The 265,685-nt window shown below is 48.6% G+C and overlaps 5 protein-coding genes, 2 long non-coding RNA genes and 1 other non-coding gene across 14 annotated transcripts; 5 read left to right on the plus strand and 3 right to left on the minus strand.

Annotated features, from left to right (window-relative positions):
- Nucleotides 1-830: 830 nt before the first annotated feature.
- On the minus strand, nt 831-17,612 carry MCEE (methylmalonyl-CoA epimerase). The gene is made up of 3 exons (XM_033099946.1): nt 17,515-17,612; nt 12,149-12,486; nt 831-1,249 (listed from the first exon to the last, which is right to left on the minus strand). The coding sequence occupies exons 1-3, from the start codon at nt 17,573-17,575 to the stop codon at nt 1,097-1,099; spliced, it is 552 nt and encodes a 183-aa protein (XP_032955837.1). The 5' UTR covers nt 17,576-17,612; the 3' UTR covers nt 831-1,096.
- A 124-nt stretch (nt 17,613-17,736) lies between these two features.
- MPHOSPH10 (M-phase phosphoprotein 10) lies at nt 17,737-33,840 on the plus strand. 2 transcript variants are annotated; one of them, XM_033100374.1, is made up of 11 exons: nt 17,737-18,147; nt 19,769-20,447; nt 20,981-21,144; nt 21,670-21,841; nt 23,764-23,905; nt 24,746-24,813; nt 25,458-25,595; nt 27,912-28,022; nt 31,937-32,044; nt 32,985-33,215; nt 33,605-33,840. In XM_033100374.1, exons 1-11 carry the CDS (start codon nt 18,059-18,061, stop codon nt 33,752-33,754), a joined length of 2,052 nt encoding a protein of 683 aa, XP_032956265.1. In that variant the 5' UTR covers nt 17,737-18,058; the 3' UTR covers nt 33,755-33,840. The 2 variants fall into 2 exon arrangements, with proteins under 2 accessions (XP_032956265.1, XP_032956266.1); XM_033100375.1 differs by lacking the exon at nt 17,737-18,147 and adding an exon at nt 19,092-19,307.
- Nucleotides 33,841-35,434: 1,594 nt separating this feature from the next.
- Nucleotides 35,435-59,133, plus strand: FAN1 (FANCD2 and FANCI associated nuclease 1). 3 transcript variants are annotated; one of them, XM_033100094.1, is made up of 14 exons: nt 35,435-35,557; nt 36,053-37,432; nt 39,572-39,712; nt 41,674-41,875; nt 44,293-44,526; nt 46,436-46,567; nt 48,163-48,271; nt 49,189-49,308; nt 52,144-52,308; nt 52,768-52,915; nt 54,175-54,278; nt 54,779-54,973; nt 55,683-55,811; nt 58,280-58,560. In XM_033100094.1, exons 2-14 carry the CDS (start codon nt 36,196-36,198, stop codon nt 58,460-58,462), a joined length of 3,099 nt encoding a protein of 1,032 aa, XP_032955985.1. In that variant the 5' UTR covers nt 35,435-35,557; nt 36,053-36,195; the 3' UTR covers nt 58,463-58,560. The 3 variants fall into 3 exon arrangements, with proteins under 3 accessions (XP_032955985.1, XP_032955984.1, XP_032955986.1); XM_033100093.1 differs by lacking the exon at nt 35,435-35,557 and adding an exon at nt 58,996-59,133 and having other exon boundaries at nt 35,652-37,432; nt 58,280-58,465; XM_033100095.1 differs by lacking the exons at nt 35,435-35,557; nt 54,175-54,278 and having other exon boundaries at nt 35,652-37,432; nt 58,280-58,415.
- Nucleotides 58,819-103,967, minus strand: MTMR10 (myotubularin related protein 10). 4 transcript variants are annotated; one of them, XM_033100096.1, is made up of 16 exons: nt 103,314-103,690; nt 103,111-103,171; nt 92,014-92,150; nt 90,335-90,407; nt 89,734-89,876; nt 83,410-83,500; nt 77,214-77,385; nt 75,248-75,335; nt 75,076-75,164; nt 72,628-72,758; nt 71,353-71,422; nt 70,573-70,643; nt 67,925-68,094; nt 66,454-66,624; nt 63,065-63,247; nt 58,819-62,548 (listed from the first exon to the last, which is right to left on the minus strand). In XM_033100096.1, exons 1-16 carry the CDS (start codon nt 103,389-103,391, stop codon nt 61,952-61,954), a joined length of 2,325 nt encoding a protein of 774 aa, XP_032955987.1. In that variant the 5' UTR covers nt 103,392-103,690; the 3' UTR covers nt 58,819-61,951. The 4 variants fall into 4 exon arrangements, with proteins under 4 accessions (XP_032955987.1, XP_032955988.1, XP_032955989.1 ...); XM_033100097.1 differs by lacking the exon at nt 103,314-103,690 and adding an exon at nt 103,759-103,967 and having other exon boundaries at nt 61,952-62,548; XM_033100098.1 differs by lacking the exons at nt 103,111-103,171; nt 103,314-103,690 and adding an exon at nt 102,410-102,464 and having other exon boundaries at nt 61,952-62,548.
- Nucleotides 103,968-104,028: 61 nt separating this feature from the next.
- LOC117018848 (uncharacterized) lies at nt 104,029-110,357 on the plus strand. Its single transcript, XR_004422339.1, has 5 exons — nt 104,029-104,213; nt 104,707-104,872; nt 106,115-106,232; nt 107,930-108,040; nt 109,205-110,357. It is a non-coding gene; the product is annotated as an uncharacterized LOC117018848 (long non-coding RNA).
- Nucleotides 110,358-112,377: 2,020 nt separating this feature from the next.
- On the minus strand, nt 112,378-161,184 carry TRPM1 (transient receptor potential cation channel subfamily M member 1). Its single transcript, XM_033100092.1, has 26 exons — nt 159,821-161,184; nt 157,123-157,318; nt 155,716-155,929; nt 154,603-154,727; nt 153,039-153,210; nt 150,444-150,618; nt 149,863-149,986; nt 148,792-148,864; nt 147,777-147,877; nt 146,291-146,464; nt 145,039-145,173; nt 143,861-143,911; nt 141,441-141,581; nt 140,602-140,631; nt 136,977-137,269; nt 135,601-135,829; nt 134,422-134,544; nt 134,120-134,251; nt 131,750-131,878; nt 129,385-129,636; nt 128,139-128,313; nt 126,596-126,616; nt 125,735-125,879; nt 124,338-124,540; nt 123,576-123,708; nt 112,378-114,134 (listed from the first exon to the last, which is right to left on the minus strand). The coding sequence occupies exons 1-26, from the start codon at nt 159,958-159,960 to the stop codon at nt 112,877-112,879; spliced, it is 4,944 nt and encodes a 1,647-aa protein (XP_032955983.1). The 5' UTR covers nt 159,961-161,184; the 3' UTR covers nt 112,378-112,876.
- A 10,099-nt stretch (nt 161,185-171,283) lies between these two features.
- Nucleotides 171,284-171,357, plus strand: TRNAI-AAU (transfer RNA isoleucine (anticodon AAU)). Its single transcript has one exon. It is a non-coding gene; the product is annotated as a tRNA-Ile (tRNA).
- Nucleotides 171,358-203,584: 32,227 nt separating this feature from the next.
- LOC117018975 (uncharacterized) lies at nt 203,585-209,712 on the plus strand. Its single transcript, XR_004422381.1, has 2 exons — nt 203,585-203,705; nt 207,705-209,712. It is a non-coding gene; the product is annotated as an uncharacterized LOC117018975 (long non-coding RNA).
- The last annotated feature ends 55,973 nt before the right edge of the window (nt 209,713-265,685 follow it).

Raw genomic sequence — 265,685 nt, forward strand, 5'->3', positions numbered from 1 at the left:
CTTACCTTCAATATCACCTCTGCATACAGAGAACCACAGCAATGTTATAAATTTTGCTCTTAACTCTTAAATCATAAGCTCAATATGTACAAAACTGCTCATTTACTCAACATCCAATCACCCATGAGTAAATTAACTACTGTCTCATACACTATGAATTCTCCACACCCATCCTCCACAGTAATTCTTGGAATTCATTTGACACTTGTTTCTCTTATATTTGGGAGTCTCACCAGAGACCCAATATGCCTCTAAGCCCATCCTCTGAGATCTACATTCCATTCCCTTTCCTTTCCTTTTCAACTCACTCATGTTGTTTTATCAGTGTTTACACTGATTTCATGAAGTGGTTCCCCCAACAGGACCACAAGCTTCTTGGCAATGGGTTTCCATTCATTTTATACATTCCTCCAGGGCCTGTTGTGTTCTAGCACCTGAATGATAGATATAATAACTCTACAAATTCACTGCCCTCTTCTTGTCCACTGATTTTTTCATAATTCGGCTATCGATGCACCCAACAGACCATGCACCAAGGTTTCCACAACACTTCCTATGCACACATCTAGCACTAGCACCCAAAACACCTGCCCAATGAGGAACTTGTGAACGTGAGTTGTTACAGAAAAGCAAAAATGCTGAGGCCAAAACTCTTTCACCTTAAACAGTTTGCACCAAAAAACTCTCCACAACATCCTTAGAAACCACTTTGTCCCAAATGTGGAGCCATGCAACTGTCAGATGTCCTTTCATAACTCCTCTGTGTATCCACCCAACACACACACACACACACACCCTTTCACACAGCTAACATACTGTACTCAATTATCTCATTTTGGAACAGGAATCATTTATTTCTATGAATGTGATTTTAAAAATAGTAATCAAAATTTTCTCCAAATCAGGAAAAACCCCAAAGTAATTAATAAATATATATGTATGTATACATACACACACATATATATAATTTTGTGAATCTCTGTAACTTCGTTTTCATCTTTGAACTTTTAAATGGTAGCAGTGGAAGACTCAATGCCAAAGTTCATTTTGATACAGCTTTTTCAGGTCAATGAACATAGTTTCTTGCGAACATGAATCAAGCTTGCTCCAGCTCCACGAGGACTCCACCACAGTCTTTAGGATGGAGAAAAATCACCGGTTTTCCGTGTGCTCCTATTTTGGCCTCGTCACTTAGACTACGGATCTTCTTTTCTTTCAAATCCATCACAGCTGCATTTATATTATCCACCTTGAGAAAAGGAAATAAACGAGGACACATTTGAGACCGTGATAGCATCTGATGACTTAAAAGAAACTTTGCAAGCTCCTGTGGTCTCTCTATTGGGGGAGAACCATTCTTAAACCATCACGCACATCAACTCAATACTTCCAGAGAAGGAAAAGAAGTTGCTAAATATTCCTTCAGAATTTTCATCATTAGTAAACATTTCTCTTTCAAACCTAAATAATGTATGCTACACTTGATACTATTTCCTTCTGGCAGTACTACTGGTGACACTGCACAGTCGTTTTCTCCTGAGAGCCGTGGGTTCCTCATTTCTAACATGGAGATGAGGTCTGCCATATAAATGGGCAAGAGATTAAAATGATACCACAGAGAAGCAGCTCTTAGCACAGTGTATAGGCGGCACTCAACAAACACGACTGCCTCCCTGATCCCCGAACCTCCCACCTGCCAACTTCCTGGTTATTACTTTTGAAATCAAAAGTTCACACACACATGGGCATCATGACTCAACTGGCACCGAAATGTTTTCCTCCATTCTAAAAAGCCAAACATTTATAATTTTGCAACTCTCTTCTAAGTCCTTTCTAGTTTTTTCATATTTATTGGCAGTCAAGGAGTAAATGCGTCTCTATATACTTATGGAAAAATTATTCTCCTCTATCTTAGAAAATCATCCTCGTACACTGGGGACCCAGTAGATGGACAGAACGGTGTCACACGAATGCCCACACTCGTAGGCAGGCATAGATCACCCGGGAGTTTAATGTTTTCATAGCATTCCAAACAGTAAAAAAGAAAAACAAAACATAAAGAAACGCAAAGAATAATATAACACCCATGCACCCAACATATAGACTTGACAAACGTTCATATTTACACAATCTTATTTTCAAAGAGCCAAGCATTACATATACTGGATTCTAAAACTGGTTAAACAACCAATGAGGCCACTACATGTTACTGTAAATAACCCGTGATTTCTTCACACAACACACACTCTGCTTGTCCATTCCTGATACTGTTTCCTTTCAAATCTGATGCTCCATCAAAGTCGAGCCCCGGCTGGGACCACGGCCATCTCATGCGACCTTGAAAGAGTGTGTCTATTGTCATCCTTTTCAGCACAGCAGCAGTCCTCCTGATGCTTCCCTTGGTGTACCTGGATATAATGAATTTCTTTCTATTGAATTTGTCCTCTTCTTCCATTTTCTCAAAGTTAGCCTACATTCAGTCTTCCCGTTTGAAAGTCATTTTAAAATTGTACAGCATATGAACATTTAAACAGATACAGCTAAGAACCCCTTGACTACTAATATAATTTCCCTCTCCCGAGGGAACTACTGTACTCAGTTTGATATATGTTCTTCAAAATCTTAAAATATATTTATAATCCTTACACGTGGGGGTAATAGTAAAAAGTTCGACCTTGTCTAAAGAGAGGTCTGGCCTTGACTTCTGGGAGGTAATTTCTGCAACCGGATAGGAATGTCTTTGTTTAGAGAAGCAGCTGATCAAACTGGATCTGAAGGCAGAGCTGGCCTTGCCGGGAACCACGTGATTTAAGGAAGGAGCTTTGGGTCGCGTGGTCTCAGCAGTAGCTCTGTAGACTGACTTCAGCCCTGTGAGCCATCAGGCGACCAGTCAAGCTGGGGGTGGTGTGACCTCCCCTGGCTGGCACTACTCACGGACTGTCACACATCAGTGCCAATGGGGACGTGCCCGCAGGAAAACGGGAGCTTTGCGTTTACAACCCTCCCAGACTCTGTCCATGCATTCCTTCCTCTGGCTGACACCTTTGCAGGTCAAGTAAACTGTCACCAGAAGTATAACAGCTTGCAGTGAATTCTGTGAGCGTTCTAGTAAGTTCTGAGCCCAAGGGCGGTTTTGGAAACCCTCAATTTGCAAATGGTATCAGAAGGGTGGGTGGTTTTCTGGAGGAGTGCGTGTATTCTAAACTTGATAGTTGGCTCTAAACGTTGCAGTTTGACTAACTGATATGTATCTACATTAAAGTTATATATGAAGCATGTCTTCTGTATGCATTGTTTGTATTTTCCTTTTTATTTATCTCAGCAATTTTCCATGTCAGTACGTATAGGTTGACAATTTTTTTTAACTACTACACAGTGCTCTGAATAAACAACTACTTTATGGGAAATGCAGAAAGTGACCTAACCATCTCCTTACTAATCAACATTTAGGTTAGAAGAAGGGAAACCTGGACTCTTTCAATGGTCAGATGCTAAACTGAACAAGGAGAGCTTGGTGATTGAACTCGTGGACAAGAATCCACTGGCGTCTGAGGGAATATGCACAGGGCAGGGACCAGTGACGACAGATAAAAAACGTTAAAGCAAAATTTTTAAAATATGCAGGGCAGATTGTGATAGTCTAACAAAACTGAGCTAAACAAAAAGAGCCCAGCGGGAGTGACAGCAGCCATATTTGAAGGATAATTGATAATTTTCCATAATTGAAGACACGAGTCCTCAAGTAAAAGTAAATTTGCAAATGAAACAAGATAAAGACAAACCGATACCTATACACAAAACAGAGCAACCAAATATCAATGACACAGAGACTATCTGAAGAGTTCTCAGGGAAAAACATCAACAGTATACACACATACACAACTAAATATTGATGATAACTGCTGAGATTGATTCCTCAAGCAGACAAAAAATGATAGAGGACAAAGACAAGCCATGATAGCTTTCTGAATATTCTGGCTGTAAGTCCCTTACCAGGTATGTGATTTGCAAATATTCTCTCCCATTCCGTAGTTCCGAGGGTTGTCTTTACACAAAAGGTATTAATTTCGATGAAACCCAATTTACCAACATTCTCATTTATCACTTGTGCTTTTGATGTCATAGCTAAGAAACCATTGCCTGATTCTAGGTCACGAAAATGTACACCTATAAGAGTTTTGTATTTTAGCTCTTACATTTAGATCTTTGATGCATTTTTGAGTTAATTTTTACGTATGGTGACTACAGTTTTGGTTTTCGGAAATGCTGTCTTAAGCCAGATTTGAGGCCTTGGCTAGAGGCTGGGCTGGTCAGTTCTCCTTCTTGAGCAAATAATTAAGCCCACATCCCACTTCCCTTACCAGGCTCTCATACCCTGGGGCCAGTATGTGCCGACCCCAATGCCCCTACGACAGCTAGGTGCAGTCCCTACGCCCAAGGGCCCACAGAATTACTCCAATTAGCCAAGCTAGAGGGAGCCCAGAAACCTAGCTAACCCCCTCCACGTGCCCCACTAAGCTGCTCCCTATACCTCCAGCTTACTGTTACCTGTCCCCAGGTGCAACCCCAGTGGTCAACATGGCAGCCTTCCTTCATTTGGAGCCCTAAGACACAAACAGTTGTGCCTGTTATCTATCCAAGTGTCACTGTATTGTGTCCTGCCATCAAACGAATTTTTAAATCTTATAAAACACAGGGCATGAAGTACGAGTTCCAACACATTGTTCTGCATGTGGCTATTTCATTGTCCCAACCCATTTGGTGAAAAGACTATTCCCCATTGATGGTCTTGTTAAAAATCAACTTACTGTAACTATGAGCGTTTCTGTCTGACTCTTAATTCTACCCCATTGATCTCTGTCTGTCCTTACGCCTCTACCACACTATTTTGATTACTGTGGCTTTGCAGTAAGTTTGAAATCAGGAACTGTGACTCCCACAACTGTTCTCTGTCAAGACTGCTTTGGCTATTTGGGATTCCATGCATTTCCACACGAAGTCTAAGATAAGTTTGTCCATTTCTGCAAAGATGTCAGCTGAGAATCTGATAGGGATTGCATTGAATCCATAGATCAATTCAGGGAATATTGCCATCTTCTGTTAGAGAGTTGTTATAAAATTTATAATTCTTTAAGAGTGCTCCTGAAGCTTTGTTTGGCCAGAGTAAAAAGAATCAAAAGTAGATACATGATCTACTTTAAGGGAGCATAAGAAATGCAAAGCACTCTGATTTTGGAAATTAAGTCTGTCCCCCTAAATAATAAAAATAGCACAGTGAATAATAACCCACTGAAAGATGTGCTTTTATAGGCCTTTGTACAATTAGAGTTGTGCGTCATACAACTCTGTGACACCTGGAATGCCATTAGTGAAAATCTGGGCTATTCCTTCAACTTCTTATCAGCTATTTTTTTTGGTGGCGGGAGGTGAGTTATATCCGTGTCTGGGAATATATTTTCATTTTCTTCTGAGTGACAGTACTCTAAATAAAAAAAGTTTGCATTGTCACAATCAGAATTCAGAATCTTCAGGTAAATCTTATACTCTCTTTGGTCCTCAGCTCCCCCATCTGAAAATGGTAACACAACCACATGCGAAGGCAAGGAGTCAAACAAAATAAGATCTTTACAAAAACATTAAGGTATGGGCTCTTCAGTGATGTGATGAATAAGTAATAATGTGCTACTTTTAATGGTGCATATTTTGATTAATTTTTAAAATATGGCTTTTTATTTTAAATAAAATTATCATGGTACTAATTAATATCAATAATGAATGAATGTAATCCTCAAACTGATATAAATCCATGAAAGTGAAAATGAAAAGTCTGGATAGGGGAGGCCAGATGGCTCAGTTGGTTAGAGCGTGAGCTCTCAACAACAAGGTTGCCGGTTCAATTCCCACATGGGATGGTGGCTGCGCCCCCTGGAACTAAAGATTGAAAATGGCGACTGGACTTGGAGCTGAGCTGCACCCTCCACAACTAGACTGAAGGACAACGACTTGGAGCTGATGGGCCCTGGAAAGACACGCTGTTCCCCAACATTCCCCAATAAAATTTTAAAAAGTCTGGATAAAATACTTGTGCATCAGTCTCCCCCCACACTAAAAACTCAGAGAATTATGCAAACCTAACACTGTTCTCACTGTGTGTGGTTCAGAGGGCTCCCGTGTATTCTTCGGGGTTATTTTAGAAGAACATACATTTACCTAAGCTTCCGTATTTGCTACATACATAGAGTCTGGTGGTGGTTATGTAGAAAGGATCCCAAATGCTGCTCTCCGCTGAAATTCTCACCAGTTGAAAGTAAAACATTAAAAAAATAATAAATTTATTTAATTGCCAGGACTCTTATTCCAAGATCATTTCTCCTTTTTCCTCTTCTTTAGTTTTCCTTCGTAATAAAATGCCCTTTCTTTTACAAAATGCTGTTAGCAGTAGATGGAAGTTTAAAAGGGTTTTTTTTGCTAATAACAGAAAATTTAAAACCTCATCACGTTGCCCATTTTTTTTGCTTTGTTCTGTTCCCAGGAAATGTTATCATGGAATGAAACCCTCAGATCTGGGAATGGTGACACACAGATCCCCTACAGAGTGAAGTAATTCCCTAGGGTTTATCATAAAGCCAAACAGAGAAAGGAATTTTGTGAAAAGCAGAGTGTTTTCCCGCCTTGGTTGAAGAACAGACATTCCCCAGCATGTAGGAAAGAAGTTACTCACTAGCCTTTTAACTGTAAGTTATATAACTTTTCTTTCATAAGGACTACATGCTCAATGAAAAAAAGATCTATAAAACATACAAAAACATAAACAAGGAAGTCACCTCCTGCCTGACCACTCAGAACATAAAACTGTTACAACCGCTTGTTGCTTCCCACTTTATCACGTGCTTTTTCCCATCAGCCTAGGCCAGTAAGGGTGACCCCAGGAACCGGCTGCCAGGATCTCTGCAAGCCTTCCTCAGTGGATAAACTTCCCTCCACGTAACCAGCCCCATCAGAGCTGCTGGCCCTCCCTCAGCAATGCGTCTCCGCCCACAGGTCTCCCATCACGCCCACCTGGCTCCCGCCTCACTGTGCCAGGTCACCCAACCCCCCCGCCCCGGTCGAGGCCCTGAACCCCAGTTGGGTTGGGCCCTCCGTGCATGAAAGGAAGTCCTCCTGCACAGATATGTCCAGTGTGGACCCTGTATCAGGCAGGAGGCCTGCAGGCGGGGACACCCACAGGGGTCACCATCCCCCCAGCACCGATGCCCCACCCACAGTGAGGCCTGGCCCTGCCGTTCCACGCTGGGTGCCCCTTACACACACACACACACACACACACACACACACACACACACACACAGTGTCCATGCCTCCCTCACCCTGCACAGGCTCCTACGCTCCACCTGCCCCCCATATGGGTGCCCCCCTCAACATGCTTGGGCTCCCTCCCTGCAGTGGGCCGGCCCCCATGCTGGCACCGGGATCACTCTGACACCCTGCTCTGGACCAGCCGTGTGGGCTCCCTGCGTGGCCTCTGGCCTGCCCGTGGCAGGCAGCTCTGGCTCGTGGATACCTGCTTCACCCCATGGGCCCCAACTCCTGCTTCGGGCTCTCCCCACCAACGCGGACAACTATTTTGCTCAGCCCCACCTCAAGCCTTCAGGACTGAGTGGGGTGGGGAAAGGAAGTGGGAAGGGGCCACGATCACTTTTCCTGCTGTGCATTTCCCTTTTGTGTGGCTACCAGCAAGCAATGTTTGGCAGGAGGAGGTACACTCCTCGCCCGGCCCTTCGGTTTCTCTCTGCCTGACATTTCCTTTCTGCTCCAACTTGCACTGTGGCTTCTATTTATCCTCCTGTCAGTCTCCTCCAACCCTCCGTGCACAATGCAGGGCATGCAGGAGTCAAGGAAGCAAGCAGGCCTCTCCAGGAGGCAGGGACTGTATTTCCTGCAGCTACTCACCCCCAGCATCAACGCAGGGAAGGTCACAGCGATGCTGGAAATACTGACCCACCAGGAATATAACACAGACAAAGATCCCAGCCAAACAGAACATAAGGGCGCTTTGGGGAGCGGAGCAGAGTCCAGGACGACCCCTGCTGTGCAGTCTTAACCCCTTAGCCGCTGAACTCTGCGTGTGTGTGTGTGTGTGTGTGTGTGTGTGTGTACACACACATGGGCTGTATCTGAGAGGTCCTGGGAAGCCTCCTTCTGGAAGGAGAGTCTGCTCAGGAAGCTTAGAACAGCAGCTGTTTACCAACCAGCACGGAAGCATTTGAATATCCTTACAACATCAATACAAGTGTGTTGAATAAGTGAATATGTTCAGTGGCTCTTGAGGTTTGCACTGTCACATACCTTGGTGTCTAAGGGAGTCATGTAGGGACAGCATGGCTAGTTCTCGTTAATACCAGAAGTGTTTCCTCAGAGAGAGGCCTGTGGAAGGCAGGCACCATCAACACAACCGTGCCAGAAAGCAGCAGGCACTCCGGCCACATGTAAGCAAGAGGGCGCTGAACCAAACTTCCTCTGCAAAAGGCAAACACGCAAGTACAGAAATTCGGGCAAACCTCACTAGAGGAAAGGAAAGCCCAAACTCAACACTGAGAAAAAAATGGGGATAACTCATGTGACACTAACCCATGTAGGAGAAAAAGGACATTTTGCCTAAAATCTTGGTAGAGTCAACCAACAACTATAGTGCGTGCCCACAAGAGACACGCCGCCAAAGGGGGGGCTTTGTATGAGGCCCCGGGAAAAGGAACAGAAAGTGCCCTGGTGATAATTACAGAGGAAAATCCATTCTCTGATGGGTGGAATTAACATTTTTTTAAAAATGGCATTAAAAAAATAAATGGCTATGAAGCAGGAAGCAACAGCAGATTGCGACCATTTTCAGAAGACACACTTCTGAGTTGTTGCCTGCGCCCCCAACAGAAAAAGCTTAAGTACCAGTGTACGGGGCATCTCCTGCCTCCCACCTTACAAAGTGCCCATCTCTCGAGTCTCCTTCTATCTACAAAGGTGAGACAGGCCGCCCACCGGTGCATATGTGAATGCTGCCAGTTCCCAGGCCTGGCTATCGGGAAATAACACTGTTCTAGAGCTTTAGAGGTTTTCCACACTTTCCTTTAATGTACTGACGGCTACGGCACCTTTAAGACGTGGCCACAGATTCTTTGGAACTGCTCCATCAAGAGACCTACGTCGTCTCTCTCCCCTTGCATCCCATCTGCCTTGAGCCAGAGACAGCAGCGGGAGCTGTGGGGCTCCCGAGGCTTCAACAGAAATGCCACACAGCCCTGCCTGGCTCTTGGGACTCTCCTCTGGCCAGAAGAAGTCATAAGCCAACTGGCCCGTAAGAAGTCACTCTACCCTTAAAACTACTCTCAGCTTGGGAAGCACAAGAGGTCACACGTAGGTGGTCCTGCTCAGGGTCTGGCTGAGTGCCCGGCTGCCAGCACATGGGAAAGGCGTGGGGCACTGCCCGGCTGCCAGCACATGGGAGAGGCGTGGGGCACTGCCCAGCTGCCAGCACGTGGGAGAGGCGTGGGGCACTGCCCGGCTGCCAGCACGTGGGAGAGGCGTGGGGCAGGCCTGGCCCCGGCGAGCCTTCCCATGACGCAGCCCGTGAGAAATACCAAGCAACAACTGCCCAGCAGAGCCCTTCCCCAAACTCCCAACACACAAAATGCCCGGAAAACTAAACGCTGTCAACACCCCAACGTTTGGGGACAACCTATTAGACGGCAACAGTAACTGGAATGACCACAGATGTCTTTTCTGATGGATGCTGTCACTTTTTGTACTTCAAATGGAAGACAATTTCAGACCCAAGCTGTGTCAGCCAGAACAAACGGGGTCAGACTGCGGTAAAAGAATGAACCCTGAAATCTCCGTGGCTTCACTCAACAGGACCCTATTTCCTGTTCAAGGACAGGTGAGGAATCTTGCTCTACCTGGAAGTCGGGGAACCCAGCGCCAGCACCTGGGGACGACTTCATGTCACAGATGGCTGATGCAGGCGACGCTAATTCCCAGGTTTCCATCTTACAGTGTATCTTCCCTCAGAAAAAGTGTCGTGCTGTCCTGGCAACACCACTTTGAAAAATTACCAAGTATGGCATAGATTGGTGGCCCCCAGTACCCATAGCAACCCCGTCCGTCCGTCCATCCATCCATCCATCCATCCATCCATCCATCCATCCGTGTTTTAGCAGAGCACATCACTGCCTGGCTACAGACTACACTTGCGGTCATGTGACTGAGCTCAGGCCAACGGGCCACGACCAGACTGCCAGGTGTAATTTCTAGGTCATCTCCTTACAGCCCGATGCCCTGTATCCTCTCTCTGCTTCTCCCCCGTCTGCTGGCACCTGGTGATGGCTGGAGCCTCCCTGTAAGCGACGTTGAGAACGCAGGCCTTTCCCATCAGCCTGGGACGGGCCACTCTCAGTCTGAGAACAGAAAAATCAAATCTCTGTCTACCTGGTGAGGCCACTTGATTTTTTACGGAGAGTGGAGAATAACGATGGGGAGTGTCACACTAACGTAGCAAGTAACTAACCACTTTTCACACCTTCGGCTGTTGCCTCCCTTCATTTTATACTGATTTACATTTTCACGTCCCCTCTTCACCTCTACTTCTAAATTCGCTGTTAACATTACTGAACTTGCACTATTCGTCACTTAACTGAACTTGTAACTCACACCGTGGCTTCCTTTGAAGACATGGGCTCTCTGATGTAGGACACAGTGCAGTGTGGGAGAGGGAGTGACTTCAAAGGCTGGTTACCCTGCTTCTCATCCTGGGAGGTCCTCAGACAAACCCTCAAGTCCACTGAGACTTGCAGCCAAATTTAAGCTAAGAGAGGGATCAGGGCGAAATGTCAGCCCTTGTTTAGCTCCCTTGCCTAAAGTCTGACAGCTCCCCCACCCCAAATTTCCAACTCGGCTCATACAAGATAGCGATCTGACACCGTGGCTCTCAGTGCAGACCGGAGCCAGAACAGCTTGGGCTGGAACCCCAGCCTCGCACTTCCTGCTCACATGACTCCGGGCAGGCTAACTACACGTCTTGTTTGCTGAGCTGCCAAGTGGCACAGACAGCGCCCTCATCAGGCAGCTAGGAGGATGCACGGAAACAACGCACATGGAGTACTCCGCGTGCTGCCCGAGAGCCCTGCCTTTCCACACGCTATTCCCTCGGCCTGGAAGAGCTTCCTCGTCTTGTCCACCTTGGGAATTCCTTCAGATGCGTCGGCCTCACACAAGCCACCAGTCCTGCCCTCGCGGTGCTGCTGAGAAGACGCACATGTGACTGCTGCTCGTCCAGCACACTGGTGGCCTGGGTGACTGGCCGCTGCTGGGGACACAGTCGTGCCCTGTCCACCGCAGTGTCTGAGGCCTCAGTGGGACACACACCGCACATCCTCAGGTCTGTCCGCAACACGAACCACGTAAGTCCTGAACGCACTCTACAACCAGCGCCCCTCTCTTCTAGGTAAGGAATGAGGCCTAACTATTAATTAGGTCATTCCTCCTATCAAAAGATTTCAATGGACGCATAATGGTGTTGCTGATATTCCAAGGGGCGGTTATCTGAAGACGGACATCCACAGGTCAAAGCTCTCTAACGAGAACATTGTCGTCTAACACGTCGTGTTTTTTCAGGAGTTGTTAGCCCAGGCCAAGTGAGACGGTCTTAAAAATCAGTCAGTCGTTGAAAATGCATTGCTTTTGTGATGAGCAACTAGTTATTAGAATTTTAAGAATACAAAATAATTATTTAGCATGTATATGGAAATTCTTACTTTATAACGTCTTTTCCCTGCGCTAGTGAAGGTAGTTATATTCCTGTTACACGGGACGTCACATATGATCAAGAAATACTATAGTGAAAACTCAAATCTGCTTTGGCCACCTCTGACGGCCTTTACGATGGCTGTTGAATCGAGATTTCAATAAACTCTTTTATTATTTGCAGCTTTCTAGAGGGAAAGAGAGTACATCTATCAATCCGTCTTTGAGTAAGGGGCCGTAGTGCCATTAAAGAACTTAATACGTTTCTCCCAACAGTGACAATATGTGGTCCTGAAAAGTAAAAGATATTTTGTAAGAGAGCAATCAAAAGCACCAAGCATTAACATTACTAAAATACCTCAATGCAGACGTGATGCATTCCGCCAGCCTTGTTTTTCTGCAGAAAACCTGCGATCGGACTGTCACTTCCTAGTGGATGAAGCAGTTCTATCTTGGTATTTCCCAGGTTGACGAAGACGACAGACACTCCATGCTCAGGAAGGGGGACCGCCTCACTGACTTGGGCCCCCAGAACATTCTTATAAAATGCCTGAGCCTTCGCCAAGTCTGGCACTGCCACGGCCACGTGATTGAGTCGACCCAGGTTCCACACAGGCTCTGCCACTTGATGCGAGGGCTGGGATGTAGAAAAAGCTCTTACGGTTGGAACTGGACTTTGAAGTCTGGAAAAAAGCCCTGAAAAACGGAACAGCAGTTGACATCCTTCTTTTGAGAATGAGGGCACTTCTAAAACTAATTTTTAAAAACCTAAATAAACTAGACATGCAACAGTTACTTATATACCTATTATTTTTAATTATTGGAATTAAATCAGGGGAGATAAAGGGAGAAACTTAGGTCAAAATTACTCACTCTGCTCTGAAATAACTGTCTGGAATTAAAAAGCGAATTCTGAGCTTTCAGAAGAAAAAAAATGACATTTTCCATAATGGTTTATATTTACTGATCACACTTACAGGATAGCTGCATTTCATTAAGAATTACTTGCTATTCTCTGCATTTCACAAAGGTTAAGTTTGATGTGATAGTCAAATACATACATTTAATGATGAGAACAGGCCATTTTCTCCCCTATCTAACACCGCTTTTTTGTCTGATGTTCTATAATAAGTTCATTGAAGCCATGACCACACAGTAGTTTTCAATGTGTATTTTGTTTGAATAATTATCAACTAAGGAAAATGGCTCATTGTTGGGGAAAAACAAGCAAAGATCAAGAGGGTCCCCTAACTTCTGAGAATTTCCTCTGAGACCAGATCTTTTGAAATTGTTTTTTTATAATTTTGAAGGATTAGAAGCAGAACTGCTTCTGAGTGAGAACCTGAAAAGACCTGAAATGCGCTCTCCTTGGGTATCACTCTGCTTCCTCAGGCCCCAAACACTGGACTCTAAGAGCCAGTCTCCCCAGAAGGAAAGTTCTCTACATGTACGAGGTCTAGCTACAACTTGTAAAACTACATCACTTAATAAAAAAGTATGAAATAGCAAACTGAAGAACACATATTTTACACAATTCGTTTTTAGCTCTTAATGCAAAGCACTTGGAACAGTAGCTGGTATCATAGAGCTTTAGCTGACATAAAATTAATTCCCCTCTACTGAAAATTTTGATAACAAGGAAATGAAAGCGACAGTATTTGTTGGTAGTTAAGACCATAAACCTTGTTGGGAAAGGCAGTCTCAGGTGTGCAGTGTTTCAGCCCCCACGAAGCCACATGAGGGTCGGCCTCAGGCCTGCGACGCGTCCTGACCACGAGATAAAGGGCCCACACAGCCTGTGCCAGGCCTGTCACCTTGTGCTGGCAACGTCTTTCCCTCTGTCAGGCTCAGGGAATGCTCGTTTGTTTCTGCTTCAAGCGTGAACATCACACGGCCAACCCCACTGCTACCTCTGTCCTCAGAGGGAAAGGGTTCTCACACGACGGGTGTGCACAGGCAAGCTGTCCTGTGGTGGCCACTGGGAGAGACCCGTTGGCCAGGGGGACCGACATCCACTATTGAAGCTGATCTTGCTCTGACGCTTCCCTACGTAAGTCAAGCGTTGTTCCACCCAGTTGGAGACTCTGATACCAAGATGCAAGGGACAGAAGAGCAGAGAGCCCTCCCCTGGGCCTGGTAACCGGGGGTGCATCCCACGTCAGCCTACGATGGTCTGCCACACTCCGGCCTGCGTTATTGATTACTGAAATACCCAAAGGTTCTCATTTTCAATAGGGTGGCAGAGCCCTGGTCTCTGGGGTCACTGCATTATCATGACAGCCAAGGGACATTCCCAGTACACATGTACATAAATGTACAATGGAAAGTAAATTTCATAAAAGGAATACCCAATCCTCACCAGATGGGATGTGCTCTGGTATTTTCTATTCTACCGTATTGTGTTTCATTTAAAAAAAAAAAATACTTGTACTACCCACTAAATATCTACCTTGCTGGTTTGTTGTGAAGACTAGATATATAGCATAAAAATATAATACAGTGCCAGACATATATGATAGGTACAAGATGCATTCAGCCAGTCTTGTTAAGGACAGACAACGACGGCTTGCTGGTTGAGTGACATGAGGGTTATCTGTTGAGACCAAGAAACTCTCTCGAGGGCATGGTGGTAGGAAATTTTAAAAACACTAACAACCAAGAAAATCGTTCACCAAACTGACCATCCCTTCTTTCCTTGCATCTCTACCATGCGTGCAATTTGCAATGAAAGCTCAATACAGAATGTATTTGTATTTAAAAAAAAACAAAAAACTACAGGTAGGGTCAATGAGCTTTTGAGTAATATGCACATGAAGTTGTTTGCTTTGTAAAATTTTAAGGGTATTTTAAAATGTCAAAAATTTGAATATTCAAATTTTTCAAATTCAAAATGTTATATATTGACTAGGTATTTCGGAATTCTCCTTAACAGTGTTATCTTTACAAGAGATGGGGCAGCTGGACGTTCCCTGGCGTCCTACTACCAGCAATGGAACAGAGAGAAATGTCAAGGGAACAAATCAGAAGACAGCCCAGTGAAGGTGAAGTTTTATATACGATGCCAGTTTGTTTAGGGACATTTCAAAAACTCTGGCCCCGAAAAAGCAGCCTCACATTGGAAGCCTCACTATCGTTTATCTTTCTCCAAAATTTCCTCATCATTTGGGAGTGGGAGGAGAGAGAACAGTTTATTAGAATGCCTGGTTCTTTGTCTTCTACTAGAACACAAAATGTTCTTAATATGTTAGGAAAATAGATAACATCTTTACATAATGTAAAAATCAAGACTTTCTAGCCATTATACGCTTACCTTATCTTATGTCTAGAAATGTACACTCGTTTCAGAACGGAAATATCCCTTTACTGGTTTTATTTGACGCCTAAAGCATATGTTCTAGGAATAGAACAAAAACAGTGATACTGGTGAGAGTTCAATAATTCAGCTTCGTTAAAATGAAGGATTTTTAAATGGCCAAAAAGCACATGATGAGATACTCAACATCATTAGCCATCAGGGAAAGGCAAGTCAAAACCACAATGAGATACGACCTCACACCCAGTGCTGACGAAGATGGGAGAAACTGGAACCCTTGTACATTGCTGGTAAGAATGTAAAACGGTGCAGCTGCCATGGAACAGGTTAGCAGTTCCTCAAAACGTCAAATACAGAATTACCATACAACCCCCAAATTCCACTCCTAGGTACCCAAAATAAGTGGGAACAGGGACTCAAACAAAGAAGATATTAAACACATAGTATTCTTTTCATGTTTTGATACAAGCATACTGAATTATTATTTTTCCAAGTTAAATTAGCTGCTTATAGGAACTCTGTCACTCGCCCACACTACTCCTGGGTGCTGTTGCTTTAACGGGGGAACTCCTTTTAATGTCATATAGAAGTGGAAACTAGACTCATAACAATTCTGCCTCTCGAGAACCTGTAAGCTGGTTAGCCTGCCCAATGCAGACATGCCCCAAACAGTCTCGAGGCATTCGCCCCACTGCTGGGATTCAGAATCAGTGAGGTCAGAATATTCTGGTGGAATCTGTCACCGATCTGACCTCACCTTCCCAGTAGGCACCCATGGGTTTATTTCACTGTTACACAAAATCACAAATTCTGAAGTGGGACTGGATCACGCCATCACCCGGCTCTGCCTATTAGGCTTCAAGGACATAACACAGAGACAACAGTAATAATAGTCCAGTGAGCACTGTAAGCCTCACAATAATTCTATGCGTCAGATACTCTTTTTCCCACTGAGAGACAAGGAAAATAGGGCCTGATGAATTTTCTTCAAGGTCACACTAAGTGGCGTATCTGCGCCGCAAGCCCAGGTCTACCTGACACCAAAGTTAATGTTAAAATGTTATGTTTAATTTTCTCATTCCTCTGAAATTCTTTACCATTCTTTTGATTCTGTTTTGAATGGTTAGTGTATGTTCTACGAGCAATATCTACTTTGTAAGAGATGGCTTTCTAAGAGATGACTGTCTTATTTACTGATTCACTTATTTATTGCTTGCAAAGGGCTACTTGCAATGGTATGTGAGAGAAGATGCTGACTTGTTTTACCAAGGAGAGGCAGGAGGGCCTGGGAGGGCGTGTGATTAGCAAAACTTGAGTATCACCTGTTCATTAGAGATTCATTTTAACAAGCTGTGCTCAGCCTGTTCTATTTTTCTCACGTACACGTATCACTTCTTTAAACTGAAAATGTGCGGAGACTATTACGGTGCATGTTTTTGCATGTGGCCCATCCCTTAGCCAAGGTGACTTGCCATGACAGACGCGTGAGAAATGTTGTGATTGGTAAGAAAGGCCATCGTGATGGATCAAGAACAGATTCCGTTTGAGATGGGACTCCAAAGGATGCTTGCAACGGCAACTTTCAACAGGTGGAATAAAGAGCACTGTCTAGGAGAGAAATCTCACCTAATGAAAGGTCCACCCCCTTGGACACTTTGGAAGGTGCTAACCGGAAGGATTTATCACAAACGGAGAAACTCTGAGGCTTATCACTTGGCACTTCATTCAGATGAAGGGAAATAGTTGCCCTCTGATGCGGGAGTAAGAAAAAGAGAGAAAAGTGGAGAAAATGGGTGGACTGAGTCAGAAAACTTGGTTTTCTATCACCACCGATTCTATGAAGCCTTTTTTTTTTTAAATAGACGTGTGGAAAACGCAAGGTCCCTTCCAAGTGCATCTGCTTTGACAGGTGCCGTTTATATAGAAGATAAGAACCTCATGAGGGAATGCGGGTGGAGTCAACACTCCTTTGGTGTTATTTCCACACTGACCTCCAAGTGCTCCCGGCAGGATCCTGGACGTGCTCGGAGGTCAGCTCACGTGTTTTTACAGGACTCGCCCTTCTTTCTGGTGCCCCCCCCCCGTCTCTTCACGGTGCTCGGTAAACTGAAACTCGCTGTCCCTCTGCCATTTGCCTGTGTCCCGGCCTTTCTATCCCCTTGGACAGGGACCACACTTGAAAAGGGGCAACGTCAACCCCACCCGCCTGTGAGCCTCACACACAACCAGGAAACCCCGACTAGGAGCAAACCTAAGTCGCTCCTGGAGGATACCTCCTTCTGCACAAAGGTGCTGACAGCGGCTGCGGGACGCGCCGGAGCGCTGGGCGCCGCCGACCGAGGCGCGCGCGCCCCCCGCGGCTCCTCCCGCCCCGCGCCTCCCGCCCCGTGCGCCCCCCACGGGGTATTCACCTCCCCCGCTCCAAGCCGCCGCCGCCGCCGCCGCCGCCGCCGCCTTCAGCACGTGAGCCATGGTGGGAAGCGACCACCTCAATCCCGACGTGCGTCCGACGCGGTGCGGGGCGGGGCGAGGCCGAGGGGCGGGGCAACGTGGCCAGAAGTGGGCGAAGGGGCGGGGCAAAGCCCCGGGGCGGGGCGTACGAGAGCCGAGCGTGTCTGTGCGGGCTGGGGGCGCGCCCCTTCTCTACACTACGACGTGTGGAAACCACTTAAAGGGAGGACGCGTCACCCCTTGTGGGCCCGTCAGGAATACAAAACAGGCCCCCTGCGCCAGCGCAGTGAAGGTCTCGGGCTCCCATTGGCTCTAGCTGGGCGTGTGTCCCCGGAAAAGGTGCCGGACTCTCCGGCCTTGTTGCCTGAGCGCCCGGCAACCTCGCCGGAACGTGTTTGCGCGGCACCTTTGCCGCTGGGCTCTAGGTGGCGCGACGCGCCTCTTTGTGGTGCGGCTTCCGGGCCGTTTTCCTTCGCGTGCGGCGCTGCGTGCGGAGTTACAGCCATGGCCTCCGGGGTCTGGCGTCGACAGACCCTGGAGCGCTGTCTGGGAGAGGTTGGTAAAGCCACCGGCCGGCCGGAATGCTTCCTCACGTAAGTGCGCAGAGCCCGGGCTCGGGGTTCGGCCCAGGTCTCTAGTGGGCGCGGGCTGCGGGCCCCTGCCAAATGCCGGAGTCCGGGAAGGTAAAGGGAAGCCGAGGTCTCTTTTCCCCCAATTTCAGCTCCCCTGATTTATCCCAAAATTTTAAATTGTTAAAAGCTGTACTGTGCGGATGTCCCAGTCGTGTGCTGTTGAAATCAAGCTAAGCTCAGTTATTAACCTCCAGAGGTCTCCATTGAGTCTTAGGCATCCCCTAATCCCTCTATACACACACCCGCGCGCTAGATTCGTTCCTCTTTCCCCCCCACAAGCTCGCAAAGCACCCAGTGCGTATTTACCCATCATCATACTTCATTGAAAGTATTATAGTAACTTGTCGCTTGTCTTCCCACCCCCACGACTGAACTTCCTGAGAATTAAGGACTGTCTTTCACCTCTCTTCCCAGCATACACACTTTGTGTTTTGTGGAAGGACTTAAAATACGATCTGTGAAAACATGGCTCTCAGATGTCTATTTCACACTCTCCCTTGAGCTCCAGGCTCACAGCAACTGCAGCCGGTATAGTCTCAGCATCTTAAGTTGAACATGGTCCAAAGTGAATCCTGGGCCCCATTTGCTCCCCTGTTCTCTGCTTTGGGATCCTTTCCCCATGCTCCATCCACCACCTGCCTTCCGGTCTCAGTAATCACCTCTCGCTTTGCAGTTGTTCAGACCTAGAACTAAGCTACCTCTTTCAGGTGTTCCTTTGTCGCAGTTCTACATCTCATTCATTAGCAAAAACTGTCAGTTCTGTCTCCAAACTATATTGTAAATTTGACTACTTCCCACTGTATCCACTGCTGTAATCTGAACAGAGTTCTAAATCCGCCTTTGCCTCAAAGTCCACATTAACCTCCTAATCAGCCCTTTTTCATTCCTTTTCCTCCACAGGCCCTCTTTCCAAAACATAAATTACATCGTTTTGCTCCTCTGCCGAAAACCTTCTGATGGCTCCTCTTTACCCTTAAAACAGCGAGCTCTGACTTCTGAGCCCTGCGTGATTCCGCTCCCACCTACCTTTTTAATGTCATCTGCTGCCTCCTTCACCACAGTCCAGCCTTGCTGGCTTTTCTATTCTTCATTTGAACTCGCCGAGCTCATTTCCATCTCAGGTCTTGTTCTTGCTATTTCTTCTGCCTGGAGTACATGTGTCCAGATCTTTGTGAGACTGTCTCCTTATGAGCAGGTCTCATCTCAGATGTCACGGCTTCAGAGGTATTCTCTGACCACTCTTGCCAAAGCAAGTGTTGACCACTGGCTGACGGAATGAATAGAGTGGCATATAATGTAGCAGGGTTGAGAATTTAAGGCTAAGATTCACAATATAACTAGGCTAATAGATCTGTGACGGTTTCTTTGCCTAAAATCCATAGAACAGATTCACAGATACTGAGTTGACACTTTTATATATTAAGGGGGCTCATGAGCGTGACTGTCCACTGTTGGGGACCAGAAGCTACACTTAAAATTGACATTTCATTCCAATTTGATTTTGCACAAGAATTGGGCTTTTTTTTTTAATTCAAAGTTCTGTGAAATCTCATTTTACTTCCTCTCTCTGCCTCCTTATTAGGATTCAAAACGAATTGGCATCAAACTTCACTTCTTTAACGAAAGTACTTTATGACTTTAATAAACTACTAGAAAAGGACAGGCTCCACGGGAGTCCTTTACGAAAACTGATGATAGACAGTTTTGATGATGAGCAAATCTGGCAACAACTGGAACTGCAGAACGAGCCGGTCTTACAGTACTTCGAGAATGCAGTGAGTGAAACCATTAAAGATGGAGACCTCAGTCTTCTCCCAGAAACTGAAGAGCACGAGTGTGAGGAGGACGGCTCAGAGGTGGGGGCTGCTGGCCAGGAGGACCTAGAGCAAGACGTGGAGGAGGGGGAGGAAGCGTCAGACCTGAGTGGTGAGGATCCCAACCAGGATGAGACAGCTAGAAACGCGAGCAGGTCTGATTTGAGGAAAAGCCCAGTCTTCAGTGACGAGGATTCTGACCTTGACTTTGATATCAGCAAATTGGAACAGCAGAGCAAGCTACAAAACAAAGTGCCCAGGAAACCAAGAGAAAAGTCCCTAGTAGATGATAAATTCTTCAAACTAGCTGAGATGGAAACCTTTTTAGAAAACATGGAAAAAGAAGAGGAGCAAAAGGATGACTCTGAGGAAGACGACATTGATCTTTTTGAAGATGTCGATTCTGATGAAGATGAGGGCGGACTGTCCGGAAGGCAGACACTGAAGGTAAAGTCTGGGAGGGACGAAAAAGAGTTCTTTCTACCATCCTCAAATCAGTTTCAGTTCTGTGTCTCTAGGAGAGGTTTAAAAACACCTCGAAACTCACCAGGGCATAAGGGAAAAATTTAGATCAGCTGAAAAAAACTGACTGGGCAAATTAAACCAATGCCATTACTTCCTTATCATAAAACACTTGTAGCTTCAGAACCATAATCACACATTAGAGATATTCAGAAATTTCCCTCAAACATATATTTTCAACAAGCACTAGAAATAATAGTGAAAGGAAGGCATTTGTACACTGTATTTAGGCAGGGATATTTTGTAAATAATTGTAGTTAGAAGGTTTAGTGATAGGAACAGTGTGCTCTGTCTTAGCAGTTATGAATGAATCGGTGCTTCCATTCAGCTTGTTATGGTCTAGTAGTTTTTATGGTAGTGTTATTAGTTGGCCAATTATCCCTATGTAATGTGCATACAGGTGTGATTTAATGCAGTTTTCCATCCTTGATTAAAAATCCTAAAAGTCTTTGTTTTAGTCAGGTAAAAGTTCCAGAAACCTGAAATACAAAGATTTCTTTGATCCAGTTGAAAGTGATGAAGACATAGCAAGTGTTCCTGATGGCGAACTGGGTTCAGATGAAGAAGAGGAAGAAATTGCTGAAGAAGAAGAAGAAGAAGAAGAAGAAAGCATTTCTGAAACGTGAGTGTTTTGAATCATTCTCTCCATTGGAGGCAGGAGCTGCCCAGGCATACCTGGATATTCACAGTTGTTAGACACGTTTGTTCTCAGTTAGATTCTATGAGATGAGATCGTGGCTTCTCTGAGATCATAGAGCCTCAAGGTAGCCAGAAGAAAGGCTCAATTTAAAGAGGCATTAGAGGTCATCTACTGGCGACAGACGTCCCTGGCGTTGTCATCAGGTCGTTACTACACGGAGCTTTGATTTGTTTTTGTGTGCCAGTGAAATGACCCTGTTGGTGTGTTTGTGAGATATGTTTGTGCTATAGATTGATGACGAATTTACTTTATGTTGGACACTTTTTGTTCTATTTCACCTAAATAATTCCTGCTTTTGTTCTTTAATAACTGAATGACTTCAGCCATTCTGAATATTTAGTTGTTTTAGTATCCAGAAGAACACTTTAATTACTAGAAAACTTGTTTCTGCTTGATTTCCTGATGAAAAGTGGTGTTTGTCCTTTCACACATGTTTTGTTATTACAGGGATGAAGATAATGACCTTGAAACAAGTGAAGACATGAAACAACATAAAGAAACCTCGAAAAGAGTGACTTTTGCTTTGCCAGATGATGAAGAAACTGAAGCTACAGATACCTTGAATGTACAGAAAGATTCTGATGAAGTTAAATCCTCTTTTGAAAAAAGACAGGAAAAGGTAATAAATAGGAATATAAGGAATTTTTTTAAATGCTTAACGTGACTGGAACTCAAAGACTACTAACTAATCTCAAGTGTTTTTCTTGGTGGAACGCTTAATTGTCTTTTAAAAAAACAACACAAACGTTGCAGCTCTCTACAGCATACTATATGCAGATGCCCAAGTGGAAAGAAGCTAATTTGCAAAAATCAGTGATGGGTTTCCCAGCTGGGGCTTTTAATCTGGGGTTTCTTTTCTCTGACCCTGCTGCCTTCACACTGCAGCACGCTTTTCCTAATTCGCTGTCCTGTGAACCTCTCCTTGTAACTGTTGGTAGCTTCTCTTCAGGGTACTGCCTGTCTCTTTGGTTGGTTTTTGTGAGTGCCACAGTCTGAATTTTAATTAATACCACCTCAATGACATCTCCAAAGTTGACAAAAATCCTTTTCATGTGACATGATTTCAGACAAATGAAATGTCATTTGAAAATAATAGATAACAGCCTGGCTCCAATCATTTGGCTGTATCATTTAACCACCTTAAAATTGTATCAGATAATTAGAAATGAGTATAGGTAAATAACGAAAGGTACCAAGGATATCAAAGAATTATTTTTTAAAAAAATAGAGAATCTGAGTCAAATCTATGATTGTCACATCATCCCCGGAAGACAAAGCCTAAGAGAAAAAAAAAGCATCATAAAAGAAAATAAGAAATTTTCATTGAGTTAATGTCCTTCTCTCCTACACACCCCCTAAAAAAAAAGAAAGAAAAGCAAGTTTAGTTTTACCGGGAAATTATATCAAACTTTTAAAAAATACGTAATTAAATGCTGCTTAAATTAGTTCCCACATACAAAGAGTAGAGTTTCCAAACCTTTTTCTTGTGAAACTTTTGTAATATGAATACCGAAACCTGACAAAGGTAACATTAAAACACACACACACACATACACGCAGTCTCATTTTGTGAATAGGGATGCAAAAATCCAACATAGCACAGTGAAAGGATAATGTCACAGCAGCCAAGTGGCCCTCATCTTGATTTGGGATTAGGAAATCTATTAATTTAATTCTTAGTTGTAATAGGTTAAGGAGAAAAACCATATGGTCACCTCCATATATGTCAAAAAGACATTGATAAAATTCAATATCCATTCCTAATTTTTTTCACTCCTAGTGAAATATACATACATCTTGGCAAAAGGTGTCATCATGCTTAATGGTAAAATTCTAGAAACATCCGTTCAAAATCAAGAATAAGACAAAATGTCCACTATTACCATTACCACTGGTATTGAACATTCTTATAGAAGTGTTAACTAGTGCAGCTGCAAAATAAAAAGATCAGAGGTAAGAAAAATTGAAATGAAAGCATTAATGTTTGCAGAGGATACCAGAAAAACCAAGCACATGAACTGAAAAGCTATTAGGATCAATACGAGAATTCAGTAAGTTAGCTGAAAAAGCTGGCATTTTATTCACTACATTATAGATGTTGTCTTTTAGAAGTTAGAGAGTATTTGAATTGGGTGTGTGGCGTCAAAAGAGTGAGGCTCCATCAGATACTAATGTTCTTATCAAAAATATTACTTAATCTTGGAATGCTCTACTCATTGAAATTGGTGGTGGCTTGTGAATAGATAGGAGCCCAGAAATATACCTGAATGCTTCTGGGGGGATTTAGTTAGTGTATTATAAACATGGCATTTCAGATCAATGGGGAAAGAGATCACCTGCAGCTCCTCACCCCACCTCAAGTGACAGGAACAGAAAGTCACTGTTGGCAGAATAGAAGGTGGCAAGAACGAAACAGAACCGTATTGAGGAACAATACATGTCCTACCTTCCCACTTTCAAAAATATTAGTTGCTTTTACTCACCTGGACGTCTAATTTTGTTTCCTAAATGTGTAAATAACTCTTTTTGTCTCTTTTGCAGATGAATGAAAAAATCGCGTCTTTGGAAAAAGAGTTGTTGGAAAAGAAACCGTGGCAGCTTCAAGGGGAAGTGACAGCACAGAAGCGGCCAGAAAACAGCCTCCTAGAGGAGACCCTGTATTTCGACCACGCAGTCCGCCTGGGTGCGTCAGCCGGCTGGGCTCCTGCTGTTCCTGGGGTCTGTTTCACGGAGACTCCAATGAATAGTCTTTTCTCCCCAACTCTTTATTTTAAAAGCTTTCCGGTACAGAAGAGATGAAAAACTAGTACAGCAAAAATGTGTGCCATCCAAGTGGGTCCACAACTCTTAACATTTTGTTCTATTTGCTTTTTCTCCCCTACGTATGTGTGTGTGTACTTTTCCACTGAATCATTTGAAAGTTAAGTTGCCCGTATCATGACGCTTTACTCCTAAGTGCTTTTGCTTGTACCTTCTAAGAACTAGGACATTCTCCTGCATAGCCACCATAATGACGGTAATACATCCACCCAAGAATTACTAATACACTAATATGTAGTCCTAATATATAGTCCATAATCGATTTCTGCTCGTGATCTGTTTACAGTGCCTGTTGTCATTGTCCACTGATTAAATTGTGAGCCCAGCCAGAAACCCTGGTCATTCTCATCAAAATTCTTTCTTGTACCCATGAAGTCAAAGTGAATTTCCATTTTATTCAGTGCTAGAGGAAATGGAAAAGACAGAATCCCCAGATGCATAGAGTAAAATTGTCAGCACTTACTACCATGTATAATCTAGTTTTGTGTTTCTCAACTGGAGGGAACGTCAGGAGGGCTACTTACAGCACAGATAGGTGTCTCCTTTCCCCCACTCTGCAATTCAGGGGGTGTGGGGTGGGGCCCAAGAAGTCGCATTTCTAACAAGTTCCCAGGTGTTGGTGCTGCTGGTTTAAGGACCACCCTTTGAGAACCTCTGGTCCAGTTTCCATCTACCTAATGAGCACATGTTCTGTTTCCCTCAGCGCCTGTGATCACAGAGGAAACCACCCTTCAATTGGAAGATATCATTAAGCAGAGGATCAGAGATCAGGTCAGTAAGAATGAAAATGAACTTAATTTAAAATTCACAGAAAGTTTCAGAAATCTTATGAGAGTGTTTTGGGAATAGGAATAACACTATCAGAGAAATTTTGTTTGTATCAGTTCTTCATTTAAAACCTCTGGAGGTATCCTCAGCTTTTGTTCCCTGGTGACCTGAAAAGACAGGCGTTGTACCAGAGGAGAAGGAGGTCGCCGGTCTTTGCCAGCCTCCCACGCGCCTTGCTGGCCTGTTGGGTGGTGCTGGATGAAGCTGGTGGAGGCTGGCGGGTATGCTGACCTGACAGGGTCACACGCGGGACCCTTGGTCTACATACAGTATCTGGTGTGACAAATGAAGGGCCTGTTTTTTCTTCAAATGTTAGAAATGTAGCAAAGAGCTTTAGTTTAAGAATTGATCTTAATTTGTAAACTCAGAGTAAAACTCAGGTACATGACATGTGGGTTAAGAGATGACTTTATTACGTGTGTGATGCGACTTGAATAGTCATTTTGGAGGTTGAAAATTCCTTCCTTTGTGCTACAGTTTGCTTCCCCTGGAATGACGATAGATACTCCAGAGGAAGATTCTTAAGGGAGCCGAGAAAGAAATGACCGATTTTGTGAATTTATGTTCCACCTGCCCTTCTATTTCAGGCTTGGGATGATGTAGTACGTAAAGAGAAGCCTAAAGAAGACGCATATGAGTATAAAAAGCGTTTAACATTAGACCATGAGAAGAGCAAACTGAGCCTTGCTGAAATTTATGAACAGGAGTACCTGAAACTCAGCCAGGTAAGGAAGCCCCTGAGGCAAACCCGCCACGACCACAGGAAGAGAAGCAGAGACCCGGCTCTGCTGATTGCACTGCAAGGGCTGCAGTTCACGAAACAGAAGTCTTGAGTTCTTGGGCGACCTCAAGTGACCTGGACAAATGGGGTACAGGAGTCCCACTGAGGGGAGCGGTGGGGGGCGGGTTGTTTCACAATTAGTCATTGGTCCCCTGGCACAGTCACAGATAGTTATTAACTTTCCAGCTACCATTTTAAAATCATTTCTCATTCATACTTTTGAACTTACTGATGTATTTTATAACATCTGTGAATTTATTCAGATGTGTAGCCCTGCTGGTTTTTGCTTTTGATTGCTTTTTACTCAGATTCTTAAAAAAAAATCTCTGGTTAAATAGGACAAAGTCATATTTCCAAAAGTATTATAGTCCCACTATAATAATTGCACATTATTCCTTTACATTTGATGTATGAGGCTTGTGGTCAATATGTGTGTGGGGATGAGATGACATTTTTATTCTGCAAAAGCCACTTGAGATTCCTACCAGATTTTGTTAATTAGCAAGAGCCCTTGATGCCAGTGTGAAGAACCGGAAGGTCTGAGTTAAAATTCTTGCAGGTGTCTTTGCACCTGGGCAGTAGCTGGAGGAACGTGTGGCCGCCTCGGTAGCTGCCCATTGAACTTCGCCTGGCTGCTTTCCGGAGATTCAGTAGCTACAGGAAGTACTTGGGACCCATGAGACTTCAAATTAAGTGGGGGCCAGGACAACTGGCACATGTTTGAGCTGCATCTTGGAGGTCCAGCCGGGTCCCAGTTTCATGAGAATGGACTTCATTTAGGCTAATTCTGAACCGATTCCATTAAGAGTCAGCCTGGGGCTGATGGTCAGTATTTCCCGAGGTTTGGAAACCATACTAGAGGTCACGGCCAAGGTGATGGCAAACAGCTTTTATTGTCAGATAGTGTGTATTCAGGGAAGGGCTGTATATCGTGTATGGTTTCAACAGTGTTCTCTGGGAGGAGGCAAAGCGACATGTTTCGGAAAAAAAGTATGAGTTACGTTGGAATCGTAAGAGGTGGTAAGAGGTGCTGGCACAGGGCTGGAAGGTGGGCTCTGATGACTGGCAGTGGGCACAGACCTGGGTGCAAGTCTGGCATCGGGCTCCTGGAGGCAGCTGCTTCCCATTTCTGAGAGCAAAGAGCAAACGAAATTTTGGGCATTGGGAAAAGAAAAGTATGAAGTTTGCCTTTTCTCTTCAGTAAAATGAAAACTGCTATTGGTTTTTTTCAATTTGATTTAACCAGAATAAATCTTTAAGAAATTGCATAAAAGAAAAAAAGCCCCTATAATGCAAGTGGATATTTGGATAATGTTACGAAGCTTATACTAACACCTTGGTTCTTTTTATTATTATTATTTATTTAATTGAGATGAGATTCACATAACATAAAATTAACCATTTAAAAGTGAACAGTTCAGGGACATTTAATTTAGCACATGCAGTGTTGCGTACACACTATCTCTAGTTCCAACACATTTTCATCACCCCAAATAAAGACCCTACCCATTAAGTAGGTGTTCCCCTGTCGTCTGACAGCCCAGCCTCTGGCGAGCACCAGCCCGTGTTACCTATATATTTCACCTAAATGGAATACATGTGACAGTCTGTGTCTAACTTCTTTCACTTGTAATGTTTTCACGGATTGTGGCATGTGTCATACTCCATTTCCTTTTCATGGCTGAAGAACATTCCGTTGCATAGATATACCACCATTTCTTACCCACTCATCAGTAGATGAGCGTTTGGACTAGTTTGGCCTTTTGGCTCCTGCCAGTAGTGCTCTGAACATACGTGTACATGGACATGTGTTTAATTCTCTTATATTTCTAAGTGTGGGATTGCTGGCTCGGGTGCTAATTCTGTGTAACTTAAAGGAACTGCCAAACTCCTTTCCACAGCGGCTGTGCCATCTGACTTGCTCATCGACAGTGCACAAGGGCTCCAATTTCTCCACATCCTCGCCAACACTTGGTGTTTTCCTGTTGTAGTGGTAGCCATCCTAGTGGGAATAGCTTAATTCTTGACAGAAGTTCCAAATGCTGGCGGGAATGGCCACACGTCCCGACGTGCATCACACTTCCTCCTCGGGACGTGCTGGCACCTTTGTGGGATTGATCCCTGATTCTGCCTTGAGGGTCTCCTGGGAGCTGAAGCCTAGATGATGAGAAACGGGCAGTGCCCTCGTTGGTCTTGAGTGTTTTGTCCTGTGGTGTGTACTAAGTGGCTTAGTCTGACGTTGCTGCGCTTACTTCCTAAGCAAAAAACTGCAGAAGAAGAAAATCCAGAGCACGTGGAAATCCAGAAGATGATGGACTCCCTCTTCTTAAAACTGGACGCTCTCTCCAACTTCCACTTCATCCCTAAGCCGGTATGTTAGCGTTCCCGTGTGGGGGTACAGCCCATGTGATCCTAACTCCTCTCTGAGCTTTTGTGAGGCTAGCTCTCGGGGGGGTTTCAGGATACAAACCTGCAGGAAGGAACTCCCTGTAAATCCCAGGCAGGGCCTCCCACAAGGAATGCTCGCTTCCGGTCCCGTGACAGGTCAGGCTCCCCTGCTGATCCAGCCTGATCTCCGGTGGGACCGGGAGACCCTCAGCCTCAGCCACAGGGTCGCCTCACTTCTCACCCTTCATCCTCGTTCTGTCTTCGTTTGCGTTTTCCTTCTGAGGTTGGTTTGAAGACTGGCGTTTATAACTGGCATGTACTGAACACCTGCTATGTGAGCCTTTTTGTACATTAACTCCGTTTGCCCCCGTTTTATTGAAATATGATTGACACATAACATTTGTAAGCTTAAGATGTAGAGCATCATGATTTGATACAGGTATATATTGCAGAACGATTACCACAGTAAGTCTAGTTAACATCCATCGCCTCCCGGAGTTCTCGTGCTGAGAACTTCTCAGCTCCACTCCTAGCAGCTTGCAGATCTACACTACGGTATTGTTAACGTAGTCACCATGTTGTACAGGACAGCCCCAGAACTGATTTACCCTATAACTACAAGTTTATGTCTTTGACCACCTTCACTCATTGCCCCCGCCCCCGCCTCTGGCTGCTGCCAGTCTGGTCTGTTTCTGTCAGTTCGGGTTTTTTTAGTCTTCACATTGAAGTGACATCATACGGTATTTGTCTTTCTCTGTCTGACTTCTCTCACTTAGCATAACACCCTCAAGGTCCATTCATGCTGTCCCACGTGGCAGGATTTCCTTTTATGGCTGAGGAATATTTTATATATGTATGTGTATCACATCTTCTGTATCCATTCATCCATTGATGGACACTTAGGTTGTTTCCATGTCTTGGCCATTGTAAATAATGCCGCAGTGAACGTGGGGGTGCAGGTGTCTCTTTAAGCCAGACAGCTGGCTTGGCTCTGCAGATGGGCAGAGCCCCCGGCTGGGGTCTTTACTGGCCAGAGTGGATTGGGGAGGCGGGGTGTGGTTGCTGCTGCGAGGAAGAACACAGTGTGCCGAGGTCAGAGCGCGGGCTGCTGCAAGCCTACCCCCCCACCCGGGTCCGCTCCCCAGTGCTCAGGCCCCACACACTGCCTCAGTTGTCCCCGTGAGGCGGGCATGATTGGACCTACCCAGAGGCGTCCTGCAACTGGGCGTCGGAAGTCCCCTCTGGGCTCTGTTCTCGGGGGGCCCTCTCCGTGGGGCGCTGTGCTGGCCCGGGGGAGGGGTGACGTGGGCAGAGTGAAGCCTCTGCTTTTACCGTCTAACGTGGTCCTTTCTCGGCCTCTGCGGTCCAGGGGGTTGCTTCGGCCTCAGGCCCGGCTCCCGGGGTTTTCACACTGATGGCTTGTGAGGAGGGCTACAGTTGGGCCCCACTTGTCTCCATCTGGATGTCGTCAGTGCCCCTGTGCATTAACTCAGAACCCCCAAAACAGGCAGGTATTCCTCTTTCCATTTTGCAGATGAGGAACCAGGCTTGGGGTGGGAGGGGCAGACCTAACCCTGGCCTTGCCCTCTGCACCCACTGCAGGGTGCCCCCTGGCCAGGCTCCCTCTCCAGGGCTCTCCCTCTGCCCGTTTGGCTCCCACCCCAGTTTGTCTCAGTGCCAGCGCTTTGGAGCTTCCTCTCCTACTCACACCTCTGCGAAGCCCTTAAATGTGCCTGTAGCATCCTGTTGGTACCTGCTCACCTGTTGCCCCTTGGTGTGTCTAGTTGTCATCTGGAATATATGTCATGAATCCAGGACTAGCGTAGCGGTCAAGAACTCCAAATCCTGTTCTGCCCCTAACCAGCTGTGTGACTTAGGCTGAGGCTTCACGTTTGATCCGTACAGGAGTAATCTCCAAGATGCTGTCTGATCCTTTGACGGTTGTGTGATTTTTCCTGTGCGAATCTGTTTGTTCTCTCTGACAGACGGAAAGCTTTTGTCACCTGCTCTTCGGTTTTGTTTAACTGAGGTGCAAATTGCATGACAGGGGCCATCTTGAGATTTATAAAGTGCCTAGTACGGGCTGTAAAATAAATGAAGAGAAGAGAGGAATTCCTCGGCCCCTCGTGGCTAGCAGGTGTACTGTGAAAAAGCCTTCCTGATGGGAAGGACATGCTCCCTTACGAGGCCCCACGCGACCTGGCTCCTCCCCCACCCCTCCTGGCGCTTTCCTGCTGGGCTCTTCCCTGGGCCCACGGCTGCGCTTCCACTCCGAGGCCTCCGGCTAAACGCCCTCTCCTCCCTCCCTGCGTTTGTCACTAGGCCCTTCCTTTCCCTCGTAGCATCAGGGCACAATCGCAGTCGTTGGTTGGTTGTTAATTTTCTCCACTCGTTCTCACGCCAGCACAAATGTGGTGTGTCCATGGCTGTGGTTGTCACACTAGCCCGGGGCCTGACGAGGGGAAGCCCTTGGGTGTCCCTGGGGATCCTGGGAACTGAACAAGGGCTGGATGTGCCTACATCCCCCCATTTAAAAGCCTTTTTTCCTTCCTTCCTCTTCAGAACTGTGGTTTGTCATGTGGGTTCCCCTTTGATATTACTTTTTTCAAGTTCAGGTTGGTATTTCACGAGCTGTCTCTTAGAGTGTGTCAGCCAGCTGTCACTTTTTGTTGTCGTTCGGGCTCCCTCCATGTCCTCCGTGTTCCTCTTTAAATTGTAGAATGGAACACTTTCTGATAAATAATTGAATAGTGGTTGAGTGGAACAAAATGATTTCTTTCTCACACTGACATTTTTCTCTTATTTAGAATCTAGGATCCTGTCATGTTGATGGCTCGTTTTTGTTCTTTATGAAGTTTCCTGGGGCACATATCTGCCTGGTGAACTGGAACATGGGCGGGACTGTGATCAGGAACATGAGTGTGTGAAGGAATCAGTGGGGGGCTTTGCAGTGCAGCCCTTTTTCCTGAGTCCGTCCTGTGCTCCCTCAGGACCCCCCCTGTTCCCACACTTCACCCTTTACGCCCCCCCACCACCCCCAGCCGACAGCGTCCCTGTCCACTGGTGCCCCTCGCAGAGATGTGTGAGCAGTAGGTGGCAAAGAACATCAGTGCATTGGATGAATCATCACCAGTGTCCTTTTATTACCATAATCAGTACGAAACCTGGTATCATTTCCGGATTTCTTGGGCAAGTCTTTCACAAAAAGAAAAAAGGCTATACAAAGAACAAATGGCCTTTCAGTTAGCGTTGCATTCTTTTCTCCTTTTTATAATTTATAGGTTTCATTCATTGCAGTCCTGTTTCAGTTTTGCAAAGCAACTCATTTCAAAGCAATATCATTTCTTATTTCTGTCTATTAAAATCTGTTTTAGTAGCAGGAAAATGAGAAAATTTGTTTCTCAGTCTGTTTTGACTTTTCTTCCCCAAGTAAGCATTTTTCCTTACATCTTTTTCCATATATTTCTTACAGTCAGCTTTATTCCCCATAACCAAGGGCGAGATATATTTACATAAATCAATGGTTTCTATTGAACAGTAGATAAGATTGTTTGAGAACACACACTTGCATGGCAGATGGAAATAGTCCAGTAACAGATGGAAGAACTGAAAATGTCAGAAATGTCATCCAAAGGTGTAGGATGTAGTGCTCTTGGTGTAGTTAAGACAGAGAAGACCCTGAAATACTCAGGTATCTGAAAATTCTCAGGCAGCCAGTTCTGCTCACCAATTCTGCCATCATTCTGGTTAGCGTAAGGCTTTTGCCGTCAACATACCTCACGTTTTAAATAATCTCCATAAAATATTTTAGACATTATACCTTAGTAGATTTGTAGTTCACATGCTTTATATTAGGCTACTTCTGACTTCTTGTTGAATGGATTGTCTCTTTTCTAGCCTGTTCCAGAGATGAAAGTTGTGTCCAATCTGCCGGCCATAACCATGGAGGAAGTGGCCCCAGTGAGTGTCAGCGACGCAGCCCTCCTGGCCCCAGAGGAGGTCAAGGTAAGGAGCCGGAGCTGGAGCATTAAGTGTGTGTGTGACTTAGCAGCTTGTGGCTAGGCCTCCATGGAACGGTGTTCTCCTTCAGTGTGTAGTTCTTGTTCTGTCACATCTCAGCGGTTTCTAAGTGTAATCAAACTAACAATGTTATAAAACATTCAAGCAGCAGTCTTCTGTGACCAGGCAGTAGTATGCGAAGCAGCTCTAAGAACTGCTGCTAAATACCCACTGTGGTCCCATGTAAGGGTTAGACGTTCGGTTTAGAACAATTGCGTGTGTTGCTTCTGCACTAGCGATGCTTTAATGTCAGCACGCCCTTGTTTTGTCCATGTAATGCTCGCCAGTCATGGAAGCGCTCTGGAGCAGAGCATGAGGATGTTGGCAGACGCGGCAGCGCCTGTCTGTACAGGACAGTGACGAAGCTTCCTGCCGGTGCCTGTCCTCCCGGCGGCGGGGCAGCACAGCCCTGTCTCCCGCCTCGCTCGCCTGCTACACCCGCTGCCACCTCCGCAGGTGGTAGCCCTGGCGGCTAGGCTGGCAGCTGAGCAGAGGAGAGGAAGTGATCCACTGGCCGTCCTCCTCCCCGCTAGGGGAGCCTGCCGCCAGCCCCGTGGCTGTCAGCGCCGCTTAGTGTGCGGCTGCCTCGGGCGTGTCCTGCAGCCCGTGCTGGACTCTGAGTGCTCCGGGGGGCTGGCTCCTCTGGGGGTGTCAGCCTGACCGCCCAGCTCTCCAGACCGCCTTGGTAAGGGGGCTGGGACTGTAGTGCCAGTGGAGGGGGTCAGTGCATTCCCGGTCAAGGAGCTGAGTTACCGGGCGCAGTGGGGGGCTCTGCACTCACTTGACCACTGGTGTGCTGCTCATGGCCCAATTCCCTGTAGGTGCTTCTCTTCTCGTCTCCCGAGACATCAGATGAACTGGTATGTTGGTGGTTCTTTTTTAATAGGAAAAAAATAAGGCTGGAGATATGAAAACCACTGCTGAGAAAACAGCTACAGACAAGAAACGAGAAAGGAGGAAAAAGAAATACCAGAAGCGTCTGAAAATAAAGGAGAAGGAAAGGCGAAGAAAAGTCCTGGAAAAGAGCAACGCAGACCAAGCCGGGAAGTACAGCAAAGCAGCAGCGGCAGAGACGTTAAAGCAGCTGACCAAAGCAGGCAGAGCCTCGCTGCTCAAGGTAGGGCTCGGGCCAGAAACGGGCAGAGGGGGGCTGGGAGGGGCCGCGGGTGGCAAGCTATAGGTGACAAGCATTCGACCTGAGTGACAGCCGGGGATGCCACCCCCCTGCGGAGTGCCAAGGCCGCAGCCTTACACTGGGGTTTGTCAGGTGGGGTCCGCAGAGTCACCCGGGGCTCAGCAGTTTTCTCCTGCCCCTCCCGTAAATCACCAGAACATCGTGGCAGCATAGAATGTGTGGAATGAGGACCTTTATGCCGACTGGTTTGAGTTTTCACAATTTCCTCTAGTCCTTTCTTAGGTTTATACTTTTATAGACGGTTGTCATCATTTGGCTGTTTCACCTAGAAGCTCGTTTTGTACATGAGCCTGTATTATTTTTAATTGCAGGATGAAGGTAAAGACAAAGCCTTAAAGTCATCTCAAGCGTTCTTTTCTAAATTACAAGATCAAGTAAAAATGCAAATCAGTGACGCAAAGAAGACAGAAAAGAAAAAGAAGAAACGACAGGACATTTCCGTTCATAAATTAAAGCTGTAATATATTTTGAATATAACGTAACTCTTAATGCATAAGCTTGTAGTCTGTGATCATTCTGCTTTATAAATAAAATTTTTGAGAACTTTTCTTGGCATGGATGGCAGATATTTGGGAGTTGCACAGTGTGAAAAGACCAACTCCAAGCTGTCTTTGCGAAGCCCCGTCTTGCTTGCTTTGGGTAGGGAGCAGGACCGAGCTCCCGAGGCTGTTCCCACACTGGGCCCACGTGACAGCCAGCTTGGGCACGCCGGCGAGGGAGCTGGCCTGCAGGCTGAGAAGGGCACCGGAGCCAGCCACCCCCGTCACAACCAGCTGCCTACAGAGGTCCTCACTCTTTGGGGTCTTGATTTCCTTCTTTCACAAAACAGTGGGATTCTCGTGCATGTGCCTGAATCTCTCCTCTTGGGAAATGATCTCGTCACCTGAAAGGCGCATAGGCTATAGAGCGCCATGCGCAGTCAGACGTGTAGAGGACACGTGTGGCCCACACGTGATAGAAGGCGAGTACGGCTAGGAAGGTAGACAGGGCCCACAGATTCAGCGTCCCCATCCCATTCCTCCTCCTGTCTGTCCACTGCCATGTTGTCAGAGTCAAGGACAGACAGGACCTCGCACGAGAGGCACTCAATACGTATTAGTAGATGAATTCCGTTTATGTGCCTTTTCTTTGGTTTATTCACGTGCTCGTTCTACACGTTTATGGAGTAATTACCCAGGGCTGGCCACTGTTGCCACGGCAAAGGACCCCTGTGCTCAGAAAGCTTACATTCTGGGTCATTCTAGGGGATGCTGGAAGCAGCTGGCCTCAGTGCTTAAGAGCTGACTGATACACTTTCAGTCATTTTTCAGTTGTTAAACGTAGCCATTATGATAAATTATATAGCCTCACAAACTATATTTTGAAAAGTAATAAATACCCCCAATTCACCACTCCCTCATTACAGTAGTTCCCCCTTATCCACCGTTTTGCTTTCCACCATTTCATTTGCACGTGGTCAATAGCAGTCTGGAAATATTAAAAGGGAAAATTCCAGAAGTAGACAATTCATAAGTTCTAGATTGCGAGTCGTTCTGTGTAGTGTGATGAAATCTCGCAAGGACCTGCTCAATCCTGCCCGAGTGAATCATCCATTTGTCCAGTGTACCCACACCGTAGACGTTCTGCAAGTGAGTCACTTAGTAGGTCTCTCGCTTATCAGATCGGTTATCAGAGAGAGAGAGATAGACTACATTCACATAATTTTATTACATTATATTGTTACAATTGTTCTATTTTATTGTTAATCTCTTGCTGTGCCTAACTTATAAATTAAACTTCATCATAGGTATGGATAGGAAAAAAACAGTATATATAGTGTTCTGTGCTATCCGCGGTTTCAGGCATCCACTGGGGGATATCCTGGACTATATCCCTTGCGGGTAGGGGGGCTACTGTACTTGACTACATGTTGTTATTCCTTTGCTCTTGTCGTCATTTACATCCATTGTGTCAAGGCGGCAGCGAAGGGCGCATCGTTTGGAAAGCCCAGGAGGCCGCTTCACTTTGACACTGACTTCTCCCCCAACTAGCAAACGTCCCGCCGACTAGGAAAGGGGTTCCTTCCGTGTGCACGTGCAGGGGCGCACCTGCAGCGGGCCGCCTCCAGGTGTGAAGGGAAAAGGGCGCCTACTCAGCCGCCCTGGAGGGAAAGAAGCCTCCGAGTCCGTGGATTGAGGCGATCGATCACTCGGGCCTCCACTTGCCGAGCCTGTGCGAGCCGAGACGCGGGGATCGGCTGGGCATGCCTGGGCGCGCGGAGCCAGGTGGGAGGCGCGGGGCGGCCGGGCCGGGGTCGCGGGCGCCGGGGCGGGGGCCGGGCGGGCGCGGAGGGTGGGAGCGGGGGGGCGGGAGGCGGGCGGCCCGCGCTCGGAGCCCCAGATGCCCGCGACCTGGGAGGCAGAAGTGACCCTGGGGGTCGCGCGGCTGGGCATTCGCTGTCCTGGCCGACGTTGCCGGTGCAGTGGTCTTAAAATCAAAGGACCGGGATAATCACATGGTCCCTTTTTAAAGAACGGACAATTTTAGGTCTTAAAGCGCGGTCTTAGAAATTACCCCTTGCGAAGTCCAACGCCATCATTTTCTAAGTGGGGGGGGGGGGCGTGTCACACGGACGCTGCACGTAGAGCCTTGGTGTTCTGTCCCGGGCCCAGGTTTTTCCTTATCGCAAGAGATACTGCCATTGCCTGTTTTAGAGCTTACTTCCCCCCGCTGTTTTGAGTTTGTAAAAACGTTTTTAATCCACGTGTTTTATTTTGCAGAAAGAAGCAATTGATTAAACGAATAACATGACGTCAAATAGAAGCCCACTTTTTGTTATTGCAAGTCAGGGAGTTGAACGTAAACCGTTGCTATCTTCTCCCCTGTGTTTTATTACTTGAAACACCCATTTTTTCGAATATGCATGATGGCAGAAGGGAAAGCCCCTGCGAGAAAAAGACCCCGTAGAAGTTTATCAAGCAGCAAAACTAAAAAAAATGAAGCTAACTCTATTGTTTTGTTTTTCAACAACGCACCACCTGCTAAACTTGCCTGCCCCATTTGTAGTCAGATGGTGCCAAGGTACGACTTAAACCGGCACCTTGATGAAATGTGTGCCGACAGTGGTGACATCACTGCAGTTAAGCCTGTCGGCGTAAGGAATGCAAATGTGTCCACAGTAGACTTAACCAGTAGTGCCGTGGAGGATGTAACTCCCGAGAAGTCCTCACCAACAAAGACAAATTTAAGCCCTGGCCAAAGTGATTCAGCAAAAATAGGTGTAAAACAGCAGACCAGCCCCTACTTTAAAAGTAACGATGACGTGGTACGCAGAAATCAAGATGAGCTGAGACACCCTAATGTCAAAGTCATTCCTTTGGGAAGCCTGTCATCTAAATTGTCTAGAAGATACATAAAGGCAAAAATATCAATAGATAAGAATGAGCCATTTGCCAATCGTAGTCCTCAGAGGTCCTCAGGGCTTACGATGGTTGATAACTATTCAGGGACTGAGGATAAGGATCAAACTTTGGAGAACAGTTCTCAGAAGGAGAATGTATTTACCTGTGAGTCTCTTAAGGAACAGAGTACCCCTGATCATAATGTAGAAGGCACTAAAATAATGGAAGCTGAAAACCACAAGGTTACGCAGGAATGGGTGACACCAGCACTCACCCCTGCCTTCTCAGGCAATGCTCCCCTGCTACTTTCACCAAATGGAACTCTTGGGGCTAAATTACAGTCTACTTCAGAGGACACTGGTGCAGAGCAGGAGAGTATCAAAGGAGTGGATAGTACAGGTGTTGAAAAATGTGAGGCAGGTCGTGGTGAAGAAGTTAAAATGACTGCTGCTTCAGAAGTTACAACAAAGTTGTCAGATCGGGAGGCAAAATCTTACACCTGTACACGTGATGCTTCTAAATGGAGTAACATCCAAGAACTTCTAGAACGCGACAGCGGCTTAAAGACTGAAATCACTCACAGAGTTCCTTTGGAGCAGGGGTCCAGCAGTGATGTTCCTGGTAAAACAATTCCAGACACACCTTACTACCTTCGGAGTTTCCTTGTGGTGCTGGGAGCTGTATTTGAGAATGAAGATGATAGGACACTCTTTGATGAACAGGAGAAAGGAATCGTAACTAAATTTTATCAATTATCAGGTATCTTCCGCCTATTTGTTTGCAAGTTTTTGTTTCCCCATTTGCTGTCCTGATTTGGGCCCAGATAACTACGGGGAGTCAGTGTGGTGTTGAGAAGCCTTTGGGAGCGCTCATGGGACTCAGACTCTACGTGTTTCCCTCAGAGAAGGATATGAGGATAAAAGAGACAAGATTTTTGTGCCTGGTAATGTCTGCTCCCGCAGTATCCTGCCTTTAGATGTATATGGCAGGTCCTTGAGTAAGGTTTCGTTCAACATCTTTTCATTATAACATGGGTGGGATGCTGTAGGAACTTAACTTTTTTTTTTTTAAGGTTTTAAGACTTTTTTTTTTGTTGTTGTTGTTGTTTATTGGGGAGTATTGGAAAACAGTGTGTTTCTCCAGGGCCCATCAGCTCCAAGTCGTTGTACTTCAATCTAGTCGTGGAGGGCGCTGCTCAGCTCCAAGTCCAGTCGCCGTGTTCAATCTTTAGTTGCAGGGGGCGCAGCCCACCATCCCACGTGGGAATTGAACCGGCAACCTTGTTGTTGAGAGCTCGCGCTCTAACCACCTGAGCCATCCGTCCACTCTGGAACTTAACCCTTGTTTATATCAATTATCATGTGATGAAACTGGTTTGTTGTACTTTTTTTTGCTCAAAGTTGCAGAACCTGTGGACGACGTTAAGTGAGGTGTTTGATGGTTGTAAGACAACCTTTTCCAGATTGAGAAAATACATATAGTGTCCCTTAGAAAAAGTGTTCTTTGCATTTTGAACCTATCATCAAGCTGTGGTTAGATTGTTTTGTTGTTTTTGCACCCCATTTCCTCAAAAATGAAAGTAAAGGAAAATACAGGAAAAAATAAGCCAAGGTACATTGAGCATATTTTTTCCCCAGCCATATTTTAGGTGCCTGGACTCTGCCCTTTAAAGTCTGGGTGTGGAGGAAATGGAAACTTTCAAGCTAAATTGGTCCATTTAAAAATACTAGTCTATGCCTCCACTCCTTGGCAGCCAGCGGTGGCTCTAAGCCGGTGGTGCAGGTTGGGAACAACAGTCACCATTGTGACAGTTGCACTGTCAATCCAAAGGGTCACGGTGACACTATGGAACTGAGTCCCTGAGGTAGGAAAAGCTTGCTTGGGGACCACACTGATCTCTAGTAATATGTAGCCAGGTCTGACGCCTCGTAGTTAAAAAAAAAAAAATCCTGAGCATTACACTAATGTTTAAGAAAAAGCCTTTTTTTTAATTCATACAGTGGAATCACTCATCTTTGGCTGGGTGCTGGTTGCGTTCATGCGAGCATTTGAGTAGTCAGTGTGCCTCTGTGCTTCCATCTAATTGAGAAATAGGGCCGGGTCTCCCTAGTGCAGTTCTGCATATTCTTGCGTATTGCTCTCCATGGAGAGTCTGTCTGCTAGTAACTAACTGCTCCTAATCACTTTTGACTCTTTAAAGAAAAAAAGGAAAAGAAGTATTGAGAATTAAAAAATATATAATTATAGCATTTTAGAGTTGGCAGAAATTCAGTGATAATTTGGGTAATAGGGAAACTGAGACCAAACGGATTCATCAAATAGCGTGGCTGGGATGACCGAGAGAGAGAGATGGCTGCCCTACCAAAGCTAGAAAGTTTTGGAAAAATCTGTTGGTTGAAATTATTTTCAACCAAAAATAGAATGATGCATATTAAACTGAAAGCAGAGAACAAAATAATAACTGGAATTCTGGGTAGGGCTTCTCTAAGGGAGTGGAAATGGTGGCTAGAAAACAAGGAACCTGATTCACAGAAGTTTTAAAATGGTCAATAATCATTTCCAACATTAAATTTTTTTTTTTTAATAGAAGAGAAAATAGAGTCTCAATAAGGTTCGGTGACTTTCTCATCATTTAGAAGAGGCAGAACTGGCCCGGGGGTTCCATTCTGGACATTCTTCCTACCCTTCAATGAGAGGCACATGCAACCAAGTCCCCATGGAGACTTCCTCTATGAAATAAATTACATCTCCCAAAGGAACGAAAAGGTTTCCTGGGAGATGAGCTGAGGAAGCGTGTGTGTGTCTAATACCTCAGTTTTAAAAAGTAAGTGATATTTGTATGTTGTTTCTGAGAAGAAAGGTAATATTTCCCCTCTGTTTTTCTTCACTTTATTGCAGCTAGCGGTCAGAAGTTATATGTAAGACTCTTTCAACGTAAATTCAGCTGGATTAAGGTGAATAAACTGGACTATGAGGAGATTGCCGCTGACTTAGGACCTGTGATTGGAGAACTGACGCAAGCAGGCTTTCTGCAGACAGGTAGGCTCAACCGGAGGAAAGGTGAAATGAAAATCGGACACGAAGCAGTACATTTCTGCAGAACCATGGTGCCACTGGTATGGTGCCTGGGAAATAATAGTTATGTACATATTGTTCTTTTTAAACGGAGTTTTTAATCTTCGGGCACTCGGTATTCATGTGATGCTAAAGCCATTGGTAGCCTGGGTTCAGACGATGAGGGTAACGGAAGACAGTCTGCTATTTCTTGACTGTCACAGGTGTAGCACCATAATGTCACCTCGGGATAGGTATGTGGATGGGTGCCACAGAAGATGCCACTCAGCCTTCCTCAGCTGTCTCTTTCCAGCAAGAACTTCCTCATCGTATGCAGACTCCTCATCTTGACGACAGAATAAAGCTGGTTTGTGTGACGCTGATTGGGTCTGAAAACTTCATCGACCCCCCACATGCACACGCACAACAGGTCTTAGTTTCTAAGTTGATTGCCTCAAGAATTGTTTGACTAGAGATGGGGGTGGCCGATTGGTTCAGTTGGTTAGAGCATGGTGTTAACACCAAGGTTGCCGGTTCAGTCCCCACAGGGGCCACTGTGAGCTGTGCCCTCCTAAAATAAAAAAAAGAAAAAGAAGACTTGTTTGCCTTAATGCCTGTGTGAACACTAGGTAACCCTGGTTGTCTCAGCAGCAGCATTCAGGAAGCACCTACCTATACCAAGCACAATATTGCCCTGGAAACTTAGATAGAAGGACAATGACAGATGTGAGTCTTGAGTTCACGTTAGACTGAAATAAGCAAATCAAGCCGGAGCCAGAAGTTTTCTGTGCTGCAGAGTGCAGGGGAAGAACCGGGGTACAGGGTTAGAGGCGGGAGGCCTGAGTGTGGGTGCGTGGTTAGCCCCCGGGGCCCTCCGCGGACCGGTGCTTCCCGCACGTCAGTGCCGTCAGGTCTCCGGGGAGCTCGGGTCCCCGTCTGCCTGCAGATCTGGTGCAGAGTCCGTGAATCTACGCATCGCATGCCGGGTGACCCTTCACCTCCCTGCACATAACCTTTGAGCAGCAAATCACGGAGTCCCAGTGGCTCCCTTGCTGCAGGCAGTCAAGCCCACGATCCATTCAGCTTGTGGTTGTGGCCCTGGCTGTCACTCTGCTGCGGCACAGCTCTCCTGTGTGTCCTCAACATGCCGCGTGCACACCTGTGTCCCAGCCTCGTACTCACCGCCACCTAGATCACCCCCTCATTTCATCATCTCTGCTCCGTGTCACCTCATCAGATTTGCGTGGCCACCCCGCGGAAAGTCCAGCCTGCTGCCACGTTCACGTTGCCTTGCCCAGGTTTTCAGGTAGCAGTCGTCACCACTGGACATACCTGTGTATTCGCTTATTTATTGTGGGAGGAGGTGTGCGCCTGTGGAGAGGAGTTGGACGTTTGGTGCACTGTGCCCGGGCCAAGGGGATTCTTGGGCGTGTAGTACACCCAGCAAGCGTTCTCTGAACGGAGGAAGCAGCACTGCCCGAAGCTGGGTCATACTCAGCTGAACCCCATGGGCTGAGAGTGGTGTCTGCGTCCCACACTCTGTGACATGTACACGTATGGTGGATGAGTGAAGCCGTGGATGAGTGAACCTGTGCGGAGAGGGGAGAGCTGATGGTCAGCTGGCTCCCACCTGGTTTGGAGAGGTCCCTTTGGACGTTTATAATTCGGAATCGCGAATACACCAGCGAGCTTTTGAGGAGGCCTAGACCATCATGGCTGCCCTCTGTGTCTATTTTATTCACATTTTCCTTCCGTTTTTAGTGAGAAGTTGTAACTTCTCCAAGATGTCCTTTTTCCCTATCCTTTAGTGATTGGTTTGGCAAAAGAAGATCTCTAGGAGAACTTCCTTTCCTTTCCATCTAACCAAGCTTCCTTCTTCTTAAAGTAAATCAAGCTAGAAAACAGACTCTTGAGCACTGTTGGTAATTGGTTTTTGACCATTTCAGAATCTGAGTTGCAAGAGCTCCCTGAAGTGCTGGAATTACTTTCTGCTCCCGAACTGAAAACCCTGGCAAAGACCTTCCACTTGGCGAACCCCAATGGGCAGAAACAGCAGCTGGTGGAGACCTTTCTCAAACTGGCCAGACAGCCCTCAGTCTGCACATGGAGCAAGAAACAGCCTGGAGTCGGTGCAGTGATTTTAAAAAGGTCTTGTTGGCTGTTGTTACAGTAAAAACACTTAAAATGTGGATCATGCATATTAATTTATAATAGATGGTACACGTTTTTGAATTGTCATTGCTTATTTCATTTGCAATTAGATTGAGAAGTCAGGAGGGCCCTGATTACAATAGCCTGGGTTCCTTCTCGGTTTATTATTGATAATTCTTATAATGCCATACTAATTTCTAGGACCATGAAAAATCAGGGATCAAGAGAATAAAGGCAAAAGGCCTTTGGTAAATTCTAGTATCTTATTATTCAAGAAAAATGCACTTTTAATGACCCTTCTTGCAGGATTTAAGGGTAAAACTATTCAGTCAAATTTTTATTTTAGTAAACTTTGTTGAAGTGTAATCCGTCAATTTTCATATGCAACTTTTCTTGAGTTTAAACATAAAAATTTACCACAAACTGTGGGTAATTTCATTTGTCCTTGTGAAGCCCTTGAACAGTTTCAGTTTGAGAAAGATTGTAAAAATTTAGAATTTGTGTCTTCTGCCCAGGTTATTTATAAAACATAACTGTATCAACTTTAGCCTGGGATTTCAGCCTGGATTTCAGTCTGGGAACCCACTATTCTAGAGGTGTTGAGGATGAAATAAGATGATGCTCTTTAAAATGATTTTATTGTTATTTATGTTGTGTGTGTGTGTGTGTGTGTATTTATACACACACTTGCTCTCACACACAGGTAACTCTCAGCGCTTATGTGCCAAGAGTCCATCCCTGGCACATACAAATACTAATCTTTAATGAAACAGTTATAAATATGACACACTATTAAGAAAAATGTCACTACCAACCCTTCCAAAAAGTTTATACCATCGATTTCTTAAAAGTATTTTAATAAATTATGTGTTTATAGTTAATTGACTTTAGGAATGCAGAGTCCTCATCTCTGTGGTATGTTAAATGTCTTCCACGTCCTTTCCTTACCCAGTGGTATTTCTCAAGTATTTTATGTTCACCTTTTGTGTAACATTTTATAAGCAAGTGAACATCAAAATTGGCAGCCCTCTCAGTGATAGCATGCGAACAGAAATAAGATGAACATTTTTTATCACTGACTGGGCTCAAGGCTATTTTAGTTGTCACTGTCCTTTAAGATTGTCCTTTATTTCTTTATCTTGTTGAGGAACCCGGCAGTGCATCGCAGCATCTGTGACAGGACAGTGCCTGGTTATCTTACTCTGCTGTTACCACAGGAAACAGAAAAAGCTCATCGTTCACACCTCCTGAATCCCAGTAGAGAGGACTGTTCACTTGGCCGTGTGTGACAATTGCTTCCTTCTGCAGCTCAGAGCGTGGTCCACAGGGCAGCCCTGGGCTCTGCGTGCAGATGGAGGAAGTGGGCACTTTTTGCCAGTCTCTGTAGAGGAGTGGTGGTGTGATAGGAATCCCACCCCACCCCCTGGCGTCTCTGATGGCGGCACCAGAGCCCCCCCGGGATGCTTTGGTGCAGTAGCTGCTGGGATGGAGAGGAAGGTGTGAAGTCCTCCACTAGGCCAGTGGTTCTCCGCGGGGGTGAGCTCGCCCTCCAGGGGACAGCTGACGCATCTGGAGGCACTGATTGTCACGACCGGGGAGAGGGGTGCTACTGGCATGTAGGGAGTAGAGGCCAGGGTGCAGCTGGGCACCCTGTCATGCACAGGACCCCCCAAAAGAATTATCTGGCCCGGTATCAACAGTGCCAAGGGTGAGAACCCTGTTCTAGATGGTTCCCCAACTGTGACAGCCCTAGATTTATTCAGACTGCCAGGCCCACCTTGAAAGCATCCAGAATCAAACGGAGTTCACTCCGAGGTTACTCCGGGATGGAGGTGCTCCTGGGGACCTCCACATCAGAGGACAGCACCAGCCTTGGTGTAAATTCCTACCACTTCCTGGTCCACGAAACCATGCTGCCTTCAGAATGGCATTTTAGGTGAATAAACCAGGAACCTTCCAGAATGGTATTTTAGCTGAATAAACGGTCACTCCAGTCAAGAAGTGAGAATTGCTAATGTCAATTAGGTGAATCTTCTGTGAATTTTCCTGGTATTTTACATGTTCACGACCAGTGTCAGCCTCATCCTGCTCTTTGCATGAGCGAAACCGTGCATGAAACAAACCGTTTGGAGATAAAATTTCACTTAATCCTTTCCACATCCCCAGGTGGGGCTCTGAGTCTCAGATTGGTTAAGAAGTGGTCCAGCGTCCCTCAGCTCCAAGAGGTAGATTTGCTTCGGCCTCAGGATAATGAATGCCCCTTATCTTTGTTTTAATCTGAAAATAATTTGTAAAATCTGACATCCAAATGAGTAGAAACTGGACAGTTATTCGATGTCATGTATTTCTCAGAGTTAAGGAGAAATAGACGTCGTGTATTTGATGTCGCGTATTCGATGTCGTGTATCTCTCAGAGCTAAGGACTTGGCGGGCCCGTCCCTGCGAGTGTGCCCAGGCCCGCGGGCCGTGTTTTCCCGGATCTTGCTGCTGTTTTCCTTGTCTGACTCACTGGAGGAGGAGGAGGCCGCAGGCGGCGGGCAGGGCCAGCTTTCTTCTGTGCTGCTGGTCAGTCTGGGCCGAGTGGCGTTCCCGCGGTACACCATCCATCGGAAAACCCGAGTCTTCCAGGACAGAGAAGATCTCATCAGGTCAGACCACGTCAGCTCACTGTCAGAATAGCTGGGTTTTTTGCAACTTACGTAAAATGTTTTATTCTTATTTTTTTGTCAGCCTCTTATGAAACATAAGTTCATAGCCAAACAGTTTTTTGGTTTTTTGTTCTCTTTCTGCCTACTTGCATACATTTCTAAGACGATAAGGAGAACATAGAAATGTGCTTAGATTCCGGTTACCAAAAACAGTGAGTTTTGGGTTAGAGCTATAGACATTTTCCCTGGCTTATGTCCCCATGTAGCTTTGGTAGCGTTTTTAAAATGTAGACATTTGAACAAACCTGCCTTGTGAATAAATATGTTGTTGGCATAAACAAGCTGAAGGTGAACGTTTTCCTAGTAATACCGCCTCAGATAAAGCTAACACCAACTGTGTACTCATTCCACACTCAGGTACGTGACAGGTTAGTATTCACTGAGTGCGTGGACTTTGTGAACATTGGTTTGACTGGCAAAGTAGGTTTTAATAAAAAATGGCGTAGGTTTTACAGGAAAAAAAACATAAAAACTTGGATTTCCTAACAAATCCACCTTTCATAAGAAAAATCGATTTATATTTCCTAAAATGTCACTTCTGACTCAAATTTCACTGAAATTGGTTCTGATATTTGATTTTAGGAAGGTCGTTTAAGTGTTGTTTAGAATGTGCTTTAAAACATAAGTTATTGGGATTATTGACTGAAAACAAACTGATTTTAGCCCATTTCGCCTGAGCTATCAGGAAGCTCAATATCTTGTTTGTGTTCAATAGTAATAACATTTTTAGTCAAATCTTCTAATAAGAATATTTCCTTCTATCCTGTTTTTAGTTGTCTCACGTCTTTTTACCTTTTTGTTTTTAGTGACTTTATGCTGTTCTCTTTTGTGGGAATTTACTGTGAAGCCAAATTCCAGTCTTTGTCCTAGGGAACCATGAAACCACTCTGTGCCTCAGTTTCGTCATCTGTAAAATGGGGAGAATATTCCTACAGATATGTGTTGATACATATAAAGTGCTTAGAGCCTGACCTATCAGGATTGCTTAGTATATCTTAGTATTATTATATCTAAGGAATATTACCTTTTAGTTCTATGATTGACAAAACCATGGTTGACAAGTTCAAAAGTAGGGGGGCTAGGGAGAAAAAGTAAGCCGTGTTCTTTTTAGAAAGTAGATATGTTATAAATAAAAAAAATAATGAAAACTCATTTTGTAATGCAGAGGGCCTACCATGTAAATAAAATTGGACTTAAGTGACTTGAGGCAGAGTGATTATATGGTACCTGGTAATATAATACCAGGGGGTTTGCACTTGCTTTTTTAGGTGTGAGTCCAAGTGTCAGAGTCAGTGGGCAGATGTCTTTGTTTTGGTAACTAAAGAGGCAGTGAGAAGGTGTCTGTCTGCAGCTAAGTGGTTTCGTGACATTTCAGCATCGCTGTCTCCCAGAGTGTCCCTGAAGCTATTTTGAAAACCCCAAATCATTCTCTTAGCGTGGGCAGCGTCCCTCTAACTAAATGATCAAGTTACCAAGTCTGCGCCTTAATGGAATTCTGAAGTCAGTTTCGTGTTCACGTGGTGGCTGCCAGATGTTGAATGGGTGAATGACCAAGTGCCCAAACTCTGGGCTGACAAGGTGATCTGTGTCACGGTTACTTACGGGACCGTTTTACGTCATCACAGCCGTGGATGTTTTATCTTCCTAGTCGGTTCGCCTGTATTAGTTCTTCTAGGCCACTCCAGTGGAGCTATGTGTTAAAGTATTCTGCGCAGAAAATTTAAATAGTTTAATTTTTTTCAAAAACACACTTTTGCCCGTCAGAATGAAACCTAGTGGGATGTGGACATTTTCTATGTAAGTGCTCATTCACAAGTGAAACTTGGATGGCATGGGATTTTTCCCCCAGATATGCAGCCGCCACCCACATGCTGAGTGACATTTCTACCGCGATGGCCAATGGGAACTGGAAAGAAGCTAACGAGCTCTCTCAGTGTGCCAAAAGGGACTGGAACAAACTGAGAAACCACCCTTCCCTGAGGTGAGATGTTTTTTTAGGGTCCTTTTGAAATTTACTTACTAACCAAGTTGTTCCAACCACTTCAGGTAATTTTCTTCTTGAAGAACATCCTTCTTTTGTTCTGTGGTCAAACCAGCTGTGGAGCTGAATTTCTTACTTGCTTTGCATAGAGTCGAAGTGCTGTGCAAATTAGAGAAAATGTCAAAATGTTTGAAGGGACTTTTATGTAACTCAGACCGCTGTGCAGCAGACATTCAGACAAACACACACCGGGCTTTCGGCTGCCCTCTCTGGTGTCTGGCTCCCCGGGGTACTGGTCCGCTGAGCTCAGATGTCGGGGAGCCAGCAGGAGGACAGACACTGTGGGAGGCGTGCTCGGTGCGTTCTCTCAGTGGACGTTCAGGTGGACAATATTTTGCAAAAAAAAACTACATTCAACATTTACCTTAAAAGTTCAAGGACACAGCACATGATCCCTCATGGTTTTTTTTGGTTTTCTAGGTATTCAACGTATTCTGTATTTGTTAAGAAATTTTTCCTTTACTATTACCTAGTGATGAGAAAAATTAGTATTATTAAATATGTCTTCTGATAGAACATTTAGGAGATAAAGTTCATACAGAAATGGTACGGACTTAAAAACTATAGTAAGGAAATGGCCTTTAGCGTTAAGAAAAAAATAATTGAATGTTTTGCCCGTATTTTGTTGTCCTTACAGGCCTTTCTAGAAATGAGATAACCAATGTTAGCATATGATGTACATGTACATCAAGGATTTTCTTAAGATAATTGAGGTAAATGTGTTAACATTTCTCAGACCAACCGCAGAACAAATGGTTAACACAAGTTAGTACATGGCTTTCTTCATTAAAAAAGAAAAGAAATCCTACCGTGTTTCCCCAAAAATAAGACCTAGCCGGACCATCAGCACTAATGCGTCTTTTGGAGCAAAAATTAATACAAAACTTGGTCTTATTTTACTATAATGTAATACTGGGTCTTATAAAAGACCAGGTATGATATAATATAATACCAGGTCTTATATTAATTTTTGCTCCAAAAGACGCATTAGAGCTAATGGTCCGTCTGGGTGTTCTTTTCGGGGAAACACGGTAGCCAGGAAGTTGGATCGCTGTAGCTGAGAGGCTGGTAGACTTCTGTCAGAGGCCAGTGTTTCGGGCTTCGCAGGCCACATGGCCTTGTGCTGCAGCTACTTGACGTGCGTGCACACGGCGCTGTGTTCAGCTTATTGACACCGAAATACTGATTCCGTAGAATTTTCACATGCACAGACTGGTATTCTCCGTTTGATTTATTTTAACCATTGTGAAGACCATGGTGAGTTGGCAGGACATACAAAGTCAGGACCTAGATTCGGCCCACGGGCCGTGGTTTGCCGACTGACCTCCAGCTGTGAGTATGACCCGCTGTTGTCACCTCACTGCCCAGGTGACCCGGGAAAGGGTGGCTGCCTGTAAGCGCGTAGATCTGTGGTGTAAACTACACAGCTGACAGTGTTTACAGAATGCCCTCTTAAAGGATAGAAGTTCAGTGTGCTGTCCCTTCCCTGGTTGTCTTCCGGTAACTGACCCCATCCTCTGTACCTGTCCGTCTAGGTACCATGAGAACCTCCCTGTCTTCCTGCGCTGCTTTACCGCTGGGTGGGTTTACACACGCATTTTGTCCCGGGCTGTCGATATCTTCCAGCGACTCCACATGTATGAGGTGAGAGCACGGGCCTGGATGCACACGTCCTCGCTGAGCTGGGGCGGAGAGCCATTCCCACGTATGTGGTCAGCACACAGCGCAGCCTGCCGTGTCCTGCGTTGAGGACCTGGCGGGAGGTGCCCAGCTGCTTTGTGAGGTGACGCACGCACCAGCACGGCCTGGGGGGTCACCTGAGCCCGAGTCTTTGCCGGGAGGCCGTGTGGGACGGGCAAGGCCTCCAGAATGCTCTGCAGGGGAGCTCACATCTGCTTGTGGTCCCCTGACAGCTGTCATGGGCCATCTGGAAATAATTTAGGATCACAAATCCGGGATTTGTTCCTATCTTTCCTTATACTAAACACTGTGAGATTGCTAGAGTGAACTTTTGTTACGTTGAAGTTTCTGGGTATTTTACAGGGGATATGCTGACGCAGGTTCTTGACCTGGACCCACAAATCCCAAGACAGCCCATGGGATGGGCTTCGGGGACTCTGTGACCCTACCATTGTGTGTACGATTTTCCTCAGAAGAATCATTAGATGTTTCAAGGAGCTCCATGAACCACAAAAGACTGGACAGTTTATGCAAACCTAGACCAGAAAGTCCCCCTGTTGAGGTACCCTGTCTGCCCCAAACTACTCACGTGGGGGTCGTGACCTGCTGGGTTCCCAGAAGCCGGCGGGGTTCCAGCCCCTGGCCAGTGTTCGCCTGCCTCAGACTGCGTCCTGAGTGGCCCTGGGCTGGTTGGCTTGGTTTGCAGAAAATGTCATGCAGTGTTCACAGTTGGCAGGGGACCTGGGTGAAAAGGAGGGATGCCTCAGGGAGCTCAGGACCACTCCATTTTGGGATGGAAAGATATGCTTTCCAAATACACGTTGCCTATGTCATTTGTGTTTTTGGTGCACAGGTCAAATGAGTTTCTTTTATTGTGACAGGAAGCCGTCAAGGAACTTGAGAACCTTTTGTCCCAGAAAGTGTATTGTCCTGACAGCAGGGGCCGATGGTGGGACAGACTAGCTCTCAACCTCCACCAGCACTTGAAACGCCTCGGACCGGTCAGTATTCAGTAATTCCACAGCCTTTTAGTATACTTCTGTATCAATGTAAGAAGTAGAGCCAACTCCTGATACCTTAAAAATCTAAATGTCATTAGAACATTTATTTTTTTAACACTCTTCTCTTGCCTGTGACCCTGCAGCCCCAGAAGAAAGCAGGAGGGTGCTAACACAGGCAGTGCAGTGGGGGCGGGACCCATGTCCTCCCTGCACTGATTTGGGAGACGGGTGACAGCTGGACTGTGTTGGGATTCAGGAATTAATCTAAGAGTTACCTACCGTGTTTCCCCGAAAATAAGTCCGGGTCTTATATTAATTTTTGCTCCAAAAGATGTATTTTCAGGGGATGTCTTATTTTTTCATGTACAACAATCTACATTTATTCAAACACAGTCATGTCATCATCTTCTGGAACATTGCCATAACGTACTAAAGGTGTCTGTCTGGCTGACGATCTTCACTGGGGCTTATTTTTGGGGAAACACAGTAGGGATCAGGAGAGTTAGCCGTCTCCACCCTCAGCAGGTGTGTTCAAGAAAGGTGCTGCATGGGGCCTCCAGGCAGCAAGACGGATGAAGGATGTCCCTTTCCTTATCTCACTATAGGGACATTACTGTCCCCGTCCCTCTGGAAGTATTGTGCTTTGCTTTGCTGTTGGAAAATACTGTCTGACTAACCCTGAGCAGGCTGCCTTCTCTTCCGGGCACCAGTGTCCTCTGTGGCTGGGACCCTGTGACCCTCTGTGGCCCAGAAGGAGGCCCCTGAGGGCTACTGTGGCCACCCGCAACAGTGGCTGTTTGCGTGGCTGCCTGAGGTTTACCCATCTCCGTGCCAACCTTGCATTTGCCATGAGTGGAGGGGCTGTGCCTCTACGATGTTTTTCCTGGTGGCACATTAAGTGAATCAGGGTGATGCAAGGTGGAAAATTGACCGTGGGTGTGGAACTATGACAGATTGTTTTTCTTGCCTTAAGCTGAAAAAGTGCCTTGTTACCTAAAGGGCGTCTGGCCACCGAAGGCTGTTTTCTGTGCCGACGTGGGTGTGGCGCGTCCTTACCTCTCGGTGTTTGTTTAGCTGAAATAGCAAGAGAAACATCTGCGAGCCCAAAACCAACATGGAGAAAGGCTGTGTTTAGGTCGCTCCTTTCATTGAAATAAAGGTTCAATAAAGGCTGGCAGCTTTCCCCCTCGCCCACAGTTCTGCTAATCAGAGCGTCTTTCAGTCCCAGACGTAGACAGGCCACGGAGCTGATTTTCGAGACTGATGGAAAATCTTAGTTCCTTTTAGCCTTTTCCAAAGATCTTACTGGCCACACTCACAACCATCATTATTTTGTTCCCGGATATGTTCTTCCCATCATCTCCAGTGAAGACTCTTCGAGCGGGGTGCTTATCCCTGCACAGTGCTGGCAGCCGGCCGTCCCCTCCCCGCGGCCCCACCAGCCCTGCCCTTGCCAGGCTGACACGTGGCTTCAGTGTCTCTCTCTGTTCTTGATTCCTTGTCACCACTCCACTCCTGATGCCCTGATCCTTCGCTGATTTTCAGGGTGTATGTGTTTACTTTTCATCTTTTATTGTAGTAAAATACATAGAACATAAATAAAACTTGCCATTTTAACAATCTTTAAGCAGGCCAGTCAGTGCCATCAATTCTGCTCAGTGTTGTGCCGGCATCACCACTCCACTTGCACACGGTTTCCTCACTGCACACAGAAGCCCTGCGCCTGTCAGCAGATGGCCCACTCCTCCCCAGGCCCCCTCACCTCTGATCTCATTTCTGCTTCTGTCAGTTTGCCTGTTCTGGACATTTTACATCAACAGAATTACACGCACTCGTCCCTCTGTGACTGGCGTATTTCACTGAGGTTCGTCCCCATTATAGCAGATGTCAGAATTCCCTTCCCTTCAAGGCCGCCTGATACTCCATTGTGTGGACGGACCACGTCTATCGAGGGACACGGGCGTCGTTTCCACCTTTGACAATTGTGAAAATGCTGCCTTGAACATGGCTGGACAAGCGTCTGCTCCAAACTCTGCTTTCCGTTCCTTTGCACGCACGTCCAGAAGGGGGGCTGCTGGCTCATGGGGTGGTCCCGTGTTTAGCTTTGGGAGGAAGTGCCACACTGCTTTCCACGGTGTTCGGGTCATTTTTCGTGAGGGTTCCAAGGATGGGCTCCCCCGGCCCTGCTGACACTTAACTGTTTTCCGTTTTTCCGATTACAGTCACCCCAGCAGGTGTGATGTGGTGGTTAGTGTGGTTTCAGTATTTTTGTGTATTCGTCCCCCCCTGAATAACCTTAGGAATTTCACTTAACTCTTCCAAACCTGGGACTCTTCTCCTGTCGGAGAGGACTCTGGGCCAGCTCTGTGAGTCTCCTGTGTGTGACAATCACCTGGGAGCCCTGAGGTGGTCACGTGCCCAGGCGCTGGCCTGGAGATGTCACTCCGGCTCAGGGTGGGGACACAAGCCTTTTTGCACATGTCCCCAGGTGATGCCCCCATCTTTCTGTCCAGCTTCCTCCAGCCCATGATCCAGGGGTGTCTGTGACTTCTCGGTCCCTCTATGGCAGCTGAGATGTACCTCATCCTCACACAAAACCGGGAAGCATGTCAGGCGCAGACCACGGAGTCAGATGTTTGTAGCGGGGGCCATGACTCGTGTGTGCAGTGAAAGTGTCATAGTGAGATCTAAGCAAAACTCTGTCTCCGGAGCTGCTCTGTCCATTTGCTAATTGGACAGTTGGAATAATGAACTAACTGGGGTTTCCTGTCACGTGGCATTAGTGGATGGCCCCGCAGGGTCTTCCCGGGTCCTGATGTGCGTGTTCTTTGCCAGGCTATTCAGTGCATCGCAGAAGGGCTGGCGGACCCCGAAGTCAGGACAGGACACCGCCTTTCGCTTTATCAGAGAGCCGTGCGTCTGAGAGAGTCCCCAAGCTGCCAGAAGTACAGGCAGCTCTTCCATCAGCTGCCAGAAGTAACTGTGGACGATGTGAAACATGTAAGCCCGTGCCCTTTGGGCACTCCGGACTCAAATGCATTTGCTAGGTTTTTCCTGAGTGGAAGCAGCCTAAGAACGGTTTTTAGTGTGCATTTTCTCTTGCACTTGGGAAAGCCTGGTGCTCCCTGGGGACAGTGGCTGGGCCATACCTCCTGTTTTCTCACCAGTCCTACCAGGCTGGGCTGGCTGGTGGGTTTGCTCATGCCCTGGGTTGAGTGACTTGCTGTAAAACTCCCGAGTCAGAAGCCTTCGCCAGTTTCACCTGCTTGGTCAGGGTACCTGGAGGGCCGGGGCAGTGACCTGTCCACACCCTCACAGGTGCCAAAGCGCGGGTCACCCTGCTAAGAATGGGTGGCTTCTGGGGGCATGTGGGAAAGTGTGTCCTCAGACACCAGAGTCGGGCTTGCACGTGTGTGGCCGACGTGAGGCCAATGGGTCCTCCTGCTGCCGCCGTCTCAGGTGACGATCACGGGCCGGCTGTGCCCGCAGCGTGGGATGGGCAAGTCCGTGTTTGTGATGGAGGCCGGAGGGGCCGCGCCGGCCACAGTCCTGTGCTCCGTGGAGGAGCTGGCGCTGGCCTATTACAGACGCAGTGGCTTCGACCAAGGTAACACGCAGCATTTCTCCCGGCCACCCGGTCCCGTGATGCTTTGTCCCCTGTCACCCCTCCGTGCTGTCCCCAGTGGGAGATGCTGCTGACCTGGGAGGCTCTAGAAATGAATTTTGCTGTGGTGGTTCAGGGTCATCGCCTCCCATTCGGCCCGTGTCTGCCACTTAATGCCCGTGAGAGACAGCGAGCTCCGGAAGGACTTGGGCGCGTGGGGCTGGGGTCGCACGCAGAGCTGTTAGGCGGGGCGTACGGGAGGGCCTGGGACTCCCAGATGGATGCTGCCTGCCAGCAGACCTGTTAGGGGAGGCAGGACAGGGAGCTGAGGGCAGAGTCCTGTGGCCCCGCTGCTGTCCTTGGAAATCACGGAGACAGGGTGCAGGGACCAAGGCTGGAGCAGAGGGGACCCACCACGCCGCTCCTGATGTGGGCTCTGTCACATGGGACCCATGCGTGGCCGCCTGGCTCCTCACCCTGTGTGGCACTGTGCCCAGCCAACGAGGGGCCGTGGTGGTCAGCGCCTCCTTGGGCCAAGGCTGTAATGTGGGGAGAGCGGCGTCCCCGAGGCATGTGTGGTGAAGGGCAGAAGAAGACTGGGAGGCAAAGCCCAGCCCTTGGTCCCGCTCGGACTGACATGGCCCAGGGGTGTGACTGGCCCCTGAGGTCATCCGCCCAGCAGCACAGTTGGGGGCTGTGTGAGGGGTTAGTGTGTGGTCTCTGAAGGGGAAGCTTCCTGTGAAAGCCCTGAACAGTGGGAACTGTTCCTGCCACAGCAGTGGGACGCTGGCCCGGGGATGTGGGTGGAGACGCCACCTGCTGGGTCAGGGCACAGGCTCCCCCGTGCTCGGCCTCCTCCGTCACACCCCTTCCGGAGGCCGAGGAACGATCAGCAGAGCCCCCTGGGGATTCTGGGCCCACCCAGACCCACGAGTCCAGCTCCACAGCCTGGGAGGGAGTCTGCTTCTATTTACTCATTTTTTAAACACGCTCCTTAGATTTTTCACTAAACTGAGAACCACTGCTGTGAGGCTCTGAGACGTGCATTTGAATTTTCCCACGATTACTGCCCTTAAATGAGGCTTCTGTATATAAGCAATATAATGTCAAAAAATGAGCTAGGAATGGTGAAACTGGCACTTGCGTTTGAATCTAAAACATTTCTATTATTTCCCTCACACTGAGTAGGCAGTAGGTTCTGGGGGTGGTTTTTCAGAATGGAAAGAGCTGGTTTGTCATGTGTGTGTGTGACTTGGCCTTAGGCGTTCACGGGGAGGGCTCCACGTTCAGCACGCTGTACGGCCTGCTCCTGTGGGACGTAATCTTCATGGACGGGATACCAGACGTCTTCCGAAACGCCTATCAGGTACCGTCCGATCCCGTGGTCCCGGGCACGGGCTCCTTCGGCGCGCAGAGACTTCTGCACCCCCGTGGCGCGTCCGCTGCCGTCAGAAGCCTACCTGTGACCATGGTGCTAATTCCACTGTCAGAATAGCTTTTAATTTAAACATTCGTGGAATTTAAAATGTAAGAGTGTTAGGTTCGAAGCTTAAAGCCTGACTGACCTTCGACATTCCGTGTGACACTAGCGTGTGAGTGTCAGCCTGCTGGGCACGGTGCCAGGCGCTCTCACCTGCACTGCCACGTGTCCACTGAGTCACTGATTTCTCCCGGGGCCTCTTCCCGCAGGCCACTGAAAACCCGTGGTAATAAATTGCTTTCATATTAGATTCCTTAGATTTTTTTTACATCCATTGGGAAAGAGTGCCGATTTAATTGTCTCGGCCGGTTTCCCAGTTCCGGGGCACTGAGCAGTCTGGTGCAGGGGTCCCCGGGCACAGTCTCAACACTTTCCCTTCATCTCAGGCACTCCCACTGGACCTGTGTACAGACAGCTTCTTCGCGAGCAGGGCGCCGGCCATCGAGGCCAGGCTGCAGCTCATCCACCACGCGCCCGCCGAGAGCCTGCGAGCCTGGGTGGCGGCCACGTGGCGGGCCCAGGAAGGCCGAGCGGCTTCCATTGTCAGCTGGGAACGCTTCACTTCTCTTCAGCAAGCTCAGGTGGAAATCTGCACGCAAGATACACACTCTGCACACACTCCCAGATGTGTGTATGTGTGTGAATGCATTCATGCACGTGTACACGTGTGCATATGTATATGCATGAACACACAAGTGTGTGCATGTTTATATACACATGCACGTGTATGCATTCATGTGCTTCCATGTACATGTGTGTGCATATACATGTATGCATGTGCGTGCTTCCATGTACATGTGTGTATACACATCATGCATGTGTGTGCTTCCACGTACATGTGTGTGCATGTGTGTATATGATAATACCCCAGCCCAGATGCCAGTTACTGATGGGACATGTCAGGGCATAAAACAAGCCCCAGCTGTGCCTTCCCCCCCTTAGTTGACAGTGTCCCTTTGCCTGACCCATGACCCCTGGCAAGGAGGACGCCGTCCCTGTCCCTGGGGCACTAGCCTCCATATGTCATCGCTGCGTATTCCAGCATGCCAATTACTAATTCCCTCTTCCTCAGCTGCTTCCAGGATTTTCCCGCTGGGCAGGGGTGATACCTGGCCAAGGACAGCTGCTTTCGCAGAGCTGGCCAGTGGGGATGGTGGCCGGTGGCCTTGGGGCCCCAGCACAAGCATCAGAGCAGCACCTGGTGTCCTTGGCGTCCGCGTCTCGTGATCGCTGAAGCCCCAGAGCCTGTGTCACAAGGGCTGGCTAGTTACGCATGTGTTGTGTGTTCAGGATCTCGTTTCCTGCCTGGGAGGCCGTGTCCTCAGTGGTGTGTGCAGGCGCCTGGCCATGGACTTTCGACACTGCCGAGGCGGCCTCCCCGACCTGGTGGTGTGGAACTCCGTAAATCATCGCTTTAAGGTCAGTTGAGCCAAATGGAGAGTCACGCCTGTCATTTTATTAGCAACTTCATCAGGGGCCACAGTCTAGGCATTTCCTGCATGTTGCTGGCCATAGCGACCCCCTTGAGAGCTACCGGACTGGGGCCAGGCTTCCGGGTGGCCGCTGGCCGAGGCCCCTCCGTGCCTCAGTCCGCCGGGCAGCTCCACCTGGCAGCTGGTGAGAAGGGCAAATGTGAACAAGACGGAAGTCACGGTCTCTTCCCACCTGACCTCGGAAGTGCCATTCTGTCCCCGTTGCTGTAATGGGTTGCGAGGAGCAAGTCACCAGGGCAGCGCCACCTTCTCAGGCCGTGCGCCAGGGGCCAGGGGCGGGGCCTGCTGTCGGGGCTCCGGGAGCGAGCGCCTCACGGGAGCGAGCGCCTCACGTGACGTACGGCGCCTCCCTCCCTCGCCTCACTGCTGCCCTTCACAGCTCGGTGGTTTTCTTACTGGTGAGTTTTGAGATGGAGAAATGTATCAGATATATTGCATCCCTTCTGTGGCTTGCTTTTCATTCTCAATAGTGTCTTTGTAAGAGCAGTTGTAAACTCTCACAGCCCCACTTACCTGTTCTTCCATGGGTGGTGCTGTTGGTGGCACATGACGTCTCTGACTAACTGTGGATTTGTGCATTTCCCCTGCAGTTCTGTCAATATTCGCTTCCAATATTTTGACGCTCTGGTACTAGATGTATAAACTTCTAGGATTGTCAGACTCCCCTGATGGAGCGCCCTCTTCATCATTATGGAATTAGCCTCCGCCGCCTCTATTCCGGTGTTCTTTGCTCTGCAACCTGATGTTACTTAAGTTTAGCCACTCCGTTTCTTTCTGGTCAGTGTTCATCTTTTTCCATTCCTTTAACTTACTTTGTCTTCGGATTTGAGGTTCTTGTAGGGAGCATATAGTTGGGTCCTTTCAAACTGCTTTGACAACCTCTGCCTTTTAATGGGGTATTTGGAACATTTATATTTAATGTGATTATTGTTTGGCTTTAAATCTACCATCTTGATACTTGTTTTCGTCTCAATTCCTTGTTCCCTCTTTCTCTTTTTTTCTGCCTTTTAAGACTGCACTTACGCCTTTGTTGACTTGCTCATTGTAACGTCCTGTTTTAGTGGGTGCATTAGTGTTGGTCTCTCTCAACCTCATCATCTGCCTTCAGTTCTAGTCCACGTATAGTATAAAGAACCTTACAACAGTCTCTTTTTCTATTTCCTTTGCCAGCCTCTGTGCTCTGTTCATACGTGATGCTTCTGTGTTATAAATGCCAGTTTTTGTTTTCTGCAGTTGATTAATAATCCTTATACTCACTCACATAGGTGATTTCAGTGCTCGTTACACGTTTGTACAGACCCAGATTCCCATCTCTCGTTCTCCTCCTGCTAAAAGACCTCCAACATTTCTTGAAGTGGACGTGCTAATAATGAATTATTTTGGCGGTGCGTGTTTTTAAGCCGTAATTTCACCTTTATTTTTGAAAGATATTTTCTCCAGGCAAAGAATTCTATGTTGACAGTTTCTTTGTTTCCCTTATTTAAAAATATTGGTCACTGTTTTCTAGTTTGCATTTCTAATGAGGACTGTATGTAGTCTTTCTTCACTCTGGCTTTTCAAAATTCTGGCTGCTTTTAAGCTACTCCTTTTATCACTGATTATGCCTTTAATTATGTTTCTTTCTGTGCTTGGAGTTCATTGAGCTTCTTGGGTCTCTGGGTTTATTATGGTTTCCGTTAAATGGGAAATTTGGGGCCATTATTTCTTCAAATATTCTCTTCCCTCTAGGAACTTTAAGGGAATTATATTCTTATTATTTTTCCTATACTGCACCTTGGATAGTTTTTATTGCCGTCTTGAAGTTCAGTCATCTGCAGTGAACAAAACTGACACAGTTCCTGCCGTCATGGAGCTGACCCATAATGAGCAGTGTGTTATGCTCAACGCCAGGAACTTGTTGGACCTTTCTGCGGTGAATGTGAGCTGCGCGATGAAGGACGAGAAGTCGGCGTGTGAAGAGCAGGGGACGTGTCCTAGGCAGGGGACAGCAGGCTCAGGGGCCCTTGGGTCGGAAGGAGGTGGCCTGTCTCAGGCACTGAGAGGAGAAAGGCGGCCTCTGGGCTAATTACCTGGGGCCAGGTCTTAGTTTTATAGACGATGGCACAAAGTTTGGATTTAATTGCAAATATAACAAAAATTGCAGGGTTTTAAGCAGGGGAGCATATAGTTCACACTTTAAAACTATTTTTCAATTGCTATATTGTTTGTGACTTGTTTTGTTTCTACAAAGTAGAAAAACGTCTCAGTGAGTTTCCTATCTTGGTTTTATATATGTAAGTACAATGGTCTAGTAGCGTCAGCCACTGAAATCATCTCGTGAAAACTACTGTTGCTGATCTAATGGCTATTCCACTTCAGTGAGACACGAATAACTTTGGGAAACTTCTCTTCCAGCTGGTGGAAGTCAAAGGCCCCAACGACCGTCTTTCGCATAAACAGATGATCTGGCTGCACGAGCTGCAGAAGCTGGGGGCTGCAGTTGAGGTCTGCCACGTGGCTGCGGTTGGGGCCAAGAGCAAACCTAGCAGAGCTGTGGCATCGGGAAACCCGGACACGAGCGGAGTTTCAGAATCATGAAGTGTAATTCCGTTTTATTTAGCTTCGATTTTGCTGTTGTCAGTAATAAACCTGATAGTAAATTTGGTCTTGGCTTAAATACACTCAGTGATCCTACACAGCAGGTCGTGAGTTTTTGTTTTTGTTTTTACCAGATAACCAGTTTATTACAAAAGGATATAAATCAGGAATAGCTAGATGGGAGAGATACATAGGGCAAGGCATGGGGAAAGCATGAGGGGCTTCCATGCTGTCTCCAGGCTCGCTACTCTTTCCAAATCTCCATCTCGTGAACTTTTTTAAGGGGAAAACCTTGGTGGCCATTTCAGGACTGGAGACAGCTATGTTATTAGACTCACAGCAAAAACCCAAACAAGGTGATTCACAGCTTTTATAAAAGTCGTATGCACAGCGTTTCTTTTTCATAAGTATATTGGAAACAGGTTCTTGAATTGATCTAAGTTTTTCTATACTGTTTTGCACACTCAGCTGTTAAAATTCGCTTTATGATTATCCAAGAAGGGTGTACACAGTTGAAATTCTGATTTCTTTAGGAACTAAACGAATTCTCATGAAGTTCCTTTAACCTGGTACATCTGCCAGTGCTTGCTCTGTCACCGGCCAAATGACCACAGGAATGAGATCGTCATCAAAGGCAGCTGGCCGCCTCATCCCGCTGCTTGAGGGCATCCGCACTGACGGGTCGGGGGTCGACACTGGGCTGCGGGTCACCTCTGCAGGGAGACTTCACCGGGAAGGGGGGAGGGCACTTATCAGAGCGAGGGGCCCACGAGTCAGGGGCGGGGATCCCCGTCTCCCACAGACTGGTTCTGGGGCCTTCGGGAGATGTTACTCCGGCTTTATTTATTAAACGGACGGCAAGTCAGGGCATGGCCCCCATACCCACACGGCCTCACCCGCAGCCTAGAGGCGCGCCATCTCTGCTTCTGGGACAAGCAGATGCTGAGCGCACGGCACACACGTGTACGGTTAGAAGAAATGCCTCCCGTCCTCCGGTCGGGTTCTTGTGGATGACCCATGATGGAAACTACACCAAACCGTTCTGTGGGGCTTCTGCTGAGCATTCAGAACGTCCTTCACGTTCACTGCTGCTCAACAAGGCCCCTCGCCTCCCCACTCACCCTTCTGTAACCCAAGTCAATCTTAGGCACAGAGGCCTTGCTTTTCCCTCAAGGGCAGCTTTTAACGACTTGACGTCACTGCTTCAGCAGATTCTGTTGAAAGATGTACAGAATTGTTTTCACCTTCTGTGAGCACGAATGATATATTTAAATAAAGTTAGGACATTTTTGGTTTTAAATTGGTTCCTGTCACAAAACAGTAAGACATTGTACATCTTTAGGTTCAATACTGGGAAGTCCAAGCTGTGTGACATCCAGGTGGCACAGGGTCACAGTCTGGACTCCGTTACCGTGTCACCCTGTTGCTAGCAGAGGTTCAGAGCTTTGCCGTGGCCAGGACTTAAAACCGTTGGAATTATTTTTCATATTATGCATGATAAATTGTGGCACAATAATCATGATACAACTGTCCAGCAAAAATAACATGAAAAACCGTATTTTACTGCATTTGATTATCATATAAAAATATGCACATTTTCTATTTTAAAACAGTATTAATAGTACCTAATTGTTTTTAAACTTGTAAATTAAAATAATTACTAAAGAAGTTGAAATAAATGTGTGAGGGAAGAAAATTATAGAGAAATAAATGCTCATGTCTCCCTCACCCCCGAGGTAACAAATTTAGAACAATTTGTAGTAAAAAAGCAGCTTAATGAAAAAGGGAGAATTACTACACTTTCAATGGCAGGACATGCTGTGGTGTTTTAGGGGGATTGAGACTGGTTTCCAATCAAAGACTATAAAATGTTTAATGGCAACGGTGCTGTTTATATAAACTGAAAAAAGCCCTTATTTTCTAGGCAAGTTGGCAAAAACATTGGGTTGACCCACAAGAGGAATTTTCTAAGACACCGTATAGGAACTTCTGTCCCTTTAAATCGAGACATTATCAAACAATTTTAAAAAGACAAATAATTCAAATAGAAACAGCTATTCATTCCATATAAAGGTAAAACACACTTTTGAAAAAACTTGTTTCAGAAAAGGAGGTAAGCTAACTAGACATTTCACTATAAACATGTTGTAAAGCTTAAGATGGCAGTTTAAGAAACTAAATCGCCAAATTTGAAAACATCTTTTAAACAGGGAATGAGGGTGTGTGTGGGGGTGGGATTGTGCCAAACGTCCCTGCCACCATAAGCGCCACTCTGACCCCACACACAGCTTGGTGAGGCTCACGTCACACAATCTGAAAACAAGGGAGCCGCACACCAAGAATGTATCACCTGCCTGCTCGCAGCCTCCTGTTACCACGGCTGCGGGACGGGGAAGTCGGGGGTGGCTGTTGTCACCCTGTCCTCATAAGGCAGTATTTGGAGAGCAGCACGTTCTAATTCTCTGTGCTCTATTCCTAAGCATTACGACCTTTCAGGGAGGAGGGGCTTTGGTGCAGGCGACCTGACGACTCAGCTCAGCAGTCACTGTCCGGGAACGTGCCAACAGTAGTTCACACCCTGCAAATACTGAGGGGAAGCCCTCTGGTTTTGAGGGTGGGCGCAGCGCAGTCAGCAGTCGCCCCGCCACCCCCCAGCCTGCTGTGTTCTCGGAAACTCTCAGAGGGGTGGAAACGTGGCTTTGGGGACCCCTGGCTATCGGTATGAAGCTCAGTGTGAAAAGCCTGTTTGTAATATGCAGTGGGATTTGTACTCCCTAATTTTAAAAACAAATTACATTTTACTCTGTTCTTCATACCTTACTATTAACGTCAAAGGCACTTCTTAGTTCTATCACCTACAGCAAATGCTTGTCAGGTTAACAGTGCATATCGTTTTAAAGTTAGTCCTAAGAAGTAAAAAGCAAACTCATGGTTTTCAACACAGTGATCTACGGTCCCAAACAGAGTGACTTACAATAAATTAGGGCGTTGGAACACGGAACCCCAGGTGAGTTCAACTAGAAATCATACTAGACTGACCAGAAAAGCACACGAATACCTACCAACGCCTGTTGGGAGGGTTAGCGATGCTTCTTTAAAAAGACACAAAACACTAACTTCTCAACTTTCCTGACACCTGCTTCTCTGGGTTGCTAATCAGGTGCCAAGGCACATGGATGCAGACAAAATTAAGGTTGCAGACAAAACCTGACTAGTTTGATCACAGTAATAAAAGTGGGAGGATGTCTCCTTGCAAATGACCTAAAAATGAGCCAGACCTAAAATGACAGAAAGAGGACATAAAAAAGTTTATGCCTATCTGCTAAAACTGTTGTGAAGGGAGCATAATTCGGATGTTTTTAAACATTAGTGCAAATCTCAACGGTTCCTCTTACATATAAACTTATGAGGGCTTCCAACGCCTAGATGAGCACTTTCGCTCGGAGGAAAATGTTCGTAGCTCCGCCCCAGTTCAGAAAACGCTCCGTTTCAGTCTTCATTGGCCAGTGTCTCCGTCGATAACCATATTTTGGCCCCACTCAGGAATTTGCTTAACGGGGTTCCTAAAATGCTTCGCCGGCACAGGTTGCCGACCGGAGAGAAGGGGAAGGAGGAGGAGAGGAACTCGGGCGTGGCCGGCGTGTCGTGGGGGCCGCGCGCCCGGAAGTACAGCCTGCTGCGGTCCTGCTCCGCGGGGCCCGCCGGCCCGGGCCCGGCCCCCGGCTGCCGCAGCGTCCTGCTCAGCGCGTCCACCTCGTCGGCCAGCAGCGACAGCCTGTGGAAGGCGGTGATGGCGCCCCCACGCGCGATCTGCGCCTCGGGCACCCAGCGGAAGTAGCACAGCTTCCACAGCTTGATGTGCGCTCCCGACAGCTGCGGCAGCAGCACGCCGTGCGGGTCGGCCGGCCGCGCCCGCCACTCGCGGAAGTAGCGCTCCACACCCGCGTCCTGGCCGCCCGCGGGCTGCGGCGCGGCCGGCTTCCCCCTCAGGATTAAGGAGCTTCTCCGCGGCAGGAACTCTGGGTCACGGAGGAGCCCGTTCTCGGGGGAGGCTGGCAGCCCTCGCAGCGTGGAGCTGTAGGTTTTCTGCACGGGGACAGAGGAGCGTTAGTGGCCCGGGGCCTCCCTCGTTTTTAGAGGCAGCGAAGGTGCAAGGGCAAAAATAAACTCGGGGCTACGAAAAACGCGTGGAATGTCGGCCTGAAAGAACGTTTTGGTCTCTTCCCCGGTGAGACTTATTCCTCCACTGGGTGGAGCTGTTGAGGTCCTGACTGCCTGGAGATCCCAGGAGCCTGCGTGGGGTGGGGGGCGGATAAGGGCAAATTTCTAAGGTTTCTAGGTGAGGAACAAAACCTAGACCGGCTGATTCTAGAAAGAGCAGGCGGACTGAATGGGTTTCAGGAGCGGGGCCTTCCATGCTCAGAGCTGCCCAGGGCTTGGTGGGCCTCACACACCAAGAAGAAAAGTCCGGGTACAGCCACTTCAGTTAAAGAGGGGATGACCCCTGAAAAACCTGCCCTGGCCGAGGTGTCGTGTTCTGAAAAGATGTTTCTGGTTACGTGTGAGCAGCTGGTTCTTTGTCAGTGTATTTTGGTCATTTACCTTTGTCCGTTTGAAAGGTTTCACAGAACCGTTCTGTATACAAGGCGTGCTCTTGCCGACGTACGAGGGATTATGGAAGAGGGTACGGTCCTTGGCTGTAAACTGAAGAGACCAGTCCCAAACTGAGGGGAACCTTAAACCCTTTTCATCACCCAACTGGATATTTTTGCTGATAGCAAATTCCTGCAAAACAAAAGATTTGAACACTTGTGAAAAATGCCAAACTACAGATGCTCTCACATGACTTCCTGTTTGCCGAGCCGTTCAGCATGACCCAGCTTACACTGTCTGAAGTGGAGCCACTCCGGACCCACCGCAACTGCACGTGACTCCCAGACAAGAGACATTCGTGGCATCAGGCCAGAGGGCCACTTCACCCCTGCGTGAGCGATCACAGCGGTTCGCTTCCTAAGGACATCAAGGACGCTGGACGCTCTGGGCAACGAGTGTTATCACGAGAAGTCAAATCTCCCGCCTGGGAGACCACAAACAGGTCAAGGTTATTTTTCACTCATTAAGCTCACAATCACATATTTACACCACTGCCTGTTAGGGACAAAGCCTGGTCTGTGGACAGAATCACTGCCATGTATCTTATACTTTTTCCCTGAGTGGAGAGCCACACGTCCCCTGGGCAGTGACCTGAAATACCTGGACCGCAGCCCAGGAGCAGGACGAAGGAGACCACTCCCCGTGGTCGTGGGGTTTGGCTAAGACCACAACAGCCACACAGCACAGTGGGGCCCCATGCTCACAGGAGCCCACGTGTGGCCCCTCTCTGGGCTCATGCAGCCTGGGGACCTGGGGACCCGGTCTTCCCACCACAGCACCCCCAGGGAGCACAACACTACGGACCAACAGCAGGCCGCCTGCACGTGGAAAAGAAAAGGAGCAACCATCTCCCACTGCGCAGTCTCAGTGAGGACTGGAGAAAGGAAGGAGATTTGTCTTGGCGAGTGACAGAGGCAGCTATCCATTTGTCTCTGAAGGAAACGTCCCCAAACCCAACTCTCTGATTCTTATTTTCTGCTCTGTACCTTTCAGGAGTCTTCAAATGTTCTACAGAAAGCAATTCCTTGGAAATGAGAGAAAAGGCAAAGACTAAATGTTACTCGGAAAACAAGTGCTACCGCTAGGAGGCCATTGCTACGCCACAGCCAGGCGTGACCCGCCACAGTGCTGGCTGGGGACCAGCAGGAAATGGGTAAGCTACCGAACAGCACAGGGCACGTTACTATTTCAAATCAGGAAAACAACTCATGAAAGCACCAAATGTACCCAGAATTATTTTTCAGTTATTTGAAATTTCATCGTCTATATGCTTGGATAAAAACAATCCATTTGCTTTAGAACAGTATTGTTAAGAGCTGAAATCCACTAAAACATAAACCCTGACCCATTTCAATGGCCCCTAGGAAAGTACATAAAAAATGGCCATGCTTTTTTTTTTTTTTTTAAATGTGAAATTTGAAAATCTCTGAGGAAAAGGATCAGATTTTCCACAAACGGCACCTGACCACTCGCTTCTATGGCAGCCTGAGAACGGAAAGAAGGCAGCTGCTCTGGCCTACGGCTGTGGGGAAGCCCTGAGGACAGCAGTGCTGAGAACAGCACCTCAGTGGCAGCTCTCTCCGGAGGAGCTCCCTTAAGTCATGAATACAAGACGCCGAGGGAGGGACTGAGTCATGCGACAATGTGCCGGGAGAAGCTTTAGAAAAGAAGTACCAGGGCACAGCACAGAAAGCAGACATGCTTCCAAAGGCACTTGTAAGCCTTCACTCCGGCGTGATCTCTTTGGAACCGTATCTTGGCAGATCCAAACTCCCGCCAAGAAGCAGGAGTGAGGTTTCGGGATGGCCCCCTGGTCCTCCACTCGGTCCCCCGCGATGTGCTGGGATCCCCAGGAATGAGCTCTCGTCTTACACCTCAGTCTCACAGGCTACCTGACTTCCCGGCCTGTGGAAACTGCAAGGTTCACACTGTGTGTCCATGTGTGCACATGTGCCTGGTGTGCGTGGCAGTGAAGAGAGAGGGGAGGCGAAGGCGGCACACGCAGCCCCTGAAGGACCAGCTCACAGCAAAGGCAGGGGCACAGAAACGATACCCAGTGAATGGAGACGTCTGCTGAAGGAACAGTCGTCCCCCAGGAACCCTGAGTCTGTGGCTGCGGTCGGTGTGACACCGGGAGACGTGAGACTCTTAGGGGGGCCCAGAATATATTATAGTTCAGAGCAATTTCCTTCCCCAGTGCTCTGATCTAACATCCTGGGACGGTGCTCAGTGTCGCCGACGGGGCTCCCGCCACGGCTCACCTGTTTTGCGGGGGACCTGTTCCACCTCCCTCCAGCCTCTATAGTAAGCCCCCAGGCCCCTTCCTGCCCAGGACGTCCCCCATTAATGAAGTTCTCCCTGTGGCAATAGCCTGAATAAAACCACCTCCTTCCGTGCCGGGCATTTTATCCTTTCCATCCACAACCCTGAATAACTCATTTCTTTAGGGGAATCTCACAATGCTTCCGAGTTCACAAACTGTTCCCGCTGTTGGCTCTGTTTTACAGACCAGGAGCCTGGCTCAGCGTCGCCCCAGGCCACACTGCCTGGACCAGGCCTTCCGGATGGGGCTGAGGCGCCACCTTCTTAGAAGGGCTTTCCAGCCTTCTTAGAAAGGCTTCCCAGAGGCCCCAGGAGCTGCCTGTTTCTCTCAACCATCACTACAGCATTTACCAGCCATTCCTGCTGTTGGTTCAAATGTAGGAGAGACAACTTGTGGTTCTGGAAAGTTCCACCAGTGGCAACCAAAAGCTAGTTTCAAGTTTGGCTCGAGACCTACCTCTAGGTCAACGAGCTGTGAGTGGAAACTGATAATCTGACCCAAAGTGACTGCAGGCTGGCATGTGGGTCTCGGGTTGGTGGCAAGCCAGCGCCGCAGGGAACCACGGTCCAGAAGATGCCTGCATGTCCCCTGATACGCCTTCTCCACACAGCTCTTAAAGAAAAGTAATCTTGTTCCAGACAAGTCCTATCTTACTGACCTAGGAAGGAAATGTCCTCAAACGGGATGTCTCTGAGTGCCCACCGGACAGCCAAATATGAAAATATACATACAAGAGCACATGTAAGGTAGTTAAAATAATTTAAATCTTTAAACTGGCTTATTATAAACAACAGACATCAGAGGAAAATACATAAAATACTCATTAAAATGAAACAAGTTCCTGGATTTTTATATCTTTAAATAATTCATTCAGAAAATTCATTCATTAGTTTAAAATGGTAACTGAAAGTTTTAAATTAGGTATTTTAAATACGCAGCTAATTGTACTTCAAGTCAACTCCAATAAAGGTTAAAAAAAAAAAAAAAAAAAAGGCCCCAGCCACGTGCCACTCACTGTGCTCTGCTTCACGCGCTGGTGAGGGGAGTTGAACAGGAAGGTGCCAAAGACGGAGATGTGTGTGCTGTCGCACAGCACGGCCAGATAGGTCTCGGAGAACTCGAAGGCGGCTGGGTGCTGCTCCAGCAGCTGCCACGTGGCGTCCAGGAACAGCAAGAACAAGGGAGCCTGGCAAGGACAAAGCGGAACTGGGATTACCTGACGTCCGTCAGCTGTTCTCCTTTACTTCCCACTTTATCACTGATATTAAGGACGAGATCAATAACAAAACATGGAAGCCTAAAGCGCCTGGCTCCTAAGTGGAGCTACAGGACATGTGAGGAGATTGAACAGAGTTTATGTCAAAGTAGTTCCCCCGTGATAAATGTCACAATCCTGATTTGCCTACGAAGCATGCAAAGTTGCAGGAGAAGTAACCAGTACAAGCTGTCACTGTACAAATGGGGATCAGTAAAATATGTGTTTAAGCCCATCCTGGAAACAGTTCTTTAGAACAACAACAAAAAAAAAACAACCAAAAAACAACTTCTGTAATTAGCTTTTAGTTGACCTTGCAGTCTCAGCTTCCAGAAACTTCCCAGTTTCAGAAAAAAGCTGTCATCAGCCTCTGGCTGATTCACATGCTGTACCCCAAGCACAGCAGCCAATGACAGCTGCCGTGTCTTCCCCAGCACACCCCACAGAGTCTGAGCATTTTCAAAGCGAAGTAAGTACTTACTGCTGAGGTTTCTTTAGATCATATACTTCGTTATTAAACGTGACGTAGCACAGGCCACACTGTGCTCTGAAACAACCCGACTGTAAGACACCGCAGGGCCTTTCACAGCTTAACTGTGGACCTAAGGCAGCCACTGTGGGTTCACAGCTGTCACCAAGCTATCCCTCCCACACGTTCCATCCTCAACACATGCACCCCATTTGAAGAAAACATGGTATTCCAAAACGGATTTTTCAAAAACATCTAATGTGCTGGCTATGTGCTTCGCAGAAGCATTAATGCATTATTTCTTCAAGTAGTTTTCAACTTGAAGATTTCTTCAGAATTCTGCCTATATGGTTTCGATAACCTTCGTAAGTACATCAATTTGGACTCTAATCCATTAGACCAGGGGTGTCCAAACTGCGGCCCGCGGGCCAACTGCAGCCCGCGATCCATTGTTAATTGGCCCACAGCAAATTCCAAAAATATATTTAGTTTACTTAAATAAATAAACCAGGTGAGGCAATACATACTTCACCTCGAGTGAGTGGCCCGGCTGTTTGTGTATTTTACCGAATATGGCCCTTGGTGAAAACCACTGACAAAAGTTTGAACACCCCTGCATTAAACTAAGGAAGCCCCGATGTACTAAGTGCAGTTGTAAAAAGCCTCCTCGTCTCTTTCCAGATGGAACATCTCTTCACACGATGACATCAGGTTTATCTTGTCACATTCACAGACTGGAAATAAGCACAGAGATTCTGTTACCTCTTTCTCTGATCTCTTCAAGTGGTTGCATCTGTCTAGGAACTGATATCCGGCCATGACCCACTCCTTCTGGATCAGACTCTGAAATCCAGTAATTGTCCTAAAATAAGGATCCAGCATCACTTGAACGAGAGAAGCTATGATACAGCTCAGGTCTCTTCCCTCTTCCTCTATCAATGAAACAGAAAGAAAACGATTACCACATAGAAAAATTCTGAGAAAGAAAGGAAAAGAGAGGTAAAGTAGAAAATTCAGTCTTCTGTGCCTTCAAAATAACCCACGTGGGAAAATCTCATTAGATCAATAAAGTTAGTGTTCAATGGGAGATGGCCTTTTCTGTGTGTATTTTCCAAAAAGAAGTGCATCCCTCATGTTCTTACATTTCAATGGTTTGTGGGAGACACCTTTCAACAGTCCATTCTATCTCTGTTTTGTCAAGGACACTAACTATATTGTAATCTTTCTACTGGCCACTCCACACGTGACTCAGAGGTGAGTGACAGGAATGGGGCTGTCCCCCACCATCTGAAAAGGGGGCAAATGCTTCCCTCCCGTCTTTTAGAGCTGGTGTCCTTTTCTATGAGGCCAGTAATACCCTGCTCTCAAAGCCAGCCAAAGAAATCAGAAGAAAACTATTGACCAATATCCCTTATGAGTAGTTGTAAAAGTCATCAACAAAATACGAGCAAACCAAATTACCTCAGGAATGCACAAATTTATCCCAGGAATACAAGGCTGACTTAATATCTGACAATCAATTAAAGTAGCATACCGTATTAATAAAATAAAGCACAAAAACAACATGGTCATCTCCTTAGACGCACAGAAAGCATCTGTGTGATAAAAACCCAACATTCATTCTGGATAAAAACTCTCAGCACACTGGGACTAGAAAGGGTACTTCAACCTGATCGAGGAATCTACAAAAACCTACAACCAGCATCATTCTTATTAGCGAAAGGCTGGATGCTTCCCCCCGAGACCAGGAACAAGACAAGGAGGTTTGCTCTTGCCACTCATGTTCCACACTGTACTGGAAACCAGGCCAGAAAAAGAAATCAAAGGCATCCAGGTCAGAAAGGCAGTAGCTGTTTCTGCAGACATGGTCCTGTATGCAGGAAACCCTACAGAACCCACAAAATAACTACTTAAACTAACACAAATCAGTTCAGTCACAGAAATTCTACACAAAACAATCTGAGTACACAAGAAACCGGAAAATGAAATTAAGAAAATAGCTGTATTCACAATAGCCTCAAAAACAAAATACTTAAGAAGAGACCTAACAAAATAAGTGTAAGACTTGGACTCTAAGAACTATAAAACAAACGAAGGGAAATCCCAATAAATGGAGAGTCATTCATTTCATGGATTGGCAGATCCGTCATTAAGGTGGCATTCTCCCCAACTTTATGTCTGGGTTCAACATATTCCTATCAAAATCCCAGTAAACTGTGGTATTTACAAACAATGGAACGCTCTTCAGAAATAAAAAGGAATAAACTGCTGACGCATGCGACATGAATAAACCTCAAAAACATGAATATTAAACGAAAGAAGCTGCAGGCAACAGACCACATATTGTATAATTCCATTTTATGAAACATCCAGAAAATTCCTAAAACTGGACTCTGTATATTTACAAAAAATTACTGATTTGTACATTCAGAATGGGTGAATTTTATAATATGGAAGTTAAACCTCAATACACTGCTTAGAACAGTCTGTAACAGTCTGTCAGGCAGTGCTAGTAAAGTACCGCTCAGTCTCTCTTCTGAGACCTTTCCCGTCAGGACAAAAGCATGAAGAGATGTGCAGAGCAGAACCACGCAGGAGTGACAGCGCCCCTGGTCGGGAGAGGAGAGAACACCGCACTGCCAGCCCTGCCTGCACTTGTGAATTAAATACCCTGTGTGTCATTTCACGGTAACTTCACACAGTGCACTGCTATTCTTTTTCTACCCCATAAGGGTTTTCAACACCTTTACCTTATTCAAGTCAGTTGAACTTGAGACGGTAAAAATACTCCTGTAAGCCTCCGGAGGACTATATATTCGTATACTATACAACATGAATTTATTGTAAAATCAGGTAGTTCATGGTTTATTAAACCTGATGTGTAACCTTAGCCAATGTATTGGCCATAAAGTTATTTAACATACAATTATCCTTTGCTTACATGAAAGATTTTATATTGTAGTTTGTTCCTACCAGACAAAATTCACATTATTGGCTATTTAACTTAGTCAATTTCTCGATACCAAACTATTTCTTTAGAGTCTCAATCTAGCATGAGCCAGAGGCCTTTAAACTAAAATCTACATGAATTAGAAAGCTAGCAAGATCAGACAGAAAGGACACTCTGCCAAGATGAATACACCATAGGAATCCAGTAAGGGCTGTGGCCCACCCTCCCACAATACAGGAAGGAAGACTAAAACGCGGGCAGAACACTGGGCCCTTTCTGTTCTACTTGCAGTCTTTGCGCTTCCGCCACTGTTTTTCTTCAATGGTGTGCAAAACCTGGGGTGTACACGGCAGTAGCGCAGTAAATGAGAGCCGGCTGAGAGTAACGACCTTTACTCGAGTGTGGCCAGTCTGTGACCACGCTGGCCACACGCTGCCCAGTGTCTGCAATCATGAATTACCTTGGAGGACCACAGAGACACGCTTGCTTTCCAGCATATACACAAGTTCTGCTGAATGCTTCAGGAACGCCCTGAAAAGAGAAAGGGAAAAACAGTGTTAAAAATCAAATATCCACTACAAAGATTTAAAAAAAAAACAAAAAACCTGAAATCAAGCAAATCTAATTTTTCGCTATACACGTTTATATTTTCAATAACCTTTATGAATTTTTTCAGTATTTATGATTCTTCAACAGAGAACACTTTGATTTTTATATCAGGGCAATTCATTAACCTTTTATGAAAAGGAGTTGGTTTACATTACATTCTTGAAATGATGAAACTTTAGAGATGGAAAAGATATTAGTGGTTCCCAAGAGCCAGGGATGGGATGGGATGGGATGGGGTAGGGTAGGGTGAGGTGGGGTGGGGTGGGGTGGGGTGCGGTGGGGTGGGGTGCGGTGGGGTGGGGGGAGAGGTTGCGACTCTAAAAGGGCAGCACCAGGAGCCTTGCGGTGATGGGGCAGCCCTGCATCCTGCTGGTGGTGGCTATGGGAGTCTGTACACGTGCCAAAACCACACACAACTACACACACACTGGAGAATTCTGAATGAGGACGGCAGATTGCAGCACCGTCAGTGTCCTGGTCTGGACACCAGAACATTCTGGTTCTGTGAGGTGTTGCCATGGGGAAGCTGGATGAAGAGTCCTGGCTCTACACTATTTCTGTAACTCCTGTGAATCTATCACTATTTCCAAACATAAAGTTCAAGAAGAAAAAAGGAAGTGGTTGTACAAACCTTACATATTCTAACCACCGAGTACCTTCCAGTGAAGATAACCATTTCTCTTCAGTTTCTTCAAAAGGCTCTGTAATACATACGTAATTATACAGACATATAATTATATATAAACATACACATACATAAATACACACATTTTGAGGCTCTTTAAGCTTCATTTCACATGCTCGGTATCAGAGTTAAGTGACACATCAGTTTTTAATATTTGAAAGTTGGCTTTAAGGAAGTGTCATGCACTTTCATTTAAAATATAAACATTTAAGAAGACATGCTACAATTGTATAAAAAACAACAGAAAAGCACCCCCTTGGGCCTCCACCTTCTCTGTGGTTCTTCCAGGGACGGTGAGGGGAGCCCGCCCACCTCCACACGGGAGAGCTGGCAGTCCCAGCCTTCCTGCTCAGCCCGGGTCTTGATCCTGACGCTCACATCTGCGTGAACAGCTGCGCAGGTGCCTCACTCCCTGCATGCGTGCCCTCCTCACTGCAAACCTGCGCTCCCTCTCCTCCCCTCCTCCCCTCTTCCCCTCAGGGCCGCCTCCCTGCACACAATGTACATGGCAGGGATCAGGACGACCTTCCTGTCAAGGTTGGCACTGCCCTACCCACCCTGCCCCATCCTGGCTTGGCCTGTGGCCTCTCAGCTCACAAGCCTCATGATTCAGTCACGTCCGACTTACTGAATGGCTGACGCTTATCCATGTCACTGGGCTTTCTTAACATGCCCTCCCGTCCCCAGCTCTCCTTGCAGGTGAGCGCCCACTCTCACTCCGGACCCCAATGGCTGCCTCTCCTGACTGCCAGGTGACAGGGGTTCTCTCCGAGCTCCTTTTACCCTAGATGCTTTCCTGTCAGCTGTCCTTCCATGACACATTGAGAGTGTCTGGTACGTATTTGCAATTGTGAAGTCTGAGCCTGCACAATTACAACATGACTCTGGCAAGTTGTGTGTCTCAAAGTATAACTGTGCATTAAACTCTCAGTGAGTGTGTAAGGAAGCAAGTTGTTCTAGGAAAGTCTCCTACACCTTTCATGATTTGAAGGTGACTTATTTGGTTCATTCCCCCGCCTCCCAAAACAGAAAGCAGTTTACACTTCATTTTCTAAGGGCTCCTGACGTTCTCATACAGTAATAATTTGTACAAATATTTCATTGAGCCTCTACTTAAATACATGTATTAGATTCCTAAGGAATATCACTTCCTGACATGCCTCATACCATGCTGTACTCCCACTCACCTCACACACACACGTAAAGTAAGAATGAAATTACCGTTAACACATAGTTGCTTAAGTTTTACAAAAGCCGCCTGTATTTCTTGGATATTGGGCAGAGTCTTATCCAAATCTGACTTGTAAACATCACTCCTCTGTGGATGACTTTTAGTTACTGCATTACAAATCCTAAGAAAGACAAAATCCGTTAGTCACTTCATTCATTTATTCAACATGTATTTCTTGAACACCCCGTAGGAGCCAAGGCACTACTCTAAGAGCTGGGGACAGAGAGATGAACAGGACAGGCCAGGTCTCTGCCTTCAGGGGTTACCTCCTTGGTGGTGGTGGTGGTGCGGGCGGGCGGGGGGGTATAAATGAGAAGGAAACAGGCTGTGGGGAATGCCATGGGTGATGTCATCGAGTGAATACAGGCAACTTCACGTCATGTGGTCAGACATGGCTCCTCTGCATACATGATACTGCAGCCAAACCCCTAGTGACCAGAAGCCACATACAGATGTGGGAGCAAGTGTTCTAGGCAGAGGGACAGCTAGTGCAAAGGGCCTCTGCTAGAACCTAGAGAAGGCCAGTGGAGCTGAGATGACGCATCTGAGGGAAAAGGGGGTGGAGATGAGGTTGGACAACAAAGGTTGTCTGTCCTAATTATGAATAATAGGACAGCTGAAAAACACAAAAGGAATTAAAATAATTCTTAGCTTAATACGCTGAATCATTCAAGCTGCCACTGGCTGTAGGTTTTATAATTAACTCTCAACCAAGAGTGTTGCAGTCTTTCCTTTAAGAGCTATACTACTAACCGAGCACTCCATCAGCAGGCGTGTTAATGAAAACAAGGCCCGGAGTATGATGTAATACACAGTTACTTTCTAACGTGATTAAGGTAAAAGGAAAATCTGCCAGAGAATATGGATGTGTGCAAACTGTAGTCATCTCCTCGCCAGAAAACTGAAGGGTCACAGGAGGGTCACTCGATAGTTACTTGCTTCAGCAAACGCGGCTTTCTTAGTTACGGCGCTCTGGGGAAAAACTAAGATCGGGCTGCACCAGTTTCTGAGGCTCAAAGAGCCTGTTCTCTGAGATCTGCTTTTGTTTTTCATTTATTTACTGAATACTGAATAAATATTCAACATCGTAGGTATTTCCTGGGTGCTGAATGTATTATACAAGGCTGTACAAAACAGTGCCTTCATCTCATGGAATTTAGGGTCTAATGAAAGACAGGCAGTAACCAAACAAACACACATGTACGACCAAATTCCAAAATCAGTGTTTTGACAAAAACTCAGAGAACCACAGAGAATGATGGCTGGAGGCCTGCTGTGACATGGGAGGCGGGCAAGGCTTATCTCACAGAAGGGATGTTTGAACGGAGACATAAAGAGCGAGTGAGTCCTGAGCGGGTGGGGGACAGTGCTTGTGGATGTGTGTGAAGAAGGGGCCAGAAGAAAGGAACAGCATAGCCGTGGTCGGGGATGGAAAAGGCCTGGGAAAGGCCAGGGCGGAGGGAGCCCAGGAGGAGCAGGGCACGGGCCTAGATGAGAAGGGGGGGAGAAGTGAGGGCAGCCTCCAACCCACTGGGAGGGTGGGGCTGGGCGGAAAGACGTTCTGTAAGATTTCCGAACAGTGAAGTGACAGCACTGGATGATGGCTTAGATATGCGGAAGGACAGTGAAAGGAGAAGGCAGCAAGGATGAGCCCCGGGTCTCTGAGAGCTGGGAGAGGGCGTGGTAGCCACGGTGGGGCCATGTCTGTGAGTTTGGTTTTGGACATAGTTGAGTTTAAAGGGCCTTTGAGAGCTCGGCATGCCATTGTCCGATTAGACGGGAGATGTCAATTTGGTGACCACTAAAGCCACAGCCACAGGTGGACTTCAGGAAGGGAATGCGGAATGGAAGAGGTGATGCCTGGAGAGGACGACGGGCGTGCAGGGGGCACTGAGGACCAGGGAGGAAGAGAACCTTCTGGAAGTGGAGAGGAGCAGAGGGCTTTATGGAGAGACTGACCACTAGTGTTGCCTGCCCACTGCCATGACGAGGACTCAGAAACGCCTAGTGCTTTAACGACACAGACGTTACTGGGGCTTTCGCAGGTGATGCCCAGCTTGTCCGTGGTGGCACAGTTTAAGCCACTGTGACTCTGTAGCCCTGAGATTGAAACTGTAAGAAAAGTCGGATTCATCCTGAAGTGTCTCCACTAGAACCCACTGCACTCTGAAAGGACATTAGAGGCGATGTCACAGCAGGACGTCAGCAGCGTAAGAGCCCTGAGTGTCTTGTGAGCCAAAGAATCAGACTGTCCTCAGGACCCTTAAATGTTAGCTCTGCCGCATTCACATAGTCCTTCCTCCGCACGTGACGCGCACGTGGAGTGTGTGGTGCTGACCAATCAGACTACACCGTCCTCCAGCTCTTTTCCCTTGGCTGGGAGCTCACGGTACTTGTCTATGACAACTAGTCCCCACACCACCAAGCCGCCCGGTCACCTCTGGTCAATCTTCCGCTGCTGCAGCACGTCCTTGATGACGGCCACCCGCACGAGCGCGCTGCCGTTCGAGTGGCTCCAGCTCCAGACCTAGGGGAGAGCACGGCCTTTATTTACCTCAGGGCATAGGAAACGGGCATCAGCATCTACGAGAGCCAACAGACAGCACTTACCGGCATCCTTCTTCCCACGAAAGAGTGGGAAAAGGTCTTCAGATCCTGGTCTGCTAATGAACTTGGCACCACAAAGTATTCTGGAAGGCTGCGGGGGAGAGGACACATCGGAAGGTGAGGGCCTGTGCTTCAGGCAGCGTAAGAGCGCTCTGCACATTGATCCGATACATTTAACGTGCAGCCCACGGAGGAGCCACACGGGGGGCACAGACCATCCTAGACATCTCAGTCTGAAACGTGTGATGAGGTCACAAAACGTGTAATAGAACGGGGGAAAATCCAGAGGGTATTTGCAATATTATCCAAAATGCCTATTCATCAAACATGGATGCAGTTTCTGAAAACCATATCCACCTCTGTCCTCTTGATGGGCTACGGGGAAGGCCATCCAGGCACACCAAAGCAAAGCACACCACAAACCTACCGAGAAGCACCAGCTCCCTTCTCTCCCTCTCCTACCCTGCCCCATCCCCGGGACGGGCAGACTCCAGGACACTGACGAGACAGCAATTACTCGTGGACACGTTCCCTGCACCTGAGGCCACGCCCCGCCTCTCCTTTCCTCCACATGCGGGCAGGTGGACAGAGGCTGGTCTAGCCAGGCCCTGTCACGTGCTACTTGACCCATACCACACCTGAGCACACTGGCCACCCAGCCTACATTCAAGGGGAGGCAGGCGACCCACGCCACACGCTCCAAACACCTCCTAGAACTGCAGTCCTGGGCCAACCAGCAATTTCAGGGGAGTGCTTTGGTCTGAACACGGCTTACCTGTGAGGGCTACGGAGACATTAATGATCTGAAAAGAAAGCATCCCCCCAAATCCACGAGCACTCAATGCTATAAACAGACTAACTTCAAAAACAATTTCCTGGTCACTTTTGGAGGATTCTAGGCACCCAGTTCATTGATCTGAAAACTGGTGAAGTAAAGGGAAAAAAGTACACAAACAGTCGACGCTTGAGCGACACAGCTTTAAACTCCGGGGGTCCAAAGAATACTGTATCTACTACACACAACAAACAAAACATCGGTGCGGCTTCCAGTCAACAGCAGGCGATTAGGAGCGATGTTTTGGGGGAGTCAAAGTTACACTGAGACTGGCGACCGCGCGGGTGCCGCTAAGCCCGGCGCTGCTCGAGCCCACGGCGCTGCCTTTCTTGTACGCCGAGCACTGCAGGGTATTACAGGGCAGATGAGAGAAGAGTGAGACGGACGGCAGACAGAAAGACAGCACCCTCAGAACACTCACGGCCGTGGGCGTGGCCATCAGTGCTGAAGACAGCACGCTGGCAGCTAAGCCTCCAACACAAAGGGACTCTGTACTGACCGCCACCGGCCCAGGTCGACCAGCATCCCAGTGGTGCCAAGTTCAAGGTGATGCAACAGGAAGCGAGAGGACAGCAGGAGGAGACATTCCTGCCCCAAACCGGGAACCCGCATCGAATGAACGTATCCCTTCCTCCCGTGGTAACTAACACGGCACAGAAACGCAGGCTGCAGGGCAGCTCACTGAAGGACCCCGCGGGGGGGAAACCAGCATGACTGAGAATGTGGAAAACTCTACGGAACAAATGACCTGGTGGTGTCACCAGATAAACAGTCAGTAGCAAAGGGCTGGGAGGAGTCTGTCATAACGAGGAGGAGTCTCCATAACGAGGCCTGAAAGACACACCCAGGGAGCTCCCTGTGCTTCTCATTGGCACTAACTCACACCTACAAGACAGACACACATACAAATAAACACTGACTGGATTCTTGAGGACAGTAAGGCATTACTGTCCATTTCTTTCAATGGATGTTGATATTGTGATTATGTTCAAAAGCCCTTGTCTTCCACCTGAAATATTCTTTAAAGCATTACTCAAAACAAATATTCCACTGACCAAAACTCGGGAGTTACAGTGAGATCAGTTTGAGTAAGTCACCTGCAGCTGTCAATGACGTCGTCAAACATGGACTCACCAAGTGGATATCATGTAACCCTCGTTAATGGAGCAAACTCTCCACCCGGAAGCACCCGTCCTCTTGACTTCTCTGTCCCAGTCTGAGTAGGTTTCAAAGAGTGGCGTTTTCTGGCTGCTGCCACCGCCAGCTGCACTGCCAGCTCCTGGGGGTGCCCCGTTAATGTTGCTGGCTATAAAAAGAAGCACAATTATCAATTTAGTTCTCACAGTCACAGTCATCCAGCACCCCCAGCCACTCTCGTGCCTCCTGTCACAAGCAAGCGGAGGTGGCAGCTCCTCCCGCGTCCTGTAAGTCTCCCCAAGACTGTCTCATCACTATTCCCAGCGGTGCTGACAAAGGGGCCGCCATCCCTTCTCACAGAACACTCAGGCTGTCGTGTCCTCACGCAGCTCTCTCCCAGCTGCGCAGCACCTCGCACTGTGCCCTCCTACTGGCTCCATCTGCAGTCCTTCCCCACACAAACCGGGCAGTTGATGCTGAAGACTCACCTGACCACTCGGGCCCCTCCCGTGACTGCACCACTCACCTGCCCTCCTTTAAGACCACCTTCCCCAGGGATGCACGCTGCCAGGAGCCCTTATTTCCCCTGCATTTCTTTTCTCCTTAACTTCAACTGTCTTCTATCCTTACCGTCTATAGAAACCGTTCATGAGCCTCCCGGCCCCAAACTGTGGAGTAAACCCAAGTCATTGCTCATTTTCTCCTCCTGCTGCCTGGGAAAAACGAACGCATCCAACAAGCCTCTCTAGTCTCAAGCCGTCCACATCTGTCACCTAATAGTGCCTTCTCAACCCCTTTCTACGGCTCCTGATAACACTCCTGGGTCTTCTGTAGCTGCTCCATTCCCCTGTGAGAAGCTCCCCAGGATCCCCCACATGGCGCCCGAGCACCAGTGCACGTGGAGGTCCCAGCACAGAGGACCGAGAGCGCATATCCTCGTGACAAGGTCGGGGGGGCGTGCAGAGTGACTGAGGCGGTGTCCCGACAGCCAGCCTCATCTCCCTGCCAGTCTGGGGTGACAGACTTCCTTCCTGGCCCAGTGTCTGACTGCTCCAGGCTGCGGCTGTGGCGAGTCTCCCCACTGAGGTCCCTGAATGCTGCGGGGACTCAGGCCGGCCTGCACTCGCCACGCGGCCATGTCCCGACACAAGTCTCCATGAGACTTCCCCCTCCCCCCAAACTTTCATTCGTGGTCACTTTCCAACTGAGGAAGCAAAGCTCACTGGCTTCTCTCACAGAGCATCGCTGCCCTGTGCTGCCACGACTCCCCCCTCCCACTGTCCTCGGCAGCCATCCGAAGCCCCTCACCAGCCCATGAACACAGCAGGCCATTGCTAGGGACTATTTATGAACACCTGGTGTGAGACGGGTATTTTCTGAGAACCTACCACGTGCTGAGACCTGAAAAGAAACCCCGAGTGAGACGTGATGTGTCCCGAGAGCACTAACAAGAGAGTGGGGTCAGCTCCGCACACAGAGGAGCCCCGAGCTCCCACGCAGACCCGGGCCTGTAGCCAACCACACCTCCTGCAGGGCCCTACGGGATGAGCTGACACTGCCAGGTGGCTGGGGCGGCGGCAGGTACGCAGGATAGCACGCAACAGCCACCCGGCCTAACTGCAGTGCCCAGTAACTGCCTACAGCCAGGGCGTTCGGGCTTCAAGGGCCCGTGGCAGGGGATGCAGAATTGCATGGGGCCTGGACTCCTGATCTCTGCTGCCCCAAGCAGTGACCACGAGCCACTTGTGCTGCTTACACTTAAACTGAAATGAAAATGGAATAAAAGGAAAACTTCAGTCCCTGAGCTGCAGCAGCCACAGGCGGCTGGTGGCTCCTCCTCCATCAAGGGCAGACGAGAGCATTTCTGCCCCTGGACAGCGCCACGCTAGACAGTGACGCTCCTTCCTACCTGCCATGCTAGGAATTCTGAATTCTACCCTTTAAGTGGCATCAGAATTACCCACTGATTCTGATGTTAGCAGAATTTGTTAACTAAAATGTGAATTGCAAGCACATATCCTGGAGCCCCGCTGCACCAGAACCTTCTCTACAAGAGCCACCACCGGAAGGTGTGCTGGGGACCTTGGGTTGTGATCTTTCTAGAATGCAGAACCTTCATGGAATTTCCAGGCAATTCCCACTTTATATGCAGTGTTCCAGAGCACCAAAACCCACAGAAGCTGGTCAATATTAGAAAATCTAAGTAATTCATCATATGACCAAATTAAAAGGGAAACACCCCAAATTGTCAGCTGGTAAGCACAGAAAAGCATCTGACAGAGTTCGACACCTGCTCATGATTTAAAACAATGTTAGGAAATTACAATAAAGGGGAATTTCCTTAACTTGATAAAGAATATTTATCAGAACACACAGCAAACATCACCCTTATTACAACCAGGCACAGAAACGATACCCGCCGTCATTATTTCCAGTCAACACTGCAGCGAAAGGTCCTCGCCACACAACACGACCACCAGCGCCAAACAAGCAGAGCAGGCACACACTCTAAGTTTTTAGAGAGCTACGTAAATAGCTTGGCAGTGCACTCCTAGCTGAGTCTAAACTCCCATAGTTTGCAGTGTTTTGAAGTGACAGACTTGAGTAAGCTGGGCTGACAACACGCTACTGTTTATGACCTTGTTCCTTTGGCAAAGTTTCATCTCGAGATCTAAGACTAGACAAATTTTTCTGAACATCAAGTGAGAGCAACTAAAGGATCTCGCGTTGTTTGCTGTTTTATAGGTTTCGTTCGTTTAAACCCTGTCCACTTGTCAACAACCGGCCGAGGTCCTTTGTGTGGTCTCCACCTCCTTCAGGGATGCGTATTACAGAATGCGTGGCTGACACTCAGGCCGGCATGCGAGTCTGCACATTCCACTGCTTTCCAGGAAGTCCCGAAGGCCTGATGAGCCTGTGCCTGCTCCACACGTGGACCACTAACGGGGTACAGCGACAGACTGACACGGCTGCTCACCTTCAGGAGATCCGGGTCCCCTGACACTTAGCTCTGCCGTTTTAGGACACAGTTCCTACACGAGCTAAACGTGAAACCTGAGTGCTCCCGACCAGGCCACCTTCTGTGACACGGCTCGGAAGCTAATCCTGGGCTGGGCTGCAATTATCTTCGAGCGGCCTGTCCGTATTTAGAAAGGCCTCATGCAACAGCAAAGACAACAAAAGTGGTCAACATCTCAGAAGAAAGCCTGTCCCTGTGATGACACTGCAGGAATCAGACGTTGTAAAGAAGAGCGAAGGAGCTCAAACTGGGGCTGTGACCCTGAAGTTCGACAGAGGGGAGTCGACCAAGTGGCCCCAACGGGGGCCTGGACCGTGGGCCTGGGCTGCAGGCCGCAGGGCGTGCTCCTGAGAGCTCCCGGGGACTCTGAGATGCACGGGCTGGGGAGGTACCACAGCACCCCCGAGACAGGAGGATCCACTCGGCGTGTACAGCTACCCTGAGACTCCTGAAAGAGCTGACAAGCAACCAACTTTAAAAATTCCTACCCGGTTTCAAACGGTCTGTGCTCTGTAAGTGTTTCCAAATTAGCAGTGAAAGGGAAAGCTAGTACCAAGGCAACATTAATAAAAGGGATAACATTACAGAATGAGATAAACGTCACTAGAAACGTACGTTTTCTGCTGTGTCTGCCTTAGCACTTCAGATTCCATCACAGAAGTCACAAGCACAATGTCTGCCATGGCACAGAGCTGCTAACACTGAGGCTGCAGGGAACTTCGTGAGGTTTTCAATTCTCTGGTTCCAGAAGCATAATCTGACATCTTATCGATTTTATAACAAAGACAAGTCTGTACTTTGTGGACATTATTTGCCCAATAATAACCTGATGATGAAAACAGAGTCCCTGTGGTTTCTTTCAAGTTCCAAGAGAACAAATGGAACCATTGTTCCTGTTTGTGCCAGGGCCTCCTGGGAGGGGAGGGGAGGGGTGGGGAGGAGAGGTGGGTGCTGGGCCTGTCTCCGTATTCCAGGACCCGCACTGAAGTACCTGCATGACTGCTGAGCTTGGCACAGATGGTTTTTCACTTGAGTGAGTGAGGCCGAACAGGAAAGAAGCCCTCAGAATGCCTAGGGCCACCTAAAGAAATCTTTTCTTAGGTAACTGTAGGGGACATCCTCTAACCTCAGGTCTTACTTGTGGCAACAGCTTTGTCACCTACCTGCCTGCAAAAAGCACTTCTTTAATCCAGCCAGTGAATCAAGGTGTTACCCAGAAGTTCAAGAGTGGATTATTGGGCATCTTTCACTCACAAATTACAGAGTTCTGACTGCAGTGTGTGGGCATCTCAGGCTTCTTTTGACCTTAAAGATGCAGTTTGTGCTTCTGCAACAGCATGGAAAGCTATTAAAGGTTGTTACGCTATGAGGACCTTAACAAAACTGCAGCCGAGTGTATGTTTATGAAGCACCTGTCAAAGGAGGAGGACGCTGAAGGACGTGACACAACAAGCGTTCCTAAATATTTTAAGTATTTTAAGTATTAACTACCAATTTTACCAACAAGATATAGAGAACCAACTGACACACATAAGAAGAGCTAGGGGTTGAATAAACTATTGAAATCATTATTAACCCAAAGATGCCCACCAGGAATGAAGAAAACTGTGAAAAGTGACTGAGGGGGGCATCCCGCCCCCAAAGCATAATGAAATTTACTTGTTTTTACTGAGCTCAAGTCTTTGCATTACTGCAGCAGTCACGGGTCTGCAGCCTGGACTGAACCCTTTCTATCAGAGAAAAGCAGCATCAAGACTTGGTCTGCATCATAAACAAATGAAGCAGGAATCACAGACTCTGCTACAGCTCCTGTATCGTGTGAAACTTTATTTCAGCTCCTCTTGCCATTCGGACAAGCATCTCACTGCGGCCAGCCCTGCCAAGCAGGGGCTAAGCTTGATGGTGAGCCAAAGGCACGTTCGCCTCTCTACGAGTGCAGGACCCACAACACTGACTTTCAGACAGGAAGGGAACTGTCTTTATGTTAAGAAATAAACTTCAAAATTAAATGCATTGCTCAAGTCTAGGTTGTAATTAGTTGTATCTTGAAAATTAAGTTACAAATACTTTGTCATCCAATTTCTATAACGACAGTGCCGTAAGAAAAAAGCCCTGGTTCTGTCAAGCATGGCGTTCACATATCATCTATGGTTTACAAGTATCTTTTAAAGCAGCGAAGACGTGCTTTATGTATATACTATGTATATACTATGTACTACTCCTACATTTTAGTGTATTTATAATATAGTGATACTGGAATATACTTTTATTATACAGATTCTTTAAATTATTACCATATGGTTTGAGGTAACAAAATGAAACAGACTAGCCCAATTAGTAATTTTATAAGATCCCCACCCAGACCATTCCGGCGTGAATGGATTATTTCATTATAAATATATAACTGATTTATGTTTCTTCCTTAAAGAGTGGGAGAACACGTGACTCAGTAAGCGACGTGATGTGCGGTCACTAACCCACAAGGGGCGAATACGACAGATGACCTCTTTGTTTTCCATCTTTTTTATGAGACTAAAAAAGTATTTGATTAAAATTACATTAGTATATAAAAAGAATGTACAGAATTACGTGACCACCTGGAATTTTCTTTGGTGATGTCATCACTGACAGGTATGTGGACAGAATTATGTCACATTTATAAAAACTACTCAGAATATACTTGTCCTTTGGACAAATGCTCATCTCTTCCTTTCATCCATCTTATTGAGAAATATAAAGTCAATGTTCTGACTACCTAAATGAAGTCCAGTAAAAAGCTGAACGACTTCAGCTTTTGCCTGAAATCATACCTTGCCAGAAAAGATCATGCATTTCAAATGTTTTAATTGCCAGTTTTCTTAAAAGATTAACTCAAGCTACCAATTAAAAGGGGGGGATGTATCTTTCTCTATCATAAAATACAAGCCAATGACTGCAGGTAAAATACTGACATGACTCCTATGTTTACAGCTGCTTGCAGGTTCTTCCTGGTCACTTTTTCAGAAACAATCTGACAAATACTGTCTCTTTTCGTATACAGTGCTCACTTCTCTAACAGCCCCGAAGCTGAAAATTCAATAATCACTGAAGCTCAGGTCGCTGGAGGCTTGATAAACACGAATCAAATTTACACAATGTAAAGTTAGTCACAATATTTAATATTTTCATATTTACCTGAATTGTGGTATTTTTTCCCAACATATTCAAATGCAAAGAGTAGCTGGAGGTCTGTTGGCTGGGAATAATGAGCTATTGCAAGGCATACCTAGGAAAAATTCTACATTTAGAATTTGATTTTAACACACTTAGTTAAATGAAATGTACAATAAGGCCTTGTTATGGGGGCGTCGGCGAAGGGCAGTGATTATCGATACTTATTTACATGTTTTCTGCTGATCTCCAATGTGGAAGAGCTCCTAAGGCCACGGAATTGAGCTCACTGTGGTGGCCCCAAGACACTATTTCATCTTTAGTGAGTACATGGTAAGTATTCAGGAAGTGTTTGCTGAGTGGAATTTTAACAGGAAAGCCATTTTGTTCAAATAAATGAAACTTGAAAACTAAAGAAGAATTCTCCCAAAAGGCTGTAGTGACACATCACTCCAAAAAAAAAAGAAAAAAAAAGCTTCATCGTTGGTGGACTATAATAATTTAAGACCAGCAATTTGGAAGACTCAATGTAAGGCATGAAATTTTAACATTCGTACCTCCTAGATTAAAAAATCTAAACTTAATAGAAAATCTATAATCACAAAAAATAAGAATTAGCAAGAAACCCCAAAATACATGGGTGGCTCAAAGAGGTACATAAAAAAACAGAAACAAAAAAACTGTTCTACCTAAAATGGTTGGACGCTATGCCTGTGGTGGAAAAAGTGTGGGTCAGGGCTGACTCCTCGCTCTCTACCAACTGCCTGCCATGTAACCTGTGTGAGGTTAAGCCATTTCCCTGAGTCTCTGTTTGTGCATCTGTAAAATGAAAATACCTATGGCTGTGGCAGGAACGACCCATCAGAATGTATGCCTGCACTCTGGATGAGCTCCATACATGAAAATACGGTGATTACCCTCAACTGCTGTGGACAATGAAGCTCTACGCTTCGTAAGCTCTTCGCTTTGGAAGACCTGGACCAGTCGGTGGGAGAGAGCACTCTAACACGAGCCAGATGAAAGAAGAAATCAAAGACACAAACAAGGAGAGAACAGAAGATCCTTCTTCAAAAGATTAAGTATCATTTAGAAGGAAAGTAAAAAGCCAGCTTGAAGTACTTTGGACAAAGAGCAAGCAAGAAAAGTTTAGTTGTTAGTCCATGTCTAGTTAGTGCTGTTCGGGGTAGGCTGATGCAAATCCATTAACCAGTAAGATGTGTCAGCCTCCTGGTTAAAATAGATTTATGTTTTCTATAGCATAAATGTTCCACCTTACTAAAATAAAACATACAACTAAGAAGACAGAGTTTATCATTAGCTTTAGTTCTGACTGAAAACAAGAAGCTTCTTGAAACTTACATAATACTTGGATTTTCTCAGCCTACAGGAGAGCCTCCTACGAGAGTCCCGCTGACGAAACTTAGGAGGTCGTCATCTCCACCCGTCCCTAATCTTGCCACAGTCTTCCTTCTTCTTGCAGCAAAATACTGACACCCACACCCTGAACCAGTCCCCACCACTTCCTGTCCCTCCGGGCACATGTTTACTCTACAAGCCCTGCTACACTTTTCTCACGAGGATGTTTCATTTTGGCCCCATTTCTCTGCACCACCGTAGCCACGTCCTAAGCCACACTCACCTATGGCACCTCTGTGAACCTTCTAAAACAATCCACAGCCCTTAAGAACGTTCTACAGGTGAACTTCTGACCAACAGCTCTGCTCTCTGGGTAAGCTGCTGCAGTTTCCAGGGCCCTGCATAATACCTTAAATCTGCGTACTCCTGATTCTTCACAAAACTGGCTCTCCTCCACCAGATGTCCCTTGCCTTCCCAACAGCCCCTCAGTGGTCTCTCGTCAGAGAAACACCTGCCTGCACACGTGCCGTCTGCCTCAGGCCCAGCCACCACCTCCGTCACACCGCTCGGTCACACAGACTTTCTCTGCAACTCATCTCTGTCCACAGGCCTTCGCAGACCCAGGCAAAGTCACAGCGCTAACTGCGAAACCCTTCTGTTCTCTCAGAACGACAACAGTTTCACTAGAAACGGTTTCTTTAGCTAACTGTGCTTATGCAGCTGTACGGGCAAGGTATTCACGTGACAGTTGTGAGTGTGGATAAAAAGTAGGGCCTCCACCTTCACGTTCAATTCCTCCAGGGTAGACCCCATCTCTCAGTCACCCGTGGGTATTTACAGAGCCTCCACTGCGTCCTAAGCCCCGGGGATGCTGCAACGAGCCAAGCAGAAACAAACCCCTGTCCTCATGAAGCTTACATTCAAGTGGGGAAGACAGTGCACAAGATAAACAGGAAAAACTACAGGAAGTTAGATAATCCCAAGTGCTGAAGGAGGAGGACACTCCAGCAGAAGGAACTGAAGTGTGACAGTCAGGGAGGAGGGAGGCGGTTAGTATTTGGAGAAGGACCCCAGGAAAGATCTCTGCAGACCCCAGGAAAGATGCGAAGACCCCTGCATTCTTGCCATCTCTTCGGTAGCTTTCAGTAGCTTTCTGCTTTGTGCTTAATTGACGAAATTAGTTACTAATATAATAAGGAAAACACTCTAAGCCTATACTACTAGAATATCACTTTCTCTGAGACTCTTAGAAAGCAGCCGTAGGCCTTGTTTACACGAAAGAAAGTCACGTATCATTGATGAGAGTATGCTTTTTATGGCCACAAAGCAAAAACGAGCCTGTCGGCTCGGCAAAACCCAACACGGCCCATTTCTAAAAAGCCCTTCAAAACAGCACAACATCACATTTATAAAGGTTGTGAAATAACTGACTACATATAATAGCATCTGCATTTAACGGAGACTGAAAATACTGCGACACTGAAACTCCGTCTAATCACCTGCACGATGGGCGATCTGCGGGGAGTGCGGTGGGGGGGGCACAACGTGAACTCCAGCTGTTCAGCAGTGGAATTACACGCGTGTGTAACCTGAGTGAGGGTACCTTTAGGAACCCAGGCAAAGGCACACACAACTGTGCTAACTGTGCTGGGGGACACTCCTGTTGTCATTCTAGCACATTCCGGGAAGAGAAAGCAAGCCAGGAGTCCTCTCCCTTGAGCTTTTTCATACACACTATTTAAAAAGCCTCCGTCCACATTCCTCAATTCTATCATTAAGTTTGAAAGGCTTAAAAAAGTAGGTCTCGTTTTCATGTAAAATTATTCTGATTTTGTAATGTACTCCCTGAGCATTCAATTTTTAAAGAAAAACTCTGCATCTTTAAAAACTGCCTCTGAAATAGTTCATTTGCCCTGGCTATCATAGGAAATAAAGAAAATCTTGATATTAAAGACATTAAATTATGGTAAATATTTTACTGCAAGAAAAAAGACTCAACTACTTTTGAAGGGACTTGGGAAGCAAGGCTGATATTCTTGTCTGGACAGAAGCCAGAATGACCTAGAGGTGGTAGCTTTCCTCTAAGACCAGCTGGGGGTGCAGCACCAGGGACCTCCAACCTCATGAACTTCTATCCAGCACACTGGCAAACAAAGCTCCTCTCCTACATTTCTGGGGTCTACAAGCCACCAAGGACTAAGTCTCAGATGTAAGGCAAAAATGACAGTTCAGAGAAGGTCAACTGTTCTTTCAATAGATGAGTTGAATTTTCACTTCTAGAAAGTATGCCTGAGCAAGTGGTTCACAACCAATTCATTTGAGAATAAAACGGAGACGAAGGGGATATATTTCTCTTACCATCTTTGTATCTAGATGTATGTATATCTAGATATACATAGACATATATAGATATAGATAGTTTACAAGTGATAAATTAAAAACAATATATATTTTTTAACCCTCTGATTCGAGCAAAGGTTCTTCAAAAGGGAATGATGGCTCAAAGCCGCTCTGAGGCTAGAGGGCCAATTCTGCATCATCAAACTCCTTTTCAGACCGTTCCCAAATACCTTTATTTACAGCCCCAAAACAATGAGGATGACGCAGTAGCACAAAGTCATCTAACTTTGTCATAACACCATTTAGGCTACAGCAGCTGGACTACCAGAAGGCTTTAGAGCAATATTTAAGAAAATATGAACCAATTTAGCATTTTAAGATTTCCTATTTCAAACAGAAATATAAATGCTTTCAGTATTTCAAAATTAATCACTGGTTAAAACTCTGAACATACTGCTAGTCACTTTAAAACAACTTATAAAATCAAAGCATTTCCAGAGAAAATTGAGCGTTCAAAGTTTCCAGGAGGTAAAATGAAGCTGTAGCGTCCCAACTGTTAACTAATTTTAGATGAAAACTTTCCCATGAAATAAAAGAGTATGCTACAATATTTGCTTTTAACTTATGAAAGCAGCACTGAGCTTTGGCAGCCACACATGATGTAACCCTCTGTGTTTGAAAACATGTAAATCAGGGGAAATATTTTCTATTTATATTCTTATTGCCTATATGTTTCTTCCTGCACTTCCCACTTTATGACTGTACAAAAGCCAAAAAGAGTATCTCTTTTAGCTTTGCGGTAACATTCTTTTTGTATTTTAAGGCAGTGGGGAAAGAATTTTTGCCAGAAACTTGGTCTTGGGAAAAAAAGACTTGGACTTGGCCATTCTGTGCAGACAGTTCAACGAGACCCCCTTCGTCACTTACCAACACACAGACAAGGGACAGCGGATTTCCAGAGCACTTCCTGGCAGTTTCATTCATCTGGCAACTAACCATTTATGTGGAAATATCTTTCTGCTGCTATTATACTTTGTATTGTTATTTAATTTTCATTTGTTCGTGCTTTATTTTCTTAACTAAATTTAGCACACTGCCTCAGACATCAAAAATGACCAACAAATCACCCAGATGGCTCAAGAACCAAGCCAAATAATTATGATTTTCAATTATTGAAATAGTGTCATCTGAAAAATACAGTAGGGGGTGGGAGAAACGTAAACTTTCTGAAAGACTATTGGGCCAATGTATCAAGTCCTTACTTCAAAAAATATCCTGTCCTAACTCAATCTCGTAAGTTCTATGGTATCCCTATTCTGAAGAAGGGTTTTCATGAACAGATTCTTGATGCTTTGATTGATTAAATTACAAGTGTTATTCAAGTTCAAGCAAGTCACTTTGCTGAAATATTTTATATACAGCCTACTACCTAGTTAGTTCTAAAGTCTTTCTATAGAAGAACAGGCATGTCAAATTAGTAAACTGCCCAAATCACAAACTGCAGAATTGAACAGCTTAAGGGGGCCTTCAAAGTTACGTAAATTTTCAGCAGTGTAGCGTGCTGAAAGGCGGTTATAGACTCCACTTGAAAACCTGTGGCCACAGATTCCACATCACTCTGCTGGATGCATTTGCAGGTATTCATCTCATGCTCCCGCCTTGCCATGAAGTGACTGTTGCTTCTAGTTCTAAAAATAAATCTACCACCTCCTCACCAAAGGATGCAGGCAGCTGCCTTATGGTCGTTTTGATGGCCTCATTTTGATAACAGAAAATTTACTGCTGTAAGTGTTCTGATCATGGAAAACAAATGCACCCAGTTTTTGGTGGTAAAAAGACTGCCTCATTTTTGAGAAAACAACTTCCTGTTTCACAGAGACACTGTTCCTTTATTCTCAGTATATGGAAGCAGGCTTCTAGCAACTCCGTTCTTATTCTCTGCATCGACGGCACCGTGGACTGGACCCGGGGACACGCGGTCCACCAGCTTCACTCTGCTGCAGCCAGAACGTGGCATCAGTGTGGGGATTTCTGCCCTTGAATCTTACTCCACCAACAGGCAATAAACATTGGTGGGGAGTGGGGAAAAACAACCAATTGAAAAGCCCCTAGCTTTTAGCTGCCCCTGTAGAACATCACTTAGATTAATTCGTTCAGATTTGTTTAAAGCACTAATTATTATGATGCCCCGCCCATAACTTTATATTTGCTTAACCCTTTGTAACCTAAGGCTAACTTTTAGTTTGTTGATAAAGTTCTGAGGTACTGAGTTAAAAGTCTTAACAAACCTGAATTTCAATGTATCCCCATTTTTTCAATCTTTTAACCAAGAAAGAAATCAGGTGGTGATGGTCTTAATGTAAAAGATATACTAATCTCCACATGATAGATTTTCATATTTTAAGAGCTGATAAAAAAATTAAATAGAGTATTTTAAAGCAGCCATATGCGAGGCCAAGGAAAGAGTTCTAGTAACACCCTTGGCTTTGACTTGACTTAATTAAGGAGGTATCTGATAACTTTCCCTAAAAAAAAAAAAAAAAAAAAAATCTGAGCAATTAAGCAAAGAGAACTTCCATACAGAACTGAAATTGGTAAGTACAATGCCAAACATAGAACCTGATAAAATTTAACAACAAAAAAAGGATTACCTTTTTGGCACTTTCAGGACCTGATTCATCAAAGCGAAATCTGACAATTCTGAAATCTTTACAGTAAATAATTAACTCGGTTGGATTAAATTTCAGTTTCTGGTTGGGGCCTAGGACTTTCTGCTTCCTCTTGTGGTCATTTACTAAAAACGAAAAAAAATAAAGAAAAAATGAAAACGTGTAAACATTCTTGTCACTCGCTCACTAGTACTTTAACCAATTCTGACTAGTAATAGTGGAAGGCCACCCACCCCTCGAGCACTGCTTCTCCGGAGCGCGCATTGTCTGTGATTCCCCTAGAACTTGTGGTTCTAACTTCGCTTCTGAAGATATTTTAAATGATTCTTTGTATACAACCACTACCATTAGATACATTTCATGATTAACATTTTAATTGAAAAGAGGATGAATACTAGAAAATATAAAAGTTATACACTCTGTATTTCCATTTTAAAATAATTTCTTGATCCCTCTCTTTCATTATGTTCCTGGAAAAAAACCTACAGAAATAAACTCCAACTCAAGTAGTATTTGAGTATCTTCAAGCAATTCTTCCAGAGTACAGTTAATTTTTATGGACCGAGTAAAGAATAACACATACTTGTGACGATTTGCTCAATACACGTCAAAGGGACATCGTGTTCACCAAGGAGAAGGTTTCTGTAATGGAATTTCTGAAATATAAAAGTATGTTCACGTTAATTCGTTTCCCAATAACCTTGCAATGGTAACATTACTTTTAGGTGTGATGACAAATTGTGACTATCTCTAAAATGAACAAAAAGCTTTTACCTATGTAGCTATGACAATTCTAAAGCTGTGGCATCTAGGAACGTATTTCAGTAGTAATGCAAGGGGAGAAAGAAAGAAGTAGTTCACCTTCTCTCTACCTTTCCCCCCACATATTAGAAAATGAAACTAGATTAAATTACGTATTACAATATCATGATAATATCCAAGATATGTAATAGTGTCAATCACTTTATAGGCAAACGTTTGCATGTCTAGTTCTGGTTAAACTGTCACTGAAATAATAAAGAAAAAGGGATTCCTAGGTTATCAGATTTTAATGGGGAAACCATTTAATGGGCTTGATTTTCACAACAGAGATTTTAGAATAGAAAATAACTCTTTTTAGAGCAGAAAGTCTACTAGAAATAACAATCCTTAGGCAAACTACAGCTCACCTTCTTCACCTGGTAACAAACACTTTAGACACATTTTCAAACTGAGAACAGGGCTGACACTACTAACTTGCTGTCAGTAGGACAATGGTTTATTTTTCCATTTAGTAGTACCAGATTTAGGCTATTCTAAGGATATGTGTCTTATTTACAGTGAAATCTGAGGCTCATTATCAAAATGAAGCTAAAAATAAAGGGGAAAACTGTCGTCTACAGCCAAATAAACTAGTGTGTCCACAAACTAAGTATCTACAAATGCCTTAAATTTTGTCTCAATATACCTACAGCAGACTGCAACAAACACACAGTCAGTATTTTTGTAAAGTAATGAAGGCTATACGAAATATACTTATCCATAGTTAGACATTTCAGTCAAAAGTTTACAGTTAACATTCAAATATTTAATGAGAGGACAATTACTATTATAAGTAAAGGTCTAGGGAGTGAAGTGTTTAACACTTTACGAATCAAAATAGAAAATAAGAGCTGAGAAAAAGCCACAGAATTTTTAAGTCAATTAAATAAATGCCTGAAGTTTAAAAAAAAAAAAAATTGTAAGAAACTTTTCCCCCCGGTAAGAATATAAAATAGTAAGAGTCACTAAAGAAAACCTTTATCAACATTCTTTTCCACTCTAACTATAGCAGAAATTTGAAATTAGAATTTGACTTTTTAGGAAAAGAACTAATTAGTTAAAAATACTATGAAATCTGCAAAAAATGCACAATTTATAAGATTTGCTAAATAATTACATTTTCCTTTTTATGACTAATAAAAATGGGTATCTTCGTTTTCATAGGCAGATTAAAAGATTTGGAAAAAGAGAAATAACAATTCTCTCACTGAAAAGTCATAAGCAATGACTGAGGAGGATGAACAAAGAAAGGTGACTTAAAACCATCTCACTAAGTCTACTCTTCAAGCCTCAACATTCTCCTTAAACTTTGGTTTGAATTGTAATATATTCCAAACATTGTATTAATCATTTACTCATAATTTCATTATAATTTTCCAGGCCTGTGCTTTCGTATAACAATGTGCACCGCTTCGAGTCAGAAGCCTTGCCACAATTACAAGGTATACAAAGAAGACGCACCTGCAACGGCATTGGGTCGTCCGTAAGGAAGGAAATCTTGAAGTTACTGCAGATCAGCTTTCCCCACAAATCGTACTGACTTGTGTCTGCTGCAATGCATTTTCTCACAAAATTCACTTCATTTACGACGATTTCTCCTTTCAAAAAAAAGAAAAAGAGCCTTGTGTGAGCTACTACGACACTATAAAATGTCGACAGTCAGTGTGTGGCCTAGAAGGGCTGTTGCGTGACGACAGTGAGAAGGAACACTGACGCCCACCAGAACCATGGGCATTTTCATTCCCACAGAAGTTACAGTGACAACGGGCGCCCCACTTTTAACACACGGAAATGAGGCACAAAGAGCTCGGTGGTCTGAGACGGTTCAAGTGGAAAGTCTGCACTCTCCACTATGCTGCACCGCCTCTCTCTAGTAAAAGGCTTTCTGGAGAAGAAGGAAACTACGCCCTCTCCTTCGGAGTATTATTTGATAGGATATTTGTATTTTATTAACATAAGACTAGATCTCCCAAACCACTGTCTTTGACTCTTTTTGTAAGGGATGAGAAAGAGTTCAGCTTTTTTTTTAATTATTTTTTAGTGGGGAATATTGGGGAACAGTGTGTTTTTTCTAGGACCCATCAGCTCTATGTCAAGTCGTTTTCAATCGAGTTGTGGAGGGCGCAGCTCACTGGCCCATGTGGGAATCAAACTGGCGACCCTGGTGTTATAAGCACCACACTCTAGCCACTGAGCCAATCGGCTGCCCAAGAAAGAGTTCAGCTTTAAGCTCAAAATTAATAATGCATCCTATTTATTTTAAATATATTCCATAGGCCGGCCTGGTGGCTCAGATGGTTGGAGCTCCGTGCTCCTAACACTGAAGGCTGCCGGTTCGATTCCCACATGGGCCAATGGGCTCTCAACCACAAGGTTGCCGGTTCGATTCCCTCAAAGGATGGTGGGCTGCACCCCCTGCAACGAAAAATGGCAACTGGAACTGGAGCTGAACTGCGCCCTCCACAACTACAACTGAAAGGACAACTTGGAAAAAGGCCTGGAAGTATACACTGTTCCCCAATAAAATCTTTAAAAAAAAATACACATACACACACACATATTCCATAAAGCCAAACTGAGTTTCCCTCTGCACTCAAACTATAACTTGGTGATAAAACGTTAAAATACAGCTTTAGAGTTAGAAGGAAAGATTAAAGAATAGATGCAAGAAACCAAAAGTTACAATGTGCTTTGAAAAGAACAATTTCTATAATTTATTTAAAGCTTCATCATCATTAATCCTTAATTTCAAAGTCTCAACTAGACCCGAGACATTTTTAAGCAACCAGGGTCACTGGTAGGGTACGGATCCACCTGGAGGTGCCTGCTAAGTGGGTGTTGAACACGTGAACGAATGAAATCACTTCATTACTCCTGGCTCACCAGACAACCACCACCAACTGAACAGAAGCTGTTCCAGGCAGAACAGAAACCAGTAATGTAACACAGCCAAGCAGGCAGGGGGTCAGAAGAGAAGAGCTGTGTGGGCAAATGCACGTGATGTAAGAAAAACACACAGAACTGTGCAGTCCACCAGTGGGCCTTTCTCAGCACTGTTCCTCTGATTCTTTCAACAACCCGTATGGTAAGAAAGGCAGATAAGAGGCTTGGACCCGAAACGGGCTGTATCACTTTCCTAAGATTTTTTAAACAGTAAGAAGTAAATTTGGAACTTAAAACCAAGTACTCTGATTTCAAACCCAAAACTTGTTTCTCTATACTTACATAAAATTAAATGTACTGTATTGAGATACAGCAAAGCACCAAGATTGAATAAAAGATTCAAAGTACAAGTCTTAACAGCATTCTGAGAAAAAAACTAAAAATGACAAAAATGTACATTGAAACTCATGGAATAATTCAAATACGTAAAAGTGAAAACGTCTCCAGTCCCTTACACATTATGCTTAACAGCTGCCCTAACAGAATGCGGGCTACCGAATCCTCAGCCCTCTCTCCCCACCAGGAAATCTGAGCTACCAGTTGAAGGGGGTCCCTTGGTAACATACTAAATTCATCACTCCAGTTCAGACAGAGGACCCTTTGCTGTGACACTGATTTCCTTATCCCTAACCACTGGCCCGCAGAGCACAAGCGACACACTGCATGCTGCGCCACATTTTTTTGAACAGCCAACTCATCCAAACAAAGACTCTCAAAACAATGCTACAAAAATTCATCCAGTTGTGACACCTATGATTCATACATCTTTCTTATGTACCTATACTCACATAAAAGTTACTTTAAAAAAAAAAAAAGAAAGAAAACCCCATGATAGGTTTTTAGATTCCTGCGACGGGGGAGCGGTGCAGCCGGACAGGAGGAGACGAGGCCGGACGTCGCCGCCTCACCAGCACGTCAGCGAACCGTATCAGTGACGCGCACACACAGGACAGCAACCCGACTCCCTGCCGGACAGCACCAACGTCACCGGCCAGGCCCCGGAATGCAGTGAGGACCAGAGATAAAAGGAGAAGACTGCAGTGACTGGGTCCAGGGCTTGACGACCACGGCCCACGGGGCCAAATCCAGCTCCCAGCTGTTGTAAATAAAATTTGTCTGCAACAACCACACTCACTCACCTATGACTGCTTTCACGGGACAAAGGCGGAGCTGAGTGCTGGTGACAAAGACCTTACCCGCCCCCCCTCCCCCAAAGTCTAAAACCTTCACTGGCTTGTACTATACAGAAAGTTTGCCGATCTCTGTGCTGGCTCGAGATGCTAATCTAAGGGTCCTGACTTAAAACTACGTGCAACAGGGCTAAGGAGCACGCGGGACGTCTTGTCAGGGGCAGGCCTTTTCGGCCTGCAACGGTGCGGGGCTCGGAGAGTCCTGGAGGCCCACTCGGCCGTGACAAGGACCCACTGTCTCCCCCGGGACGTGTCTACAACCCTCTCCCCAGTGAGCTGCAGCGCTCATCAGAAGGGAAACTGGAAAGCCAGCCTGACCGTTCCCACTCCCCACACTGCACCGTAAAAGGCAAAATAAATCGCCATCTGTGAATGAGCTGTGGGGGGCTGGAGTCTGAGATGTCCGTATGAACTCAGGTTTATCGCGACACACATCCAGATGGAGACAAAAAGAGATGTGTGTACACATGGGTTAGTGTGCACATGGACATTTCCCGCTCTGTCCCGTGAATAGGCCTAAAGAGGTGACACTACAGCAGCAAAGCGCAATCAGCACGCACATCGTGGTAGTTAAGTGTCGTTCTTCAATAAAGGACCCGGGCTCCTTGCAGAAACAAGGTTCTAGGGCTGGAACCTCTGGGAGTTCCCGAATGGCAGAAAGGAAGGAGGAGAGACGGGGGTGAAAGGTGGGGGTGCGGGGGAGGGGGGCATTTCAAAAGGATACAGGAGCCAACATGAAAGAATTCATCAGTCCCTCAGTAAAGATGGACAAATTACCACAGACTGAAGAGACTAGGTGACATGATGACTAAATGCAGTACGGGACCCTGGAACAGATACTGGCCATTAGTGAAGGAACTAGGGAAACGTGAGTAAAACTTGCAGTGTCGTTAATACGTATCATTATTAATTTCTCAGTTAGCCAAATTTACCAAGGTTGTTAAGACATTAACACTAGGAGAAGCTGGGTGAAGAGTATGTGTTAACTGTCTGTATTCTTTTATAAATCCAAATTTATTTAAAGTAAAACTACTGAAAAATGGACAAAAAACAAAATTAGCAACAATGAAAGTAAAATAGGGCTTCTCTGGGCCATGGTCTTTTACGGAAAAGGGTCACACAGCTTTCTCTTGGAGTGGAGAATGGAAATGGGCCCCTGGGAGAGAAAGAATGAGAAGGAGACATAGGGAGGCATAGAGGGGAAGAAAAGGAGGGCACTTCTGGGGAGACGCTACAACTGGGTCTCGTTATTATAAGCATATAATTAAATAAGTGTCAAGTTAACCCGGCTTGAGCTTTATCTGGTAACACTAAATTTTGCTCACATCCCAGTCTTTACAAACTTTAGATCATGTAGCACGGCACTCAGCTCTCAGAACAGTTTTCTGCTCATAACTAAGGAAAAAAGGAGGCACTGTCATTAGCTACTGCCATACACTGCAGTACGTGGGCGGGAAAGCTAGCTGCGAGACAGGAAAGATCCAAGACACACCATGTCTTCTTCTTAGAGAGGTTCCATAGACAGAGCACTGAGACCGTTCTTGCTATATTTTCAGTGAGAGACCTTGAAGAGGAAACACAGTAACAAAAGCTTCAAAACTCCAGCAGAACCTGAAATTGTCGCTGACACTGGACTCCAGTGGTCTGCTAACAGCGCCCTGGCTCCCGGGAATGACCGAGCTCATCTCTCCCAGCTCCGCACCCAGTGCGCCCGCACCCAGTGCGCCAGCTGACAGCCTGCAATCCGCGGGTGCGAGGACTCCCCACCAAGCACTTCCCAGCACACCACTGGCGGCAAGCCGCAGGGAGGCTTCACTGGAGACAAAGAAAGAAGGAACTTAGCTTCACTGTGGGGTAAGCAAAACACGCCACAGAAGAGCTAGCTAGCTAAATTAGAAGATATGGGGCAAAGGGTTTCCATGACAACCTGGGAAGGAATCAAGAAATCATTCAAGTTTATTTTCTCAAGGCGCTTCCATCTGTAAAGATAAATTATAAAGGAAATATAATTAAAAGGAATAAATCTCTAAATGGTATAGCTGGGAAAGTTTTTAACGCCCCGAGAACCAAAAAATCATGTGATGTTATCTTTCATAACACCTTGCACATTTAGAAAGTCAATCTGTTTGATGAATAAAAATAATTTTTCTCATAAATTTTGGCTTGGAAAATAGTTTAGGACAAAGCCTCACCGCGAGTGACTGACTAACCTATGGAATGTGTTTAGGCCAAAATTCAATCATGGCCACCCATGTGGTGACTGACTGTCTCAGACCGCCCGACACGGCGAGAACTTCCAGCACTAAAACCAGGGTGGTGATGGGTAAACCGGGACCAGCTGTCACCTCAGCTGTAGATAAGCTCAGGAACTAAAGTGTCCTGAAAATTATTAGGGTGGCTGGAACGGCGTAGATGCCGTCACTGCAATGCACTAACGGGGTCTGCTCTGCAGGTCATACACAGCACACAAAAAGCACGTGATCAAGTGCCGGGTCCAGCACGGGCCACCCACGATGGCGGCGGGAGGAAGGGTGCAGTGCAGATTTCAGGAAGAGACTAGAAGGAAATCTTGAAGACAGAAGAGGGTCTGCCACCTTCTGTGGCAAAAAGATCGTGCCACAGTAAAAAAAGAGAAAGGCCTCAATTAGGAATAAGGTAACCGGGAGGAAGCAAGGAACCGGGCAGATGGAAGCAAGTATCCAAGTGGCAGCCCCCTCTTATCCACAAGGGGCATGGGTCAAGACCCCAGTGGATGCCTGAAACGGCGCTAGTACTGAACCCTATAGATGCTATGTTTTTCCCCTCCATCCCTACCTATGATGAAGTTTAATTTATAAATTAGGCACAGTAAGAGAGTAACAATAGCAACAGAACGACTAGAACAATATAGTGTCACACAAGGTACATGCATGTGGTCTCTCTCTCTCTGATAACCGACCTGATAAATGAGATGGCTACTGAGCGAAGGGGTGGGAGCGTCCACAGCGTGGACATGCTGGACAAAGGGATGATTCACATCCGCGCAGGAATGGGGCGAGACAGCACACGAGATTTCAGCACGCTATGCAGAACGACGCACAATTTAAAACTTATGAATTGTTTATTTCTGGAATGTTCTATCTAGTATTTTCGGACTAGGAGTGACTGCGGGTGACTGAAACCACGGAACGCTCACCTGCAGGTAAGGGTGCTGCATAGAGAAACAGTTGGGAGGGCAGCAAGGTGGACTGTTAGCAAATGACAGAGGTTAAAGAATTTTGATTTGATCCTGTTTAAACAGGGTTTTTACTCATGGAGGTTCAGGAACCGTTTCTGAGCAGGAGCTGCAAGGTACAGACAGACTGATGATTAGGACTGAGGAGGTGAGTAACAAAACGCTGCCCTGAGCTACTGCAGCAGCAGCCCTGGGAGCGGGCAGCTGCAAACTGAAGGTACGAAAGGTGGGGTGCAACCTATAGCTAAAATACTGCAGCTGGTTGCACTGTTCACAGTTGCAAGTCCTTCAGTCTTTCAAAATCCAAGTATCTATGAGTTAAAGTACTACAAAAATCAGCCTACGTCATCTCTAAAGCCTATCTACAAAAGATATTAAAAAACAAAGCATGACACACCCGAGAACAGCTTTACCTGGAAGGGATTCACTATCCGACAGAGGAAGTAAGACTTACAGAGAGGCAGAAAACAAGAAGAGTACATCAATGGTCCAAACACGTAATATGTCAAAAACACACAAGCCATCTCTCCAACAATGGCTGTTTTCATTTTCCAGATGGCTCAGTGGTCATATGCTTTTCTGATCTGATTACAAAGGACTCTGACAATCAGTGCATTCATTATCAATGGAACAGCTAATCTCAGCAACGAAAGTGCTGCTGGCGCTGAGGACGGGAAGAGGGATAAAGAGCTGAGCTGCCTGGCACAGGGCCCCCGGCTAGACAGGCACTCATGGTGCACAGCAGGGGCCTCGCCTCCCCGCCCCCAAAGCTGGCTCAGGTGACCTGCCTCTGAGGGCCCCCTACCTCTGCCCTCCTCCACTGGGGGCATCTCCCCAACGAGCTGAACCGACCCTCTCTCTGTCTCTCGGCTTTTCACGCCTCAGTCCAGCAGCATGGAACACGCGTCCGCGCCTGCGGAACAATTAACTCACTGTGAGCCACCGCGCTCCACGTCGTCCCCCTGCCCCCTCGGCAGCCTTAGGATCACGTGCCCCACTCACTGCAAATCTCACACCCTCACGACCAAGCGGCTGGCACCCAGCAGCCTCTGCTTCAGCATGGCCGGTGACAGGAAGTCCGCTGTCTCCCAAGACATTCCACTTGCTGGCAGCTGGCAGCTGACATGGTTTGGAAGCTGTTCCTCAAGCCAGGCAAGCCCCGCCACTGCTGTGGGAGGGGCAGAGCCGAGGACAGAGCTCTTCCATGTCCCTGGAGAACGCCCTGTAGGCTGACATGCCATCCCCTGGGTCCAGTCCCAAAGCGTGAATGTGCACCTACTGCCCCCGTGCAGTCAGCCGGGCCGGCAGCGGCGGGTACCGGCACGGCCGGAGGGCTCCGAAGGCCGGCTCTGCGCGGCCTAGCTGTGCCACCGCTGCCACCAGGGCTTCTCGGCCGGCACAGGAAGGTAGCTGGTACCCATAAGCTCTGTGGCACACTGGTTAAGGATCTTAGCTGCCCAGAACTAGCTCAGCAGAAAGCCTTCTGTGGCTTCGTGTAGCTGGACTTAAAGACAAATGGATCCCAGGACTGGAACACCGGCAGGCCTCTCCCTTGGTGTTCTGCCCCTGCCTCTCTCAACGGGTGGCCTCACCCTTTCGGACAGGTTCTCTGGAACGACCAGCTCTACCACAGAGAATGTGTTCCCTCAGAAGCGATCTGAAAACACCCACAGGCAAACCGTGCTCGTGCCTGCAGGCTGGGTGGCTCACGTTCCTTGCCGGCCACACTGGAACCTAAGGCTCGACGGAACCGGGGAAGAGCAATCTGTGCAATCGCATTTTTCAGAGGACGGCGGAAAGACTCCCAGGCAAACAAAACAACTGATGCTCTCTGTGTCATTTGGACCTATGATATGACAACAATTTCAGCGAGTGGTTTCCAATTCAGTTTCCACAAATCAGGTATACTACAAAAACAATTCAGGGAACCAACAGAGTTCTCAACCTTTTATTCTGCTAACTTAAAATCTTTTGTAAAAGCCAGTTACCATCATTTAACAGAAGACCCCATCTACACCAAAGAAGTTAGAAGGACATAACCTCAGAAAAAAAGGACAATCCTCTAAAGCAAATCAATTTAGCTTTATGGAAAACAGCTGCCTTTTTCTTTGTTTTCTCAACTTGACCAAGGACTGGTAAAGACTTCATCCCGAGCTGACGCCAGCCAGCGCCTGGTTGGAATCTGGGAACCCCTGATCCAGGTCACCATCTCCCACCTGCCTCCAGGCAGCATGGCGTTTGCCCCAGGCCTGGCTGCACGCAGGCGCACCACTGCTCCGACACGTTCCTCATCCAGCAGAGCCAGGCGCCCAGGATGTACACACATGCTCACTGAATTGATCCAGCAGCCATCAAAAAAGAGATGTGAGTCTGCTGTGCTCGCTCTCAACACGTATATGCTGCAACACACACACACACACACACACACACACACACTCTGAAGTTCAGACTCTTCCTATTTTCAAAAACTGGGGTGATTTTACACATATACAACCATTAAAAGACGAGATTCATGTAATGGTGGGAAGATGACGAGAAAGCCTGGGCAAAGGCTACTGCTTCGATTAGGTACTGTATTTCCAGCCCAGGCCCAGACATCGCAGACAGTGTGTCTGGGAGAGAACAGCGGCGTGCAGCATAAAATAACAGTCTTCCTCCTACTGCTAAATCTGGGAGCTGGGGTGTGTGTGTGTGTGTGTGTGTGTGTGTGTGTGGCCATGGGAACAACTGAAGCAGGGGGTCGGAGGTGTCCTTTCACTGTCATTGACTCAACATCTCAGTGTACACTATTCCAGGCATTAGGGCCACAAAACTGAATTAGGCACAATCTCCACCGTAAGGGGCCTCACGAGCCAGGCAAGTTGAAAACGACTAACATAAACCACAATCTAAATTTAATTACTAGCCAGTTTCTTCTGGTTCTCCGCTCAGTAAAAGCTGAAGATCACTTTAAATTTCGCCTTGTTAAGTTCTAGCAGAGCACTCTGTAACTGCGCACAAATAAACAATTGATTTTGTGTTCTAATTTTAATCTGCTTATTGAATTAAAAGTTCAAACTTTGGGCAACTGACGGAGGATATCCTTGAACCTAAGGCATGATGCCAAACAAAGCCTAACCTGCAATACTTTCTCTGAACAATTATTTCTTGTTCCGTGCCCGTGTGAAGCCACAGGTGAGCTAGGCAAGCTTTCTCTTGGTTTCTGACTAATGAAGGCCAGATCATCAACACCTCACTCTCACCTGCCCTGCCCATGTCATGGGCAGAGTCGTAGCTGCAGACTAAAGGAGCAACAGAAGTTCTCGTGGTAGTCAGAGATGCGACAAGAGAGGGCAAGCAGGAAATAGCAACCACGACAGGGTGGGCAGAAAGAAAGCGGGAAGAGTGTTCTGTAAGGAACAGGTTACGTGCAACTAGAACGCCGAGTGCCAGAGCCCTTGTGTCTGCAAATACAGAGCCAATGCAAAAAAAATGAACTCAGGCCAGAAGATCCAGATTTCGCTGAGATTTCTAGGAAAAGTAAACCATTTACAGTTAGGAAGTGAGTTTACATCTTCCCCCAGAAAACTGACTTTTTAGTAGAAAGGTAAGTTTTTAGTTAATTCTACAGACCAGACGATCCTTCAATGTAAAGTTCAAGTTAACTGATGTTAACACTTTTCATAAGCGTATCTTAAATGTAACCACCAATTTTAAAAAATCAAGCACTATCATTTGTAGCTAAGACCATGTTGTTTATTAGTGTTCAATCATAACATAGGAAGGGGAGAATCAAAGCCTAAGAACTGGCCTGTTCAGACGGAGTAAAGGAAGCCAGAGTTCAATAGCTTACAGGCACTCACTCAAGGTGAGTACTGTTTCCACAGGCGAATTTCAACGCCTGGAGTGACTAAGACTAAAACACAGCACAAGGAGCAAAAGTTACTGAGTAACATTATTGTTCACTCTGAGGAAAAGTACGAAGGATTAGCTAGCTTGCGGTAGGTACAAAGCATTAACAAAACCAAGGGAAAAATTTTTAACTAACTTCCATAATAAAGTTTAAAACAACCTTTAAATTGTGGGTCTATAATATGGAGCCACAGGTTGATGTTTTTAATGTGATTGTTCCTTCTTAATATTTAACAATTTACAGCACAAAGTTTAAAGGTTCCATATTCGTTCAATACCTACCTATAAAGGTCTATTCGTTTTACTAGATTTTGTATTAACGTAATGACCGAGATTTTCAAATGTTGACAGTAGCCATACACACTGGTATCTGATTACATTTCAGGTTTAAAACACTTTCCTAAGTATCTGGCTACCTCCCCCCAAATCACAGTAAACAACTGACTTTTCCTAATTATTACACAATTATTATACAATTCAAAAATACCAATCAAATATTTCATATGCTTTAAAACTAAACTACTACCTACCTACCACCAATCCCTACCTCTATCTCTAACGTCATCTAAAGTAAATTTTGTTCTAACCCAGTGCTTCTCCACGGAGAGGAAATTCTGACCTGGGGTGGAGGAGGGGAGTTTCAGCAATGCTGGAGACATCTTGGTTGTGACAAGTAGGTAAGAGGCGGAAGAGGGTACTACTGGCATCTAGTGAGAAGAGCCCCCCTACAACAAAGAATTATCCAGTCCCAAATGTCCATGGTGCCTCTGCTGGAACTGGCTTGCCTTTCTAAGCTGGAACAAGTCAAATTGCAAATACAGCTGACACCTTCGAAAACCAATTGCCAAGTAAGTAACTCAAAGTTCACTACACTGTTATTGATACAGAGACCCAGACAGACACAATAAAAGTTGCTTTTTATACTATTAAAACAATGATGTGACTACTAATCAGTAATGCATGAAGCTGCAGACATGAAGGGCTGAGTACTTTCACTACCTAAGCAACTGGCTAGTGCTTTAAAAAAGAACATTTCAGGAGACCAAAAAAAAAAAAAAAAAAAAAAAAAAACACCAGGTGGTGATATTCTTGACAATTTTCTATAATGCTTAAATTTTCCAGGACAAACATCAATTAATCATTACTTTTTCATACTGTTGTTTAATTCTAACCATTTTTTACCCCCTCCGTCGTTCAATTTTTAACTGGATGAAGTTTAAAGTCAATAGAGAAGGCAAGTTAACCACATGGTATAATCTGTAGAACAATCTTAAACCAAAACATATTACTCAAGTATCTGTTAGAAGCGCTAATGTTTACCTGGCAAAAGGACTGGCTCCAGTTTTTTAATCTTCGGTTCCGAATTAATTTTATCGTCAGTCTGAAATACATTAGCAAAATAAATCAAAACCAAAACTTTTACCCCCCGTGAGATACTAAAACAAACTTTCTTTTTCTAAGCGATGACATATGCCACAGACACATATAAGCCGCCCCCCACATTTAAACTTTCACATTTTTACCAAGTTTTTAAAAAGATCCACTTGGGAGTCTGACAATGAAATATTAAAGCTGCCTATGCTGCTTCCAGGTGTTCGCATTTGGTGACAGACAGGTAACCTCTTCTATTTGAGCAGCTGCCCACAAGCGACATGGGCGGTTACGGTGGGGACCGTCCCCAGGCTAATAAATCCGGCTCCGAACGCTCCCTTGGGTGACTTGACGCGGCAAAACGACGGACCACAGGTCTCCGGGCACAGGATGGCTGCGGCGGAGTTTTACAAGTTTGTACCGGGCCAGTGGGGACTCGAGAAGGCGCGTTTCCCCGCGTCCCAGCTCAGGCACCCGCGCGGCCGGGCACTCGGAGCCGACGGTGGCCTCCCGGGGCTCCCCTGCTCCCGCGAGCCGGCCCGGCGGCTCCACGGAAGCGCCGAGGACAGGGGCACTCGCGGGGAGGGAACTGTTTACCTGGGGCGGCGGCAGGAGGTAGGACCTGAAGGTGGGTCTGGGCGGCTTGAGGGAGAACATGGTGCCGCCGCCTCGTCGCCCCGGCCCGGTCGCAATCCGGGACCCGCCGCGGGCCAGCGGCAGCGCTGACGCCTCCCGACGCCCGCAGGCTTAGAGCTCCCCGCGCGGTCGCCCAGGCCCCGTCTGCAGCCAGCGGGGCCGGGCGGACCGACGGGCGGGGACACGGCGCAGCGCCCGCCCGGGCGGGGAGGGGCCGGGGCAGAGTGGGGCCGACTCGGGCGCCGGGGACCATCCCCGGAAGGGGCCCAGCGCCCCGCCCCGAGATGGCGCGCGCAAGGCCGGCCGACTGGCCGGCCGCTGACGGCCTCTGGGCCGCGCTGGCGCCGGGACGCAAGGCTTACGCGGCGCGCCCGCCACCCGGACCTCAGCGAGGGCGCCGCGGGGAGCGGAGCCTGGTAGCCATCTTGAGATGCAGTCTTGGGAGGGCGCTCCTACGGCGGCCCGCGGGGGTCATGGCGGCCCCCAGGGCGCTACGGCGGCCCGAGGGGGGTCTTCGCTGCCCCCAGGGCGTTACGGCGGCCCGAGGAGAATCATGGCGGCCCCCAGGGCCCTATGGCGGCCCGAGGGGGTCTCGGCGGCCCCCAGGGCGCTACGGCGGCCCGAGGGGGTCATGGCGGCCCCCAGGGCCCTAAGGCGGCCCGAGGGGGTCTTGGCGGCTCCCAGGGCGTTACGGCTGCCCGAGGGGGATCATGGCGGCCCCCAGGGCCCTACGGCGGCCCGAGGGGGGATCATGGCGGCTCCCAGGGCCCTACGGCGGCCCGAGGGGGTCTTGGCGGCCCCCAGGGCGCTACGGCGGCCCGAGGGGGTCATGGCGGCAGTGGGAGTTTGCCAGTGACCGTGGTCAGGGCACCCTCTGTCGCGACAGCCACGCGGTCCCCCTCTTTCCAGGGACTGCTCCCTTGACTGCTGCTCGTTAGTCACCCAGCTCACGTGATCACTGTTGTTTGGAGTCGTCGGCAGGAGCCCAGACGGTGGGGAGGGACTCCAGTGGCCCTGTCTCAGCCAGTCCCACTGCACCCAGCATGCGAGGGACCCGCACTGGGAGAGGGGACAGGTGAGGCCAGCGGTGACCCAGCTCAAACGTGCAGCGCGTTCCCTACCGCCTGTGATAAAGGGCCCTTGGAGGGCCCACACTTGGGGAAGAGTTTCTTCTGTCTGCGCAAAGCTTGGAGACAGGATGCCCCCCTCCCGGCGAGCTGACTCCGGAGTTCCAGGAGATGCTGACACTCGTGGGCCGTGGGCACTACTCACCGGTGACCCTGGCAGGCAACCCAGACTCCTCAATTTAGTTTATTCACTTCTACCCCCCTTATTAGGCTTTAATGTGGGAAAAGATACCAAGCAATTTACCTTCTTTTCTTTCCTTGCTCATCTTCACCTGTAAAGGTACTAGTGAGCAGGTAAATGATGAAAAGCCCTAGTGGTGTGAGGGGCTTCACTAGACTGGGGACCGAATAATCCGCCCATTAAATGCAAAGAACACGAATTTCAGCATATGAAGAGTAAGGCGTTTCTGAACTCTTTAACATATTTCTGAACTGCAGCAGCCCGTGGTGGAAGGGCTAGTGATGACATTTTGGTGAATCTATTCATTGAGACTAGATCCTTCTTATGCTTTGAAGATTAAAACCCTAATCCATTTTATAATTAATGTCACAAGGAAGCCTCAGTGTGACCATATGAATCACAATCATACAGACAATCGTAGTAACAAGTGTTGCTCATGGAAATAATTTTAAAATGTAAAGAAAGATTCAGAAGGCGGTCATAAGGTACAAACTTCTAGTGTCAAGATAAGGAGGCAGTAGGCATGTGATGCCCAGCGTGTCACTATGGTTAACACTGAGGTAGGGTGTATATGAAAGTTGTTAAGAGTGTGTTCTAGCAGTTCTCATTACAAGGAAAACGTTTTTTTCTTTTTTAAAAATTTGTATCTGTGTCAGGTGATGGATGCGAACTACACTTATTGCAGTCATTACACAATCTGTTAAGTCAAACCATTGTGCTATATGTACACTTTAACCTTATACCGTGATGTATGTCAATTACATAGCAATAAAAGTAGGAAAAATGGATGTTTTTCCACAAATACTCTTCAAGTAATATGTGAATGTTTCTTTATATTTAAACGATTTATTCTGTGATTTGGGTTTTGCCGTATAGGTTTTTCTTAGAATCTACAACTGTACTATGTGACCATACAGTTGCAAAGTGGAAAAACTGATTTCCAGATTTGTGACTGACCTAACCCAATATTTTTTGACAGTTTCAGACCTAACCCTAAATTTTATGACAGTTTCAGATATTTTATGACAGCCACAACAAACACTACCACAAACTGGGAGCTTAAACAACGGAAATTGATTTCTCACACTTCTGAAGGCTGGGAAGTCCAAGATCAAGGTGCAGGCAAGGTAGGTTTCTGGTGAGAGCTCTCCACTTGACTTGGAGGTGGACGCTGTGTTCTCACCTGGCTGAGGGAGGCAGTAACGGAAGAAGGGAGTGCTCTGGTGTCTCTTCTTTTTCAGAATGTTTCTATTACAGCTGACATACAATATTGTATTAGTTTCAGGTGTACCACATAGTGATTAGACATTTACCTTATGAAGTAACCACCCTGTGGTGTCGTTTCTTATAAGGGCGCTAATCTGGTCGGATTAGGATCCCCTCTTTATGACCTTATTTAACCTTAGCTACCTTCTAAAGTCCCCATCTCAAAATATAGTGACATTGGGGTCAGGGTTTCAACATATGAATATTTGGGGGGACACAATGCAACCCACAGCATTAGTCTTCTAGCCTCTTGTCAGTTCTGATCCCTTATATTTGGAACAGCTGGCTAGCTCCTCCTTTTTGCTCTAATGTCATGATTTTGTCCTCTTTCTGCTCTTTTTCTGACTCTGTTTCCATTATTGGTTTTTCTGTCATGGGGTGTGGTGGCATTCCCTATAGATAATTTCCTTTTTCCTGTGAAGAGAAAAAAAAAAAGAGAGCTAACATTTTTGAGTACCTATTAGGTATGTTACATATTCATTCAGTTAGTTACCAAATTTGTATTGGTTGCTAGTTTTGTGCTAAAAACTATTCAGGTCACTCAGAAGACAAAGTTTCTACTTTTATGACATTTTCATTATGGGTAGAAAGACATAAAAAAAAATAATATATATTATGTCAGATGGTAAGAAGTGCCATGAAGAAAAATAAAACATGGGAAGAGGATAAGTGTTCTGTTTTTTGATGGCAGGGGAGTGTGGTCTCAGAAGGCCTTTCTGAGGAGATGACATTTGAGCAGAGACCAAAGAGAGTGAGGGAGCAAGTCAGGTGGAAATCAGGAGGACGAGCATTGAGGACAGAGGGAATAGCAGTGCCAGTGCCCTAGGTGATCGCCTACGTGCGGTGTTTGCAGCCAGTGCGGCTGAAGCAGCCTAACCAGGGGGAGAGGAGGCCAGAGAGAAAGAGTAGGCCAGGTCACATAGGGCCCAAAGGCGGGGAGCTTTTGCAATATCCTGAGCTGGGAGTGACAGGCTTTGACTGACATTTTAAAATAAATACTCTGGTGGAAGCTGCGAGACTAGGTGAACTGTTAGAACAGTCCAGATAAAAGAAGGTGATGATGGTAGCAGTGGAAGAGGTAAGAAGTGGTTATGCATAATGTCTACCAAATGATGCCATTGCCTGGACATAGGATCCTTCAAGATAACTGTTAAGCAATTTTAAAAACTCTTTCTTGAGGGAAGATTCTGGGAACGTGACCGCAGCAGCATATTTTTCGGTCACCACATAAAAACAGACAAAGCGACTATAAAGCAAAACCCAAAACCCATGAACAACATCTATAACCAATCTAAGTGAAATGGTAGCCCCTCGATGCCCACACGTAGGCGGGGGGAACAAAGCAGTAGCACTCAACAAGCCTTTGTGATATCAGCAGAGGGAATCAAGGAGGCATCTAGAACTCCAACACGGCCGGGAGGTTCCACTGGAAGACCCCGCCCGTCAAGAGGTCATCTGCAGTAGCACAAGGGTACAGGGGTCACGGTAAGGTGTGAAGGGACTGGAGCAATACAGCTGTAGGAACTCTTGAAACTGACCTAGCAGGTCTTCCTTCCAGGAAAGGGGCCCACACTGAGGACAAACTGCTGGACATGGGAACAAATTGAGCCAAACAGATAGAGGAAAGAGAAGGTCTGGGTAAAAATGGAAGACCAGGAAACGTCCCAAGGTAAGCTGATTTTTAAAAATTGTAATACTGCACTGTAAACAGGAAAGGTTCTCTGCACAGTTAGAAAAGCTATGCCGAACACTGCCTCCTTTCCAAAGTTCGAGAAAACTGATTTCACATAAAAATAAGCAATAGGAGAGAGAATAAGAACAGAATAGCAGTTCTACAGACGATAAATGCACACCAGAAAGACGTGCCTACAGCAGATCAACACTAATACCCACTAAAAGACGCTAAGAAAATGCTATGAATCATGAACAAACTATGTAAAGCAGAATCAGAAACACTCGAAATAAACTCAGAATAAGAAATAGGAGAAAAAAATCATTTCAGAAATGAAGATGAAAGTAAAAGAAACCGAAGAGCGAGTAAACACATTTGATTATGCCTTAAGATAAGTGGAAGATAAAAAAAGAGGAAAATTTTGAAAATCAATGAAGAGAGATTAAAACGAGCAGAGAGAAAGTGGCAAATATTAAAGATAGGCAAAGGAGATCCAGCATCGAGATAATTGGAGTCGCTGGGAAAAAGGGAAGCGGGGATAAGGAAACAGAAGAAATACTAAATACTACAAAGTACACTTCTACAAAACTTCCTTGAAATTAAAAAAAATACAAAATATTTGAAACTACACATTGAAAGTACACACTGCGCCTGAGCAAACTGACTTAGATTTATCAACACTAAGACACATTCTTGTAAAACTACTTGCCTTTAAAGAAAAAGTATGCCAATTTCTCTGGGTATCGAGACAAAAAGAACAAGTGACTTTTAGGTGAAAGAAAATTAGGTTATCATCCGACTTTTTGGCAGCAATGCCAGGACAAAATGGAGCAACATGTTTAAGGTACTCAAGACAAGAAACAGAAAGAATAACAATTGCAGTGGATTGAACCACATCACATATGTTTCAATCCCCGAGACCATAATGGTCTGTATATATTTTAAGTCTATCAGTCTCCTTTGGAGGATTATAGAGAAGCAATTCATTAACTTATAAACTAGCAAATATATGGGAAAAATCAATCATTATTCCTACCGTACAATATGAAGTCTACCACTGTGTAATCTAATAGTAGGTGAAAGGAATCGTCTCTGTGTAAAATATTGTAACAAAAGAAAGAATAGGATTTGAGTCTTACATTGTTCAATCCCCTATGACAGCTGCTGAGACCACAAAAAGAGAGACCAGCACACGTATGTGCCTCAGGATGAAAGAAGTCTCACCACCCAGATAGTCTTGCCAAAGGGACTGAACCTAAACCTGAATTAGCGTCTCAATTCTTCTGCCGACTTACAAGTACAGTGGAACATGAGTATTCAACCAGTAAAACTTAGACGGTGGGAAACTTTGCAAGACAAATGGCCCATGTTCTTCAACAGATTAGTTGAAGAGAGAGGGATAAAGGGGAAATCAGCAAATGAAACACGAAATGCAAGAGTGGTGACTTAAAAAGACGTCTGCAAAATTTTATACAGCCCTCCCAGATAGGACCCCTCCCCTTGAATCTGGGCTGGCCTTAGCGACTCCCCTGGAACCAAGAGAATGCAATGTAAATGACTTGTGCATGACTTCTAAAGTGAGGTCCTAAAAAACAGTGACATTTCCTCCATGTTCACTGGGACACTCGATTTGGGAAGAGTGAACTGTGACGTAGGAAGTCTGATTTCCATGAGCGTGCCATACATAGAGGAAGCCCAGGCCGCCTGGAGAGGCCGTGCAGGGTGCTCTGGTGACTAGGCCTGGCTGAGAGTCACCTCCCCGCTGACAGACAGGATCAGCTCCCAAACGTGTGAGCGGAGATGCTTCTGGACGATTCCATCTGCCAGTTATTCGTCACCTGCAGACACTGAGTTCCCAGCTCAAACACCACGGAGAGACACTGGTGTCCTGTAGCCAGTTTGTACCATCATGCAGGGACCGACAGTTCACATCTTCCCACACTCAGTGATGTCACGTGGTAGCTTGGAATCGGAGTATTTACACCCTGGAAATCAGCAAACATTACAAATCAGGGGCGTTCTTGCAGCTCCTTGTCTGACTTCCTGACCCACAGGATCCACACACAGGTGTTTTAAGACACCCGGTTTTGGAGTCATTGTTTTACAGCAAGGAAGTGATTACTATACTACAAAAGGCCAGTGGTGACTTTTGCCGGGAGGAAGGTGGTTGAGATCAGAACTTGTGAAACTTCCGGGATGGCTGGCAGATTCTCTGAATATGGATGGTGGTATAAAGGATGTTCCTTTTATAACAATTAAGTCATATGTTTGTTTTGTGTCATTTTCTATATCTGTTTTATTTTGTAATAAAAAAATTTATTTAAAATAGTCTTTTTTTAATGTGGGAAGATAGTAGGATGATGACATTTTTTCTCTTTATTTCCAATATATATCCAGCAAAATGCACTTTGGATGTGGAATGGTTCTGTAACAACACTAACAGTTTAATTATAAAGTTTTGAAACCTATACGAGACTCGTGGTGAACACATATTGATATGTTCAGAAAATAAAGTCATACAGTCTCAAAGGACAGAGCCGCTCATGATGAGCTCTTTGGCTAGTTCGATTCTTAATTCCCCTGATGGAAATAAGTTTCCTTTAAGTTTACATCAAATATCATAACATTTCTGAGTGTGCCAGAGCTTATGGGATGCAAGAGTAAAAGCCTTCTCACTATGTTTATTATGTTTTACATAGAACAGAAATATACTTTTCATTTATTTACTATGGCAATTTTATATGAAATGCTTTTAACATATGCAATATTCCTGTTTTAAGGTATTAGATACTGTTAGTGCTAGATTTGATCAGATTGGATATTACTTCCTAATATTTAGTTTCCTGTATTTGGCAAAATTAGAATGACATCAGAATAATAATAATACAGAAACAAGCAGCCTGCTACAGTGCCCCATATAACAAGCCCTCATTATTGGAGCTGTACTGTGTTGATAGAGTACAAAAATAGTTATGTGGTATGATTCCAGGTGTGCTAGAACTGTCCCCACTACAGGCTCTGAAATTCTATCATTAGAATGTACTCATTTGGGTCTGAATGGCACATTCCTTCAGAAAAAAAATCACATCTCTTTCCGGAGACAGGTGTCACCCATGTCAGTGAGACTTACGGGAATGGACGCAGGCCCCATACCTGAGGCAAGGTGGGGGGGACCTCAGAAAAGGGGGCTGTGTCATGAACGGCGAGGTGGATTGTTCCAAACAGACCTGCTCTGATAGCTGTCTTAGGTCCTCCAGCTTATTCTGAGAATTCTTTGTTCCTGGGATGTAGCAAAGGGCAGAAAGTTTTCTCACCACCAAATGCAAAAAGATTTAGCAATGAGGTAAAATGTCATGGGTTAAGCGCTGGGTCAAATAACCCAGGCAGCAGGATAGATTAAATAGTCTCCATGGGGCGATATCCAAATAAGCAGTGGTTTTATATAGTAAATAAATGTTACCATTTACTAACTTGCAAAGCTCCGTCATCCATGCACTGGTGTGCTTTTTGGTGAATGCAGCCCGGTTCAGGGATTCCAATCTGACTATGAAAATCTCCATTTTCATTCAGGTGTTCATTATCTCTGATCCCTTAGCCTAACTGCAGTGTGGGCCTGTCTCTCCCTCTCCTCCCTTGCCAGTTTATGACTATATGACAGTCTGTACCTCAGATGGCAATGGGTGTGGTGGTCTCCTTTTTTGTGATCAGCTCCCACCTCTGTCTGACATGCCACCTGCTAACGACCAATTCTCGGACTCCCTACCCAACGGCTCTTTCTGGGTAGGAGGCACTTCACTCCAGCAGCAGCTATCAGGAACTGCAGCCACCGAGGCTGGTCCTCCGTGTGTGCTCCAGAGGTCCCCTGAAGACCCCCAAGAGGTACGTGGGGTAGTGAGGGCCCAGGCTCTAACTGGAACCTCTGTGAATGTTGGTGGCTTCTGGTCTAGCCAGAGAAGACGCCTTCCTGCCCCCTTCTGTACAGTCCAGAGTGGAGTTAGGGTGCCCTTGAGGGTTCCTCTATAGTGACCCCTGATCCCAGCACGAGGGGCCTAGCAGTGTGGTGGCTCTTTGAACTTCCAAGCTGAAGCACAACACCTCGTGTTCTCAGCCATGAATCGTCTCTGTGGTTCTGGACAATTCCCACCTTGAACATGTACCTGTCAGGTGGTAGCCACAGCTTGACACAAACCATCATATGTATCAGGGACCGCATGACGACAGGAAAATGCATATTGGATACTTTATTTGGACACATTAACAAATCTCTTCGTCACCCAAAACTATTACAGTCTGGTCTTTGATATAATCCTGAACTTCTTTCATTGTGTCATTTTAAAGCATTAAAACGTAAGACGAACAAAAACCCGTACAAGACATGACTATAGCTCCTTTCCACTTTTCACTTGCACCTCATGATTTTACTTTTCTTTTCCCCCGCCCCTCCTATTTTCACATTTGTTTTCTCTCTAATTTCTCTTTCTTACACAATTCCTTACTCCTTAAGTAATCTATTGGTGGCACCCAGAGGTATTTCTTAGGCTATTTGGTGGTGCTTAGAAATAGATTGTAGAATCTTGTACACTCATTAAGCAATTTATCTCAATTGGAGTATTGTCACTTCCATTTGATCCTATCCCAACTACAAAAACCTAGGTTTACTAACATAAGCTAGCCAAATATTACTTTAAATTTAGTGCATTAAATTCTAAATTAATCATACGTCCAAATTGCCAAATATTTTTCATGAAAACGTTTCCAGGAACCGCTGACGTTTAGATGGGCTGCGTGTACTCATCAGTGGTTTTGATTTAAGGTTCAAAGAAACGGAACACGTTAGCATTCGGTTTCTGTGGGAGTTTTCTCTTGCTCAGCCGTCGGTTCTTCCGTTTGCATTCCAGGCACCACTGCTAGGTTACTGACGCTGCTTGCGTGTCCAGATCTGTCTAACGGGCCCCCGGTGGCTTTAGCATTCCCAGGACGGCCATGTAAACTTTTTGACCTTAAAGATGGGAAGCCCAAAGTCTGGTGTAGTTTCACAGTCAGTAAATTCTCCTTTTCAGTTCTGTCAGGGACGGCTGGAGATAAACGCGAGCTGCCAGGGCCTGTTGTCGACACACAGTTACCATCCTCGCTCCCTGTAAATTGCTCTTTCGGCTCCTCTTGCCTCGCAGCTTCCGATACAGCGCAAGGGATGTCTGTACTGCGAGAGCGCGTGATCTTCTGAACTTGGTATTTCCATTCTGTGGTCCACTGCTGAACGGGATGGGGACACGCTTGGTCCACGGCGGAAGGGTATGCTGCACTCCAGTTGCTAACCCCGCCGACCAGCTTCCTCCCACGGGAATACACAAAGCTCCTGGATTTCAGGGTTTTACAGACAGTGAACGTTTTATCGGGGCGACAGCGTGCCATTTGGGTTTCTTCCAGGGGATAGCAAATAGTGCCTTCTGTCTTTGCTGTTCCCGTTGTCAGCTGAGTGTTTCGAAACTCTGATTTGTTCTGTCCAGGCATGACATCTGTTTGATTTAAACCTGGGGAAATAGTCTCTTCTGTTTTGGAGTTGGCCTGCCTTTCCTCACCTTCAGCTGAAATCCCAATTTCTGAACCTAATTTTGGCTCCGGGGCGTGTTTTACGTCATCGAACGCATGCCGGTTGCAGTCCAGTGTCGCTGGCGAGCTGGTGCCGGGCAAGAGGTGCAGGCTGCCCTGTAGGCACCTCTTCGGGTCCTTCTCCTTCAGTTGGAAGGAGCAGGCTTTCTGCCTGAAGCCCCTGCCTGGGGACATGGAGAGAGAAGTGTCCTCGGACAGCAGTTCCTCGCCAGCGAAGTGGTACCTGCCCAGGCCACAGCTGTCGGCGCTGTGGACGCTGCTTTGCCTTAGAAGATACGCTGCGTCACAGTCAGAAGAAGCCCGGGACCGAGTCTGTACCAGGTCGGACCTGTCAATGCCCACGAGATTCTCCAGAGCGTTCACCATTCTGCTGGTTAATTCCTCCAGCTGAGAAAGTCGAAGGTCAACAGTCTGTAGGGACGTTTTCATAAAACTTTCCCTTTCGTTGATCTCTTCCAGCCTCATGGACATATTTTCAACTCTGGTGAATGCAAAGGGATAGGTTTGTTAAACTGAGAGGAACCGAATATTAAAAACAAACATAACGTTATTATTGTTACATGATTTTTCATGTAACGTGAAAGTTTTTCATTGTTGCATGATTTTTCAGTCTTTTGAGAACCATGGAGCTCGCTGGGCCAGTTGTCAAACTTCATACACTCCTAATGGAACCACTAAAAATTACTCTTGAGGTGTATCTGAAAAAAAAGAAGTACCGTTCACACCTACCGTGCTGTTTACCACTCATCATTCTAAGTGCCTGATGTGTTGTTATTCATTAATACATGAGGTCGCTGTGGGAATATCCCAGGCTTGTTTAAATCCTCGCAACAGCTCTGTGAGGCAGGTACCATTTTGCAGTTAAGGGGATCCAGTCATGGAGAGTGTAAGTGGTTTGCCCAAGGTCACACAGCTGGTCAGCAGCGGACCTGGCATTTGAAGGCACACACTGTGGCCCCAGCTTTCATCTTTGACGTGGTGCATCACATCGCCTCTGGTAAGAAAGGAGCGTGCTAGGAAGACACCAACATTTAGATTTTTGAGTTTGGGTACAGATGTTGGCCACTCATAGTTAACGATGACAAAATCAATAAATAAAAACCCTTGCTGGAAGTTCAGGGGATTCAGAAAATGAATTGGTAGTGATTAAGTTCAGTTTGTCATTTGCTTTGCTTAAGGGACCATGAGGTCATTTAATTGTCTGAAAACCAGTAACTTTAAATTGCGCATTAATCATTGGTTTTCCCTTAATGGCGTTGTAAGAAGAGAGATTGTGGCAGATTATAAATATCTGCTGTTAGATTGTTTTTAAACTCCAGGAGGTCGGGCAACAGTTATGAAACCATAATGTTGCCTGAACTAAAACCTGCTGATACAGACTGTCTTATATCTCAAGAATACGTACAATATGAATTATTTTAATGGGCTCATGAAATTTAACTCTAAAAGGCAGCAGGGCACGCCCAGGGCATAGGAATGCCTTCTCAAAATTGAATTTGTCCCAAGGTGGCAGGAAGGAGGCGATCCTGGCTCCCCTCTGGGAGCCGCTGGGGCCTCTGAACCAGGCAATATGATGGTCTGTTCTGGCAAGTTCATCCCACGTGAAGCAAACACGTGTCTGATTTTGTCAGGCCTCGGTTTCTCCCAGCTTCCTACCTTATCTTAGAAATGTGCAGGCAGTCTCTAAGGTAACACAGTTTGCACTGAGTCTGTTTCTAGAAGGTCCTTGCTGCCCTCCCTATGTACCCTTATACATCTCCCGCCTTTCTTGCTTTCCTTTCGCCGCTTCCTGTTACGTGCTGCTCTTCTTCGCACGGACTTCCTGCTCCCTGCCCAACTGCATCCCCTGTGCTCGCCCGCTCACCCTGCCTCTGCAGCCACCTTGGTCCTCATTTTCCCAGAATGCCATTTGCTAATGCTGTACGTCTGTTGGCCACAGTGATGTGTGTGTGTGTGGGGGGGGGGGGCGGGTACTTGGCTTCTCAACTCTTCATGGGGAGAGGACTATTTTTATGCTCTGAGGAAACCACATCATTGAAGCAGGAAGGGTCTGGCTTCCTGGAAGTTTGCCACCAGGAGGACCAAATTCACCAAATTCACTGCCTGGGAGATGTCCTGACTTGCTTCTTTTCAAGCTTCCCTACCGTAGATGCCAATACGAGAATGTCAGATCATTTGTCAGCTCACTTATAAAGATTTTTCCAGTTTGGGTCAGAGGGACTATTTCCTTGGGTGGTCAGTACTTTTGGGATACAAATGTGCTTTCTTACGTACTGCAATACTCATTGCTACTGATTACTTATTAGATCCATTCCCCCACTTTGTTTTGTTTTTTGTTAATTTTATTGAGGAATATTGGGGATCAGTGTGTTTCTCCAGGGCCCATAAGCTCTAAGTCATTGTCCTTCAATCTGCTTGTGGAGGGTGCAGCTCAGCTCCAAGTCCAGGTGCTGTTTTCAATCTTTAGTTGCAGAGGGCGCAGCCCACCATCCCATGCGGGAATTGAACCAGCAACCTTGTTGCTGAGAGCTCGTGGTCTAACCAACTGAGCCATCAGCTGCCCCTCCGACAGCTCAGCGGCAGCTGGTTGTCTTCAATCTAGCTGTGGAGGGCGCAGCTCACTGGCCCATGTGGGAATCGAACCAGCAACTCTGTTGTTCAGGGCTCGCGCTCTAACCAGCTGAGCCATCCGGCCGCCCCATTTCTCCCCGCCCCCACTTTGAATTCATGGCTTCTGTAACTATTTCTGTGTTTGGATTTACTTGCAGATCACATAAGTCGCTTCCCTAGGTTTTCACCTCATACATTGTGGTGGCATTTACTTCACAGCCAAATTTCTTCGATTTAAGAGGACTTCTGAAAAGGCATTAAAGCCATTTTTCTAACCTCTGCTCCTTGAGTTTCTCCTACTAACATCCCTGAGCCCAGGACCCACTTTGCTTAATCCTTCCTGATGAATAATTGCTGTGTTTGCCCTCATCGGATTTTTCTGTTTGATTCAGGGTTTCGTATAGATTGGTCTATGGGGTTTTCTGTTAAAAGGGTACTGACTAATCCCCTAATCAGTATCAAAATCTGGCACATACATAATTCGACTAGTTTTTTAAATTCAGAAAGTGAAAGATAATGGTATCACAACTTTTTTCAGTCTGTTTAGTTTGTTTTCAAAAAAAAAAAAAAAGGAAAGGCTGTTTCTGATTAACGTTTCGCCACCTTCAGGATTCCCTTTGAGACGTGCCATGTTGTCAGTAGGTATGAAGCCACTCCACCAGCTCCTCTACTGTCATCTGTCACCATGACAACACCACCATAGCAAAGTGGTAGCATGATAATGTTGTGAGAATTTATGAAATGGTGTTAATGAAAGTACTCCATGAACTATAAAAGCCACGCAAGTGTAACACGGCATGACCCCGTGAAGTAGGAATGATGGCAAATCCTCAGATGGCTTTTGTCTGTATCTTAGTATCTCCATTATGTAGGGTATTTGATTTTGAACATCATACCACTAAACCTCAAAGTAGTTTAACTAAAATGCATTTTTAGGGCATTGTAAATAACGTTTTCCCTTTCATTCAAATAATAGGTACCCCAATATATAAATCTGTGGAACTACTGTAGTACCTTCCAAGAGAATATCTACGTGTGGCGAACTTTATTGGACTTTCATAAACTCTTATCTAGTAAACATAAGGTCTAAAGTCCCGTTCTCATGGAAAGAGCCCCTGTGTATCTTGCCTAAAGACAGAACTTAGATATTTGGAGTTCTGCAGTAAGCCAGTTCTTAAAACTCATTTTCTGTGTAGTCATCTTTTCATGTGCAGCCATCAGCCTTCACCTGCAAGACATCTCACAAATTATATGGGAACATTTCCTTAATGATAGACTGAAACATTCACATAAAAACATGTTAGTGGAACAGCTGGGTCCAGTTGAGACTTGAAGAAAGCCATGTTTCAAGATCCCCATGGTATTCTATATTGAGTTCTAAGACGATTCCGACCCTGTAATTTTATTCCAGGTCTGTAGATCATAAAGTTGTCTAATCCAGTCCAACTTTTATATCCAGCTATTTTAATCTCCATCAGCTTCTTCCAATGGGGCTGCCTTTTAAGTTTAGTAATTGTAGGGAGAACACCCAGGATCGGAGCTGGCTGTACTTGCCGACAGAGTTTTTAAACGTGAAAGACTATAAACAAAGAACAAGACCTAAGTCTTAAATCTCCTGGCTTTCTCATTTTTTTGTATAAGGAAAACACTGGGTAGTTACTGAAAGAATATTAAGCTCTGCAAGGACTCGAGCTCTGTGCTTCATCATCAATATACACCGACACGGCCACACCTCAGACCTCCTTGGTTTCTAGAATCCAAGTCATCTAAATCATTACCCTTTTCTGGCCGTGTTCCACTTTCTGTTCAGGCCAGGCTCTGGCCCGCCATGCGATGGAGCTCCTACTAACATCCTGGGTTCTCTCTCCCTTATTTCCGGTATATTGGTGTTCACCCCCAACCCTTCCTTTATCACGACTAGGACTCCTGGGCTAGACAGGGACAAATGGTGCCCGGAGGCAGCGTCATATGTTTATGCCGCCATTTGCAGACACTAGCGTGACTGTGGTATCCCCACTGATTTGTTCTTGGGAGCACAGGTCTCCTTCAGCCCCTTTTGCTATGCACATCATTCACTTTCTGCATCCTTGCCCTTGGGCTGGAGCGTCACGGTGAAGGGCATGGGAACCACACTGACTTGGCTTCCTACGAAGCCATGGTCTCTCATCTTAGTTGGGTCCCCATTATTCCTGCAGGGCAGTCTCTTGGCCAGCTCCTTTCCTACCAGATTTTCCCTAAAGGTGAATTCACATCCCCCTTACTGGCTTCGTGTCTATAATGTTGCTGGCGGGTTGTCTTTCCCCATTCCTCTTGTTTCTTTCTGTGTGTCTGGACTTTTCATTAGTGTAAAACTCCTGGCCTCTCTCCAGCCTTCTATTTATCCTTGAAAAGGGCTGATTTTCTGGTTGGAGTTTGCGGACCCAGACACCAGCATGCTTTCCTCTCTCGCTGTGGAGCCAGATGCCTGCATGGAGCGTGGGCTCTTCCTCTGCCTTGTTCAGATGGTAAGCTTGGTGGGGAGGGTGACTGCCTGTGAGAAGGGGTGCCTGCGGGTCCGGCTAGCTCTGGGGTATGTATCTGATAAGAACTGAAGTACGCCATCTCACACGTTTATTACTAATAAAGCTGGTATTTTTCTCTCAATTTATCTGATGGCTGCATCTATCTCTGAATTGGCTCTCAAAGTCTCATAGGGAACAAGATTGTCATTTACGAGCCACATTAAAACTCCAATATTTAATCCCCTCCCTTCCCCATCAACCAAGCAGCTTTGACTCCAGTTAATTTATAAGATTAAGACGTTAAGATGGGATCTTCCTGAACTTCTCCCATGTCACTGCATGTTTGTTTTCCTGCCACCTTCTCTATCTCCAAGGAGTCACCCATCTCCTTTCTAAGATGGATCTCACTTTCAGGTCCTCTTCTAGTTACTAGCTCATTCTTTCCTTCTTGTCTTTCTTGCTAGGGTCTCTGTTACCAGCATCTTCTCTTCCTGGTCCCTTGGGAAGAGGCTGCCACATAAGATCTCAAGGCCAAAAATTGCTGATTTCCTATCAAGCCTAGAGGAAAAGCCAAGACCTTAACCCAGATCCATGAATATGACAAGAAAACACTGAACCCAGAAGGATTGGGGGAATCAACCTGCTCTGATAGGTTTGGCTAGTCTAGGACCCATCTATCCTTAAGTGTAGTACCAACTGTATCTAAAATGTATCATTTATGAGTTATATAGCCTGCATACTTTGAAATATCAGGCATATAAAGTAAACATTTTATCAATGGAATAGAAAATATGAAAGAGCAAAGAGGAGGAAATAAGGAAGCAATGTGTACCACATATTCCAAAAACCTACAATCATACACTTGGTATCGTTGAATATCAAGTTTGGCGCTACGCTTCCTTGAAACCATGGAAAAAAGGAAAACTCACTAGATTAAGTAATTCTCATTGTTCCAGGATAACAAGTTCAATCTCTGACAAAGTTTTGTCAGAAAAGATTCTTTCCAACTCATTTGCTCTTGAACCCGGGAACCTGTGGTAAAGGATGCCAAACCACAAAAAAACACAAAACAAAAATGAACGATTTGGATTTGCAAGAGACACAGAGATGGCCTTCAAGCTCCAATTGATGAGGATACCTGTTACCAGTTCCTAACTGGTATGATGAGAATAGAATATTTAGGTTGACAAGTTCTACCTTGATTGTGCTAGCAGAAGTTATTCATAAAATGTGCTCCTCCCACCAGTCCGCTTGGTTATCTGATGTCAGCCCTTCCAGCAGAGAGACAACACCTGCCAACACCAGTGCTTGTTTTGATGTTGCCAATATTAAAAATTGTCCATGACAATTATGAGTAGCAGAATCATTTGCATATTGAAACTAGTTCCTAGTTCCTGATAGTAAAACCAGTTTTGAACCCAAAAGGAGCATAGTTGATATCCTATTTGGTATTCCAGGAGGGAAGTCACTGAGGATAGGCTAGAAATTTTCATTCACATCACGAGACCAACTTTTGAGTCATCCAACTGTTTAAAAAGATTGAGCTCCTACTATGTGCACTCACCTAGTCTGAGGTGTGAGGTGGTCGTGGGAGTTTTCTATAAGGAGTCGGCATGTGAGCCAACGTCCGAAGGATGAGCAGGCAGAGGGAACAGCATGTGCAAAGCCCCTGTGGCAGGAAGGGAGCAAGACTGGAGTACAGAACACGAGGGAGGGCAGTGGGAGGTGAGGCTGGGCAGACAGCTGGGCCTTCAGGACTGGGAACAGCGTAGGAGCCGCTGAAGGGCTTTCACGGCGAGCCGGGGGCGCACGTGGGGTCAGCCTGCTGAGTGCAGAGTGGATGGAAAGGGCAGAAATGAACATGGAGGGCTCAGATGGGGGCGACTGCAGACCTCTGAGTGAGAAGCGATGGTAGCTTGGACTCCTGTGCTGCTGTTAGCAGAAGAAAGGAGTGGGTAGACCACGGTTTATTCATGAGGGGCAGTAACCAGAAGCTGATGAATGTTAGCGAGAAGAGGGACGTGTCACGACTTGCCACTGTCCGTCTTGCTGAACAAGATGGCAGGTGGTGCCGCTCACAGAGCCGGAGCACGGGAGGATGCCCACGTCTGGGAGGAAAGCCATCCGTGCAGTGCCCTAAGACGCTAAGTGGCGTGTCGGGCGGGGCTGCGGGTCACACACGCTGCTGCAGCCCAGTGCTGGGTTAACTGAAACCTGAGTCCTCCTGGAAATCTCTTCTTGGGAATTAGATGTTGAACCTTACAAAATGTCGAAATTACAGCATAAAAATAGATGGTTAAATTGTTAGGATGTTACATGTAACTTTCCAAGCACTAGGGGAAAGCCGTGAATTTGGTTCCTGCTTGGAGGAGCACGACAGGTGTGTAACGTCCTGTGTGAACACGTTTCTAAGATTGAGTGATGCAAATCACTGCGCCAGGTTTTGAAAGGTGCCCAGACAACAGGCAGCCCAGCAAGGGACCGATGCCAATTTTCGCTCACCCCTAACCCGACCCTGCAGGCGAATGGTGCCGGCAGCCGGCACACAACAGAGAGGAACAAGCAAATGGTGACTCAGAATAAAAACCATCAAATATATAAAGAAGGTTAAAGAAATGGAAGAAACGTCTGCGTACTCAAAAGTTTGAATTTAGAAGTAACCACTGGTGCCAAAAGTCAGGTAAAAATAAGACATTTTATTCCCATTCTTGCACCTTCTTCTTGCTCTCCAGCTGCCCTGGTTCAGCTTCTCCCCAAACTGTGTCCTCGTTTTGTCTCTGTCATTCACCTGTGACTCAGCCTAGAAAGGGAACCGGAGGGCCAGGAATGTGTTGCCCACGCTGGTGGTGACCTCAGCCAAGGCCAACGGGAAGTAGCCTGTTTTTACTGCCTGGCACACTTTCGTTCCTATTACGTGTGCACAGAGCCCCAAGAGGAAAATGCAATTTGGAAATGACCTGATAACCACATTCTTGGAGCCTGGGTCCAAGAATGGTAAAAATCTAAACAATGCTTGGGGGAGTGGGAAGGGGAAGAGGCTGGGTGAAACAAAACACAATCTCCATTGTAAATGACTGGCTGTGATTAAATCCAAGTTAATGTCTAACTGGAAAGTGGAAATTTTAGATTATCAAGGTAGGGGTAACTCATCTTTTTATGAAGAAATAATTTTCATATTTTGAAAGTTTAATCATCACTATTAAAACAGCAAAGAAGTGTTTCAAAGGTTTATTGACAGTGTACCTTGAAGGCCAAAAGTTGGTGCAGATAACCCTTGAGTGTGGCTGGTTGGATTACAAGGGGACGAGGTCTAGGAGGGGAGAGGGGCCAGATGCTGCCAGGGCATCTCCCTCCTGTGGGCTGGGGCAGAGTCACTGGCTTCAGTGTGCACCAGAGAGACTTCAAGGCTTATCGTGACTTCTGTTGTAACTGTTGGGCCCCTGATGGGGAACTGTGTGCTGAAATGTTCTTTTGAAGTCCTACCATGATTTTATATTTATCAATAGGCCTGTGTATCTGTATCAGGAACCTTTAATCCTGAGTACTCAGGGCTATTATAATGACCTAGAACCTCTCAGGATGTCGCCCTCTCCATGCTGACCCTTCCACCAACACTATTAGTGCAACTCTTTGGACCAAAGTTTTATCAATCACCACGATCCTTAACAAGCTCAAATTGCTTTTATGAAGCGATAAAGAGTCTCAAAAATTGTGTGAACAAAATAATGTGGATGCTGCAAGTTCATTCTTCCTGCCTACCCTCTGCTGGTTGCTCCTTGCCAACTGCAGGAAGAGTGATCCTGTAAAGTCTGGACAGCGTCACCCTTTCTGGGACCCGCCTTCATTTGCTCATTCACTGATCACACCCGCACGCATTTACTCATCCTGCACGTACTAAACACTCACATGGACGATGCTGCTTCTGCTGGGACCCAGGTTGTAACCGTGTCTGAAATCAGACCCAGCCCTAGTTTAGAAGGTCCCGCCCTCATGGGCGACAGACACCTCTGCTCCTCCTGCGTGTCCTGGTCTCATGGGAGGGAGCCTTTACCTCTGCTCTGTGAGGCTGGGAAGGAACAACAAGACGGTAAGGCAGGAGGAGGAGGTCAGGCCCCGGGGGTACCGCCCTTGGCAACGGGGACAACATGGCAACAGCAGGGAGAAAGATGGCTCCGGGAGCAGTCACACAGCCTGTTCTCCCCATTAATTAGGGTACGGTGGCAAAAGCCCCCACTTTGGGGGTGGGCAGGCACAGGCAAGGTTTTTTGGGGTTGGTTTCATCTGGTTTGGTTTGGTTTGGTGTGGTCTGATTTGGTATGGCCTGGCGTGGTCTGGTCTGGCCTGGTCTGGTCTGGTCTGGTCTGGTCCTGGTCTGGCCTAGCCTGGTCTGGTCTGGCCTGATCTGGTCTGGTCTGGTCTAGTCCTGGTCTGGCCTAGCCTGGTCTGGTCTGGTCTGGCCTGATCTGGCCTGGTCTGGTCCTGATCTGTCCTGGTCTGGCCTGATCTGGTCTGGCCTGGTCTGGTCCTGGTCTGGCCTAGCCTGGTCTGGCTTGGTCTGTTCTGGTCTTGCCTGGTCTGGTTTGTTCTTGGCCTGGATTATTTGTGATACATGCTATCATTCTCTTCTATACACAACATACAACCATCACCTCGGAACTTTCACATTATTCTGGGAGCAAACATGCAAAACCCCAAAGGATGAATAAACAAGAGGACTGGCAGTGCATGCGTAAAGGAACTTGGACACCCCCTCAGAGTGGGGCCAGGAGCCCGCACACCCTGGCCCCGAGCTGGCGACGCACTGGGCACACCTGTCGCAGGTGACGCGGATGCGCTGGTCGCTGGATGCCCGCTGTTCGTCCTCCTTCTCCTGGAAGTGCTCCTGCACGCACTGCTCCTCAAACTCGTGCAGCCTCTTCAGCTCCTCCTCGCTGAGAAACAGCTCTGTGGGGGGGGGGGGGTTGGGGGGGGAGCTGGCGTGAGAAGGTGCCCGACGCCACCTGGCACCACTGTGCGCTCCCCCACCCAGCCGCCATTAAAGCCCCTTCTCTGTCACGTGGAGACAGTTTGCTGCCTGCCCCAGGCGTCTGTCACACGGAGAGAGGCTGCAGCAGTCAGCTTCCTGCTGGAGCACCGTGGCTAACTTCTTAACACAAAAAACAAAATTATGGCTATTCGGAAAGTGAAACTAAATACTATTTTTCTGGAAACTTGTGTGTATTCTGCGGATCGAGTCACACGTGAGCACTATTTTTCCATCATCTTTACATTCAAGAAATTAAAACGTTTGAAAGGAACACGGAATTCATAAATATAGAAGAGTAATTTTCAAGAACTCTCTCAGTTTATCAATTGTTCATGAGCGGGCTTTCAGTAAAAATAATGACTAATAAATTAACAAAACTAGAATAAAATTAACCCAACAAGAGAAGCATCCTGCAAAGAATAGCAGTTGGGCTATTAATGTTATGTTTTCACACATTTAAGTAGTTTAATGAGATTTCTATGAGGGTGACCCGTTGGAACACTCTTGAAATTAGCCCAAGATAGAAATGAAAAGATCGTGCACGTACTCAATCCACGGTCCTGTTCGTCTTGGTCCCCTTCTCTTTTCTTCCTGCAGCGGCCACTGAGACGCATGATGATTATATAGATGTGGCTTAAAATGATCATTGGTGGGGGTAGGACTGGCCGGTCATGAAATGTCATAATCAGCTGATACCGCTGGAATTTCCACACTTGGTTGGATATTGACTTCACTTCAAAAAAGGTATTGCTTTAAAAAGAGTACATTTCTAGTTAGTTCTAGTCCTTTTTGTTGTGGTGTCCCAGAGCAAGCAGTTACTCCCACTGAAATGAAAAGATACAACGACGTGGTCTTTTCGTGCCAGTTAATACTGACTCCTAGGTCACCCTAGGAGTTTATCTGTCAGGGTGGACTCCCTACACTCAAGGACATTTCGCTCATATACATAATTAAGTGTACTGAAGTTGCTACCTACTGCTTTCTACTACATGCACACTGCAGTATGCACTCATGCTAGGAAATTGTATCTAAATGTGTGAGCCATTCCACTAAGTGTTTTGAAGTATTTCCGCTTCTATTTCAGTCAAACCACTAGGTGACTATCTTTGGTAAGTGAATTACTTATTGAACTTATTCGATTGAGTGCATTACTTTGGATGTTGGGTAGGGTCCATCTTTGTCTTCTTTTAGTTTCCAATGGGAGGTAGTCAGGGCACAATTGATAGAAATTGGAAATCCAGATCAAGCATGTTGTCTGCCGACAGACGTGGGGACCTTAGAAAAGCCAGTTAACCTCTCATAACCTTCACGTCCCCGTCTCTCAAGCCTGGAGTTTGAACCAGATTCCCTCCAGTGCCCTAGTCAGCTCCAGGAGTCTATACTACTGTGAAGGATTTTTCCCTCATATTTTTCATCTGAGAAGCTAAAATAATTTTTTCAACATTTGTTAAGCATGGTCACGTACTCGACACATCATGCTGAAATGGGCGAGTTTTATAAGAAGCTTGATTTTTAATTTGGGCCATTTTTCCCTAGGCCACTTTATTTTCTATCCTATAAATGATAAGGAAATATTTTATATAATGTTACAATAGTTGTCACAGCTTAGGATGTCAACATTGCTTTGTGTGCTTCTGATAATGAAAGGCAGAACTGGATCAAATCTTCTCTATCTTAGGAGACTTTCATGGAAGAAAATATTTTCATTAGATTAAAATATACGCTAATGTGTTAAATACCAACCCAGATGAAATTTAAATGTATTTAAAATCAACTCTTGCTTTATGACTACATTAAGGCTTATAACAGTTGACCGAAAAAAAAAGACTGCAAAAATTCTACTCATTTAAAAGCCCTAGTGAAATTCGGTGTAAATACATGGCAGTATGGAGAATACGGAAAGTAACAAATGAGAAACTGACAATCGTCAACCGAGACACGTACTTGAAAACTGCGATGAGCAAATTCACCAGTAGTATGTTGGCCACCAGTAGATAGCATGCCATGATGGCGGGGGCCAGCCAGGCGCCCGGGATACACGGGGGCAGCCGCTTGCCTTCCTCGTCATACTGGTTGTCACCACAAGGAGCTGAAACAGAAGTTGGTCTTTTGGGGGCTTGCTTTTTATCTAGAATGAAATAAATAGCTTGCCAATGTTATTATATGTCCCATTACTTCTTCTTTTCTGATTTCATAGGCAATCATTATCCATGTGAAAAATATCAGCTCATACAAAGACGATAAGAAATTCCTTTTTGCACACAGAAATAGTCATTCTTAACTTATCTATTTGTAAACATTTTCCCCATTTCTTTATTGTGTTCATTTTTAAGCGGATAAATCTATCTTTATGGTTTCTTTCTTTACTATTATCCATTAGAAAGCTATTGTGTCTTCTAATTATTTAACATTAGCTTATGTCGCCTTGGTTTCACTCATAATTTACTCTGAAAATAATTTTGTTATGGGGTTGGAGGTAAGGATCCCTCTCCCTCCAAATCTGTTAATTAGCTGTTCTGGTGTCATGTTTGGAAAAGAATCTTTTCTCTGCTCATTTGGAATGCCAGTTCGATCAGATGAGACCTATTTCCTGAGGGAAGAGATAGGACGATCTCAACAGTGATTAGTGAAGTTATCTCCATAAATTTATAGTCTGCGTCTTTCTTACTAACAGTTTTAAAAAGTCTTGACACCAGAAAACAAGAGTAATATTTGCAACTAGTAAAAGACAATCGGTAGTTAGCTAAGGAAGTGATTAATACACACATTTCCTGAACTACAGTCATCAGTCCCATGTAAACTTACGATTGATTTCCATGGCGTAGACTGGAAAGCGATGGGAAAGCAGGGTTTTATTTTTTTAATTGTGGCAGGAAAGCAGGAAACAAAATAAGAAGACAATTGAGAGAAAAGGAAAACACATGATGAACAACACAAGAAATGCAAAGTATTCAAGCTTGGGGATTACAGATTCACACTCGCAAACACTGATCTATTGAGAAGAATTGTAATCATCGATTCAGGGAAATGTATATGTGTATATTTCCAGCATCTTTATTTTACCACGTTATCAGCAATAGCAAAAGCTCAGTGTTTTAAAATACTGTGAAAAAAACACGCGACTACTGGCAGATGATCATTTTAAGTACAGATTAACCAATCAGACATTCCCTATAGCCCAGCACAAATAAATACAAAATTATTATGTAATAATAAGTCTAGAATTGAAAACCTACATTAACGGTGTTACTGAAAATGGTTTAGCCTCAAGTTTACCTCTATTTTCTTTCATTAACCAATTTAATAAAAAAAAGAAAAAAGAAAAAGTTACCTGTAAAAATGTTACAACGTATATCTGGATCCCGGGGTCTTTTAGCATTTATGCATGTTTACCTAGTTAATAGTCTCTAATATTCTTAGAGTTTTATGTTCTGGCTTACCACACTGCAAACACGTTCAATAATCGACGTTGAGATACTCGTGATACTAACGTGTTATAAAAGCTAGATGGAAGGCACTTGTTCCCAGTCTCACCTTGAGATACTGACAGCTCCGCATCTCATACCAGGGGAGGACGTTCAAAACCTTTCCCCAAAAGGCAGGTCATTAGAAGCAGCAGACAGGCTATTGAACCTGACGTTTTATGATGGCTCAGAAGTGCAAGTGGAAATATTAGTGCTGACGTGCAAACGGGGATGCACAGCCTCGTTCACTGGCGTGAAACAGCTCTAAGAACATTTGAGCTTCGCTTCCCTACAACACACGACATGCGGTGACCTACCAGCTCAGACTAGGGAGGCCTATATTCCCCAGAAATCCATGCAGGATTGCAGCTCATTTCCTCTGCTAACATTCAGAGTATTGCTGATAATTTGGAAAAAAATAAAAACAGCGCTCCAGTCATGAAGAGGAAATTGATAGCTGTATGGAAAATGGCCTTTGGTGGCTTGAAGCAGCAGATGACATGAGGCACTAGTCACCCTGGCACGCTCACTGTCATTCTACTAGAATAACACCACCAGCTCTGTCTTGAGGCAGAAAGAGATCAGGCTGACGAAAAATTGGGATATTGGCACTGGACCCACATTCTCGTGTTAGCATGTTCACCGGGTCCAGCTAAAGGGACGTGAGACTCCGAATTCCAGTTAATGGCTTTTAGAGTAGAAACAATGACAGATGTCTCAAAAATCTACACTTCATAACCTGTTTCTCCATAAAATAATTTGATGCCCATGGCAGAATAAAAACTACTTTATTCCGAAATGAACACATGCCCTTCCGTTGACTCAGACCTGATCATCTGCCTGAGAAGCAGGGAACAGACTCTTACTATGAAGTCTATTCTTACGGTCTGTCTGGTCTGCAAACACCTCGCCGTAGATCATCCAGTAGGGCATGTAGAAGATGTTTCGGGCCAGTCTCCAGGAAGGCTCCTCGTCCGGGTGCAGAATGGCCTGACGGGCCACCCCGAAACTCATCAGCACAACCAGCATGATGACCACAAAATACAGCATGTCAATCATCTGAGGGGAAAGAAAATGCGTCTCTTAGTGGCTTAACTCATGAGCCAAGTTCACACGGTTCGTTACGTTTCTCTCCCCGAAGACTTCATCAGGATGAAGAAGCCCCTTCCCTTGCTCCCCATTCCATCCAGGGCGACGAGCTTTTCTGCTCCGTGCAATGCACGCGTCTATTCTAGAACATTGCTACCCTCATCTCCTGCTCTCAGTCCTTCTTGCTTCTCCTCTATTGTTGCCCATAAACACTCTTCTTGTAACTACAACTGCAAATGGAAAAAGAGAAGAATTATGGGAATTTGTAAGGAAAACTCAGCAGTAAAAAGAGGAGCTAGCTAAGGAGATTAACAAGATAATGAATTGGGAGTCCACGCTGGTGTTTCGTTATACAAATGCTGAGTGGTTTCAATGAGCAATGCTCTGGTTACTGTGGATACCACATGAGGATAATTCCTAATTTGGGACGTCCCTGAAGAAGAGAGCCCTTGCCAGCATAAGCTGAACCACACATCCTTTCCTCAAAGCCACTTGCCCTCTAAGTCTCGTAGACTTTCTTCTGGGGCCAGTCCAAATGCGAAAGCTATTTTAGGTGATGTCAGGGTGACCTACTGGTTCATTTTCAGTTCATAGTCTATGAACTGTTCTGAAGGCAATGCCGCCAAGGATTCGTCTGGACCTCATCACACAAATTGCCCGTGTCCACTCCAGGCCAGAGCCCGTGCACTGAAGACTGTCTAGAATTCAGGTGGGGTGGGGGGAATGACCTGGGCCCCTTCGTCTCTGGCTTCCACTACAAGTTAGAAGGTTACCGGTTAGGTTATTGCCGTGTGTGTGTGTGTGTGTGTGTGTGTGTCCGTCCACAGTAGGCCCTTGACTCGTATTTGTCCGCTGGATTTTATAAAGTTATTAAAGTGTAGGAGAGCTATGTATCTTAAAGCAAAAACCATTTCCTGGAACAAACCAAGTGCAAAGGAAAGACCACATGAAACCCAGCGCAGCCACGCCCAAGCCCCGTCTCACACCCTAACCAGTCGCGGCCGCGGCGAGTCTAGTTACCCACGAGGAGTCAGCACTAACCATCTTTCCAATCATCATCACGTAGGGCCCCAGGTACTTGTTGACACCAAAGATGTCTAAGACCCGGATGTACCAGAAGATGATGTCCACACAATACATCACGCGGCCATAACCCATGTACGGCTGCTTCTGCAGGCGGAGGACCGCTCCCACCATGAATGTGGAGATGGCCACCAGGTCCGTGATGTTCCAGTACTCCTGCAGCCAGACTTTGACCTTCTGGCTGAGCTTGCCCGGCTCTGACATGAGGATCTGAAAACAAACGCCAAGGAACAGTGAACAGGGAGTGCTCACTCGGAACCCTGTTCTTAGAACCTCAGGCAGAGGACAGTGGGCCGTTCCAGGCCATCTGGCTCCCTTTCCTGCTGGGACCTCTAAACACCAGTCTTCTCAGGCAGAGAAAAATATCTAGAAAGGGAAATTCCACGGAATCCTCTGTATTCCTAGAGTCAGTGTTTCACAAGCTCTCAGCAAATTCCATCTACATTATGTCCTCTGGCTGTAATTAAAGCAGCTGCCTCTTGGTTTCGTCTCTAATTCTCTGGACATGTGCCTGTCAGCAAACGTTCCTGGAGGAAAACTCTGGAGCAGAGATGTACCCGTGTGGTCCCATGAAGGGAAATCCCCAGGGGAGATGGCCGACTCGGGCTGGGAGAGAGTCAAATTACTTTATTTCTGTTTATGTGCCGAAATTCCTTCGCAATTTAGGTATGAGAAGGCAGGGGACAGTTAAACTTGAGTTTCTCCTACTTGAGCTACTACCCTTCAAAAATCGCCACTGATTGAAAATCAACCCTTCTTCAGAGTAGAATTGAAAGTATTTAACAATCAGCACAGACAGGCACACACAGGGGGCCCCATGGACGTAGCTATGATGTGAAATGGGGGTGGGGGCGCTTGCTGTGCCAGGTGGCACGTCTTTAGTGTTGGAGACTCTGGGTAAGTCCCAGGGACCCCAAGGGTAGGATGAGGTGGTGGCTACTTACTGGCCAACACAGAAGGGACTTAACAGTTTAACAACCCTGCACCCTGGCCGACATCTCCCGTCTGTTCTGTAACTAGAGGGTCAGCTCCTGGCATCCAGAACAGGGTCTGAGCGCAGAGCGGGCACTTGGCAAGGTCATGTGGTACAGAGGTGGCGAGGCAGGCCACCTGGGCAGTCAGCTGTACCGTCTGCAGAGGTGAATGAAGCCCGACTAGAAAGGGAGAGGATTAGGAGGAGGAGGAGAGGCGGCATAAACGTCTGCATCTGGCCCTCTTGCTTTCTCAGACTCTCAGCAGGCAGACGGCATCTAACTCACTCTACCCGGAAGAAGTTGACAGTCATTTTTTTCAGTTCAGCGAAATGGTCAATAATACTTGCAAAACACTAGTGTTGGTTCTTTATCAGTTGGAGAAAGAATGTGCAGTCCTGCGGCGTGCATTTTCTGTTCTTTTCTTGCTTCTTGTAGAAAACTTGCTCTTCAGACGACTCTAGTGACTTAAAACTCGCAGATGGTATTAAAACGGAAAGTACCTGGCCCATCGTCCCTCTGCTGCCTGCAGAGGCTGCCCTGTCGGAGTTACATGTTAATTTTTAGTCCTCTGTGATTGGAGTCCTGTATGAGCCGTGTCTGCCCTTCTTCAACCCTTCGTTGAACATCTCGTTCCCTCTGTTCGCAGCAGACGCTCTAGTAGTGGCCTGCCCACATGCCATGATGCTTTCAGGAGGGTGTGCCCCCATCTGCTGCAGTGGGAGCCGCTTTTCCCCACGTGCCAGTAACTGGCTGATGTGGGAACAAATTCTCCCTTCTCTCAGGGTGCACAGCCGCCAGTGTCCCCGCCACTCAGAGTCCCCTGCAGGATGAGGTCAGGGACAGTTTCCACCAAAATCACAGCTTGCTCAGCCCCTCTGCGGCCTGGCCCCCTCGCTCCCTCCCAAATTCTCCTGGGAACCTTCTTTAATAACCAGCAGAGAATCCCCACCTTAGCACAGACAGTGTGGTTGGTTCAGAATCCAAAGTTACAGGGTAAAGGTCACCTCTGGTATCTCTCTGTTTCTAGTTTCAGCTCCCAGAAACTGAGCCAAAATCTGTACCCAGTTGTAGTAACTGGTTTCTCCCAGGTGCCTGGAAGCACTCAGTATCACTTTTATAGGCACCCAGACCCATTTTTATTATGAAACTTCATTTATTTTGCCTCGTGTTCTGGTTTGCAAGTTTGAATTCACTTGGACGCAGAAGGCATGTAAATCTCAAGCAAGGGAATGGGATAAACTTTCCCTCAAAAGGCAAGTCCCATGGCCCCCTGATCGGCATGACGTTTGCACTAGGAGGCGCTATGGGAGCTGGGCAGTGGGGCTGGGACAGATCCGGGGACCACTCGCCTCTCGTATTTTCTCTAACGCCAGGGTCACGATGTAGGAGATGACGATCCACTCCTGGAGACAGGGCCAGCGGTCCATGCGCACGAGGATGATGTAGTTGAACAGCAGCAGGTACGCCAAGTACGATATCTGGAAACGGGAGAGCCGTGAGCAGTGTTTACAGAGAGGCGACACGCGCTGGAAACAAGTTTTGGAACCCGAGTTTCAGGGTGATGCATCTGCTAAAACCAATTTTCTTTTGTCTTTTTTTTTTTTTTACTTTGTCTTTTTAAATTGTTTTTGTTTTTCAATTACAATTGACATTCAATATTATTTTCCGTTAGTTTCAGGTGTACAGCGTCGTGGTTAGACGTTTGTATAATGTACACAGTGCACGCCCCCCAGTTAGTTTTGTCCCCACCTGGCACCGTGCATAGTTAGTACCATGTTACGGACCATATTCCCTGTGCTGTACTGTTTTGTAACTGCCAATTTGTACTTCTTAATCCCTTCCCTTTTCTCACCCACCCTCCCAACCCCCTCCCATCTGGCGGCATTTTCATTTCCAGCTGGACTGACTCATCTACAGGAACCCTTCCAGCCACCTCAGTGCAGACAGAACCTCGAGGCAGGTTGAAGGCATTCTGTACTTTGAGCACGATGTGGGCGCTGACATTTCCTTTCCTAACTGACGGTGTAGCTGTTGCTCCTGCCCGCCTCTTGGGGAAACTGTGAAGCTTCCCCCAAATCATGACAAACAGGGAAACTTTTCATGGCCGACTGGTGTGTCTCTTCCATTCCTAGAAATGGGGAATGTTGCTCACTCCTCCCTGTCTCCCAAGTTTCCCTCTTGCGTCTTTCCACTACTGATGGGCGTGGGGGGTGAGAGGGGAGGACGACGAGTTAGTCGTCTGCCTGGCACACATGGCTGTCTGGAGCCCCCCGGTGGCATTAACAGGTCTGTGATATGGTGGGCCCACAGGGGTCCCCATCTATGTGGCCAAGATCAGGCAGGGTGTATGGGAGTGAGGTGTGCGATGGACGGAGGTCGTCTGAAGTGGGTTGTTGGAGGCGTGAAGCTGACGAATGTCTCGTTTCAGGGCCCCTCTCTGGCACAGGCCCCTTCTGCCGTCTTGGGGGTGGGTGAGTGCTAGCAGTGGTGTGTTTGTGAGGCAGCTGTCTTTTTTGTTGTTGTTGAACATTCCTCCTCCTGATTGTATGAGCTTGATAGGATACAGGTAAAATCCTTGTATCCACGATCTACTCTGCGAGAGGATTAGAGCCAGACTTCTCCAACTTGGGTTGCGTCAGAGTCCCCGGGAAGCTGTACCACGTTGCCCTCCCCCACACACACCCACAGGCGGCGGCTGGCCCCGCCCTCTGCAGCCACAGGGATGCTGAACCCTCCTGCACTGGCCTCCCTGGTCCTCAGCTGGTTCTGGCCAGAAACATGGGTGGGGTGGCTTTGGCCACATCACCTGTGGTGGCTATCAGAAGGTTGTGTGTCCCTGCCCGCCACTGGCCTGAGTCCTCTGAAGCCTCCCGGGTGCAGCCCCCCAGGCGCAGCCCCCCAGGTGCAGTTCCCCAGAGCTGTGCCTCCGCCCCCGGTGGGGACTGTCTGCAGCTGGGCCAGTTTCCCCCAGGGCCTTCCAATCTGCCTTGCTTCCTCTTTTCTGGCCCATCTGGGAAGTCCCAGCAGGTGTAAGGCTGCAATCCTGGGGCTGTCCAGACTGTGGCCAAAGGGGGCTGGAGGGTAGCGTGTGGCCTTGGTTTGCTCCCCTGTCCTAGAAGGTTGTGATCTGGATTCAACCACGCTCTTAGTAACTCCAGTTCATGACAAATGGCATCTGTGGGTTCAGTTTTTCAATCACTTGTCGTCTTCATTTAAGTAAAATTATATTTTCCTAAGTTTGTATTGCTAAAGGCATTTAAACAATTCTTCATCTTGAGCAAGTAGAATATGACTACTTTGCTTTATAGAATGGTGTATTGGGGACTAGGATGGCCACAGCCTGCATTGATATAATTACATAACAGCATATCTAGAGCCAGTTTTAGGTGAAGGTCTGAATTAGGTGGGACCGTTTTGTTTTCACAATTCATTTTAATTCAGTGAATTTTAAACACTTTTTAAAGGCCTTGACATTTTTCTTTCTTTTTTTGCTAAATTAAATTTATGGGGCTAACATTGGTTGATAACGTTATGTAAATTTCATAATGTAATAACATTATGTAAAGTTGGGTACCATTTTATAATACGACATCTGTATGGTCTATTGGATGCTCCCCACCTGAAGTTTAGTCTCCTCTGGCCTTGACCTTTTTCTCGATTCTAACATATCTAACTGTTCAAAACAGGCTGAGTGGCACACGCTGAGGGGGACGCCTTACTGTGTAAAACCAGAACTTGACAATGGGAGCGTTATAGAATGCACAGATCTTCGTCCCAATGGGGATGCTCCTTTGCTTTTTGTGCTCATTTTCCTCGTCCCCCTTCCTGGAGCCGTCATCTGCATTCGCGTCCTGGGAAACAGAGCACAGCACACGGGAAGGACGTTGCTCAGTGGGCACTTTGGAAAAGAATTACAAACATTTCCCCAAAGACTGAGCTTTCCAAATTCGTGGTGAGAGAAATCTCCACAGTTCTGAAAATGAGAGCAATTGCGACTTGGACGCTCAAAGGCATCACTGACCATGGTCTCCTCTTCTTTTTCTTTGCCGTCTTCATTTTCCTTGGATGTTTGATATGACAAGTCATCATATGTGCGAAATTCCAAAAGCAAGATGGTGGGGGGAAGAAGAATCCCCATTATAACCTATGGATGGTGAGGAAAAAAATGGATTTTTAAGCTGTGTCAGTTCCCAAACTTTTTCCAGTATAGGTAAAATTTTAAAATTATAACCTTCAACGAGACTCAGTAACCTAGCAGTCCTGGAATAAGTTTATCTCCGCTCAGTGTTCTGTGGCTTATTTGGTTTGGTGCATTGGCAGAATTGCAGGCAGTGAAACATCTAAGAACATTCACCCAATTTTTTTAGATGAACAGCAGGTAGTATTGTGTGGAATCCTGACTTAAAAAGCAGAGATCTTACCTTAAGTTTCAAAACAGGCAATTAAAATTCAATGTAATAATATAGTAAATTAAAGTATAATAGAGTAAATAAAATATAATAATATAAATTAAAATATAACAAAATTAAATTAAAATATAATAAAATTAATTTTATTTACTATATTATTATATTTAAGTTAAAATATGATAATATAGTAAATTATTATATTTAACTTAAAATATATTTAACTTAAAAAATTATTATATTTAACTTAAAATTATTATATTTAACTTAAAATATAGTAAATAAAAATAATTAACATATACAAATACTTCCTGTGAAGTAGGCCAAAAATATTTTATATAGAAATCACTTACACGTAAATGTGAATACGTGGACCAAGAGTTGGAAGACAAATGTGACTTGCCAAAGAAGGGGTGAATTGGGCTCGGTCTGGATGGCAAAAGACTACTCTGGCTCACAGATGGAAACCCTGGCATTTTTATCAGGGAGGTTGCCGAGCTCTGTAAGCCAGGCACGCTGGTTAGGTCAAGCTCTGGGTTCAGCCACCAGGATCCAGGTCTGGGACCCACACCTTCCTAATTCAGACCCCAGGCAAGTTACTTAATCTCAAATTTTCAGGTTCCCTATCTGCAAGACAAGGACTGTCACGGCATCTCCCCCACGGGGTTGTTTAGAGGAGTAAATGAAATACTTCACAGGCCATGCTGAGCCCAGCCAGGCGGAGTGAGAGCTCACGGGTATCACCTGTCCCTGGGTCGTCCTTGCCAGCCTGACAGCGCATCCATCCCACGTACCTTCAGGCCAGGGTTCTTCCTCATCCGCAGCCTTCCCATCCACATGTCGGTCAGCAGCATCTGGCTGCACGTGTGGGCGATAAAGTCCCGGTGTTTGGCGGCCACGGCCAGTTTGAGGCAGGTCGAGTTGCTCCAGTTTTTCAGCTCATAGGTGAGCAGTTTCATGGCGATCTGCTCGTCGTGCTTATAGGATTGGTCTAACAACTCCACAGCCAGCTGCCCAAAGTCTCTGCAGGGAAAGAAATGGAATTGGGGATGAAGCCACAGTGGCCACATGCTCTTTGTTAGAGACACGTGTCCACAGGGACATCATGGAGCCGGGGAAATCCGGGATTCCCAGTTCTCCGCAAGCAGGAAGTTCGTGGGGAGAAAGGCGAGGCCTCGGCCTGTCCCAAGGGGAGAAAGGCTGGGGCTCCATGCTCAGTTCTGGGGAGGGCTGACTGCTCTTGCTACAAATGGAGCTTTAGATTGACCCGATTCGCCCCTCAGGCCCCATGGACACAGAGATGAGAAGGCAACGTCCCTTCCCTCATGTGTTCAAAGCGCAGGAATGCAGACAGAAAGGAAAGCAAAGCCCCTTGTGACTGGAAGTCAGAAGAGTAGCTGCTCTCTGTGGAGGGGACAGGTAGACACTGAAAGGGGACACAGGAGGGCTAACAGGGACAGGTGAGGCCCTGTTTCACGGTCTGGGTGCTGGTCATACTGGTGTGTTCCATTGGAACCACAACATAAGAATAGAAACCCACCAGCACAAACCTTGGGAACCAGCCCCGGGGCAAGAAACCTGACCTAGAAGTGATGAATTGCTGGAGACTCAGTGAGGACAGGCTGAGAGTTAAAAACTGCAGGGGGCCAGTCTTAGGGGCTGAGCCACCGAGTTCTCAGGGGAGAGGAGAAGGTGCCATTTTGAAATACACCCCAATCCTCTTAACAAGGTCTGCCTCCAAAGGAGACCGTTTTCACCAGAGCCTAACCTACTGGGGTTTTATCAGAGCCTCCTGGGCCTGGGGGAAATGAAATACTCAGCTCCAGCCCACTCTAGCCGTCCTGTCCCACCTAAGGGGGAGAAAACTGAGACGCCTGTGAAGGTAATTGTACCCCCGAGGGTTTCCTTATGGACATGTGTTTCACTGTCTTTGCATGAAGATTGCGTTTCAGTAGTTCGCACAAGAAGGCAGCAAGCAGAGACAGCGGCGTCCAGAAACACCTCAGAGAGACAGAAGAGAACATACCGACATGATGGACAAAGCGATTTAGGAACAGGCTTTAAATGGACTTGCGCTGCAGTGAGAAATACATTTGCCATCCCTCCCCGCAAAGGGACACACGCTCAGGGCAAGAGGCTCCTGGTCCTCCAGTCCCCTCTAGACACCGACTTTGAGTTGTTGTCCAGGTCCTGGGAGATGTCGTCCACCAGCTCGCTCTCAGAGGACTCGTGCGCCATGGCCTTGTAGAGCTTGCAGGCCACCAGGGCCTTGGCCATATTCTCCTCGCCGCGCTGCCAGAGGAACACTGCCATTTTCTGGCGCTTCATCAGCACGGCCCACACCATCAGCTCGTGGAAGGGGTACTGGAAGCGGCTCACAGCAGGGTCGTCCACGTCGATGGCGACCTCTTCCTCCTTCTTCTTCTTCTTCTTTTTCTTCCCTTTGGCCGGAGGGTCGTCGTCCTGAGGGTAGAAAAGCACCTGTTCCACGGTCCTGCCATCAAGGTGCAATGAAGGGTTTCAGGATGAGTAGAGAAAAGGAAAACCTTTCTGTCAGAGGGAATAAAGAGACCTCGTACGTACGTCTGTGGTTTCCACTCAGTATACTAATTCTTTGGAAAAGATGCACGTTATAAGTAAACCCTCTACAGCTAAATGAACTGAAATGCAAACTACTGTTTGAAGAACTTGTACCCCTGGGGGTTTTTTCTTCCCAGAAGCCTTTAAAACCCGAGGAGATACTGCAAAACTAAAACAACAACAAAAACACACGTAAATACAAATGGCACCAGGTGAGAGAGAAAGCCCACAGGCTATTTCCTCAGGGACGTCTTCTAATATCAATTCTCGTTTGCCAGACATGGTTAAACCAGAGACTAACAGGAAGCACGTAAAACGGGATAGAGAAAAATGTCTTGGTTTTCCCTGCCAATGTTTTTAAGGAAGCAGACGTTTCATTCTGAATGAGCTTTGTCCTTTCATGCCTGTGCTACAAATGGAAGGTCAACATTTCCCATTTCCTAAAGGGATTACAAGGGATGGTCTGAAATTGGAGCAAGATCTGAAAGAAAGGCGGGTACGACTGGGAGAATCGGGGGTGAAACACGGGAGCGGCATGGAAACATGTGGGCTTAGACCATTCCAGGCTAAGCCTTCCGTACGCGACGGAATAGTAAAAGCAATATTTGTTCTTTGGCTCCCCCATCAATTATCTACTTTTAGTCTTATTATGAGAGGCTGTGAATTTCTTCCACTTCCTCAGATGAGGACATTGTGGCTAAGAGACTGGATAAGTTGCCCACATTGACACAGCTGGCGTGGCTGGAGCGTGGAGGATCGGGCTCCCCAATTCCTACCACATGTTGTTTAGGACGGACCCAATTTTAGAATCCCCTAACGAGTTGTTATAACACTCCTACTAAAACTATGATATCTTGCCTCCCATTTAAATCTTTTTGTTCTAATTTTCTAATTTGTCGCAGTAAAACTACACTTAAGGTAATTTTAGGGAAGGTTCTTCTACGTAGGTTAAAAATTAACATCCAAATTTAAAAGTAAACATAGTTTTATTTTCAAGAACATATCAAATCAAATAAAAACCCACTAAGCGCTAATGAAATGTTGTGAAACAGAAGCCCTTTTAAGCCTACCTTTGAATAGTATAGAATGTTATTAAAATATTAATTGTATGCAAATTCTCTTAAAAATAACTTTGATAGCTAGAGAGAGAATATAAAAATGGTTAATTTTTCTAAAATGCAAAGAACTGTCACAAATCAACAAGAACAAGAGAAACAACCCCAAAAACCAACAGGAGATACAAACTGGAGTATGAAGAGAGACTGACATATCCACAATCATAGTAAGACTCCCCACACACACTTCACTTAGAAATAAACTTGAGAAAAATTAGTAAGTAGAGAAACAAACTGAATAACGTAATTACCAAGTTTGATCTGACTGATAAGTGTAAGAATCCTACCCAGCAAACTGAGAATGCACATTTGTTTCCAACACAAGTGAATCATTAACAAAAATCAGCCAGGCACGAAACCCCAGTTCCTTTGAGATTTTCTGTCTCAGTGAATTCCAGAAATCATGTTAATCCACATTCAAGAATAAAATTACCTAGGAATCAACGCAGTAGAATGTTGACAACAATAAAAGTCTGTACCTGGAAAATTTTAAATATGCTTGTAAATAACTCTTGGATTAAAGGAGAAGTTATAAATATTTGGAAATGAACAGCAATGAAGGTTCTACTTACCGAAACCTGTGGGATACCGTGAAAACAATGCTCAGAGAAAAAAAAATTATACCTTTAATGCACTTATTGGAATACAGGGAAGATTGAAAATGAGTGAACCTCACTTTCAAATTGGATCAATAAAAATACAGTAACTCTATACAAAGTATATGGAAGGAAGGAATAAAAATTAAAGCAGGTGTTAATAAAATAGAAAACAGAAGACAATTGCTTGAAAAGAGAAAAATACCAATCAAATACGTGGGCAAGTATGGTTAAGAAAAAGAGAGATCACATAAATTTTTAAAAATTGGAACAAGAAATGGCATACAACTAAAGAAAGATATTGAGGAAATTGAAAAATTAGAATATTATGTAAAAATTTACACCAATGAACCTGAAGGCCTAGATGAAATAAATTATTTTCTAGCAAAGTGTAAATGACCAAAGTTGATTCTAAAAAATAGAATGCCTGAATTGACTCATAAAAGTTATTGTAAAAGTAGTGAAAGATAGCTCCGCCAAACAGCACTGGCACTAAGCTTTTTTAAAGGTGAGTTCTACCAACCCTCCACCCACACACAAACCCTACATGACATAAAGAATTTGAGAGAATGGAAAACTATGGAAAGCTACATATCATAACCCTTATAGGACCACAGCTCCAGCAATCATGGTACCACCACACCAAAGGTCTGTCGTAATTGTGTATTTTATACATACATACATATATATATATATACACACACATACACATATATATATGTATATATATATGATGAAAGGTTGGATAATTAAGGTTGCGAACTTTCCACTGTGTTAAGTGCACGGTGGAAAGTTCACGATTTAATTGTCCGACCTTTCGTATGTATATACATATATGATATATACACAGCACATCTTTTTTTATCTAGTCGTCTGTAGGTGGACATGTAGGTTGCTTCCATATCTTGGCTATTACTAGTGATGCTGCAGTGAAAAGAGGGGTACGTGTATCTTTTCAAATTAGTGCCAAGAGTAGGATTGCTGGATTGTGTGGCAGCTCTATTTTACATGTTTTCATTCTTCTTTAGCGTCTATTGAAAAATGACCACGTCAGACTGTTTTTCTTCTTTGACTTACTGCTGTGAGGCAACATATTAAAGACTCACTAACATTAAATTATATTCACATTCTTAGAAGACTTTAATTACTTGTTTATGCCTTTAAAAATATTCCATCGAATTTCTTTTGGTGTCCCTTAACGATTTTTATGTATTCAAGTGGTATTCTCTGGGTTTTTTGCTTTAATCTTTTTTTGTCTGCTTTTGAAACCATGGTTTTGCTAATTCTATAAAATGAATTGCCTAGCATCTAACGTTTTTTTAAATGTCTGTGGTCCTTTAATGTAATTTGACTGAATCATCTAAGCAAATTTTGGTGTGTAGTGTAGTGGACTTATTCATGGAGAACAAACTCATTCAATTTATGTTAAACACACACCAAATGAAGAGGGCGACATATATTTGACCGAGATACCACAAAACTATTGAAATCAGAATTTACTTACTTCCACTCCCAGAAGCTTAAGAGCTTTCGGCTGCATAAGGGAAGGGGAGAAAACGATCAATTGAGCCAGCTAAGTAATGTCAGTGTTACATTAGTGGTACATAGGAAGCACAATGACACGTTAACAGTGAAGGACAATATCCAAAGAAAGGAACTGCTTTAACGTGGAAACTCTGCTTCTGTCAGCCCCAGTCAGTTGAGAAAAACGTGCAGACACTTGACCCTTATTCCAGGCAGAGCCAGAGACGTTCACACACGGAAATGCAGACACAGAGCCCCGGGGTCTAAGGGAGGGGTGAGGGGGGGCTTCCTGGGATTGCTGACATTTGAGTCGGGCTTGCGCTAAGCGAGGGGTTTAGATCCGGAAAGTCCTGGCCGACACCCTCGCACAGTGTGGTGTCGGCAGAGGCATGTGGTCTCCCGTGACAGGTGGGCTGACCGTCAGGCTGCCAGATGGCCCTGGATGCCTCAGGCGGCAGGGAGCGCTGGCTTCTCTGAGCAGGGAGCTACCTTCCTGTCCCTGGCTTTGAAAGGTCAGGGTGGCCAAAGCAGGAGGGTGGAGTGCATCGGGCAGAGACGAGGGAGCCCAGGAGGAAGGGGAAAGGCTGGAGGGCAGGCACAAGGGCCGGGCCGAGCGTCCCGACTTGCTAAGGACAACCGAGGGGCCTGGGATGAAGCCCGGGCGTCTGTAGGGACAGAGACGCCCACACCTGAGTCGTTCCAGGTGCGCGTGGGGCTGGGGGATGAGCTCGGCTTTGCACAGGCTGAGCTACTGGAGAGGACAGCGGGAACCACATGCGACCCCAGGAGGCACAGAACAGCGCGGTGACGGAGCTCTACCCTCTTGGGTCCGAACAGGTTGTTGTAGAGGGTGCGGAAGCTCTTCCGGGTGTAGTGGCAGCGGTAGGCCCCGCCCATGAGGTACTCCAGCACCAGCCCGATGTCTATGAGGCTGATGTGGTAGTCGGGTGGCATGTTGCCCTGGAAGACAAGCAGCTGTGTGTCGGGCCGCGCCGGGGCGTCTGTCACCACCCTCAGGCGTGGGTGCCGCTGTGTGAAGTTATACTCAGTGTATTCGCAAATGACTGAGGGACATGAGGGCTGAAGCCACAGTTCAGAAAATCCCCGTGAGGACAGAAAGGCAGGAGGCTGTCCGGTAGAGGGCAAAAACGTGCAGCCACGTAAAGGAGATAATCATGCAGCTGTGTGAGCCTTCCCTGGTGACAGACGGGTTTTGTCGAGAAGTTGCTGTGACAGCTGCTTGCAGGGGAGCAGCCCGCTCCAGGGGCTGGAGTCCAGATTTCATGCAAGAGGAAGAAGTGACCAGGGTCGCAGGAAGGTGGACACCGTGGGGCCCGTGGGAAGACAGAGTACCCCGGCGCTGGGCTTTCCCAGTGACAGCTCTGCACGGTGCCCTGTGACTTTCAGGGGGACCCACCCCCCAGATTTCAGACAGAACCCAAACACCCACACTATCTGGGGAGGTTAGGAGACAAGGAGGGGGTAGAGTTCTGCAATGAAATAGAAGGGGTGTGTTGAGGCAGAGTCCGCCAGGGGGCTGCTGAGGGAGGCTGCCGGCGCACTGGGAGTCGGTGGGTCACCAGTCGCGTCCCTGGGCAGCCGCCTCATCCATGCGGCACAGCCGAGCCTTCCGTTACTAGGGGTTTTTTGCTATAGGCCATTTATGGCTTGGTGAATTTCGTATGGCTGAAATGATGGTGAAAACCTGGGGTCCACTGCATGCAGGTTACTCCACTCCCCTTGTTTTGGTTTCATAAAACATCTTTTACTTCAAAATAAGCCTGTCCACATGGATGTATGGGTCACACAGGAATAAACCTAAGTTAAGGCACGGGATATGATTGACAGAAAGTTGGTGCTGGAGGGTGCTTTGCGACTGTTTCACAAGCAGTAATTATTACCACAACAGTTCTCTACTGAGGCTGCATCCGGGAGATGAGAGCCCCTTTGGGTCAGGAGACCATTTTGCACAGGGACGTGCATGATGGACTTGGAGCTTCGTTTTGGAGGAGATGGTTGTTGGGGTGCACAGCAGCCTGGGAGAGAGGGAGGCACCAAAGGAGGGCGCGGTGGGGACAGGTGGGGTGAGCGACGCCCGGTAGTACATTGGGACTGGCCAGATTTACTAAATCTTTCCTCAGGCATCACAGGTTTGTTCAGACCCTGTGGTGGCTGGGATTCCGTACGCAGAAATAAGGGGGTACAGTCCTGCTACTCAGGAGCTGGTGTTTTGGGGGACAGGAGCAATGCTATAGACAGCCCCTGAAGCGGCAGAAGGTTTGCCCCCCCAAGTCTGCCTGGGTGGGTGGGTCGGAGGGCAAGAGCTTTTGAACGTTGGCACTTCCTCACTAAGAAATCTGGGAAATCAGTCATTATGGGGGGAGCTGATTCTGTTCTGATCCAGTGAGTGTCTCCTCTTGTTAGAACTAGATACTTGCATGACATCTGACCAGACTCGCTCATCTGAGTTATTTTCTCTTGCTGAGAATATGAATACACACCGCACACTTTGCATGCCAGGGGCTGCATTCTCACGAAATGAATCACTCGCATTAACCCAATCCAGTCTCTAGCCTGTGGCGACATGACTCAAGAAATGCCATGACGTTCCGTGAGCGGACCTGCTGGTGCTTCCGGAAAGAGGCAGAGTGGCAGCTCTTCACGCAGATCCAGAGTACAAGGCCGCCCTGACAGATGGCAGCTCGCTCAGGTCAGCAGCAAGCCCCCCCGACCCCCCTGGCTGGTGCCCTGACCTTGGTAATGAGCCGACCTATTGTGGGTCATTCGGCACCAGCCTCTCACGTGTGGGCGTGAACATTAAACTTTAAAAAGATGATTATTACTATTTGATTTTAGTTTTAAGTAAACTCTTTATGGAGAGAGGAATTCATTACTTCTTATGCCTCCAATAAAGTGACCACACATTTTAGAAATTTTGAAAGTGCTCTGAAAAATGTCTTATTAAGTACAAATTGCTAGTTATGAAAACAGTCACAGGGATGTAAAATACAGCATAGGGAATATAGTCAATACTATTGTAATAACTATGTATGGTGTCAGGTGGGAGGACTGGACTTATGGGGGGTGATCACTTCCTAAGTTATGTAAGTGTTTAACTGCTGTGCTGTACACCTGAAACTAATATAATATTGTGTGTCAACTGCAATTGAAAAACAAATTTTAAAAAATGTCTTGTTGAAAGATGCCAATACGTAAGGGTTATGAAGTAGCAGACTGACCTTTTTTACGTCTCTCACCAGCAAATGAAGTGTGTTTGGTGGACCCAGTCTCTGAAAGAGAAGCATTCAGCCATATGAAATATGTTTTTCTCTTTAACGCTGAGCAAAATCCTACCCTACTCTATAGAATTAATGAATCGTGAGATGGTAACTCACTTGTCAGCCTGTCTCTTTTATGAGACAGGACTGGTTCGTGGTTAAGAAGTAGCCAACACATTCAAAAGTGTTAAATATATTCCATTGAACTGTTTAAAAGAACATCTTATGATGTGCAACATTGTGCTAAAAAGTCACCAAGTTTTAGCAAATAGCTGCAGAGGGGATTTGTGCTATTTAAAATTTTAGAATGGGGAAAGGAAATGTAAGTTCTCAGAATTCATATTGTCACAATATAAGCCAAGAGGATTTCATTCAAGTTGTTTGTTTGTTTCTCTCTCTCTCTCTCTCTCTCTGGCTACCTTCCTTCCTTTTTCCCTTCCTTCCTTCCTTCCTTTAAATTAAATGTATTGGGGTGACAATAGTTAGTAAAATTAAGTAAGTTTCAAGTGTACAATTCTGTAATCTGTCATCTGTATATCACATTGTGTGCTCACCACCCAGAGTCAGTTCTCCTTCCATCACCATATATTTGACCCCATTTACCCTCATCTACCACCCCCTCCCCCCTTACCCTTTGGTCACCACTGAACTGTTGTCTGTGTCTATGAGTTTTTGTTTCTTTTTTTGTCAAATGCTTCCTTTCTAATACAGTGGAGCTCCTTACTGTGAAAACTTGATTCTACACTTTTCACTAAAGCCACATAAAAATGGGGGTCCCCAGGAACAAAGGCCTGCTCACCCTGGTAACTTTCCACTCTGCTCATGAAAGCCTGGCTGACTTAGGAAGCTAGATTCTCTCTGTACAGACTAGTGCTCAGGTACCATACCTGAGTTAATACAACGGAAGAGAGCGTCTGCTAGGCATGGCAGGAGCTAGTAAAGATGTGACCACAGGCTGTGGCCCCAGCAGGTAGGAATCGCTGCCTGCTGTTACATGGTGGCCCTCCCAGCTGACACCGTGCTTCAGTGATTCTGTGCTCACCTGGGTACTGTCATGCATGAGACACACCAGAGATACGTGTACCCAGATGGCCGGCTCCCCCGGCCGCCCTTCCCCCACTCCCCCCCAGAACACTCACTGTGTTGTAAAGCTCTTCCAGCCTCGGGATGGTAAGAAAGTGTTGCATATTTACTCCATTTTCAATCAGGAGCTTCACAAAGTCAACTCGATCAAAGACTAAGGCGTCCAGCATGGCTTGTTCCAGAGCATTCACCTGTGGGAGGCAGGAGCGGGAGCCCAGGATGGCCTTGCAGGGGGACCCTAGGCCCCAGGTCCCAGAGCTTTCTGACCACGATTCTCTCTGCAACTCATCCTCAGCAACACACAGCCCCTCTCCTTCCTTCTCCCTCCCCTTTCTTCTCGGTTTGGCCCCTATGTGTCAAACCAAGGAGCAAAGTTTGATAAAGGGAGAAAAAGAAATGATTTTCTCCTTTTTCAAACACATTGAAGAGGATTCAGAATTACAGCCAAACTGGCATCACTCTCTCCAGTTTCCGGTTTTGTTTTCAATTAAAATAGTTTATTAGCTTTTCTTTTCATATAAACACATAAGTTAATAGTTTTCTTTTCAAAATGAAACTGCGATCGATACTTGAATCTCCCAAGCTCCCAACTCCATAAACAATCTTTTTTGAGGTGATAGATTTTAACATTTTATTTACCATTATTTATCATTTACGCCTCTGTTCTTTAAATGCAATGGACCAGCAGCCCTCAGTATAATGAGAAGACTTGCTAGAGATAGTTTGTTTCCTGGACTGAGAATAACCTTTGTGGCAGCCGGCTGGGACTGAGCGGGCATGCAGCGTGCCACCAGGGTGAGTGATGCCAGTTACATGTGCCCACAGAGGCCCAACACCCTGTCCTGTCTGTGTCCTGACAGTGGCAAGGCCGGGACCCACCATGTGATATGTGGTTCCCACATCCCAGCCCACCTGTCACATCCACTCCCCCGTCACAGGCTCCACCTTTTACTCCATAATAATTGGTGAGTTTCCCGTATTTTTGTGCATCGAGCATACGTGTCTGCCAGGCAGAGAGTCAGTGTGGAGTAAAATGACCGGGGTTCCTCTCTGCGCGGCTCCATGCCCCCAAAGCAGGAATGTTTGGTGTTTATGACAACCTCACTGCTGCATCACAGCAAAGGTGACCTTGCTGGTGGAAATACCAGCACCATCCTACCAATGTTTTCTCGTGGCCTCCTGGGACTCAGAGCCCAGGGTGGGGCTGAAGCCAAAGCACCCAGAACTGCCCCTTCCCCTGAAGGAAGAGGGTGACAGGCTCCGTGACGTCGCTGATCCCAAGAAATGGAAGACAGGCTCTCCACATACCCAGTTCAGCAGCTCGAGCTTCCGGGGGTCAGTTTCTTCCTCCACCTCCTCTTTCACTTTCCCTTTCTTCTTGCCTTTTCCTTTCCCCCGGCCCCCTTTGGTGGTGCCTGTGGGTGGCTTCTTCTCCTTCTCGGTGACCTTGCTATGCTCCGGTGGGACCAGGCTTCCCAGGGGCTGCATCCACAGCAAGCAGAGTGAGGGAAAGATATTACCGCTGCACTGACCCTCACCTCTGCATACACACATGTGCACACACACGTGCACACATGCACACATGTGCACGTTCGTGCGCACACTCGTCACAGGCCTGCTGTCTGCTGGGGAAGCCCTGATATCATGGACCACTGCTGCTCACTCCCTGACGAGTAAGTGTATTTGTGTCCTTAAAGAGGCTGACATTTTGGTGGATGTGTGTTTGCCCAAAGGCGGTGGTGCTGAGAACTTAAGTTCAAAGGTGACGGTTGCTTATGTAGATGGGAGAAAATGATTGTGAAGGGGTCAGAGGCAACGTGTACAACTGCAGACGCCTATTTGGACAGACACATGAACTGAGCTTCTGACTCGCACAGAATGTCTCGTGGGTGTTGCTGAGACGCACACAATGTGGGAACAAGCTGGACGAGTGACTGACTGAATCACGTAAATTAAGAAGATCATGCAGTACCTTAAATATTTTAATTTCCTTTTTAGTCTCCCAGTTTTTCCACTCTCGGTAAAGGAATGCAGAGCAAAATGAATTGCTGCGTGAATGGTGACGAGGCCGAATGCTGGGGCAGACAATCTGAAAGGTTCCAGAACGGACTGCCAGGAAGGGCTGGGTCAGGCTCGGGGACCTTCGACTTGGGAAGCAGGAAACCCGCTCTTGTTTATCTGGTTTTTTCTTTGTCGAGGGGACGGCTTTCTGAGTCACCCACACACATCAGCATCCTCTCACATATGACACACGTGACACACAGATGCCACAGGTACATACCACACATGTACACTACAGTACATGCACACACACATTACACATTCCCCCCACACATGCTACCCACAGACACGGACCCACAATACACTGAACCGCACACATACACAGCAGGCCCCCCACACCCCACCCCTACACAGAGTTCTCTAGGCCTCCGGGGGTCACAGAACATAGTCTGAAAAATCAATACTCACACCAATCATTATATTTAATGTTAATGGGCTATTTTCTTTCTTTAAAAGGGTAAAATCCCACTTTCACCAGCAACGCTAAAATATGCAGTGGTTATTTCTTCCAGGGCACTGGTTTGAATCTGTGGTGAGTGCTCCCGGCTCTTGCTTTCTCCTGGTTCTTTGACATTAAATAGCAGCATGCCCTAACAGCCCTAGCGGGCCACACGTTGGCTCAGCAGAAGCCCCAGATAATTTCCTGAGAGCTCAGGGCAGGGGAGAACACACTAACACATCACCGTACGAAGTCAGGAGAAAGGCTATGAATTGAGAAAACACTCAGTTTCACCGGCCAGTGGGGCCCCGAGACAAAGATCTGGCTCCGTGCGATGTCCACACGGTTCCAAGCCAGCGCCAGGCTCAGCTGGTCTGGAGCGGATGCGTTTGTTCCTGGAACGGCAAGAAACCAGGCGTTTGTCACTCCATGCCTGGACCACCCTGCAAGGTCCCGCAGGGGCCGGGAGGTGAGCGCGGGCTTCCTAGGCTGGCTCAGTGAGGTTCTAGAACTTAGCGCCACTGCCTTCATCTGGCTTCTGAGTGATCACTCAGGCCCCAAAGCCAAGGACTCCATATTCTCAAAGGACTGCAGGGGAGGAGGTGGAGGCAACCTCTTTCCATACCGACTCCATACCATGGAGAGACCTCTTTCCATGGTCTCTGGGAGGGACAAAGGAGGGACCCAGTGACTCTGGGACCCTCACATGCAAGAGGGCCAGAGCCCTGGGACTGTCCAGACGTCGGCCTGGCCAGGCCAATGGGTGCTGCCACTCCAAACCGAAGGTGTGCAGAGCCCAAGAGGACCAGCCCCCCCTGCAGGGAGACCAGCCCAGGCAGGCAGCCAGCCCGCTGGTGACACCCTCTCCTGTCTCTGCTTCCCTGTCATCATTCTAATACGGCCAATAAACAGGCAGGAAGTGTGTGTCCCCGAGCACCTCCAGGAATGGCCGGGTCTCAGCCCGTCATTAGGAGTGGGACAGGAAGAGCAGAGCACTGCAGGATGCAGCAATCCAAAAAGAAAGTGCCCTTAGTGAACTGGTTACAAATGGAAACTGGTTCTGACTCCAGCCCATCACGGTCCCTGGGCAACCACAGAAAGCGCCCCTCCCAAGAAACCCTCGTCATTCTACCGTCATTCTACCGTGGCTTTGTGCTGAGATGACTCCAGGCAGCCTGGCTGGCCCAGGGTTCTAGCGCCACCGGGCACAGTGGGGGCAGGAGAAGAGGGAGGATTGCCTGGGCACGAGCAGAGCCCCAGCCCAGACCAGCCCTGGAAGCACGGCGGTCGCCAGTTCCCAAGAGCTCACCTTTTAGCAGCGCAGTTAAAATCGCCATCTCTATGTCTTGCTGTCCCTCAGAACCCATTCTAAACACGGTGACCTGAAAACAGGTTAATCGTGAAAAGACCGAATAAAGCAGAGTTGAAAACAAGAGGGCGACTTGGGGTGTCTTCTTAAAAAGGACCACAGAGACTGAAGTGAAATGCAGTGGTGCTGAGAGCAAACCCATTCTGCACCCGGTGCTTCTGATTTCTGGAGGTGGTGGCTTTGCTCATCCTCACTTGTACCCTCGCCTGAATTCTTGTATTATGATTTACCCCGTCTGCTCGTTCAGGATCTACCCTCCAATATCTAAGTTGCTCCGGAAGATGACAGAATCCTTTCTACTCAGATTCCACATCCAGGCATACCTCATTTTATTGTGCTTCGTTTTATTGTGTTTTGCAGGTATTGTTTTTACAAACCGAAGGCAAGACCCTTCGCCAGCAAGATTATAGCTCACTGAAGGCTCAGACGCTGGTTAGCATATTTCAGCAATGAAATATTTTTAATTGAGGTACGTATATTGTTTTTTTAGACGCATTGCTATTGCACCCGTAATAGAATACACTATAATGTAAATAGAACTTTTATATGCACTGGGAAACCAAAAAAATTCGTGTGACTCGCTTTGTTGCATTACTCGCTTTGTTGCAGTGGTCTGAAGCCGAACCCATGGTATCTCTGAGGTCTGCCTGTACTGTATTCAGAAAGTGAAGTGATAAAATGTGTAAGTACACCTAAAAGGATGGTATATCTATGTCACTCCTCAGAGCTTTAAATGTCATGAATACCAGGAACCTGAGAATGGTGCAATGTGGCATGATGTCACCTGACACCTCCTAAGGCCTGAAAGCACCTGGGTCCCTCCTTGGCGTGCGCCCAGGGCGCTTCCACCATGCAGACATACCCGTCCCTTCGGCGTGGATTGTAAACTGCCCCTTGGGAAAAGCGGAACTAAAACACGAACAGCTCCATCACACACACACGGGCAGAATTAGAAAGGAAACACGAGTCTCTCTGTGGACCTGGGTTTGGAAATAAGCACAGGACACTTACGAGTTCTTTCTTCTTCATGCACTCCATTATGATCGCAAACAGCTGATGCGACTGTGTCTTGCTGTAATTAAATGTTTTCTGAATGGTGACCAGAAGCTGGTCCCTGAGGGATTCATTTATTACCCTGTTCAAAGGAAACGCAAAAGAGAAGAAAGTGGCACCTGTTAAGATTGCACACGTGAGTCAATCAGACTTCTCTATGTCTGCCTGGTATCTCTGCCTGGAAGGAAGCTTCTCCACTGGAGTGGATCCCAGGATGGGGAAACAAAAGGGACCAACAGTAAAAAATTGAAAAACTGGGCTCACACGTGTCCTACTTTCCCGGCCTGTTGAAAACCTTATAAGGGAAACTGAAGTTGAAAGAGAGTGTGTTCCCCCAGGGAAAGAATTCCGTAAGAAGCGGCATGCTCTGGACAGCTCCCTCACGTCCTGACCTTGGGAAAGGGGAGACGAGCTCTCTCTCATACGTCTTCCTGAGTCGACCTCTTTGGAATATGGCTGAACGTTCATGGAAGGTTTTCTTCTCAGCCTCACGAGAAGGCAGGTAAGACCCCACCCGTGCCACACGTCCGAGAGCCTACCCTCCTTCTTCACAGTACTTGTGTGCAAAAGACAGGATGTCTGAGGCGCGTCCGCTGCCGTCGCAGACCACCACGGGGACGGGCGGGTCCTCCCGGAGATACTCCAGGACGATGGAGAAGACGTTAGGGCCCCCTTCCACCACGAGGCCCACGACAGGCACGCCCTGCCCCAGTCCTGCAACACACAACACGTTCGCGTCAGACCCGCGTCACAGCACTGCCTGCTCCCTCGTGCCCGTTGCTGGAGTTAAAACCTTTACGACTGGACAGATGGTGCATGTGGTGTGAGCGTCCCCCAAGAAGCCTGGAGGAATCCAGGCGTGTGATGGTTGCTTTCATTGTTTTATTTAAACCCCATACTCTGGCCTTATTGGAAAAACCAGAGCCTCAGTGTCATGAACTCTTCAAATCACATGTGCTTAAGCTCCAGGTAGAACTCACCTGGAATACAGGCTACTTCAGGGTGAGATGTGAGAAACGGTGGAATATCCTCTATGCAAACAAAAAAAAATACCTGCCTTGCTGCTCTGCCCCGGGGTCTGATATTCCCACCCTGGATGACCATCCCCTAAAGTGTGACACAGTGAAACGGGGCTGGTTCAGCAACAAGAGAGCTGCTCAGGTAATAGCCACGTGACACTGGGCCACCCACCAGGCTGCCTTGAGCTCTAGAGAACCACCTGTCAAAGGTAAATCATCACCTTGCCTCCTTTATCTCCTAAGGGAGCAATACATAAAAAGGAGGAGAAAAAGTGTGGATATGAAAGTCTTTTGTGAACTGTAAGTGGCATATCAGTGTGGTCTGTTGTGTAGCTTTTTTGCCTCCAGGGCTTGGGCAGAGTTCCCGGGAGGGCAAACCCATCGACCACCATGAGCCCATCAGTTAATAACTTGTTCCCAGAGCCGTCCTCTGTCTCTACCAGGTAACAAGACCCTGAGAACACGGTAAGAGCAGGAAAACTTTTGGTGGCAGAGCCAGCAGGGTGGGCTTTGGGAGGCAGGAGGATTCCAGGAACCTGGGATTCTGGAGAGGGAAGACCTGCAGGTGGAGGGCAGCAGAGACAAATTTGCCTATTTTGCCTACTGCACAATTTTACCCCAAACTGGACATGACTGGATAGAGTATATTCTGAGATGTTTCACCAGGTGTCATGGGAGCTGTTTGCTCAACATTAACAAACAGCGAAGTGTGCTTGGTCTCCCAGTTCTGAAGGCCTTCAGCTAAAATCTGCGAGCGCCCGTTAGGAGAAGATCTAAGAGTTTCAGGTGGAAGAATTCAGAGTTTCTGGCTTGCTTCTATGATGCATTGCTGTATTAGGAGCTCTCGAGTATTTTGAACAACTCTGCTGTCTCCTACCAGAATGGTGTCAGTCAAGTGCAGTTCAGCAAAGGTGCAGTGGAGGGTCTGCCTAGCGCCAGGCCCTGGCCGAGGGACATGGACCGAGATGCCACATGCCCTGCCTCTAAGGCTGCCAACCCAAGCAAGGCGTGGCACTCTTAGGAATAGGGCGGCCGAATCACCTTCTCTTCTAGAAACAGAGTAGAGCTGCTGCTTCTTGGTTTAGGCGGGACTCCCCGAAGCTCCGTGCTGTGACAGGTGACAACTGGGCACCCCTTTGCTGTCCCTGCCCCCCTCAGAGTCCTGGGCAAAGGATGACAAAGGGAAGCCCACCAGTCACACGGCCAGGTGAAAACTTACAAGTCCAGAAAACTAAGAGAGTGTGAGGACAAAAATGTCAGTCGTCAGCCACTTTATCAACGGAAATGTGCTTCTTGGAAATCCAGAACTTTTCATGGTGGGCCACCTCCATTTTAACCCCCTGTGTAGTCTCACGGTCCCTTTAAGCATGCTTTGTAATGACCATTTTCCAGGTTCTGTTTCACATGACTCTTACCAGTAATGGTAAAAACAATACTTGTTAAAATCATTGTTTTAAACAATTGTTTGACAATAATTGTTGCTGGAGTATGAACGTGTTCCAAGAGACTACACCCATTATTTTAACTCACACAGGTTATGCTTGTGTCATCTGGTTGGGGTTCACTCCTTTCTCTCTAGTTTGACCTCAGTATCGTCCCCCAGAGCTGTGACACTGGGACCAGCTCGGGCGGTGCCCTGTGGGGAGCAGATGGCGCCTGCAGCCCCCTCCCGAGGTTTCCCCACCCGGCCCATCCTCATCTGGGTGAAAGACCAGAGCTAAAGGTATTGAATTTAACGATCACGTAACACTTAGTTGACAGAGGAAATCATACTTAGTCTTTGAGGAAATCTTTTTTGTTCAAACATTAAACAATAACGACAGTTGTTATAGGGAACAAGAACCGTCGGACAACATGGTGGGCAGTGCTGTCGCAATGACAGCAGCTGCCGAGCTGTTTCTTGCATCATCCCCCCTTGTGAACTTGGGGCAAAGTGTCACGACACCACTCAATGAGTGCGATTTGGCAGGTGGCTCAGGGAGGGAGCCAAGACAAGTCATGTGTCGGTGTAACAAGAACCACGGTCAAGGCTTCCAGCAGCCCGGACGGTTCCCTTCTCGGCCTGGTGTTCAGCGCAGCCACGGCCCAGTGTACGTGGCCTTGAACAGGACTTACTTGTGTTGATCTTCTGCAGAGAGATGTGCTTCTCCAGCTGCCTCCGCAGCTTCACCTCGGCGCCGTATTTGCCCAGGGTACCGTTGTCGGCGAGGATGAAGTGAGTATGGCCGCTGTTGAGCACAGAGAGCTTGCTGACGGGGCTGGACATGGTCTGGTCCACTCTTGTGACCTGGCAAAGTGCACAGCACGCGTCAGAGCTGCAGGCTTGGGTATCAGGACCAACAGCGGAAGCAAGAGAACATGTCTACGAGGTCGGATAATTAAGTCCACGAACTTGCTGCACCGATGTTGCTAACCTTTTCTGATATCAGAGGGATTATTCCTTATGAATTTGTACCAACAGGACAAACAATTAACCAAGTTGACTATTTGGAAGTGCTGAAAAGGCTGCGTGAAAATATTAGACGACCTAAACTTTTCGCCAACAATTCATGGCTCTTGCATCACGACAATGCACCAGCTCACACGGCACTGTCTGGGAGGGAGTTTTTAGCCAGAAAATAAATAACTGTATTGGAACACCCTCCCTACTCACCTGATCTGGCCCCCAGTGACTTCTTTCTTTCCTTTACCCGAAGATAAAGAAAATATTGAAAGGAAGACATTTTGATGACATTCAGGACATCAAGGGTGATATGACAGCTCTGATGGCCATTCCAGAAAAGAGTTCCAAAATTTCTTTGAAGGGTGGACTAGGCACTGGCGTCGGTGCGTAGCTTCCCAAAGGGAGTACTTCGAAGGTGACCGTAGTGATATTCAGCCATGAGGTATGGAGCACTTTTTCTAGGATGAGTTCGCAAACTAATTGTCTGACCTCATACATAGCAACAGCTTTATCTAATTGTGCTTTTAAGCCTACTGTCACTTCCCTGTCCTTTCTAATAAAGGATTTTTTTTTGCAAATTTTATATTAAATTAGAAAAAAACATTTTAGATGATGACTCCCCAGCAATTGTATGCCTGGGCATTTGTCACAGAGAAATGAAAACTTACATGAACACAAAATCCTGCATGTGAATGTTTATGGCAGATTTATTTGTAATATCCAACTGGAAACAGCCCAACAGATGGTTAAGCAAACTGTGGCCCATCCGTACCACGGAATACCTCTCAACAATAAAAAGGGACAGACTGCTGACACACAATAACCCGATCTCCAGAGAATTCTCGTGGCGTCGAAAAAGCCAGTCCTCAAAGATTCCGTACTATGTGATCCCACTTACATAACATTCTTGAAATGATAAAATTGTAGGCAAGGGCAGATTCTTGGTTTCAAGGGTTCAGGAGGAAGTGGGGGTGCGAGGGAAGTGGGTGGGTGGTAAAGGGCAACATGGGGGACCCTCGTTGTGATGGGAACCTCCTTTTTCTTGATTGTGCCAATGGCAGTATCCTGGTTGTGCGATTGGGCCATGGTTTTGGAAGCTGTTACCAAGGGGGAGGGAGAAAGGGCATATGAGACCTCGCTCCCTTATTTCTTACAACCCCAGGTGAATCTGCAATTATCTCAAAATGAAGACTTTGATTTTTAAAAATTGCCAGCGTCTGGGGAGAGAACACTTACATCCTTCCCGATCAGGTCTTCCTTATTTTCCACCATGCCCCATGGAGCGATTCCTATGGCACAAACCCGGCCTCGGGACTTGGAGGAGTGGTCCTTCAAGGCGTCCCCTACGTGGCTGGTGAGACCTGTGAGAAGCCATAGGCATATTTTTAGGCCCTTTCCCTCCCATCACCCCACCATTTGTGAACTTCAGGGACCCACTTCTCCAAGCTGCTCCCATCCCTAGAGAACAGGGTTGAGCTTCACCATGAAAGAAAGTACATCGAAAGTCTAAATTCATAAAAAAAGAAAAGAAAAAAGTGAAAGTCTGAGTTCATAATCACTAGTCGCCTTGCATTAGCTCCCAGAAAAGGGAAAACAAAAACCCAAACCAAGCCGGCTTACCAAGTTTCCGAGACTTAAGGCTGGAAGTACCTGGGGTGTCTTTGGCAGTCCCTGCTGCATTCAGCTGAAGTTGAGAGCCAGACTGTCTGGCATGTTCCTCAACCTCTCTGTGCCTCAATTTCCTCTCCCATACGATGGGGAAAGGACTGTCGAGAGCCTCCATGAAAACGAGGCTTATACAGGGCCCGCTTCAAGGAATGATGGATGGTGGGTGCCAGAAATGGCGACCATTACCACCGTCACCCAACCTGAAAACGAGCTACTGGAGAAAGACTTCAGTTCTGTTATACATATTATCAGGATGCAATACACTTCGGTTTCTGATCTTAATTATAGGCATACATTGTTCTGTAGCTGTTTGCAGATATTACGTTTTTACAACTGGAAGGTTTATGGTAACCCTGTGTCTAGCAAGCCTATTTTCCTAAAGGCTCAGATGATGGTTAGCATTTTTTAGCAATGTAGTACTTTTTAAACTAAGGTATGTACACTGTTTGTTTGTTTGTTTTTGACAGAATGCCATTGCACACTTACCAGACTACAGTCTAGTGTAAATATAACTTACATGCACCAAAGCACCAGGAAGCAGACACTTCCGGTGACTCGTTTTAGTGTGGCCCTCGCTTCATGGCTTGGTCTGGAACCCATCTCCCTGATGTGCGCCTGTATTCCAAAGGCCCAGGGGGCCCCCTGTGAGCTGGGGGACAGCCAGAGAAATTCTGCTCTTACCGGTACTGACCCCACCGGTGAAGATCCAGGCCCCGGTGGTCACGGCAGCCTTGATCAGGCCTTTCCCAAAGACCTGTTTCAGCTTGGGCTGCATCTCAAAGTTCTGGACGCCTCCGTGCACGGATATTAAGAGCTTGGGGAGCTCCAGCTGCCAGTCTTTCACCATGAGATGCAGCAGCGAATCTGGCTTGGTGTCGTAGGATACGCGGACATACTGCAAAAGAGGGTGTGGGGCTCAGCGCCCGAGCTCGGCTCTGCCCTACGTGTTCCGCCCGTCCAAGCAAGAGCGTCTGGCTTTCTCTCCCTCGGGTTCTGGGCCTCTGTGTGAGTCTGTGGCCAAGCGATGGAAGGGAACTTGGAAGGGTTGCCAGATTAAGCAAATAAAAAAGACCAGTTATTTTGGACTTTCCCTATGAACCATGAAAACTGTTTTAGTATAAGGATGCTTCATGCACTATTCGGGACATACTTATACTGCAAAATGATCCCTTGTTTATCTGAAATTCAAATATAACTGGGTGTCTGTATTTTACCTGGCAACTGTACCCTTGAAGGAATCAACTCCAAACCTGGCTCACGATGGTGTCGGGGGGAGGGGCCCAGTGGCCACACTGGCTGGGGGATGGAAATGGGGGCCGTGGCCCAACCTTTGGACTTGACCTTCCTCTCAAGCTGAAGAAGCTGTGAATGGCCGTGGCCCCTATGAACCACTTGTTTATGCCCGCGCCAGTATGTAGCGTGCCTTCCCAGAAGACCCTGAGTTGTGGTAGTTGGACCACAACTGAATTTTATTTGAACAATGATGTTGGGCCAGTGAACTAAAGAGACATGGTAAAAAGGGTCTGAATGGGCACAGAGGAGTGTTATTCAGAATTAGCTGAAAGAATCACAGTGTGGACGCCTCCCCTCTCTGGCAGGGCTCATCAGAAAGGCAGAGGGCGCCCCCTGTTTACACGCAAATGTGCAAGTCCTGGGTTTTCTTGGGCCAGCTGAACGCAGGCCACGGAGGCTGTGGGTGGACTCCAGAGCGAAGCATTTCCAGACGCTCCTAAGTCATTTGAGGAGGGTTGAAGGCCCACAGTTAAAAGGAAAACAAAACCAGACCCCAGACAACCCCCAAAAACAAGTAACGTAATTTCCCTCCCCTCCCTGGAGATGGACCGGTGATGTGGCTGCTGGGTTGGCCTATGGGTTCACAGTTTTGGCGTGGACTAAAGTGACCCTACACATTCTTTGTATAAAGAATGCCCAGTTTCCAAGTCTCGGGGCTCCAATGCTGAACGGATCTTGGCCGTGAACTATCTTAGGAAGATTGAGCTACTCCCCTGAAAGAAGACCCAAGTGTCTGCAGGCGGGGGTCTGGGACGCCGTGGGCTCCCTGGCATCCCTTGCCGAGGCCTCCCTTACCATGGCTTTGTTGGAGTACCCGCCACCCTGGAACTCCAGCATCCCATAGGAATCTGTGGGGTAGCTCTGGGTGTGTTTGCTGACACACCATTTTTCGGGCTGAGTCTCCACCTCTTCGTTTACCTCCCCACTTTTGCCGGATGGCACGCTTGGCAGAGGAGGAATATGCTGGTTGGTGAGCTGGCCACAGCAACACCTGAAATCACAGGCAAAAGTGAGTCTTCCTGTAACATTTTTTTCTCCCTTAACGTGAGTTAACCTGAACAAGGGGCAGACTAACACCTTACTTATGCAGCTTCACTGGGGGCAGAAATGCCACTTATGGTGGCCTTTTCCAGATAATCAGTGCGTATCTATTTACATGCTTGTCTGTTGTAAACACACATTGGATGGTTGCCCTTCCTTACTGGACATATTTGAACTCTTTTTGATGTCTTGACAAAGTCAATATGGGCAAGAATTACTGCATATTCTGTGACAAAGTGCAATCACATACTCCCTATATATTCGCCTCCCAGTATTTTCTAATATTGCAGAATTCACCTGTTACTTAGTGAAACACTTCTCTGTACAAGTAACATTGAAAGTGTATTTCTTTTGCTGCTCATGCTTTCGGTGTCAGATCTAAGAATCTTTTGCCAAATCCAAGGTCATGAAGATTTACTTACTCCTGTGTTTTCATCCAAGAGTTTTATAGTTTTTGCTCTTACATTCAGGCCCTTGATCCATTTTGAATTAATTTTTATATATGGTGTGAGGGAGGGGTCTAAATCTCTTCTTTCGCATGTTGATAAACACTTGTTTTCGCACCATTTGATGAAGAGACTATTCTTTGTCCATTGATTTTGACAACCTTGCTGAAAACTCACTAGATGCAGGGGTTTATTTCTGGGCTCTTACTTTTATCCCATTGGCCTGTATGTCTTTCTTTGGGGCTCCCTTTTTGACTTTGATTACTGTAGCTTTGTAGAAGTTTTGAAACCGGTAGTGAGCGTCACCTTACTTTGTTCTGATTTTATAGGATTAGTATGGCTATTCTGGGTGCCTTGCAAATATCAATCAACTTGTCATTTTCTGCAGAAAAGTCAGCTGGAATTCTGATAGGGATTGCATTGAACCTCGGTCAGTTTCTACTTCATGAATCTCAGTGCTCTATTATTAGGTATGTACATGTCTAGAGTTGTTATATCTTCCTGATTAATTGACCTCATTAGCACTATAAAATGTCCCTTTTTATCCCTAGTAACATTTTTTGGTTTTAAAAGCTATTTTGTCTGAAATCAGTACAGCCACTCCCACTTTCTATGTTGCTGCTTGCATGGGTGGGGCCTGGGCAGAAAAAGGGAGCCGTCACCTCTCAGATGCTCTCCCCTGGGTCTTGGCCTCAGCAATGGATATCAGGGACAGGATGAGAAATGCTGAATGCCTGTTCCTATTACTGGGGGGCGGAGGAGAAGGAACCCTGTGTTTCTGGCCCTACAACCTAGAGTGGAGTCTCCGCCTTACTGATCTGGGAGGAGGAAGCGGGGAGCACTCTTGGTTCAAATAGCACAGACTCAGCATTCCTTACTTAAGTTTTGTATGTTTTCCTGAATACATAGTTCTTCATTTGCTGTTGGCCCTTGGGACCATTTCCAGGGGCTGTAAATAGTTTGTTTGTTTGTTTGTTTAACCTGTGCTAGAGAATGCGTGGAGCTCACAGAAGGGCCTTGTGTGTGAGTCCCTGAAGCCCCTCCTGCCTCTTCTGCTGCCTAGCCGCTGGCTGTGTGGGGGTCCATGGAGCTGCCAGAGGCCCAGGAGGGCTGGCATAGATGGTTTCCCTCAAGGAGGGTCTGGGTGCTACTGAAATAAGGAGGGACATGTAGGTGCAACAAAATGAAGACTTTCATGATGATTGGCATTGTCCCATAGTGGTATTTCTTGCCTGGGGGGTCGGTAATCCCTGGGGTTTAAGTGGGGAGAGAAATCTGCAGCGTGGTGTGGAGGGCAAGCTTTGGGATGTAGGGGGCGCTGAAGTTGCCTGTGTCGAGTACATTGGAACCAGGGGATCTCTAAGGGTCTGTACACTCTGTGTGATCCCACCTGCATGGACCTCATAGTAGGAGACCAGGCAGATAAATCATTATCCCCAACCCTCCAAGCTTTTGCCCTCAGAGATGTGCTGTTTTAGCTGAATTCATCTGTGATCACTTTCATGACTTTGGACGGCTTTCTGCTATTTTCCAACAGACGCATTTTCATGTCCGGGAAGGAAATCGCTTGACGTTTTGTGTACAGAGTCAACCCTTTCATAAAATTTCATCTAGTTCCCTTCACCACTCAGATCTTTCCTGTAATGGAAGTTCATTTTCATCTCAATAACTTACGAGACTCGAACAAAGAGGCCAGGAAGTTACCCTGGAGATCTGCCGAAAGCCATCAGGGCCTTCATCTCACTAAGGTTAAGATAAGGAGACCGCTGTGGGCCCATCTGGTTATGAGATTTCACCTTCCGCCGAGTGGCGGCTGTTTGCACCTTAACAGAGGAGCTCATTCGTCCAAGTGACTTCCTAGCCGATGACTCACATGGGGAAAGATGCTGGCCGTCCTTCCTTCGTGGTTCCTCTTCCCCCGCCCACAGATACGAGAAGAACAGTTGCTGGCAACTGGTGGATAAGTGCCAAGTGTGACAATGTCTTTAATTATGGCTTCCATTTACCTGTTAGGGTCTTTGGTGCTGGGAATGATACAGATACATTCTCGTTTGCAAAAGGTTTTTTCTATCCAAGCTTTCTGTCCCTGGGAGAGAAAGAAGTAGAAATTAGACAGGTGTATTCCCCAGCCCTCATCAGAGTTCATTCTTTTACTTTTATAAAAGTAATATGCCTTTAACAGGAAGTCAGCTCAAACCATCTGAACAGACACTTCCCGACTGCCCCCACCCACCTGGGCAGTGATGCTGACCTGGGGCTCCCTTTTCTCTGAGGATGCCGCCTCCTGGGAGGGTGGTAGCAACAACCCAATGTCACCGAGGATGTCCCCAACGAGGTCAAGTCAAGGACAGAGGCCGCTTTTCTTGCTCCACAAAGAGTCCTGGCCCCAGTCCCGGCTGTGCAGAGATGGTCCAATCTGGGTCTCCATCCTTCTGGAAGAACTTGTGAGCCCCACCCAGACCAAGCCTTTCTGGGGAGATCTCAGAGTCAGCTGGTCTCTTGGCTTCTTTTTTAATAACGGGAATGACTAGAATTCTAATAGAACCTTCCCCAAGGGGCCTTTAAAAAGCAGCACCGTCCACTTTTCTCTCCAAATAATTTAATGAGTGGAAAGAAAGCGGGAACATCGTCAGCCCAGAAGAGAAAACTCAGCACGGCCCCTCCCTCAGAGGCCTCTGCTAGCGGGATGATCTAACGATCAGTGCAGAAGGCTGAAGGCAGCATTTTCTGTCTAGAAAGAACCGTGCCGGCCCTTTTGCATCACACTCCTCACCTCCCAGAGAAACTGGGAGAGCTTCCTTTATTTATTCTTATAGTTTTTGGAAGAACATAAAGTTCACGGTATTTGGACTAGATGCCTTTGACTAAAGACAAAAGAACTTTCAATAAATAGTGAACTCCTGTGAGAAAGCTACAATTTCCCAGAAATGTAGGATTCTAGGACTCGACAAGTACATCAATAGATTGTGTAATGGAAGCTGGGGTTCTCACTGTCGGAGAAGGGGGTTACAAATACGGCAAGTGGGGAAGGTTAGAATGAATCCCTGTAGCACTGGACTGAAATTGGAGTTATCGGTAGGAACCCACCCATGGTTTGTAACACATAGAGACAGAAATAAAAATAGATATCGCTATAGGTGTGTGTAGTCCCTCTACACACACAGACACACACACCACACAAGTAGTTATGACATATGCTATTACCTACTGCTTAACATAACCAATTGCTCCAAAACTTAGTGGCTTCAAACAACAGCCTTTATTGTCACAATTTCTGTGGACCTGGGATTGAATGTGGCTTAGTTGAGTGCCCCCGTCTCAGGAAGTCTCACCGGATTCAACCAGCTGTGGGTGGGGGCCAAGGTCTCATCTGAAGGAATGCGACAGGGGAGGATCCATGTCTAAACTCACTCACGGCTGTTGGTGAGATTCCACTCCTCTCCAGGGTTGTTGGCCCAGGGTCCCCCTCCGTTCCTTGTCACATGAGCCTCTGCGTAGGGCGGCCCACAGCATGTCAGGCTACCTCTCTCAGAGTCAGGGACGCAAGAGGCACGCACGGCCTCCTGAAAACTTAGTTTCTGAAGTGACATCTTATGACTTTTGCCATGTTCTGTTCATTAGAAGCAAATCATTCCATCCAGCCAACACTCAAGGGGAGAGATTATGCAGCGTAAGAGCCCGGCAATACGCATTTGATGGCTGAGGCGTCCGTGTCAGAAGACATCTCAAGGGAACATATTGCCACAGCTACTAGGGACCCCGCTAGATAAGGAACGAGGCTGCCCCACCCTTAAAGATTCCTCTTTCAGAAAGCCCTGGGTGACTACTGACCACTTGAGTGACCCCACTTCTCCCTTCTCATGTCCTAGTTCCAGCTCTTGGGCCTTAAATCAGCCAATAAAGAGGGGGCCGTGGAAACCCTAGACACTCCACCCCGGGGCCTAACAAAGGCAGAGCCCCAGTCTGGGCTCCCCCCCCCCAGTCCCCCCCACCATCCCCCCGTCTCTCTACCTATATCTTCACTGTGTGGCCCTCAGTGTGCCCTGTACACTCGGGGACCTGTGAGTAATGAGTCTTGTCTTTCAACGTTCCCTTGGGTTTTGCTGAAGTGCATCTTGCATTCGTGGTAAGAACTACAAGGGCTGGTCCAGACACAACATTCGCCCCAGAGGGGAAATGTCTGGGGGTGGGATCAATATGAATAGCACTAAGCCAGGCGAGGGCCTCAGGCGTTCTTAGCTGAGAGCGTCACTATGAATATTCTGGGACCGACACACAGTTACGCAGGCATGGATATCAGCAGGCTGGCATCATGGGGATCACATGTCTGTCACGCATATATGTGTATGTCTGTATGCGGTCCATTCATCCATTTCCTGACTCTACCCACTGACGGCCTAGCAGCAAAAACCTTCTCATTGCAGTGAGTACATTTAGTGCTCAAACACTGGTTTCTAAATAGCATTCTGCACCAAAAGGAACCAGGGATCTTTGGAGATATGAGTCCAGGACTGGGGCAGGGAAAGTACCAGAAGAGCCTGGAACATCTTGTGCCAGAAAGTAAAGTGGGAACTTATCAAAAGAACACAGGAGCCGCTTCGAAAGGGCTCCCACAGGCTTCAGCTGGGAAAATTTGATCATGAAAAGAAGTGGTCGCAATAAAGAATTTTAACCCTTTCACTGAAATAAGGACCCATGAATCCACACTGATATAAATCCACACATAAGGGAGATGGAAAAGCTCTTTTTCCCATGGAAAGTCACGTCATAAATGCAGAAGGAATGATGGAATTAGAAAAATCACCATTTGGCAACCATCAGGAATCTTTCATGAATGCTAAAAATGGGTGAAAATTTGAAGAGTCGCAGTATACTTACATAATCTCAAAGTATCTCCTCCCATATTCTGTTCTTTAGATTCCACATATAAGTGAAATCATATGGCATTCGTCTTTCTCAGTCTGATTTACTTTACTCAGCGTAATACCCTCTAGGTCCATCCATGGTGTCGCAAATGGTAATATTTCATTCTTTCTTATGGCCGAGTAATACTCCATTGTATAAATGTACCACAATTTCTTTATCCAATCATCTATTGATGGGCATTTTGGTTGTTTCCATATCTTGGCTATCGTGAATAGTGTTGCAGTAAACATAGGGGTGCATATATCTTTTCAAATTAGTGTTTTGGGTTTCTTTGGATGAAGGGATTAGGAAGTACAAATAGGTAGTTATGAAATAGTCATGAGGGTGTGAAATATAATATGGGGAATATAATCAATAATATTGTAAAAATCTCTATATAGTGTCAGATGGATACTAGACTTACCAGGGGGATGGATCACTTCATAAATTATATAAAGTCCTAACCGCTATGCTGTACACCTGAGACTAATATAAAATAATACTGAATATCAACTGTGATTATATATATATATATATATATATATATATATATATATATATATATATATATATATATAGTCATGGGATATAAAGAACAGCATAGAGAATATAAATACAGTCAATGGTATTGGAATAGCTATGTATGGTGTCAGATGGGTAGTAGATTTGTTGGGGTTATGATTTTCTGAGGGCTGTAAGTGTCTAATCACTGTGTTGTTTTATACACCTGAAACTAATTTAAAAAATAAAAATAAAATAATAAAAAAAAGTATCTCCCATAGATACTCATTAATTCCAAAGGGGAAATTAGTAACTTGACAGTGGAGAAGTCTGGTGAACACCACCTACAACAAAGTGGGAATCACCAGGAATGGAACAAATATTTCCCGTGAGCTTGCTAATAAAATGCACTGAGAACAACAAAAATGCCAAAAATGCATAACCTGGAACTAATCAGGAGGAAATGTCAGACAACCCAAACTGAGGGGCATTCTACAAAAGAACCACCCTATATGCTTCCAAACAGTCAAGACCATAAAAGAAAAGGGAAGACTGCAGAAGGGGCCTATGGACAGTAGAGACACGACCGTGGAATGCCCTTGGATCTCTAGGCCCCACCCACCCTGTAGGTCCCGCCCCTCCTTCTCAGCTCCTCCCACTGCTCCCTGTCTAAGCCCTGCCCCCTTTCTGCCCTATAGGCCCTTCCTCTCAGGCTCCTGAAGTAAGAAACCAGCAAGTGGGCACTTCCCAGGAAATTGAGTAGGAAATCAGAAAACCATTGTCCGGCCGCTGAACAACCAGGCTCGGGTCCCGCATCATCAAAAGGGGGAAATGTCACCTGCCCTACAGGATTGAATACGCTGAGGTGGGTGAGGAACTTGGAAAGCAGTGACGAACCTCTCGTTTTATTAATGTCTGTTCTGTCACAGGTAGTGTTTCCATGCCTCCGTCACAGACTGTCCCCAATCTCCTCGGGTATCTGTGACCCCTCTAGGGACACTGGCCTTGCGTCTTGTCCCCCAAACCCAGGAGGGGGCTCCTCAGTGCCCAGTGCCAGCCCCTGCTGGCGTCCATCGCCTGCCCCAGCTCAAGCCCCTTCCCTCTGCTTCACAGAAAATCCTTTTTACTCCTAATGAAAAAGCTAGCATGGGGCTAATTCTCTAGTGGGAAAAAGGACTCTTAGTATTAACAAGGGATTGTTTAAAAAGTTCCCTTAAGAAGACTGTCCTCGGTTCAAAATTCCAAGGCACTGCTGTCTCCAGAAATGTTCTAGAATCTTCGGAGGACGAACAAAGAGGTCCAAGAGCCACTCTTTGCCTGCAGTCTTCTCTGGGGAAGTGACACATCACGTCGTCACAGTGGTCCAGTCTGTTCAAATGTCCCGTCTCCAGGGAGGCTGACACCCCACGTCACCCCAGCCTCATACCCGTCGTCCTACTGCCTTAATCCCTCTCTCCTGTCCCCCCCAGAAGCCACCGCAGCCCTGTTCTCAGCTGCGTCCCCAGGGCCTCCGGGAGTGCCTGGCAGAGAGGAGGGGCTCAACACCCAGTAATGACTCGGCGAAGGAAGAAATCGCCTGGATGGCCCGTTGCCGGGCTCCCGTAGCACCGTCTGAAGCAGCGTGTCCCTTGGGCCCACGCCCGCCCAGCGGAGCGCACGCAGAGCAGAACGATGGTCACCCAGGTCTCGGGGCTCAGCCTCCTGAGTGAGTGGCTGCTTAGTGATGCAGGTGAAAGGCAGTGCGGGAGGACCCCTTAGCCCAACCTTCCTCCTTCCTCCCACCCGCCATGCTCCCAGGGCTGAGTAATGCCAAGGCAACGACAGAGCCAGGGGACCTTGCGGAGCATGTCCTTGTGAAATGACAGGAGACCAGCGCTTCCTGTGTTCATCAGAAACCCTTTATATCCTCCACCCACATCAGGCCAGGGCGGTGGAGGGCAGACAGAGTGTCACCGGAGCCTCCGCGGCCCTATGCCAAGGACCGCGTGCCCGCGGGGGCCACGCTAGGCTGTGGGACCGGAGTCAGAGGGGACAGTGGGCAGACGAGCTGGGAACTGGGGCTGCCAGCTCGTTTGGGTTTTTCGTTTTTGTATTTGGTAAAGAAAGGAAAAAAAGAAAGAAACATCTACTACAAACATGACCAAGGTCACCTTTGTACAGTCTGGACAGTGGTCACCCACATACTCATTGTCCTGTTATTCTCTGGACTTTTACGTAGATTTAGAGCGAAGGGCGTGAGGAAGGGTTCACAGCCAGTGTCGACCCCTGGGAGAAGTGCCCTGTGAAGGGGAGCTGAGAAGTGGCCGCAAGGAGTCAGGAGAATTTGACACGTGCTCAAAGATGGAGATGACCCTCTCATGAGGGGTTCAGTGGGGAGCAGGATGCTGCAGGGGAACAGCCCTGAGAAGGCTGGGACTGGGATGGGGGCGAGGGTCCAGGGCCGGGGGCGGGGCCTGGACGACGGGGCGTGGCTTTGGGCCGCGCAGCTGCAGCCACCAGAACTGGCTCTGAACCCAAGAGCTGGTTTACTGCTAGGCGAGTCTCTGTTTACTCAATGGCTTTGTTTCTTGAGCCAAAATTAACAGCAAACCGCACAGTGAAATGACTGATTTGTGGACCAGTTTAGTCGAAAGAAACCGCTTGTCTCGTGTCTATTTAGAGCAGACGCCTCCCACCGTCATCCCGCGGCCACATGTGGCCCACATATGGACTTGGTTTGACCCTTGGTATACGGAGAAAATTGCTGCCATTATTCCGCAAGAGAGCGAATGCGGGTGAGAATCTGGACTTCTGGCTTCTCTGGACGCCGACGGGACCTGGGAACTCTGGCTGACGTCCCGCACAGCTGCAGGTGGCTGTGGGTCCCCACACACCGGACCTGTCCTTGCTTGTCTGCTGGGGGTACCTGTGGGCGCCACCTGGAGCAGCACCTGTCCGTCCCAGCCCTGCCCAAAGCACTCCCGTGTGCACAAAGGAGTGAAATCCACAGCATTCCTTTCTGCTCCCCACCCCACCGCGGCCCAGTCCCCCATCCCAGGTGAGACCCTGGCCCGTCGGGATGGTTGGCCAGACTCCCTGCTCTGGCCCCTCAGGGAGACTCTGGGGCCAGACAGACCCGGCCTCCCTGCCCCACACAGCAAGGTGGCCAGGCGGCAGCCCCAGGCTGAGGACAATGGTGTGGCCTGCCCCTCGCTGGGCCTCGGTGTTCACATCTGTAAAATGAGGACAATAACATGTCCCTGACAGCCACTGGGTGGCCTTTTGTGTCTGGCATCTCTCACTGAGCCTATGTGTTGGGGGTTCATCTGTGTTGTAGCAAGTGTCAGTGCTTTGTCCCTTTTTATGCCTGAATTCCTCAGCGGATGGACATCTGGTCCCCTCCCTACTCCTGGGCTACTGCAAAAAGCGCTGCTATGAAGATATTTCTCTTTTTAAAGGTCATGCTGAATGAGGCCAGAAAAAAGGAAGGAAATTCGTGAACTTCGTGGTTGTGGTAGGGGATGTAGACTTTTTCTTTTAATTCCTTCACTCCCCATATGGTGTTTTTAATGGTCTAAGGAAAAATAGAACGATTTCAAAGAGACACGGAGACTGTGCCCCAGGTACCCGGCCAGTGTGCAGAGTCTCTGAGCCCAGGGTCTCCGACCTGCATCCGGCTCTGAAGGACCAGTCTCACGGTGACACCTGTGGTGGTTTTGCAGCGTCACAAGCATTTTGCTCTTCCAATCACATGACTGGCTGCCATGCCATCATCTTGGATCTATGTGTACTTTAAGCCGCAATTGCAAATAACAGAGCCATAGAACCCATCTTGTTACCAATAGTTTACTTCACAATTACAAAAAGATCCTATTTTTTTCCTACACTTGTAGTACGAAAGTTGTAATGGACTGAATGTCCGTGCCCCCTAAATTCACATGTTGAAATCCTGTAACCCTGATGTGAGGGTGTTCGGAGGTGATTACGTCCTGAGGATGGGGCCCTCAAGAATATAATTAGTGCCCTCATAAAAGAGACCCCAGAGGGGTCCCTTGCCCCTTCTGCTACATGATGACGCAGCAAGAAGACACCCATCTATGAAACAGGCAGTGGGCCCTCACCAGACACCAAACCTGCCAGCACCTTGGTCTTGGACTTCCAGCCTCCAGAACGTGAAGAAATAAACTTCCGTTGTTTACAAGCCACCCTGTCTACACTGGCCTGGTACAGCAGCCCGAGCAGACTGTCACCAGAATTCAGTGTATGGATTTCATCAGAATTGTCTCAGCCTTGCTGTTAAAATGTGAGCACATGCCCACTTGTTTTTGGAATACTCATTTTCGATGCAGTCAAATCACAGAAGACCATGTCTAATTCAAGGTGGTTCTGGCCTGATACCAGCTATACTTGGCACACAAGCTGCCTGCCAGGACGGCCTCATCGTAAGTAAGGGGGCTGCTGACCTATGCGCAGAACGCAGGGTGGTTATTAGCTCTGAGCAAGTGCAAACAGTCAATTAGGAGAAAAAAAACCAAGCCAAACAAAAGAGAAAGAAGGCCACATCAGAGCAATGCAGATACTATTTAATTGTACAGCTGGGTCACCACACAGACAGCAGTGGACTCCGGCTGCTGCCGCTTTGATATTTGCCCCTTGTTTTTAAGCATTGACGGGAAAGGCCTCCAGGTGCCACAGATGAAACAAGCGGGTCACAAAAGGACAAATCCCGTCTGATACCACTTCTGTGAGGCTCCCGGAGGAGTCACAGTCATGAGACAGGAAGTAGGATGGTGGGTGCCCGGGGCCGGGGCGGGGGAGCGGGGAGTCAGGGTCTAATGGGTGCAGACTCTCTCACTTTGGGAAGATGAAAAAGTTCTGGGGACGGATGGTGGTGATGGTGGCAGAACAATGCAAACGTACCTAATGCCACTGAACCGTACACTGAAAAATAGTTAAAATGGTAAATTTTATGTTATGTGTCTTTTACCACAATTAAGTGTAATTTGTTAAAAATGCAGATATCTGGCCTCTACTCCAGGCCCTGGAATCAGAACCAAGGTGTAGGAGTCTGTAGTTCAATAAGCTTTTGAGGTCCACTGTGCATGCCGCAGCGGTGCTGGCCCCTGGACACCAGAGGAAGAAGTCAGGGCTCAGAAGCTGCCCAGCTGTCACAATACTGTTGGGCCTGGTGCACCTTTCCTGGGTGATGAGCAGGGCCAGGTTAGGATGAGGCCAGTAAGGCGCTCACCTCGGGTGCCCAAAATTCAGTAACTAAGATAAAAAACACCTCATACCACCGTAAAATAATAAAATCAATGCAAAAATCCATAGTGAGCATATCAAAATTTTACACAGGCTATTGTTGCTTGTTTAATGACCTTGCATAATTGTGCCAAGGTCATTTCCAATCCACTCATTGAAAGGTCATTTCAATTGGTGCGTAGGCGGTGCAGTCAGCATGTCCCCACCGGGCAGTTGTATGAGGGTTGATGAAGGCATGCCAGGAGGTTGGTTAGTGCCAGGCTTTATATATAGTCATGGTTTTTGATCGCAAAGTTCATAGTTACTTTTCCCAAGGAGTTCGAAACATGGGAGGTTATCTGGAGGAGTGTATATAGGGCGCACGTTGTTCTGCTGTCAGGTTGACACCCCATGTTTGTGCACACATGTCCCTGTACACATGCTCACAGCTGCACTGCAGAGGCCCAGCTGCAGGGGGTTCTATGAGTACATCACCGGATAGTCACACAAGGGAGTATGTAGAGCAACGGAAACAGAAAAACTACAACTACCATGTGGATGACTCTCAAAACGTAACACAGAGCAAAAGAAACAAGTCACCAAGGAGGCACACAGTGTGATCCTACTTACATAAAGGTTGAAAGCAGGCAAATGCATCGAAACAATGTACTGGTTAGCGATACAAAGTAAAACAATAGCAAAGCTCCCAAAGAATCCATATAAAAGCTACTGGAACTAATAAACGAATTCAGCAGAGTGGCAGGGTACAGGGTCAACACACAAACATCAACTGTGTTTCCAAACACCAGCAGTGAACAATCCAGAATGAACATTAAGAAAACAATTCCATGTCACACAACCCTGGAAGCATGCTTCTGGAGGAGAAATGGGCAGTACCTATCACAGAGCCCCATACCCTTGGACCCAGCACTCCCACGTTTCCCGATCTCCTCTCTGGAAACCCTTTGCCACGTACACAGGCTGGAAATGGAGCTTTACTGCAGAACATTTGAACTGAGTGGAGAGTTGGAAACCTCAGTGGGGACAGGTTAAACCAAGCACGATGTACCAAATCATGGACTCTGCAACTATTACGAAAGAACTCTAAGTGCTAAAGTGTGAATATCTCTATTCTTAGCTGGATAAAGAACTCGCAGTAAGATGTTTCTGGTATGACCAGCAGTACAAGCACAAACGTCGCTAGGCCAAGGCCGGCGCTGTGAGGTCCAACACGGCGGCCAGCAGCAGCACGTGGTGATCGGGGCCGTGCGGCCAGTCTGAGCTGAGACGCGCTGTGAGAATGAGGGCGAGATGGCGAACTCTCATTGCTACGTCTAACAAAGACTCAGAAAGCGGCGTTTGGCAGTACTTCGAAGACGCACTACAAAAGGACATCAAATACCCCATTAACAAGATTTTTATATTGGCTACACTTGAAATGATACTTTGGATATCTCGAGTTACGTAAGTTGTAGAATTAATTTCCCTGGTTTGCTTTTACTTTTTTAAACGTGGCTGCCCTACAGTTTAACATTATGTCTGAAGTGCAGGTGACGGGGAGGCCTGGTCTAGAACAACAGAACTGCCATGCGTGGTCGGCAGTGGGCCTGGGGATTAGAAGCGTGAAAAGCAGGTTTGGCTCTCCTGCCTGGTTATACTACTTTACAATTCCTGTTACCTTTTACAACGCTCAACCAACAAAAAGGGACCCTGCTGCCAAGATCCCTGGCCGGCATGCTTTCCGCCTCAGCACGCCTGACGAATTTGCCTGCTCTGATGCCCTGTCTCCAGGGAGGGACACCACCTGCCAATTCAGCGTGGCTTTTACCTTGGGGCATATCAAGCATAACCAACCCTTGGGGAACAAGTATACGGGACATGCTGTCTTTGTCATGTTTATGGGGAGGGCATCCAAGGTGGGGTAGGGGCCAGAAGCAGTGGGGGCAGGGAGAGGGACACAGCCGCTGGGGAGGAGGCCCGCTGTGGGGCTGCCGTTCACTTGTGTTCTTAAAGCCATCTCCAGTATTGTAAATGCATTCCTCCCACGCTTGGATGGCAACTGAAGCTACAGTTTCTGGAAAACAACAGGATAAATTCTAGTAGGTGCTTTCTGTGGGAGCCTATCTGTGTGTGTCTGGGGCAACGGACCAGTTCATTTCCTGGACCCTCGTGGGTCCCAGTGGAATTTTGTCATTAATTCACTGATGGCTGCGTCTAACAAGAGAGCGAGACAAAGAGGGGCAGGGCAGGAATGGACTGGTCAGACCCCTGTGCATACCAGCATGTTACTGGCTACTGTCTTTTAAATGGAGGTGTTCAGACACCGAACCCCATTAATGTCTGGGTCACAGAAGGCATTGGAGTATTGGATCCCATTATTCCCCAGGGTGAGGGTTTCCATTTTCCCAGGTCCAGAATTTACACACACACAAACACACACACATAATTATAGGACATCTTGAAAACATTTTCAACCAAAGCAAAAAAGCATTTTCTAAAAATATCTAATGCCCCACAAGGATTATAAATTCATAGAAAGTCCGCTTTGTTTTCACCTAATATAGAATGAAGGTGATGAGCCACATAAAATGCCCCCGTGTCTTTCCTTTTCTTGTACTTATCAACTTTGCAAAGCAAATAAGAGAGGTTGCAAAGAGCCAAACCAAACCAAATTCCAGACTTCTACAAAATAACCAATAAAACATAAACAATTATAGCAAACACATTCAACATTAGCTAATGTTTCCACTGAGATTTTCTGGGGTAAAATATAGTGCAGAGAGTGGCCCATTTATGCTGCAAATATCATTGCAAATTCTATGGATTAAAAAGTGCTGCAGGGTGGCTGGTTAGCTCAGTCGGTTAGAGCGTGGTGCTAATAACACCAAGGTTGCCGGTTCGATCCCCGCATAGGCCACTGTGAGCTGCGCCCTCCTTAGGAAAAAAAAAAAAAGCGCTGCTAGATAATTTGCAAAACGATATTTGGCGAACATTGCAGAAGGCAATCCTTCCGTAAAATGAAAACTGTTATTTAAATCCACTCCCAGAGAGTCCAGTCTCCTGTCCTAATTCCTCCCTAATCTGTAATTCAGACAGAGCAAATTCTGTCTCATCTTTCTTCTCCCCCGCTTCTCTCTCAGTTCCTATTCCTGGTCAACCCATAAAGAAGTCCTCTAAATGTTTTCATTCTTCCCCACCTCCCCACTATTTCTGCTAATTTTTTGCTAAGGTTTTTTTTAAAAAAAGATTTAATTTCTGGTAACAAAAAGAATATGTATTGGTTATAGAAAATTATTAAAGAAAAAGAAGAGGAAATTGTACAAAGAAAACATCACCCGTAAGGCTTTCATCCTAAAAGAATAACGTATCCCATTTCAGTGGATTTCTAAGCTTTTTTCTGTGAATACATTGTGTGTGTGTGGGTGTGTGTGTGTGTGTGTGTGTGTGTGATGAAAAAATGTGATCTTCTGCACATTGTCATTATACACTGGCTGTCATTATTAAAGGGACCACTTTATATTTCATCCTGTGGACAGCCTGCGTTTTCCATATTGGATGTTTGGATGGTTGCTGTGTTTCACTGTAGTAAACAACGCTGTGTACATTTTGGCCTACCTTCAAGACTGTTTCCTTAGACCGGACCCCTAGACGTGGAATTGCTGGGCTTTGGCACTGATTCCTGAGCTGCCTTCCAGGAATCAGCCCCCACTCCCACCAGCGGGGGCCCCGTGACATGTCGTATAAGCCATCTTTCCTCCAAGGTTTTAATTAGTAGTTACAATGTCTACTGGTAAAGCCCTGCAGGTGGTCTAAACCCCCTCCCTCCCTGAGGACATCAGTGTTTTCTAGAGGTCCCAGGGAGAGACACACTCTCCAGGAAGCCATGGAACACAGGTAACATGCTAAGTGTGACAGGTGAGGGGCCAGCCTGGAGCTGGGGCATTTAGAAGGCAGCCCTGAGGAGCCCCTGCGTGCTGGAGCGGCCCGTGGCCGACTGACACAGGGCTTGTCCCCTCAGGGACGCCCCTGGCACCCCATTGGCTGATCATGGACCCACCAGCCATCTGTACTGGGCCCTATCCAGCCAGCCTCAGCGGGAAAGAAGCTAGAGGCCCTGGAAGCAGAGCCCACACCTGAGCCTAGCGCACCTGAGCTTACCTGCGGTAGTGGCAGAGTGGGGAGGGGCAGCCTGGCCTCCTCCAGCCTCCTCCTGGGTCCAGCAGGAAGCTGGCTGAGGAGCATCCACCCTTTAAGAGGAGCAGGCCACATGAGGGGCATGTGAGAGCCTGTGTCCCGCCCTCGTGATTCCTAAGGACATGGCCCCATGACCTTGCGTCCCGGCCAGAAAGGAAGGCAGGGCCCCAGCTGCCAGGCTGCCCCATGTGGGATTCCAGAGAGATGGGGCAGCGGCAGCTGCTCTTTGAAGTGACTTCCCCTCCCCCCGCATTCCCTCCGCTGCTGGAAATGTCAGCGTGGCTTGCATAACTGAGACAATTGGACATAATCGGTCTTTCAGAAGCCCCTCATGAGGCGGGCAGTGCCTGGGCCCTGGGGAACTGGGAGAAGACAGCACATGGCATCAACCTTCCCTAATCCCTTTCCAAGTCACCTGAGGCTGGGCCAGAGGTCAAGATGACCACCCAGGGAAGGCAGTGTGAGTGCCCTCTGACTCTCGTCCACGCCTGGGTGCTTCCACTCCCCACTGTCCCCATGCCACCAGCAGCCTGCGTGACCTGTAGCCACAGTCACCCCAACTTTGCCACGCTGGGAGCTCTGTGGGTTTACTGTGACACTATGCATCGTTAGTCCAGCTTTCATTGAATGTTAGGAGAGAAAAACCTCCAAAATTCTCCTCTGCGCGACCCTCTGTGCAGGGTCTCCCCACACACCTGTGATTCCCCCGGCGTGGGCTGCCTCCCGCATCTCACAGACGCAGACAGGGTGGATGCAGGGCAGTCAGGGCTGTTTCCACCTCCAGGTGAGAGCACTGAGTGGTGGACCTGCCCAGAGCGCATGTGAGGAGCCGCGGAAACGGGCCCAGGCGGTCATGCTCTCCCCGCGGAGCCCCGGGCTGGGGTGCAGCCTGAGCCTGGGACCGTGCCCCACCCCCAGCTGCAGGAGGACCTACCTAGGCCGGGAGGACGCCCAGGAGCTTCTCAACTCCAGAGATGCATGCAGGATTGTGCAGGTGGGCTGGGCCGTTTTCTGGGGGGAGGGGGAGAAGGGGGTCCGTCCTTCGCTTTCATCAGCTCCGCTCAGGTCTGTGTCCACCAAGGGTTGACAGCCTGGCCCCAGCAGAGGGGCACACGGGGCCAAAGCGTGACTTCCCCAGGCCTTGTGGGCACCCGGGAGTGGGGCAGTGCCGCCTGTAGCAGCTGTGGGCCAGATGTAGGGTTGTTTTCCTTGTGCGCTGGTGGTCGTAGGCTCCAGAGGCTGGAAAGACTCACAGCTTTTATCGGGGGTCCTTCCAGGGGGCAGACGGGTTGCTGCAAGTGGCACAGTGGAGGCAGGGCGCTCCTGGCATCAGGACTCAGCCTTCCCTCGCAGCACGTGCCATGGGGAGGCACGTGGGGCCCGCATGTCTCTCTTGGGGGATGTTGGCCGCCTTTGATGTTAATTGCCTAGAGCCTGTTGTGTCACAAGGTCTTGCAATGTGGTGACCTTCTCATTCTGTTATTCCTTCTTCATTTATTAGCCGGAATTCATTAATACAATGAAACTCGCCTGGTCAGATTGGTTACCCTGAGACTCACAGCTCACATAGGAAAGGCAGGGGAAAGGTCTCGGTTTCCAGAGCGATGAGTTGGTTCCCTGCCTCGTCCCCAGGTGGCTAAAGCGTTTCTTGTTTGCTGAGCAATCATGGATTGAAACATGTTTGATGCTTTTCAACCCATGGCAGTAATTCTTCTTACTGCTGCCCAAACCGTTTGAACTTGAATCCTCCTGGCATGAGCCCAGGAGTCTCAGCACTTCTTGCTGTCCTGAATGAAAAGATGTTTTGAGTTCTTCTGGGACATTCCTGCCCTGGACCTGGCTCCGACATCCTCCATGGAACCGTGGTTCCTTTTAGTGGGAAATGGCTTTTAGGAAGTAATATCTGCTTCTGAATTACATTGTTTCTAGGTCTTTTCAGTGGGCAGAACTATGCAGTTGTGTGTGTGCATATATGATAATATACATATATAATATATAATGCGGCAATTCTATGTAATACAATAATATACAATGTATAAAAGAAAATTCATCCCAAGTTCATACTCATAATTTCCAATGCAAATTTAGAAACACAGTGAATTATTTTCATCCATTTTAAAACAAGATAATGTTGGCTTATAAGTGACTGAATGGGCAGAGTCTCTGAAATCGAGAGGTGGAAGTGATAGATTAAAAAAAGTAAATGAAACTCGTATTTCATTGAACAGTACCTCTGCAAATGAAGAAGGCTAGAGAGGAATTTTAAATTGTTGGTGTTACTCTCAAAGATAATCATAAAAATCAATAAATGAGTAAGTAGGTCAGGCAGAGACCTACAGGCTCTCGATGCTTTTGATCACTGCACACTCTGCCACCATTTCTCTGTGAACCCGCCACGGGCCGACAGAAAAACAAAGTAGGCTTCTCCACTTGGCGGAAATAAGATGATCAGACATTTGGAACGTAGGCCTTGGACGGCCCCTCTCTGTCTGAAAGTCGGTCTTTTTGGGGAACCTCGGGGGCTAAGATGGCCATAATATGCTGATCACCCTCCAAAGGATTCCTGGCTGTGTCGGTAGTTTAAGATCAGCGACACCGGAGGGCAACCGAGTGCAGGGCTTAGACAGACACAGGAACTGGGTCATAGAATACGCGTTTATTATCAGAGCACCGGTGGTCTGAGAAGGCAGCGAGCGGGTTCACACCAACAACTGCCTTCCATTCTCAGACCAGCTGGGCTGTTTAAGGGGAAATCTGGGCGTTCCCCTAACGGTTTCGTGATGGTTCCGAGGGCCTGCATGGAGCCTTCTCTCTGGCCATGTGGTTCTCCTGCGGCGTCCGCAGCCCAGGAACAATGACGGGAGTGGCCTGGAAAGAATGCTAAGCCATTGGAATTGTGATCAATAGGCATAAGGGTATTAATCATAAGTTTTAGGGTAATTTTCTAAAACAGGGAACTGGGTGGGACAGGGCACATTCTGAGTTCAAGCCGCAGGGGCCTGATCTATTGGTAAACTGCAAGTCAAGGAAAGATGAGGCTGGGGACGCAGAGAGGCGTCTGCTTTGGGGGTGCCAACTGGGCCCTCCTCCATCATCAGCAGCATTTGTGAATAAAAGGGGGGCTCCGTAATAAACCTGACAAGCTCAGTGACCAAACGTAACCCCGCAGGGTGAGTGATCGTAAATTCCTAGCTGGGCAGGTCAGGGTGGGTAGTCAGGCCCCAGGCCTATGACTTCCTCCACGAAAGGTTTATCTTTGCCTTACCCAAGTCCTGTCCATTGCTCTCCTGCAGCTTTGAAATGCCAAAAGTAGTCCTTTTTTCCAGACCCCTCAAGGGAGCACATAATTCTGTCAACTATCCTGTAATCCAGGCATAGAGCCTGGCTTTCTCCCACCTTCACATAACCTTCCCTACCTTCCCTCCTTACTTCCACATGGATAAAATAAGCTGCAAACGGTTGCTCTCTGCAGCATTTGAGATCTTGCTCCCTGGCACCTGTTGTCAATTTGGCTCAAATAAGCCCACATAAAAATTCTCTACAGGTTTGGACATTGTTACATCAACACTTTTCACACCACCCTTCTCGACTCCTATTGGGAGCTGGAGTCTTTTCTTTTTTTTTTTAATTTTTATTGGGGAATATTGGGGGACAGTGTGTTTCTCCAGGGCCCATCAGCTCCAAGTCGTTGTCCTTCAATTTAGTTGTGGAGGGCACAGCTTAGCTCCAAGTCCAATTTCCATTTTCAATCTTAGTTGCAGGGGGCGCAGCCCACCTTCCCATGCGGGAATTGAACCGGCAACCTTGTTGTTGAGAGCTCGCTCTCCAACCACCTGAGCCACCCGGCCGCTCCAGGAGCTGGAGCCTTACCATGCCTCCATCGCCGGTCATTTTGCAGTGGACCTGGGCCCCAGAGACCTACTGTGCACCTAGCAATGGGAGGGCCGCAACTAGACAGGGGCTTCCTGTCTGATCATAAGAGCTTTCTTTTCATTTTTTTCTCTTTTCTGTTCGTTTATTGTTTGGCTTCTCAGTGGGTTATGTTGCAATGTTGGCAGATGACGTGCGCTAGGATAACAGGCACATGGGTGACAATCCTGCCAAACGTTTAATATTTTTCAGTTTCCAGAATAATCTCTATAATGAAAGTAAAGCCAGGGACTTTGGGGTGGAAATAATCAATTACATCGAAGCTTTGTAGAAGTCCTATGATGGTTTGAATGTCAAGAACTGGCGTTGCTAGTCTGGACAAAAGAGGCCAGTGTGTCTGGCCCTGCTGGGGGCCTGGCCTGCTCACGGCTGGAGCTTCAGGAATGTCCAAGGAGAGAGCATTATCTGAGCCGATTTTCCTTCTCACCAAATTCCTGACATCTCATTAATTTGCAAGTCCACCAACCACATGTAAGAAGCACTAATGAGTCACTGTGTTGGAATCTATAAAAGACTGAATGTGACATTCTGCCTTCTGGTGGAACTAACGAGGGACTTCCAAATTCCCAACACCGTGGCTCATACTTCTTACATCTTTCCTCTGGATCCATGGCCAATCTCCCAAAACATGGATCCAATTATATGAAAGTCAGCTTGACCTTCCCTTCCTTTAAGATGTCTGTGTTTCCGAGAAAAAATTAGGGCAGGACCGTGGCAAGAAGTTATTTCACCCCAGTTGGACTTTGTTTCTAGCAGCTGATTTCACAGGAAGAACAGGATTGCTGGGGGATGACAGGATGGCCAGGAGCTTCCTGGAGCCAGCTGTGCCTTCTCGCAGACCAGCACCGAAAGATGAGTCAGTGTGGAAGGGTTCTACACGTGGCGGTCTCCTTTGTCACCGGGCTTGTCGTTATTTATACCATGTGTCATGCCTCATTGGAAAGGGCGAGTGCAGAGTGCTCTCCTAGACAACCTCCTACCAGTCTCACCTCTTGAAGAATGCTTAACAGTGGCAAAAATTTGGATTTCAACCAATTAGGTTGCAAAACCCATAAAGCAAGAAATGTCCCCCAAACAAAAATGTAAGGTGAATCAAATACATCTCAGGAAAGCTTTAAGCAAAAAGTCCAGGGACTGGGGTACTCTTGTTACTTGACTCTTTCGTTATAATTAGCAGAAAGACTTTGGTTCTTAACCTTTGGATAAAATCTTTTGAAAAGTCTCTGAGAAACAGGCCAAGGCCGGGCTGCTAAGGAGAAAAGTAGCAAGTGTGAGCTCACAGCAGATAAAGGCCAGTTCTGCAAAGTGTGGGGACAGCGGCAGAGATTGCGGCATTCTTTTTTTTATAAAAAAATATTGTAATAGTTTCAGATTTACACAAAAATTGAGAAGACAATATAGAGAATTCCCATATATAAGATTTACCATGCAATCTTCTATTATTAACATATCATTACAATACCTTTATATGATTATATAAATATGTACATGTGATAGATATTACTATGGTAGCATATATGAGGTCAGACAATTAAGTTTGTGAACTTGTTGCAGTGATGTTGCTAATATTTACTGATACCAGAGGAATTATTCATTATGAATTTGTACCAACTGGACAAACAGTTAACCAAGGTTACTATGTGGAAGTGCTGAAAAAGCTGCATGAAAAAGTGAGACGACCTGAACTTTTCGCCAACATTTCATGGCTCTTGCATCACGACAATGCACCAGCTCACACGGCACTGTCTGTGAGGGAGTTTTTAGCCAGTAAACAAATAACTGTATTGGAACAACCTCCCTACTCACCTGATCTGGCCCCCGGTGACTTGTTTCTTTACCCGACGGTAAAGGAAATATTGAAAGGAAGACATTTTGATGACATTCAGGACATCAAGGGTAATACGACGACAGCTCTGTTGGCCATTCCAGAAAAAGAGTTCCAAAATTGCTTTGAAGGGTGGACTAGGCGCTGGTATTGGTGCACAGCTTCCCAAGGGGAGAACTTTGAAGGTGACCGTAGTGACGTTCAGCAATGAGGTTAATGAGCACTTTTTCTAGGATGAGTTCGCGAACTTAATTGTCAGTCCTCATATATAACATTATATTGTTATAATTAATGAGTTGATATTGCTATATTATCATTCATTAAAGACTATATTTTATTTAGATTTCCTTAGTTTTTATCTAATGTCCTTTTTCTGTTCCAAGGTCCCATGTTACGTTTATATTTTCCAGCTTTATTGATTTGTAATTGACACACACACTATGTAAGTTTAAGGTCGGAAACGTGTTGATAGGATACATTTATAAATTGCAAAATGATTGCGGCCACAGTATCATCTACCCCTGCCATCCGGTCACATAGTTACCATTTCTTGTTTGTGGTGAGAACGTTTAAGATCCACTCTGTTAGCGACATTCAAGTCTCTGACACAGTGTTCTCACTGTTGTCACCATGCCGTGCATTAGATCCCTTGACCAACATCTCCCCATTTCCCCTACCCCCCAAACCTGGTAACCATTACTTTGCCCTTCGTTTCTCAGAATCTGAAAGAGCTAAGCTGATATCACACAGTAGTTGTCTTTCTGTGTGTGACTATGTCACTTAACATAATGCCCTCAAGGTCCATCCAAGTTGTCCGAACCCCAGGATCGCCTTCTTTCTCATGTCTGCATCATGCTGTTTTTTAAAGCTCATTATTTCTTTCCCAATTGATTCAGAAAGCAAGCGAACAAGAAAAAGCTTGGTTCAAGAGGCCGTTATCAGTCCCACATTTTCCCTAGTCCTGGGAAACTCTGCTTAGCTGAGGTCCCTCCTCCCCATCATCCCCAGTTCCTTCCTCCCAAGGGAACACTGGGATGAAGGGGAGTGACATTTACTTTGAAGGGCCCCTACCTGAGAGATGCTACCTCTTATAGTATTGTATTTTCCTGGGAGTAACACTCCTCTCTAAACTTCTAAACTAGGCTCCTTAGAGCCAGGGCATTCTCAAAAAAAGGATCCTGTGTAAATAAACATGGCAACTCTGCCTGCTATATTTTCCTCTTTGACAGTCACAATGCATATTAGGATAGTAAAGGCTCTGAGAAGTCCTGCAATGAAGATACTTCTTTACTTTTATGTAACCCAGCATTCCCTAAATTCACTGCCCCTGGAATCTCCCGTTTCTTCTGAAATATCTCTGAATAACTCTCAGATCCAGAGTGGTCCAAGGGAAGATTGGGGAAGCCCCTCTTTCAGGTAACGGTAAACTTAACCAGCTGAGTTAGAATTCTAAGGTCCTTGCATTGACGAGAAAGAGGGCAAAGCACTCAGTAACACTGCCCTTCACTAAGTCAAAACGCCTGCTGTAATCACAAGCAGACAATAAAAGTGAGGAAGAGAGTGGGTGATTTCCAATCCAATGGAGAGGAAAGAAAACAGAATAAAAATATTCAGTCAATCTAAAAGGTGGCACAACAGCACAGTAAAAGGGACACAGAGCAGAGGTGACAAAGAGAAACACAGTAAGATGGGAGATTTAAATGACCATGTCAGAACTTACATAGAACTGGGAAAATGCTCGAGATAAAAGACCATGCTTTGGGGCAGCCGGATGGCTCAGTGGGTTAGAGCTCAAGCTCTTAACAACAGGGTTGCTGGTTCGATTCCCACATGGGTCAGTGAGCTGCGCCCTCCACAACTAGACTGAAGGACAACGACTGATGGGTCCTGGAAAAACACAATGTTCCCTACTATTCCCCAATAAAAATTTAAAAAAAAAAAAAAGACCATGCTTTATATTAGGTTGGTGCAAAAGTAATTGCGGTTTTTGCAATTTTTTTTTTTAAACCTTTAAACTGCAATTACTTTTGCACCAACCTAATAAAAGAAAAATCTGCCACCTCCTATTTGCAGGAAGCCCACCTCAAACATAAGGATATAGCAAACTTGAACCCAAAAGGATGGAAAAAGACATAACTCACCTCAGGCAAAGCAGACTTTAAGTCAAAAAGAATGACTCAGATAAAAAGAAAAGATAATGAATGAGAAAAGGTTCAACTCACCAGGAGTTCCAAGAATTCTAAAGGTTCATGCCCCTAATAACATAGCTTCAAAACACATAAAGCAGACTCACAAGGTGAGAGATCTAACTGATAGATCTTACTAATTGATAAGAAACGAAAATGATATGGATTTGAACAACACAATGAAGAAATCTGATCGAAGAGACACCCATAGACGACTTGCTTCACCTAACAACGTAGGAGGCATTACACAGTGCATGTGGCGTGTTGCCCTCTCATGAATACTGCCTGTGATGAACGCGTGCGTGCGCAGGACCCAGGTTTCCAGTAAATGTTCCGTTGTCCCCGCCTCCACCATCTTCCTTTCAGAACTCTCCCGCCCTTGGCAGGGTTAGAAGTACCTATCATCCCTTCCTGTGGGTCCCGGTCCCAGGCGTTGGGGGCCAGGAGCTGGGAGGAGGGAGCTGGTGCTGGCAGGATGAATTGTTGGAGGGTTTGTATCAGGCATTGACCAGAGACATCGCTTGATTTTCAAAGCACTTTTTAAATGCATTAGTCTTGTGATTCTTCCAACAATGGCAGAAGTTAGTGGAAAGGGTGCTATCGTCCCCATTTCTCAGACAGGGAAATTGAGGTGTTCAGCAGTTTGCCCATGGAGCAGGTGTGTGAAGGTGCCGGCTGAAGCCCTGGGCTTTCCCACTCCTGGGAACCCCTCCTGGTGTTCTGCGTGATTGTGACCTAGGCAGTGGAGAAGGGGCCATTGCAAAGCATACCTCCCAGAATCCCGTTGGATGCCCAGTCAGTTACTGCATGTTTCTGAGTCTCTGCCACTCAGGGTCTCCTGTGGGCACCTGCCAACGGGATGCAGTTCAGAGTTGCCAAATGCCTACCAGTCTCCAGGGACAGATGTCTTTTAGTTTAGCAGAAAATCATCTTAATGGGCAATTTTTCTGAAGGTGGGGTTCATACAAGAGACTGTGGAACAAAGACAAATAACAGTTTCACAAGAGAAAGGAGGGGACATGTGGGGGGGGCAGAGCTCTGTGGCAGCCACTGCGGCAGCCAGGACAGGGCGACTATGGTAACATGAGCGGCGGCCTCACAATTTGGCTCAAACCTTCACTACAACTTGACCTCGTGTGACTGCCGTGGCTAAGGGTTGTTTTGGGGTCACAAAGGCTGCCATTCCACATTTGGGTAGGGTAGGGTGTGATTAGGGAGGTCTGCAGGAGATTTGGAGACTCGGGGGAGGGGTGGGTACAGGGAATGCACAGGAAGGATCTTCAGACATCTTGGGGCGAACACTGGCCTCCCCAATGTGGGAAATGAGCCAATTTGGTCTTCATGTTAAAAGAAAGGGGTGCGTGGGGGGCTGGAAGTTGGGGCCCCTGGGGCTAGTGTGGGCTCTACCTGGGGTCTGCCTCTAGCCTGTGAGGGAGGAAGGTGGCATTCTTCTGGCTGGTGAGGAGCCTTGGGCCCAGGGACGCGCTGACTTGGCCCACGTCCCACAGCTGGTCCCTGATGGCCAGGCCTGAAGCTGCGTCTTTCTCAGGTCTTTGAGCGTAGACCCCCACCCGTTCCTCTCCTCCCCACTGTGCTGACCTGTGTGTCACCAGGGTACGCAGGACAGAGGACTTCCCTCTTCCCCCTGAACTCCCGAGTGTGTCCCTCAGGAATGGTGACCGTCTCACATGGGGACCAAGCCTGCCGCCACCCAGGAGTCAGGTTTACAGTATTCAACACTCCACATCAACATTAATCAGTATTCATCAGTGCCACAGTTGTGGGCCAAAGCAGCAAACAGCACCCCCAGCCCGTGTCCTGGGCTGCCCCAGCCACTGCCGTCTCCTCCTCCACCCTCTCCTTTCTCCTGCAGACCTGGCTCTGTCCACAGCCGGGAGCCTGGGGTCTGCCAGCTCAGCTCTCTGCTGCCCCCATCCGGCCACTTCCAGAACCAACCTGACCTCCGGCTGTTATTTGCTCTAGTTTGTCAACTTCCTAAAAAGAAAAATATGAAATTGCTCTTTGACTGCTTTTGACCTAAACAAATGGCAAGTGTTTGATGGTTCAAACTAATATCATTGATTAGAAGGGTCTTCAGAATGGGGCCAGAGGGGCAGAAAGGAGTAAAAGACGCGTGTACAGAGGACAGTCCCAACGTACGACTTCCAAACATGCTAAGGAGAGCCCAGATGTTTGCGACAGCTGTCAGTGCGGGCAGCCCCAGGTGCTGGCATGGCAACTGGTGGCCTGTGAGAGTGAATAAGGTGCAGCAGAAAAGCCGCTGCCCTCCACGGAGGACCTGGAAGGCTGAGGAGGGAGATGTGCCCAGGGGACGCCAGGGAGGGCAGGCCGGGCGAACACAGGTGAGATGGCCCAGGGAAGGGAGGCCAGGCCTCTGTCATCTCCAAGCAGTGCCCTGTTCTTGTGACAAGGAGCCCCGTCCTCCCGTGAGGACAGCTGAGCAGGGACGTGTGACACCCGTGTGTGGTATCCTTCCCGACCAAGCGGTTACAGAACACGAGAACGAATGAGAGCCCGCTGCAGAGTGACGGCCCTAGGCTCCGGCCGGCCAAGTCAGCAGAGAGGAAGCAATATGGGAAGCTGAGTCCGTCACGGCTCTGGTGGGGACACTGCAGGTCCTGCAACCTCTGAGCCTTAGGTTTCCCACCTGCGATTGGGGAGCCAAAGCCCCTGCCTCCTCCAGGGCACAGCAGGGCTGGGTTCCCGGATGGGAAATATCCGGATGGGACACCTCCACAGAGGTCAGCAAATAGCCGCTGCCCAGAGCCACCCGAGTGACCCAGGCCCTCCCCTGGGAACTTGGCACAGCTCTGTGACCCAGCAACCAAACGGTGAGTGCTGGGCACATCCGGGGCCTCTGGCACCTGCTTTAGGTAACACCTTGCCTGGCATCCGACCTTCCCACAATGACACTGCTGTTTACAGGTCCTGGTGAGAAACAAATGAGAGAAGTGGCAGAAATTCAAATGTGATTACTGGTGCCGCCTGGAGGGGCCCTGGAGGGGGAGGGAGACGTGTGAGCCCAGGGGGGGTAAGCATGGGTGTGGGGAGCAGTGAGAGGGCACTTGGGGCCCCCACACCAGGCTCAGCCTATGTCCCTCCTATCCTCGCCATGAGTTTAGTTCTCTGCCTCTTTATTATTTTCCACACATTCTCAAACGAGGGTTTGTCCTCAAACAGTTGTGCTAAAAACATAAATCTCTGAGAGGCCTCCGGCTGCCAGCATAACACGAAGTGGTGCCCGGCCGGCTTAGCGGCCAGGCCTGCTTTCCCGGTTCAAGGTTTTATCCACAGCCATTAGTCCCACGAAAGCAGATATTAAGGAGCATTAGGCCGGCCAGCTGGCACAGCGCGTCCTGGGCCATTACTCAGATTACCTTGGACGGCGCCGCGCCCCTCATCCAGGCATTGCGGGTGCTCCTGCTGCCGCCTGCAGGAGCCCCACTCCGCGCCTGCAGGCCTGCTCTTCCTCCCCGCCCCCTCAGGGGTCTCAGAGGCGCTCCTTTTCCTTTGACCCGCGAGGAAGTCCAGCGCTCGTTCCCACAGACCCCACGTAGGATCACTCCAGTGACCACAGGGCAAATGTTCAGGGGACTCAGCCCGCGTGCGGCCAGCAGGAACCCCAGCCAGTTCCAGGAGCGGACCGCGTGCAGCAAACCAGAGCGGCAGGACACAGGGCCACCAGCAGCCAGCCAGCCCCAGGCCTTCTGTCGGTGGGCGCTTAGCAGGGGCTGCTCCACCCAGCCTAGGCGACCTGCAACGACACTGGGGCTCAGCTCACTGATCGGCCCTTCGGTGGATCTGGGACCTGCCCAGTCCCAGTGGGTAAATGGCCAGACACAGTCGATTTCTTTTACTTACTCCCCAGCGAGCCCTACTACTGTATTAGAGTGGCCACTGGCCACGCAGCAAAATAAGTGCCCCCCCAACCTCCCGCTGTGCCCCTTGGGCTAGTAACCATGGTTATCAATATTAAAAAGTGCATTTTCTTCAGAGGGCCTGAGGGAGAGGAGACCCCCGGAGGGGACCTGGCTGGCTACACCTTCCCCTCCCCAGTGAAGACCTCCGGGATCTTTACTGTAACACCTCCCAGTTTCCCCCAGTGGCCACTGAATTCAAGTGCAGGCACATCTCGCTCGATTTTGTCACCAATCCTGCTCACATAGTCTCTTCAACCACCCAGGGGCTTGGAGGCTGTGGGAATCGGGCTGCGATAAGGAAAACGAGGGAGGAGTGCATCCTGAATGCCAGGCCACGTCCGAGCCCACCAGGCTCCCTCTCCATCACGGCTGTGGGGACCAGGGGAGGGGCTTACGCATCCTTCAGTGTTTGCTGAGCCAGGGCCCCAAGGTGGACAGAACTCTGCTCTCTGGGGCTGTTGCTCTAGTGGGACTAGGAATGAAATGACAAAGCAATGACATCACAGAAAGCTGAGGGCCCGCTGTGGCGCACCGCCACGGCAGCTCAAGGACCCTGGACCACGTCACGCAGGCCCTACGGCCTGCTCCATGGATGACTGCCTGGGGAACTCTGCTCAGGTGTCCCACACAGGTGGAGCCCAGCTGCCTACCTCAGAGGCTGGCCTGCAGGCCTTACTCGCTGCAGGAGCCCCCCTGCCCCAGGACGTGGTGCGCAGGGCGTCTGTAGAACCTGGAAGATGCCCTCTGAAAGTGGCTGGCTGCAAGGGTCCCAGCTCTGACGAGCGTCCTCAGCTTGAAAGGCCACAGGAGCCTCTGCTCCACGGGCGGGGACGGGGACTAAGTGGGGTGTGCAGAGCCTCCCCAATCCTCGTACCCAAAGTGTGCTGAGCTCAGGCCGCAGGCCACTAACTGCGGGTCCTCAGGCAGAGAGCGCAGAAAGCAAGGGTGAGTTCGTGTCCAGCAAACTGAAGGGATCAGTGGATTCTGCTAAATGTAATCATTCAAAAAGCAAACATGTGGGGCCTGGCTGGTGTATGTCTTCTTAAAATCATTTTTAGTAGTTCCCTTTTGTTGCATCCTATGAACATGGCAGTCTTCAATGGATTGGAAATTTAACAAGACAACAAGTGGCCACTCACCACCGTCGGATTTCATATTTTGTGATGGTGAAGCCATAGACAGATGGGGGAGGGAGCAATGCGGTCTGTTACCTCAGGGTCTTTGCCGAAGTGTGGGGAGCGGAGGGGGCTGCCTGGCGCCCCTTCTTCAGGATGGGCATGGTTTGGGGCTTAGGTGTGGGATCTGCATTCAAGTGGATTCCAAATACAGGTTATGTGCGTGCACACAGACCTTCCCTAGGTCTCAGCACCACCCTCTGAGAAGTGGGGGGGACATGACCGTGTGGGGAGCTGGATCTGGTCCTGGTGGCGAGATTAGTGAGATGAGAACCCTACATCCCCTGAGCTGGGCCCATGCTGGCTGCCACAGCTGCTCCAAAGGGCTGCAGAGGGCGAGCGTGGTGGAAGGGACCCCTGCCTGTAGCCCTGGGGCCGGCAGAGGGACACCGACTGAAAGGGAAGCTCAGCTAATCCAGGGTGCGTTTAGGGCGTCCTTTCTCAGCGCAGCTTCACAGCGTTCATTCCCCTTAGTCAGAATCAGCTTGTAGGAGCCGCTGGGGCAGCCCGCACGCCAGGACACTTGGGTGCACCCTCTCCCTGCCCATGGCTTTGTTTAAAAGTATTAAGACATTTAAAAAATTACGAAAACGTTCCTTTGATGGCAAAATCATAGACAAGACTACCATAGCAGATCAGTGAGGTCTTCTCACAATCCTGTTATTATAGATGTTAGGCGTCTCTATATGTGCTTCGTATTTTTTCTTTCTTGGGAGGAAGGGAGGGAGGGGAAGGAGGGAAACAGAGAGGAGACGGAGGGAGAAAGAGACAGAGACAGAGACGAAGAGAACATAACAGATACATCTAACCACCTCCACCCTGAAGAAACATGTATCTATGTAGAATGTTCGTGTGTTTTAGATTTTTCATAAATAGTGCACTTCTGAGGCTTTTTGCTTTTTTATTCAACAGTTTATCCATGTGGCTTGATCCGTTCGTGCTAAGTGCTGTATAGTGTTCCATTGTTTGAATAAACTGAGGTTTATCCGTACCGTCGTAGACACATTATTTGGTCCTTTCTGGTTCTCTGCAGCACACAAGCTGACGTGAGCATCCGTGTACGTTTCCTTGTGCACGCATTCTAGAATTTTTCCAGGTAGACTCTGGGGTGTAATGGCTGGGCTGGATTACCACTTAATTTTGCTCAGGCCCTTAATCGTGGACTCCAAAGTTTATCTGCATCTTTTAGCAAAATGTGGACAGGGATGAAAGTACTAGACAAAGAATCACAATCTCATTTTCCATCTCTCGCTTGGGTTCTGAGGTTTTTCTGGGAAGAGGAAAAGCCAGCTAAGGAGGAAGCTCCAGGGATCCCAAAGTCGCCGGGGTTTTTGGTCAGTGCCTTAAAACTCCATGTTGGGCATCCCCGTCAGCCGAAGACCAAAGGAAGAGCTTCAGAGGTGGGACGAAGGGACCAGCCACGGACTAAGGGCCACATCTGCCTTATACAACTGGAGGTCCAGTCAGGATGACCCTTGGAAGCCTTGTGCAAAGAGGAGCTCGTGCTGGTTTTTGCTTTCTTCCCTACAGGGGCAGCTGGTGTGTTTTTAGCAAACACTGGCCATTGGGATGTGGCTTGTGGTTAGGAAACGGAACTGGCACCAAGGCAGTGATGCCAAAGGAGGGCCAAGTATGTAAGAAACCAGAAGGAAAGTAGTCCACTTTCTGATTTAGTGGATGCTCCCTAGCACGTCCTAAAAGTGTGGCTTCCTTCAGAGCTGGAGCTATTGTCTTTCATTCTTCCATCAGCAATTTTGCTTCTTAGCTTGAGGGCTGTTTCCAGGAGGCGTTAGGGCACATTATGCCATTACAACTTTGAACGGTGTGCAGCTTTTGTAGGAGTTTGGCATGGCCGCCTTGGAACCGGGGGTCATCCTGTCCTCAGACTTGAAGTAATTTACGGGGTGCGGTCCTGTAGGAATGGGGGTGAGTGTGTGTGTCTAAATGGGGTGCTGGTTTTCAATCTTGACCAGCGTGTAAGTGCTTCGGCCCTCCCTGCCTCTTGATGAATTCTTTGTTCCCAGACCCTAAGTTGGAATTTCACATCCACCCCTCCCCCGACAGAAGGCAGAACACCAGGCACAGGTCAATAGGAGACACCAAGTTCAAGAACACAAAATCCTGGTCCTTTTCAGAGCTTATCAGCGAGAACAGCAAGGGCCAGCTTTGTCTGGGGAGCAGGGGGTCCCTTGGAGCCATGTGGTCAGGAATGCACACGAGTCTATTTCTCTGCCAAGCGCCCTGGTAGGTTGGCGAGTATTGGTTGACACAAGACGAGAGTGTGCCGTCTTGGCAAAGAATGCCGACTGTCACACGTGCACACAAAAGCAGACAGATGCCCCACTGAGCCCCAAAGGATGGGACTTTCCTATTCTTGAAACGGAGGTGAGTTTTAACTACTTAGAAAGAGCCTTTTCTTTTATCCAGTTGTATTCATTCTCAGGCTCACGGGATGGGGCCGACATCTGCACACCCCAGTTCCTGGATGGGGAGGTGTATGGCCTGGGGAGCTGAGTGCCAGTGGGACACAGTTCCTTGGTGGTGACCCCCTGGTTTCTAGCCCAGGTGAGTGACCCTCGTGCTGCTTCCTGGCTCGGGTCCCCACCTCCAAGAGCACCGCCTGGCACACTGTGCATGCCAGGTGAGTGCCTGGGAGACGAATGCATCCTCTCTGGCACACACAGGGCCTGTTCCTGCTCTGTGGGGGTATTGCTGCCCCCTCCTTCCCACCTCCCGCGTGCAGTGGGAAGCTCCCAGGAGAGGCAGAGATCCCCACTGAGTCTGGGGGCTCGCTGGGCAAGGGGTTGTCCCGAGGCCTCCGGTGTGGCCTTCACCACCCCACCTGAGTGGATGTCAGGACAGAAGGCTGAGGGGGCGGCCTGTCCAGGCCCCCTGTGCTCAGAGGGTCGTTTAGGGCAGCCCAGTCACCTGGGAAACGCACACCTAGGGTTCAGATCAACACACATGTTTGCAAGGCGTCACGGAGCCTTTCCCACAGTCTGCCCTGAGTCCTGGGAGCCGCCTGCCCCATCCCCAGGCCCTCGAGACGATTCTGATCCCAATGTAGGGTCTCCCAGAGCCCACGCGCTGCCCCCACAAACATGATGGAGAATAAAAGATGAGCCTAGGGTCCGGGGGCAGAGAGCTAAGGGGGCAGACTCATCCCATGGGCAGTGACTGCAAAACCCCACAACTTGTTTGGGGGGGTTACAACACGGCCAGAGTATGTGTATGGCTCACACCCCCAAATGCCTCTCATGTGGCCATGGCTATTTATGTGAAGGCGAGAGCAGCCAGCGATGACAGGTGAGAGCACGGTGGCAGGAAAGGAAGGCTCCCTTCCCAGAAGGGGGCCTGATGCAGGAGCCATGAAGCCGAGACACCGTCCCCCCCAGCCACAGTCTGCAGAGTCCAGTTCTCTGAGGCGGTCGGGCCCCTCCATCGTCTGCCCACCAGCTGCCCACCCGGAGAAGCTCACTCACCTTCTGCGACCCCGACGTGGAGCTCTTCAGCGAGCCCCGCTTGAAGGAGCTGCTCATCTTCCTCTGGGACCCCATGGGTGTGCCGCCTCCTGTGTCCCTGGGTGGGTGGACGCATAGCCCCCACAGGGGTGAGGGGCCGGGCAAGGGGACCCAGAGCCTGGGGAAGGCCGGCCTGTGGCTGGGTCAGCCTGGGGGAGCTGTGCTGGCTGCCGCCAGCCTCTGCTGCCCAACTCCCGCCCCCCGGGTGCTCGCGGGCCTTCTATAACATCTGTAATCAGCCTTAATCCCGCGATCCCCCAAAGGTTTACAGGGGCAGATTTAGCAAATGGCGATTGAAAGTAAATCTACTTTGAGAAAGTGGTGGCTGCCCAGGGTGGGCAAATGGAAGGATTTGGGCCTCCAGAAAGGCACATCTCCAGGGCAGATGACCCCCTGGCTGGTGCAGAGCCCCTGGGACAGACGCGCCCAGACTCCCAGGGGCCTGTGCCCCCCCGGAGTGGCCCCCCCCACCCCCCCCACCCCCCCGAGTCTGGGCGCAGTCTCAGCAGCAAGGCCCTGCCTTGGCTCATGGCTCCCTCCTCCAAGCCCTCAGGTGTGCTCCCCGCTGTTAATTTGGCGGCGATGAGACAGCGTTGACTTTTTGTGTATATCCTGTGTTGGCTTGCAGGTGATTTCTGTTCTGGGGGTGCCCGCCTACCTGCCCTCTCCCTCCCCCCCGCCAAAGGATTCAGTTCCTTATGGAAGGGTCACAGGTCTTGGCAATGGCTGTGCTGTGGGCACATGACACGTGCTCCCTAAAGCAGTGCTGGGGACAGCTGTCCCCGTAGGTCCACCTCAAGTTGGGCCACGTGTCACTACACGTGGATGTGGGACCAGCGCGGTCCACGACTCTGCCCCTCCTACCAGCCTCGACGTGGCTTCTTCTGTGTGTCCTTAGATGTACGGCTTCTGTTCGGTTAGGCCGCAGGTGATTCTCAGGAGCGGTTGTTCTGGAGTTTGGTTGTAATTTGGAGGTGGTCAGGGGAGGAGGCGAGCACAGCCTCCGCCATCTGGAGGGGAAGTGAGGACATGCCATTTTGATGCACGATGTTTCGAATGTGGTTAATTTTTTTCTCTTTGGAGGTTATCACTCTATCTCTTGAGTACTAAAATTTCAATATGATGTAGCATGGTATGTTTTGTGTCGTTCTTTTTTAATCTATTATAGTAGGCACTTGATGGTTCATTTCAATCTGGAAAATCATGTTATTCAGGTCTAGGAAACTGTTTTATCATTTCTTAATAAGTCAGTCTCCCATTTTTTCTGCTCCGCGCCGCCTCCAATGAAATTCCCGTTCTTCAGATGTTGGTCTTCCTAGATTGATGCTCTGATTTTTTAAAATACTTTTTATCTCCTAATTTCCTTCACTTTCTCTTCTGATCCTACTTTCTGGAGACGTCCTTAACTTTTCCTGCCACCCCTTAAGTTGAATTTTGTTATTGAATTATTTCCAAGGGCTGTTGTTAACTCTGAATTTTATTTTTTATAACATCTGGAATCACAGATACAAATATTCCACTTGTCCTTCTGAAGACATTGCATTTAAAGAAGTTTTTATCTTCTGTTCCCTCCCTAGTTTCTGTTTCTTCTGAGTTCTTTTTCATTCGCTTTGTTTTGGTTTGTGTTTTTCCTGTTAGGGGCTCTTCTTAAATGTTCTTTTTAAAGTGGGAACTCTGAGAGTGTGCCTTCCCGGGCAGGTCAGTAAGGAGCGTCTGACATGGACCTAGTATGTTGCAGGTTGCCGGCATCTGTATATATTTCCTCTGAAGTAGTTCCTGCAGAGAGGAAGCTTCCAGTCTCTTACTTGGGAGGATAAGCCTGGCTGCCAAGGTTCCCAGAGCTGTGTGAGGAGCCAAGCATGTCACATCTACTTGTGCCCTGTGTCCAGAAGGTACTCTTTCCCCGAGCTGTGCCTGGTGTTGAGCCCCCTGCCGGCTGGCTGGGCAGGTGGCACCAGGCTGAGGAGAATGCGGAAAGACGGGTGCCCAGTTCTGTTTAGGAGTCACACAGGTCAAAGCCAGAGAAGCCTGTCCTGTAAAACATGGCGACAGCCTGGCAGGCAGAGCCTGCAGGACGGAGAACAGGGCAGGCCCGTGGTCAGCGTGGGAAAGCCAGAAGCCTCAGCTTGGGGGCTTGGCTGGGCCTCTGCAAGGATCTGGTGATTTGAACCCTCCTGGAGAGCCGCACTGGGACAGACAGACAGACAGACGGACGGCACAGCTGCCAGGAGCTCCCAGGTGTGCAGAGCTGTGCTCGGGCCTCAGCAGGTCTGAGTTCTCAGGCGTCCAAGTGACATACGTCTCAGCCCACTGGCAGCACGAACAGAAGAAATGTTATAATCTGGACATGGAAAGAAATGTTATTTTGCTGAAATATTGACAGTGAAAAACATACACTGTCTGGCACTTGCTTCAAAGTCATACCAAAGGAAGGACGTGGAGAGGAGTATGGATGGGGCCGAGACCAACGTAAGCCTCCTTTGGTTCAGAAAGAGGCGCCCACGGTGGGAAGGGGGGGTCACAGCAATGGGGAACACAGTGGGGGAGGGTCATTCTGTAAGCAGGGGAAGTTCCAGGCATGCAGAAGTGACACTCCCGGGGAGGGGGGCGGGTGGACAGTTTCCACCCCTGTAGATAGGAGGTGGTCTTCCAGAAGCTTTGGTCCCTGCGAAGGAGGCTGAGGCCACGGGCCCTCCCTGCCCCAGCCCAGGCGTTCAGGGGCAGCCTCTGACTTCAGCTCAGCCAGCTGCACACCCATGCCTGGGACTTGGTGTCTGGCTAAGTTGAGCAAGATGAAGGGACATTCAACCTTACTCACAAGGGACAGTCAGTGCTCTTTATGGGGAGACAGTTGGCACTCTTTACAAAGGGACAGTGGCACTCTTGACGTGGGGGCAGCCACCTGCCACGTCCTGGATACAACCATGGCTCCTACACATCCTACGCTGGGGCCACCTGGCACAACCGCGGCTGCGGCCTGTCCTCTACAGCTGGTCTCCAGAGTGTCCCCATGTGACTGCTGGCCTCCTTCCCACGTGTGGCTTGTGAAATAGGACCCCCTGAACCCGGCTGGGTAAGGAGGAATGAGGGGCTGCGAGCAGCTGCTGAGTTCGCACAGCTCGGTAATGCCATGGAATGTTCCAGACACCCCTTGAGTACTGATGTGCACAGATGTGCAGTTGGGGGAACACCAGAGAGAGTGACATTTTCCAGAGGCTGGTGGAAGAGAGGAGCAGCTGTTCATTACCCACGTGGCATTGTGAAGACCCCCCCAACCCCCAACCATCCCCACCCTTCAATCAAAGAGGTAAAGACAGAAGAGACTTGACAAAGTTTGTTCTAGGTGAGCTCAGGCAAATAAGAAAAGTGGGTGGTACATGTGTGATTATTCAGAGGTTTTTTAAAACGCGCTTTATCCCTACCTTGGGTTGGAGCGAGGAAAGGGCCAAGGGCGAGGCAGAAGGAATTTGAGTGGAGGCAACTCGCCTGAGGGACTTTGTCTGGTAGCTAACGGGGATGGAGGATGTCGACGTCTTCAGGTGCCGTTAGAGCCATAATTATTGGAATAATCCTTGTTCTCCATCCCTGGCGTCTAGACTAGTTAATCAGAGATTCTGGCTATGAAAGGTTTAACGCACACACCAGACATGACTGCTGCTGTCGGACTCAGCACACAACATGACATGTACCCACACTAACAGCGGTCTGCAGGGGTCCACCCGGTACCTGGTTTAGAAGACGCCGTGCCAACAGCTGCCCCTGTGGACTCATTTGACTTCTGCACCGCCTGCATTCCCTAGCTCGAGATGGAGCTGGATGTTTCCCCGCCTACTTTCCCTGATCCGACCCTAACCCCCTTCCTTCCCTTTTCAGAGCCTTTCCCCATCCCCACACCAGTCTCCCTGGTGACACTGGGGCGCTGTCACCCACTAGGAAGATGTCTCCCTGGCTTCCATTTCCCAGAATCACGTTTCCCTTCCAGCTCCAGGAACCCGTGGGTTGAGCTGCTGAACTCGGAGTGGGAGCAGGAGGAGTTGATTGAGAAAGAATGAGCCCCTGACGAGTGGTGCCATCCATTTGTAGCAAACACGAGCTCAGTTTCGTTCCAAAGGACATGATCCTTGCCCCCAGGGAGGGTACCTTCTGCCAGGAGGAAGGAAACGTAAATATTTACCAGGCAGAATAACACCACGGCTCCGACAGTGTTTCCTGCCAAACACATGGTCGTGGTTGCCTAGTCTCTGTGTTGGACAAGTCAGGGACTGAAGATAAAGAACTCTGTAATCGATCAGCCATGTCTGCCCTGGGAGGGATGTGTCACTCAGCTGTAGATTCATCGTGTCTGGGGTCAGCAAGAGGCCCTGGGTTTTACTAAGGGCTTGTTTTTGCCAACTGATTTGTGTGTGTGTCTCCATGTCTTCCTCTCTGTGTTTCTGTCTCTCTTTTGCTTTTCCTTTCTGCCTCTCGGTCCCTCTCCTTGTTTCTCCCTCTTTCTGTAGACTGAAAAGTGGGTACATTAGCTTGTCAGGATGCAGAATGGCTGTGCTGGTTTGGGACGAGTGAAGACAGCAGTGACATGGTAGCAGCACTAGAGAAAGATCAAGGCTGGGCGAGTTCGGCAGGAAGCTTCCTCCTCGGGCTGGGAACAGGCTGCTTCCGGCAGTGAATGGCCTGGGGACCTACTGCCAAAACAGGGACCCCGAGAGCGCATGTCATCAAATGTGCCATTAGAAATCTGTGTTCCCCGAGTAGCTCCAAACCCCAAAGAGCGGAAAGAATTAACTTCATACTAAGGCCAAATGTTATTACTCCTGCCCGTTCTGCAGGCTTAAGCGTCCTGCATTTCGGAGCATCCTAAATCAGGATTAAAGGAAAGCATGCAGGGCCAGGTCAGAGCTGAGCCCCTAAATGGAAGCTGAGGACTGTCCCTGTACCAGGAGAGCAGCCCGAGGGGGCATGGGGCTTTGTCATCCCTATGGCCCATCTGGCCACCCACCTGCCTCTGTGTCACGGGACAAGAGACAGGTGGCCCTGCTCTGAGAGTCTGTCTGCTCTGTGCCAGGCATCCTGGCCTCAGTGCTGGCCCTGTCACGTGGTAGCCGTGGGACTCTGCACACTTTTATTTCCATAGCTGCAAACGCCCCAGGTAGCCCTCAGTTTGGCCAGCGGTCCTAATGTGTGGAAGTCTCTTGTAAACTGTAGACCGCTCCATAATGGAAGCGTAATTTCACTGCTAGGATCAAGGCTTTGAAGCTCGCAGGCAACTGTTTTCACTGTGATAAATTTGGGCACGGTCATCCATAGATGGATGCCGACCACTGCACTCTAATGTTTCCAACATTTGTCTGTGGAGTGTCTGATATTTGCAGAGGTCGAAGTGTGTTGCTAGGTACGTGAGTGGGAAAGGCATAGGGAACAGCAAAAGTGAACGTGGCAGTGTCCCCTGAAGCCGATGACAATGCTGTGGGCGGGGCCGGCTTATGAATAAAATGAGAGAAGGAAGCAGATGGGCCGGGGGTGCCACGGGAGCAGCAGAGGCAAGGCTGGCACAGAGCTGCGTGCTGTGGTCCCCTGTCCACTCATAGGCCGTGGAGTGGCTGTCACAGATCTCTCTGTACTGGGCGGAGGCTGAGGTGGGGTTGGTGGTGTGAAGCCAGGCCGAAGCCTGACAGCCTCAGAAATGGGAGGGCAGGCAGAGCGATCGGGGTCATCCATGAACCAGAACACGCCGCGTGGCTGAGGTCAAGGTTCAAGGTATATATATTTATTAGTCAATTAGTTAATTAATAGATAAATTCCAAAATGATAGCGGTACTAACCTCTGGGTGGTGGAGTCGCTCTTAGTACTTGTTCTTTTGTGTCTTTCTGTTTCTAAAATTTTAACAACAAATGTAGATTTTTCGAATAGTAAAAGTGATCTGGAATACAGTGAACAACCAAACAGCAAGGGAAGATTTAAAATGGAAAGGGCTCCTGCCCTGAGCCGTCCAGAATTACCAGTTTTCTTGGGAATCCTTTGAGAAACGTTTTCCGCATGTAACAAGCTTTCCGTTTGTCCATCTGCCCACAGGCGGGTGAGCTCCTGGGTGGCGTTAGCTCCTCTCCCTTCACCGTGTATCTGACATCTTTCTGCCGTTCATCAACGTCCCCGTGCAATTAATTCTCTTTGATGACGTATATGATGAGGCGTTTGCCGGCTGAGCACTGCGGTGGCTGCGTCAGTGCCTGTTGGTAGATGTCTCCACATTGCCCTGCAAAAGATTTCACCCATTCATGCTGCCTGACCGTGAGTGAATGTTCTTTTCAGAAGGGCTGGGTCCTCTGTTGTATCCAAAGAGCTCAAGGAAGGCTCTTCTGGCCTCTAGCTTCCTCCAGGCCCTGGTGGCTCAGGGTCACAACCCAGGGAGGCCTCTTGGCCCCTGCCAGCGATCCTGAGCTCCGACCTGACGGCCAGGGTTGTTTGTCACAGCAGCAGCTGTTATCCCTCCTGACTAACAGTCCTCAGGTCCCTCACGTGCGCCACCAACAACTGTGTCATCGTCCCGGTGGTACCCTCCAGGGCTCGGTGCTGCCAGCCATGTTCTCACACTGAACTCACGTCTCGTTTCAAGAGTCCACGCACTTCTTGTGAGTGTGTTATAACACCATCGCGTGGGAGCAGCCGGTGGGAAACCTCAGGCCTCGCTCGGCTCCCTTTGAGTCATTCTTGGTACGTTATCACATCTCCCTAAACGTCCAACGACACATTCATACTGAGAAATGGGGGCGGGGGCGTGTGTGTTTCCCTGGTGACTTCACGGAGAGCGGGTGAAGCTGCTGTCACCTCGCACAGAAACACTGAATGAGACCCGCTAGAGAGGGGCTGGCATTCCCGAAGCTCTTCCCGCCTTCGGTCGCCTTACCTCTCTCCCATGTTTCCTCCAGCCATTACGTAGCTCCCGCCTCAGCTAGAAAAGCTGGTCCAGCAGAGCGGAGACCCAGGCGTCAGCCTGCCTGGCGTCCTCAGGGGGGAGCTGGGGAGCCCCGTTGCACACCTACCTCCCCTGGAGGGGGATTCTCCCCAGGTCCTGCCTCAACTGTCCTGAGGTCACAGGAGGAGGGACTTTGGGGATCCACATTCTGCGCAGAAACCCCTTCTCTGCAGCAGCTCCAAGCGAAGTGGGCCTGGAGCCATGGGGAGAGGGGGAGCCTGGCCTCAGCCTGTCACCAGCAGGTGGGGTCTGTCAGCCACTTTCTGACAAGAGTCCCTTCGCAAGTCGGTCTAGGAAGGTTTTTGCCTGAAAAAAACAAAAGGAGAAAAAAATGAGCCAGTATTTCAACTGGAAAGATTTTGTGCAGAGCCTGCTGGGGGAAGAAGGGCCCTGGAAATGGACTTTGTGCAGCAAAGAAGAGGTCAGGCCCGGACACGTGTCCCCAGAGGCTCACAAATCAGGCGCCACCAGGTGCTGTTGCCTGGGCTCAGCTCCCATTCACAGCAGCAGCAGGTTGGACCTTGCCTGGATCTGAAGGGACCTGAAGGGATTGGATGGCTCGCTCCACGTCCTGTCATGGGACCGTCATGTTGTTAGGCAACCATTTCTACCGAGTGTCCAGAATAAGTCAGTCAGGCACCCTCGGGCACAGAGGTGGGCAGGAGAGACAGGACACCCTGCCCCAGGGCGGGGAGCCCACCGAGGCTTCTCAGCCAGCACCATGGGTCCTCTTCGTGCCACCACAGGGCTCGGCTTACCCTCCAGCAGACGGTGTGGTGCCCCTGCCCGGCTCTGCTCGCCAAGCCTCCTTTTCAACAATAACAGCCCAGGGTCCCTTTGCACCAGGTGGAGCTCAGCGAATGTGTGTTCCCCATCTCCTTCAGGGGGGTGGACAGAGGGAGTGAGAGACAGACGACCTCCAATTGTTGGGGTTGTGGGCTGAGGCTACCCACTGGGAGCCCTGAGTTCTGAATGCCGGCTCAGAGGAAACATAGCCCCAGTGTCCTCCTGTACGGGACCCCAAGAGGTGTGCTGGGCACGGGTGGGGAAAACAGCGTCCTCCTACCTCCAGTCCTTGACCCTCCAAAGGGATGAAGCGTTGGCCTGTGGAGGGGCCCAGGGACAGCCAGCTTGCCTGTATCAGCAGGTAGATTCTATAGAAAGCCTGGAAGTCCCTGTGACAACAAGGAGACCCAGATCCAGGGAGCAGGGGTCTTGGAGCCCCCCTGCAAGATGCTACACAAACCTGAGCCAGGGCCCAAGCGGGGCCGTGGGGCTCCCTGTCCGTTATCTTGTCTTGGCTTCACCCTAACACCACAGAGGGGCACTCAATCTTTAGAAAACCAAAGCTCTGTGAGGTCAGGTGGCCCGTCTTTACTCGTGACCCCATGTCCTCTCTGTGAGTCAACTGAGGAGGAGAAGTGACCACCCAGTATGATCCCCCAGATGCTGGGGGAGAGCCCCTTGTGGAAAGAGATTGTGAGTTCATCCTGGGGCTTCTCTATCAAACCTGAGTAGCAGAGTGAGCTGGGCTCTCCACGCTGGTCTCCCTCCCGTTGTTATCCTGCGCCCTCCACCCTTCTTCATGCCCCCCAGAGGTGTGCTAGGGCGCTCCGCCTTGTGAAATCTACAAGAGAGGACTTGAGCTCCCAAATGTGGGTGCCCCTAGCCGTGGGTGCCTCCCTCCACCCCTCTGAGTGGACAAGAAGTAGGACAGGGAGCCTTGGTGGCTCCTTCCAGGTGAGCAGAGGGACAGGGCTATCCAGCCTGGCCCCAGGGAGAGGCCAGCTGGGGACAAGCAGGCAGCCCAGGGCTGGAGTCCTGCATCCAGCAGGGCTCTGGCTGTGGAGCACATGGCGCAGGTGTCACGAGCCTTCCTGCCAAGCCCCCAGCCACAGGTGTGTGACCAGTTACACTGAGCAATGCCCGAGGCCCCGCCTCTCCCAGCCACCCCTCCCTGGGAATGGCAAGAAGTGAGGGATGACAGTTCATCTAGAGAAGAACCTGGTACAGGGGTTCCCAAACGCAAGTCTTCAAAATGTACGTATTACTAATAATGGATTGTGAAACTGAAAATGTTCTAAACTTTCAATTAAAAACATTTTTTTTATGCTAGACTGTCTTGCAAACTGTGGCCTGCAGACTTTACCTGTTTTTTCAAATTGAGGTAAAAAACACATAACGTAACATTTAGCATCTTAACCATTTTTAAGTGGCCATATAGCTATGGCATATTATTGTGAGAGCAATCTCTAGAGCTTTTCCATATTGCAAAACTCAAACTATACTCATTAAACTCCATTTCCACTTCCCACCAGCCCCTCGTAACCACCATTCTGCTTTCTGTTTCTATGAATTTGATTATTCTGGGTCCCTCATGTAAGTGAAATCACACAGTGTTTGTCCTTTTGTAACTGGCTTATTGCACTTAGCAAAATATATAATCTGTATTGTTGAGTGGGCTGTTCTGTCTTCCGGGTTCCATTGCTTATAGTGTTGTTCAAGTTTTCTGTTTTCTTGCTGAGCTTCAGTTTGGTTGATCTATCCATTATGAAGTGGGGTACTGAAATCTCCTACCAATACTGTGTTATTACCTATTATTTTCAGTTCTGTCGATGTTTGCTTCATGTATTCCGGTGCTCTGCTCTTAGGTGCATGTATAATTGTTATATCTTCTTGATGAATTGACCTTTTCATCATTATGTAATGTCCTTTTTGTCTCTTGTGACAGGTGTGACTGAAAGTCTATTTCGTCTGATGTAAATATAGCCCTCCCTGCTCTCTTTTGGTTACTGTTTGCATGGAATATCCTTTTTCATCCTTTCACTTTCAGCTTCTGTGTGTCCTCATATCTAAAGTGAGTCTCTTGTAGAAAATATAATTGGATTTTATTTTTCAATCCATTCAGCCACTCTTTGTCTTTTGGTTGGGGAGTTTAATTCATTTACATTTAAAGTAATTACTGATAGAGAAGGATTTACTATTGCTATTTTGTTCATTGTTTTCTGGTATGTTTTATAGTTATTTTGTCCCTCTATTCCTCTATTGCTGCCTTTCTTCATGATTTGTGGATTTTTTGTACTGACATGCTTTGATTTTCCTCTCATTTTCCTTTGTGCATCTACTATATGTGTTTTCTTTGTGGTTATAATATGTATTACATAAAACATTTTACAGTTAAACAATCTTTTTTTAACTGATAAAACAAATAACAACACAAATCTCATATAAAAACTTTACTCATTTACATCTCTCCCTCCACCCTATGTTATTGATATCACAAATTTCATCTTTTTATTCTTTGTATCCATATTTTGTATCCAGTTTTACAGTTATAGTTATTTTTTATGCCTTTATCTTTTAAATTCTATACCTGAATTAAAAGTGATTTACATACCATCATTTTCTGTATTTGTATATCTTCCTTTACCCAGAAGGCTTTATAATTTTTTGTGCTTTTGTGTTGCTGTCTAGTTCTATTTCAGCTCTCAGGACTCCCTTTAGCAATTCTTGCAAAGCAGGTCTACTGATGACTTCAGCTTTTGTTTTTCCAGGAAAGTCTTTATTTCTCCCTCATGTTTAAAGGACGGTTTTGCCTAATATAGTAGTCTTGGTTGGCAGTCTTTTACTTTCAGCATTTGACTATGTCATCCCATTCCCTCTGGCTTGTAATGTTTCTGTTAAGAAATCTGCTGATCACTTTTTGGGAGCTGCCTTGTATGTGATGAGTCCCTTTTTTCTTGCTGCTTCCAAGGGTCTCTCTTTCTTTTACTTTGACAGTTTGATTATAGTGTGGTTTGGTGTGGACCTCTTTTGATTTATCTTAGTTGGAGTCTTTTGAGATTCTTGAATTTGGATGTTTTTTGCCTTCCTCAGATCTGGAAAGTTTTTGGCCATTATTTCTTCCAATAAGCTTTCTGCCCCCTTTCTTCCCCTCTTCTCCTCTGGGACTTCCATGGAGTGAATAATGATCCACTTGATGGTATCCTACATGTCCTTTGGGCTTTGTTCACTTTCCTTCATTCTTTTCTCTTTTTGTTCTTCTGACTCAATAATCTCAGATGACCTGTCTTTGAGTTTATTAATTCTTTCTTCTGCTCAATCAAGTCTGATATTGATGCCTTCTAGTAATTTTTTCAACTCAATTATTATATTCTTCAGCTCTAGAATTTGTTTGATTCTTTTTAATCATTTCTCTTTGTTGATATTCTTACTTTTTCATGCATTGTTTTCCTGATTTTGTTTAGCTGTCTATCTGTGTTCTCTTTTATTGCACTGAGTTTAAGTTATTATTTTTAAGATATTATTTTCAATTTTTTGTCAGGTAATTTATAGCTCTCTGTTTCTTTAGGGTTGGTTTCTGGAGATTTATATTTTTTCTTCAATTGGGTCATTAAGCTTGTTTTTTCATATGCCTTGCTATTTCCTGTTGTGTTTTGTGCATTAGAAGCAACCGTCACCTCTCCCAGTCTTTACTACTTCGTGCAGGGGAAGATCTTCACCAATCAGCCAGCTGAAGATTCTAAGGGCCGCGCAAACGTTTTGTGAGAATGTGTCCTCTCTGGGTTTGTGTGTGTAATTTACTAATTAGGCAAGGTTGCTGGTTTCTTTTTGAGGAGTTTGTTGTCTTTTGCTCCCTCTGGTGTCTGGCTGTAGTACTGCAGGTTCTCTGGAGCCGTAGTAATCTATTGAGCTTGCCTTTGTGCTCTGGGCCCCCAGGTATCTAAGGTACGATGGTTCCATTGGTGCCCTGAATCAGGTGGGACAGAAACCAGTTCCTCATGCAGCACCGCCCACCCCACCCCCAAAATAAAAGCCGAAATGTCAAAACACTTGTTTCACTCTTCTCTTTCCCTCCCAAGGGAGAAGCTGTGTGTCGGGCACTTCCTCTTGACAGTGAGCTGTGCTAGCTTGGGGGTGGGGTTGATACGGTTTTAATGAAATGGCTGTTCTTACCTGCTTCAGTGCAACTGTTCTTAGCCTCCAGCTTGCCTAGGTGGCTGCGACTTCCTAACTGGTTTCTGGAATTTTAACAAATACATTTGGGTCTTATATTACTGTTAAGTTTTATATTACTGTTAAGGTGACTGTGGGAGAACAAAGTCTAGGATTCCTATTCTACCATCTTGCTAGTGTCACTTCCCAGGTTGGCACTTGTTTTTGTAAATAAAGTTTTATTGGAATGCAACCATGCTCATTTGTCTCCATGTCATTTGGGCTGCTTTCATGCTAGGATGGCAGGGTTGAGTAGTTGTGACAGAGATCCTATGGCCCGTGAAGTCTGCTACGTTTACTGTTTGGATCTTTTCAGAAAAAGTGTGCTGACCTCTGTGCCACATAAAAGATTGAATTGTCTTTTATACATTTTATACAAAGTATGGCAAAAGAACTGCCGTATGAAAAGATGATCAAAGAGCCTAGCCAAAAATGCAGGAAAACAAGTATTATGTAATTATGTCAGGCAGTTGATTAATAACAAATGTTATTTTTCTGGATGTTTGTGGTATTTTTCAGCTTTTTAAAATTTGTAACTTGTTCTGATTCATTTTCTCACTCTCAACATTCACTTTCAGGCCTAATTTTGTATTTGCGACATTTAATTTGTAAAGGGGTCTCACAACTGTATAATCTTCAGACCTCATAAAACCTGGATCTACCCTGGCTAAATGGCCAGTAAGACCTAAGATAGTGGGTTACGTTTCGGAGAATGATTCCTATATTGCATACAGGAAAATTGTGTATTTGAACTGAACTTGCTTGCAGGGACTTCAGAGTTTCATTACTTGTCTGACAGTGTAATGGCCACCATTACGTGAAGGTATTTTCACACCAAAGACCGATGCAGACAACTCCATAGAATATACCAGAATTTATTACAGGGTAATTTACTTACAGGCAGGGAGGATCAGACCAGACAGACAACCTAGCAATTCTATGTAGGTTACTCTCCAATCCAAACTCCTGTGATGGCATTTTTAAAAATAACTCAGGTACTTACGATGGACAACATAAGGGACAAAGAATGCGGTATACGCTGGGGGCCATGCCTCCTGATGGTCTTGTGATAAAGGATTGTTTATAATCTATACTATCACCAGTTTGTTATTTATCTCAGTTGTCATGCCATTCCGGCTGTTACTAACAAAAATATTTATGGCTACGTGTTAAGAAACACAGATAATCATCAACTAGAAAGAAGGCTTTGATACGCTTGCTCGGTCGGGACAGTGAGATTGGTCAAAGATCATAGCATGAAACTGAAAAATGAAATGAAATCTAAGACATAGAGATGGAGTTGGTTTTATTCACATGTACGTCTCTACACGACTGCACAGATGATGGCACCTGAGAGAATAAAATCAGGCCAGCCTGAATGGAGCTGATGAGGTGACGATTCGAATGGCAGTGAAATCATAAAAGAGTGTGGCTGCTCAGACCAAAGCAAGTGTTCCCATGGGAGTGACTCAGCCTCCATAAATAGTTTGGTCCAGCAAGGTAACCCCGGTTATCCTGAAAAGACCTCAGTGTAGTCAGTGGGACATGTGGCCACCACCGACCGAGCTCTGGGTGGGGTTTCTGAAGGCGGACCCTGCTAGGGGCCCAGGGCTGTCTGGGAGCGCTCAAACGCCCCAGCAGCGTCCGCAAGTCAGCAGAAGACAAGGGAGCTTCTGGAAGTAGATGGATCCAGGTGCTAAGATGAGACCACTGACCGGAAATGGTTACTCTTAATGCCATTAAGAGAGAGACAAGCAGGCATTATGTGTCTGTGGATGGAAATGCCTGATCTCCCCTATGAAACAGGGCCAAAAACTGACACTGGAATCTGATCTAGCGACCTAGGTCTGTCAGAAAGAGCAGAGGTCGGGGAGCACGTGCAATAGCAGTGGGGGAGGCAACCAATGCAATCCAGAGAGCGGGAAATTCTGGAAACACCACCCGAGTTCTTCAACAAAGTATTGTGACGTTGAAAAGCGAGAGGAAGGACAGAGAACCTATAGATTAAAAGAGACTCGAGACTTATCCAAATGCAGGATGTGGGCTTATTTGGATCCTGATTCAAACAAACTAGAAACAAATAACAAAAATGAAAATGTGTATGTGACATTGGGGAACTCTAAATACTGGGTGGATATTGTCAATATTAAAGATTTGCAGTTAATTTTCTGGCTGTGGTGGTGGAATTGTGGTTATATTCAGGGGAGGGGCTGTGTCTTAGGAATATACTCCTGAGGTAGATGGCTGCAGGGATGGCCCCCAGTGAAATACGCCCCTGTTTGGGTCCTAGTACGTTTCTATCACGCCCGCCCCTCCATTGAGTCTGGGCGTGGCTACATGACTTGTTTTGGCAAATGGGACATCAGCAAACAAGACACAAGCAGAGGCTTGAAAAGCACTTGTACATTGGGGCTTGCCCTCTCTTGCCATTGGGAGCTCACGAAATACCCCACCATGGGAACAGCCCAAGCTAGCCTGCTGGAGAGGCCATGTGGAGAACAGAGGCATCTGGTCAACTGTCAGACGGGTGAGTGAGGCCATCAAAGACTCTCCAGCCCACTGGAGTCACTAGCTAATTGCATCTGCGTGAGAAAACCCGACAACACCTACAGAAGAACTATTCCGCTGGTCCCAGCCCAAATTGTCAACCCACAGAATCGTGACCTAACAGAGTATAGCTGTCTCAAGCAACTAGACAACAGCAGTAGATAAGTAATATAGTTCTGAAATATTAGCAAATTAAATTACTGATGGTTAGGGATTTGCTTCAAAAGAAGGTGGTGGTAAGGTGGGAGGAGGTATAGATGAAACAAGATGGGTTATATATGACGACAATTCTTGAAGCTGGTGTTTATTGTACTATCCTCTACATTTCGTTATGTTTGAAATAGACAATTTCCATAATAAAAAATTAAAGGAAAGGAAAGGAAGGGGAGGAGGGAAGAAGAAAGGAAGGAAGGGAGGGAAGGAGAGATGGAAGGAGGGAGGGACGGAGGGAGGGAGGGAGGGAGGAAGAAAAGAAGAAGGAAGGAAGGAAGGAAGGAAGGAAGGAAGGAAGGAAGGAAGGAAGGAAGGAAGATTACTTTTCTGTCTAGTAACATATAAAGCCCAGAGAGGCCCAGAGAAGGACAGTGAGTTTTGCAATGTCACACAGCCAAGTCATAGCCAAATTCATTACTGAAGAGATTCCTGACTTCTGGGCCAGGGTCTTTTCCTCCCTCACCCCCAATATGGTCAGGAAAGTTCCAGAGGAGAAGCAGTCCAGGTAGGAATATTTTCTTTTCTTACTTGAGAAAAACCTGTGGCAGGTCTGTGACATTAGTAATGGTGAGACCTTTGATGACAGGTGAACTTCATTTGTGGGATGTGTTGTTGACCTCGTGTTTGGGGAAGAAACATTTGTCCTGCCATGTATGTGTGTTACATTACATACAGACGGGCTGGGAATACCTCCCTCCACACCCTGCCATTGAAAACCAAAAGCTTGTTCTGTTTTCAAAGGTGTGTAGGAACCAGGGCTGTGTCAGGACAGCAATACCAAAAAGTTTTCCAGTCCAAATATATTAAGGTTGCCTGTTTCCCACACATACAACGTGAGCTAAGCTTCCCTTAATCATCCTATGGGGAAATTAAGCACTGCAATTATTTGTCTATGGCCCCGGGATAGGTTGGGCATCTTTTAATCAGAGGTTGCTACATGAAGCCACGGACCGCCTGACCATAAACAGACATTAGAGGAGGGTTACTTCATGGAAAAAAACCTTTCAGGTCTTCTTATCCAGTGGTGGTTTCTCTGAAACTTCTGAACCTTAGAACTCAGCCAGAGTTTACGCGGAGGAAGGAAGATTCCAGAAGGTGATAACTGGGCCTCTGACCAAAAAGTCAAATAAAAACAGAACTGAACTATACTGAAATCTTTCTCATAACCAACGGGCAGGGCCCCGCCTTGCTTTTCCTGAGTGGTGCTTACTGAGATCTGTGTTTACTAAGATCTGTGTTTGATGATTGGCCTGAGCCTTTGCACCAGGCAGCAGTTTCGTGAGGCCCTCTTTATCGGCAAGGTTAGGAAATGGCAGGAATTGGCAGCCCTTGCTTTAGCGGCAAACGGTATTCAAACCCAGGCCTGCAGGTGTGCAATATGTGGGAGTATCCTGGGTGGGGAGCCCCTGCTTCTCACTCCCCTGAGTGGCCTCCATGACCCCTGAGGGTTACACTCAGAAGTCACATAGATTTTTCCTATTTAGTTGTCATTGATTGACTATGTAAAAGCGTGGTCTGCAGGTGGGATGGTGAGCAGTTTGGGAGTCCTGGGCCCAGTGGGTTTCGGACTCTTTTCGCTCCAGAGCTCGGTTCACCTGGGTGCCGAATGGCTGAAGGGCTGCTGGGAGTAGTCTGGCAGGACCCTCCTGTCCCCACGTCCTCACACGGAAAGCTATAAGGGGGGAAGGATGGCCCCGTCTGCAGCTCTGACTGACCTGAAGCTTGGATCCCTGACTGGCTTTGCCAGGGCTCGTTCTTCCCGTGCTGCTGAAAACTTGCTTTTCACCCATTTCTTCTCCCAACTCTCCATTCTTCTGGGCCTTGTGTTTCCCCCTCTCCCGTCATTGTGGAAGGCTTCCAAATGACCAACTGTCCTTTGGAGTGGCCACGTGGACGGCTCATGAGCTAATGTCAGCTCTTCTACAAGTCCTGGGGGGCAGGGTGTCCAAATCTGGACCAAAGGCTGGCCAGTCTGTCAGGCTCCCCCACCTGGAATGAGACTAAGGCAGGGGCACCCCAGACGCCAGTGTGGGGCGCCTGCTGATGAATAGAGGAGGGCGTGCATTAACTGTGGTCTCGTTAGGGCAGGCTTCCCACGGGGACATCTTCTCAAACCTGGGGCCCGCGGGTGACTGGCCGTCCCTGAGTCCCTTCAAGCCTCCTGTTTCCCAGATGAGCTCAACTCAGCCCAGTGCACAGAGCCGCCCATAGGCAGCTGTGCGGGTCATCGAAGGCTGAAGACTGCATCTGGAACCAGGGGATAGCGAAGCATGCTGCTGACAGACACAAAGCTTCAGGGATAAGGTGAAAAGTGGTCAGGTTCCAGGGCATAGGGCTTTCCAGAAGGAAGGCCGGGCTCCAGCAGGGAATCTGAAGCAGGAAAGTGCTGAGTGTGTTAGGAGACAAAGGAGCCCTGAGGGCCACCTGTGTAGTCCACGGGGTGTGTCCCGACACTGCCTGTCTGCCCTATGGGAGACTGCTGGGGGGACACCTGGGGGCTGATGCCAGTGCTGCACTGGCTCCCTTCCCGGCCCAGTTCTGCCTCAGAATCTGGGGCACAGCCCCCAGGGGCAGCCATGGCAGGACTCCTAGGGTGGAAGGTGTGCACAGGTGGGCACAAGGTGTGCAGACCAGCCACACAGGAATAGAGAGGCAAGAGGGCCGTCCAGCCCTTGGGAGGCCTCCCACACCTGGGCAGACCACCCGCAGTGTTCTGGGGGTCAGGGGACCCAGCCACGTGTCAGAGCGACGTTCCCAGAAGGCAGACTCTAGGGCTGGGACTCCAGGATGCCGAGGCCTGTGGCTGACACTAGGGGGCAGGCAGGGGTGGCAGGGATAACCTCCCGAGGAGGGAGCCGCCCAGGCAGAGTGGGGGTCTACAGAACAGCGGGCGTGGTGGGCGCGGTGGAGACAGCCCAGGGGAGAAGGTCCGGATCCAGCGTCCGCGGGCATCACTGCTCCACTGTCTCCAGCGGGGCGGCCTCCGGTCCCGGCCAACTCCGCGGACCTCACTGGCGGGCTGCGGACAGGAAGGGGGCACCTAGCAAGGCCCACGCTGGAGGCCCCCTGCTCCTGCTCTCGGCCGGGGAGGCCTGGGGACCCAGGGCCTCTCTCCAAGCACCGCAGCCGCCTCCTCGCCACGCCCCGCCCAGACCCACTTTCCCCGCCACCTGCCCAGCCCCGGCAGAGAATAACCTTGGAGGCCCAGCAGGTGCCAGTGCCAGGAGGGCCCGCGGAGCCCACCCACGGCCCCTACACGGGAGCGAGGAGCTTGGCTTCCACGGGAGAGGCCGGGGGTGGCAAATGGAAGGGAGAGGAGGAGCAAAGCGGGAGAAAAAGGGGAGGGAGAGAGGGGAGGAGAGATGAGAAAGAAAGGAGAGGCAAGGGAGAGGAAGAAGAGGAGGATTGGGTGGGGCAAGGGAGGGATGGGGGAGGAGGGGATGGAGGGGCAGGAGGGGGAGGAGAGGAGAGGGAGCGAGGTGGGGAGAAAGGGGAGGAGGAGTAGGTGGGGGGGAGGGGAGGGGAGGAAGGGAGGGAGGGGCAGCGGGAGGGGCCGGAGGTGGAAGGAAGGGGAGGGACGGGGTGACGGGGAGGAAGACGGAGGCTGCCTTTTTCCTGGGCCCTAGGCCAGCCCCAGAGGAAATGTTGAAATGGGTGAAGGGTGCATCTGCCTCGCAGGCCTCAGGGTTCCAGGGCTCTGGCTGTGGCCAGGTCCCCCTGCCCCGCACCCCCGTGCCTGACCCCCATCCCCTGTTTGCCTCCACAGGCCTCGGCCAAGGACACTGTTCCCACTGAGCGGGGTCAATGGACCCTGGACCTTCCCCAAGGCTGTGCGCTTTTAGATGAGACCTGTCGGTGAATGAATGCTATACTTGGGGGACTTCTGGCCCCAAGCCTGGTGGAGCGAAGTGGGGGGTAGGGAGCAACCTGGTGAAGGCTAGCCGTCCACCCCGCCCCCGCTGCCCTCAGGTGCGCTGCCTAGCGCTCCCTCCACCTGTTCAGTGCTTGTTCACCTGTCTATACCCCTCCTGCCTACTCCTTACTTACCCATGAGACTGAGTTAATACCTGGTAGAGAAGATGGAAAGAACTTACACACAGACCCTTCACAGGGGGCGTCCGTATTGACCCCCTTCCTCCTTACTCACCCCATTTCCAGGGGACCACTATTAATAGTTGAGTGTGCACAGTTCTGGGCACTTCCCCCCGAGCATGGAAGCGCAATAATGTGCTCTGCACAGAAATGAGGCCAGGATGTTATGAGAAGAGCTAACTGTAACGACAGTTCCCCAAATGCAAGCGCACTGGTCTGTGCACTTTGCATATATTAACTCATTTAATCCTCATGAACCTCTGTGAGTTACATGAACTCTCCTCCCCATTTTTCAGGTGACCCTCTCTGAGGCACAGAGAGGTTAGGTAGCCTGCCCAGGGTCACACAGCTACTAAGTAGCAGAGGCAGGAGGTGTTAACTGCGAGTTAATAAAGAGGCTTTCCTACTTTCCTGTGCATACAGTTCCACGAATTGCTTCTCCACTAAGAATGTGTTATTTTCTGCAACAAATGGGGGATTGTGAGATGAGGAACACCAACTCTGTGCATTTGAGATTTCGAGAAATGTTAGCAAAACCCTCTGAGATAGTGGGGGTCTTGCACCCAGCCTGCAGATCCAAACTCCACACTTGACCTCCCCCCGTCACACACATAAACAAGCCCTCTTGGTCCCCCTCAGGCTGGGGAATGGGGGCGGGGGTGTCCCTAGACAGAGGGAAGAAGCCCACACAGGCCCTGGAAGTAGGTGTGGTGACACTTGGGCAGAGAGTCCCAGGGTCCTGGGTATCCAGGGCCAGATCTAGAAGACGGTGTGCAGTGATGGAGCTGGTGTTAGTGGCATTGTCTGGCGGTGGCCTGGTCCTGATGTGGCATCAGTGTCCCCTGGTGGCTATAGTGTCCCAGCAAGCCTGTTTCCCTTGGTCTGGAGCCCTCTTGACCCCTTCTCATTTTCCTGGCCTATTCCTCTCCGATCCCCAAGGTTTTTGGCGTGCCCTCCAAAATAAAGCCCTTTTTTAATGTGAAGTAGTTGTTGCCATAGATTAAGGACCCTCCTACTGATACATATATACAGCGGGTTATTTGCAAACTTTCAAGATTTTGCCAATCAGATAGGAAAAAGAAAACAAGGAAAGGAAAAGTGTTTCATGAATACCATTTCGATTTCCTCGCCATCTGACTGGTTCTTATATCCCGTTGAACCTCTCAGAGAAGACTCATTTGACTTACTGTAATGTCCTCTTCTAATGCCTGTGTTACCTTGTTTTCTTCAAGGTTCGGTCTGGTTCTTTCTCTGTAAGCTGTTGGTTTCCTTCAAATGTAGGGGGGCTCTTGGTTATCTGATCCCATTGGTAAATGAGTGTCAAGACAGAGGTTGTCAAAGTGTGGCCTGCGGACCCCTGGGGTTCCTGAGAGTCAGGGGGTCCACAAAGTCAAAACTAATAGAAATACAAAGATGTTTTTCTCTTACGATTGTTTAGCGGAGTTTTCCAGAGTCTGCATGATGTGTGATATCATAACAGATTAAAATGGAAGCAGATATGAAAATCCGGCTGTCTATTAAAGCCAGACTTAGTCAAGATTTAAAAAAATATAAACCAATGTCACCCTTCTTGCTAAAAAAAACTATTTCTAGAAAAAGATAGCTGTGTTCATAAATGTTATTTGTGTGAACATGTATTAGCTTTATTATCATTTTAAAATAAAGGCATAAATATTCAAAAACTTTCTCCCTTTTAACCTCTAGTACAGTAAATATCGATAGGATTGCCCCTTATGAAAAAAACGCTCTCTGGGGCCTCCAGCATTTTTAAGAAGTAAAGGGGTTCTGAAGGCAGCCTGTTTGGGAACCATTGTCACATTTGCTGTGTGGAGTACTTCTTGAACACAAGGAAACTTCCCTTCTGGTAGGGACTGTCCACCCTGGCACAGCTGGGCGCTCGGCGTCATGGAGAGAGGCTAGATGTGCAAGTGCAAAGAGCCTTCACGGGCCTCGGATCTGGGGACACTCTGTCTCATTTTGGCTGTGGATACGGCGCAGGGCCCTGCTTCTCTCTCTGGGGGTGCCCTTGGCAGCTCTGTCTTCAGTTTTCAAGCAATACTCTGACTTCATCCTAGGGGCACTGGGCACCATCTCAGCTGCTCGGGCGGCCCATTATTTTATTTTTTTTGTTAATTTTTTTAATTAAAGTGTATTGGGGTGACAATTGTTAGTAAAGTTGCATAGATTTCAGGTGTGCGGTTCTGTATTGGGGTAGCCCTTTAAGTAAACCCCCCATCTGTGTCCCATGGCCCATGCCTTCCCCACTGCCCCCACTCCTCTCCTTCTAGAATCCTGGATTTTAGGGTGGTCGCCCACCTGCATGGCATTCTGGGCTCCTCAGCTCTGTTGGGTCCCACTACCAACCTGAACTCATCTGCTTTCTATCTTCCAGAAATCCTCCCGTGTTCTGGTCTGCTGGTGGCTTCTAAGTGTTTGTTTTTATATTCATTCTGCTATTTCAGAGGACCTGAGAGGGAGAAGTACCTGGGTGTGTTTAATCAGCCATCTTGAACCCAAGGTCCAAAATGATGGAATGAATGAATGAATGAATGGGTGAGGGAGCTTAAGGCTGGGAAAGGGGTCTGGTGTTTGTATGGACCTTCCTGCGGGTCAGGAGGTGCACTGCTTAGATGCAAAGCCGCCCTGTGTGAGAGCATCTGTGCGCCAGGTGAGGCCAGGTGGCGACTGTCCCTGTGATCCAGCTCAGCAGTTGGTGGAAATGCTACAAGGTAGCCTGGGGACAAAACAGCAGATGCGCCCGTCCGTCCCTTTGGGCTTAATTTAGATGATGGGATTTAAGCCTCAGGGGCATAATTGCTAGAAGAAGAGAAGGTGATGTCCACATTGCATTCTAATTCAGACTCTGGGAAAAGTCAGCTCATGGCTCCTGGGCACTGGGCCCAAAGTAGAGATGGAGGGAGCTAGGAAGCATCAGAGGAGGAGAGGGCGCACCTTGGCACCTGGGGGATCTGTGGTTGGCTGTAGAGCTTGGGGAGTACCTTGCCTCCTTCCCTGCCTTGGGCCTGACTGGTTGATAACATGGTGGCCATCTCAAGAAAAGAAAGCCCTTAAAGATATGGTCCGACAGCTGCAGGAGCCAGGTAACTAGGGGCCAGGAGACCACGGAGCAAATTACCGGGTCAGGTCACATTTCATTTAGTAGAAAATAGTTCTCTCCCGAAGCAGGGGCCCAGCAATGTGCCTTCGCAAACACACAGAACCCAAGCCAACCCTGCCCAGCTTCTCTGGAAAGTCTGGCCATGCCCTCCGGATACGGATACGGGAAAGGCTTTCTTCTAGATTTCAAATGACCCTACTTTGCCTTTTTTAGATGCAAATGTTTATTTGGTCTGACATTGAAATACCTCGGTACAGCTGAAATAATCAGGCAACCCTGTAAGAGGCGACCACTTCCTGACCTTCTAAAAGGGAACCCTTGGCTGGGGCCACAGAGGGATTGGTGGGACATCTATGGGGCAGCACTGTCTCACCCCCACCGGGCCTCCCTGGCCAGCTAATGGGCTGGTGACTCAGTACAAGGTCCCCAGCATCATGTGCAGGTGGTGCTTCTGCGATGACAGTTGCAAGGGAGCCAGCATTTGTCAAGGAAGTGATACATGCTGGTCTCCACCTCTGGGAGAGAAGTGAGGGACTCACCTATCGTGGTTAACAGGTGTGCCTTGACGGTTTACCCCACACCCTGGAGTACCCTCCAGGAGACCGATCTCTGGTGCAGGTAAAATCCTAGAGGTACCGGACATGCTGACAACTGTGATGGAGAGAGAACCTGCAAAGCATTGCTGTGAGGATTAAATTAGAAAATGCCTAGAAAGTATTCTGGCTGAGTGAGCATGTGTGTGCATGACTTGGCTGGCGGATGGGCCCAGCTCTCCCCCTCCATCTACACGCACGGAATGTAAGGATTCACTTGTGTCTACGGCGACACTCCTCACTGATGCCAGGGGCTGCCATTGCATCACCCCCATTGTACAGATGTGAAAACTGAGCGTCAGACTTCTTAAGTCAGAATCAGAACCCCCCCAGCTGGCAGAGCCTGGCTGGTCTGAGGGCGAGCCTCTGGCACACCCACTGCGTGCTGGGGTCCCCCCGGGTGCGGTGTGCGGGTCCTTCCTCTGCGCTGGGTGGGATGCCCCTCTGGGCCTGCGCCCCATGTGTCGGGGAGTCTCCCTGGGCTTTGCATCCTCCGGTGTCTGCCCTGTAGGATCTCAGTAATGTATCTGTCCTGGGGAGCAGCTTGGGCTTTTGTCCTCCTGCCTCAGGCCCCTGGCACATGACACGCCTCCTGTGGTCTGCCTTCCCTCCCAGGGTTCTGGGCAGCTCTCACTCCTGGTGAGGCTCCTGAAGGTGCCATGATGCTGACTTCCACAGGAGCGCAGTGTGTCTGCTCCCCATAGTACCCCACTCCATGGCACAGGCCCTGGTGCACAGTGGGTGCTCAAGTGTGAAGGGTGGCGTCCTGTGGGGAAAGCTGGCTAGGCAAGGCCGGCAGGTGGGGCGGCCTCTGGCACTTTGAGCCTTCCAGCCTGTGGGGCGGGAGTGTGGGGACCCACCTGCCTAGACTTCCGCCTCTCATTGTGGCGTGGGCCTTTCCACGGCAGCTTGAAGCTGGCCTGAGTCCTGGCCCCTGCTCTGGACTGTGACACTTGTGATGGGCGGGGCTGTGCTGTGTGTAGGGGACAGGCCCCCTCTAGGGCACAGTGGCCTGACCCCTGGGCCACACATCCTGCTAGATGGTGACTGTTGCATCTTGGGGACACAGCTGTTTGGAGACATGTTGGCCTCCCACGGCTCCTTAAAAGGGGTTCTCTGGCGGCCAACATCGCACGTGGGGGGGGTGTTGCGGGAACTGGAAGGGAGCAGCTTCTCTCTGGTCTGCCCGGCTTGTCATGAGGCAGAAGGTGGTCAGGTGGGCATTCACGGTGCAGGGCCACCAAAAATACGTGGGGACGTGAGGGTGATGCAGGTGACATCTCAATCTGGAGGGAAAAGGTGGGCTGTTCAATTCACAGTGTGGGAGACTGGCTGGCCATCTGGGGAAAAATAAAATACCCAGTTCGTACCTTCAGTAAAATAAATTCCAGAGGGATCCAGACGGATCACAGATTTAAATGTAAAAAGATAGAAACCATAAAAACACCAGAAGAAAATGAGAAAAGAAATTGTACTCTTGGAGGGGGGTGAACTTGTTGATTCTTACAAAACCCTGAGGCCATAAATCACGTAATTGATTTCTTCTACCCGATAAAAGCCAAATCATTTCTGCATGGCAGAAAGCATGATACACGGAGAATAAAATTATGGCACACCCCTAAGATAGAATTATCATGCAGTCATTTGAAAGAACAAGGTATATTTATGTCTATGATATGAGACTGGTATCACATGCATAATAATATAGGCAATTTATGTCACAGGCAAAAGGCCGCTGTAAATCAGTAAGAAAAAAAATCCAGCTACTAAATTGGAAAACGGGCGATGGATAGAAATCCTTCACAGGACATGAAAAATGCTTCTAAACATTTGAAAATGCGCTTAATCTCACTTGCAACAAGAGAAAGCAACCTGGAATGTCAGCAAAACCCCCCTTGACACCTGTCCGATTGGCATGGCTGCAACCTTTGATAACGGCTGTGCACATGGGACAAGCCCCATGGGGGGGTTTGGGCACGTGTGTGTGATTGTAAAAGCGTGGTGACAACTTAAATACTATCAGTACTCATCATTACATAAGGCGTGGCACGTCCCTAGTGTGGTATTATCATACAGACATTTTTTTAAAAAAACAGTGTCTTTAGGTCTGTGAAATGGAGTAATCTAAGTATATTGTTTCACGAGAAAGAGGAAGCTAGAGAGCAGGTGTATAGAATTTTCTCGTGTGTGTGTGTGTGTGTCTGTGTGTGTGTGTCTGTGTGTGTGTGTGTCTGTGTGTGTGTGTGTCTCTGTGTGTGTGTGTCTGTGTGTGTCTGTTTGTGTGTGTCTGTGTGTCTGTGTTTCTGTCTGTGTGTGTGTCTGTGTGTGTGTCTGTGTGTGTGTGTGTGTGTCTGTGTGTAGAAGCATAAAAATATATGCTTCTATCTCGAAGGATACGTACAATGTGGAAATTGGCACCTCTTGTGTTGTGAACTAAATGTTTGTGTTACCCCCCAAATTCCTATGTACCCACTGGGAGGGTATTAGGAGATGGGGTCGCTGGGAGAGGATTGGATCAGCAGGATGGAGCCCCCGTGAGGGGATTAGTGCCCTTATAAAGGGACCCCCAAGAGCTTTCTCCTCTCTTTCCATGATGGAAGGACACAGTGAGGTCAGTTGATCTGCACCCTGGTCTCACCCAGAACCGTGAGAGAGAAATTTCTGTGGTTTATAACCTACCCAGTCTGTGACATTCTACGACAGCAGCTGGAACAGACTAAGACACCTGGAGAAGGGGTCTGGGGTCTGGGGTGAGTGGTGGGAGACTCACTCCCGGGGTCTGCGCTTCATGCTGTTTTAATGTTTCACCCCAGCAGTTTCATAAACTGTCAAAGCCATGTCTTTGGGGGGCTGCTTTCCACCCCCAGCTCCATTGGATGGAGGTGGGGCCACCCTGCTGCTCCCCAGCTGGCCCCCCCTCCCTTAGGTTTCCATCCCCCACCCCACTCTCCCGCCTGTGTCTCCCACATTCGCCTGACTGGGCAGCAAAGGGACCTGCTAGGAGAAGGAGGGTACTGTAACAAACAAATGCTTTTCTTCTATAGAGGTACATTAAGTTTCTGTTTTTCTAAACAAGCTTTCATAATGCTTAGGTCGTCCAACAACAACCCCAAAGCTTAATGGCGTTGCTAAAATACAGCTGGAATATGTGTGCCCACTGGGGCTGTGTCATCGACAAAGGGCACAGCTGTGGGAACAAACGGGCCCTGTCCAGGGTCTGGCCTGTCGTCTGTGTTCCTGCCAGGCCCCTGGGCATTTGAAGGTCTGGGCAAGGCTTCCTACCCTGACAGCCCTGACCAGCGGCAGGAGGTGGGCCAGACTAGATCACAGCCACAGGCATGCCACCTCCACTCCCCGGCTTTTCATGTCACTGTCACCTGCCGTCTGTCAGGAGCCTGCTGCCGAGGACAGAAGCCCCCTCCTTTCAAAGGTTACACCCCCAACAGCACGGCGCAAGGTCAGCCAGACACACCTGCCCTCGCTCAGTGAACACTCACATCTCTGTCACTCTGCTAATTGTTCCGACTAAAATCAGACATCACTTCGAAGGTGGGTACACGTCATCTGAAAAGGAGGTGGGCAGATGGCATAGAGCCGGCTCATCCTTCTTTCAAACTGTCATTAGCCGTTTGTCATTAATGCAGGTCTCAGCTGCCATCTCCTACGGTTAGCATTGTTATTTTGCATTTGTGCACATTTCTGTCCGTGGGTGTGGAGGGAGGGGGCTGAGCAAAGCCGCCAGGAGGCCGTGAGACAGCCAAATATAAACGTCCCGTCCCTCGGTGGCATGCTGGGCTGGGGACTGTCCTACGTGGACTGGCAGGGGGTGGGAGCAGGTGGAGGAGAGCGGCTCTCCTGGCTCTCCCCGGCATGAGTGCTTGCTGTCATTCTCTGGCTTGGCTCCTCTTCTGGGGTCTGCGTGGGAAAGCAGAGCATATGCTGTGGGGCAGGACTTACCTGAGGGCTCCCGTAACAGTGATGACACCACCTTGAGCCTATTTCTTCCTTGCAGCAACCCCAAGGGGTGGGAAGCACTGCCATGTCCATTTTCCTGGTGAACAGATTGAGACTCGGCAGTGGTGAGATGAAGAAGAGCAAGCTAGGACCTGAGGACCTGTAGGGGTAGGGGATACACTGCCAGGAATCAGGTTCATTGACATTGGGGAACCCAGGAGCCTGGGCAATGGGAGGCGGCTGGCACTACAGGAGGTGGGATGAGGCAGGGGTGATGGAGGTGAAAAAGAGGGGCTGATCCAAACTCTGCCTAGGAAGCCGGTGGGACCCCGGGTTCCCTCCAGCCTGGTGGTTTCTTCTTCAGAGAAATTAGCCAGGGGTGGCTCTGGGCTCAGGGACCCCAGGGACTGCAGAAGGCAGGGGTGAGGTTCTAGACTGACAAGGGGTTGGGGTATAAGAAAAAAGACTTCACACCAACTGAGAGAACCCACTAGAGCTCCCTCCCCCACACTGCTCCCAGGAAGTTGACAGCACGATCTGCATGCCCCCGGCAGGGCCCAGGGCCCTAGAGAAGAGACCTAAAAATACTTACACATGAGTGTCGCCTAACAAAGAAATCTGCTTTTCCCACCAGTCTAAAGCCCCCTCCCTCAAACAGTGTTCAGGGAGCACTTTAGTGCTGCCCTCCTGGCTCTAAAGAGACTGTCAAGGATCCCTGACCATGTGACTGGAGCTCCCAGTGGGGAGCCCAACAGACAACACACAGAAAAAGGGCACTCCGAGGAATTGGAGAAAAGGCAGCAGAAGACAAGCTAAGAAGGAAGCTTGCAGCATTAATGTGCTCGGGGAGGTGACTGGGGACGTTGCATCCAAGAGATGAGATCACCATTCTATGAGGAAGGGGTCATCAAAGCACAAGAAAGGGGGCTTCTAAATGGTGGGGTAGAAGGTGAAGTCCAGGAAATCTCCAGGAAAAAGACGGAGATTGACGATAAGAGGGAAACGACAACTCAGAGTTCAGTCCAGACAATTTGGTGTTCTACTAATTGGAGTTCCAAAGGGAGAAAGCGAAGGAGAAGAAGTAATACAAGAAAATTGCCAGCTGAAGGGCGGGAGCTATCAACTGGAAAGAACTCAACAGGCACCCGCACCACAAGTTTTTAAAATTCCACAGCAAGTTACGTTATCATGAAATCCGAAAGCGTGGAGGAAAAAGAGAATTGATCCTACAAACTGGGGCTTTGTGGGGGGGTGGTACAAAGATTAAGGATGAGCATGGCGTTAGGCTTCACAATAGCAGCACTGGGAGGTAGAAAACAATGGCATGAAGCCTTTGAAATTTTGGTGGAAGATTATTTTCAACCTAGACTTCTACAATTCTTGATTTCAGTTATTGTAGTCTTCACTTCTGACGGGTTCCTTTTTATGGTTTCTATGTCCTTTATGATGCTTACTATCTCTTTGTTGACGTTCTCACTAAGTTCCTCGAGCATCCTTATAACCATTGTTTTGAACTCTTGTCTCTGGTAGGTTGCTTGCCTCCATTTTGTTTAGTTCTTTTCCTGGAGTTTCATTCTGTTCTTTCATTTGGGATGTGTTTTTTTGTTTCTTCATTTTAGTTGCCTCCCTGTGTTTGTTTCTATATATTAGGCAGGTCTGCTGCATCCCCCAGTCTTGACCAGGTGGCCTATGTAGTAAATGTCCTGTAGGGCCCAGTGACACAGTCTCCCTGGTCACCTGCTCTGGGTGCTCCAGGAGTGTCCCTTGTGTGGGTTGTGTGTGCCCTCCTGTTGTAGTTGAGCCTTGGTTGCTGTTGGCACATCAATGGGAGGGATTGACCTTCAGGCTCTCTGGCTGTGAGGAGCAGGACTTGCCCCATGCAGACTCTGGTGCCTGCCAAGACCATCCATTGCATGTGGCCCTTGTGCAGCTAATCAGGTGGTTCTCCAGTGTGGTCTGAAGCCAGCCACCAGGTGTGTTGGTGTAGGGGCCCCTTGGGAGGGGCTCCCATGGAGACCAAATCAGCTGCTGCCTACAACTAGCGTGGGGTCACCTGGTAGGAGCTACAAAGTGATCCACAGTTGATCCTGGGGTGCTGGACCTGGCGGCATATGGGAGGGGACATGTTGCAAACCGAGGCCAGCTGGCACCAGTACTGGGCCTGGGGCAGCTCAGCAAAAGGCCCAGGGCACCCAAGGCCTGATGCCACCTGCTGTCTTCCATAAGGGTCAGTTTCTGAAAGAGCCTCAGGTGGTAGGTGAGTTGGGAGAGGTGATGTCTCAGGGAGTCTTTGGGGTGGAGTGAGGGGTGTTCACCAGCCAATGCAGATTCAGATTTGGCCGTGTAAGGGAGGGCTCACCACAGGAAAGATGGCACTCACCTGTAGGCTGCAGAGGACGAGGGCTAAACACCAGGAAAATGGCGGCTGTTTCTCCAGCCCTCGTGAGGCCACACAACTCAGTCTCTCCCTGTTTGTCTCTGATGCCTTTTAAGTCATCCTTCCTCCGACGGATCCCAGAATGAGTGCCTGCGAGTGAGTGAATCTGTGCACGGGCCCTGTAAGAGGACATTTGGGTGTCCAGTCTCCTTCCATTTCACCCCGACAAATGGGATCCCTGCTGATTTTCACAACCAGATGTTGTGGGGGCTCTTCTTCCTGGCATTTGTGCTCTGGGCTGGGGAGGCCAGTGTGGGGCCAGGACCCCTTGCTTCCTAGAAGGGACCTCCGCCACTGAGATACCCCTCCCAATTTTTACCCGCCGCATGTGACCGTGGGAACAGCCCATTTCTCGTCTCTGCCCTCCCACCAGGCTCCACGTGGCTTCTTCTCTGTGTCCTTAGTGATAGGACTCTGTGCAGCGAGACTTCAGATGGTTCTCTAGGTTGATTATTCTGGAATTTACTTGTATTTTAATGTCACGGGAGGAGGCGAGCACCGTGTCCACCTTCTCCTCCATCTTGCCCAGAAGTCACGTTGAGCGCATTTTACTCCTTGTTTGTCGTATGAGAAAACTGAAGTACACAGAGGTAGGCCCAATACCAGCCAAAAGTGGCCTGTGCAGTACGCCGGTGGGGGGGTGAGCAGGGAAGGCTGTGGATTACCCACACGCTCCCCTCTGGTGGCGGCTTTCCCAGTCGGTTTTGCATTTCACTGATGTCCCCGTCCTAGGCACTGGGGACCGGGTCATGAAGAGAAGAACCCAAGGCCCTTCGTTGTGGAGTACATGGTCCCATAGAGGGGATATATGTTAGCCCAAGCATCTCACAGATAAACACGCCATCACAAATAAAAACCACTGATCTGAAAGAAAGTGCAGGGTGCAATGAGATAGCAGGGAGCCTGGCTTGGCTGGGGGCCCAGGAAGTCCCTCTGAGGAGGAAGGGAAGTGGCAGGGGATAATTCCTGGTTGTCACTAGGATCAGAGAACAAAAGAGGACCCAAACCCCTTATTTATGTTCAGGCTAATATTAACTTGAAAGACATGTGAATAATTAACTTTTCCTCACAAATGTTGCTAATCCTTAAGGGTAAAGAGTGAAAAATGGAGCCCCCAATTAAAAAATAAAGACAACCTTCAGCGATGTGTTTCTGCACCAGGCAAGGTGTCTTCTCATAGGCAGAATCACCCAGAAACAAGCAAGCACCTAATTATAGCAGCACCGTCTGTGGCACTAAAATAAGGATGATTATCAACACTATCTTTCAGATTTTTCACTAAGTCAGAACAATTCACTATAAATAATCTGTACTGTATCCGCAACGCCCCCAAACCATGTGTGTTTTCTCGTGCCCACAGCCTGCCTGCTCCCCATGCCCGGTGTTGCCAGCGGGGCCTTTTGTTGGCTGGTTTCCACACTGGGCTTTGTCTCTGGTGCAGTGGAAGATGGGCGGGAGTGAAAGTTAAGACTGGACTGCAGCCAGTAGTGGAGGGCCGCTCTGACGCCAGGTTGGGCGGGAGGCCTGGCGTGAAGGTAGCTGGGGCATCTTCCAATAGCCTCTCAGAGGTCCCAGTTCCCAGAGTCTTTCTGTGTCCAGGGAGGCTGACTTCCTCTCTGCACACAGACACATATAAAGGGCTAAAGTACATGTCACACACCAATTCACTTGTTTTCCATGGGGAGGTGACCTTCCAGGTCTAAACGCTCAGGTCCCCTATCCACAGAGCCCCTTCCTGGGTCAGAATTACAGTGAAGTCTGCGGGGTCACAAAGAGACCCAATGAGTGTGGGAGTTCAGCTCAGAAAGGCAGGTAGGTAGAGCCATCATGACATTTCATCCTGGTCACAGGGCCAGTTGGCCTGTATGGAATTTTTGTGTGAATTAAAACAAGGGGGACCTAATCTAACCCAGGGATCTAGTCAGGGGAGCAAGGCATGCAGTAGACTTCAGAACCCACTTGTCTCCTGGGCCAGGAGTCTTGAGGAGTGTGCAACCTGCACAACTGTTCCTGGATCCTGTGGTGTCAGGGGTGTAATCTTACACTTATGGGCCACAGCACCACTGGCCTTTCTGAGCCAGAAGAGCCCCCGCCTCAGACTCGGGACCTCTTTTACCTGAACAGGGCAGGATGGATACAATTACACTGCCCTTTGAGTTCCTTAGGGTCCAGGCAATGGGGAGTTTACATTGGTTTGTAAGTTTTTAGATTAATGATTTGTAAACTGTGTCCTGGGCTCTGTAGCATTTCTAGGAGGAGCTCAAGGGTGACTGGGGTAGGGGGCAGGTTGAGCAAAGAAAGTTCTAGGCCTCCCATGCCTGCTTCAATTTCAACCAGAAGAGATCCATCTATCTATCTATCTATCTATCTATCTATCTATCTATCTATCTATCTATCTATCTATCTATCTATCTATCTGTCTATCTAATCATCTATCATATATCTAGATCTAGATCATCTATCTAATCATTTATCATCTATATATCTATATCACATCTATTTATCTATTAATATATCTATCACATCATATCTCTAATCTATCATCTATCTATCATATCATATCTATCTATCTATCATATCTATCTACATGTCTCTGCCTTGCTTGTTAGACTACTATGTAAAATTTACTTTGGAAAAAGGATTCCACAGGACAAAAAGTAAAACTGCCCAAACTAATGTTTTTTACCCAGGAGAAAGATCTTTCAAGAATAACAGTGAAATCAAGACAGAGGGAGTTCGTTACCAGCTGACTTGTACTGAAGTGGTTCTGAAAAATGTGTTTCAGGGAGAAGGAAAGTGACCTCAGATGAAAGCTTGAGTTGGAAGAAGGAATGAAGAGCAAAGAAAGTACACATGAGGGTAAATAAAAATAACCATTGATACAGAATTAATAATATCTAGTGGGATCAAGAAAACAGAAGTAAAGTTCTAGACAGGAAAACATATGTCAAGCGCAAGTTATATGGAGTTCAAATATTCAAAAGTCCTTGTTCTGTCTGGATGGAAGGTAAAGGCATTGAGTTCAGATTTTTACATATTAAGAATTCATGGTATAATTTCTAGGGTAGTCACTAAAAGATTATAGCAGTGGTGCGCAGGGAAAAAAGTAAGCATTCTTAAAGAAAGGAGAAAAGATGGGGAGACAAAGGGACCCTAAAATTAGATGCTAGATTGAAACCCAAATATAGCAACAATTTATATATGTGAATGAATACCATATATACATATATTAAACATGACTAAAAGTTCCAGCTAAAAGAGAAAGATTATTAAACTAGTTTTAAAAATATTGCTATGTGCTTTTTTATGAGACTTCTAAACCACAAGGTTCTAGAGCAGTTGAAAGTAAAAGGTTTGGGAAAAAAAACATATAGATACACATAGATTCAAAGAGAGGGGTATCATTATATTTATCTCAGACGAAGGTATTTTGGTGAAAGCACTATTAGAGGCCCAAAATACCAAGTAATAATGATGAAAGATTCGGTTAAAATTGAGGCTCGTTGTCTGCACAAGCCGTCGGTGGCCAGGGCAGAGGGCTGACGTGTGTTGGCCAGCTTACCCTGTGCACTCGGTGCTTTCCCGCCTCTCCACTCCTGTAAGGCCAGTCGCAGGCCTCTTTCCCAGGCCTCCTTGTCCCTGAGCTTCCAATCTACTCCTTCCAGACTCCAGACCAGCCAGCGAGGCGATGCCCTGCTGCCCATAACTGCATGCAGAGTCTTACCTCAGCCACTGCTCTGGACACACAACATGGACACCAAATGTGCTGCGTGTACTGCATGGACTGCACGTGCTGCGCCCACGAGGAAGACTTTCGCAGTCACAGGTGCTGACTACCACCGTCACCCCTGTATCGGGCGGGGGTGCACTTACCGTCCATCTTTGTCTCTCTCTGGCATCCCAAGCTGATCCATCCAGGAACCAAGCTTGGGCTTTTTCCTCCTGTCCTCCTTTTCCAAAATAAACCCTGTACTTCTTAGCGGTCAGGCTCAGTTCACCCCTTCCTACCACGCCCGGGCAATTATGAATCTACGTCTCTCTGTATTTTCCAGAATACTGGACATTTCATACAATTGGAGTCATGTCACACATGACCTTTTCTGACGCATCTTTCATTGCGCATGATGTTTTGGTGGTTCACTTTGTAGCAGGTGTCAGAATGCCTTCCTTTCTTTAGCTGAATACCGTACCATTCCATTGTATGGATGGACCCCATTTTGTTTATCCGTTCATCAATTGGTAAACATTTGACCGTGAAACTCTTCTTGCCCTTTTTGATCATGAATGTTAAGCAGCACCCTGGATGGTTGGTTGCCCACCTGCTTTGTCCCTGGCAGCACCTTGTTCTGTTGGCCATCTCCGTTCCCTATTATCTCTGAAAATTAGAACACTCGCCCGCTTCCCCCTCATTCTGGTCTTGAGGTCCATTACGGTAATTACAGTAATTACGGTAATTACACCCACCTTAAAAAGCAAGTGTTGGGGCGGGCCCAGTGGCTCAGGCGGTTGGAGCACCAGGCTCCTAAAGCTGAGGTCGCCGGTTGGATTCCCACGTGGGCCAGTGAGCTGCGCCCTCTACAGCTAAGATTGTGAACAATGGCTCTCCCTGGAGCTGGGCTGCCGTGGGCAGCAACCGGAGGTTGGCGTGGGCTGCCGCCGGCTGCTGTGGGCTGCTGTGTGCTGTGATGACTGGTGGGTGGCCAGCGTGAGTGGCTGGCAGCCATCGTGAGGGGCCAGCCGCCGATGAGAGCTGCTGTGAGGGCCGACCAACGACCGGCGACCAACTGCCTCAGCCGGGGAAGCGCAAGGCTCATAATACCCACATGGGCCAGGGAGCTGTGTCCTACACGACTAGACTGAGAAACAACGGCTTGAACCGGAGTGGGGGGGGAGGCGAAAAAAGGGGGGGAGCAAGTGTTGCAGGTGAGAGCTGACGCTGGCCCTTGCTGTCCCTGGGCTCTGTCATCCCCTCTGCTCCTGGGGAGCCCTACTCTGTGATAGCATCTCTTGCTGGCGGCCGGCCTGCTGAGAACATCACCAGGACAGGTATCCTCCACTCCCGCCACGAGCACAGTCAGGTGTCGAGTTCTCCAGTATCACAGAGCGGACCAGGTCTTGTAGGCGACTTTTCCATGGCCTGCCTTGAAAGTTCTGGCATCGCTTTCCCGTCACTGTTCTCTTAAAAGTGGGCCATCGCTTTTTATAAGCTTCCAAGAAGGAGTCGTCCTAGGGCACATTCCAGGAGGTTAAACTCTGTGTTAGGGCTGAGTGCCCTCCTGTGGGCAAATGTCTCCTGTCCAGCTCACTCTTCTGTTGCACTTGGACTGACTTCTGGACACACGCTCATGCCTGTTGGGGCGTACCAGGCAGGCTCAGCGGTGACCTTTCTGTGTAATTCCTCTCCTTCCTGATCAGGCCAGCAATCTCAGGGGCCGGCTAGGGCAGGGCTGGGGCCCTGACACTTGGGGTACAGATATTTGGATTGAACTTCGAGCCCCCAGATTCCCCTGAACCCCCCGAGGCTCCCTAGGGTTCCACACCCACCTGTTGAAGATAGCGCCCTCATCCATCGCTGGAAGACGGTCCCCATGGCGGGGCGGGGGCAAGTACCTTTTCAGCTCTTGGGGGCTCTCCTCGGGGACTAGCCCCACCTCCCCGCCTGGGCACCAGACCACTAACTAGAGCCTGGTGGCAGGCACCAAGTACCAACTGGATGACTCAGCAGAAAGAGCCTTTACCAGAGGGACACTGGGAAGCAAGGCTGCAGAACCCAGCTTGGAAAACACCCGGGAAGCAGCGCTGTTTGGAGCAGGAGCCGGGTACACGGAACTGGCTGGCCAGGCTGTTGCTGCCTCTACGTCTGGACCAGTGAACTGCCCTCTCTGTGCACAAATTCTCGCCATGCCTTCACGACATCCCCTGTCACCACGAGTCCAGCCCCGTGCCGAGCACCCTGGCGCGTTTGGTGAGGCAGAGCTTAAAGGACGCCAACAGGAAGGCACCTGTCCGTGGCTTTCCCTTCCCCTTTCCCGTAACAACTGGCGTGCTCAGTACCACCCAGATCCGGGCCACTCTATCCTGCCTTCTGTGTGAAGGCGGCACTCTCCAGCCCTCAGCTCTACCCCATGCCCAGGACAGGGACCACCCACCCTGCCAGGGACCAAGTAGTACCGGGGTGCCTGTGCCTGCACCCAGCTTTAAGGTTCCGAGAGAGAGACGCGTGTGCCAACCTCTCACTGCTAGCTCAGCACAGAGGTCGAGCCTCCATGGCCACAGGCAGCCTTGGACTCAGTGGGGTGCTGAGGGGTGGGTCGCTTTCCATTCTCTTTTAGAAACAGTAGCAGCAAAACGGCACCCTTTCAAAGCAGAAGGACCTCTCAGCCTGTCCCATGTCCTCCTGCCTAGCAAGTGTGCTGCCTGGTCTGGGAGCGGGCACGGAGACCTTGGGTGTCTGGCAGTGGATGAGCAGTCCTTTCATGCCAGCTGCTGCCCATGAGAAGGTAAAATCCGGGCCCGGCAGGTTTGCACAGGGCCCAGCCTCCCCAGTGGGGATTTTCCAAGGGGCTGTGAACACAATCACGTATCCTGGTGGGAAGCTTCTTGCCCACGCTTCTGGTCTCCAGCAGCAATGACCCCACACCCTGTGTTCCCCGGGTGCCTCTGAGCAAGGCTGCAGGCCCAGAGCTGGCTGGCAGAGGGGTGCACCCCTGGCATAGCTTCCTGACACTGACATCCGCTCCCCTTCCAGAAAGAACTCTAAGTCCTTACGAAATTGGGTGCCCAGAACGGCTGGGATAAAAACTGATTTCCAGCTGGTATACTATTAGCAAGCTTTTCAGCCCTCACATAATGCCACCAAAGGTTTGTTCTCAGCCTAGAACATCCAGTCCTGTGCTGAGCATTCTCCCCAGAGGTGGGACTCCAGGCTCCGTGTGCTCTCTGAATGACAGCTTCCACAGTGTCCCCAAGCCACCAGGGCTTCAGCGGGCCATGTGCCCACATACCACTTAACACCAAGCAGTGGGGGGCCACAGTGAAGGGTGCTTGGGCTCTGGTCTGAGGTGATGGTTTTAATTGCAGGAGAAGCTGAATACTTCCTCCCCGTGCTTGGTCATGTCCCCAAAATCTTGGTCATGTAGGGAGTCCAGCTGGGGAAAACAATGACGGTGGATGTCGCTTCCTGTGGGTCACAGAACCTGTGATGAGAGAGGGCAGAAGCTTGTCCTTCGCTGGTGGGATTACACAGCCTCCTGCACACCCCTCGGCTGCTCCAGCAGATAGAGACCTCCAGACTTGCTCAGTCTGCGCTCAGCCACGCCCAGCTCGCTGCACGTCCGTGCCTCAGTGCATTTCACCACCACCCTGGGGAGCAGGTCATGAGACAGACGAGGAAACTGAGGCTCGGAGACACGATGGGGCAGGGATTGACTCCAAAGCCACTGGCCCTGCGACAGAAGATAATGTCAACATCTCCAAATTGCAGAGGGAGTCTGAAGGCCAGAAAGCAAGTGACCTGTGCAAGATCACAAGGCTTTTTAGTGACCGGTCGGGACCCACCAGCTATTCCCTGGCCTCGTGTCTGGTCTCCCAGCCCCACTGAGGACGTATTTAAAATATGTTCACTAATTCTTTGCTATGCTTCCCACCAGACTGCAGAGCGTGAACCCCCTTTCTCTGAGTGTGAGCTGTGCTCAGTGACCTGACGCTAAGTGACTGTACATGACTCTGGAGACAAGTTTATAAAAGCACTGTGGCTTCCTCTTTACTTAGTCTCTCTTGGATCCCTTGCTCTGGAGAAAGCGAGCTGCTGTCATGAGGACACGCACCGGCCTGTGGAAAGGTGAACATGGAGAGAACGGAGGCCTCCAGCCAACAACCTGTGGTGACCTTGGCCGCCGACCCTCCAGCTCCAGTCAAGCCTCCGATGACTGAGCCCTGGCCACCATCTTGACCCCATTGAGCCAGAACCAACCAGCTGAGTCGCTCCCAGACTGCTGGCGCTCGGAAACTGTAGGAAATCATACATATATGTTAGCTGAAGCAGCTAGGCTTGGGGGCAATTGTTACACAGCAACAAATAACTGACTGACACACCCGTTCCAGGCCCCTTCTCTGCCTTCTGTCATTATGTGCTTGGTGGCGTCACTCCCAGCCGTCTCAGGGGAAAATCAATTCCATTAGGAAGACACAATGTGGGGAGACTCTTCTGCTCAACAATGTGGCAGAACTCAAGCAGTTCTTGGGGAATTTACCTTCTTTCAAAGGACAGAGGTCCCAAGGCCACAGCCTAGAGCTGTTCCCGATATTTGTCATCCCAGAGGATGCTCCAAGGTTCTAAATTGGCTGCAGGAAGAACTAGAAGAGAGGAAGCCATGCTGGTCTCTCCGACTAGCTGCCGGGGACCCAGGGGGCTCCTGCAACAGAGCACAGGGCAACCCCTGCAGGTCCTGAATCACAGGTGAATAGCCAGCATGTGAGCTCAGCAGCAGCAATGGCAGGGCATCTGGGAGCCCCCACAGCCCCCCTCACCCCCCGTCCACCCCCTTGGGTGACGAGCCGTCCGTCATCTCTGAGAGGAGACCCCGGAAAGCTGCCCACAGCGCCTCCCTCTGGGGTCAGAACTTTTTTCCTGTGTACCTATTTGTGTCTATTTTTTCCCCCATTTTTTAAATTGCGATTTCATTAACGTGTGTAATATAACTTTATATGAGTTTCAGGCGTACAACATGACGATTCGATATTTGTATGTATTATGAAATGATCACCACACTAAGTCTGGTTAACAGCCATCACCGTGTACTGCTACAGACATTTTTTTCTTGTGATGAGAACTTCTAAGGTCTACTCTCTTAGCAGCTTTCAAATATCCAATGCAGTGTCGTACGGCAGGCACCGTGCTGTACGTTACAGCCCCGGGACTGATTTCATATCTGCATGTTGTAGCTTTTGACGAACCTCACCCACTTTGCACAACCCCACCTCCCACCTCTAGCAGCCACCAATCTGTTCCCTGTTTCTATAGTTTGGTTTGTTTGTTTGTTTCAGATGCCACATTTAAGCAAGATCCTATGGTTTTGTCTTTCTCTGACTTATCTCAGTACAATGCCCTCTAGGTCCATCCATGTTGTCACAAATGGCAGGATTTTCTTTTTATGGCTGAGTAATATCCTATTTGAGTTACATTTTGTACTATGTGCAGGTGTTCCTAGTCAAAGATAGAGAAATTAAGTATATTTAGACTCATATTTTACTAGCTACCGAACTCCTCTTGGGTGTTCCTAAAAACACCCACATGTGTCACATTTCTATGGTCATTTCTACGGTCACATACATCTGGGGATCTCAGCTAATGGGTGCCCTTCCCGGGGTGTCACATTAGTGTACTTAGGGTCTGGGAAATTCTACAGTGCAGAATTGTACTGGGGTTCTGGTCCTCCAGCGGCCAGTGACAGCTCACGGGACTCCGGACAGCGTCATGCTGCAGAAAGACTGAGGGCTTTAGAATCTCAGCGATCCTGGTCGGACATCGACCAGCTGTGTGACCTTGGGGACTTGATGTAGTCCAGGCTCCGGTTTATTTATTTATAAAGACACGGGTCACTGTAGGGATGAATAAGAAAGAGTAAGCGACCTGACACGTGCGGTAGCAGAAGCATAGATACTGTTCACCTTATTTTCCTTCTGCTTCTCTGAACCACGGGACCCCTGACTGGGGTCTGTGTGGCTCGGTGGCTGGCCACCACTGGGCTCCTTGGCCTGCAGCAGTCCAGGCAGAGGGAGGCTTCTGGAAGGGGCGGGGGTGGAGGAGTGGGGAGCCAGCGGTGTGGACATGCTCTTGACCCAGTTTGTCACCAGCCTCTCCATGCACAGCCTGGAGTTGCCATTTCTGATTTCCAAGCTCCTGCTCCCGACACCCAAGATCCTTGCAGACCCAGGGAGCCTGGGGCAAACCCTGGGACTCAGGGGTGGGGGTGGGGGTGGGGGGTTGCTCTGAGGAGGAGGTGGGTGGGGGGAAGAGCTTGTGTTGGGGATGGGACGACCTGTTTGTTTTTCAAACTGGCTGCGAAGCTTTGCCCTGGATTCACAGAGGGAACGAGAAGATGAGCCTGGAGGACACTGAGCGTCTCTGTGCCCTCTGCCTCCCCTGTCCAGGGGACGCCTCTGGCATATTCACAGTGTCAAGTAGGATGTGTGCTTGGGGGAAAGATACTTCTGCTGTACAGAGAGCAACGTCTCCAGTGTGACTTTGCCCTCTACCAGCCACATTGGATGGTCCTGGCATGGGAGTCTGACCCGAGGCAGGACACCAGGGCCCTCTCCTCCAGGGTGTGGCACTAGCCCCAGGAGACCCCAGCCCATTTAGCAGAGATGTAAACTTGGAGGAGACTTGGGGCCATAGTTTTCCACAGCGCGGGGATGGGCAGCCTGGGTTTTGTGCCTGTGGAGAAAGGAGCCCCATTCCAGGGCAGAGAGGTCCCAGGGGAGAGGCGGAGGGGACCCTGTGTCCTTCGACGCCCCAGGCCGAGATTCCAGGTTCTGCAGACCACGTACCTGAACTTGGGCTCTTGCAAATGTCACTGTGGCTTCCTTGCCCTAAGTTCCTCTTTTTGTGTAAAACTAGCTAGAATTGGTTATTTGCAAAAGACCTAAATTATGCATTTAGGTCTTTTGCAGAATTTCTCTTACTCTGGAAAATCTGGCCTAAGCATGAAGACCCGGATGACCAGGCAAATGTTTTATCTCACAACATGTCCTGTAGTATATGAGGCACGGAGCAATTTCAAACCCCAGGTTTTCAATGAGCATGAAAACCTGGGGTTGTAATCCTACCTGTGAAGGTGACCGTCCTTTCCAGGTTTTAACTACATCCTGGATCTCTTGGCTTTCTGTCACTTGAGGGGACTCGCTGCCCTGACTCCACAACTCAGAAAGGCTCGTGCTAATGTCCCCTAGAAGGCCATGGCACCCCTGTCTTCAAACGCTGCCACCACCTCTGGTGCCATCTTCCAGAAGCTCTGGCCTTAGCCTGTCAGCCCTCAGCTCTGATCTGAACGGGTTCCCTTGTGCATCCGTCACACAGCAGCTCCGACTCCTGCCCTGCCTGCCCCTGTCCTGTGGCAGCCACCGCCTGCCACCCTCTCACTGCTGCTCCCTCCGTGGGAGCAGCCGGCCCGGCTCTGAGACTCCGCCTGTGCCCTCACCACCCTGCAGGCATGCTGGGATCGGTCTTACTGCGTCTGGCTGCTGCTCCTCTTGGCGCCTTCCCGGTGCCGAGCGCTCATCCTGGCACAAGGCCCGGGTTCCGCAAATGCTGGCTGAACCGAAACCCCACTGTGGTTGCAGGTTCCTGAGCTGGTCTTCTCGTTCCCACTCCCAGCCCCCAGTCCTGGCTCCCTAGACTGTGGCCCCGACAGGGTCTTCCCAGGAGGACCTTCGACAGGAGGGCCCTGATGGAGGGGTACACCCTGGCACGCATGGGGTCGATGTGGACAGTACCTAGACTCCCCCCGCGACCCCTCTCATCCCCCCTTCTATGGACGCCTTCAGGGAACACGCACTTTGCAGGCGGAGGCTTACACTTAGTTATGATCTTAGGATCCAGAGGAAGAACCCCAAGGAGTAGGACCCAGAAACTTCTGGCTTTGAGAAGGAGGGAGAGGGTGGCTGTGATGTCCTGAGCTCCGAGCCACCTAGGGAAGCAGTGGTGGCCGCTTCAGGGGCCTGCAGGACCATCCCCAGCCTCCAGTGGGGCACCCGCCCTGGACTGACCACTGGGGTGGGGGTCCTTGAGCGCCCCAGGGAGGAGAAGTCTTTGGGTGTCCCAAGTATGACACTGGGGAAGGGGGGTGTCAGTGCTGCAGGCAGCAGGAAATGCCCTTCATCCCGGGGGCTCCCACACCCGTGGGGAAGGCAGCCGTGCGGTGGGTCAGGCTGCATGGTTTTAGAGCGTCCCCTTTGCCTTCCTCTCGCGTGACAGCTCCAGACCGGCCCACAGCCCACAGTTAAGGAGCAAGAAAAGGGGAAGGCTGGCAGCTGCATCATTCTGCTTGCATCAGGACAGCGAAGATTCCCCAGAGACTGTGGTTAGGGTCACAAGGCCACCTACACTGTGAGGGACAGCAGGGAGGCAGGAAGTGAGTGAGGGCATGCCACCTGGGCAACACTGGGGGGGGCTGGGATGCTGGGGAAAGGTCAGGTCAGTGTGGCCCCACAGGCTGCAGCCAGGCAGGGGGCGGGGGGCTGGTCGGGGAGCAGGAGTCTCAGGGATCTGGAGACCCCCCTGTGGGGAGTCCTGTGGGGTGGAAGCTCCAGGGAGCCCATGTGGAGGCTCCAGGTCAGGAACAGCTTCCCAGACTAAGAGGGGAACCGTCTCCTGGTGTGGGAGCCCCCAGGCCGGCTGGAGGGCAGGGGTAGAGGGCAGCTTTTGGTGATGCAAGGAGAGTCCTCGGCGCTGGGCTCTGGTGCCACTGCACAGCTCACTGTCACCCCACAGTGACCTCCTGAGTCTCCGAAGTGAGTCAACAGGTGGTGAACACCTGGCAGCTGGAGGGCCTCCCTGGGGGCCCTCAGAGGAGGCAGTGGGGTCACCCAGGGTGAGTGGGTGAAAGGCTTGGGAGGAGAAACCAGGGCAGGGCTGACTTCCAGGAAGCTGGGCCATGGGGGCCCCCAGCTCAGCCCGGCCTGGAGAGGGGGTGACAGCCCAGGGGACGTCTTTGTCAAGACACCACACTGTGCGATGGTTGATAAATGTCTGTCGCAGGAACCATGCCTGCTGCGTTGGGCATCACCATACACTAATCTTCCTAGAACACTCCTCAGCAGCACCTCCCTCCACCCAGCACCTTCGGGGACCCTGGGGCTTCTCATTCCTTCCCTGTTGGGCTCAGAAGGAGCCCAGGGGCCCAAAGGCTGGCACAGATCCTGCAGGCCCCATCCCCCCCTCCCCCCATCGGACTGTGTTGACACTGAGAGAGGCCTGCCAGCCGTCCTTGTACCGAGAAATGAAACATTGCTTAACCCCAAGGAGAAACCACAGAAGAGAAAAGCATGCAATGCTGCAGCAGCTGGGCCTGGGGTTCAGCCTGCACCCCACTGCGGAGTGTTTGTGTTAAAGGCAAGAAAGAAGTCTGCCGTGGTGGGACTCTTTCCAAGTCCCCCCCAAGCCCCCCTCTGACAGAGGAGAGTGCCATTTGCTTAGGGACCACAGGGCTTGGGCTCCTGGGGATGTTGTCATCTGTGCTGCCGGCGCCCTGGCTGAGCAAACAGCTGCACTGAAGCCCCACCTGGAGCTGGGGTGCAGGAGCAGAGCAGCACCCCCATCTCCACGTGGACCCTGCTGTTTCACCACAGGGCACTCGTGCCCTGGGGACCCAAGGCTGCTCCTCTCACGAGTGCAGAGGGGCCACCAAAGGAACAGAACAGACCCCACTGTGGAGCCCCCAAGTCCGGCAGTGCGGGGAGAGGCTGCTGTAGAGGGCACGACCAGAAGTCAGGAGATCTGGAAAAGACTTGCCTCGTTTCAGCAAAGGCACATGCTGGTGTCTGCAGTTCGGGTGGCTGGAGGGGAGCGGGGGTGTCACCATCTTTTTCCTGGGGATCTGTAGGTGTTCCCCTTTGGTGTCAAGGGACTGTGCTACTGACCAGAGGCCCAGTTCTGATTCCCTCCTTCCGGAAGGCACTCTGCTCAGTCCCCCTGCCTCACACCAGGTTCAGAGCCACTCTGTTCTGCTCAAAAGGAATCTGGGGCCACGCTGGCATGTGTGCTGGAGGTGTGTGTAGGGCCCAGCCTCCAAGGCACGGCCAGGAGGTCAACCCCAGGCTTCTCCTGGGAGGGAAAACCCCTGCCCCAGGGCTGCTCCTGTCGCCTCCTGCCTCTCAGGTGCTGCCAGACCAGCTGTTCCCATTCCCACGCTGCTGCATGCTTGTGCACTGCCTTTCTTGGCCATGCCCAGACCCCTGCATCCTGGCTGCACGCGTACACAGACAGGCATACACACCCAACACACAAAGCCACGCCAACACACACACGCACCCACACACAACGCCCCACACCTATCCACCCCACCCTCACACCAACATGTACACACAGACGCAGACACACACACACCCATCCACACACATACTCACTCACCTGGGGGCTCTCCCTCCCCAGGAGCCCTGTCTGTACCTCCCCCTTACATGAGCTCACCCGGTGGTGCTGGCATCTGTGTTACTGTATGTACATCTCGTGTGCACAGCCATTTAAGCTCACAGTCTCTTTCACAGTTTTATGACAGACACCTGTGCTGTGTCCACTGGGGTGGTTCCTGCCCGCGTTTGATCTGATTGACCTCCTGCCCTCTGCCCGCAGGTCCCCTTCTCTACTGGGCCCTCTCAGGCTGAAGCCCCCCTGGGATGGAGGTGTTCTGTTTACCAAACTCATACGCAGGTTCGTCTAGAGCAGGGGTGTCCAAACTTTTTTCAACGTTTTTCACCAAGGGCCACATGCGGTAAAACACACAAACAGCCGGGCCCCTCACTCGAAGCAAAGTACGTATTGTCTCACCTGGTTTATTTAAACTAAATTTTTGGAATTTGCTGCGGGCCAATTAACAATGGATTGCGGGCCGCAGTTGGCCTGTGGGCCGCAGTTGGGACACCCCTGGTCTAGAGTCTGGCTGCCAGCAGTGAACATGGCCCTAATCTAAACGCCCGCCGCGGGCGTTACAAACTCAATGCAGACCAGTTCAGGAGAAACTTTGTAACAGAGGCAGTGGCTAGAACAAGGCGCCTGTCCACCCTCCCACCCTCCCTGGGCTCCAGGACGGAGAGGTAACTCCCTGAATGTTTGCATTTCAAAGAGATGGTGCCTGAGGAGACAGTTTTGGGTGCTAGACGATTTACATCTCAAATGGCAGAGAAAGGATTAACAACAGCAAGATTTCTGAAGAGTCTCCTCTAACAGGGGGTCCAGGGGCCACTTGCCCATCCCCAGGTTTTGTCTAGGACAAGCCCTAAATTCTCCAGCAGGCAGCAGGGTTGAACTTTCTCAGGCAGGAACTTGAGGGGCTGGAGGCGTCGTCCTCACTGAGGACGCAGCCCTGAGCCGTTAGAAGCCATGCTAGCGTTTGTTGAAGTCTCCTAGTGGGGAGCGTGAACAGACTTGTGCTGAGTCTGCAGTATTTATAGCCAAGGTGGAGGCCAAGTGGAGGAGAACCAGGGGAGTCTCCTAGAGTTTGGTCAAGGAGAGTGTTTGTTGCCTCCTCCTGCTGCTGAAACTGTGGGCTCCTCCCCTGCAGGCGGAGCCGTCTCTGCTGGCTGGTCATCTGCTGGGCACTGCTGACAGCTGTCCCACATGTACCCCTGGGCTGAGCCAGTGGGGCTATGGAAGAGAGGCAGGCAAGCAAGTTCTAGACTGAACTGGATGCTTCACCCTCTGTGGTCACATGGGGCCATAAGCTGGGTGTGCTTCTCCTGGTGACGATGTGTTCCTTCATATTTAATAACCTACGGTGCAGCTGCCCCAGGCACCTGCGGTGCCGTGAGGTGAAGGCGCCCTCTCTGGAACCCGTCCCCCTGCCCTCCTCCCAGCTCCCTTTACCAGTGCCATGCTGAGGCCTTTAGCTCCCATGGGCGGGGAGGGATGCAGCCCCAGCCCAGCAGCTGGCAGGGAGCAGCAAACCCAGGCATGCTGACCTCTGTCAGGGGCGTAAAGCTCGGTCTGGAGGCCCAGGCATGGCCCGGCTGGCCTGAGAGCAAGGGGCATGATAGGGGCTGGCCGGCTGCAGGCCCCCTGGAGCTCCTGGGTGGTCCAGGTTTCCAGCCCAGCGCCGGCCTCACAAGCTTTGGAGCTTTGGCTTCAGGAGCGTCAACTACAGGAAATGGAGCTAATACCATAGCATTGGCTAAGCCCAGCCTGGGGGACGAGATGGAACGCAGGTCCAGGTGGGGACCCCACGGGGGGTGGGCCTGGCTAGAGAGGCGTGGGTGGGCTGCCTCAGTGATTCCCGTCATCTTTGCAGGAGCCTGGCATTACCTGAGGTTGTGGAACCACCAGGCCAAGAGCTGCGGGAGCAGGTGGGCGCCCCAGTCCAGACAGCACTGGCCAGCATGGCTGGGAGGAGGGGAGGAAAGGAGGGCAAGCCCAGATGGTAGGAGAGCTTGGTTGCCAGGCCAAGGGGGTTAGACTTGGAGATGTAAAGGGCAGCTTTGAGGAAGCCTCTGCAGAAGGCACGCCTGTTGTTGGCAATTAAAAGAAAAAAACAAACCACACTGCTAGGGAAGGGGTGGCTTTGCTGGAGGCCTGGGCTGGATCCTGGCCCGAGGACGGCCTGACTGGGTGTGTCTGATCCTCAAAGGCAGGGTGGGGCGGGGCCTGGCGGGAGGGCCTACCCTTGGTTGACAGCCATGCTACTCCTGCCCCAAGGCGAGGAGACTGTTTTGGGTTCAGGCCGCTGGATTCTGGCTCCAGAGGAGCTTGCCAGCTGCCCTGGGGCTCCATCTGCTGTGACCTGCCTCCCGGCCGCAAGCCGCAAGCCTCATCAGATGTCCCTCAGGCCCAAGCACTCTGCTGCTCTGAGGGGCCTGCCTGGGCCTGCAGCACCGACCATGGCCTCTGGCTGGGTCTGGAGGCCCTGCCTTCACGAGCGGGGGCAGCTCCACTCAGACCCACCCAGGCTCCGGTGTAGCCGCCAAGAGCTTAACTTTCATTGTCTTGCTTCTTCCTCCAACCCTGGGGGTTCGAGCAATTTTAATCCCATTTTCCAAATCTAGAAGCTTGGGTTTACAGAACTGGACACAACTTTCCCCAGTGAGGAGGAGGGTTAGACGTCCCATCCTGTAACATGTCCCAGACCCCAGGACGTTGACCAGGCTACCACCCTGAGCTTCCCAGGCCTGATGGGATCCAAAATACCTTGGAGGAGAAACGAGTTAGGGGTCCCATGAAGCATGTATTCTCAGAGCAGGAAGAAGACTCTAGACCTATACCCCAATGGCCTATGTGGGTCACCCCTTCCCTCTAAGGCGAGTCCTGCCACCCTCTTGCAGCTCTGGGGCCACAGTTCTGTCCTTTGTGCAGATGCAAGGGCCCTGCCGCTCTCCGCAAAGACCTTAATTCTGCCACCAGGGCTGCCCGGGCCAAGGGAGTCCCCCCAACCCCCAAAATCTCTGGGTGTGTGACTTCCTCCATCACCCAGGCCCGTTCTTTGCAGGCCTGCTCAGGCAGCAGGGGTTCATCCGCCATGGTAATCTGGAATGTTCTCTCCAGGACACAGCTGCTCTGAGACTAAATGAGAAAGCAGGTGTGCACAACCTCCCAAACCTTTCGGAAAAATGAGCTTACACCAGTGTATGCCAGGGCAAAGGCTGGTACTAGGGGAACAGGCCGCTATTCATTCTCGCCATCTTTACTCAGAATTTCAGAAGGTCTCTTTCTAAAACAGACAACAGGAAGGTGTGTTGGCTGCATGATTGTCAGGGGCCTGGGGCCTCCACCCGCAGGGCAGCTGTTGGAGGTTTGCAGAACCGCCCTGGGCCTGCCCCTGCCCGGTCTCCCCTGGATCCTGGCAGCTGTGAGGCCCGGCAGAGGTTACTGCAGCCCTGAAACAGGAGGCCAGGCCCCTCCAGGGCCCCCACGAGCCAGCCGTGCGAGGGCTGCCTGCTTTCTGCACTGTTTCTCACTGCACTCGGCAGGAAGCAGGTGGGCACATTGGGGAGGGGCGCCCCAAGCGCATCTGCAGGTGGGGTGTAGGGGACAAAGGGACAGGCCGCTCTTGGGGGCTGCCAGGGTTGGCAGGTGCTGTGAAGGTACTGAAGCCCCTTCCTACCTCTGCACTTCCTGTCAGTGAGGGGCCAGAGCCGTGCACCAGGGGCAGGTGGAGGAGAGCCTGCAGCTGGCCGCATCACCCCTACTTCTCAGAGACGTGAGGCCTGGAGGTGGGGAGACTGGCCGACTGGTTTGGGAGGAGGCCATCCGCTCACTCCCACCTCCTGGTCTGTTCCCAAAGGAACAAGGTGGAAGCATTTTTATTATCCTGTTTTCTGGCTCTGGAACTCCGCTCTGGCAGGAGTGAGGGCTGGATGACCCTGTGGCTGACGGAGGCTCCAAGGGCCAGAGCCACCTGGGAGGGTGGGGGAAGGGGAAGGAGGGGCTGGGGCGGGGCTGGGAGGCTGGGGTGCCCTGGGTGCCCCATCCTAGGCACACGTGTGGCGACTCTTCAGTACCCATTCCTCTCCCGGCCCGGGGGCTGGCTTCCTGCAGCCGCCTCTGGTGAGCAGGCCGCCTGGGCCCCTCTGCCCTTCCTACAGCCCGTGTGTCTGTCGCCACCGCCAGCTCCCATCCTTGCCTTGGCACAAGTGACTTTTATCCCATTTTGTAGACCAGCCCCAAATGACCAAACCAGTATGTGACAAACTCCCCCCCCAACTCTGAGAGCTCTTACCCCACAGGCTAAGGAACCCACGTGGGGCCTGCTGTCGTCCAAGGAGCTCCATCCCAGCGACCTGTTCCTGTTCCAGGACGTGGGGAAATGACCCAGGGCCCACGGTGAGCCAGGCCGGGGACAGGGCCCACCTGCTCCTCCCCAACAGGTTGCCATGGTGACCCCTGTGCCCCGCAGTCCTGAAAAGTGCCAGATGTCCCCCTTTCCCCTGGGCGTAGCTACCCAAGTAAAAGGCAGGGGGTCCTTTGGGGGAGGCCAGGGACAGTCACTCCCACCTGCACCTGTCACAGCGCTCAGGTTCTTCCTCAAAGAACTGCTCTCGCCCTCAGTCTGGCTTCCGGGTCTGACGAGAGGCGTCCTCTCCTTCACCCCTCAAACCCTACCAACTGCCAGAGATTAGAGCTCCCTGTAGTGTTCCAGGGAGTCCTCTGGCTTTTCCACCTAGGGTTGAATTGTCTGTCCTTGTCGCCAACAACCACTGGTGCCCCGAGCAGCCTGGGCCCGGGCCCAGGCCCCTCCTTCTTCTCCCTCGCCAGCCAGCAGCAGGTGCCTTCTCTGAAAGGCCTTGGGGCAAGAGATCCCATTAAGGTCTTCTTCCTGTGTGAGAAGTGAGGACGGGCAGAGGGGCAAAAGTACCCCACGTCATTGCCCCTGAGGGACTTGCAGGAGCCTGGGGCCCTGGAGGGTCCCAGATGAGGAAGGGGCCGGCCTCTGGACCTTAGGCCCCTGGGGGCATTATCTGAGAGGATGACGAGTCCCATCTAAGAGGGACCAGGCTATGCGCCCTCAGAGGTCCTGTCCCCAGCAGGTGGGGACGGTTCTGAGGAAGGGTCTCATCTGGGCGGAGCGCTGCGGTGTCCACTCCAGGTCCCAGCCACTGCTGCTTTGTCTGTGCCTCTGAATCTTTGTGCGGCTGTGACTGCCGGGGGCGGGGCAGGGGCAGGGGCGCTGCTGGGGGAGAAGGCTTGACCCAGACCCTCCAGTTCTGCAACAGCCCCCGAGGCAAGGCGCCCCGCTCTCCATTTGTCTTAGAAAGCCCTTGCAGACAGAGCCAGCTGGATGGGACGGCCACCTGTGCAGTTGCCCAAGGCCAGCACCCACAAAAGGCCCTGCTTGGGGTTCAATGCCCTGCAGTCACTGTCTTGAAATTCTTACTGGTTTTATCCCTGAATTTGTGTTTTGTAGGTGAATTCAATGGGACAGTGGAGCGTGTGGGGGGGTCCCACCTCCAGCTGCCTCCTGGGCAAGGATTCTCAGCTGTCCACACCCTGGTCCAGTGCTCACTGACCTTGCCACCCAGCTGGGGGCCCAGGAAGTGGGGGTGTCGGGCACACACACCACCCATGCACTGACTCGCAGGACACAGCCCCGGGCGCCTGTGACGGTCTGCACTCACCCCACAATCACCCCTGAGCCTGCAGGAGCATGACATTAAATAGAAAACGTTAAGAACCATGACAGGTTAAGAGAGAGACTGTGGAAGAAAGGAAAAAGCTTTTTCCTCTGCTTTTTGAGCAACGGGCGCTGCACTTACATTTTGCGCTGGGCCCTGCAAACCCTGCAGCCTGCCAGGCTCGCAATCTGCCCCCACCCCCCACTTGGCACAAACCCTTTCTCTCCACCAGAAACTGAAGCGTGGCCAGCCCGCACCCACCGATGGCCAGTGCATCTCACCTTATTTCCACTAAGTTACCTTCATCAGGAGGAAAAGCTACCACCCTCTCCCCTGTGCCCCAAACCTGCAATGACTTCAGGGCCCAGTCCTACGGAGTCACTCAGGGAGGGAGGGGCTTAACTGGACCTAACCGAGGATTTCTGGGATTTTCCACGATATGACAGACCTGGGAAAGCTTTCAGGGAATGCAGCCACATGCTGCCCTGCCAGCCCTGTTCCTGCAGTTCCAACGGCGACCAGATTGGCACTGACATCCCGTGCAGTCCCCGCCGTGGCCTAGACATGCTGTCATGGTCCTGGGTGCCAACTCAGGAGAGGTCTGATTGTCACCTGTTCCCTTGCTCACCGAACTGTGTGTTTGGAGTTCATTTATTGTGTTTTTTCCTCTCCCCTCAGGGTGTGACAAATGAGTCCAAACCCTGAGCACAGAATCCAAACGGCGTGGGCTGTCTACTGTGTGCCTGGAGCTCAGGGAGTCCCTGGGGTGTCCCCACCCCCTTCCCCACGTACCCCGTTTTCCCCCAGCACATGGAACTCCCTTGAAAGCCCTGGGGACCCATCTGCACCTTTTGTTTGGGTGAGAGCTTGTATTTACAGGGGCCTCCTAGCAGCTCTCCACAGAGAGAAGGCGGTGCCAAGTGGGTACGCAGCAACAGCTGGGCACATGCTCCAGATGACACACACCACCGGGGTGGGTGGCAGGGAAGCAGCCCTCCCCTGCCACCCTGGGGGAGCCACCTCCTGGATAATCCCTCCCTTGGCTCCGGGGGAGGGTGGGAGAACACAGGACGATTGTCACAGATCACGTGCTGAGGAGAGAGCCACACAGACCTGAGGCGGGGAAGAGGGGGCCATGAAAACAGCCCTTTGTCCGGGCTTCGTCGGCAGCACACTGGGCTTGTGTTTCTTGCTTTATGACAATTGGGTGAAACTTTAGACCGGGCATCAATTATTCAGATTTCCCTGGCAGGTCACAACACAGCAGCCCGTCCTGCCCCCACTCACACAGCAGAAAGTGGGAAAGCTGAGGCAGTCAGTTCCAAGAGGGAGGCTCTGGGGATTCAGACAGACTCCGGGGCTGGGGCCCCGACCCCCCTGCACCCCAGGTCTCAGCTGCCCCCTCCCCATCAGATTTGACCTTCCCCCGCCAGCAGCGGCCAAACTGCCGTTCAAGCTTTTCTGGGTGTGGGGGTGGCTTGAACCCCAGAAAGCATCACTTACTCCATTTTCAGGCAGAAAGTGCCATCGAGGGAACTCTCTGGCACTCCGCCCCCAGGCTCCCAAGAGCTCTGCCTTATCCTCTGGCTGCATTTATTAGTCAGGACCCTGATCCCTTTTTCTGCCTCACTGCCTCTCACATGCTGTCCTTGCCTCTCTCCCACAGGGCCACTCAAACACCGAGATCGCCCCCTTTCTCCTTTCTCATATAAGTATCTAAAGCCACCAGTTTCCCTCTAAACTCTCTTTACCTGTGTGCTGAGATTTTTGACAGGTTGTGTTTTCCCTGTTATACCATTCCTCTTGGTCAGAGGATGTTCCTTGTACTCTTTCCTTCCAACCCTTTTTAACATATTGAGATTTGTTGTATGATCCAGCATATGGTCTGTTTGGGTGAATGCCTCATGTGCCCAGGAAAATAAGGTGCCTCCTGCAGTTGTGGGATTGAATGCCCCGTAGGTCCCGTGGGTGGATAGTGTGGTTGAGGCCTCCCGTGTCCTTACTGACTTTTTGCTGTGCTGAACTCTCCCACTGTAATAATGGGTTTGTCTGTGTCTCTCTGCAGTTCTATTAGTTTTTTGCCTTGTGCATTTTCAAGCTCTCTTGTTATGTGCATATGCATTTAAAATGGTATCTTAGTTGGCTCAGGCTGCTGTAACAAATACCATAGACTGGCGGGCTTATTTACAACAGAAATTTATTCTGGAAAGTCCGAGATCAAGGTCCAATAGGATTTGGTTTCTGGCCAAGTCTCTCCGCCGGGCTTGCAAAGAGTGCCCTCTTACTGTGTTCTCACCTAGACTGCTGTCTGTGCAACAAAGAGAGAGCGAGCCAGCTCTAGGTCTCTCTCTTCTTGAAAGGACACGAGTCCTATTAGATTAGGGCCCCCACCCCTATGACCTCATTTTACCTTCATTGTCTCCTAAATATACAGTCACACTGGGAGATTAGGGCTTCAATATATGAGTTTTGAGGGAACACAGTTCAGTCCAGTTAGAGATAAGTTTCACTCCTTGATACTGTCTCACAGGTCAGTGTGACCGTTTTCTTCAGACATTTTTCTCTCCATGCTTTACTTTGCATAGTTCTGGTACCTGGTCTTCAAGTTAATTGCTGTTTCTTCTGAGGATAGTTTGGAAGGGACAAAATAAAATGCCTTATGTAAAGTAAAAGATTTCAATTTTGGTGAACTCCAATTTATATATATTTTTTAATGGATTATGCTTTTGATGTCAACTCCAAGAACTCTCTGGCTAAACCACACGTCATGGAGATTTTCTGTTTACATCTAAAAAGCTTACAGTTTTACAGCTGACATTTAGATCTATAATCAGTTTTGAATAAATTTTTATGATATGTAAGGGTTAGGTTCAGGTTTATTTTTGTGCATATGAATGTGCAATTACTACATCACCATTTGTTGAAAAGACTGTCCCTTCTTCATTCAATTGCCTTTGCATCTGTGGGGACAGAGCCAGGAGTGCAGTTTCCAGGCTCTCGGCCTCACGTGGAAGGGTGCTGGCTCAGGTAGTAAATGACCATCAGCTGTGACTGGATGGCCATCAGCTGTGGCTAGTTGGCCGTCAGCTGTAACCAGTGAGCCATTGGCCACTAATATAACTGCTGTGGCTACTCTAGCAGCAAATGGGGGCTAGCAAGGAGATGGTGGCTGGCAAGCACGGATTGCAGTTAGCATGGCGGATTGCAGTTAGCAAGTGGGGTTGGTTGGCAGAGAAGCACACGGCAGGTTGCGGATCGTCTAGCTCCTGTTTCCTGTGTCTCCAACCCAGCCGCCAGTGAGAATATAGAGGTATGACTCCCCTATCTATGGCTCCGTGGGTGTTCCTTTTTGGCCTCACCATATCCTGCATTCTTATGTGGGGAGCGGGACCGAGACCCACCTGACACCCTGCATGACAGCATCTTTGTCAAAAATCATTTGGAAAAAAATTTGATAAATTCACAGATATATGGAAACAAGACAAAACACTCCTAAATAACCGAAGGGTCCAAAAAGAAATCACAAAGGATGTTAGAAAATACTCTGAGATGAATCAAATGAAAGCAAATTATACCAAAACCTGTGAATACAATGACATCAGAGCTTAGAGGAAAATTAATATTTATAAATATCTATATTTAAAACAAAGAAAGATCTCAAGTAAAAAAACTACACTTCTATCTTAAGAAATTAGAAAAATTAGAGAAAATTAAACACAAATCAGAGGAAGAAATAATAAAGATTAGAGCTGATATAAATGAAATAGAAAATAGAAAAACAATATAGAAAACCACAAGTTGGTTCTTTGAAAAGATCAAAAAAGCAACCCACTTTTAGACAGGCTGACCAAAAAAGAAAAAAAAAAGAGGACTCAAATGAGTAAATCAGGAATGAAATAGGAGATATTCCTACCGACCCTATGGAAACAGAAAGGCTAATAAGGAAATGCTATGAACAATTTCATACCAATGAATTTGATAATCTCGGTGAAACAGACAAGTTTCTAGAAAGACATAAACTACTGAAACTGACACAAGAAAAACATAGAAACCTATAACAAGTGAAGAGTCTGAATTAGTCCACAAAGACCATCCCAGGACCACGTGACTTCACTGGTGAATTCTACCAACATTTGAAGAAAATGAATAGCGATCCTTCAGAAACTTGTCCAAAAATATAGAACCGGTGGGAACACTTCCCAACACATCCTACAAGGCCAGGATTACTCTGATTCCAAAACCAAAGACATCACGAGAAAAAGAAATTAGAGACAAACATCCCTTAAGAATATAGATGCAAAAATTCTTAATAAAATACTAACCAAATCACACGTAGCAACATGTAGAAAGAATTTCACACCAGATTGTTTCTATTGGCCTATCTTTATGTTTACTAACTTTTTCCTCTGTAATACATCCTAATATTGAGCCCATCCAGTGAAGAAGTTTTAATTTTACTTATTGTAGCTTTCAGTTCTAAAATTTTCATTTGGTTCTTGTTTGTATCTTCTCTTTCTTTGCTGGAAAATTTCCATCTTGTCTTTCATCTCAGCGGCGCTTCCTTTTCCTTATTGAAGCACAGTTATAGTAGTAGTTGTTTCAATTCTTCGATAAATCCAACATCGGTGTCTTTTCAGGGTTGGTGTCTTTTGATTGTCTTTTTCTTGCAGGTTGAGATTTTTTCTGCTTCTTCAAATACGAGGCATTTTGCCTGACAGCCTGGACATGTTGAACATTATGTTATAAGACTCTGTCTTGTTGAAATCCTAAAGAGAATGTTGATGTTTTTGTTTTAACTGGCCACGGACCCGGTTAGGTTCAGGCAGCAAGTCCTGACATAGTACCTTCGGTGGGCTGTGGTTCCAAAGCCAGCTCAGTGTTCAAAGCCTTCATGATGCTGGTTAGATCTGCTCTGCCTACAGGCACACCCTCCACGAGCCCGTCTGGGGTCTGGGTGATGGTCTGCCTTTGAGCTCAATTCTCAAAGCCTGCGGGCGTGTTGTTTAGGGACAATCCGTGTGTGTGCAGCTGAGGCCAACCTAGGAACGCATACATGACTTTTGGGGATTGCTCTCTTGAGCTCCTTTCTCTCCATCGTCTCCAGCCCCCTGGAGGCTCCTTGCCTCATCTGGTGGCCAGGAAGCCAGGGCTTTCGTTTCCCACTCTTCTGCACACTTTCCACAACGTCAACAGCATCCAGGGCCAGTCTATGGGAGGGCCCAGGGAGAGAAAAAGCAGTGGGACTTTGTTCCACGCTCTTGATACCTACCACAGCTTTCTGATCAGAGAGGTTTCTACACCATTACAGCTTCAGGCACCCTCCCAACAGCCTCGGCCAACGTCCCTGCTGTGGATGGCTTGGGGCTGGGGAGAGAGAGAACGGCAAAATGAGTGGCTGTTCTCCTCACTCTCTGACCCTTACGAGCTCCCTTGCTTGCTCCTCAGACCAGACAGAGAGGGTTTCTCTTGGATTCTTTCTTTTTTATTTTTTATTTTCCTTTTGGGCTCTTTTTGTCTACACCCATTGTTCCCTTCCAGGTTTCGGGGTGCCTTGGAGTCCAGGCTGGGCCATAATGAAGGAAAAGTAAGTGAGCAACCTACCACCAACTTGGTGGCACTTCAGATTCTGGCCTCGTTCCTCCATCTGCCGACCATTTGCTTTCCCGAGTCCCCATGTTGCTGTTCAGGAATTGTAGTTCCAATCAATGGAAAGACAGGGTGAAATGTGTTTATTCCATCTGGCTCCGATCAGGAAACGTCACCCAGCAAATTTGTCTTTCAGATACTGTATTTTTCCTGCTCTCGAGTTTCCGTTTGTTTCTGTCTTTGTACGGTTTCAATATCTCCCCTCATTGTGTTTTCATTTTTCTTTAAATTCTTGAATATATTTATAATGAATGCTAATTCTATCATCTCTTTTTTTAGAATTTTTTTATTGGGGAATATTGGGGAACAGTGTGTCTCTCCAGGGCCCATCAGCTCCAAGTCGTTGTCCTTCAATCTAGCTGTGGAGGGTGCAGCTCAGCTCCAAGTCCAGTTGCCATTTTCAATCTTAGTTGCAGGGGGCACAGCCCACCATCCCATGCGGGAATTGAACCGGCCACCTTGTTGTTGGGAGCTCATGCTCTAACCAACTGAGCCATCCGGCCGTCCCATCTCTTTTATTTCTTGGTTTGTAACTATTGACTTCTTTTCCTTTTGATCATCATGGGTTATATTTCCCCACCTTTCTGTGTGTCCAATAACTTTTAGTGAATCCTGGACTTGAGAACATTAGGTTGTCAAGTGTCTTCCTTTCCAGAGTGTTGCATTTTGTTCTGACAAGAACTTAATTCCTTCATGCATCAACTTCTACCTTTCAAGATTTGTTTTTAAGTTTCGTTAAGCCTTTATCTAGGGTCATTTCAGCCTTATTCTCAATATGTGGCCTCTCTGGGGTCTCTATTGAAATATTGGGGTGTTCAGTGAGGACTCCCCACTCTGGCTGGTCAGAACTGGTGTGCGTCCCAAGCCTGTGTGAGCTCCGGTAACTGCAATGCTTATGCAAGGTTTCTTTCCTTATGCAAGGATACATGGATGGTCATCCAAAGACTCATTGGGACCCCATAAAGATTTCTGGAACCCCCCTTTTTTTTTTTTACCTGAAACCCTCCTATTCAGTTCTTACCCCACAAAGTCCAGCTTCTTCAGACTCCCCAAACCAATCTTTGTGTCCTCGGCTCAAAGAGAGTGCTGTTCTCTGATGGGGTCCCTTCCCTGCCCGAGGGTCCAGTAAAAGCCTGCAGGCAAGCAGCCAGGTAGATTACAGGGCTCGTGTTATTTCTTTAGTTTCTCTGAGGGATCGCATTCCTGCACCGCCTATTGTCCAATGTCTACAAATAGTCATTTCCTATGTTTTTTTTTCTTCCGGTTTTTGACTTGTTTACAGCAGGAGGACTAGTCTGCTGCCAATTGCCCTGTCGTTTGTAGAAGTGAAAGTCTGCTTATTTCCATCAGAATTATTGAATTATCTGACTGCTTTGACATCATGTGGACAAAGCTCTCACCAGCTTTTAAAATTTTTAAAACCAAAAGAGACTGCCTCAGAAATTTCATTGCAGTGACTTTTACGTGGTTGAATTGCATTCTAAGATAAATTTCTGGCATGTCCACATGAAAGTGTCTTATGAAGATCCAGTGACGCTTTGGGTTAGAAAAAAAGCTTCTACGCCCCCAAGAAACTGCTCTATAATAGTGTGCATAAGGAACTAAAAACAAACTTGTATTCCTGATTGTTTTACAAAAGTAATACTTACTCACCATTTAAAAATTAGAATATAATGGCAAGTAACAAAAAAAAAAAGAATCACCCAATCTCCCCATCATTTAGCAATCGTCACCGTCATCATTGTAGTGAATCAGCCTGTATATTCACACCAATAGTTTTACACGAAAATTGACTTGTGCAAACATTACTCTTGAGGTTCTCTAGCAAGATGGGGATGATGGAAAAATTAGGGAGGAGCTTGTCAACAACGCACATCTGTGTGTGTCAAGAGTGGATGAATTTAGTTGACCACCACCAAGGATGAAGGTCCCTGGGGATGGCAGGGGAGGTTCTCTTGTTCCTCCTGGGCGCGCGCGCGCACGCGGTGAGGCACAGAGAGAATCAACCCAGAAGGGATGGGCCCCACCCCCATCCCTACCCACTAGGAAGCAGGAGGGCAGACAGGGACTCTTCCAGACCATCTATCTGTCCCAGTGGTCTATAGAACCCTCTGGATTCACTCATTTGCAAGAAACTTATACAGAGTGTACTCATTTCGCTTAAAAAAATATAATGTGAATAGGGTGAAAATAAAAGGCTCTAAGTCAAGAAAGCTCTATTGCACAGATCAGTTTTTTAAAGGCAAGTGATGAAAAGACAGGCTAATTGTACTAAGATACTTTAGACGAAGGCTAGCTGCTGTGAATAAGTTTAATTATTTAAATTTGACCTTCTTGGCAGCCAGGGCAACAACATAAAAGGAGAGTCATGTGTCTTACAATGCTCTTGCTATCAGGACCCCTTTCAGAAATCCTTGGGGGAGAATGTTTTCCTGAATTCAGAGTGTTTGGATTTTAGACCAGTAGTAATGTGCACATATTGTATTTTAAGTTACAGCCTAACAAGGTCCGAGCGGCACCCCCTGGCCGAGTGCATTCAGGTTTCTGTGGTGAAATGTGTACATATTCACACTAAGACTAACTATCCTGATATCCGACCGGGTCGGGTTTTGCCACCAAAGGTGTTTGCCACTAACTTACGGAAAAAGTCTTGGTTTTCAGAAATATTTAGACGTTGTCACTGTGCATAAGAGACTGTAGGCCTGTAATAGAAACTGTTAATTAATCTCTGGGGAGAAAAAATTTCCTCGTTCAGAAATCTGACACCACGTGGCCCTTACAGGCCCCGCACAACAAAGAGGGCAGGTTCACCCGTGGACGTTTCACAAGAAATGCTTTGTTTCAGCAAACTCCATCGGACCCCACTGGACGTGTCTGAACTGCAGCCTGCGTGTAGGGGTGGGGTGGGGAGGGCAGGGTGCAGCCATGGTGAGAGGTGACCTGTACCCTCAGGGACACATTGTGGGGGGCTGAGGGCCACAAGGGGGGCTGATGGGGGGGACTGAGGACACTTTTCACGGAGCAGGGATGCAAGCAGGGTGCTCTCGGCTGCAAGTAACAAAGACCCAGGCTCAAGCTGGGCAGAGCGGCTGAGACAGACCATCTCGTGGCAGGAAGGGCAGCAGCGGTGACTTATGCCAGTCTGGGGCCTCCGCAGGGTGTGGCTTCACCCTCAGCTGGTAAAAGATGTGACCTCCTGACGTGGCCAAGTCCAGCGGAACATGCTAGACCATGTCTTCCTATGGGTCTGTTTTATCAGGAAGGAATCAGGGACTCCCAGCAGGTATGACTGGCAGGGCAGGTCACCAGCCCCCCAGCAAAGGCAATGAGGGCAGAATGGGCCGTTGTCAGGGGGAGGAGTGGGGGCCCGAATCAAAGTAGGTCTCCATCAGCAGGAAAGGGGGAGTGGCAGTGGGCAAGCCGCCCTTTGGCTCTCAGGGGTGGGCAGAAGGGAGTGGTGGGAACAAAGAGGGCAGTCACTTCTGAAATAGAGGGGGGTGCAAGGGCCCGGGGAGATGACTACCAAGAGAAGGTAGGGTGCCTGGAGCACGTGGGGGTTCAGGGGCAGGAGTCAGGCCCGGAGGTTCCACGTTGTGGCTGCTCCTCCTCAGCCTTCACAGCCTTGGAAGGAGCGGTCTGACCTCTGTGTTAGCATGAGTGCAAGGGGGTGAGGTGTGCCCCCACGTGCCCCCTTGCCCCCAGGCAGCAGTGCCAATGCAGGGGACAGATCTGAAAGCTACTGGCCCAAGGCCTCCTTCAGGCCAGCAGGGCAGAGCATCAAGGGAACCCTACCTGCTCTCTGTCCTAATGTGGGCAAGTGACGGGTCAGGCCTGACACACTGTTGATGAAATGCCTTCTACCCACTCACCTTGACACACACAGGTCGTCACAACCAATTGGAAGGTCGGGCTCAAACGGAGCACCCTGCTTCCCATGCCATGTCCCCCTAGGGAAGCAGCTCTGCTGGGCCCTGCCTGCTCTCTTTGCTCTCACTCCCCCCACCCCCAGCCCCGGCCCACCCCTCCCTTCACTGGAAACCCTGAGCCCACAGGTGTGCACACCTACAGAGAAGAGACCTGGGGGAGGCCCACAAAGGCCCAGGAAGCAGGTGGGACTGCTTAGCAGGGAACTTCCAAGTGGCCCTGAAGAGGTGCAGGGTCTGCGTGGGCATGTCCCCTGGTCCTGCAGACCCCTCACCCGTGGGGAGGGGCACCGCTGGAGGAGGGCTCTGGAACAGGGCTCCTTTTGTGGGCTCTGAGGGTGGCACTGGCCTCCAGGCAGTGTGTGACAGCGAAATGCTGGGAACAAGGGGAGGGAGGACTCTAGAGGGACTCCCCGGGGTCTGGTCTGGGCCAGGAGGACGATGGTGGCCCCTGCACCAGATGGGGCCTTGCCGGGACATAACTAGGGGTGATGCTGGTGAGACTCGGGGGGTCTTTGCAGGCACTTTGAAATGGCGTAATACTCCGATACGCCAGCCATTCTCCCGTCATCCCAGAGTTCGGAGAACAGGAATGCCCTGTGGGCGTGTGCACACTGTGTCTGGGAGACCCTGTGCTTCTCTGGGTGTGGGTCATTTTTGTTGGTTTGGGTTTTAGTTGGTGGGAGCCTGGAACGACCTGTGGGCTCATGAAGCAGTCCGTGGACATGGGCAGAGCGTTCTTGCTCTTTTTTATTGTGTGAAACCTACAGTCCTGGGGTCACCTCTGGGTGGCGGGAGCCCTGAGTTCAGGGGACTCGCTTTTCCTCCTTGTGGCCCAGTGTGGCCCAGGCTGGAGGCCCCTCGTCAGAACCGCCCGCCCGTGGACTGGGGAGAGAAGGGAGTGTGTGGAAGCGCCAGGCTGGGGCAGGTCCGGGTCCCGGCTCTGCCCCACAGGGCACCCTTGGCAGGGACGACCCCACAGACCCACTCTGGGCCTCAGGGCCGCTCTCATGGAGAAGGGGCCAGTGACAGAGACAAAAGGACAAGACTCCAGAGCAGGCGGGGCCTAGGTGCTGAGCGGGTCCCAGAAGGAGCCCAGTTCTAGCGCCCTGGATGAGAGGCCCCCTCTTGTTTATGTCTCTGTGTTTTCTCCGTCCCCATGGTCCCCCCCAAAACTCTTCCTGGCTAGCTGCTGCTGCTGCAGGGGTCAGATGCCGAGGGAGGCAGCCGGACACACCCAGCCGGGCCACCGCCCACCCTGTGCCGTCATGTGCCTGCCCCTGGGCGGAGGCCCACAATGCAGCTTTGTGCAGCCCCTGGCTTGGAGCACACACTGCGTGTCTGGGGCAGCCCTGGCGGCCGGTGGTGCCAGCCCTGGAGGCCAGAGATGCCAGGCTGGGGAGGGAGGATGCGCTCTGCCCAGCCCTCCAGGGCCCTGGGCCAGGCACTCTCCAGGAAACACCTGGGCTGGCCTGGGACCCCTGAGGAGAGGACAACCTTCAGCAGAGGCCTGGCCATCAGTGCCCCCACTGGAAGGGCCTGCAGGGCGCCCTGGCACCACCAGCCTGCCGCCAACTGAGCCTGCTGCTGGGGTTCCCAACACAGCCCACTAGTTACAGATAAAATGAGAAAACGAGGGCAGCCTGGTCAATTTTTAGAAAGCTGAATGTATCTACATTTTTAATATAAGTCTTTTTGCAGATGTAAACCATCTTTTTATAATGAAATGATTATGGTTGATAGAAGTTGTTTTGCGACTATGCCCTTAAATGATAGAATTAAAAGCTGACAACTCTATTTCCATCCCTTTAAAAAAAAATAAAAAGAAGAAAATTGGTTCACGGAGGCCTCAAACGCTGACACTACAGTGCTGGCTGGGGCCTCGTAAAAGAGCAGTTGGTGAGCCCTTGGTGAGCGGGAGAGGCCCTGGCACGTGAGGTGCTGGCACTAAGGTAGGGGTGGGGGTTCTGCTTGGCCTGGCCCTCCCCCTCTGGACCAGGAAGCGTGTCGACTGCTGGCTTCCTCGCTTATGACTGAGTTGCCCAGCAAGGCCAGAAGGAGACAAAATGCGTGCCCAGCAGGCAAGTGTTGTCTTGCCCTCCCTCCTCCATGTCTTCTCCACAGCAGGCTCCTCTCCAGCCCTCATGGGGCGGTCTGGGAGCCCGGCCAGTGTCCAGGCCCGGGTGTGTAGCCTGGCTCTCAGGAGCACCCTCTGCAACTCTGGGCAGGATGACCCCACCTCAGTGCTTCCCTTGCAGGCAGACGGTGGTGCTGGGGGTGCTGGTGGGGCCGGCTCCTCTCCGTAGACAGGTAGGGACAGCCCATCTGCCACAACTTCCCAGCTGTTGGATCCTTCTCAGACCCTGCAGCCAGAGACCCTGTAGCCACAGGGGTCCACAGGGACTTCTTTGCCCTCCAAACCCACCAGGAGATTTTATCTGGCCTGAAGCTGGTCCCCATGGGTTAGGCCATCCGGAGGGAGGAGCCAGAGGCCAGGGTTCTCCTGAAAAAGGCCTCACAGGAAAATGGCATTTCATTTGCTGAAAGGCTTAAGAAAGAAGTGCAGGGGGATGTCTGTCTTGGTTCTTCTTTTCAAATGCCATGGTCAGGTGTCAAACTTAATTGAAGAAGAGATACTGTCACATATGTCCATTTTCTTTTCACATGAAATTTGCCTCATGCTTTAAAAAAAAAAAATGCAAAAAGGCTTTACTTCCTGGGCCCGATTCTCCAAAGGATTTGGATAAAAAGGTGGGATTGATTCCTGAAGTGGACTTTCGCTGGCCAGAGGGGGGGTGGGGGACCCCAGCTCTGAGAGGCCATCACAGTAACGACCCCCTAATTAGGGACAGGTCAGTGAAGAGATGCTTTTGGGTTTGGAAAATCTTTCTCCGCCCAGCCTGGATCTTTCTGAGCCTGGGGACATAGGGAGTCAGCAGGCCCTCGTTGGAGGCCCTCATACCTGGCCCTACCCCCCAAAAGTTCACAGCTAAGTAGGAAGCCTGGTGGACAAACGAACGGGAACAGCCATCAATGGGCACACCGTGGGGAGAGTGGGTGAGTAAAGAGGGCTCCTGGCGAAGAAACAGGATGTCTGGGGGGCTGTCATCAGCCCAGACCAGGGAACAGAATGCAGGAGGGCGGCGAGGCGCGTGCAGTGAGCTCCGCAAAGTGCGACATGGAGTCTTGCTGGGGCCCCCATGGAGCATAAGCCCAGTCACCAGGGCAGAGCTTCTGCAGAGGGTTTCTTCGGCTCTTCCCCAGACAGGTGCAGGCATGGCCCGCTCTAGTACCTGGAGGCTGAGGGAAGGGGCCGGGGGCGGGGGGGGGGGGGGGGGGGCCCATGTCACCTCTCTGAGCCAGTGTTCTCACCTGTGCAGTGGAGACGGCAGGGGGAAGAAAAACAGTCACGCACAGAACACTTACTGCACAGAGATCTTGGAGACGTAGCGTGCTGAGATCTCCCATGGGAGTGGGAGGCAGCCAGGCTCTGGGGGTCGGGGGCCATGTGCTGGGCACTGAGTGGGCAGGGGGAACTGGGAAGACAGGCTCCTGACCCACCTTGAGGTGTCTGGGCCATGTGCCCGTGTAGCCTGGCCTCCTCTGGGGGAGGGGGTCCCTGCTTGGTCCCTGGCCCAGAGTTGAGAAGGTACAGGCCTGTTTCTGGGTTTTGCCGCTGTGGGGTCTCAGGGCTTGCTCTGTCAGACACGAACGGGGGGGGGGGGGGGGAGCCTCCAGCAACTACTCCCCCGGCAAAGGCAAGCTCAGAAGGCCCTTAGGACCTAGAGGGGCCGAGAGGGGAGCTGGGGAGGGAGAAGGAGACGAAGACATGGAGGAAGTTCTCTGAGAACGCCTGGCCGTGCTGAGCTGTGAGCATCCAGATGAGCAGGGAAGGGTCCGAGCCCAGCCCCCGGAGCCTCACACGGAGCCACGGAGGCCGGGAGAGGTTTACGGCAAAGTACCCTCAGAAGTGCCCTGAGAGGCGGTGTTTGGAATGAAAGATACATAATCTTAAACAGGTTCAACCTAAAACAGAGGCTGATATCTACACGACAGATGCTTCATTTCTCACAGGACTTCTGTCATCATGCTGGGCCAGATAATCTTGGTTTCATGGGGGGATTTTGGGGAGTTGTTGTCCAGCAGAAAGAGGCCACACCCCAAACATGACAGTGGCAACACTGGCCCCTAAGCCAGGCCCTCAGGAATCACCGTGCCCAGGCATGGGGTTACGCCACCAGCCCAGAGCCTCGTGGCCAGCACCCCCTGGCTGGAAGAGGGGCATCAGCGTCTGACTGAGCCTGGCAGTGAGGGGGATGGGTCACTTGGCCTCAAGCTCCTCCAAAGCCTTGACTCTCAAAACCACCAGCCCCTTGAATCTCTCAGCAGAAGATAAAACTGCCCCTGCAGGGGTTGGTGACATGACAGGCATAGGAACACCAAGTCACACCATGGGGAAGGTCTCGGATTTTTCTCCAACCCCTGCCAAGCAACTGAGAACAAATGAGACCCAAGAGGGCATCTTATAAAGCCGCCTACACAAGATGGCCTTGTACCTAGAATGTCTCATGTATTTTCTATGCTATTCATAACACTCCTGTGTTGATTTTCTAAAAGGTGCTTTAAAGCAGCCACTGTTGCCTACTGAGTGTGGCTCACCCACCCTGCCCGCCCCCCCAAAAAAACATAGTTTGAGAGCTAAGCTGCTGAGGATCCCAAGCCCAGGGCCTCCTAATTCCAGTCCCTAGCACTTGTGTGAGTGGCCGCGAGGTGGGCAGGTGGGGTCCTGAAGGGACTGGGGGCAGAGCGGAGGCCCCTGACAGGGCTGACGCGTGGGGTGTGGAGTGTGGGGTGTGGGGTGTGGGCAAGACAGCCCTGAAGGGGCCACAGGAGGGCTGGCCCCCAACCAGGCATTGGCGGAGTGGGGAGGGCCCCACTTAGAGAAGCTTCGGGAGGGAGGAAGCGCAGACAGCAGCCCCTTTAGACCCCTCAGCTGCATGAGGACCCCAATATCCTGACCTGCTCCTGCCACCTGTACTGATCCCAAGGTCAGTCTCACGGGAAATGGAGCCCAGTGTGCCCCAGGCCCATGGGGACAGAGAAGGGGCTGCCTCTGGGCTGGGGTCACTGCACCTAGAGAGAGGTCAAAGGTCACCTGTGCCCTTCAGCAGGGTCAGACCTGGGAGGTGCTGAGCACAGCTGTGTGTCCCACGGACAGTTGGCTTCATGCCTAGGTGGTGCCTTCCTGGGTAGACAGGATGCTGGAATGGCTTTGCAACCAGTCTCAAGGCTGGGAGTCTGGGAGTGGGCGGGTGGCGCCACGGGGCTTGGAAAGCAGGTGGGCAGCACCAGGGGGTACTCAGACCGGGTTCGTGCAGAGGGCCCCGTGGGCAGTGTGGCTGGGCAGCCCTCCTGCCCAAAGGAAATGCAATCTGCCTTCTTCCTCCTCTCTAGTCGTTATTTATTTATTGGGAAGATGTTCTAGTGACAGAAATTCCGGGCTGCACATAGCTGTCTGTAATGAGGGCAAGAGTGAACAGAAAAGGGACGAAGCTGCCCTCTGCGCCTGTCATGGGGGCTGCAGCCTGTGTCTGCAGGGCCCTGAGTCTCTCTGAGCCCAGCCTGGCCCCCAGTCTCTCCTGCTAGGCACTGAGGCGCTCAGGTGTCCGAGTCAGACCCTCCTTTTACAGCTGGGACACTGAGGCTGGGGTGTCACAGTGCTGTGCCCATGTGCACACCCAGGGTTACAGAGGTGCCACTCAGCGGCCACCCTGCTGGGGGCACGCAGCCACTTCCTGTGCTTGGGGCACTGCCCGCCTTCTGAAAACTACAGCTGCCGGTTGTTGCCATGGTGACTGGCTGTGTTATTGTTCCATCCTTGCTGTCTGCACCACCTCACCCCTAGACAGTCCGTTTCTGCAGGAGACAATCTCTGTCTCCAGGGGTGTGTGTCACTGCCACCTGCCTGGCTCTCCGTCCCTCTTTCCTGGGTCCAATGGAGTGGCGTGGCTGTGCAGGGTGCTTGTCCCCCCCAGCTCACCCCTGTGTGGTCTGTCCCCAGGGTGGTACACAGGAGCTCCCTCATTTCCATTTCGGCTGCAAGTTCTGTTATATGAGTGCACATACCAGAACCCATGAACCGACCCCTGTCAATAGACAGCCAGGCCGTGTCCAGTCTCCGGCTGCTACAAACAAATCTGCGAAGAATCATCTGCAACAGAAGTCCCTTTGTACACGTGAGGGGATTTGTAGGATCACCTCCTAGAGTGGCATGATTGGGAAAGGAGCGTGTGCCTTTCTAAGCTTGGTACAATTAGCCAAGTTGCGGTCTGTTGCTGTCAGCCATGGCATGCCTGTCATCGTGCCAGACTCTGAACTCAGTATTTCACCTGGATTATCTCGTTTCATCTCACCACGACCCTGTGATAGAGGCTATTCCTATCTGCATTTTACAGACAAGGAAATCGAGGCTCAGAGAAATTTGGGGATTTGCCAAACCACTGTCCAGGCTGGAGGGCACAGCGCTCGGGCCTCCCCTTGGGTCACACAGGCCCAGGAACCCCGGTGGGTCCTCCTGCCACCAGCCGGCCTCCACCTGGGATCGGCCACCCCACCTCGGGGCCTTGGCACCTGCAGTCCTTCTGCCTACGTGGCTGGCCACCCCAGACACTATCCCCGGCCTGCGTGTCCTCTGCTCAGAGGGCCCTCTCCCAGCGGCCAGGCCTCATGCTTCTTGTCCTGTCGCACAGTTCGAGGTGATGCCCTCCTTCCTCTGCTTCTTTACTCTGGTCCTGTGGCCGCCTGGCTGAACTGACAGTCACGGAGACCTAGGTCCCGGCCCGGGCCAGCACAGAGCAGGGTGGTGCTCAGGAAGCCTGGTAGGGGGGACAGTGGGGATGGGCTGGGCCAGCTCCGGGACTAGGAACCGCCCTGCGTGGGAGGCCTGCCGGCATCTGCATCACAAAATGGTTAGCGTGCGAGGGGAGCACGCTGGAACCGCCTCTAGCATTTGCATAACAAAAGCGATTGCTTAAAGCCTGGCAGCCACACTCTGGCAAGCCTTGGGAACTGTTCCCCAGCACAGGTTGTCCAGAGCTCCACAGCCACAGGCTGACAAAAGCCACATTGTGGGACCAGTAGCAGCTGCCAGCATCTGCTCCCTGCGCCACCACCCAGGGGCCTCGAGGCTCCCGTGCAAATACTGCCTGTGCTACGGACACGGCCAAGGCCACAGACCTCACCTAGAACAAGGCTTGGGGACAGGCCTGATGTGGCCTGAGGAAATGAGGTACTCCTGGTCACCTGGTGGCTAAAGATGACCGTGGACTTACAGGAGGGAAGAAAATTGCCGTGGTGCAGGCACCTGCCCCATGGTGTGTGCCATAGCTATGCTGGAGCATTCCAATATTTGATACTCTCACCAGGTGTTTTCCGCACTTTCCAGATGGAGAAGCAGGCTCAGTCAGACAGGTTCCTTAGCTGGCCTAGTGTCACACAGCAGAGCTGAGGTTCGAAAGACCCAACGCTTCAGGGGACGCTCCTCTCAGCCATCTCCCTGAGGCTTCCAGTCCCTCCTTCTCCTTTCCCTGTCTGAGCACCTCAGCCTTCTCTCTCTCTCCGTCATCCCTCCCTCCCGAGGGCAGGCATCCAGCTGCCTGGGCCAGCATGCTGTGTCCCTGAGAGCCCCCATGCAGGCTCCTGCCTATGTCAGGGACTGCCCCAGCACACAATCCTCTGCCCTGACTTCCTCCCTGTCCCCCCACCCAGCGCTAAGGTGGGCAGGTTCCATAGGAACACATAAGATGGGTATGTTTCAGGTGGGAGTGTGACATTCAGGGGACAGAAGTCTCAATTTGGTTGATAAAGAAGAGAGATTTGGAAACTACTGCAAACATTCAAATATGGTGTGCATGTTCTGTATTATTCATAAATTAACGATACAGGGCTTACGTGCACTGTTGGCTTTGTGGCTTATCAAGGAGAGAGTCCTTGTTTCTGCCGATAGGTAGGGGTGTCAGCAATTACTTTCAAGTGGTTCAAGAAAAAAAATAGAGCTAGCTACACACAGAGAGAAATAAGATAAAGTAAAACAAGGCAAAAATGATTGGTGTTCACTGCATGGGTCTTGAAGCTTTCCAGTGGGGTTGGAAACTCCTGGACTCATCCACAGGCTCTTTGAGCATCCTCACAACACGGCAGGTGGACCACGCCTGTTCTAGAGCAAGTGACAGACAATGAGAGGCCACTGACAGCTAATCTTTCGATTATGTCACTCCAGAAGTCACATAGCGTTACTTCTGCCAGCATTCTATTCATTGGCTCTTCTGAGAGTTACTAAGTCGGGCCCAGATTCAAAGGGAGGGGAACTAGGGAGAAATGTCCAAAAACTGGGACATGTTTTAAAACCACCACACCTATTCATCATTCAGTATCCATTATCCCGTTCTTGCAATTTTATTCTGAGCAGCAAGATGCCTGGCTAAACGACTACATTTCCAGTGGAGGTCAGTGAGATGTAAGTGCTGAAAGTGACCCCCTCAGAGCCTTGCTGCACCCTGATATGTCTCTCAAGGGCCCCTGCAGCAGAGACAGGGGAAAACACCCTATAATCCCTGACTTTCCCAGCCTCCCTGGAGCTGGCTATGCCTCGTGACCACATTTAGCAATGGGATGCAGGGGTCCTGTGGAAATATGATGTCCAGGGTTTCCTGTACTGGAGACGTGGCCCCTTGCTGCCATCCGCTCTCCGTGCACCCACTGCCCAGGACCCAAATCCTCCCTGGAGCTCCCCGGGCTGTCCCAGGGCAGAGGATCATCTTGCCCTACCTGCCCCACGAAGGGGGGAGGGGAGCGGGAGGGGAAGGGGGTTGCTTCCTTGTTTGGGAACAAGACGCCCTCTGAAGCAGGCTGGGCTGGGTCTGTTCTATGCGGCAGGCCTGCTCCTAGTGCAGCTTCTGTCCTGAAGATGCCTGGGGCAGGCACAGCCCCTTTGGGAGGGTGGGTAAGCAGAACCCTCTGGGCTTTAGGGGCTCCCCATGGGAGGGCCTGGAAGGACAAGGCCTGGGGAAGGATGACAGTCAGGGCCTTGGATGGCAGAACCGCCTGGTCATCCTCCGGGAGTCCTGGTGGGTGACCTCTTCTTTCTTCTGCAGACGTTGCATCTACTCCTGTCCATTTGCTTTGCACCTCGGCTCTTCCTACCTCAAGGCTTCCTCTCACAGCACCTTCTGACCCTCTGAGTCTCCAGGGACAGACCCTAGGAGGAGAGCTGGTGACGGTGGACCGCCCTGAGGGTGGGTAGTTCTCACTGCAGGAACTCCTTTTGGAACCCAGGAGAAAGTCGCAGTTCCGCTCTGCTGCTCCAGGAGCACGGCGAGAAGCCTGTGGCTGGAACAGGGGGCTTCCTAGAGGCCACGCAGAGAAGGGGAGGTGGGCTGGGTGAGCGCCCCAGCTGGGCCACTTCTACCACCCCGCGTCCTCATCCTAAAATCGAAGCACCTTCCTCCATCACGGAATCAAGCAGCTCGGGGTTAGGAAGGACTCCGCAGGACATGTGGCCCACAGGAGATGCACACCGGTGGTAGCAGAAGGGACCAGAGAACAGACTGCGGCCAGGGCTGCACTTGGATTGCCAGGGCTGTCCAGGATGCCCTCAAACTCAGGGGGCACCGCAGCTCTGCTTTTCTGCACCACCTGGAACCCTCTGTGTTGCCAGCACACAGCGAAGCTGCTGTAGGCGGGAGCGTGTGTGCAATACTGGGCTGTTCTCCGGCCAGCCCAGGACTCTGCACCGCAGCCCAGGAGTTACTGCTCCCTAGTAACACCTGGGCAGTACAGGTCTTTAAGGGGACACTTCAAGGAGACAACAGGATGTGGCTGGAGAACCCCCCCCCCATTCACTGGGCACCTCTGTCCCCAGGGGCTGCAGGCCCCAAGGCACTGGGCACGAGGGAGGTGGCCTGGAGCCCTGTCAGTGACTGACCCCAGGGCTGGCCCAGAGCCTCCCTTGGAGAGGACCCTCCGCAGGGCCCACTTCATGGTCACCCACCGGCCCCGACGCAGACAACTCAAAGGGCCTTAGACAGCGGTTTCCAGCAGGAACTATTTCTGGACTTTCAGGAAATGACTTCTGGTTGGAGGTGGCAGCCTCCTGGCTGCTCTCAAGTTACCTTCAATGTCATTAACACTAACTCATTTTCAACTTCTCCCTTCCTTTTCCTTGGGGGAAAGCCTTCATTTTTTCCCCTGGACTATCAATAGCCCTGGTTGTGCAGCTCTCTGCTTTACACATGAAAGAAACTTCATACCAAATGCCAACACCAAATACCAAGTACCACACCAGAAAGGTCCAGTTCAAAGAGGCTCCAGCAGAAAGAACCAACTCACAGCCTATTTTGAAAAGATTTTACCTCCACCAGTGTAACTATAAAATCAGGTCCACGACCGTTCTATGCAGAAGCTCAAAGCCCGGAAAACCAAGTGAACGTCAAGAGGATGTGAAGGATGGATGGACGGTCCCTGTGAAGGTGACAGCAGACACCGTGTGCCCATAGAGACGAGCTCCCCTGACAGTGAGTGGCGTGGGCCAGCAGCTCGTGTCCAGCCTCCCTGTGTGTGATTTGATGATGCCTAAGTAATACTATCCTGTACTCCCTTCAGCACTACAAACAAGAATACTGCTTCCTTTGCATGCTACCAGCGAACCCTCACCGTCCCTCGGTTCTCTGCTAAGTCCTACACGTAAACAGCTGAGAATTAAAGGAAGTCTCAACCTTCCATTGTTCATGCCAGTCCTCCCAATCTCATTAATGGGAATTCTCGTTAGGCAGGATTCCCAGGAGAGGCCAGGCCGGACCAACCCGGCCCTTATTTAATTGATTCGATGAATCTCCATATTAATTACCTACCTTCCTATAGGCTGGGGGTGGGGCACACTTGTGAGGTGAGGGAACTCTGGGCTGAGACTCCCGGCTCTGCCTTTTGCTGTGTGTGGCCTTGGGAAGGTCCCCCGGCCTGACTAGCACTCAGTGTTCTTCCCTAGAACATGGGAAGGCATGGCACCTTCCTGTGGCGTTTCTGTGTGTGGCAGGATATCAGGGGACTTCTGAAGTGTCAAAAGTTGGGGCTTATTGTTGTGGACCCCGGCTGGGCAGGAATCTCAGCGTCATGTCAAAAAGATGACGGAAAGTATGTGAGCCTGCGCCCCCCTCCCCCGAAGGAGAGGGTTCTAAGTAATGAACAGCAGAGGACCAAGGGGTGACAGCAGGAAGTTGGCACCAAAGAATGGACCGTTATCATCCAGACTAGAGAGAGCCTCCTAGGCCATCACGAAGGCAGGAGGGATCCCCTGTCAGTTGTCCTGTTTGGAGTGCGAGCCATCTGCTCCTCAAGCCTGGAAGGGACCATCCATCATTTTAACACGCTCTCCTCGAGCATTTGTTACAGACCCTGTAAATGTCTCTTCGGTCTTTTGATGGCTCAGCCTCAGAAGCGTTCTTGGTTTGCATCGTTCCCCATGTAAACGTGCACCAGATGTGAAGTCAGTGTTCATCCTTTACGATCTGATGAGTTATGTTTCACCGAGGAACAGTTTCATGAGAACAGTTGTCCAGCCCACCCCCGTGTTGTACAGCACAGAATGGCTTGTGCTCCTTTTCACACGTCAGTCCATCAGTGACTGCGATCTGGGCTTTGTTCAGAAGCTGATCCAACCATCCAGGTCTGAAGTGGTGATACTTGAGGACTGCAAAAGTCCCCTTTAGTGCGAACAGGGCTTTATGATAATTGTGAGTCAGAAGACAGGTGGAAGCAAGTGGGAGAGTATGAGGGAGACTCGGGAGCTTACAGTAAGTGGGGGACACTGGACAGCAGGACATCATGAGCTAGACGGTCCTGGATAAACCCAGCCACCCTCAGCCCAGCTCCAGGTCATGGCTTGTGAGCAGTTGTGGGACTTACAAGCAGCGGTTGCCCTGGGAAGGAGGGAGGACGATGCCCAAGCTGGGCCACCACAGCCTGGCTGCCACCAGGAAGCCGAGCCCAGAGAACAACACCGTAGAACAAAGCACAACGCTTGCTCTACCTGGCACCAAGCCCTCTCTTCATGTGCCTTCTTTTATTATTTTTCTTCATCCTCTCCATCTCCTTCCACCTTTGTGTCAGTTTACATAGGCTAAGCTCCCGTAACAGGCAGACCCTGAATTATTGTGGCTCCAACACAGGGACAGTGTGAGAGAGTGCTCTTGGCCAGATTTCTGGGTCCCAGGTGCTTCTGTTTGGTGGCTCCCTATGGCTTTGCTGTCATAAGTATCCAGCTGGCAGAAGGGAAAAGAGAACACGCAGGACAGAGACGCACTCTCTTCAAAGCCTGGAGGCAGGAGCAGGCCACAGCTTCTCTGCACCCATTCTCATGCTAGAAACTCAGTCACCTGGTCATACCCAACTACACAGGTGTGTGGGAAGTGTGGTCAGTCACTGCTATGGAAAAAGGGGAAGGATTGTGTTGGTATCTGAGTCCATTCAGGCCGCTATAAGAGAGCATCACAGACTACGTGGCTTATAAACAACAGGCATTTATTTCTCATAGTTTGGGGGCTAGAAATCCGAGACCCAGGCACCGGCAGTTTCAGTGTCTGGTGAGGGCAGGTTTCTGGTTCATAGATGGCTGTCTTCTTGTGTCCTCACATGGTGGGAGGGGACAGGGAGCTCTCTGGGGTCTCCTTTATGAGGCTGCTAATCCCGTTCAGAAGGGCTCCATCCTCACGACCTAATTACCCACAAAGACCCCGCCTCCTATCACCCTCACATTGTTCAGCCCCCAAGGAGGGCACGTTCCCAATTCCCGTCACCCCAATGCAGCCAAGGTAGATGATGGCAAAGGAAGAACCCACAGGGGTGGAGTAGGTCCCAGAGAATGATGGACTGGCCAGGCCTCCCCAGGGAGCAGGATTGGAACTATTCAAGGAACATTCTCACTCCAGGAGAGGGGACAATCTGTCCCATCAGGATTTCAGGATTGCTATGGATACTGTCTGCTGGGTACCCCTTCCCCCCAGCCCCACACACACCCTTCCTCTTTCGGAATTGGGCTGCTGTGTCGTTCTGTCCCTTTGCACCACCATGTACGGGATTGTGCATTGGGGCTGGGGATGGAAACATTTAGTCTTTAAGACATAGGTCTCTAGACCACATGAGCCAGCCACATGCACCACAGGAGAAATCCGCCGAGCCTCCCACAGAGGTGCTGGACCTGGAGCTGGATGCTGCAGAAGCTCCCTCATCTCTATTCCCTGCCATCCTTACAATCTCTTATTTCGCTGTCTCCGGCCTCTAGATCCAGATTTAAAAGGCTTGTGAGAGTGAGTCAGGCCCATCGGGGGAGGGGGAAAGTGTGTGTTATGTGTGGGAAACATGAGTGACACCTCTGGGTCAGTGCTCTCCCTGTCTCTCTGCCATGGCGACCAGCATGTTCTGGACAGAGGCTGCTCCATCAACCTGGGTGTCCCCCAGATGCCTCGCCATGGATGCATAGCATGGCCAGAAATGAACCACTGAGATCTGCAGGTTGTTTGTATTGCAACATGGTCCCATCTCTCCTAGATTCTACTGCACTTCCTGAAGAAGTGTTCCGGCGGCTTCTGACCTGCACCAGCCTGGCCTGGGGGCCAGCTGCGCGGCTTCCTCCTGTGTGGCACAAGCCGTCTCCTGGATCACCTGCCTCCCTCTTGCTTGGTTCACTCCTTCGTTTGGGGGCAGCATTATCTCTGGTACCTTCCTACCATATGAGAAAGGAGGCAGGGAAGGTCAAGTTTTCGAGACCTCGTGCATTTAAAAATACAGTTGACCCTTGAACATGGAGGCTAAGGGCGCTGACCCCAAAGCAGTCGAAAATCTGAGCATAACTAACTCCCTAAAAACTGAACTACTACTAGCCTGCTGTTGAGCAGAAGTCTTACTGATCACATAAATAGTTGATTAACACATACCGTTTCCCCGAAAATAAGACCTAGGTGGACAATCAGCTCTAATGCGTCTTTTGGAGCAAAAATTAATATAAGACCCGGTCTGATTTTACTATAATATAAGACCAGGTCTTATATAGTATGACATGATATGATGATATGATATGATATAATACTGGGTCTCACATTAATTTTTGCTCCAAAAGACACATTAGAGCTGATGGTCCAGCTAGGTCATATTTTCGGGGAAACATGGTATTTTGTGTGTTATATGTATTATATACTATAGTCCTATGATAAAGCAAGCTACAGATATGATTTAAAAATATCATAAGGAAGAGAAAATACAGAGGGTGCCAAAAGAATGTATACACATTTTTTCCCCAAAAAAGTTATTTTATTTTGGGGGGGGGTCGGGAATATTGGGGAACAGTATGTTTTTCCAGGATGGCAAGTCGTTGTTTTTTAATTGAGTTGTGGAAGGTGCAGCTCACTGGCCCATGTGGGACTCGAACCGGCCACCTTGGTGTTATGAGCGCCTTGCTCTAACCACTGAGCAAACTGGCCACCACGTATACATATTTTCAGAAAGGAAAACTGTGTCATTTTCAGAAAGGAAAGCTGAGCTGCGCCCTCCACAACTAAGACTGAAAGGACAACAACTTGAAGCTGAACGGCACCCTCCACAACTAAGATTGAAAGGACAACAACTTGACTTGGAAAAACAGGCCTGGAAGTACACACTGTTCCCCCAATAAAGTCCTGTTCCCCTTCCCCAATAAAATCTTTTAAAAAAAAAAAATTGTAATACTCAATATATACCGACAACAAAAGATGAATACAAGTCACGTTTGACTTCTGCAATGACAAGAGGTGCTCAAAGTGGTTCCCATCAGCGTCCAGACACTTCTGATGACGGCGAACTACTGCTTGAGCAACGTTGACCAAAGTGTCCTCTTATATACATTTTTTTGGCACCCCCGGTACACTTGCAGTATTTACTGGCGAAAAAAACCACCAAATCTGCGTATAAGTGGACCAGAGTAGTTCTAATCCGTGTTTTTCAAGGAAAGATCAACTGGACTCGGTTTATGCTTAGGCTAGGTGAAGGTGGGAAAACAGTTCTGCTTTAGATTTCCCAAGGCTTTGCCTTTTGCCTTCTAATTTCTGTCTGTCGCTGTGGAGAAGCCCACAGCCAGACTCCTCATGGTCTCTATGTGACCTGCTTCGAAGGTTAGGACACTTTTTGTCCCCATTGCTCAGAACTTCAGCAGCCAGTTCCCTTGGGCTGGGGCTATTTCCCCCACTGTGCTGGGTTCTCTGTGGTCCTTTCCACATATGCGCTTCCGTTGGGGAGACTTTTCTTGGACTCACTCATTGATGACTCACCGCAACCCCGTGTTTTCTCTGATCACTCCTTCGGGATTCCTATTCTTATTTGGTTAGTGAACTTCCTGAATCGTCCTCTCATTTTTATTTTTTCTCTATTTTCCATTTTTGGGGTTCTTTTTTGTTCTGCTCTCACAGAGATGGCCTAACTTTATCTTCCAATCCTTCTTGTGGGGTTTTTTGTTTTTTGTTTTTTTTTGCTACCTTAAATTTCCAAGAATGCTATTTATTTGTTCTCTGAATTCCTTTTATCCTCCCTCCTGCGTTGCCGTATCTTCTTTATCTGATGGCATTATTGATGGTTATGTGGACATGTACTTTTCTCTGCATAGTGGCTTTTTCCTCCAAGTCGCTTTTTTAAAATTGGGGCTTTAGGTTTCATAACACGGGCTTTCCTGAGATGCCAGGTCAGCTGTGGCTGCCTGTGAAAGAGAGATTAGAAGCCCTGCACACATGTATGGGGCTTGTTAACTGTGGCCTTTCCTTCTAGGGTGGTCTGGCTGATTAGCTGGGCCACTGCAGATGTCACAATGTGTAGGTGTTCCTCTTGGTCTGCTCTGATGGCCCAGGAAACACCCTTCTAAGTCTCCTGGCCGCCTGTATTCTGAAATCCCAGGAAGGGGACTGGGGGTGGGCTCAGCATCCAATATCTGTATGTTCATTTGACCCCTCTGTTCCTATTGTGGGACTCTGTCCTTAATTGTGCCTGGTGTCTCCAAACCCAAGAGGCTCCCTTCGACCTTCGGGTAATAAACATCCAGTCTTTTGTGAAGATGGGGAAGGATGCACGGAATTAAGGAGGCGGTATGGCATCTGAGTGCTTCTTATTCTTATTTTAGCCCCCATTCATACCCACATCCAGAGGTACCTATGCCACCCATTTGTGAAGCTTTCGGAAATTCCAGTTTATTCCTGGCTTTCCTTGCTGGCTACCATTTCAGGATTCCATTTCAGCAGGCCTGCTAAGTATTTTAGCTTCAAAAATCATGTTGCTGTGAGTTCCTGCCTTGCTCTCCCCGTGCTTGCCAATTTCTGCCTTACAACAAACTTTTGTTTCAGGAGGCTCCAGAAGTTAAGTCAACACATGCTATCAGTCCACCCCCTTCCCCAGAAGCCTCAGCCACCTTCAGTCTAGCCTGTTCCTCCCCAGCCCATCTCCAACCACCTGCTCTCATCTGATCTTCCCCACCCTGCTTTTGTTTATTTTGTTCCTTTCTTCTGGCACTTAGTCTCCACCCGCCCTCCTACATCTACATAAGCCACCTCTGTCAAAATCCTATTTAGGAAGGAAAACATGGACCTGGCTCTAATTGGAGAGGTTTTCTAGGGAAGAGGCCTGCATCTGTCTGGAAGATACTTCCACATGGGGTTTGAAATAAAGGCTGCCAGGCCTGAGGCTACTTTCAGTGAACTCCGTATCGATCCCCAAATGCTTGAGAAACCAGCCAGACTGTTTCTGGCTGCGGATGGGGGTAGGAGGTGTATCAGTGTAGAAGACCCTTGGCCAGACCTGTCTCCCCTCACCCAGGGCGGGTGTCTGTCTCGTCCATGGCCGTCTCCCAGTGCTTAGAACAGGGGCTACTCATACTCCAAGTGGTCCACCGGAGTGTGTGCCAGCTGGGGTATCCCAGCTGGGGTCATGGAGAAAGTGGAGCCATGTGCACCTCAAAGATTAGGCAGAATCCCGCTGGCTGGACAGGGACCAGAAGGTGATGGGTGGCTGGTAAATCAGCGTAGGGCCAGCTCCATCTTTCATGAAATGACTGATTGGGACACGTGGTGGAACTGGAGGAACGTTGTGAATCATTATTTGGTCAGAACACAAATCTCTTAAATGTCATCAACACAGTCTGCCTGGGAGAATGCTTACTCCCCGCCAAGAAGCGACCCTCTTGGAGGTTTCTTGCCCCCTGTGGAGCCCACCCCAGCGCAGCAGGCTGGGGAGTCCTCCCAGAGGACACTACTAGTTTCATCAGGGCCAGGGAACTTGAGGGTTTTAGGTACAGGTGCCCAGGGTGCTCAAACATTCACTCCAGCTTACATTCACCCTTAACATGCAACTCAGAATGACCCTCTCAGCTCCTCCTTGGTTACCTGGAAAGAAGTTTTTTTTTTACCCAGCTCCCAAATTAATTCGGTGAGAAATGGCTGCTCCTGATTCTGTGCGCCCCACCCACCCCTCTCCTTGGGCCCACAAGGGGCGAGTGTCTGGGTTGCCCTCATTCTCCAGGCTCTCCGGCGCGGGCGGATGACACATTCGAATGTCCATTGAGGCCAATGAACCAGGACCGCAGACCCCGGCCTAGTCTCCCTGGGTCAGGGGCCACGGGCGAGGGGCTTGCTGAGCTCGGTTCCCAGGCAGTCGAAGTTATGCACCGGCCAGTCCGCTGATGGCACAGGCCTGGAGAATGGTGGGGGCGGAAGAGGTGAGTGCGGTCGCCGCTGAGAGTCAAGGGCAAGTTGGCGGGGCTGGGGCGGGGAGACCGCGAGCTGGGCGCAGCGGAGCATTTCCTTCGGGAGGCCCAGACAGTGGGTGGGTGGGGAGCGGTGGGCGGGGTTCTCGCAGCTGGTGGCGTTTGAAGCCTCCCCGACCGCGGTGGGAGAGGGGCAGCGGAGAGAAGTTGGCAGCAGGCCTGGGGTGGGGAGAAGGGGCCCCGCGTTCCCAGAACAGCGCGCCGGCCGCCCCAGCACGTAGTTCACTCCCGCAAGCACAGGAGGGCGGTGGGCACGACACCCACGCTGCCAGGATAACCGCCAGCCCGGGGCCAGTCCGGCTCCGGCCCACTCCAGGTCCCCGACCATCTGGGACCAGTCGGGGG

The sequence above is a fragment of the Rhinolophus ferrumequinum genome, chromosome 28, assembly GCF_004115265.2.
Source record: "Rhinolophus ferrumequinum isolate MPI-CBG mRhiFer1 chromosome 28, mRhiFer1_v1.p, whole genome shotgun sequence".
NCBI classification, from domain to species: domain Eukaryota; kingdom Metazoa; phylum Chordata; class Mammalia; order Chiroptera; family Rhinolophidae; genus Rhinolophus; species Rhinolophus ferrumequinum.

Excerpts from the sequence above, each read along its gene's own strand:
- MCEE (XM_033099946.1), bottom strand. The coding sequence starts at position 17,575 with ATGGCTCACGTGCTGAAGGCGGCGGCGGCGGCGGCGGCGGCGGCGGCT. Across the intron at positions 12,487-17,514 it reads GGCGGCTTGGAGCGGGGGAG|GGCTTTTTTCCAGACTTCAA; the intron begins GTGAATACCCCG and ends TCCGTTTTTCAG. Across the intron at positions 1,250-12,148 it reads TGCATCACGTCTGCATTGAG|GTGGATAATATAAATGCAGC; the intron begins GTATTTTAGTAA and ends CCTTTTCTCAAG.
- MPHOSPH10 (XM_033100374.1), top strand. The coding sequence starts at position 18,059 with ATGGCCTCCGGGGTCTGGCGTCGACAGACCCTGGAGCGCTGTCTGGGA. Across the intron at positions 18,148-19,768 it reads CGGCCGGAATGCTTCCTCAC|GATTCAAAACGAATTGGCAT; the intron begins GTAAGTGCGCAG and ends CCTCCTTATTAG. Across the intron at positions 23,906-24,745 it reads CGACCACGCAGTCCGCCTGG|CGCCTGTGATCACAGAGGAA; the intron begins GTGCGTCAGCCG and ends TGTTTCCCTCAG.
- FAN1 (XM_033100094.1), top strand. The coding sequence starts at position 36,196 with ATGATGGCAGAAGGGAAAGCCCCTGCGAGAAAAAGACCCCGTAGAAGT. Across the intron at positions 52,309-52,767 it reads CTGTGGACGATGTGAAACAT|GTGACGATCACGGGCCGGCT; the intron begins GTAAGCCCGTGC and ends CCGCCGTCTCAG. Across the intron at positions 54,279-54,778 it reads TCTTCCGAAACGCCTATCAG|GCACTCCCACTGGACCTGTG; the intron begins GTACCGTCCGAT and ends CCTTCATCTCAG.
- MTMR10 (XM_033100096.1), bottom strand. The coding sequence starts at position 103,391 with ATGCGAACACCTGGAAGCAGCATAGGCAGCTTTAATATTTCATTGTCA. Across the intron at positions 92,151-103,110 it reads GGAGCCAGTCCTTTTGCCAG|GAGAAATCGTCGTAAATGAA; the intron begins GTAAACATTAGC and ends TTTTTTTGAAAG. Across the intron at positions 83,501-89,733 it reads GTCCTGAAAGTGCCAAAAAG|GTATGCCTTGCAATAGCTCA; the intron begins GTAATCCTTTTT and ends AATTTTTCCTAG.
- TRPM1 (XM_033100092.1), bottom strand. The coding sequence starts at position 159,960 with ATGAACTCTGATGAGGGCTGGGGAATACACCTGTCTAATTTCTACTTC. Across the intron at positions 153,211-154,602 it reads AAGACCTGATCGGGAAGGAT|GTCACAAGAGTGGACCAGAC; the intron begins GTAAGTGTTCTC and ends GCACTTTGCCAG. Across the intron at positions 137,270-140,601 it reads TTAAGCTTCTGGGAGTGGAA|GACGACGACCCTCCGGCCAA; the intron begins GTAAGTAAATTC and ends TTCTACCCTCAG.